This window comes from Scomber japonicus, chromosome 22 (assembly GCF_027409825.1).
Source record: "Scomber japonicus isolate fScoJap1 chromosome 22, fScoJap1.pri, whole genome shotgun sequence".
Lineage (NCBI taxonomy): Eukaryota > Metazoa > Chordata > Actinopteri > Scombriformes > Scombridae > Scomber > Scomber japonicus.
In genome coordinates this window covers 17,230,274-17,491,855 of record NC_070599.1, presented here as the reverse complement: position 1 = coordinate 17,491,855, position 261,582 = coordinate 17,230,274, and the positions used below count along the sequence as shown (strand labels likewise).

The 261,582-nt window shown below is 40.4% G+C and overlaps 5 protein-coding genes and 6 non-coding genes across 11 annotated transcripts; 3 read left to right on the top strand and 8 right to left on the bottom strand.

The window, feature by feature from the left end:
- The first annotated feature begins 33,114 nt into the window (after positions 1–33,114).
- Positions 33,115–48,559, top strand: nat8l (N-acetyltransferase 8-like). The gene is made up of 3 exons (XM_053343591.1): positions 33,115–33,418; positions 34,871–35,035; positions 48,192–48,559. Exons 1-3 carry the CDS (start codon positions 33,115–33,117, stop codon positions 48,557–48,559), a joined length of 837 nt encoding a protein of 278 aa, XP_053199566.1.
- Positions 48,560–116,751: 68,192 nt separating this feature from the next.
- Positions 116,752–121,053, bottom strand: haus3 (HAUS augmin-like complex, subunit 3). The gene is made up of 5 exons (XM_053343449.1): positions 120,022–121,053; positions 119,720–119,929; positions 119,270–119,502; positions 118,329–118,614; positions 116,752–117,422 (listed from the first exon to the last, which is right to left on the bottom strand). Exons 1-5 carry the CDS (start codon positions 121,051–121,053, stop codon positions 117,195–117,197), a joined length of 1,989 nt encoding a protein of 662 aa, XP_053199424.1. The 3' UTR covers positions 116,752–117,194.
- A 1,732-nt stretch (positions 121,054–122,785) lies between these two features.
- Positions 122,786–127,907, top strand: LOC128383759 (prostaglandin reductase 1-like). The gene is made up of 9 exons (XM_053343347.1): positions 122,786–122,839; positions 123,387–123,515; positions 123,682–123,727; positions 123,827–123,886; positions 125,335–125,502; positions 126,175–126,448; positions 126,624–126,729; positions 127,036–127,154; positions 127,298–127,907. Exons 2-9 carry the CDS (start codon positions 123,410–123,412, stop codon positions 127,406–127,408), a joined length of 990 nt encoding a protein of 329 aa, XP_053199322.1. The 5' UTR covers positions 122,786–122,839; positions 123,387–123,409; the 3' UTR covers positions 127,409–127,907.
- A 2,250-nt stretch (positions 127,908–130,157) lies between these two features.
- On the top strand, positions 130,158–134,568 carry txn (thioredoxin). Its single transcript, XM_053342979.1, has 5 exons — positions 130,158–130,280; positions 132,180–132,284; positions 132,637–132,702; positions 133,957–134,022; positions 134,141–134,568. Exons 1-5 carry the CDS (start codon positions 130,257–130,259, stop codon positions 134,204–134,206), a joined length of 327 nt encoding a protein of 108 aa, XP_053198954.1. The 5' UTR covers positions 130,158–130,256; the 3' UTR covers positions 134,207–134,568.
- A 611-nt stretch (positions 134,569–135,179) lies between these two features.
- Positions 135,180–239,418, bottom strand: svep1 (sushi, von Willebrand factor type A, EGF and pentraxin domain containing 1). Its single transcript, XM_053342908.1, has 49 exons — positions 238,876–239,418; positions 211,200–211,455; positions 209,673–209,849; positions 187,936–188,094; positions 186,230–186,409; positions 183,739–183,918; positions 180,613–180,807; positions 177,074–177,192; positions 176,417–176,546; positions 174,759–174,872; positions 171,953–172,084; positions 171,618–171,809; positions 171,384–171,505; positions 171,125–171,230; positions 170,791–171,003; positions 167,013–167,246; positions 166,761–166,922; positions 166,423–166,584; positions 165,789–165,950; positions 164,547–164,635; positions 164,160–164,256; positions 163,298–163,411; positions 162,516–162,629; positions 162,009–162,210; positions 161,625–161,782; positions 160,726–160,924; positions 160,449–160,624; positions 160,162–160,286; positions 159,855–159,984; positions 159,511–159,681; positions 158,947–159,120; positions 158,703–158,822; positions 158,350–158,526; positions 155,031–155,115; positions 154,712–154,903; positions 153,874–154,041; positions 152,690–153,362; positions 149,172–151,864; positions 148,226–148,460; positions 147,854–148,009; positions 147,158–147,221; positions 146,453–146,626; positions 145,965–146,141; positions 145,085–145,264; positions 142,448–142,618; positions 140,910–141,005; positions 139,107–139,202; positions 137,174–137,267; positions 135,180–135,529 (listed from the first exon to the last, which is right to left on the bottom strand). Exons 1-49 carry the CDS (start codon positions 239,416–239,418, stop codon positions 135,499–135,501), a joined length of 10,869 nt encoding a protein of 3,622 aa, XP_053198883.1. The 3' UTR covers positions 135,180–135,498.
- trnan-guu (transfer RNA asparagine (anticodon GUU)) lies at positions 167,506–167,579 on the bottom strand. Its single transcript has one exon. It is a non-coding gene; the product is annotated as a tRNA-Asn (tRNA).
- trnan-guu (transfer RNA asparagine (anticodon GUU)) lies at positions 168,021–168,094 on the bottom strand. The gene has a single exon. It is a non-coding gene; the product is annotated as a tRNA-Asn (tRNA).
- Positions 168,616–168,689, bottom strand: trnan-guu (transfer RNA asparagine (anticodon GUU)). The gene has a single exon. It is a non-coding gene; the product is annotated as a tRNA-Asn (tRNA).
- Positions 169,218–169,291, bottom strand: trnan-guu (transfer RNA asparagine (anticodon GUU)). Its single transcript has one exon. It is a non-coding gene; the product is annotated as a tRNA-Asn (tRNA).
- On the bottom strand, positions 169,780–169,853 carry trnan-guu (transfer RNA asparagine (anticodon GUU)). Its single transcript has one exon. It is a non-coding gene; the product is annotated as a tRNA-Asn (tRNA).
- trnan-guu (transfer RNA asparagine (anticodon GUU)) lies at positions 170,263–170,336 on the bottom strand. Its single transcript has one exon. It is a non-coding gene; the product is annotated as a tRNA-Asn (tRNA).
- Positions 239,419–261,582: the final 22,164 nt, after the last annotated feature.

The following is a 261,582-nucleotide window of genomic DNA, read 5'->3' as shown; positions in this document are numbered from 1 at the left end:
ATTTTACCCTTTCATCCATTACTTTTGGTGGACAATTTAAACCGTTTATCACATATATAACAGTTTCTTTTAGCTATTTCAATTACTACCATTACTTACTATTTATATTTCATAAGTTTTATCTAACTACTTTAACCTTATATCTATTACTTTTGACCTCAGACTTCTCTGCTCTCTCGTTGTGAAAGCAAAAGCACATTTTCAACATCTTGATTTTTCTCTGTGAGAGCAGATGTAGACACAGACACCAAAATGTCACACTTAAGTACCTTAATGGTGCCCTTGTGCTAATTTTACAGTGCATCCTTTATGGCAAATGGCCACTTGATGGCTCCAGTGACATTCCTTTTTTTAAACCAGCCTCATTTAGTCTGTCATTAAAGCCGTGTTTCACTAATGGTGAATCCTGGAGGGATCTTGGACTCTGGTATCCTGTATGTTCTCAGTCAAGACCCTTTGCTTCAATAAGACATCTTCAGGTCACTTTGGAGGGGTCTATTCAGAGTAAAAAACATTTAACTCCAATTACACCCAAATAAAAATACTTAAACAATCAGGATTGGACAAACTTACAGCCACACATAAGAAACCGTGCCCTCCAAAAGCCCGGTTCATTAGTAATCAAACATGTGAGGTGTGTTCATGCTGTTTGTTTTTTTTAACTTACTTTATATTCTTTGTTTGGTTTTGTTGGTTTTTATGCTCTATGTTTGTTTGTTTTCCCCTTTTCTGTTTTACTTTGTATGTCTTTACAAAACCAATAAATACATACAAGCCAAAAAACAAACAAAAAAATTCAACAGATGGGACCTTTGGACAAGAAAGCAGGTATGGTGCATATTTCAATCAGAAGCAGACTGAAGTATGGATCCTCTACACAATTACAGGCTTTCAGAGAAGCTCCCTTCACTTTCTCTCACATTTGTGGCCATCCAGTACACCTCTATCTAAACACACACTTTCAAAACCCCTTAATATTAAAACTGATGACACTGGCAAATAAATCACACTGTAGCAGCTTCCTGTTAAACATGCTTGAGAAAAAAACAACAGATAACAACCCAACAAGATTCATGGCAGGAAGTCATCATGACATCCTCAGCCTACGATAAACTTAAATGACGTCAGTTCATGCTTTACATTACATAAAGTGACACATATGTGGTTAGTTCAGCTGGCTTTGATCAACAGTGAGCGCAGGCTAGACAGTGGTGGAATAAGGTGTAAGAAGTATTTGCTGAGTGTTGAAACTTCCGCTATGTATGGGTCACCTTGCATTTTAAGCAAATATCATACGACTGTGGTTTGTCTTACCTTGGGCTATGTTTAGAAGACAAGTACTAATGCAAACTGTCAATATTGCTTTAAGAAAATTATAACCACGGTGGCTGTATGGATGGAAATGTCAGTGTGTTTATCCACTACTCTGCTCCACACTGAAATATGTCAACAACTATTAGCTGGATAGCCATTGTCCAGATACTCTCAGTCCCCAGAAAATGAATTCCTGTTTTACTACAGTTAGAAAACCAAAAGATAATTTATGAATTATGCACCTTTTTGAAGAATGTTTTGCATCTGTTTAATTATTTTTTGTAGCTGGATACATTACTTAGTGATTATGGTGTTGTATATGTTGTTTGTACTGAAAACATGTAATCAATACCTATTAATATAAAAAAACTACTTCTCAACTTTGTCACATAGCGTCATTCCCATTTGTGCCAATATACTATTGTCTGCAACAGTTAAACATGTCATGTGACTGGTTACTTATCTTGAGTTATACTACTTTTAGTTTAGTTTAGTTTAGAGGAATAGAAAAATATAAAAGTAGTATAAAGTTTTCAAAAGCAAAGTCAGTGCATGTTGGTGTCTTTATCCTGCAGCTCCATGCTGCTGCTCTGGTTGGTGGGAGGCCACAGCAACACTAGGAGTCTTTTTCCAGTGATAGCAGGACACCATGAATAAGTGATATGTATGATAATGCATTAAATATACATATTTTTTACAAAGCCCCCATGCATTACACATTACATGACAATCTTTGAAAATGCCTGACCACTGCTGAAGAAAACATTTCTCAAGAGGGAGAAAAGAGAAAAAGAGATCGGAAAACGACAGAGAAAATGTAACTCTGAAAGTAAATAAATTCTGCTTTGTATTTCAAGACGTGTTGAAACACGTGGTGCTTTGGAAAGGCAAGATAACCAGTTACCGATGTTTCAACTTCTACCAAGTTTTTGCATCAGTGTAGGCTTTAGTCTCGTTTATGTGAATGATAATAAAGATTATATTTATGACATTTAATAAAGGGAATATTTGTTCAAAGTTACTTTATTGGGTGTATCTATTTTCCTTTATTTTAGTTGTTAACGCCTCTGAAAGATTTCCCAGTAATGTTAAATATTGATGACAAATAAACAACAATCACAAAAGAAGCAAATGCAAACTTAGTTAGTTATTATTCACTAAGTATTAAAGACTCTAAAAGTCAGCTAATCTGATTCATCCGGACTATGGGGTTTGATCAAATTTGATTGACAGTAGTCTTGCTACATAAACAAATAATCCCAAAGCTGTTATCAGACTCGGACTCAAATGTCAAGTATCTCTCATGAGAAATAAACCGAGGCCTTGTTACCCATAGTAAGAAGCTGATTTATAAAATGTTTTCAGGGACTTCAACAAATGAAATGTCAAATTTTAATCCTTACTTTAAAGTGCGTCTTTTCTATGAACTGCCACTGCAGGGTGAACGTAAGTTCACTATTTGGTAAAAAATGGCCTCCCAAACTACTGAAATACCAATCCTGAGTGTTTTTTTTGTTTTTTTTTAAATTTATTAAGCTAGAGCAGAATACATTTTAAAGATATTTATGCAGCAAAAGAAACAAAGACAGAAGCACCCTGCAGTTCTGCATCATGATCCATGAGGCTTTTTATTTTACTCAAACCAACCACCAACAGAAACCTGTTTCTCCCTAAACAGAACTGTAATGAGACAAGATCCTGGAAACTTTCCCCAGGGGTTGACTCAGTCAGTTGCTCTGTTTATTACATATTTGCTTACTGTGTGGCTCTGGAAAAATTCAGTTAAAGGTCCTGAAGTGACTTAAAGTGTGTATGTTAAAAATGTAAACGTGTATCTGAGTTCCTAGACCTTCAGAAAGGTCAATATGTGCAGATTAAAAAAATGATTAGGAACAAAGCAATGTGACCATCTCTGTAAGTAAATGTAAAATAGACAGACTTAAACAGACTTTCCTGTGGCATCAAAGTTCTTAAATATATAACTTCATGAATCAAAATACAGTAATAATAGAAAGAAAAGCTACTTTTAGGAGTTTGTAATGTAACTCAAATAATGAGTTAAAGGCACTGAAACTATTAGAATTGATGATGAGACACATTTTATTTCATGAGGCTATTTAAAGCTGTTACATGATCCCATTACTGTAAGACATTGCCTCAGTTGGTTTAATGCTGAAATGTTATTTATTGTCAATATAAATGTGTTGATCATGGTAGAGTTGATGCTGAAGATCAGGCTTGATTCGGAGAGCTGTAGAGGAAGAGCAGATACAGATACATGTTAATTTATAGGCTACAAATGTGATAAAATAGATCTGTCTATGGCCTAGATGTTCTTCACTCAATGATTTGTATACCGTGTTCCCTTAAGATTAAATGTTAGAAGCAAATAGTGAAGTGACTGATTTCTGATATTGATTACAGTTAATGCCATTTCTTGTTTTTCTTGAGGTAGCGAAGAGTGCAAAGAGTTTCACACAAGCATGAAAAGAAAACTTAACGTCATATATACGTACAGGGATCATTTCTCCACAGCTTATTTAAGCACTTTCTGCACTTTCTTTATTCATCATCAAGTCTTCATCTTCCAAAGCATCCTCCATGGGCTCTTCATCTTCCAAGGCATCTTCCACGGGCTCTTCATCTTCCAAGGCATCTTCCACGGGCTCTTCATCTTCCAAAGCATCTTCCATGAGCTCTTCATCTTCCAAACTGTCCTCCTTGGGCTCTTCATCTTCCAAACTGTCCTCCTTGGGCTCTTCATCTACGAAAGCGTCCTCCATGAGTTCTTCATCTTCCAAACCGTCCTCCATAAGCTCATCTCCCAAAGCTTCCATCTGGGGCATTTCATCCTCAAAAGCATCCTCATCTTCCATGCCATCCTCCATAAGCTCATCTCCCAAAGCGTCCTCTTTAGGCTCTTCATCTTCCAAAGCATCCTCCTTGGGCTCTGCAGAGGCATCATTCTTTGGCTCTTCAACGGCAGCGGCATCGCTCTTTGGCTCTTCAACGGCAGCGGCATCGTTCTTTGGCTCTTCAACGGCAGCAGCATCATTCTTTGGCTCTTCAACGGCAGCAGCTACGTTCTTTGGCTCTTCAACGGCAGCAGCTACGTTCTTTGGCTCTTCAACGGCAGCAGCTACGTTCTTTGGCTCTTCAACGGCAGCAGCTACATTCTTTGGCTCTTCAACGGCAGCGACATCGTTCTTTGGCTCTTCACTGTTCACCTTTTCATGACTGGCTGAATCGGAGGCTATGGGGTTTAAGAAAGACATGTATTGCATTCATTAATAAAGGACAGGAATTAGAAAAATACACTTTTATAGTCTCATAAAATAAAATAATAATATTCACAAATGAACAGTATAGTATAAAACAGTATAAATAGTTGTGTTATTGTTTCAACATATAAGACACAGACTGGTGCACACAACACATTACTTCATCATCTTGTTACCTTTGGCTTGTGCAGCAAGGTTTTGAGTTGGTGCTGCACTGATCACAGCCACCAAAGCAAAGACCAGAAACACAATTTGGATCTTCATTTTCTGAAAGAGAACACAAAATGTTACAAGAATACAAACAAATACTCTGAGTAATTATAAAGGGATTCTGATGGGTTTGTGAACAACGTCAAGTAAAGCTCACCTTCACTCTGCTGGAGTTGTCAGGTAAGACCACTGTCGACAAGCTGATACTTCAACTAAGCTTCTGACCGATGCACCTCAAATATATGTACTTTGGGATTCCTGTTGAGAATCTTTGTTCTGTGTTTACACTACATAATCAGCCCAAAGCTCACCCAATCAAGAGTTGCCATGTTTGGCCAAGTGACAAACAATGCCCCAAGGCATACGATGCTGTGTACAGCCCCTTACAGAGCAAAAACACAGTGAGGCTAGTCATTTGCATTTTAACTACATACTTGTATTCACTAATGTCAAATACTGATCAGATGAATTTGTGAGTTTTCTTCCTTGTTTTCTTTGTGACATATCTGACATATGTGTGTGCTGATTACAAAACAGAGAAATGAGTAATGGCAGTTTGGAGAAATGCCGAGTAATGCATAGACTGAATGAATTAGTGATGAAAAACCCTCATGCATGAATCAAATGTCAACAATAGCCCACTTTTATGCATTATCCATCATGATGAAGATAAAGAAAAATAGAAATGCATGGCAAATGTAGCATACTATCAATATTTTAGAAATCCCCCAAAATGATACAAATCATGTTTTCAGGGGAGCTCATGTCTTATTAAGAAAAACAGAGCTCCCCCCCCCGGTTCTCCTGTAGTTTGCACCCTGTATATACTCGGAAACGACTTCTGGTATGGCTTGGTGACTCTGATGTGTGTTGCATTGGATTGGATTAATATTGAAAGCTGTTAAGACTTCTTATACATTTAATTTAGGGAGACATAACTCTCAATATGGTGAAATCTAATACAACTCTCATGCTAACGTCACCTCTAACAAAGTGTCAGGAAAAACTGAACACTTTGCATATTTGCTTACTGTGCAGCTCTGGAGAAATTCAGTTAAATGTCCTGAGGTGACTCAATGTATGTTGGAAGTCGAAACATATGTAACTGAGTTGCATCAGTCATAGACCTTCAGAAAGGCCGGTATGTGCAGATGTTAGAAAAATTATTAGGAACAAAGAAATTTGACCAACTCTGTAAGTAAATGTAAAATAGATAATAGTAAATAATAGTAGTATCAAATGTATTAAATATATAACGCCAGGAATTAAAATAGAGTAACGATAGAAAAAAAGCTACTTTTAGTGGATTGTAACACATGAATAAATATTTGGGAACACAAATAATGAGTCAAAGGCACAAAAACTGTTAGAATTGATGTTGAGACACATTTTATTTCATGAGGTTATTTAAAGCTGTTACATGATCCCATTACTGCAAGACATTGCCTCAGTTGCTGAAATGTTATTTATTGTCAATATACGTGCTGTGATCATGGTAGCATAGATGCTGAGGATCACGTTTGATTTAGAGAGCTGCAGAGGAAGAGCAGAAACAGATACATGTTAATTTTTAGGCTGTAAAATTTGAGAAAAAATGATCTGTCTATGGCCAAGATGTCCTTCACTCAATGATTTGTATTATGGTTCTCTTGAGATTAAATGTTAGAGACAAATAGTGAAGTAACTGATTACAGGTGTTGATTATAATTAATAAACAGTGGCTGTTTGCTCCTATGTTACAAAGAATTTCACACAAGTTTGAAAAAAAAAGTTTCACAGTTCATATACGTACAGGGATCAGTCTCCACAGCTTTTTTAAACACTTGGAAAGTTTTTATTCATCAAGTCTTTATCTCCCAAAGTGGCCTCCTCATCTTCATATTCATCTTCCAAAAGAAGCTCCGTGAGCTCTTCATCTTCCAAAATAATCTCAAGGAGCTCATCTTCCAACTCTTCCATGAGCTCTTCATCGTCCAAAGCAGACTTCACAAGCTTATTTACCACAGCGTCCATGAGCTTTTCATCTTTCAAAGCAGCCTTAATGAGCGCTTTATTTTGAAAAGCAGCCTTCATGAGCTCTTTATTTTTCCCAGCAGCCTTCATGAGCTCTTTATTTTTCAAAGCAGCCTTCATGAGCTCTTCATCTTTCAATGTGTCTTTCACAAGCCCACCAACAGCAGCAGCATCAATCTTTGGCTCTTCACTGTTCAACGTTTCATGGTTGGCTAAATCAGATGCTGTGGGGCAAATAATACAATATAATATGTACATGAAGAGTATTTATATCTATGTTTCAATACATAAGACACAGACCAGTGCACACAACACATTACTTCATCATCTTGTTACCTTTGACTTGTGCAGCATCGTTTTGAGTTGGTGCTGCACTGATCACAGCCACCAAAGCAAAGACCAGAAACACAATTTGGATCTTCATTTTCTGAAAGAGAACACAAAATGTTACAAGAATACAAACAAATACTCTGAGTAATTATAAAGGGATTCTGATGGGTATATGTACAGCAACAAATAAAGCTCACCTTGTTGTCAGGTATTAACTCTGTTGACAAGCTGATACTTCAACTCGAATCAGTAGTATTCTGACTTTCTGACTGAGTCACTTCAAATATATATACTTTTGCGTCCCTGTTGTGCATATTTGTTCTGTGTTTGTATTACGTCATCAGCCCAAAGTTCGCTCAATCTAGAGCTAGCATGTTTGGCCAAGGGACAAACAATGCTCCAAGGCATATCATATGACACATGTATGACCCCTTACAGAGTAAAGACACGGTAAAGCTGTCAATTTGCAAGTTTTAGCAACACACTTGTATTTCATTTCACATTTATTCACTGATGTCAAATACTCATCAGATGTGTAATTTGTTTGGAAATTTCTGAATTCATGTACATTTCTACACAATCAATCTAGTAACAAAGCACTAAAATTCAACCTGCTGATGAATTCAGGGTAGCCAGGTTCTAGGCTCTGCGCTAGGGAAGAAATAAATTGCTCTACGCAGGGGTTCTCCATTGTTGTCTATTTAATGGAGGGTGAAATTAAGTAGTTGTCATGTACAACAAAATAGTGTGATTGGCAAAGGTGTTGTGCGGCAGACACCTTGTCTTGTAGCTTGGACAGTACACTAGCCTAACTAAATGTGGTGGCCTACACTATGGGGAGGAGCTTACTGAGGGGTAGCCGCAGCAGTTTGTAGTAGCTCTGGTGGTATCTCAGTTTCTACTTCTTAATCAGGCTGAAATGCATGGTAGTAACAGACAATTACAAGCTCTCTGTGTCACAGGGCTGATGGCACGCTGTGTTTTAATTACAAAAGGGAGGGCATTTAAGTTAATAGCCAATTCTAACAGCTCCACTAGATTGCATTGAATATGTAGTATTCTGATGCTATACCAAAATTCTTGCAATTCATACAGGGCAGGCAAAACCTGAATGCCTAACAGTATTATGAGAGCTCGCTTGCTATTGCAGCTAAATTTGATGAATAAATCACTTCTCACCGGATTGCACTTGTTTGTGAGTACAGTTAGATATCTAGCCTCTCTTACAGGTTTGGTTATTGGCAATACTTAATGATTATGAAAGATAATTATTAATGATCAAATTCAATAAAACTAATTAATAAAAATTAGGCCAGACCATGTGATGTCTTGAAACCTCAAACCTTGTAACGTTATGAGTGTCTGTCTGAGGCCAACTGGTTAGGGCTATAGGTGCCAGGTTAGGAAGATGTTAATCACATGCAAGGCCTAGTTACTGGATGTAACATTTGTGAAGCATGCTAACATCAACTTAGCAGTGTGATTGAACAATAGCTGACTATGAACAGACATCATAAAAACAACACTCAATGATCAAATCAACAATTGTATTCAGTTAAATGTCCTGAGGTGACTCAATGTATGTAAAAAACTGAAACATATGTAACAGAGATGCATCAGTCATAGACCTTCAGAAAGACTGGTATGTGCAAATTTAAGAAATTACTAGGAACAAAGCAATATGACCAACTCTGTGAGTAAATGTAAAATAGACAGACTTAAACCTTTTCCTGTATTTTCAAAGCTCTTAAATATATAACTTGAGGAATTAAAATAGAGTAATGATAGAAACAAATGCTATTTTAGTGGATTGTAATACATGAATAAATATTTGGGAACACAAATAATGAGTCAAAGGCACAAAAACTGTTAGAATTGATGATGAGACACATTTTATTTCATGAGGTTATTTAAAGCTGTTACATGATCCCATTACTGTAAGACATTGCCTCAGTTGGTTTAATGCTGAAATGCTTTATATTGTCAATATAAGTACAGCGATGGTGATAGCTGTGAAGCTGAAGATCAGGTTGGATTTGGAGAGCTGCAGAGGAAGAGCAGAAACAGACACATATTAATTTATAGGATACGAGTGTGAAGAAAGTTATCTGTCTCAGGCAGAGATGTTCTTCACTCAATGATTTGTATATCGTGTTCTCTTGAGATTAAATGTTACCTCACATCATGGTCGTTTTCTGTGTCTTTTGGTGCTAATTGACACAAGTATGAAAATAAGATTACATATACTTCATATACCTACAGACAGGATGTTGTGAGGGATCAGCATCCACAGCTTATTGTGCGTCCTTCTTGGGTGCTTCAGCCTTCATATCTTCTTTCTTGGGCTCTTCAGCCTTCATATCTTCCTTCTTGGGCTCTTCATCCTTCATATCGGCCTCCATGAGCTCTTCATCCTCCACATCGTCCTCCATGAGCTCTTCATCTTCCCACTCGTCCTCATCGAGCTCTTCATCCTCAAAATAATCCTCCATGGACTCTTCATCTTCCAAAAAGAACTGCTTGGGCTCGTCACCTTCCACAGTTAACTTCTCGTGCTCTACATCTTCCAAAGCGTCCTCCGTTGGCTCTTCAACAGCAGCAGCATCTTTCTTTGGCTCTTCACTGTTCACCTTTTCATGACTGGCTGAATCGGAGGCTATGGGGTTTAGAAAGACATTTTATAGTCTCATTTCATTAAGTGATATCATGAGATATCCACAAATGAACTTGTACATAAAGAGTATAAATAGTTATGACATTGTTTCAACATATAAGACACAGACCAGTGCACACAACACATTACTTGATCATCTTGTTACCTTTGACATGTGGAGCATCGTTTTGAGTTGGTGCTGCACTGATCACAGCCACCAAAGCAAAGACCAGAAACACAATTTGGATCTTCATTTTCTGAAAGAGAACACAAAATGTTACAAGAATACAAACAAATACTCTGAGTAATTATAAAGGGATTTTGATGGGTATATGTACAGCATCAAGTAAAGCTCACCTTGTTGTCAGGTATTAACTCTGTCGACAAGCTGATACTTCAACTTGAGTCAGTAGTATTCTGACTTTCTGACTGATTCACTTCAAATATATATACTTTTGAGTTCCTGTTGAGCATATTTGTTCTGTGTTCATACTAAATCATTGGTCCACAGCCCATCCAATCCAGAGTTTGCACGTTTTGCCAGAAGTGGCAAATAATGCTCCAAGGCATATGATGCAATGTAGAGTAGGACAGAGTCTCTGACGTTACATTAAACCAGGCATGTCAAAACTATTCCATAAAGGGCAGTGTGCCTTAACTCCACCTTGCAGGCCTAGTTACTGGATGTAACATGTGTGAAGCATGCTAACATCAACTTAGCAGTGTGGTTGAACAATAGCTGACTATGAACAGACATCATAAAAACAACACTCAATGATCAAATCAACACTTGTACATTGACACTGATTTAACTAAACACTCTTGTGCTTTATCCATGTGGTGTTCTAAACTATGCCCATTACGCTACCTAGTTCATGGAAGGAGGGACACTTTGTGGAGTGCTCCTACTTAGCTGGCCAATCTGTGGTTGAGTCAGATTGAGAAGGGTTTAGCTCCAAGGCTGAACGGCGGTGGCTTTGCTGGGTAGTTGATATTGAGTCATGCAGATCAGAGAGTCCAGGTTACTGAGGAAGCCACTGATTGTCCCTTTGTTGTAAAAGTTAGCGGATTCGATGCTATCTTGCCTTTGTTGCTGAATCCTGAGCAGGCTCTCACGTCGCTGCTTGTTCAGGAGAGTTCTATGTGTGTCTGCTGTGAGCAGGCCACATGTGAGAGCAGAGCAGCTCCTGCAGCAGCACTGGAGAAAGAGCATTGAATATTCCTGCTGCTCCCAGCAGGAATTGACTCTGTGGGAAGTTGAGTTTCTTAAGAATTGTCTTTGTTAGAGTCTTGAAACGTGTTCAGCTGGTGAGACCCAACAAATGGCATTTGGAGAAATGCGGAGTAACACTCGACCGAGTGATAAAAAACTCTCATGCGTGAATCATACGCCAACAATAGCTCAATTATATGCATGATCAATCATCATGATGATACAGAAAAATAGAAACGCATGGCAAAAGAAGGATGTTGTCAATATTTTAGAGATCCCCCAAAATGATACAAATCATGTTTTCAGGGGAGCTCATGTCTTATTAAGAGGAGCCAAGCTCCCTCTGGTTCCCCTGTAGTAGGCACCCTGTATGTAATCGGAAACAACTTCTGGTATGGCTTTGTGAATCTGACCTGTTATCATTTTTTATATATCTATTTTAGGGGGAAATATGTCTCAGACACACCTCTCAATCTAGTGAAATCTAATGCAACAGTGTAGATATAACATTTTAGATTGTGTTTATTTTTATTGCTCATTCATGAGTAAACCAACAATCTTCCACACCAACTTCATCAGGCAATGGACTTCTCTCTGTCCACGTCCTGTTAGACCTTAGTGCTGCCTTCGACACCACTGATCATCAAATCCAGTTACAGAGACTTGAACATTTAATTGCAGACACCCTCTCTATGTTTAAGAGTAGGCTTAAAAATGTGCTTTTTGATAAAGATAATAGTAAGGGCCGGCCAGGCTTGTCCTGGACCAGCTCCTAGTTTATGCTGCTATAGGCTTAGACTGCTGGGGGACTCCCATTATGCACTGAGCTCCTCTTTCCTCTCTCCTCCTCCCTCTCTCTATCCATATATATATATATACATTTACATTCATGTGCTATTAATGCTAATCACTAACTTAAACGTCTTCCCCAGAGTTCTCTGTGCTTTCTCGTCTCACAGAGAACCTGGGGTTGTAGATGTCTAGATGACGGATTCATGCCCTGGACATGCTATTCTCCCATCTGGGACCTACTGATGTCAATGTTGATTTTTTTCAATGTGCTTCTCTCTTCTATCCTTTCTCTCCCTCCTCTTTAGCTTTTCTAACGACTGAGGTACAATGATGTCTTTCGTTGGTATGATTAATATAACAATTAATGTCAAAGTCACTACAACTACCAAATCTACTTTTACTGCTTCTACTTTTCTTCAACTGTTTTTCAAAGAGTTCAGAGAGAGCTCAAGGAAAAAAAAATGTTGCATTTGTAAACAGGCAGATTGAAAACATTGATGTGCTAAAGACTGTCTTTCAGTCAGTGGCTCTGTTTATCACATATTTGCTTACTGTGCAGCTCTGGAGAAATTCAGTTAAATGTCCTGAGGTGACTCAATGTATGTAAAAAACTGAAACATATGTAACAGAGATGCATCAGTCATAGACCTTCAGAAAGACTGGTATGTGCAAATTTAAGAAATTACTAGGAACAAAGCAATGTGACCAACTCTGTAAGTAAATGTAAAATAGACAGACTTAAACTTTTCCTGTATTTTCAAAGTTCTTGAATATATAACTTGAGGAATTAAAATAGAGTAATGATAGAAACAAATGCTATTTTTGTGGATTGTAATACATTAATAAATATTTGGGAACACAAATAATGAGTCAAAGGCACAAAAACTGTTAGAATTGATGTTGAGACACATTTTATTTCATGAGGTTATTTAAAGCTGTTACATGATCCCATTACTGTAAGACATTGCCTCAGTTGGTTTAATACTGAAATGCTTTATATTGTCAATATAAGTACAGCGATGGTGATAGCTGTGAAGCTGAAGATCAGGTTGGATTTGGAGAGCTGCAGAGGAAGAGCAGAAACAGACACATATTAATTTATAGGCTACGAGTGTGAAGAAAGTTATCTGTCTCAGGCAGAGATGTTCTTCACTCAATGATTTGTATATCGTGTTCTCTTGAGATTAAATGTTACCTCACATCATGGTCGTTTTCTGTGTCTTTTGGTGCTAATTGACACAAGTATGAAAATAAGATTACATATACTTCATATACCTACAGACAGGATGTTGTGAGGGATCAGCATCCACAGCTTATTATGCGTCCTTCTTGGGTGCTTCAGCCTTCATATCTTCCTTCTTGGGCTCTTCAGCCTTCATATCTTCCATCTTGGGCTCTTCAGCCTTCATATCTTCCATCTTGGGCTCTTCAGCCTTCATATCTTCCTTCTTGGGCTCTTCATCCTTCATATCGGCCTCCATGAGCTCTTCATCCTCCACATCGTCCTCCATGAGCTCTTCATCTTCCCACTCGTCCTCATCGAGCTCTTCATCCTCAAAATAATCCTCCATGGACTCTTCATCTTCCAAAAAGAACTGCTTGGGCTCGTCACCTTCCACAGTTAACTTCTCGTGCTCTACATCTTCCAAAGCGTCCTCCGTTGGCTCTTCAACAGCAGCAGCATCTTTCTTTGGCTCTTCACTGTTCACCTTTTCATGACTGGCTGAATCGGAGGCTATGGGGTTTAGAAAGACATTTTATAGTCTCATTTCATTAAGTGATATCATGAGATATCCACAAATGAACTTGTACATAAAGAGTATAAATAGTTATGACATTGTTTCAACATATAAGACACAGACCAGTGCACACAACACATTACTTGATCATCTTGTCACCTTTGACATGTGGAGCATCGTTTTGAGTTGTTGCTGCACTGATCACAGCCACCAAAGCAAAGACCAGAAACACAATTTGGATCTTCATTTTCTGAAAGAGAACACAAAATGTTACAAGAATACAAACAAATACTCTGAGTAATTATAAAGGGATTCTGATGGGTGTATGTACAGCATCAAGTAAAGCTCACCTTGTTGTCAGGTATTAACTCTGTCGACAAGCTGATACTTCAACTTGAGTCAGTAGTATTCTGACTTTCTGACTGATTCACTTCAAATATATATACTTTTGAGTTCCTGTTGAGCATATTTGTTCTGTGTTCATACTAAATCATTGGTCCACAGCCCATCCAATCCAGAGTTTGCACGTTTTGCCAGAAGTGGCAAATAATGCTCCAAGGCATATGATGCAGTGTAGAGTAGGACAGAGTCTCTGACGTTACATTAAACCAGGCATGTCAAAACTATTCCATAAAGGGCAGTGTGCCTTAACTCCACCTTGCAGGCCTAGTTACTGGATGTAACATGTGTGAAGCATGCTAACATCAACTTAGCAGTGTGGTTGAACAATAGCTGACTATGAACAGACATCATAAAAACAACACTCAATGATCAAATCAACACTTGTACATTGACACTGATTTAACTAAACACTCTTGTGCTTTATCCATGTGGTGTTCTAAACTATGCCCATTACGCTACCTAGTTCATGGAAGGAGGGACACTTTGTGGAGTGCTCCTACTTAGCTGGCCAATCTGTGGTTGAGTCAGATTGAGAAGGGTTTAGCTCCAAGGCTGAACGGCGGTGGCTTTGCTGGATAGTTGATATTGAGTCATGCAGATCAGAGAGTCCAGGTTACTGAGGAAGCCACTGATTGTCCCTTTGTTGTAAAAGTTAGCGGATTCGATGCTATCTTGCCTTTGTTGCTGAATCCTGAGCAGGCTCTCACGTCGCTGCTTGTTCAGGAGAGTTCTATGTGTGTCTGCTGTGAGCAGGCCACATGTGAGAGCAGAGCAGCTCCTGCAGCAGCACTGGAGAAAGAGCATTGAATATTCCTGCTGCTCCCAGCAGGAATTGACTCTGTGGGAAGTTGAGTTTCTTAAGAATTGTCTTTGTTAGAGTCTTGAAACGTGTTCAGCTGGTGAGACCCAACAAATGGCATTTGGAGAAATGCGGAGTAACACTCGACCGAGTGATAAAAAACTCTCATGCGTGAATCATACGCCAACAATAGCTCAATTATATGCATGATCAATCATCATGATGATACAGAAAAATAGAAACGCATGGCAAAAGAAGGATGTTGTCAATATTTTAGAGATCCCCCAAAATGATACAAATCATGTTTTCAGGGGAGCTCATGTCTTATTAAGAGGAGCCAAGCTCCCTCTGGTTCCCCTGTAGTAGGCACCCTGTATGTACTCGGAAACAACTTCTGGTATGGCTTTGTGAATCTGACCTGTTATCATTTTTTATATATCTATTTTAGGGGGAAATATGTCTCAGACACACCTCTCAATCTAGTGAAATCTAATGCAACAGTGTAGATATAACATTTTAGATTGTGTTTATTTTTATTGCTCATTCATGAGTAAACCAACAATCTTCCACACCAACTTCATCAGGCAATGGACTTCTCTCTGTCCACGTCCTGTTAGACCTTAGTGCTGCCTTCGACACCACTGATCATCAAATCCAGTTACAGAGACTTGAACATTTAATTGCAGACACCCTCTCTATGTTTAAGAGTAGGCTTAAAAATGTGCTTTTTGATAAAGATAATAGTAAGGGCCGGCCAGGCTTGTCCTGGACCAGCTCCTAGTTTATGCTGCTATAGGCTTAGACTGCTGGGGGACTCCCATTATGCACTGAGCTCCTCTTTCCTCTCTCCTCCTCCCTCTCTCTATCCATATATATATATATACATTTACATTCATGTGCTATTAATGCTAATCACTAACTTAAACGTCTTCCCCAGAGTTCTCTGTGCTTTCTCGTCTCACAGAGAACCTGGGGTTGTAGATGTCTAGATGACGGATTCATGCCCTGGACATGCTATTCTCCCATCTGGGACCTACTGATGTCAATGTTGATTTTTTTCAATGTGCTTCTCTCTTCTATCCTTTCTCTCCCTCCTCTTTAGCTTTTCTAACGACTGAGGTACAATGATGTCTTTCGTTGGTATGATTAATATAACAATTAATGTCAAAGTCACTACAACTACCAAATCTACTTTTACTGCTTCTACTTTTCTTCAACTGTTTTTCAAAGAGTTCAGAGAGAGCTCAAGGAAAAAAAAATGTTGCATTTGTAAACAGGCAGATTGAAAACATTGATGTGCTAAAGACTGTCTTTCAGTCAGTGGCTCTGTTTATCACATATTTGCTTACTGTGCAGCTCTGGAGAAATTCAGTTAAATGTCCTGAGGTGACTCAATGTATGTAAAAAACTGAAACATATGTAACAGAGATGCATCAGTCATAGACCTTCAGAAAGACTGGTATGTGCAAATTTAAGAAATTACTAGGAACAAAGCAATGTGACCAACTCTGTAAGTAAATGTAAAATAGACAGACTTAAACTTTTCCTGTATTTTCAAAGTTCTTGAATATATAACTTGAGGAATTAAAATAGAGTAATGATAGAAACAAATGCTATTTTTGTGGATTGTAATACATTAATAAATATTTGGGAACACAAATAATGAGTCAAAGGCACAAAAACTGTTAGAATTGATGTTGAGACACATTTTATTTCATGAGGTTATTTAAAGCTGTTACATGATCCCATTACTGTAAGACATTGCCTCAGTTGGTTTAATACTGAAATGCTTTATATTGTCAATATAAGTACAGCGATGGTGATAGCTGTGAAGCTGAAGATCAGGTTGGATTTGGAGAGCTGCAGAGGAAGAGCAGAAACAGACACATATTAATTTATAGGCTACGAGTGTGAAGAAAGTTATCTGTCTCAGGCAGAGATGTTCTTCACTCAATGATTTGTATATCGTGTTCTCTTGAGATTAAATGTTACCTCACATCATGGTCGTTTTCTGTGTCTTTTGGTGCTAATTGACACAAGTATGAAAATAAGATTACATATACTTCATATACCTACAGACAGGATGTTGTGAGGGATCAGCATCAACAGCTTATTATGCGTCCTTCTTGGGTGCTTCAGCCTTCATATCTTCCTTCTTGGGTGCTTCAGCCTTCATATCTTCCTTCTTGGGCTCTTCAGCCTTCATATCTTCCTTCTTGGGCTCTTCAGCCTTCATATCTTCCATCTTGGGCTCTTCAGCCTTCATATCGGCCTCCATGAGCTCTTCATCCTCCACATCGTCCTCCATGAGCTCTTCATCTTCCCACTCGTCCTCATCGAGCTCTTCATCCTCAAAATAATCCTCCATGGACTCTTCATCTTCCAAAGAGAAATGCTTGGGCTCGTCACCTTCCACAGTTAACTTCTCGTGCTCTACATCTTCCAAAGCATCCTCCGTTGGCTCTTCAACAGCAGCAGCATCTTTCTTTGGCTCTTCACTGTTCACCTTTTCATGAATGGCTGAATCGGAGGCTATGGGGTTTAGAAAGACATTTTATAGTCTCATTTCATTAAGTGATATCATGAGATATCCACAAATGAACTTGTACATAAAGAGTATAAATAGTTATGACATTGTTTCAACATATAAGACACAGACCAGTGCACACAACACATTACTTGATCATCTTGTTACCTTTGACATGTGGAGCATCGTTTTGAGTTGGTGCTGCACTGATCACAGCCACTAAAGCTAAGACCAGAAACACAATTTGGATCTTCATTTTCTGAAAGAGAACACAAAATGTTACAAGAATACAAACAAATACTCTGAGTAATTATAAAGGGATTCTGATGGGTGTATGTACAGCATCAAGTAAAGCTCACCTTGTTGTCAGGTATTAACTCTGTCGACAAGCTGATACTTCAACTCGAGTCAGTAGTATTCTGACTTTCTGACTGATTCACTTCAAATATATATACTTTTGAGTTCCTGTTGAGCATATTTGTTCTGTGTTCATACTAAATCATTGGTCCACAGCCCATCCAATCCAGAGTTTGCACGTTTTGCCAGAAGTGGCAAATAATGCTCCAAGGCATATGATGCAGTGTAGAGTAGGACAGAGTCTCTAATGTTAGGTGTCAAAACTATTCCATAAAGGGCAGTGTGCCTGAAGGGTTTTGTTCCAACCAATCAAGAGCACACATGATTCGACCAATCAACTGTCTGACCACTGAGATCAGTTGATTAAATGAGTCAAGACTGGTGTGCTCCTGCTTGATGGGAATGAAAACCTGCAGCTGCATGGCTCTTTATAGGAAAGTTTGGACATTCCATTAAACTAAAATGACTAAACTCTAACGCTGAACTAAATTTTTAAATGATTTTATAAAACCTTGTGTTGGTGATTTAGCAATAGCAGCATGAACATACATGGCTGAACTAAGTAAAAACGAGTGAACGTAACAAGTTAAGTCGTCATCAACTCTCCATCGCCCAGCCCCAGTCGACATCATCCATTTCAACGAGATCAGAGCTGCTAAATCCTTTTTAGCTTGGGAGATCCTCTCATTCCTTCCCACTACTCAGGGTTGCTTTCATGCTCAGCTTCATGAGTCTCAAGAGGAATGTGTTAGTGTCAAACTATTTTTCCTACTGGAGGAATAAATAGAGCTAAGATAAAATACTTCATGTATAAGGCCTCAGGTCTATAATGATTTTTTGTTTCTCAGAAGCAACCTCTTGTGTGGCTTTGTGACTCTGACCTGTGTTGTGTTGGATTGCATTAATATTGAAAGCTGTTCTGACTTTTTATACATTTAATTTAAGGAGAAATACGTCTTACACGTACCTCTTAATGTGGGGAAATGTAATATATCTCTAATAGTAAAATGTACCCATGACCTCTGTAACAAAGTGTCATGAAACACTGAACACTTTAAGCTTGCAGGGCTATTGTATTGTGCAGATGAACGAATGCACTAATAAGTCAGTGTAGATATAACATTTTAGATTGTGTTTGTTTGTATTGCTCATTCATTAATAAATCAGCAGTACTTAAGCAAAAAGTTGTTGTGTCTTTAAACAAACACTGATGTGTTAAAGACTGCCTTTTCAATCAGTGGCTCTGTTTATTGCATATTTGCTAACTGTGCAGCTCTGGAGAAATTCAGTTGAATGTCCTGAGGTGACTCAATACATGTTAAAAATATAAACATATGTAAGTGAGTTGCATCATTCATAGACCTTCAGAAAGGCCGGTATGTGCAGATTTAAGAAATGATTAGGAACAAAGCAATGTGACCAACTCTAACTCAGACTTAAACCTTTCCTGTAGTGTTAAAGTTCTTAAATATACTATAACAGGAATTAAGATAAAGTAATGATAGGAAAAAAAGTGACTTTTGTGGATTGTGATGCATGAATGAACACAAATAATGAGTCAAAGGCACAAACACCTTTGTGTTGAGACACATTTTATTGTATGCAGTTATTCAAAGCTGTTACATGATCCCATTACTGTAAGACATTGCCTCAGTTGATTTAATGCTGAAATGCTTTATACTGTCAATGTAAGTACAGCAATGGTGATAGCTGTGATGCTGAGGATCTGGTTGGGGATTTGGAGAGCTGCAGAGGAAGAGCAGAAAAAGATAAATGTTAATTTATAGGATACAAATGTGAAAAAATGATCTGTTTTAGGCAGAGATGTTCTTCACTCAATGATTTGTATATCGTGTTCTCTTGAGATTAAATGTTACCTGACTGACATCATGGTAGTTTTCTGTGTCTTTTGGTGCTAATTCTGTCTTAAATTTGAGCAGAAAAACAGGTGTTGATCAGACAAGACACACTCTTATTATTACAGAATATTTGATAAAATATCCCAGAAGCTCAGATGTACGGTCCTATTTATTCTGCAGAAGATCAGATAAAGCGATCATTGGGTGAAGAACATGTCAATCTGCAAAATGCTGCACACTCAAATTTTAATCTCACTATAAAAAAGAAAGATAGAGACAAATAGTGAAGTGACTGATAACAGTTAATAAACACCACATTCACTATTTGTTTTCTGTCATTCTTTCTTATTTTCCTTGAGGTGTCTATTGAAAGAAGTTACATATACTTTATATACGTACAGGCAGGATGTTGTGAGGGATCAATCTCAACAGCATCTGCTACCCCTCATCGACATCTGCCTACAAAATATAATTCTTCCATAGCCTCTAATATGATGGGGGACGCGATGACATTTTCTGTTATCCTCCATGAGCTCTTCATCCTCCACATCGTCCTCCATGAGCTCTTCCAACTCGTCCTCATCGAACTCTTCATCCTCAAAATCATCCTCCTTTGGCTCTTCAACAGCAGCAGCATCTTTCTTTGGCTCTTCAATGTTCACCTTTTCATGACTGGCTGAATCGGAGGCTATGGGGTTTAGAAAGACATTTTATAGTCTCATTTCATTAAGTGATAGCATGAGATATCCACAAATGAACTTGTACGTAAAGAGTATAAATAGTTATGACATTGTTTCAACATATAAGACACAGACCAGTGCACACAACACATTACTTCATCATCTTGTTACCTTTGACATGTGGAGCATCGTTTTGAGTTGGTGCTGCACTGATCACAGCCACCAAAGCAAAGACCAGAAACACAATTTGGATCTTCATTTTCTGAAAGAGAACACAAAATGTTACAAGAATACAAACAAATACTCTGAGTAATTATAAAGGGATTCTGATGGGTATATGTACAGCATCAAGTAAAGCTCACCTTGTTGTCAGGTATTAACTCTGTCGACAAGCTGATACTTCAACTCGAGTCAGTAGTATTCTGACTTTCTGACTGATTCACTTCAAATATATATACTTTTGAGTTCCTGTTGATTATATTTGTTCTGTGTTTACTAAATCATTGGTCCACAGCCCATCCAATCCAGAGTTTGCACGTTTTGCCAGAAGTGGCAAATAATGCTCCAAGGCATATGATGCAGTGTAGAGTAGGACAGAGTCTCTAATGTTAGGTGTCAAAACTATTCCATAAAGGGCAGTGTGCCTGAAGGGTTTTGTTCCAACCAATCAAGAGCACACATGATTCGACCAATCAACTGTCTGACGACTGAGATCAGTTGATTAAATGAGTCAAGACTGGTGTGCTCCTGCTTGATGGCAATGAAAACCTGCAGCTGCATGGCTCTTTATAGGAAAGTTTGGACATTCCATTAAACTAAAATGACTAAACTCTAATGTTAACCTAAATTTTTAAATGATTTTATAAAACCTTGTGTTGGTGATTTAAGGAAGCTTATGCCTTAACGAAAAATTGCTCCCATCAACTATTCCACATTTGGTCTGTTCATATATCCTGTATGTAGTTTAAATAGCTATGAAAAAAGCTATCAGGTCAAGAAGCTTCAAAAACCTCAACAACAGGCTGTATTTGTAAAACATCTTAAGGTCAATATCAAAGATGAGCGATATATATAATTTACGATGACATCTTAATTGTTGTATTAACGATGTGTGAGCTGACATTATCAAGTATGTCCCCCACTTTGTAAAAACCAATGAAAAACAGCTTTGAGCATTCATGAATTCACTGCCACTTGTCTAAAACAAGCCATCAACATGTCTTGTAGACCAGTTGTGGGCTTTACTGGGCAGGTGCATTGCTCACCACACTGCAACTTAGCAGGCTAGCGTAGCAGCATGAACATACATGGCTGAACTAAGTAAAAACGAGTGAACGTAACAAGTTAAGTCGTCATCAACTCTCCATCGCCCAGCCCCAGTCGACATCATCCATTTCAACGAGATCAGAGCTGCTAAATCCTTTTTAGCTTGGGAGATCCTCTCATTCCTTCCCACTACTCAGGGTTGCTTTCATGCTCAGCTTCATGAGTCTCAAGAGGAATGTGTTAGTGTCAAACTATTTTTCCTACTGGAGGAATAAATAGAGCTAAGATAAAATACTTCATGTATAAGGCCTCAGGTCTATAATGAATTTTTGTTTCTCAGAAGCAACCTCTTGTGTGGCTTTGTGACTCTGACCTGTGTTGTGTTGGATTGCATTAATATTGAAAGCTGTTTCGACTTTTTATACATTTAATTTAAGGAGAAATACGTCTTACACGTACCTCTTAATGTGGGGAAATGTAATATATCTCTAATAGTAAAATGTACCCATGACCTCTGTAACAAAGTGTCATGAAACACTGAACACTTTAAGCTTGCAGGGCTATTGTATTGTGCAGGTGAACGAATGCACTTATAAGTCAGTGTAGATATAACATTTTAGATTGTGTTTGTTTGTATTGCTCATTCATTAATAAATCAGCAGTACTTAAGCAAAAAGTTGTTGTGTCTTTAAACACACACTGATGTGTTAAAGACTGCCTTTTCAATCAGTGGCTCTGTTTATTGCATATTTGCTAACTGTGCAGCTCTGGAGAAATTCAGTTGAATGTCCTGAGGTGACTCAATACATGTTAAAAATATAAACATATGTAAGTGAGTTGCATCATTCATAGACCTTCAGAAAGGCCGGTATGTGCAGATTTAAGAAATGATTAGGAACAAAGCAATGTGACCAACTCTAACTCAGACTTAAACCTTTCCTGTAGTGTTAAAGTTCTTAAATATACTATAACAGGAATTAAGATAAAGTAATGATAGGAAAAAAGTGACTTTTGTGGATTGTGATGCATGAATGAACACAAATAATGAGTCAAAGGCACAAACACCTTTGTGTTGAGACACATTTTATTGTATGCAGTTATTCAAAGCTGTTACATGATCCCATTACTGTAAGACTTGCCTCAGTTGATTTAATGCTGAAATGCTTTATACTCTCAATACAAGTACAGCGATGGTGATAGCTGTGATGCTGAGGATCTGGTTGGGGATTTGGAGAGCTGCAGAGGAAGAGCAGAAACAGATAAATGTTAATTTATAGGATACAAATGTGAAAAAATGATCTGTTTTAGGCAGAGATGTTCTTCACTCAATGATTTGTATATCATGTTCTCTTGAGATTAAATGTTACCTGACTGACATCATGGTAGTTTTCTGTGTCTTTTGGTGCTAATTCTGTCTTAAATTTGAGCAGAAAAACAGGTGTTGATCAGACAAGACACACTCTTATTATTACAGAATATTTGATAAAATATCCCAGAAGCTCAGATGTACGGTCCTATTTATTCTGCAGAGGATCAGATAAAGTGATCATTGGGTGAAGAACATGTCAATCTGCAAAATGCTGCACACTCAAATTTTAATCTCACTATAAAAAAGAAAGATAGAGACAAATAGTGAAGTGACTGATAAAAGTTAATAAACACCACATTCACTATTTGTTTTCTGTCATTCTTTCTTATTTTCCTTGAGGTGTCTATTGAAAGAAGTTACATATACTTTATATACGTACAGGCAGGATGTTGTGAGGGATCAATCTCAACAGCATTTGCTGCCTTTCATGCTGATGAGCCTACAAATTAGACGTCTGTCATGGCCTTGGATGTCAGCGGGGAGGGGATAACAATTGATTGTATCCTCCATGAGCTCTTCATCTTCCAACTCGTCCTCATCGAACTCTTCATGCTCAAAATCATCCTCCTTTGGCTCTTCAACAGCAGCAGCATCTTTCTTTGGCTCTTCAATGTTCACCTTTTCATGACTGGCTGAATCGGAGGCTATGGGGTTTAGAAAGACATTTTATAGTCTCATTTCATTAAGTGATATCATGAGATATCCACAAATGAACTTGTACATAAAGAGTATAAATAGTTATGACATTGTTTCAACATATAAGACACAGACCAGTGCACACAACACATTACTTGATCATCTTGTCACCTTTGACTTGTGCAGCATCATTTTGAGTTGTTGCTGCACTGATCACAGCCACCAAAGCAAAGACCAGAAACACAATTTGGATCTTCATTTTCTGAAAGAGAACACAAAATGTTACAAGAATACAAACAAATACTCTGAGTAATTATAAAGGGATTCTGATGGGTATATGCACAGCATCAAGTAAAGCTCACCTTCACTCTGCAGCAGTTGTCAGGTAAGACCACTGTCGACAAGCTGATACTTCAACTAAGCTTCTGACCTGAAATACATATACTTGAGTTCCTGTTCAGCATATTCGTTGTGTCTTTGAACTTTGGCACCAGTTCGCCCAATTAAAAATGTCCATCTTTTGTTAGTAAACGCCAACAATGCTCCAAGGAATTTGGCATAATGCTAATTACACAGCAATCAAGAGTTGCCATGTTTCGCCAAGTGTCAAACATTGCCCCAAGACATAGGATGGTGTGAACAGCCCCTTACAGAGCAAACACACAGTTTAACTACACACTTATATTCACTAATGTCAAATACTGATCAGATGTACAATGTGTTTGGAAATTTCACAATTCACGCATATTTGTACACAATCAGTTTAGTAACACATCAGGTATGCCATGCTCCTAATCCCACAATAAGTCAACAAGAAAAGGATTTGAAACCTTGTGTTAAATGAATCAAGACTTACTGACACTAGTGCTGTCATACTACAACATGTGTTACAACTGTTTCTATAAGTACAACAGCTAGTTTTGGTACTTTCAACATAAGAGGAGTGTTGGATACTGAGAAGATCATGCAAGGTTAAAGCCTGTGGATATCCTGGTTACAGAAAGTGATGGGAGCTGGATATTTACATGAAAGTAAACACTGCGAGCCACAGGAAAGCAGCTGTTTCATAAATGTGTGGTGGAGGCTAAAGACTGCTCCTGGAATAATTACATACTTTTTAACTGATGTGCATGTGAACTTAAGCTGTTGTACCTGGATTGTAAACTTCACCAAATCCAGTAAAAGGCAGGACATAGTTTTTAATGTAACCTTATCTAAATTAACTGAACTCTAATGTAAAGCTTTCCAGTATTGCTTTGCAGTAAATTACTTAACTATTTTATAACTTTTGCTGATGGTTCTTTGATTGTAAGCTCCCCCAAATCCAATAAAGAGCGGGGTAGATGTAATCCTAAACTAAAGTGAAGTAAGGCAAGCTAAATTCAACTAAAATGATGAGATAATATATATTAAAATACCTACATGGCTTGCCCACATACCCCGAGTTACCAGATTATTTCAGTAGGTATTTAAATCTAATGCAATCCAGTACAAAAATATATGAGCCATATAGAAGCTTTACTTTCCCCAAAAACAGGTCATATTTATGAAACATCTTAAGGTCAACATCATCCATTGCAAAAAGTTCAGGCCTGCTAATTTTTCTTAGCTCAGGAGATCCTCCCATTCCTTCAAGGTTCAAGCTTTCTTTACAGCTAGCAGTAGTACATAGACAACAGACACACAGCAAACAAATACAACAACAAACCAAATATGAATTCAATTTTAAGAGAGTCATTTACAAGGCTGATAGCAGGAGGAATAAATGACCTCTTGAACCTGTTACGCCTGTCTACATTGCTGCCCTGTTGGTAGCAACATGAATTCACACCACAAGGGACAGCTCGGATCAGCCAAAATAGATCTGGCTTTCTTCAAAGACCTGATTGTATACAGGTCGTGGAGGTCATTCAATGATGTACCAGCAATTTTGCTGCACACCTTCACAATACCTTGCAGACGATATTTCTGTTTAACAGAAAGTGACCCGTGCCAGTAGGTAAAAGAAAAGGTAAGAACAGATTCAATAAAACAGGAATAAAACATTTTCATAAAAGTGATGTTGATGTTAAAACTGTGAGGCTTGCGATAAAAGTTCATATGCTGATGTGCTTTTTTGTTAGCTATGAACGATTGTTCCTTCTGGAGGAATAACTAGAACTAAGACACAATACTTCATGAACAAGGCCACAGGCCTAATGCTGATTGTTTGCGTCTCAGAAACAACTTGTGTGACTTTGTGACTCTGACCTGTGTTATGTTGAAAGCTGATGTGACTTTTTATACATTTTAGAAGAAGAGAAGAGAAATACTGTACATCTTGCACATACACCTCTCAATGTTGTGAAATCTAATACAACTTTAACACTAACATTTCTTCAAGATTACCCTAACACCTTTTTAACAAAGGTCATGAAAACTGAACACTTTAAACTTAAAAAATAGGATCCTTGCAGGGCTATTTATTGTGTAGGTGAACTGATGTTGCTGATATTACTAATGTATGAATAAATCAACAGTATTCCCCCACCACTTGTCAGGATGTAAGAGGTTAATTGTGGGATCACTGTTGTCTTTTTTTAATAACTACTGAGGTATAATAGTGTCTTTTGTTGATATTATTAATATATCCATTAATGTCACAGTCACTACAACTACCAAACTTACTTTTACTGTTTCTACTTCTCTTATGCTGTGTTTTAAAGACTTCACACAGTTCTAAAAGGTTTTGCCTCTGTAAACACTTACATGGAAACATTCATGTGTTAAGCCTTTCCAGGATGCCCTGAGGAATTAATTAAAATGTTTAAAAAACGCTTTGTTTTTTCTTTCTTTTACTTTGTTTGTCTTACACCTGTTGCTCCAGTACTGGCAGTCCGCATAGTTAATTATCTCCTGCAGGGAAATTCAGAAGGAACATGGTGAAAAACAAGGAGCTGTTCTCAATATCTCACCTTTAAAGGCAGAAATGATGTGGGATAATGCATTTCTACTGGCAGAATAAGGGCATAATAACACTGTAGGGTCTCATTATAGACGGACATTTAGCCTTTTTCAACAGCTGCAGAATAACACCTGTTTGATCATTTAAAGGCACAATATTTCACCTATTTAATCCACTATTTGCCCAACAAAACGCCTCCTTCACCATCATTAGGCATAGATGGGATCAAGACTCGGGTGAGGACATAAGAGACAAAACTTGGGATGCTATATTTAAACATGTCCATACCTCCTCTAACTGTGCAAGACATGGGCTACTGCACTGGAGTATAGAGAAGTTGTCAGAGAGATTCCCAAACATTGAGCAAGCATGTAATCGTTGGAAAATGATCCAATCTTCATATCTACATACATTTTGGAACTGCTCCAAGCTATCAATTTAATGGACCTCTCAGTTTAAGACACTCTCAGAGGTTGTTGGCCTATCATAGCTCTTTTTGGAGTACCCTCTAATGTCTACTCTTTAAACAAGCTCTTTCGTGACGTCTATGCATTCTGTATGCTGCTTGCTCATCGTCTAATCCTGCTGAATTGGAAACAAACAACTCCTCCATCTTATATGCAATGGATCAGAAATACCTTGTTTTATATGAGGTTAGAAAAAAAATCATCTGTAACATCTGGCAACATTTTCAAAGACAGAAGAGGAGTAGTGCTACATGAGAACCCTTAGAGCAACATTGATTATAGGAAAATGGTTTTGGTTGGATATCCTGCTCTGAAAGACCTTGAATAGAACCCCCCCCCCCCCCCTGCCCAACTCAATTTTACACCATGGACTATGCTATTATTTCAGTGTTATTGATCATGCTGAAGTTAGTACAGTTAAATTTGGTATGTAATCTTGCATTATTAGAGTTTGTGGCACTTAGTCCTTCTTTACTGTATTTCTATGATATTTTATGTTCCTATTTTATGTCTCTTTTTACTTCTTTCAATGCTGGGGTGAGTTGGAGGTTGATTTTCCAGTAGCGCTAGTACTGACTCACTGGAAAATCAAACATTTACTTTAAGTTTACTAAACAGCACGTCAATTTCACCACTGATTCTTCTTACGGCCTTTTTTTGGTGGCATCCCTCCAATTCTTGGGCATGAGAATTCACACGCAGCACAACACCCTCCCTCCTAATATTTACACACAGTGTGCTGAATGATGGGATTCATCATTCGACGTGTGCTGCATAAAGCCCAGTGTCACTTAAATAGTGTTTATAAGAGAAAAATCATTCACATCAACTTTCTTCTGTGTTTTTATCTTGCTATTTATGTGTTCGAGTATGTTGTGGTGTGAGCTGTCAAATAAATTGCCCTTCAAGGGATTAATAAAGTTGTCTTGTATCTTGAAACTATTCCACTTTACTCTGTTCATATTTCCTATAGATAGTTTTACTGGTTATAAACCGTACGCACAATTACTTTTTGATAGGAAGGGAAGGAGTGAAAGCAGTCTCTAGTTTTTAGTATGGGATGAGTTGAGTGTAGGTTTTTTGAGCAGTGGGGTGACCTGAGCTTGCTTAACTGAAGTCCTTGATCAGAGGGGAGAATCGGAGGAGTGCGGCCCTGTTAGCTGGCCAAATTGTCACATTAGTGGTGCTTTTCTGAGATGAAAGACAAATCATCCTCATCAATCATTCCATTTTGGTCTGTTCGATATTTCCTGTATATATTGTTTTACTGGTTATAACCCCCCCCCTCGTGTGTTAATACTCCCGGGTCAAGAAGCTTCACTTACCTCAATAACAGACTGTATTCATGAGACTTGCTGACATGAACCATTGTAATAAGGTCAGACCAGCTCATTTTTCTTAGCTTGGGAGATCCTCCTGTTTCTTTCCACTACTAAGAGTTGCCGTTGCTACGCCGTTGCTACGCAGTCGTTGTCCTTTCGAAGTTCTACGTCGAGGGAGCGTTGTTGCTTGGGTGTGTGTGTGTGTGTGTGTGTGTGTGTGTGGTTTTAGAGGAGTCTCTACCTGTATCCTTGTTTATCTTCCGGTCACAGTAGCATGTAGCATTGCGCTTTGTGCTCTAATAACAGAAAACACATAACTTTTGTTCATTATTAATAAATAAAGCAACTGCCGGTGGAACTGACGCTTTGACCAGACCAATCACATCCCCTGCAGTCCGCGTTGCCATGACGCGGAGTTAGGATTTTTTGGAGGTGCACGTCAGGCTACGCCGTAGGGGTCCGCGTCGACACAGAAGTATAAATCAGCCTTAAGAGGCAATTGTTAGCTACACATTATTGTGTCTACAAGAGGCATATTTAAATGCTAAGATCAAATACTTCATTGAATATGTCCACAGGTCTAATGGTGAATTTCTGTATCTCAGAAACAGCTTCCAGTGTGGCGTTGCACCTCTGACTTGTGACCACAAGAGGGAGACAGGCCTCTGGAAGTAAGTGTGACAAAGAGAGATTTGAGCCTGAAAAAGGACTGAACTACTTTGTAATGCACGCAGGCACATATGGCAGAAGGACCGATAGAAGTACAAAATACTAAGTAGCTTATTGCTTTACTTTACTTTTGTCTTCACTTTTTTTTATTGCTTCAATAAAAATGTGTCAAAAATTAAATTAACCTTAATTCCCTGTTGCCATACGTGTTTAATCCAAATGAAAAGAATACACACAAGTAGTCTATGTTGATCTTTCTTTGTTCTTTTCTTATTCTTATTATAATATCTTAATGTATTATCCAGTACGTCACATAAGTATAGATACCATTATTTCCATTTTTATTCTATACTTATGTCAGCACCAGTTTATGCACATTCATATAATGTGTATATTTGTCAAGAGGAGAAAATGTGTTACACTCTCATTGAGAATTGTGCCCATGCAATACATACACATGAATCATTCATAAGCTTTTATGTGATTTCCTGCTGTGCTTCTAATCAATAATCACAATCATAAAATGATCACTTAGAATATCTCAGTGAAACACGCGTGTAAAAAGGAAAGCTGCTTTGATACTTGTTGAAAACATGAGATGATAACTAACCTGGCGCACCGTGCACACTGTGGGAAACACACTGAAGCTTTAAACTTCTGAGGAGACTCCTGCCGGGCTGCCAACTCACTGAAAGGAGTCAGAGGTCACGGCAGGAGCAGAATCAGGAGAGCCAGCAGTGGCATGGTGTGACCTTTTGAGTGGGGGCAGGGTGGAGGTTTCTTCAGCTGCAGAGAGACATAAAGTGTCAGAGTTCACATTCAAGATAATTAGAACAATATGTGGAGCTCTGAGCTCTTTCAACTAGTCAGTTAATGTGGAGAATGACTGAAAAGTACTTGGACACACAGTACTTTGCATTTTGTTTAAGTGTAACCACGCTAGACATGTGGCTTTAAGATGGCGATGTTGTTCAGAATGAAATATCTGTGAAATTTGGTTTTCCAAAAATGTTGTTTTCTACTTTGTAATTAGAAAATATAGCATGTAAAGGAGTCTTAAATCCTCACAGGGCTGCGTGTTACCAGACTTTGGGACACGTTTAAGTATGATTGTGGTGTAATTGTTTCCTTTAGGAAAGACGGAACCTAAGCATGTGTTGGACATGCTGATGTACTTTTCCCTCCTAATTTACAGCACATTGTAGTCCAGATAGTACAAGTATTGTTCACCATTGTCATGGATGAATTTTAACCAGGTCATTGTAAATCTATTCCCACACACCTCTGATCCATTAAGTTTTGAGAGTTTTCATCAGGTTGTGAGTTCAAAGCAATGTCATGACATGTGATAAGCATTCAGCTTTCTGTTGCGCTCAACCTCAAATGTCTTTATTCTGTTAGTTGAGTTTTTGTGTTTTTATATATTTTTTTGTATTTGTTTTGCAGTCACAGTCCTTATATAGACATTACTGTTTGGTATTGCACATATAAACTACTGCATGTGATTTGTGTTGGACTGCAGCACATTCACATATGCTCCAAAATGTCATTGGCTAAAAAAAAAGAAAAAAAAAAAAATTGTCATTAGTGGAAAATGAACTAGCCTCCAGCTAGCTGAATATAAGACAACAAAGAGTATACTCAGAAAGATACAAACTTTTTTCTTGGGGGGTAAAAAGTCTTTAAAAAATATAAAAAGTAAAATGTGTGAACTGCGATCTAAAAACAATACTGCATTTTGTCATAAATAAAAATTTTACTCATGTTTTAAGACACAAAGTACAACCTGGGACTGTTTGAGATTCTCACTGTATATTTTTTAACTTTAAATTTAGATTTTTTATGATTATGTTTTATGGATTTGATTTATGCATGTATGAATATGGATTTTATTTATGCATTCATGAATATATTTTTGAACAGTCTAAATGGCCACTGACTAGTGCTTTTTCGTGTTTATTTATATTTGATGTGGAGTTGATTCTTATGTTTTCTATGAAAATAGAAAGCAAACTTTAGTTGGTGTAGCATTTCCAAAAGTGCGGCACATACATAGTACTGCAGTGGCAAAATGGAGATAATGAAGTTTACATTTGGGCATATCATTAATATTTATTTTCATCATGTGCCTTTTAGTAGATTTATTGGGGTTGTCGTATGTATCACATCAGTCACTATAAAATGAGTGCTATTATGAATGTATTTACAACCTCATGTCATGGAAGCGAAATTATCGACAGCACTTGAAGGCGGCATTGCCAGGAGTGACCCAGAGGGAACCACTGCGCATGCTCAGAGCATCATCCACCCGGTCGGCATGGTGATACCCGCTGCAGGTGCTGATGCATAGAAAAAATATCTTTCTACCGCATTTTCTTGTAGACCAAATGTCCAGGCCGAGCGGGGACATGCGAGGACTTGCAGGTTATGTGTCTGCCTTGCACCTCCAGACTCCTGAAAGGTGGGAGGAAGGGGAGGTGGGGGGGGGGGGGGTGTCAGAGATCTCACAGAGGCAGGAGTGGGGGTAGGCGCAACCTTATCAATAGCAGGTTGCCTCTAATAATCCAGTTCAAACTAGTTCTGCGTTTATATATGCGACTGTGACTGCGAGGTTCAACACTTCGTCCAAGAAGTCTCAGCTTCAGATCCAAAACACATTCGCATATGTTCTGTTGGCTTCAAGGAAAAATACTCATTCCAGTTTTCTTCATTTCAGTGCCGAGGGAAACTTTATCGCATTATATTCATACTGCGTGCCAGTGATGCGCAAAAAAAGTGATACAGTTCAGACGTAATTTGAGCTTTTTTCCCCATGCAGCATCTTCATGAGTTCTCTTTGTCTCATTTGAGAGGGATAATTACATTATTTTTTTATGACATGCAAATATAAACTTCACTCCTTGGTCGTTAAAACATAATGTGCTATAATTAAAAAAAAAGAAAGAAACACACACACACACACACACACACACAAATAGTGACAACACTCATAGCACTTATTCTTGACTCTGTGTAATAACAATCACGGTTAATTACAGGGAGTGTCGAGGGACAACAAAGACCGGATCAAGCATCATCACCGTCGTCATCACCAGCAAGTGCCGCCGCCGCCGCCACAGTCGTGCGTAAAAGCCGGTATCGTCGTCGCTGTTGCTCCTACCACGGTGCTAGTCGCCGACAGATGGGCTAATGGCAAGTTTCAGATATGCAGTAAAGGCGAGATAATCTCCGTGTTAGGAGGCTGATGGATGACAGGAGCAGGGCGACAAAGCGAAGGGAAGCCGTGGAGGAATCACTGCACTGCAGCAGAGCTGTCAGTCAACAGGCAGATGAGGCTGGCTGCACACAGTGATGTGCAACCACTGCTCAGACATTAGGGCGACTACCAGCTGAATTTAAGGCTTTGTGATGACCTCTTAATGTCGATTTGTATCAGGATATAAATCTATATGTCTCACATCAGGGTCTTCTCCACCCCCCCCCCCCCCACACACATTGTCACAGTAGCCTCAATAGTATCGGAGATGTCCACCGATGCAAGTCATTTAGGAGTTTCAAAGCATCATCGACTCATTTTCACCTCAAATTTAATTATAACCCCAAATGAAGAGTAATTGCAAACTCGTTTTTTAATCGTTTAAGGATCTGCAGTAGCCTTGACACTAGGATTTCCTCCTGTTTTGACGCATCGCCCCCTCTTTACCTTGCGTCTTTGTGCTGCGTAGGCTATATCTCATCCTTTTCTAGCCACGGTATATCTCAACAAACCGGGGGATCCTCCTCATTGTGAGACATTATGAAGACAAGCCCTTGCTCAGAAACATCCTCTCTACGCAATCTCGCCAGCACCCCCCCCCCCCCTTCCCTCCCCCCTCCTCCTCCTCATGGGCCCACATCCTCAAAATACACACTTCGCCGGCATAGATGCAGAGAGAGATAGCTAGATAGAGAGAGAGGCAGTGTGTGTCTCTCCCTCCTCCCTCCTCCATCAGCATCTAACGGCGCATCGCTTCCACCAATCTGTGCAGCGAGAGGACCACCCCAACCCCTGAACCTGAATCTACCCGCCCTGCCCGCTTATAAATACTGCTTGACTCACGCCGGCAAGTCTTGGTCGTCAGAAACGCTCAGGGTTGCAGCAGAACATCCCCCTTCGTCTTATCCCCTTCATCGTTTCTCTGTTTTTTAAGAAAATCTCACGCATCATCCATTTTCACTCTCATTCTTTCCCCCTTTTTTCCGAACTGTAGTTGTTTTTTTGCGGCCAGTTGCATGCATTTTTCGTCTCCCAAAATGGTTTGCGAGACTAAAATTGTTGCGGACGAACACGATGCTATACCTGGGACCAAAAAAGAGTCGATCATGTGGAGCTCTCCTCCGTCCAGCGCGGCTCTGAACCCCAGCGAGGCCAAGGATGTGAGGAAAGATGCGGTTTTTATCCGCGAGTTCGAGCGCGGGGATCAAGAGGAGGTGCGCCGCATCTTTTACGAGGGTATTATGGAGAGGATACCCAACACGGCGTTTAGGGGGCTCAGGCAGCAGCCCAAGACCCAGTTTTTATATGCTCTGCTGACAGGTAAGTACTCTCATTACTTTTCATCATGTTGTCAGATAAAATGCATCACGTCGACTTTTGCGGGCGTATTTATTCCCACAACAAGCTCCAAAGCCACTTTTCTAATGATGAGAAAAACTTCAATGAAACATTCATTTTGTACAAAGTAATTATTCCACTGCCCAATTTAGCCATTTCCCATTTATTTCCCAGCTCATATCACAATATAGGTAGCTACATATTTCTGCTGCGCTTTCTTTTGATGTTTGCATCCCTCTGTGATTTATTTGAGGAACTTGTTTTTTTTAAAAATCCCACACAAATAACGTTTCTCTGCACCATGTAGCCCTGTGGGTAATGTATACAGTTAAGTTGAAATCTATTTGCAACACTTAATTTAAGGTGCCAGCGCGGCATTTCTTTACCCAGCACACAACACCGGCATGTTGCTCATCATGCAACAAAAGGCATGGCCAGGCGCATGGTGCATGTCATGTGTATAACCGGCGGGCCTGCTGATGATGTGATGACATACCGGTGCCGTGAATGAATGAGTGAATGAATTTGAGGATTGGCCCACAGGGTGCGCGCACGTTACCCAAAAAGAACTCCCCCGCGCAACCCTAACACACATATTACCCCCCCCCCCCCCCTCCCTCCCCATGGGCGCTCCCCCGCCTCTGCACAGCAGCCAATGCGCCAGTCATGCACGGACCTCGCTCGGCTTTTGTCGATGTTGCCGGCGCAGATAAAAAGCCTCATGTTTCGTGGCCGATTGTGTTAAGCACGTCGAAATCAAACAAACTGTTTCAAACTCAAACCATAGTATGAAGTTTTGGCGTGTGTGGAAAAAAAAGCATGACGTTAATTAGACTCATGCAAAACATATAGCGATTATCTTGCCTGTAAAATCCCCCAAATAATATTTTTTTTCAGCGCGGTCTGAATGTTTATGTTTGGATAGTTAGATGCTCTTTAATAGAGAGTGACGCGCTGAGGTTTCACACCACGCCGGGGTGCAGTGGAGTAAACCAACTACTGTGTTATTGCATGCCACACAACATGCTATGCAGCATCCAGCCTGCCTGTTTGTGTTCCCCTTTGCGCCCCCTAGCGACACATCTGACTAATTACTCCAATATGGACAATACTGGTTTGAAGAATTCAACACTAACAAATCAATCTCAATTGAAATCTGAGTTTTATCATGTGTGATTTTGTGCTCCTGCAGCTACACTGATATGCCTTCCCTCAAATTAATGAATGTTATTTTGCTGCCTTGTGTGAAACTAATCCTAATGTCTCTTGATCAGACTGTTATATTGTACTGTCATGTGATGAAACTGTTGCATTTATTGATGCTCATGTTATGTTGCCTCTTCTGTGTCTGTGTGGGGTCAAATTCTGCCAAAATCAAACATGTGATTCTCTTTTCTGACAGGTTTCGTTTATTTTTCTTCCATTTCTCCATAGTAATGTGCTTTTTCGTGACCAAATCCGTCACGCTGACCTGCTGTGCACCCCTCATTCTCATGGGTGCGCGCTACTACTACAGCAGGAAAGTTATCCAGAGTTATCTGGACTGTGCTCTGCACACGGACATGGATGACATAGAGGCTTATTACATGAAACCCACAGGTAAGACGAGGGACAAACCTCAGTGTTCTCACTTTAGTGTGAATAAATACACATGCGTTATCTGGTTTGTCAGTCGGCAATGCTCCACCACCAGTGTTGTTTAATGAAGAAAGTCGAGAGGGATGGCGATGAAGAGAATGTATAAAACTCTTTGTTTGTACTTTAAGAAGTTCAGGGCTGAAACTTTTCTGCAGCCGGAGGGAAAAAAGACAAAATCCCCCAAATAACAACATGAAAGGCAGAGTGACTGACGCTGTGAAACGTGGCTGCTTTTTGGGAGTCTTCAGGCAATGCAGAGGCAAGTCATTAAATATGCAGGTCGTCTCTCTGATTTCCTTTTCCTCTCTCTCTCTTTCCTTTCTTTCCCACCCCCTCCTCCCTGTCTCTTTCTCCACTGCTTCCCCCACTTGCTTCCAATCTGAGCTTCACTTGGTCATGGGCGGGGGTGGGTGGGTGTATACAACACAGGACTATTGATCACACGGAAGAAACTGCTGATACACTTTTCTGCAGTATACTCTGTGTCAGTGAGGCTCATTTCCTCCAGCGAAGCTTCTAATTTGGAAAAATCAATCCACGCCGAGTGAGACTTCAAACTATTCATTCCTCCTCAGGAGTTTAGCAGTTTTGGTTGTGAGTGATGAGAATGAGTCAACCACAAACACATGACACACTTCACACATTCCCCCTGCCCTGGAACTTCTTGGACGCATTTATCCCCTGTTAACCCAAACCACGTGGCCAATATAAAAAGCAGGTGTTAGTTAAGCCAGTCAATTGCCCCCTCATTGTCTCTTTCTTTCAGACATTGTGCCCTCTGGCTTGGTAATCCACTGCATACACAATTGCAATTTAGCATTCCCATTATTGCTGCAGGGCTGTGATGGTTTAGAGGGGGTCAGGCACCACTGCTCTTGGACAATGCTAATGATTATATCCATGCAAACTGAATGGGTCCAGGGGGATGAACACCTGGGCACCAACATGCAGTCCTGATGGAGAGGCACCGCTGACGTCACTGTCATTTGTTGCGGTGTGTGTGTGTTTGTGTGTGTGTGTTGTTTTGTGTGAAACGTGTGCAGGATGGCACGGCATGTGGCACGTAGGAGTGGGCGATTATGTGAAGAATACATAATTTGGCATACAGCAGAGAACTTGTTGAACTTAAAGAAAGCAGAAAACATATTTTCTCAACCGGGTTCTTACAATGAGCGATTGAGTTTGACATAAAAACATGATTTCCTGTCAAAGTTAGCAGTTTTGACCATTTTTACTGGAGGGATGTGTGTTGTTGCTGGTTTAAAGTTGTGGCGCTCGGTTGGAAAAAGGTGATAGGGGATGTCATGTACTTTCCTGCACGAATCAGAATTCAGCAACGTGTGAATGAACATCTGATGGCAGCTCTGGGGTTATTTGCTTAATCAAACCAAACCTAGCAAATAGTTTACCTTTAACTTTTTCACTCCTGATAAATAACACGTGAAACCAATTTTTAGGACCTCTAAGCCTGAATTTCATTAATGTCCGTAAGAAAATCGACCCAAAAAGTCTTTCTGCCATATTTTCAGATAATTGATTAATGAAAATGGAGATATATCAGAGAGTGGTGAAAATATGTAATGTTCCTTGTAGAATCACATATTCTGGGCTAGTTGACAACTAAACAGCTACTTTGTGCGATTTTGCATTTTGGTAATTGGCTTTCATTAGCAGCTACAAGCAGCTGGCAAAGGGAAGCAATTTAGCGTAGCTGAATCTTCCAACCTGCACAAAATGATGGCATATTTGAGATAGTGTCAGCACATTTCTGTCAGGCAAGCAGAAAAGTTTGCCCTGACACATCTAAAACATCTCAGTACACAATGTCTTCAATTGAACACTGTAGGAACAAGAGAAAGCAGTTGGAAATGTAACGATAGGATGGAAAATTTGAATATCCTCGCCAATACTGCATGTATACACGACAAAGGGCTTCTTCTGTAAACATGGTTGCCATTCAGATATAACATAACAGAGACAATAAAGACACATAAATGGTATAACAAGGGTATAATTGTTAAATGGTTGCATGAGCTGTGTGTGTGTGTGTGTGTGTATGAACCTTTGTGTTTAAGGGAGATTTGTGAGGCTTCATCTTCACTTCAACATTATTTTAATCAGTGTCCAATTACTGAGTTGTCGATCTGTTCATCAAAAAATGTAAATGTTGTATTTCTTCAACTCAGCAATCAATCAGCTTATAGGCGAAATCTGCTTTAGATGTCGACACAAGAAAGACAGACTCAAACAGAGAGAACTGTGTGACCTCTTCTTAAGATTTTTTTGGCAGAATATAAACTGAACAAAGCGGACACTGACCACAGGCCGTTTTGGGTGACAGGAAAAGAAGAAGACAGAACAGAAGGTGAACAGTAATAGAGAGCTGAGAGCGGCCACATGTCCCTGCCCACATGCCTCGACTACACCGATCAATACTCTTATCTCCTCTGTGTGTGTGTTGTGATCACTCACTCCACTGGCACTTAAGGCCAGCTGTCATCTCTTTCATTCTCCCCATAATAAAGTGTGTGTGTGTGTAGGCAGTGAGGTTGTAAAGCAAATTGAGGGAACAATGGTCAGAAGCATAAATGTATATCACTGTATAAAAAGCCACAAAAGCTCGTTACTTTAACAAAAACAGCGGCCGGCACAGCGAGTGCTCAAATCAATATTTGATCAATATCAAATATAATTCTAAAAAGCTATTATTTAAACTCAATAGTTCAATATGAGATTGACAAATTCAAATTAATGGAAAATCAATGTAACTGTAATATCTGCTGGCACAAAACTCTTTGTACATGCTGACTCCTCCTTATCCTTCTCTCTACTTCCCTGAGGCGATAAACCAATAATGAGTCAATCTGGCAATCAATAAGTGACCACCAATGATATGTTAACAACTGCAGTGCATCTTCCTGAATGTGAAACTGTAAATGAAGACAGGACATTCATAACTATTGAGGGAGTTTATCACATTTAGAAAAAACTATCACAAAGTACTATTTGAGCAGTTGACCCTGATTCATTGTACTGTATTCATCTAATCCACTTTGTACTCCTGCACTGGAAAATGTTAATATGCATATTTATTAAACCATGTGGCTTCATTACCAGAGAGAGAGAGGGAGAGAGGAGTGCATGACTCACACAAGAGAGACAAGACTAAGACTAATTTTCTTAGATAAACGAACAAAATTCAATTAAACTCAAGCCCGACTATGATCTGCAACCCCGTTTCACTGTTGACGATTTGCAGGCAACCGAGTTGTGTGTGATGATAAACGAGTCACAAATGTAATTAAATAATAGCAGTGAACAATCAATCAAAGTGAAATATGATGCTTTTTATTGTGTGAACATAGCAAACTTGATCGTCGTCTAAAAAAAGCTCATAACCGACTGGCACTATATGTGTGTGTCCACTCCAAACAGTAAATTTAGGCTTCATGTAAAACTTTCTCTGTTTTGCAATAACAATAATATAAATAATGTTTATTTGGCTCTGGACAGTGCCAATGAGTGGATGACCTACACTCCTCACTGTTCTTGAATGCATCCTGTGTAGGCTTAAGACTGAAGCTGCTGCTGTACTACCAGTTCAGTTTGTGGCAGTTTCATTAGATGTGCACATATGTGTGAATGGAAATCTAATTTGCATTTCAAGACTTTCTTAATTTCATTTTATCTAATTAGAATCTCTGGACTTTTTTTTTTTTTTTTTGAAAGTGCAATCCGAAAACATTTTTTTAGTATTTACTCACAGGAGCAAGCTAGAGTTGAGTTGGGCTGAACCATTTGTAGCATATGTAGCTGAAATATTTGACTATTGTGCTCATTTGCAGAACATTTGGACCTGTTCATGTCAAGCACTGATCTCATCCAAGGAATGTTTACACAGTTGTTCACTCCTCTCATATGAAATTAATATCTGAGCTACAACTCCCCATAATCCCATAGGGCCAAAACAAAAACAAGCAAAGGGACAGCAGATTAAAATTTACTCTGATGCAATGACAATAAGGTTAAATATAATCTAATGTAATACTAATATTTATATTTCATATTGAACGCACTCCCTTACAAATCAAATCAAATTAAATAAACACACCAAGATGTTCAAACAGTAGGTGGACAACTTTCCTCCTCCCTTGTATAATTTACTTGCTCAATCACTTTAGGTCACTCCGGAGCAGCTTAGCACCTAAAAAGTGAATATAATGTAATGAGGGAGGCACCATACACCAAGCCAAACCCTCCCCATCTGGAAGTGATACCCACTCAGTAATACTGGCTGTTTAATGAGGCGCCATGACCACTGCAGAGTCTCATCAAGGCGAGAGACCGTTGTGTGTGTGTGTGTGTGTGGGGATGAGTTTGAGCTTGCTCTGTTCCAGTGGAGAGAGCAGCTTCCTCCACCAGTACCTGCTGTGCTTATTTTAGCTCTGAACGACAGACAGAGAGAGAGAGTGAGAGAGAGATAGACAGAGACAGAGAGAGAGAGAGAGAGAGAGAGAAAGAGAGAGAGAGAGAGAGAGAGAGAGAGAGAGAGAGAGAGAGAGACAGAGAGAGAGAGAGAAAGGGAAATATGTGAAGTGAGGAAGTGCTAGATAGAAAACGGGGGCATCTGTGGGAGGGGTGTGATCCTCAACTATAAAAGATATGTTTTGTGTGTGTGGGAAAGAGAGGAAAATGAGGAGTTTGCTGGTTAGCACACAGGCGAAGTAATCTCTGGGGGGATATTTCAGACTCGTCAGCTAAAGCAGTGAGACTACCATTTCTTCCACCCTCGTTTCCTCCGACTAAACTCTAAACAAAACGTCATAGATCTAGCAATTTTCACACAAAACACTACTCTCTTGTCACAAATCATGTGTGAGGCATGTTATTAGCTAACGAGCCACTCTGGTCATATGTGCCTTATGCTATATAAGAGCTGCAACATCATTTTCTCTTTCTCTCCCACCTGTATCGCCCCTCCTCCTCTTTTCCTCATCTACACTGAAGGTGCACTGGAGGCGCTGCAGAGGCCAACTGGGTTATCCATTATCCTGGCACAGAGGAAGTGATGCCTCCTCCCAGGAAAGGAAACAGCCTCCGGTCTCATTTAAAAAGCTGAAAAAATGCAAACAAAATGTAATTTACTTTTAATTTGTTCATTTATCAGAAGACTTTAACTGCAACATAAATACATAGGCATGCAATTTTTATACAGAAAGACAAAGGAAGACTGTACAATTATTATTTTTCAAAGGTCATATATTTATTGTACCATCCTCACTAACTTAAACCTTTCCTCTGCTTTACATCATTGCAAAGTTAATAATGTTTTGGACAAAAAAAACGGTTGAAATAGCTGTTTAATCAATAATTAAACTATAAATAGGCAGCTGATTCTCAAGTGAGTAGGGTCAATATGAACCTACAGCCTGTTAGCTTAGCTTAGCATCATGACTGGAAACTGCCAGAAAGCCAACACTTTACCCATAATGTCAAACTATCACTTTAACCACAACAAATACATGTTATTATTTTATGTACTTGTCATTTATGTTGGACATACAAAGCCAGTGTATCTGAGCACAATCAAAAGGTACTATACAGAGACCACCACACACATCACAGTTTTAGATTATCAGTACTCCCAAAGCTCCTTTAGACCACTAGCTGACTGCTGTTCCCAGACTGTACATGTGAGAAACTCACGGCCTCACTAGTCCATTACCCCAGCTGTGCTCTGCACCTATGTGAACATGTGCATCTCGTCTATTCAGCGTTTTGAAGAAGTGGATCATTAATAATGTCCTCAACCTTTTGTTTCACATTCTGCTTCAATCAATACAGAACAAAGAGACTCGTTGGAGACACAAGATGACGTGTCAACAGCAGCATCATTAATTGCAGCATTGTGCATTTTCTCTTCATGATGACAGTCTTGTGACCAATCACATGTCTGATCATCAGAGAGAAGCTCTTTTTAAAGCCTGGTATTGACATGTGAGTGATTACATGTGCGCACTAGAGATTAAATGTGCTTTCTAGATGTAGCAGGCAGGAGTCGCATTTTGCATCTTGGTGTGAGGCCCTATGTGGTGGCCTTTGACCCCAGGAGAGAGACAGAGAGGGAGGGGGGGATAGAGAGAGAGAGTAGCCCTGGCTGCCGTAGTAAAGCTGTACATGTGAACAATGGCATGCACTCAGTAAAGTGTAGCATGTGTGTAAAATGTGCACATGTACATGCATGGTTGTATACATACAAGCAACATGCATAGATGCGTTGATGGGCAGCAAGGCAGTAAAAACCAACAGTAAAGGGCCAGATAATGAGTTCCTGTGAGCTAATGGACACAGCAGAGAAGCTCACATATTGTATGAGTGCATGAGCCTCGGTTAATTGTGACAACACACAGGTCAATGCGTCGGTCTCCTTTGCATATTGGGTTTGACTTCAAGGCCAAGTTGATAGTAAAACCTCTTCCGCTTTAATCCAGGCTTCAATACACATGAATTATTCATTTTTTGTAAGTGCACTGTTGTGTGCTTGTGTCTCAAAAGTGTGTTCGGCATCTGACAGTCACCTCCTCTCACCCTCATTTGTCCGTGCCTGAGGAAAAAACTGCTGATGTGTGGCTTACATGTGACAGGCTAATCCATCCTCCTAACATGCACTCTGACCTCAGGAGAAGGGTGTGTCTGTATAGAGGGGCATGAAGGAGGGAGTGTGGGTTGTATATAGAAAAAAAACAAAGATCAGTTTCAAAAGCATTGAAACTATTTTCTACTTCAATGAAAAAGACGTATATTAAAAAAAAGAATAACATAAAGATATAAAGTGCATCAAAATTATTTTAAATTTGTGCGTTTTGGGGTGTCGGTTCCTTGTTCACTCTTTTCTAGTTAGCTGCAGCTTCTTGTCTACATGTTTTAACATTTAAGTGCAAAAATAATCAGTTTTCAGGCTGCTAATATATTGAAAAATATATATGAATGTTGCTTTTGGAGCCATTGGTCCTATAGGATTTCATATGTTATCCTCCTCTCCTTCAAAGCACAGCATGCATGTCTTTTTAGTGGAGAATGAATAACTATTATAGACAATGATGCTTTAACATCATCCGATCTAACACTGTGTATATGTCAGGTGTTCAGATCATCGCCAGAGGCCTATTCGCCATTAACACCTCCCAGGGTCATATTAATCATGCGGTGATGCAACTGTTTCAGAAACACTCCTGAAACATAAATCACCGCTGCTTAATGTACCCTGCAAATATGACACACATGCTGCGCTGAGATATGAAACTCACACACACACACACACAAGTAACCATATAAATTTGCTGCTTCATTATTAGAACACAAAGCAAATAGTAACAATACACAGAGACTAAAGTCAAGCCACTTATGAGCTTTTGTCAGCGCTTACACCCACAGAGTGCTCGGGACAGTGTTTGGCTCACAGAGGAGTGAACCTCTTCCCAGAGAGGCGGCGTCTAGACTGAACGCTTATCAAATGAATTAGCCCTCTAGGTTTCATCTGAAGGAAAAGAGAATAATCTCATTAGACACCATAAAACTATTCCTGTGTATGCCCCTTGTGTGTGTTGAGAGAATGTGTGCACTATTTGTGCTGGGTTCATATCGCAGCATCAGCCAGGATTTAACACTCCCACACACATGCATGAAGGCATATTAATATCCTTGTAAAGTAGTTAAAGATATTTGATCCGTCGCATTGAGAGAGCTGTAATCAGATTCTTGCTTGTGAGAGAATCCTTCTGAATAATTTCCAGGGTTCACAGCTCTTCCTCTTTTTTCTCGCCTTCACTCTCTACCGTGATTTATTTTTTGTCTTGAGATCATCTGTATTCTTCATGTCCCCTCCCCCCCTCTGTAATAATGGTAGATTCTCTGTTCGCCCTCCCCCCCCTTTCGGGTTTGTATGCCCTAGCAGCAATAATGGATCCTTTCAGGCTCATCACTATTACTGTTAACACAAATACTTCCCTCCTCCTCCTCCTTCTCTGCTCACTCTTTCTTTCAAAGGAGAACAGATGCGTGACTTCTTCTTCTTCTTTTTCTTCATTGTTCCTCTTTCCTCTCTTTTCAACTTCTTTTATATGTGAGTAAGCTCCATTAATATGACTTTCTGGCCTCACCTAATCATGGGCGTTGCATTGACATCATCTAATATTCATGTATTACCACTGTATCAACGAGTACTACACATTGCACTACTACAATATTGTTGGACTCAGTTTTAAAAAAAAGGGGATAAAACCGATGCAGCAGAACCAGAGATATTAAAACCTGGTGCCTACATTACCCACAATGCAACCTCACTGCTCACAATTCAGATGGACAATAGTGGATGTTATGCTAGTAGCAGGTAATGTGGCCTTAACCTGCCAGACTCAAGCAGAGTTGAGGAGTGGGTTACAGAGGTCTGGTAATCTCACTTCTTGTGAACGTCAAACCCTGAGATACTTTTATTTTCAAACTTGTAGTCTTCACTTTCAGTGGAGTTCCCCTTTAAGCAACAGAGAGCGTAGTGCATTGCTCACTACAGAAAAATGTGTTTAGGTCTTTTTAGAAAACAGTCTTACTCATTCCCTCTCTCCACCTGGTGTGTTGAATTAAACCTGTAGTGATACAAAGAGGAAAAGTAGATAAGAGGAGGAGGCGTTAAGATACAAAGAAAAAACATTCGGCTTGTCCCAAAAATGTCAGCCATCCCAAAACCTTGCACTACAGACTTGTTTTATTTGTTTGTTTAACTATGAGGCAAAAATTCAGACTTCCCCAACAGTTCTGACATATATAATAATTTCTTCATCCATCTTTTTTTCTCTTTGTTGTCCTATTATAAAATAAACTTTGGGCTCTAGGAAATTATAATAGGCATTATTATCTGATATTTTACACACAAAATGATTAATTTAGAAAATAAAATACTAGTCTTAATCATCTTGCTCTGTCTGTCCAACTTGCTTAACAGAGAATTATTAATGCTAAAAAGCTCAAACTCCCAAGTATTAAACTTATCCTATCTCAGGTATTGGGTTGACAGGAACCTTAAATTAATCCACACAGCACCACTGAGGCAGTTATAAGAAGTGTCTTGCTCAAGAAAGGCTTTACAGTGACTGTAGGCACTTTTTCTCACAGTCAGTGTTTTGATTCCAATTTGCCACCCTCTGGCCACAAACTGAGGAATGATGCATGACACACAAAGCACCTTTTATTTTCGTTAACCGTGACATTTTAATTGCAGATTTGCAGACTTGATGAAGGTCTAAACCCCCTCTGCTTCTTTTCTCACAAGCTACTTTCTAAATCTACCTTTAGTTCTTTCTATTTCTCTCAGTATCTCTCTCCATCTTCTTATCTCTGGGAAGTGCAGTTCCCAGCAGAAATAGTGATAGGGCATTACATCTACGTAGTTTAATAGTAGCAGTGTCAGATGCAGCCGATGTCAAGTTCCTTGAACCGCGATGTCAGGAAGCTCAGAGGTCAACATACCCTTCTTAGCTTTCAGAGGAAAAGTAGAGTCAGAGGGGGAGGAGGGGCAAAGAGGAATGTATTATTAGTTTGTTTCACTGTGGTTCATTGTAGTGCTGGGAGATATGGACAAAATCAAAGATCCTGATATTGATATTGCAACAATAATTGCAGGCAATAATCACCAGAAATGTGGATATAATGATGTGAAGAGGGTAAAGACAAATAAAAGAACAGCTACAACAGTTTGGCAAGTTTACAAATTACATAATTTTACTGCAATGCAGCTTTTAAAATTAGGGAAAGTCAACGCTTATGACGTATCATGATATTGCAATTCCCAAATCTTAGACGAGATCTAGTCTCATATCGCGATATCAACATAATATTGATATATTGCCCCCATCCCTAGATCATTGTCTCATGTGATCCGAGTGATCTTTTTGAGACATGTTGTTAAGTAATACGCACAGTCTGATAGGCAGAGGGGTGGTTGGCGTGCATGCTTTCCTGTGCTGTCCTCATTCCTGGCACAGGGCTCAGTTCAGACAGATGGTCAGGAGGGCTTTATAGAAGCGTACCCCCCCTCCCCCCCCTCCTTTGGCTCCAACACACACACATAGACACACACACACACACACGGGCACGAGCATAATAATGCCGACCGAGTGCTCCAGGAGTTGACAGTGCAGCTTTGACATCTGTCCATAATGAAACATCATTGCATCGTATTAGTGAAGGCCGTGAGACCACTTACAACTTTGAAGCATTCAGACAATCTCTTAAATCCATTAGTCACAGCTGTGCAAATTGACTTCACACTTTGACGACCCAGAACGGCAGCGAGCAATTAGGTTTTAATGTCCTTAAAGTTTGAGGGAATTTAGTAACCAGAAATGTAGCGTCAGAAAACTGCATGGCCATTTCTTGATCTGTCACTTTTCCTACCAGTTTGTCACCAAAATTGGATCTCGTAGGGTGAATCTTCAACATCTCAACTGTGGTTATTGGATGCTCTGTTGTTATCTTGGATGTTTGGGAGGGAGAGCCTTTTGGCACTTCAGATAGCTATGAATCTCCCTGCAGATAATTCAAGAATTCCTCAGAGATTAGTGAAACTCACTGGTTGCACATAATCTCCCAGTGATGCCGTACCCCCGTCTAGCTATCAATGCGGGGAGTGCTTGGGCTTGCCTGTTTGCCGCTGCAACCTACATGAGACAGTTGTTTGATTCAGTACCAGAAGCCTTGAGATCGGCTTAACACGGGCCTGCAGGGGCATCAAATCCCTCCTGACACACAGGAATCCCGGAGAAGCGTGATGTAAATGTCACCACGGCATGTGTGTGTTTTTTATTTTATGTTTTGTACGTGCAAGAATACAGCAGAAATAAAAGCGAGTAATAGTAAGAGAAAGTTAAAGAGAGAATTAGGATTTAGTTTTTATGGACAGACAGATTTTTATTGTCAGGTCAGGTCAACCTCTGCTAGTCACGACAGTCAGATTTACTTTATCTATAACAGACAGATGGCATTTTAGTTCAAAACCATGTAACCACTGTCACCACATGCCATAAATATGACTGACATTGATAGAAAGGCTATTTGAACATGATTACGTAATAAAAACGGGAGGATGAGAGGGTCATTTTCCTTGAAAGATTACGATCGGTAAAGGAAATTAAGCATAGGGCACGCACCTTTACGCCTGGCTTGGTTTAAATGCTAGTTTAAAATTGCCTGATAAAGATTCAAAGGAGAATGATTTCAAAAGAAGCATGATGACCTGTAACATTACTTACTTGTGACATTTTTCCCTATTTAACTGTAAGAACCAGTGGAGTTTTAGTAGATGTGTTGAGTCAGAGTAAACGTGGGGACTTTGAATAACTAAGGAATTTCACTTTTGAGCAATTTTCAAGCTCTGTAACTACACACAAAAGAAGGTGACACAGCCAACAAGACACATTTTGAGTTATACTGAAGGTGCTCTGTATCTTTTTCTCTCATTGTTATGCCCCAAACACTATCATTGTGAAGAATTTCCCAAACACAATCACTCAGTGTCAAAGTGAACACACTACAAACTGCAGAGAGAATATAGATTGATATTAAAACGGGTTGCTATTTAAGCTCTTAGCGGGACTCTGGTGGAGGAGCATTGTCTGCTGACATTTTATCTGTATTGGTCTAACCTTGTTTGTCTGTCTGTGTATGTGCTAGTCTTTTTATGTCTGCCTGTCTGTCTGCCTGTCACCAGTACCTGTCTGAGTGTCAGATCTATTAACTCAGGGATACAGCAAGTCTCTTACACAGTATGAGTTGCTGTAAAAATGCTTTATCCCTGCCTATTTTCTAAATACACAATGGTGTTTATACAAAATGAGAATCAGTTCATGTAACACAATTGACTATCTAAATCAGGAAATACCACATCACTTTTTCTAATTGCCAAAAAAATGTGTCTTTTTCTATCCTTTTTGTCTCTGCTCCACTACACTGTAATCCCTAAGTGACTGCTCTGTCATGCCTTTGCTTTTAATCAGCAGCATCTAACTGAGTGGCTAATGCCATTAAGCGCCAGTCAGATACTGGTCTCTGCCCTCCTCATTCATCTACTCCCTGCCTTCCTTATTCTTTTCTCCCTTCCCTTGTTCTCTCCACTCAGACCATTTAAGCCATTACGACAGACCACATGCTGCTAATGGAAACAGACGACGTTCATTTTTACTTGAGTTTGTGGCTCTAAACACTTTCATCCATCCCCCTTGCCATTCCAATCATTGCTTTGACCCATCTAATTACCAGTTTTGTTTTTGCAAGCCATTCATGTCGCATACTTGGTTAAATAAGATTTGCGTACCATTACGTTAGGGCATGTTTTCAAGGCAAGTTGCCAGTTTTTCTTCAGTATCAAATCTTCAACTGTAGAAAGTATTTGGTTTCAACTTTTCTATGAAATGTGGTCACGAGTGTCAGTGTATTGGAGCAGCTGAGAGTGAGAGTCTCTACTCTTCACTGTTTCCACTTACAAAAAATGATCTCAAAAAGATTAAAACAGTAGAGCAATTAAACTAAAACTAAACTATATTCTGAGAAGCTTTAGACTCTGTTACTTTTATATCTTGAAGGTATAGTTTGATAGTTTTAGAAACAAGCTTATTTGCTTTTTTTGCTGAGAGTTAGATGAGAAGATTGATACTGTGTGGTGATTTTGAAGCTATATGGTAGGTCACATCAGCTTAGCACAAAGACTGGAAACACTGGGTAACAACAACCCTAACCCTAACCCTAACCAGCACCCTTAATACTCAAAAATGAATTAAAGAACATGTAATATGTCAATTTAAATTGTTTTTTACACTTCTGATTCCGTTACCTTTGGGTAAAACTATGCTAGCTGTTTCCATTTGTTTTCAGTCTTTGTGCTAAGCTAAGCTGACCAGCTAATGATAGTAGCTTCATATTTACCATACAAACATGAGAGTAGTATTGGTCCCCTAATCTCTTGGCAAGAAAGCAAAACACTTTATCCTTGTTTCCAGCCTTTGCAATAATCTGCTTGCACAAAACAAACTAAATTATATCAAACTTTTCCCCTCTTGCTCTCTGCCAGGCTCCTGTTTCTGGGTGGCAGTGCTCGACGGACGTGTGGTGGGCATCGTGGCGGCACAGGGCCGTGAGGATGACAACACGGTCGAGCTGCGACGCATGTCGGTGGACTCGCACTACCGCGGCAAAGGCATCGCAAAGGCACTGGGTCGTCGTGTTCTGGAGTTTGCCGTGCGCAACAACTACGCCGCTGTAGTCCTCGGCACAACGGCTGTCAAATTGGCCGCTCACAAGCTGTACGAGTCGCTGGGATTCCGCCGAACAGGCCAGAGCGAGGACTACAGGCTCCCTGGAATGAGCCGCTCGCCGCTGGAGAGGCTCTTCTTCCAGATCCGCTACAGCCGCTACCGCCTGCAGCTCCGCGAGGAGTGAGAGGTGACAGGGAGAGGGAGAGAGAGATGGAGAGGGGGAGTTGGAGAAAGAGAGGGACAGAGAGAGAGAGCAACAACCCTCCTTCACCTGAGAGCCCCGACTGCATCCTCTCCTCTGACAGCTTTTATTTATTTTGTGTCATTAGAGATAACTTCGAGTACTACTTAACACTTCTACTATTTCATCTTTAAAGTCACTAACGTTTTTATTACTATTATGCTTTTGTTGCTGTTGTTTTTGTATTATACTTTTACATTTTAAATAAGAGTTTGTTTCTTTTCTTCTATTTTATTAATCTGTTTTTTTGTATCTTTACCCCTCCCTTTCCATTGTGGGAGAAAAAAAAAAATTGGCATTCATAGAAGACATCTAAGTGGCACCCTGATAGGCACCCTTCCTTGTCCCTTTGGTTTCAAGATCATGTGACTCAATCAATACTACCCTTCATTACTATTCCACAATGCCTCTCTTTACCCCTCCCCCATTACCTCAAGCCTTCCCCTCCACCTCCCCTAATTTTCCCACGACAGGTTTAGACAAGTGCAATGAGACATTTGCATTATGTTTCACTGGGGGTGGACAGAGCAATGAAAGGGTTGGGAGGGGCAGATATGGCTTCCTTGAGAGGAAAACCCATTTAAAGTGGCTTATCACATACAAAAAAAAAAAAAATTGCAATGTTTTACTTTGTGTGTGCATTGTGGACAGAGTGTGGTCTCTCTCACATACACACACCAAGTCATATGGCTCTTAGCCAGTCTCTCAAGACACCATATTGAAGCACAGCAAGAGTGTGTTACTGACCCCCATAGTGAGAGAGAAGGATGACAGGATGGTTACCGGAATATGCACTGAGTATCCTGTGTCCTAAATGGACATGAAAAAGCTCAGTGCATCTTCCTCATGAATCATCCTCTTAATTCTCCTCTCTGCTTATTTAACTGGGTGGAATTATCCCTCCTTCTTCTCTATTTTTCCTTCAGATCTATCATCAGTGTATCACTCCTTTTCTCACAGGAGCTGTGGAGAGGGTCTCTGATTGGTTGAGGTGACAGGAGGGTGGAGCTTTCTCGCTTCAGTGTCGCACTGACAGACCCCAAGATTAAATAATAGCTGCATGTCAGTGCTTGTGTGTGTAAGTGTGATTGTTAAGATGACTATTATGACTGTGTATTTGTGTGTGTGTGTGTGTGTGTGTGCCTGACGAGGCTACGTTCACACATTAGAACATGCCTCAACCGTGTATGATGAGCCCAGTTATTTTTAATTTGCGTGAACCAACACGCGCTTTTCTTGCTATGAGTCAAGTATAATTTAATTAACATTAATACTGTCTGTGTACTTATAAATTGTTTACTGATTGAAGAAAGATAAATTCTAACATTTTGAAAATGTTTAGTATTTGATTGATAATTAGTATTTTATAACTTTAAACACATATTACCACATTGTAATACGCAATTTTACTGTCAAAACTACGACAATGACAAAGAAGCTGCAGTCTACACGCTGCGTCCTTAATCCAGGTTATTTGGGGACAACTTGGGTAAGACATGACTACAAGCAATATTTGCAAACCTTCAGTACATAACTGAGCACAAAAAGGCGAATAATTATTTAAACCAATATATTAGCATTGGTATCCCCACCCCCACGTATTTATATTGTGTAACTCATGTAGCAAAGAAAACATAAAAGTTTCTCCCATGTCATCTTTCTCCATCTCCATCCTCCCACCATACAACCAGCAGTAGATTCAGCCATCCACTACTCTGAGCCTAAGTTGTGTCATCATATCAGTTGTAAAAAGTAAAATAAAAAAAGGACAAAAAAAATCACATAAGAGGAAAAAAAAGTGAAAAAAAAAATTGAATACAAACGTAATCGTCATGAAGTTAGCACTGACCCTCTTTGCCTTGCCACCCTTTATCCCCTCAAACTCTCCCTAAATCCCATTCATGAATCTGTCTGCAACCCTGGGCAAGACCCCACACCTTCCATTTGAAACCTGCACACCCTCCACTAACCTTTGACCTTTCCTGTCCCAGGCCCCACCCACCCCCCCCCCCCCCGCCCGCCCGCCCATCTCTTGCATGCGCCACAGAGCCTTGCTGCACTGCTTTTATTATTCCATTTGAAGCTTGTTGGACCAACCCTAGACCCCGCCCCGACTCTGATGTCATCTGGGCAGTGTGACGCTGCCTCTGTAGTGTCACAGGACAGATTAGTGTCTGGCTGCAAGAATGACATATGGTTGTGTGAGTATGGATGTTATTGCAGAAGACTGAAAGAGAGAGGGAAAGTGTGTGTGTGTTCAGAGTTGGTGAAGAACGTAGGTTACACTCACCAACTGCGGCGCTGCCTGGATGACATCTCGCCTGCCAGCCAACCAACTGTAGAATGCAAAAGCAATGCAAGTGTGGCATGCCTCTGTACCCGGTGTGTGTACGGTGCCTGCCCTGGAAAAGTGTAGAAAAAAAATTAACTGATATACATATTCTATATATAAATATATATAAAAAGAAAATAAGCTTCTTTTTTTAGATGAACATATAAAAGAAATGCGTGTTTCTTTGTTTGGAAAAAAAAAAGAAAAATTGTACAATTTGCATGAAATGTGTCTTTGAATGCAAATATAACTTTTAGGGGAGAAACTCCTAGCACATGGCATACAGTGGAACCATAGACTTGTAATTTTTTTATAATTTCTTTACTTTATTTTAAATTAACTCGAGTGTAAGCGAGGCAAGGATGTGAAATGAAGAACAGCCACTAGCCAGTGCTCATAAATCTTTGTTGTTTTAGAAGTTGTGTCCCATTCTAGCAGGAATGAAAGTGGCTATTACTATTCAAATTTTTTTGGACACTAGCTGGTGGACAAAATAGTTAGTTTCCCTCCTTGATCACTGTGGAAGAGTCGGCTTATGACTACTAAGTGTCGTAGCTCTTCTTCTATTAAGCCAGCTCATGGTAAGGATCCCAAACACTTGTCAGGAATAAAATCATCAATGGGCATTTCAACAAAATGATGCAAAGGAAAACATTTTCCCTGCAGTACATATAAATATTGCAGTTAACGTGATTGAACCTCAACCTGTGTCAGCTAAATGCCTAAAAGTATACACTACGTACCTGTTTTCTTTTGGATCTAACTTTGGATTATACTTGCCACAATCATCTTTTTTTTTAAGTTTTAGGGATCTACATAATAATCCCCACAATGGATAAAAGTTGACTTTAGCTACTTGAAGCTGTTGAGATGCATATGTACCTCCCTCCCTGTTCAAACCATGTGAAATGTGATGTGCTTAGAGAACGGTGAGCAACTGACACGTTCCTCGTCTTTTAAATTAGAGCCAACCCAAGATTTCCCTATGAAATCCTACAACGTAAAAAGGGAGCCGCAATGGCTCAGAAAGCGTCAGACAGTATTGTTTTCAAAAAGACATAAGATGTTTTCATCGGGCCAGCATGTGGAGGATGCTTCAAACCTCCTTGATGATTCTGCTTTGAACTCAGTTGATGCTGAAGAGAAGGACCAGACCTGTATTTTGTAACGTGTCTGAAGCAACAGCTACCACTGACCTACTTTGAGGCAGAATACTAAAAACTACACAAGGCACAAAATTATAGAGCAGGATACAACATCCAAACTACATTAAACATAAATCACTGTATAGAGCAGACTATTAACCATCTTTACTTCACCTAAAGTCAAATTTGATAACAGTTGTGAAACGTAGTTGCCAGTCGTGCTGAGGCTTCAGATGTCCTCACTTCGTTAAAACAACACAGGCATCAAAATTTGGTGTGTTGTGTATGTACTGTATAAACTTGGCTAAGATCTGAAGGTTGAAAATGAGACGTGGGCTTTGCTGAGGTGGGTTGCAAAATAAACTGTGGTCTGGATCCTGTGGAAGAATGTGAAAAATGTAAATTCTGAGCCATTTCTGCTGCTGCCAATCTCAGTTTTTGCCTGATGAAATTTAAAACACTCCATGTATTTTGGGAGAAATGATTACCCCATGCTGGTACTGGAAGAAGGTAATATCATTCAAAACGCCTTTGCCAAGGCCTTATGAACTGGAATCAAATGCGGGAGTTAAAATAGCTTGTGGACTGCATGGCTTAAGGTAGTTAAAAGGGTGATTTTGAATTGTAAAGATGAAGTGCACTGACTATAACGCATTAATTTGTTGTCTGGGTAATGTCTGTTTTCTACTTCATGTGAATGTTACGCCCTGTGAAGTCTCACCTCCCGTTTAAAACTGCTAATGCATACTTAAATGTTAGAATGTAGAAATGTATGCAACTTCCACCAGGGTGTAAATTTAGTTACAAACCATTCCTCTGAAATGTTCTGCTGATGTACAATCCAAAATCAATCTCACACTTTTTTCTATTTGGTTTTCTGTGATTTGTTTGACTGTGAGGGTGCTTTCCTATTGGTTGAGGTTTGAGAAGGTGTGCTGCATAAAGGCCTCTCCTGCTGGGGAAGGCTCTTTTAGTTTAGAGTGCTTTAGAACCCAAAAAATGATCATCTGATGCTCTCTGATGGCAGACACAAAGGCACAAACTAAGACTACTAAAGCCAAAGCTTCAACTTCAGAAGTTTTTAAATCCTAAAATGTGGCCACATTCAGTTCTGACCATTAAAATAACTAAATAGTAAAAACATTTCTGTATTTCTCATGATCAGTATTCCATTCAGTTTATCTACTGGTGAAGGAGCATAGAATTCAAAACCTGCACAAATGTACAGATCCTGTGGGTGTGTTGTGTTACTCAGATGGTGTGTGTCAATGCTCAACAGCCTTGGGGGCGAGCACTCGCAGGCATGAATGTAAACTGCCAACATTTAAGGTCTTAGAAAGATTTTTATGTTTTAAATCTTTCCTAGTTGGTTTTTTTTTTTTTACGTTATGAATGAGACGAACAGTGAAAAAAAGGTGAAAAGCAGCTATTGGTTCTTTCATTAAGTGACTAAATCAATACATTAGATGTTAGACATTTTGTGTGATTGTAAATAGCTGTATCTCCATCTATTGCCGATTATTTACTGCAACCTGTCATTTTTGCTAGTTTTAACCAATCCTGATGGAGTTAATTTTTGTCTGAAGATGGCTGTCGCCTGGATCGTTCCACCTAATGAGGAGTGCGAGGGTTGAGGGAGGAATGTGGCATATTTGCAGTTAAAAGGGGGATGTGTTGGGGCAGTGGGAGGAGCTCTGCAGCAACATAGCTCCACAGCATGGACTCCCTCTCTCTCTCCACCTCTGGTGAGGATTTTGCTCCGCTGTGGCTAATACAGAAGGACTCACTCTGGACTGAGGCCACAGGTGCCAAGAACACATAAGCACTTGTAGCACAACTGTGTCTTGTTTTGCTATTACGGTACAGGTAGTTTTGATTTTTTACATTTCCTATGAAAAATATGGATAAAGTTTATCTTTCTCCTGTAATACCAACTGTATGTATCATAAGCATATATACAAGAGATGACGATACCATAATGTGTAATTCGTACTATGACCCATGGCTATTTTTTTGAGGTGGAAATTTGCCAAAGGTGACAGTAATTGCTGCATTTTTATTCCTTATGTGGCTATATTTTGTTCAACACAATCCTGTACTTGGTATTATTTGGAAAAAAATCCTGCCCATGTGCCATCTAATCAAGCAATAAATACAAAGAAACAGACAAAACTACAAAACAAATTACACACTATCAAGAAGGATTTTATTATAAACATGAAATGCTGCATTGATGTTATATCCCTTATACTGTATCAATTAGTGGCAGTGATGCCATCACAGTACTGGCATTGCAACGTTACCACTCATAGAGAAGCCTGAGGGGGTGATTGATTGTAAAATGTTTCTGTTTTTTGTATTTTTCTTTACAAAGAGGTGTCAAAGATGTGTTTTTTTAAAACTCGAAGTGGAAGTACACAGGTGTACCTCTACATATTTGTACAGATGTCAATAGGAAATGGGAGAAATGACAAGAGGGGGATAATGGATGCTATAGAATGAGCAAGTTCAAGCAGACAGGAAAAAGATGGCGCAGCCACGCTCTGAAAGTGGTTCCTAGTGTAAGTCTCTTAACTGAGCTTCTATTTAACCACAAAGACTTCCGGTTAAATGAGACGTGCACTGCATCTCCACTACCACTGCTCTGTCAGTACAATTGAAAATAATCAATTAAAAACATGCTGCAGCTGCCAGAATCAACTCTCAACCTTGTTGAATTTTCTTACAAGTGAGATTCAAAGTCTTTTTTTGAATCTGTAAGTTAGTAACTGTAAAGTTGTAAAGTATATTTACTGTAAATAGCATCTGGGGGTCATTTTTACTCCTTTTGTAACAGAAACTGTGGATTTAAAATATATAAAATTATATTTTAAAGATATTTACAGCACTAATAAAGAGATTCTATAGTAATGCAGGTGTCCTCATCTGTATTACCTCACAACAATCCCGTACTGACTTACAACCACTTTCAGGGACTACAGCGCTCGTCATCACAGCCCTGGTGTCTCTGGCCCTCACTGACGGGTTCAGACACAGCCTTCCTTGTCCTGTCTGTCTGCTTGAACTCTCAAGCTGTCAGAGAGAGTCTCTCACTGCAACAGCAGCAGCTCTGTTAGCTTATAGCTCACACCAGCCATGGCCATGAATATCAGTGGTTCTGGACTGAGCTACCTAGCTAGCAAGCTGCTACGATGCAATGGGCTCTCTCTGCCCTGCAGCCCTGTCATGGCTGTTGTCTGTTGCCAGGAGACCGACCCGCACAAAGCACAGCAGGGGATTGATATGCAGCCACACTGTGGGGAGGCAGGCAGGTCAACCAGCCGGCCATGATAGAGGAGAGGAAGGAGGGATTGATGGATAGATGGAGATGAGATGGATGGGCTTAGGGGGAAGGGAGTTAAATTATAACTGAGGGAACTTTGTAATAGGGGGTTAGGGGACTTGTAGGGGAAGGAGGGGGTGCTTTGGCTACAGTGAGGAATTTGAGAGAAGGGAGGCCTCATCTAGGGGAGGAGTGAATAAATACTGCTCGGGGCTCATTGGGTTAGAAAGGTGACAGGAAGGAATGTGAATGAAAATGAGGAATAGCAGGGTCAAAATTAAAAAAAAAAAAAAAAAAAAAAAGGGATGATGTTGGCTTTGATTCTCGTGTACAGTACGGAGGCCAGGCATTGTGTGGTAATTTAGCAGATCTATTGATCAGGCGCCGTCTCCCAGTGCTTAAGATGAAGAAGAATGTCAGAGATGGAGTCTGGAGACTGTAAAATAGTTCAGGCGCTGTTGGTTCACCCAGTCTGCCCCAACCTCAGTGAGACTGCAGTGAAACCTGATTTTTATTGCGGTCTATTAGCTTTCAGTTCCCTTTCTGCCATTCCTTTGGAAGAGTGCTGCATTACGACACCGGGATTACTACTATTATTGTGATTATTAACCCTTTCTTTTATACTGACAACAAAAGGAACTGTATAGATGTAAAGATGGGATTTCCTGCATTATGATGACTATGATTGAAACATGGATGTACATATATTGTATCAATTAAACATGACGATGCATTAAGCTTTTATATGTTGCCATAGTAAACAGTTTTTTCCCCCCTTAGTGAACAAGAGGGCAGGGACGGGAGGGGAAATGACGCACACTGAGAACACTGAGAGATAAACATTAGATCCAAAGAGATATAAGTGTCGGTAATCACACTGTGAGGATATGTGCCGCAGGGTGTACTTACACATCTCATGGTCGCCATGGTAGCTAGGGGAAGCTCATGCTGTTGCCCATGACAACTGGAGTCTTCCCGGGGACCGGCAGGCCTCGGCTCCTGATAATGGCACAGGTCATTAAAGCCAAGGCATCACTCATGAGCATACTCATAACCTAGTTCACCTCTTCAAAATGATATTAACGTCCAAAATATATAAGGGAGGTCAATGAATATCTGTCCTGCATTTGCATTGTAATTCAATTTAGTGAAGCAGAAGAGAGCTTTCATAGCATAATAATTATCCCATTCGTCACATGAGTGTTGCAAGACCATTTTCACAGCTAAAATAAACAAAAATGAAAATGTTTCCACTGACTGTTGAGCAAAGGTACAGTGCCAGCATGCTGTTGCACCCTGCACAATGGCTACAGCTGAACAGTGCACAAAGGAATTTGTTAAACACCACAAAACAGTTTTATTGGTATTTGTTTTACCTACATACCTACTTTGAACACCCCTACTCCAAAAGTGCAGAGTACTCTCTAGAATTTAAACACACCGGTCTCACGCTCCCCTCTCAAAGGGGGGAAGGCCGCGCACCCTTAAACCACAGAACAATGAGAGAATAGAGGGCCAGATTTCCATAACACTGTCCATTGCTCTGGCTCTGAACTGCTCATACTGACCTGGTGAGAAAAGCTTCCCTCACATCAGCATTGTCACACACACACACACACACACACACACACACACACACACACACACACATATGGAGAGCACATTCCTGTCAGTGGGTTCAACAGGCAACGTGAAGGTTCATTCCACTGGAAAAGAAAAGAAACTAGAGGAATGTAAATACATGTCAAGACAGCTCCTGGATATGCCGCATGCCACCTTAGTGACGACTTAAAAAGTGACAACTCCTACAATTAGCAGCCAACATGAGGTGACATTTTAAATAGGTAATGGGGGTGAGGCTTCGCTTAAAATGCCACAAGAGGTACGGTTATGCCTAGACGCATTTTGTAGACTTAAAGGGACATAATTGGAAGACAGCATAAAAGGGGCAAAAAAGGGTCTTATTGTGACTGCCAGAGACAAGGAAACTCGGTCAGTGTGCCTGGAAGTCTGCGACTGTGTGTACGTGCATTCATGGAGGCTGGAGTGGATAAAAGGTGTGGGCGTGTGTGTTTCTGAAGTGTGTGAAGGCTCGGGAACGAGCATTTGTGGAATGTGTGTGTGACAGAGGCACGAACAAGACAAAGGGGAGAGTGGGCTAGAGCCAAGTGAGCGGATAAAAGATGAGCTTGGAGGGAGAGAGCGAGGTGCTGGATGTTTCGCGGTTGAGCAAAATTAGATCATCTGCTTTGAATCAGCTGAATGTAACCAATACATGGGTGAAGTTTATTAGAGAAAGCATCCTTCAAAATAACATGGTTTCATGTGATTATAATAACAGGACACAAGCTTAATACTACAGACTTCTTTTTTTTTTTTTAATTCCTTTTTCTTGCCATTTTTCTCTTAAATTGCTCATCAACAATTAATTGAGATATATTACCATGAAACTGGTGTAATTTCTAACATTGTGGTGTTGAGATTTAAGGATGAAATGCTGGATTCACGCCTGTGTTAATAAGAGCATAATCCCTACAATTAATTTAGAATTAATTCCTAGTGTTCATAGAAAAAACCTGCACAAAGAAATGAAAATGAGTTAAAGAGGTCACTGGGTTTATCAAGTGGAAGCTCACACAATTATTTATTTATTATTTGCTTTATTCAGCACGAACAAAGCATATAACAATAAATACAAGAAGAACATATTTTATGTGTACAGTAGCTTAGCGCCTACCAACAGACTGTTAGGATGGCTTTAAAAAAAAAAAAAGATAAAATCATACTAACAACCAATTTTATGAACCAATAAATACCAAGCACTATCTCAAACATGTAGCTTCACCATGGCAACGAGGCAGAGAAAACAGCGTTGGTCTTAACAAGATAGTGTGAAAATAGAGGAGGAGAGAAGGAGGACAAGGAATCTATTTTTTTTTGTTTTTGCAGGATGGAGAGAGAGAGGGAGAGAGAGAGAGAGAGAAAGAGAGAGAGAGAGAGAGAGAGAGAGAGAGAGAGAGAGAGAGGGAGAGAGAGAACTGGTGTGATCCAGTCTGTGGCTCCTGCCGTTGCCCCCGGATACGGATGGAGTGAAAGCAAGAACTGGGAGCTGCGAGGAGCTGCAGCTGCCTGGTTTCCATAGTAATGTGGATGCAGGACAAGTGAAGAGAGAGACAGACTGATTGAAACAGAGAGATAAATTGAACAAGAAACTCAGGAAGGCAGAAAGATGAGAACATACCAACAGGGAGCAGAGAAAATGTCCACAGCGGTAAAAGTAAAAGTATATTCAGTACAGGGGTGTGGTGGCTGAGGTGGAAAGAATAAAAAAAAGAGACAGAGGGAGTCAAAGGGAGGGAGGAGGAGATGTTGGAGGGATGTTAAGCTCAGACATGGATCCCCAGGACTTGCCACAGGAGACTGCCACCTTCAGGGGGACCTGGTAAACACACACACACACACACACAGAGAAGAAAGGAAAAGGGTGGCAGTCTGCTGGTATACATGTGTAGCTGTGACCAGCATCGATTTTCATTACTCACCTAACTGTTGCCTAACACACAGTTAATGATGGCTTGATATCACTAATCCCTTTCCTTGGAGGCATTATATTTGCCATTAGAAGGTATTTTAATCCAACGTTTGAAACACTTTTACACAGTAGAGGGATCTGCAATATACCTGCTGTACTTTAGAAATGTGTGTTTGATCACAACACGAACATATAAAGGTGAAACCAGGCACCACAAATACACTATGTGCATATTTCTTGGCCATGTTCTTATCCAAGCAAAAAATAAATAAATCATCAACGTTGTGTCTATCATTAAACAAACGGTGTAATATCGACACCATCATATCACTGAATGGTTTTAATTGCAGGTTTGATTCACTCACTTTGAGATGAACTCCGAGAAGGTCGATGTGCTGAAGGGACTCCATGGTGCTCTTCACCAGAGCTGCACACACAAATATTAACATAAATTCACAAAAACATACTTCGATGTCCAAAGCAACGCAGTACAATAATAATAATAATGATGTATTATATGCAATATAATATAATATACAATAATTATAATAATAATATTAACTTAGACTTATAAAGCTCCTTCTCTGACACTCAAGGACTCTTGACATAGCGGGCAAAGGTAAAACTGTATAACACAATGTAATACAGTATTATACAAATGGTGCATAAGTAGAGTGTGTTAGTGTTTTTTGATAAAAGTTAAATATTTGATAACTGAGTGTTAATATTCACCTGCGAACTGCTCCATCTGGGAGTCCTCCACTTCGTACAGAAGCTCATCATGAAGCTGGGCGATCAGCCTACAGTTACAAACACATCCAGAAAAACACAACACACCAGGGTGCAGCTGTTATTGATTATAATCAATTCATCTTTGGATTATGTTCTCAATTAAATCATTAGTCATTTGGTCTATAAAATGAAAAGCATTTATGACTGTGTCCCAAAGCCCAAACTGATGTCCTCAAATGCCTTCTTTGGTCAATCAATCAATCTTTATTTGTATAGCGCCAAATCACAACAAAGTTATATCAAGGCACTTTACACATAGAGCAGGTTCTAAACCGAACTCTTCAGGTTTCATTTTAAAGAGATCCAACATTCCCACATGAGCAACAGTGGCAAGAAAAAACTCCCTTTTAACAGGAAGAAACCTCAGAACCAGACTCAAAGTGGGAGAACATCTGCCTCGACCGGTTGGGGTGGAGAGGAGAGAGAAAGGGTAGGAGAGAAGCACAATGAAAATCAACATTGAAGTATGGAGCTCCGGGACTGGACTCTGTCATCCGGACGTCTATTGTGAGACGAGAAAGCACAGACAACTCTGGGGAAGAAGTTTAGGTTATTGAATGCATTAATAGTACATGAATGTCAATGGATATAGATGGATAGAGAGAGAGAGAGAGAGAGAGAGAGGATCAGTGCATCATGGGAGTCCCCCGGCAGTCTAAGCCTATAGCAGCATAAACTAGGAGCTGGTCCAGGACAAGCCTGGCCGGCCCTAACTATTATCTTTATCAAAAAGCAAAGTTTTAAGCCTACTCTTAAATGTAGGGAGGGTGTCTGCCCCTCGGACCGAATCTGGAAGATGGTTCCATAGGAGAGGAGCCTGATAGCTGAAGGCTCTGCCTCCCACTCTACTTTTAGAGATACTAGGAACCACAAGCCTGCATGCTGGGAGCGCAGTGTTCTGGTAGGTACATAAGGTATTATAAGCTCTTTGAGATATGATGGAGCCTGATCATTGAGAGCTTTAAAAGAGAGGAGAAGGATTTTAAATTAAATTCTGAATTTTACGGGAAGCCAATGCAGTGAAGCCAAGATGGGAGTAATATGATCTCTCTTTCTAGCATGCAGCTGCATTCTGGACCAGCTGGAGAGTCTTTATCGACTTGTTAGGGCAGCCTGATAATAATCAATTACAATAATCTAGCCTAGAAGGAACAAATGCGTGGACTAGTTTTTCAGCGTCATTTTGAGACAGAATGTGCCTGATTTTAGCAATGTTACTTAGATGAAAGAAGGCATTCCTTGAAGTTTGTCTTATGTGGGAATTGAAGGACAAATCCTGATCAAATATAACTCCTAGGTTCCTTACAGTGGTGCTGGAGGCCAGAGTAATGCCATCCAGAGTAGTTATGTCATTAGATAATGTGTATCTAAGGTGTTTTGGGGCCAAGCACAATCCTGAGCAAAAGTCCACAAACTAAAGATATTCAGTTTATAATCACAGAGGAAGAAAAAAATAATCGCTGCCCCTCTGTAACACGCCATCCACTACTGATAATGTGACACTGGGTTGATCTTTATAGGCAAACCACCATGATGGCTCCAGTCCTCCCATTTATTTGCGGCCCGCTCTCTCAACATCCAAACATATCAAATGCTGGTGTATTCTGGCCGTTGCTTCAAGTGTGTTTACTCTAGCAGAATGTTTGGCGTGTAACAGCGGCAATCATTTGGGAACACTTCTCAACTCTACAAATTTAGCTGGCTGGTAAACAAGTGAATGTTGCTTATGTGTTTTGGCACGATAGACTCAATCAGTTTCCCGAGTATAAATAAAGCTTGTTTTGCAAGCATAGATTCAGAAGGACGTACAGAAGAGTTATGGTTTTACGATATTTAGTGGTCGCTACCTGGCAGAGATCGAATTAGAGGCTGAGACGAGGTTGAAGATTCTGATCATGGCCATCTTACAGAGATCAGCAGCCGAGCCTGTACATACACACACACACACACACACACACACAAACTCATGAACTCTACTCGTACACAAATGTTCAACCACAGGCGTGCTGTGAAAGGGTAGTCATAGTGATGATTGATGTTACCCTAAACGAGGTCTGCAGGTCAAACAATGTTAGCAAGCAAAACAGAGGAAGCTGATTTAATGATTGAGACGTAATGTCCACATATTTTTATTTACTCTAAAGTCACATTGTATTATAATGATTGCCTTTATGTGCAAAACTGTATTTTCTAGCTACTGCCCCTTCCTTTATGACCTAAGATTATGATATAGATCATTAATTTATGCATAAAAATAAACTAAAACACTAATTCAACGACTGAGCTCAGACTTAGAGATACAATGAGGAGCTCAGACATCCTATGGGGAGGTCAGAGAAGAGCCGCTGCTCCTTTATAGCTGAGGTTGGTTTTAGGCACCTGGTTAGGTGACCACCTGGAAGTGTTCCAACTGGTAGAAGACCTTGGGATCCCCCTGGAGGAGCTGGAGGGGGCGTTGCCAGGGTGAACAATGTCTGGTGCCATTGTGACCCAGATAAGTGGCAGAAAATGAAAGAATGGATGGACTAACTCAAAGGTTTTTGTTTGTTATGTCTACCTTTTCATATGTAGAGTTATTTGACTTCTTTTCTGATCTTTATATTTGGCTTGTTTCAGTTTTTCTGTTTCTACTGATGACAGGAGATGTTTCTTGTGATGATCATGAAGATACAAAGATGAGGAGAATCAGGACCTCTTTCTTAATGCATGTTTAATGCTGTCTCGGATCATCAGACAGCATGCAGAATAGATACAATTGTGATGATACTCAGCGACCGAGAGCGAACAGCATATATAGTCCTGCTGGTATGTCAGGTATTTCCCAAGAAGTAACATAAACAGAATATGATCTATGCATATGAGGCCCTGCCAATTATTCTTATCCGATGTGTCAGGAATTTTCCAGTAATCTTAGAAAGTCAGGCGCCAGAACATGATCACTGACCTTACTGTCTACCAAATAGGGAAGGAGACATGAAAAACATGAATGTGATTTATTTGTTGTTGCTTATTTTACTATTGCTGTCTAATGGAGATCCAAATAAAGAATGCCACCCTACCTTGGACCACAAAGTTGACAGCCTGCCTCTCAGCCTGCATGCGGATCCCCCAGTCTGGGGAGTCGATGTTGCGAAGGGTCCGCCGACGACCCATGATGGATAACACATAACCTTAACGAAAATAGATCATTCAAATTTTATAATTAACATCCACCATTCTGATCAGCCTGGTCCAGTGCTGTAGTTTACTCTGATGTAGAGATCACACTGAAAATGGAAGTGTGATAAAATAATTACTCTGTGATGTTTCTCCAAATCAAGGTGAGTATGTTTCCTCATGGTGAACCACAATAAGACACATTATATTATATATTCAAGTATTAGATTGTGCCACACTGTCTGAAAACAGGATGTTGCAACTAAAAATGGAAAAATTAAATATAATGTGACCTTCAGGAACTTATACGCCTACCTGTCCCTCTATGTTGGATACGACTGGATATGAATGAATGAATGAATGAGTGAATTTGCTTTTCTACAGTAGGTGTTGCATTCTGCTGAATTCAGGAATAAGTTATATTAGACACAGCGAGTGTTTTTTCTTTATACAGTAAGCACACAGAAAGCCAAAAGTATGGAAATATGTACATTTTTGCCCGATATTCTTCTGATATTTGCACTTTTCTTGGGAATGACTGTGAACATATATATCAGTCTTTGCTTGACTTGGAGATAACCTCTACCTCCACCTCAGCTGGTGATGACCTGTCACGACACTGATGCACTAAAAGCCAAATATCAAAGACGGAAAGAAGGATGATCAAAAACCAAGACCTTCCAAGTAAAAAGAAATCCCACAAGACAGACACAAGTTTGAGATGAGCAGAAAAACGGTTTCGGCCTCTTTTTCAGAACCGTCTCACTCCTTTCAGTCAAGTGCGTCATCTATAACGACATGCTGAGCAGAACTGAAGCTACAGTGTGATATACAGAGAACAGTTTCATGAAAAGTCATTTGTTGATACAGCATTATGGGTGATTATGGTAACAGCAGGCTTACACCCACACCCACACACACATACACACACACACAAGCATGCAAAACACAAACACTGGCCGGCAACCGCATGACACACAAAAAAACGCAAAGAGACACACATTCCCACTCCCGAATACATTCACGCCAAATGGAAGAAGGTAACACGAGAATGTGCGGTGACGTGGTCCACTCATATCACACAAGCGCACACACGTTATCACACGCAGGTATGTGGCACACACACACGAACGCGCTCACACACAGTGGCCCAGTACATTCCACCAGCTGGACAATGGACCGGGCTTTACAGCTAAATCCCTCTAGTATCCCTTACTATGAGGAAAGCCAACCAGGGCATGAAACCTGAATGACCCTCTTCCCAGAAAACACACACACACACACACACACACACACACATAGACTCACAAGCATACATACATAGGAAATGGGCGCACGACAGATAATGACATACACGAAAAACACCCTTCTACTCACTGTGAATTGACCCGTGACACACATGCATGTGACCTTTTTTTGCCAGGAATGTGACCTTTGTTCTGGGCCCCAGTGACAGGGATGTGCGGTCTACTTTGTGACAACACATCACACAAACGCAGTTTCTATACGGACAGGTATGACAGTAAATCACACTGGTATGTGTGTGTTTTTCATATCCCAAAAAGACGTTTCGCTTTCCAGTAAGTAACAAGGTGCTGTGAAGGCTTTTCAATCAGCCTGTTTTCAGGGTCAGTGGTGTGGAGGAAGTAGTACTGTACGTTTAATGACAGCGGCACTAAAAAGTAGGGCCGGACTATAATTCATGAGTCATATATCAACTTTCAGTGGTGATGATGTGATAATTTTATTTTATTCTATTCTATTCTATTTTATTCAAACAAACTAATAAAACAAGTATTTAAGGCTTCTTACTTCAACGATGTGGTCCTTACGGGATCACACAGTTTGCAGATCGACTTAATAAAACAGTTTTGGCTGGACTGAGTTGGAAAAAGGGTGATGTCATATATTTCCATGCACCAATCAAGATATTCAATATTTGAATAAAAATGACATCAAACCACACCCAAACTCATTGTTTTACACTGTGTCAGTCTTTTCTCCAAACACTGACTTTGTTTTTTTAATGCTATGGAGAAACACGTCTCAGGGACTTTAAGGTCTTTGCTTTACATATGTGATGAGTTTAGTCTGATTAATTGCACTGAACATCTGTTTGGTTATTTCCTAGGTAATTTGGCAATTTGCATTTTTTTGCCATAATATCAAGATGTCCTTATTTGGAGGAACAATTACATTGGTATTGTGATTTTGGCTTCAAAGCCCGACTTAACAATGAAATGAAACACTAGCACGAATGATTTTAAATTTTTTAGCCTATCTTGGTCTCCCTCTTGAAAAATTTGCGGGTAATCTCTTGTAAATACATCTGGCCTTAATTTAAAGTCTCTAAATGTTGAGGAAATAACCTTTCAGAGAAAAGGAGATGACTTTTCTTATCATCATGTGTTTGCAGCGTTAGAACTGAAGCAGCTGTGTAATGCCGCTATTTGTGCTGATGTGCTAATATCCATGACAAAGCATAATATGGCTAAACTACAATTTTTTAAATTAATGACAAGCCATTACCAGCTCCATTCCCAAAATAATATGCAGTTGAAATATCTATATATGTATTATATGTGCATGGAGAATGTGAATCAGCCAGGCTGTGTTAGCCCAGCGGGGGGGTTACATATCTATGCAGATGTAGGCTTCTCTGCATCTGCTGTGGCCTTCAGAAGATTTCATCTCTGTGATTCCCTGTTGTTCCTCAAAGAAAAATTCTTCTCTCCTCATCTTTTTGTATCAGGCAGTCTTTACAAGTGACAGTACAGCATTCATCCCAGGAGCATTAATGAAATGTTGTATGAAGAACAACAGGAAGGGCTTACCCAGAGAGGTGGTTTTTATCTTATTTTAATATCAAGGACAGAGTCTGTCAAGTAGAGTGTGGATCATTCAAAGAAGTGTGGCCATGGTAGCTATGGCTATGAGGTAATCTTTTGTAGTTTATATATTATAAACTATAAAAATATTCCCTTCCCCAGAGAGACACAAAAGGAGGAGATGTGGAAACTGTGAGTCAACTGGCTGAGGATGGAGTAAAATATGAGAAAAAGACAGACAGACAAACCGAGGGATCGCAAGACAGAGAGACAGGCAGAGAGTGTGGGATGAGCAGGGCAGATAAATCTCTGATGGGAGTATCACCATGGTGATGAGCTGAATAAAAGCCAACTGTTTGGCGCAACATCTCCCTGCCCCTGGGAAAGAGGAGGTTTCCACGGTAATCTACACGCAGCATTTTGGAAGAATGAGTCCATTACGCCGCTGTGATTAGGAAGCCGACACCACGGAAAAGGAAGTGATGAGCAGGGAAGTGGGGTGTTTCACTGGTGATAGGTTACTGTGGGTGATGGAGCACCTGTCTATGCATGACACTGGGTCAGTCGTCAGCGACACAGGCATCCGTGATCAAATCTGGCATGAAAATCATCTTCTGCCCTGACCTCATTCTTCATGTTTACTACGAAACGGGTTATTTTCCCACAGTTGTTGCACAAGTGAAAGTAATAAAGGACCTACTTCTCTCTGCAGCAACAGCGTGGAAGAGTGGGTGAAGTTGACATTGTGGCATTCACTGACACAACCGGCTCTTTCTTATGATTTCTACTAATTTGATTGGGGTGTAATTGGTTTACATCGAAACTAATTGGTTGATTCTCTAAATGTTTTTATGGACGGGAAAAGCAAACACAGGAGCATAGTAAGTTAGAAGGGGATAAGATACGGGGCCAGAGGCTGAAGTCTTAACGTCTGTGTGTTAAAGGTAGGGAGATACTGCTTTGCTGCACGCTGACCTCATCCCTCTGCCTGTCGACACGAGGCTCATGCACTATGTAGGATGAGGGTTAAAGTGCAGACTTCACAGTATTTTGTGTGAACGTGTTCAAGTCTCAGGTGTGCTGTGTTGGCAGTTCAGTACGAATATAAATAGCATGTCCCGTCTGAACCATCATGCCCCTTCACACCCCACTCCGCATCCAACTTGCCCCCCTTGAGTATTGACCCGATGCAGTTTGTCTCATTCCTGCCAGTGAAAGCCCATACACAAAGCCAAACACACAGAAAGAGAGGATTCCTGTATGTTTGCACGCCAAAGAAATTCAATATAGGTAGTGTGTGTCAAAAGTGCAAGACATAACCCATAACCCAGACACACACAAGTTTTTGTTTTATTTGTGGGGGTATTCTGCTGATCTAACGCTAATACCTAACTTCCTGTGCCTCAACTGTCACTCTAACCTCTAATCCTATAAATAAACATTTCACTACTGAGTTGACATGTGTCATATCTAAATACTTAATGAGCATTTGCACTATGGCAGACACACACACACACACACCTTGTTTGTGGCACTGCTGGATGGTCCTCTGGATGAAGACCTGGACTTCTCTGTAGGTCTGTAGGAAGCTGTCCTGGAACCGGCTCGCCTGGTCAGCACTCACCCCCAGGATCCCCGACAGACGCTCACGACCTGCAGCGAAACATTTATGACTCATTAACTGACTAACTCGTATTTAAAGTCAACATCCTCTAAAAAAATGTCATTGTTAATTCACCTGCTAAAGGAGGAAAGTTTCTTGATGCTCACTAGAAATCTGAGTTTAAGGCGTGTTCCTACGACCTGATGTGTGACATAACAACTATATTTGGGAGCTAAGTCTGGTCCAGTTTGCAATGAGGAAGAAGGAGGAGATGTACTTTTAAGGATTTTTAGGAGGAGTAATTGGACTTTTTTTTTTAAATAGATAAAAAAACATCAGACACATTATTATTCCAAGCAGGGTATATTATATTATTATATTATATTCTTATATATATTGAAACATGCCTGGAGGGGATGTTTAACTATGCAAGGTAATATTGGGGTGTGAGGGCAAAGTTACAAGGGCGACACAGCAGCTATGCAAATATAACCTAAGCATGGACTACTGTATAAGGTATAATAAGTATGATTTTTACCCACTAGGAGATAGAGATAGAAAAGTTGGCAAATATCTGCAGTATGTTAATATTGATGCTCTGTGATGATCTGCACTGCCAGCGACCAAACTACTGAGGACCTTGAGCTCACAAATGAACAACCCGGAGACTGAAAAGCAGTAAAGAACTTTAACATGATTGACTGAAGAGTAGCGAAAAGCGACGGCAAAGGCCAGAGGAAGAGGAGTGGGTTGAAAGGGGGAGAGGTGAAAAGAGGACAGACTGGACCAGAGGGTAAGATAAATAGAAAATAGAGCCAAGTGAAGGGTGAGAGATAGAAGAGGACAAGATAAAAGCAGAATGGGCAAGGATCAGGGCGAGACTGCAAGGTGTGTGTGTCTGTGTGTGTGTGTGTGTGTGTATGTGTATGTGTAAAGCCTATTTCTTGCCAGTTTTGTTGAGTTAAAGGTGCACAGTCGAACAGGAGGCTAGGAGGTTAGGAACAGATCGATGGAGGAGTGTAGAGGGAGAGCTAATGGGTGCCACTGTTATTGTGTGTGTGTGTGTGTGTGTATGTGTTTGTGGTTTTGAGCTCTGAGGGGTTAGTGTGATATGTGGTCGCGGATGAGTAATGTCATGCCAAACAGCCTGAGAGCTGGTAGGAGGGTCAGCAGGAGGAGACAGTAAGTTCTGTGGAGATTCGAAATCACCACAACCACACAAGAGGAACACACACACACACACACACACACACACACAAAGACTTTAGTGTTCTTTGTGCGTTGGGATAATGGAGCCATGCAGTATGATTAGTGCACTATGGGAAATTCAATCAAGGACATTTATGGATAAAATAACGGGTAATTATTTATGGTGAATCAAGTGAGTTTTATACTTCAAGTCAGACTTATTCCAAATATGAGTCAGAATGAATGATCCCTGAAAGTTGACTAAAGTAAGATTATTATCAGGAATACTGGTTTACATATTAAACATTTTGAAGTAAAAAAAAAAAAATTCTAATGGTGCCAACATGGGCTTCATTTTCGAAAAAAAATCCACCTTTTAGAAAACAGGGAGACATCTAAATTAATTCAAGATGGCACCTCAATGAGGCTGATTATGTGTCGGGCCAGAAGCCACTGATATGTCATTAGTGTATGAGTGTGTTCCTGTGTGTGTGAGTGAAGCCCCACATTCCTGCTGAATGAGGTCAGTTTAGGGAGTGACCTTTAGCCTTCGTTACAGATGCTCCCTGCACCTCTCTAGTACCCCTGTCAATCTTTCATTTGCCCTCTTTTAATCTCTTCTTCTTCTACTGCTGCTGCGACCCCTCACGTTAGATCTGCCCTCTTTGCTTTCTATTTCCTCTCTCTTTTATTTTGCCATTGTCCTTTTCTGATCCCGACTTATTGAAAAGTTTTTGTATATTTCAAAAGGGAAAAATTGTCCACTCAATTAAAGTCAAACTGTGAACAGGATGTAATAAGTGAAGTACTTTATGTTAAATTCTATGTATTCTTTTTTTTAGTCTTTATTTCCACACTGTACCTGTGTCTCACCTTCTTCCTGTTACATTTTTAACTCAACATCACCGCTTGGCCTTCTTACTTGCTGACCTATTTGTGTGTGTGTGTGTGTGTGTGTGTGCGTACGTGCGTGTATACGAGTCCGTAATGACACTCTGCCCCTCCTCCCTGGCCTGATTATTGTCTTGCCGGAGAAAGCTTCCTTTTAGTATTCGGTATCCATGGCAACGCATCCTTCCATGAAGAGCTGTCTGTCTATGCTGATCAGGAGCTCCTTCCCATTCCCTCTTCTGGTTTCCCCTCTCTCTCTCTCTCTCTCTTTCTCTCTTGCTCGCTCGGCCCCACCCGCTCCTCACTCTTCCCCTTTCCCCTACATTACTCTCTCTTCTCCACCACCACCCCCACCCACTTCTTTATTGCCTTCGGCCTACATTTTCTACATCTGCCTTGCGATTTCTCGCTCTGTCCCGCTCTTTTACATCTGCGTCCACACTCCATATTTTATTTGCATTTTTAGTGCTGACCTTTTTGCTTTGTGAACTGTCCCCGCATACATGTAGTGCCACCCCTCCACCCCCTCCACCCCCCCCTCTGTATGTCTCAGATGAATAGCTTTTACACATTTGCCTCATTCGCCATTATTGTTGAGGTTTATTGAGTTCTTTGGAACTGACTCATTCATTGTGTGAGTGACTGTGTTTGTGTGCCCTTGTTTGTTTTCTCCCGCTGAGCTGTGACCCCGGCTAAAGTAGAAAATACCACAGAACCCTCCATCATCAGCTTGAGAGCATCAGATATTGTCGGGCTCCTGAATGCATCCTAAGCATACTCGAGTCAAAGTAATAACCGCTGGCTCTGTTCCTTGCCTGTAGATTCTGATGCAAACCATGCGCTTTTGGGTCACTGATTGGTTAATCGAATCAAACATTTTCTGGTTGTGTCATGATGTTGTCTTCAGGGAGAACAGTAAATGTCCTGTTTTGATAATATATCTCGTCTAGGTCACACAGCGAGCGGCAAGCACATGAAACTTGACAAATTCACAGGGGCAGAATGGGTGTTTTCTGTTTCTGCTTCAATAAAAACAACATACACTAAGTGATGTGTTTAATTACATTACAGCAAATAAGGATAAAGTTATTTTCTGACTCAAACATTTATACTTATTGAGGTTTAAATGTTGTTAGGGTACTACAAAAAAAATGGTGAGAAATGATAACTGGTGCAATCTATTTAGCTGTGCACCACAAGTTTAGCACATGTGTAGGCAACTGATCATTCACATTTATAGTAATTTCACGCTCTGAGTGGAATGAGCCAGAAATTCTTTCACTACGCTGACCTACAAAGCCAAAAGAGCAGCGCCTTTCTGAGTACTGTAACAGAGATAAATGACTGATCTCAGCTTCAACCCAACGTGTTGGCACAGACACGGACTCTGAATCATTATAACCCCTGCATGCTATCCTATAATATGCTTATTGTGAGCATGTGTCTCCTGTGGCCATATGGTACCCCCCCCCACCCCCTCCTCTTCTTTACTTTGGCTCAAACATGTAAAATACAGTTAAACACAAGCAGATGCCTCAAGTTTTAAAAAGCGGCAAAAATGTTTCTGTGCATGAAATACACTTTTAGGTAAACAGATATGCTCAAAGCGTGACATGTGAGCAAGCTCATTGTTTTGGCTTATTTCATCAAAAACATCTGGATCTGGAAGAGAAGACAAGTTGAAATCAAACCCCCAACAAACACACACACACACGCCCAAAGGTTTATAGTAATGAGCTTTACATGTATAGCTGAAGCCATTCATGTTACTTCTTTTAATGAATTATGATGGATTATTCATATTTTGACCACTTTGCTGTAGTCTGATATAATAGCAGTTTTGACAACAGGCTATAATATTGTCAAAACTGTTGTCATACCACGTTACAGGCATTTGGAGATCAGGTATTTACCAGAAACTGCTATAATGCGTTGTGTTAGCCTATGGAAAAAAAGCTGCAAGTCTACGTAAGGATTTAAAGAGGCCACTGGCAATAAAACCTGATGAAGAGTGCAGATCGACTATAAAACTTCCCCTTCATCACATACTTAAAAGCACAAAAGCACAAGTAAACACGCACACGTATATCAACATAAATAAACATCCAATTCTTACGGCCCCCTGCTGGCTCAGATATCTACCATATGTCCACTCCAAAGCAAACAAACACATATATTTGTGTAGTCTCCTGTGACACTGAAGCGTATCATTTTGGTCATGTGTGCCAGTGCGTGTTCACAAGAATGCCGTAAATAGGTCACAAGTGACACGGACGAGCTTCTCTATGGACCACAAGTGTGCAGTATACATTAATCTTCCCCTCACTCTTTTTCCTCTCTATTCTATTTCTTCTGTTGCCCCCTCCGCGCTACACCCACATCTCCGTCCGTCTTGTGCAACCAGGAATCTGAGAGCAAGAGCAGGGAGTTTCTGGCACTAGTTCACCTGCTTCTGAGGTGAATGGAGAAGGGAAAAACTATTGAAAAGCTCAAAACTCCAGCAACACTACAAGCAAGCTGAAGCGTGCTGGTCTAACAGAAAAGTGTTGATGGAGTTTTGAGCTGTTTGTGTGATCCACAGTTTGAAAGAAACACATTGAAACCGGTAGTTTTATGTACAGATAACCTCTTTGGATGAAATGATGACATCCTTGTGCTACTGTGATCTCTGCCCTCTTTGTTTGGTCTCTCTCTCTCTCTCTCTCTCTCTCTCTCTGGGGTGTGTTTTATCTCTAAATGATCATGGATGCTAACTGCTATCCTCTTAACAAAATCATCCACTTATAGGCCTCCCCGAAACCTGCTGCTAAAATGACACTTAAACCCACTGTTTTATCATTTTGAAACAATACAGGTCACCAATCATTCATCATCCACTCACCTGCCCCGTAAACGACAGAGTACACGATGCGCTTGGCATGTTCTCGTTCCTCAGAAGTCACGTCGCCCTCACTCACCCCTTTCCTGAGTGACACAGATATAGAGAGAGATATAAAGTGTGTTTCGACTGCTTAAATACAATGCATAGGATTTTATTATACATTTTATTAGAACCATGTGGTGTGCGAAGTGAAGGTTTTGTTTCAAACTGTACAAAATGTGACCGTGTTTTCTAAAGGGAGTCATGTAACCTAAAGGACGGGTTCATAGATTTTCAAGTTTGTCCTAAAACAACAGACAGGCGCCCAAACAAACACTCACATATATTTTTCTTGCCGTAATCATTCCTCCCGTTCATACTTGACCATTAGAAGATCCCTTAAATGTAAGTGATGGCTGCCAAAATCCACAAGCCTTCTTCTTCTGTGCAAATAAATGTAGTTAAAAGTTCATGTGAAGCTACTATAAAGCTTCAGCTGTCAAAATTAGTCAAATCAAGCCAATATCTTTTAAAGTTTCTGTCTTTTTTAGCGCCAAAGTCCTTTTTGTCGGATACTTCCACTGCAGCTGAACAGAAAAACACAGTCAGCTAAGACATAAGGAGGGAATCATTTACTAATGTCGGTTGAAGCCTCAAATGATCTTCAGATAACATATAAATGCATTTTTGCACAAAACTTTTGGATTTTGTCCCCGTCATTAATATTATAATTGCATTTGGCTGGGATCTTCTAATGGTGGGTATGAACAGAAGGAGTTATTACAGTAAGGAAAACATGTACTAATATATGTAATACTATACAAATATAATGACCTTCAGTTTGTTTTTCGACCAAAATAGAAATACAAAACTGTAGAAAAGAACACTTTATTGGTCAGTGTGGTTTCTTGTGTATGAATGCGGTCTTTTCTACATGTTTATTTAACTTTGATTGTTGTCTGGTGGGAATTTCAAAAAAGAGATGAATGAGGAGGTGAATCAAAACAAATAAAAAAGAGGGAACAATGGCAAAGGGAAAAGGCTGAAGTTAACAAAGTGGGACAGTCAGAGAGGGAGAAAGGGGGGGAGAAAAAAAATTAAAAAAAGGAAAAACGCAGCACTTAGGTTGTCATAAGGTCAGAAAGAAGAGAAGGGATGGGAGATGTGGAGGTAAAAGGCACATAAAATATAGAAAGACAGAAAAGGACAGGAAAAGAACAGAGACGGAAAGAGAGAGAGAGCGATGGCAAGGGATGGACAGACAGACACAGACAGTTATGTAATGTGACTTGTAGACAGCCGTAGTACTGGGGATCAGACAGGGTGGGATGACACGTCTGCGAAGTGGCATGTCTGGAGGCGCTGACGGGAAGCTGCCACTGCTGATCAGTGTTGAGGGAGTGTCCCACATAAACTAACGCACAGAGGCACACACAAACACACACACACACACACACTGAGAAAATTTACAAACATGTCTGGTGAGCTTCAACACTCCAGCAGGTCATGATGCCAAATGTCTTATTGCCTGTAGCCTCAAGAAGGGACTCAAAAATATGAGGTACTGACACTTGAATTGCCCCCTCACTGTGTATCCTCTCTGTCTGTCTCTCTCAGACACACACACACAGAGACACACAGAGACACACACACACACACACCTCAGCTAAGTGACAGGTGAAGGTTAATGATAGGTAACCTGTAACCTCCAGGCTCCTTTCCCATTTAAGGCTCATCTGTCTGTGGGGAAATCCACACTGGATTTTCACTGCCCCCTGCTGGATAGGTATTAATCCACTGGACACTTTTTATTTGCCTCCCTTTTTTTTTTTAATTCACCAGCTTCATGTCACTTTTCAGAACTGAAAGACACATCTACATTTGTATTAACCTCCTTCAAAAATAGCTCACTGCAGTTTGTCGTATTGGAAGACAAGAAAACTCTCAAATGTAGCTGTAGCTTCAGAAGTTTCCATGAATTTGGTGCATTATTAAATAAAATATGAATAATATTCAATGTATTTGACTGTACAGGTTGTGAATGCAAAGCTTTCAGCATGCTTCAGCTTCTGATCTATAGTTGTTTCTCTCTCTCTCTGCAGCAGTCTGGTAAGAGCTGGTTCCAACCAGACTAACACAGGGATCAGGATCAGGACACTGCTGGTGGGAGAGTGATGTTGAATCCTGGGAGGAATTAAAGAACCGCAAAAAGAGAGGGAGAGAAAGAGGTAAAAAGAGAGAGGATAAGAAAAAGGGCTGAAACTGCAGTTAACATGAGGGAGCAAAAAATGGGAAATTGGAATAACAGAGGAGAAACAGAGGGCAAGAAACAGAGCAAAACCACTTGAAAGTAAAATCAGAGGGACAAGAAACAGAAGTCTATAGAAAATAGAGAAGCATCAGAGGGTCCAAAAGAAGAAGAGAGTAAAGCGAGGTAATCGTGGCAGAGCTTCAGTGTCACAGGTTAATTTGTTTAAAGGTGAATGAAAAAGAAACAATGTAAAGCCCCTACAGAGCTGTTAATATGGGCAACGTGACCAGGTAATCTGTTTAACCGACCGCCCTCTGTCACTTACACGACTGTGATGGATGACAGGACCGGTGGTAGAGCACTGTGGCACACACACAGACACACAGACACACAGACACACACACGTCATACATTGGAAAGACAGGCAGAGGAACATGTAAACACTAGCGGCGAGAGAGAAGCAGAAAAACACACACACGCTCTCAAAAATACTTCAAAAGTGCGACAATGTAATCACCAGGGCGACCGGCCCAGGGGTGTCCTGCCCATAGGGGGGAAAAAAAAGAGAGAGAGAGAGCCTATGAGTGAGTTGGCATGGTAGTCATGGCAACAAGGTTATTAGCGTTTCAAGTGCAGGAGCCGGCAGTCTGGAGAGAGCGAGAACGAGAGAGAGAGAGAGCATGTGGAGCATCAACACTCACCTTGGCAAGGAGATCTGTGTGTGTGTGTGTGTGTGTGTGTGTGAGACCTACCACTGAGAGGCCAGCATGGTAAAGACGTCGGCCTGAGGGTTGGTAAAAATGCGGAGTAGTTCAGGGTCAGAAGAAAGGTGAGCCAGCAGACGTAGCTCCACCTGGCAGAAGTCTGACACGTATGTCCAGAGACACACACACACACACACACAGAGACACACACACACAGCAACTTGTTTAGCTACTGAATTACTATATTACTCCAATGCTATATTCAGAAAACGTACAGTACATCCCAAAGGTTTTGTGTAAAGGCCTTCCACATCCACCCACACAAGTGTTTTCACTTTGCTTGATTAGACATATTTTGAGGACTGTATTGGCATGTGCGGACCGCGCTTGATTGATCTGATCTGTCTAACCCTAACCTCACCCTCATTAGCGTTGTTTTATCAAAGTATTAATTTGTCATTCTTCGAAGGCCTTTTGTTAACAGCAGTTATTTTGACTTGTCACACTATGAAAAACGCAGGTGTTCCTAATAACATTAACAATGTCTTATTCTATTCAAGTGTCCCAGTTAAGTCGTGACAGCGTTACACAATACCGAGAACCTGAAACTGAAGCATTTGAATGGAATTCAGCCATGATACATTTTTATTAGATACATCTGTGCTTTTCCTACTGTTGCATGTCAAAATCTCCTTTGTGAAAAAAGGTCTGTTGGTTCATGAACCTCGAGTAATTTCAGTAAAGCTCAGCCAAACTTAATCATGAGCAGAAGTGGTCTGATAGCCAGAATAAGTGAAAACACCTGCTGTGTGAGTGTGCAGGGCCTTTAAACCATTTTACACAGTAGATGTATATGATGTTTATTTATACTTATACTATAGAGGGAAGATTTTAGATATGGAGTACCAAGTTGAGTTGAGATGTCTACTTATATTCTATTATTTGAATCTGTTTTAGCCAGATATAACTTTATTAAAGCACCAGAGCTCATATATAAGTGACAGTTAATGTAAATGATGCATAACTATAAAATGTGTGTGTGTGCTGTAGAAAAATGGAAAAGTGAAAGTTTAAAAGGGAACATGGTGGTGCAAGAAGAACACAGTATTGTACGCTCAAATACTTCATTGTTACAGTAAACACTATAATTAATCTGGGACATTCAGTACATGGGAGGTTTTTTTGTGCTCAAGTGTTGCAACAACAGGTTTGCTGTACTTGCTGTTCCTCAACCTGCCATCTCTGCGTCATGCAGTGACTTCCAACATTTCCTAGAATAACTTTGAATGAAGAAAATACTGAGAACGGCTTTGTAATTGTTGCTGTAAGCCACATGTGAAGGTGAAGAGTGCAACAGAAAAGAAGAGACAGTAGGAGCAGAAGAGTGAGCACTTCCCATCAAGGAAAAGAGGTTACTGTCTGAGGAGAAAGTGGAGTCTCTCTCTGTAGCTCGTTTCTCTCTGTGTTACTGTTGATGGCAGTGAAAAAAAAAAAACTGGGTCTTTTTTTCATTCCCTCACCAAAGCATGGCGCTCACTATTCATGTTTTAGAAAGCAGATCAATTTTGTGCAATCAAACTCAAACCGCACCTAAGCTGGGAAAAAAACAACATTTTTACATTTCAAAGTAACAACTATACAAAGAAACATTCATATTGTATTCATTCACTCCCAATGCAATCCAGCTACATCATAACTGACTTCACCATTTTTAGATATATGCATGTGTCCTCTAAACTGGAACTGAACTCACTGATGAAGCAATTCAATCTGAATCAGGACACTTGATCCAGTGACACTAATATTACTGTATCTTAGTGCACCGTCATTGTGAGCATTATGTTAACACACAAATACAATTATTGAGCTCAGAGTGGCTATCAAAAAGCTAACAATAGAAGTTGACCCCATAAATCCATTTAAGCTAAAGAGAAGTCATGCTGCTTGGAAAATGCTTCTCCAAAAATGAGAGAAAGGAATCTTTGCACACCTGATCGATGGCAGGTGCATAGGAGGAAGGTGCAATCATGGAAATGGAAAAAAGACTCCCGCTCACTATCTCACTAACTGTTGTTCGTTTTATGAAATTACTGCAACGTTTTGGCCTCTCAGACCTTCATCAGGCATCATGATCATGCCTGAAACCTGGCAGTAATTTAATAAAACAAACAACAGTGAGCGAGACAGTGTGCAGGAGCCTTTTTTTCCACTTTGTGAAAAAACATATAAAAGTTGTAATTTAACCCTAATGTGACCTCTCATTGATGATTGTGTAAATGCTGGTGACTTTAAATAAATTATTCATCTTTCATTCAGAGCTCAAAAGGATATAAAAGGGTTGATATAAAGAGTCATATTCATTCTTGTTTAATGTTTTCAAAACTACAATGAATGGATGCATCTTTTGTTCGAGAGTTAAATTAGCTTGTGTTCAGGCATCTGGTGACAGTAGAGGCACTGCAGCTCTGTAGTGGGTAATTGCAGGACAGACACAGTTTCGGGACAGCAAATTTGCAGAACAGACAGAAAAACACACACCAAATAAAAAAAAAAAGGGCCTCTGAGAGCAAATCGTTTCAGAAAATTGCTGGAGGCAGTTACATAAGCAGAGAGATAACCAGAGGCTATAAATGGGACAACACTGATGGGCACACACAATAAACACAGGCCGCATAATAAGGCAGAAATAAACTCTCGCCTTACCTAACTGCACACCGTGATACACACAAGAGACGACAACTGTGAGAGGGGACGGTAGAGGGTGACACAGAAAGAGAAAGACAGACAGGTGACAGTGTGATGGGGACAGCTCCTCTTGTCAGTTCGGCAGATCTGAGCTGAAAACATCTCTTAAGATACACATACACACACACACACACACGCACACACACGCACGCACACACAGAGAGGAAAACACAAACATGATCAACAACAGTTCATTCCATTACTGCCACGCCGGCCGGACACATCTCTTCCTCCGCTTGGCTGCTTCGAAATCAAATTAAACTCGACCAAATGTGAGGAAAAATGACTCGAAATGGACGGGAGGGGGAAATTGAGAGATTTTCCCACTCGGTCAGGATGAAGCAACCAGCTGTAACAGGTTCCTGCTAATGTGGGAAGAGCAATGGTGATGCATTTGAAAAAGAAGTTATTTTTTACATTTATGGTTGTTGTGGAAAATCTGATAGTTTACTGATGTCGTTCTGAAAAAGGGGAAAGAGTGAGAAAGAAAATCCTTACAGTTCACAATGTAGGTTAAAATGAACACCATTTACCATTTAACCCAGGTCAGAGATAGACTGCAGTGGGGGAAAAAAAAAAAAGATTAAAAAGGGGGACAAGAAAGCATCGAGACTCCAGTGGAGGAAAGGGGCGGCGGAGGGGGCTGATGGTGAGGAGAGAGATGGAGGAGAAGAGACGACTGGGTTTGGGTTGGGATGAGGTGAGGAGGGGAGTTTCTAAAGATATCCTCCCATCAATGTTTTATGAGTCAGATCACATTTCCTCCAAGCATGGCCGGCAGCCTCGGAAAACATATTGCTGACCAGGATCTCAGAGAGAGAGAGGGAGAGAGAGAGAGAGAGGGAGAGGGAGAGAGAGAGAGAGAGAGAGAGAGAGAGAGAGAGAGAGAGAGAGAGAGAGAGAGAGAGCTTTCCTTTGATTGATATAAAAAGAAAATATATATATGACACAGAGAAATAATAGACCTCATGTGAATGTATGGGTGTTATATGTGCGTGTACATGCTCTCCTGGCATAAAAACACCACGATCAAGAATCCTTGTATTGATCCACGCAGGAATAACTCTATCCTCCGACAGGGTATGGATTACACTGGATCAGCCCGATGCCTTTTATGACCTTAAACTGGAACTACACAGCTGGGAATTTATAGGTTTAGATGCTTGTCCTGGATGGATTAATTAGGATCCATCCATCCATTTTCTTTAATGCTTCTCCTCTAGAAGGTCACGAGGCAGCTGGAGCCGATCTTAGCTATATAAACAGTTAATAAGCGGTTTATAACAGACTATTAAAGCTGAAGTGATTAGTGAATGCACAGAAAATGTATTGAAGTTCAACTATTTTGATAATCAACTAATTATTTTGAGGTCTAATTGTCTGGTTCCAGCTTCTTAAATATGACTATTTTCTAGTTTATTTGGTCCTTTATGACAAAAAACGTGTTATCTTTGGGTTGTAGACTGATATTTGAGACAAAAAAAGACATTTTAGATCACATCTTAGGCTAAACTAAATGGTGATTGAGATTTTTCACAATTTTCGGACCTTGTATAGACCCAATGAGGAATCGAGGAATAATCAACAGATCAATTAATAATGAAAATGTTAATTAGTTGCAGCCTTAAAGACTATAATGTAGTTGTAAGCAGATATAAGTGTGGATTATTTAACTCCTCCATCCATGACTGAATGTTGGTGTATCAACAGATAATGAATAACAATGTAGTAAACCACAGATATATAGATATTAAATATGTCCTAATAGGAAAAGTTATAATTACAGACTGATACTGAATAAATAATAAATATGTGACACCTTGATTGCATTGTTAGGCTAATCACATCCAGTACTTACGATGGGTGCTTGTCATTACTTTTATGAACTAAAATGAGTAGTAATCTAATTAATATAATACTAATTGATGTAATTTGAAACCATCTCTAGCTGCAGTCCTCCTGAGGTATGCAATGTAAATTAACTTTCTTCATCTGCACAGGAAAGAAATGTAGTAGTTTAATCTGAAAGGAACAGACAATTACTCCCCCTCTGAATTTCATGTTTCTCTCAATCTTGTGGACAGCGTGAACGTTGAGTATGAAGCGCGTAATACTTGAGACAGTAGATATTAAAAACTTGTAGCTCCTTGGACAGCATGTGAGGACACTAAGCTATTTCTCATACCTATTTAATTCCACCTCCAGCAGTACCTTGAACAAGCCCTCAGTGATGCTTCACAGTGCAGGATGGAGAGAGAGAGAGAGAGAGAGAGAGAGCGAGCGAGAGAGAGAGAGAGAGGGTTATGGATAAAAGCTTAAGAGCTCGACTAAAACCTGCAAAGTGAGAATATGAAATGTCTCTTGTCGGTTGTAGTGATTCACAGAAGCTGCTAGGAAGAATTAATCGACCAGCGTTCAGGTTAAGGGCATAAAGGTTGGGCAGCATTATGAAAGTTAGAGTCTACTGCGGATAAAACTAAAAAAAATTATAACTGAAGCCATAAATGAATCCTAACAAAACTACTCTTAGGTGCTACAATACATTATTTGTTTCAATTTGAAGCAGAACCAAACCTGAGTGAACGTATACGCATCTGTAAAATATATTGATTAGCAATATAAACCTTGCTATTTCACACCAGAGATACATGTTGCTCTTCCTCTATGCTGCACACAACTACTGAAGGGTTCAAAAAGCAAAATTAAAAAAACAAACAAAACTTAAACTAATTTAAATGTGTGCTTTTAAGAGGACTAACGGGACTCAATGAGGGAATTAGGCCTGCCTTTGTTCTCATTTTGGCTAGCCTCTCTTTTCTCTCTCTGCTCCAGCACACATCCCCTCCGATAGAAGGCACAGGCAGGTTGCTCAGGGACAGGGAGGATGTTGTTTCCAAATTTAAAAAAAAACAAAACAAATGTATTATAAAGAATAGTTTGTTTTATCTTTGGTGAAACAGATTTTTAATTTTAATAGGCCATGCTTTTTACATTTTTTTTACTGAGCCATGACTGGAATCGATAAATAAACACAATGTGCACTCAAGATAAAATTGACATCTAACACACACACACACACACACATACATATACACAAAATGCTTTCCGCAGTCATAAAAGTCAAATTCAGACACATAATACCTCGTGACGTGCCTCCAAGTTGTACTTTTTCCTAGTGACACTGGAAAGTGATAGTAGTTGAAACACACAGACAGCCGTTGTTCCAGTTTGTGAAGGTCATCGGAGGACATGAAGGGGGTGACTGGGCGAGGGCTTCCTAGGAGGGATTGTTTCCATGCCAACCTGGCCTCAGAGTGAAAGTGTATGTGTTTGTGCGCATGGTTGTGTGTGGGCATGTGCTGGCCCTGCTGGCATGTGTGTGTATGTGTGTTTGTGAATCCCCGCTGTGTTGTGTGTATATGTGGGATCCTCACTGTCCTCCTGCTAACCCTGGTTTATCTGTCTGGTTATGTAAGTGTGCGACACACTGTCAGGGCCAGCAGACACCCTCTGTTCCCCACAAAGCTCTCCCAGGCTGACAGTGTCCCAGCTCTCCCCTCTGCCTACACAGCATGGACCAGCGTTACACCCTGAAGTGACCTTATGATGCCAGCTGAGGACTCGTCAGCGTAAGAGGTTTTATAAGTTAACAGTAACGAAGTTGAACAGACAAATCCGGCGGAGACAAAATATTGACGCTGATATCAGACTGTACACACAAATCCAAAAGTACAGAACTCTAAAAATAACTGTTTGATAACGTCCGCTTTGATTATGGAAAAGTCAAAGTTGATGTGCTCCCACTGGCCAAAGGCTGAGCCGTAAAAGCAGAATTAAAGTTTGTGTAACTTCGGAGCATTTTTTCCGCAGCAGCCTTGGGTTCAGTTAGTGGCTGGGTCAAAAATGAAGCCAATGACATGCCCGAACATCTAACATCTGTGTCAAAACATGAGCAGTGATCTGTTTAACTTTACTAATTTACTAATGCTAATCTATGTTATGCAAGTAGAATCTGTCTTTGGTTCAAAGTCAATCACTTAACTTTTTAAACTTTAAAACACATTTTTAAGTGATTGAAACATGAAAGAAATATATAATAATAATAATATAATACTAAATAGACTTTCACTATGTGACATATTGGCAACCACTAAAAAAACAAGTGATACTTCCTATAGAAAAATATACCCGATGGCTTTAAAAGTGTAATATTTTTATGATATCTGTACTTATTTCTTTCTATTCACTAAGTCGACAGAAAACAAGGAAGAGTAATGAATAACAAATGAGTAAAATAACGCTGTGACATCACATATCGCCGTACCTGCAGCCAGAAAGCTCCGACCCTCCTGAGGAATGAACATGGCCCGAGGATGAACCGTCACCACCTCTTCATCCTTTCCTGTGAGGACCAAACACAGAACCCTGATGAACACCTGAACACATCATAGAAGAAGAAGAAGAAGAAGAAGAAGAAGTAGAAGAAGAAGAAGGAGGAGGAGAAGAAAGAGGAGGAGGAGAAGGAGAAGAAGAAGAAGAAAATAATTCAAGAAAAGACACAATTAAATGATGAAAACATGTTTCAGGTCTAATCGACAATTACAGTTATCATAGTGATATTATATCAATGGTATTTTGTTTTGTTGTTCAATTTTAGTCAACCTAGTAAACTATTAAATCATATGTTCCTTACAATTATGAAATTAAATAAAATTTAAAGTAAGTAAAAAACGGTTAAAACTTTTAAACACAGTGAAACATCTATCTAAAATCTAAATGATCACTAAATCAGGGTAGGGTGGGTACCTTTATTGATCCCCCTATGGAGAAATTCAAAATTGACACAGTAGCCACTTGTACAAAATAAATACATATAAAAAATACTATACAATAAACAATCCCTATGTAAAACAATCTGCAATTATATAAATTTACAATATACATAAATTCCTGATACTATACATAAGTGTGCAATGTTCCTGATTCAGAAGTACGGACGGCCTTCAAATCCAAATATATGGAATTCAATATTAGTCCATTGTGTGCCATGTGTAACAATAAAGTGACAAAATTACAACTGTGGACACATATAAAATAGGCTGTGTCTCAATTCTGTTGCTGCCTGACTTCAAATGAAACCATTATTTAATCAAGTAGGTTCCTGTGGACAACATTTCAAAAACAAACAGATTTATCTCTAATACTCTGACGGAGAGAACGACGCAGAGAGACTCAGACAAACCCAGACAGAGAGCGACTGGGGACCTGGAGGAGTAATAAAGAGAGCTAACACCGACATCAGACTTAATGAGGAGTTAAGTTATGAAGCCGTAACACCCCGTTCAGACATTCAGAGGCAAATCCGGCTCCAATCAGTATCAGTCAGTCAGGATCGCTGCACTCTGCTACGAGGACTTGGACTGAAGTGCTGACCTTAGTAGAGCAGGGATGAGGTGGTCCATAACAATGAGCCATCACGTCCCCACATCAGCAGGATGAAAGTAACGCAGTACACGGCCGCACTCACACACACGTACATGCTGACACCGACAACGTGGCCGGCCTCGCTCTCTCTCACACACACTGGGAGTAAACTGGAGCGATGTAATCTCTTACAGTACGATTAGGGTTTCGCCTTTCACCTCAAGACACAAGAAGATAAGTGATATGGGGATGACAGAAGGAGGGATGCTGATGGAGGGAAAGGAGGGATGATATGAGGTGATGTAGCTGGGACAGAAAGAAAGAGAGAAAGAGAGAGAGAGAGAGAGAAGAGGATTTGATGACAAGGAGCTTTGGGAATCTGAGTGAGTGAGGAGCAGAGGTGCTGATGTTAGCACCACTGAATCATTCAAACGGAGAGCGAGAGAAAGAAAGATGGACAGAAAGACTGAGAGCGGCAGGGACAGAAATAGAGCTGAGTGAGGCTCCACTAGCTGTGAGTGACATCTAGTCAATGTGGTCTGGTCATGGCAACAGATGGATGGACTTTTGTTTTGATGTTTTATTCATCCACAGATGGAGAATTTAATATGTGTCCTGTGTGTAGGACACACTGCTCACACTCATCCACCAGCACCTTGGAGTAGGCAAATATAATATACTGTATGTACTGTATATATAAATCAAAGCAAGGGTCTAACTTTGGTTTGAGAAGTGGGGAGGAGACACAAAACAAGGGGTCTGAGGGGTGGGGTGGGGGGGGGGGTCCTCCTCCATAGAAATGTTTTCGATTTGAATCCCATTTCCTGTATTTTTCACATTTAGGGACTATGGTGATAAAAAAAAATCCAGGACATAATGAAGTGGTCATAATGATATGTTTTGCTAGAAAGTACAGTACCACCTATCTAGACTAGTAAAATCTGGACTGGATTATCTCAGAGAGACCAAAGTCTCTTTCAAACACAGTTTCGGAAATGTGAAAGTTTTATTCTATTTGTGAAAATGCAATAAAGGCAGATTTAACTGTGTTTTTTCATATGTAGACCACTTTAGATCATGCAGGGATATATGAAAAAACTGTGATCGTCCATGGAGATGACACCATGCAGTGAAAAAAAAAAAAAAAAAATAGATGGACTTGAAAAGTGAGGGGGGGGGGGGGGGGGGGGGGCATGTCCCCTCTGTAGCAGCTCATCATTGATCAAGTAGTGAATGAGCGGTGACAGTCAAAGTTTGGGTGCATGGATAAGTGGGACATTACAGTGCAGTAAGATATTTAACTTGTTCCAACTAAAATAATGCATCTCTCTCATTTACATACGGTGTGTGATCTGAACATCCATGTGTGCTTTTAATAAATGAGAAAAACTAAAGTGCCCTGCGGGAATCCATCTAGTAATTTGACTCTGTGGAAAATATAAAACGTCTTCATCAGGCAATAAATCCTCCTTCAACAAAGAATGTAATCTAAGTGAAATAGGTAATTTTAGAATTTGATATTAAATCGCTTCAATTTTTACAGTTAGTTATTTTTAGCAGAATGCCGTCATGCATTGTAATTGAGTTATAATATAATTGCTGCAGAGCTCTCAAGCTATGGCCCCAAAAAAACTGAAGGGTCAGGCTGTTCTCCCAAAGTGTTGGCGTGGCAGTTTTTAATCAAATAATAATTATGTGCAACAAGGGTATGACAAGGTAATTGAAACTTAATGCTCAGCAGAGAGGAGTGAGAGTCTTTTGTTTGTTGACAGCGAGTGTGAGAAGAGAGGAGGAGCGATTAGATAATCATCACATCTCAGATTGCCAAGATGATGGTTGTGTCCGCTCTGTGCAGATAATGTTCTCAAAGATGCTAAGTTACAGGTCTGAGATGGGCTTCATATGGGATGCTGCATACTTCATCAAATACATTTTTACCCCCATTTTCTCCAATCTTTCAACTGACTATGAAAGATACAAATAATCAAGGTATCTGCACATTTACACATCTTACACTCTTCTTTAAGAAAAAAATAATACCATTGCTGAGTCATAATAATAATAATGATGCAAAAGCAGGATTTTACTGTTGTAGTGGGTTGAAATGGAGCTCATTTAGGACTGTAACTCATGATTAGTTTCATTTAAGTTCCAACTGCTGATTATTTTTTACTTTAATGAATAAGTTGATTGGTTGTTTATGTAAAAATAGTAATAATCATGATGATAAACTGATCAAATATAATTATGCTCATTCACTCTACCCCAGCTCAAATCCAATGTATTGCCTTAACTCCCACAGACAGATATTTTAAGACATTTTAGGGATCTGGGACCCTGACAGTACACAGATTTTCTAACAATTAAACTATTTGTTGTTAATTCACCGTCCACATGCGTACATGAAAACCAAAAAAAAACAAAACAAACTTTAATTATCTATTTTGGTTCCTCGTTAAATCAATATAAGCGTCCACCAGAAGAGAGAAACAACTTTCCTTTCAAAAAAAAAAAAAAATTAATCTGTTTTACTCTGTTTTTAACCTTTATTGACTTTTTTCTTATCTTCAAACTTTTAGACAGCAAAGACAAAACAGGAAAAATAAAAGTGAACATATTGAATTTTTTATGTCACGTATTTATGTTCGGCTGAATAAACAATTTGATTATGTTCATTTAAATAGACGTTACACGGCTAATTGTGCAATTAAGTGACCGGCCCTTTGCTCTGCTGCAGACTTTTTATCATCCTCGTAAACCCTGTTTACTGGCTCACTGCTCATCTGTTTTTGTATGCCCTGAGAGATGTCTCCCTCACCCACACCCACACATTTATCACTGTCTCATTCTCTACGGTGTGTGGGAGGGGTGTTTCTCTCTCTCTCTGTGTGTGTGTGTGTGTGTGTTAATGAGTGTGTGCACCTTACCTTGGATGTACTGCTTCTTGGTGATTTGAAGTGGCTGTCTTGGCAGCGCCTGGAAGTTCTAAATTTGGGAGAAAGCACATTGTAAGCCAGCTGGAATAACGATCGGCCTGAGCAAGCGTGTAGTTATACATAGATGTAACAGTGTCTCATTACTCTATAGAAGTGGGTCTTCCCCTTTCTCAACAGATAAATTATTCCCTATTGGATAAAAACCCTCTCAAATAAAACAGATCTAGCTCTACATAAGTGAGAAGGGTCAGCTGTATATATCTGCAGCCGGTCCCAGCACGCTCCTTTGAGGCTGTAATGAAGGGAGAGAGGAGTAGATGAGTAGAGGTGACCTTAACATGTGTATATTTGTGTTCCTCCTTCCTCCAGCTGTCTTCTTTTAATGTCTGTAGGCACGTGTTTATAGCACATAAGTCACATTTAATTATTCATACCACGTCTGACATCTGGGAGAAATCATTTGGCTGCAAATATAAAGATGTTATTGTTATTTCTTAGTATTTTAAAGCTTATGCTGTACATCAGAGGTGTCAAACTCATTTTCATTCAAGGGCCACATACAAACCAATTTGATCTCATGTAGGCCGGATCATTAAAAAGATGGAGGGAAGGAAGGAAGAAAGGAAGGAAATAAGGAAATAAGAAGGGAAGGAATGAAAGACAGGCAAAAGGAAGGAGGGAAGACAGGTAGGAAAGAGAGATAGTGAAGGACGGACAGACAGAAGGAAGGAAGGACAGACGGAAGGAAGGACAGAAGGAAGAAAGAAAGGAAGGACAGATGGAAGGAAGGAAGGAACGAACGAAGAAAGGAAAAAAGGAAGGTAGGAAGGACAGATGGAAGGAAGGACAGAAGGAAGAAAGCAAGGAAGGACAGATGGAAGGAAGGACAGAAGGAAGAAAGCAAGGAAGGACAGATGGAAGGAAGGAAGGAACGAACGAAGAAAGGAAAAAAGGAAGGTAGGAAGGACAGATGGAAGGAAGGACAGAAGGAAGAAAGGAAGGAACGAACGAAGAAATGAAAAAAGGAAGGTAGGAAGGACAGATGGAAGGAAGGACAGAAGGACAGATGGAAGGAAGGACAGAAGGAAGAAAGGAAGGAACGAACGAAGAAAGGAAAAAAGGAAGGTAGGAAGGACAGATGGAAGGAAGGAAAAGAGCACTGAATGGCAAGTGGGCTGGATCGCACCCCTCGGCGGGCCGTATCTGGCCCGCGAGCCGCATGTTTGACACCCCTGCTGTACATGATTTCACTCTTGCATGAGTTTTGAGACTATCCTCTGATTTGTGCTGCTGCAGTAACCCAATGTCCCTATGGAAATTTATACATTTGCAAATAGATGAAGTTGGACAATGTAAGTTTAAATTTATGGACTCCTGCAGCTCGAGTTCACAATGTTGGCACAATCGAATTTTTCAATGACATTTTTTTTAATACTTTACCACAATATTCCCTCACGGAACAAACAAAACAGTGTTTACATTTAAAAAGCTTTCTCAGACAGCTACCATCTATTGTAATAAATGTGGGTTTCTCTCAGTGTAACGCTGGCTGCTCTGATTGGCTGAGATTAGACAAACAGAGCCATCCTGCGACTCAAGCTAAACACTACAGATCTTTCAAGTTTTCAGACACACGTCTTAAAATAGGAACAGCCTGATGCTGGCTGGGCTCGCTGCCCAACCTGCATCGACCCACAGAGTAATTTAAGACCGTGCTGATATAGACATGCGCAAAATTACACGCACAGTATGCAGTTTTTTTTTTCTACCTAAGAAAGGAAAAGACAGGGGAAAGTGAGCACATGCAGAGTGTATGATGGCATGAAGGTTCGGACTCAGCAGATCCATTTTAATCCGTGTTAATCCCACTGTATCCATCCTTTTAAACACACACACACACACACACACACACACACACAACTCAAGGTGTGGGTGTGTGTATGAGGAGGGTGTTAGGATGTTAAAGGTTATTATCAAGGACTTGAAGGACACATTAATCGGTGGTTGCACAGAAACACACACACACACACACACACACACACACACACACACGGACAGAAACACACACATACAGAGGAACTAGACATAACAGGGTTTCCCATCATGGTCAGAATCTAAACTTGTATGTGGTTGGCGTGACCCTACAGTGGGTCTACATGGTTTTATGTCATCGAAAGAGGAGAAAAAAAGCTCCCTGCTCAAACCACTCATTCATTATTCACTAGATAGAAAAAAGAGAGAGAGAGAGAGAGAGAGAGAGAGAGAGAGAGAGAGAGAGAGAGAGAGAGAGAGAGAGAGAGAGAGAGAGAGAGAGAGAGGGAGAGGGAGAGAGAGAGGGAGAGAGAGAGGAAAGGAGGTAGAGAAAGGTAGAGAGAGAGAGAGGAAGGGAGGTAGAGAGAGAGAGAGAGAGAGAGAGAGAGAGAGAGAGAGAGAGAGAGAGAGAGAGAGAGAAAGAGAGGGCGAGAGAGAGAGAGAGAGAGAGAGAAAGAGAGAGGAAGGGAGGTAGAGAGAGAGAGAGAGAGAGATAGGGGAGATAGAGAGGACTGCAGTGGCAGGGTGTGGACAGTGGAAAGAATACATTAGGGACCAGTCACAAGCGCGCGCACACACACACACACACACACACACACACACACACACACACACACACACACACACACACACACACACACACACACACACACACACACACACACACACACACACACACACACACAGAGGTTCAATACAGTTTAGTACATACATGACCTGCAGTGTGTATTTGGGGCAGAATGAATGAGCAAAAGTGCAAGTAGCAAGGACGAGTATGTGTGTGTGTGAGTGTGTTTCCTTGTGATCTTGTGATGCGACAGGTGATCCAGCGTGTCAGACGTGAACGCTCAGCTTGCATATCGTACAAAGTGTTGCAGTGACGACAGCATAAATCAGTACTGGGGTTGAAAAAAGAAAAGTACACACAGGCACACATGCAGCGGACAGAAAAAAAAAAACCTCTATTCAAACAGTTAATTTAAAGGAGACATGTTATTACATAATGCTTCTTCTGGTTTCCTGTTATTTATACACTGTTACTGTTATGATGTTGGATATCTATATTAAACATGGTTATAGTCGGAAAACTTGAGATTATGCAGAAATGCTCCCGGGCAGGAAAAGAGAGGGACAGAGATCAAGAGAAAAAAAAGAAAAGAAAGCTGAACAGAGAGAAAAAGAATCAAAGAAGTGAATGGAGAGGACACAGAAGTACTACAGTATGTGCGTCATTGCAGCTCCAGCGAGAGGATGAATGAGAAATTGTAAAATATAAAATAGTCTGGGTCAGATCACTGCTGACTGTACAGCTTAAAACCCACACAGGAGTAGATACAGACACAATGGCTCTATACATAAAATAAAAGCCTCTACGTACACACAGATGTCACACACATGAGACACAACAATGGATCCATAATTACACGTAGAAACACAAGGTGGAGAACAAACATAGACGTTATATTAACATAAGAAGCTCTGATGGTGCAGGCACAACTAATCTGCTGACAGATGAAGTCAATGGATCCTGTTTAGAGCATGAGATCTGGCTGCACGGTGCATGATGGGTAATGAGGAGTCAACTGATCAAACTTCATATCTGAATTTGCACAATCATGACTCAACTTCAAGATTATGGAAATTAAGTCCATCCAGTGCAACACGGCTAGCTAACTCAACATCAAGCTGTCAAATTAGGCCATGCTAATCAAATATGAATCAAGATTATGTATTGCTTATTTCACAAGCATGCTCCATTACCAGGGAGGGAGCATGTTTGCTTTCTGAGAATATTTGAGCTTGTGAGTTCAGGAGAAGAGCAAACTGTTGATAAAGTAAAGTTTTTTTTTCTTCTTCTGGTCTTTATTTAAAAAGCTCTTTAAAAATGATCAATATTGACTTTCACAGTAAAGTGCACTCTCTGACTTATAATCAGCTGATCAGATTGATAATGGATCATGCTATGAGTGACAGCCAATCATTTAACAGGTGAAAATGAGTTCAGGTGAAGAGGACATTGTTGATAAAGTAAAGGTAAATAAAAATAAAAATTAAACTAAAATAAATAAATATTAAAAAAAGAAAAGTAAGATGGTTAAATTCAACATCTTGTTCTTTATTAAACATAGATAATTAGAAATCAGGGTTTCCAGGACATTTTCAGCTGCTATAGTATGACAGACAAGTATATTTTATTTTGTTATTTTTATTTTATTATTTATTTTAATGAGGTTTTATCTTTTATTCTTTATCTTGCAATATTTTATCCACTGATATTTTATTGCACAGTGAACATTAGCTACCAAGTACATTTTTTCTCTTCTTTATTTTCTATTTAGTTTTTCAATAAAACTGTAAAACACTTTTAATTGCATCTGATTAGTTTGAAAGGTGCTATATAAAGAAAATTTGACTGATTGATAGCTGTGATGCTAATTTCATCATTCATTTATGCTAACAACATTAGCTTCTAAACCATTAGCGTTCTAAGCAGAGGGAGGAGAATTAACTTTCCAGGACAACTCAAGCTTTTCCAAGACATTTTACTTTTTAAGTTTTCCACGAACCCTGAAAATGATCAATACTGACTAGAATGAGACATTTTATTGTGCTAATTGTTTCAGCTATATCTCCCAGCCCCTAATTCTCCATGAACAGTCTTTCACAGTAAAGTGCATACGTGCAGGATGACACATGCAGCAGGCGTGTCTGTCTAACACACAACTCTTAATACATCACACACCTGCTCTGCGTGTGGTCCAAGTCATTATCACCCTTACTGTGTCACCAGGAACGGAAAACCAGTTCATTAGTGGACACTGTGGGAGTCAGACTGAGAGTCAAACGTAAACACACACACACACACACACAGAGACAGACTCACAAATAAACAATTTTTAATGAAGTGTGTCCTCTAAATATCTAAAGCTCAAACTCTTTCTCACAGATATAGAGGAGCAAAAACACCACAAGTATGCACAGGTATCAGAGAGCACAGAGAGCAAAGCAAGCAGCCATGCAGTCAGTGTGTGTACTTCACATTAAAATGCACAAACACGACCAGTGTAGGACGGCCTCCATTAAATGATGATGCTGATGTTGTTGTTCCTTCCCCTAATTACATCAACATGTGCAAATTATACGGCGCTGACACAAATACTGGTGTGTTACCCTCTGTTACACACATAGAAAAACACACAACATAAATATTCCTGGGCTGTGAGAGACAAAACACACACACACACACACACACACACACTCATAAACTCTATTTAGAAATATGCCTGTCGACTGCCAAACAAACCAGCGCACATGCTTGTGTTTTCTCTCTTGGGCTCATTGACTCTGAATGGGCCACTTAATCATGCAGATGTGCTGTTTTCTGTGTCATCTTTCCTCCGCTAACACCGTGAGCAGCATCGTACCTTATTCTCCATAACAACCCACCGTTTGTATTCTTTATACCCCCCCTCATGTCCTAATACGGCCCCACAATGGGCTTGATAATGAACCAGCAAGTGGCTCCCATCAGCTCTCCAGTGGGTGTGCGCAGACCCCACAAGGGCCTGACGATGACACTTGCCGCCAAAGCACCTGTTAGCCCCTGTCGACCCAGGGGATTCATGTTTTTAGATTAGCATTGATTGAAATATTCATGGTGATTCGGTTAAGGCCCCACTTCATTTGCAGGTAAGATGCAGATAACTAAACAATCACTTCAGACGTATTGTGTAAATAAGAAGGATTAAGCTAGTGTGAGACATAATGAGAAGTTCACGCTGTGCCGACAGTGTTTAATTACTGTATAGTCAGCGTGCATTTACAGTCTTCTTATCATGCTGCTGCTACATCTGTGTCGGTGGACCACAAGTTCATGAGGATTGTCTGATCTGGATCCGTGTTTCACAACCCGGAGTGATGATGCATGTTAACACGTCACTCTTAAAATGTTTTTCCTCCCAGAGAGAAAGAAAACTTCCAATCACCCAATTATCAAGTCAATCTAAACCAATTTAGGCTTCTTGCTGTGCGTAATATCAGCTGCCTAAAAGCACTCCGCTACTGTTTACCTTTCTGCAGCGTGGCGTGGTGAATATTTAGACCATCATTTAATCACAGAGGTCTGACTCAAGCCCCCAAAACACCTGCTCTGCTAATGAGTCTGTGAGCAAGACAACAAAGCACAAAGCTGACGTAACATTGAAGAAGCCAAATGTTTTGTTTTTTTCTATCCACCATCAATATTTAGTGTATTAAGGAGTTCAGTACTGTGTTTGCTGCTGGTATTAACCTCACTTGTAATTATAGATTTTCATGGTTGACCACACAGCCCTTTATCTACTTTTTTAGTATGTTTATTTTATTAATGAAGTGACCAATGCTACTTAAAAATGATTCACACCGCTACATTAGTACATCTGCCACTAATTTCACACACATGGTGAGCATAAACTGAATGAAAGGCAGCCAGGAAATTTACTATGTGCTTTCATGAACGTAAATCTAGCCCAGAGAGACGGTCTCCGAGGACTACGCTGCCTTGTTAAACAGATGGGGACGGCTGAATTGCTGTGCTGGTGCGGAGTAATTTAATCACGCTGCATCAGTTTAATGACTCATCACAGAACATATGCACACATATAAACACGCATGCATACTCGCACACATGCCTTCTTGTGCGTACACACTCGAATAAAACTAGATGCTTATTTTCATTCACGCTGCATCCACAAACAAACACACTCGCCAAAATCCATTTGCTCTGCTCGGGGAGGCACAAGGCTGCAAAAATCCACAGCCAACCTATCCATTAGCTGGAATGAGGTGACTGACTGGAGGGCTCTATGACCCAGGGTGAAGGCAGGTTGCAGCCATCAGTTGCTGCCTCTTTGAACTCTGGGATTGCTCCTGTAGCTGTGCTGAACAAAGCCAGTGCATCTAAAAGTGGCCCGGGCTGATTGGCTGATGTAACGGGACAGACGGGAAACTCTAGTAGCAATTTAATTTGCCGCTGTGATTTCACCTAAATGTCAGCATCATTATACACCTAAGTTACTGCCAAAAATGTATTGGAACAGCATTTAAACTAAATGGACAAACATAAAATATGAATGAATTATGGAAAGAAATGACTTCGGTTTATGAGTGATTGCTGCAGTCAAGTAGTTTTCATAAATATTTAATTTTTACATTTTATGATCACTTTGAATAAGTACATTAGTGTTCGTAATACAAGGAACACCTGTGGGACCTCGTTAGATGGCTGGGTTGAAGGAAGAAGGAGTCAGCATTCACAACAAACCATTTTACACCTTAAAATCTGCTTGTGAGACAGTGTTGAAAGGTCTACAATAAGCTGCAGTACTGACTTAAAGTATTTTGCACAACCAGTTTAGAGAGACACAAAAAGAGAGAGTTCTTCACCTGAGAAGCCCCCATGTTACTAACCCCTCCCTGCCCCTTTCACTCCGTCTCACTCTCTAACAAATCAGTGAATAAAACGACTTGTGTGTGCCATTGTGTGTCTGTCTGAGTGTGTGACTCTGTGTGTGTGTGTGTGTGTGTGTGTGTGTGTGTGTGTGTGTGTGTGTGTGTGTGTGTGTGTGTGTGTGTGTTCAATCCTGCCAGGGACTCAGCAATGTCAGCGAAGTGCTAAGATCAGCTTTGGGAGTGAGAAAAACATTTAATGACTAAATGCAGAGCAGTATTAAACTAAATTAACAATAAACTGCTTGACAAGCCCTGAAGGAACAGATGAAGCTGCACCATCAAAAAAAAGTAGTGTAATGTGTTGCTACGTCAACCATCCTGTCTACATTACATTGCAAGATTTGGATCAGTCTAGAGTTCAATTTGCACTAAAAGAGTAATCTGCTGCATGTGTTAAATTCTCACTTAATTATAGATGTTGAGTCTTGCTGTAAGAGGAACTACATAAACATTAAAAAAAAAAAGCAACAATGTGGTGTGGAGAAAAACAGCGACAAAAAATAAAGGAGACTCTAGTTTCTCATAAAGCTGAAAATTACAGCAGTGAAACAGCATGTTTACATCTGTTTTATGTGTATTTGCATGAGTAAGTGAGTAAATCTGAAGTACTTGTGTGTGCCATGAGGGTATAAATCTTTGGACGCCATAAAGGACTCAGGCACAAGCTGCACAGTGCAGAAAGAGGGAGAGGGAGAGGGAGAGGGAGAGGGAGAGGGAGAGGGAGAGGGAGAGAGAGAGAGAGGAAGAGAGGAAAGAGAGAGGAGAGAGAGACAGAGAGAGAGAGAGAGAGAGAGAGAGAGAGAGAGAGAGAGAGAGAGAGAGAGAGAGAGAGAGAGAGAGAGAGAGAGAGAGAGAGAGCAGATGATACAGGGTGGAGTACTGCATCAAGGACCTGGAAATCTAAATAGTGCTTATAGAGGAGAGAAAAGAGGAAGTTCCAGCTTATTTGTCTTCACCTGTCCGTCACACTATAAAGAGAAAGAGAAAAGGAGAGAGCAGGAAAGACTTAAAAGGATAAGTACATAAGGAGATATAATAAAGGAGATAAAGGAGATTTAAGAAAATGTGATGATTGACAAGAAAATTTTAAAAAAAAGGGGTGAAGGAAAGAGAGAGCATAAAAGATGTAACTACTGTAGACAGGAGTAGTAGCTGAGGCTTGCAGGCTGCTGCACACATTTTTGCTTTTAGCAGATAAAAACAGATGAGGCAGAGCAGAAAGGCCCCTCTTCCCTCTGCAGAGACACTCGCTCGCTCCTCACAGAGCTTCTTTTTTTTTTTTTCTCAGCACCAGTTTACGGCTGGCCTGCTTTAATTCAGGCGCCCCCCTTTGTTGCTGCAGTCTTGCTTCACCTCGATTGAACTCACAACAGATGAAAGCTAAACCCCTCTGCAACGCTCCTTCATTTGAATATGTGTGTGTGTGTGTGTGTGTGTATGAACTGTATATGTGTGTGTGTATGAACTATATATGTGTGTGTGTGTGTGTGTGTGTGTGTGTACAAAAGCAGCTCGCTCTTCTCCCCCCAAGATCCAAAAAACCATAAACTGCTGCCTTTCCTCCTTCAAAGCAACGTAAAGGCAGGATGTGACATGTCAGTGAGTCTTCAATCAGCTACTGGCACATTCCACTCCACATCACGACCAGAATAATTACGAGTGAACTTCATTTACATGCCGGAATAATGAATTTAATTTGAGGGAAAAGATGGGAGGGAGTCGACTCTTCTCCCTCCTGGCTCTCTTACGGTGAAATGATCTTCTCATTTCAATCAAGTCGCAAGTTTCTATCCACTATTTAAAAAAAAACGATAAAAAAATCGATGCTACCAAACTAGAGGTATTATCTTTTTTTCTATCCTATCCATTCTCCTTCATCTTCTTCTAACTCCACACACACTCAGCACTGACTCAAATGATATTATTTGAGGCAATTTAACAGATTTTTGCACCCACTCCCTCTAGACCCACCTAAAGGCTTCATACAGCTGTTTTTTTTTTCCACTTAAGCAGCTGCACTACCCAAGACATGGAAACAGACTTTGACATTTCAAAATCAATGGAGTCTCCCTTTAAGCTATTTATATTCTTTACAACTGGCTGTGTGAGTGCAGTAAGAACAAAATGTCAAGACAAATAACAGTTCTATAACTTAGTTGCTTATATATATATATAGTTATATTTAATATTATTAAGATTAAAATCCTGTTTCATGCTATTTAAAATTCAAAAGAACTTTGTTTCAATCTATAAATGAATTGATGTATTTTATTTACTCTACTGCCTTCTAGTTAAACACACATACATGACTGTGTTTGTCGTAGACCAATATTCATTTTAAGCATAAGCTGAGTGAGTTTAATATTCTGCAGTGGCGTTGGAAGAAAAGCAGAAAATGCAAACAGCTGGCGTCATTTCGTAGGCATCAAACATTGACGTCATTCCACCTGCTTCTGCACAAAACTAATCATGTAAAATCGAACAGCACATCTCTCACTGTGTTTAAGCAGCGTATTTAGTTTATTCCCCAGTGTGTAGTATTGAATCAGCTAATGTTACTAATGCCATTTTTCTTTTCATTATTCATACTAAAATTACAGCAAAATACACACAACAGCCAACAAACAGGCATGTGCACACAAACACAGATACACACAAGCATCTACACACTTAATGGGATCCGCTATATCTCCGAATCCCAGAACTGTGTTGTAGCAGAGGGAGCAGAGCTTTGTTAAATCACAGCTGTCTAACAGTCACATAGATCATTCAGTTGGCAGCGTGATCAATTTCATGTGTAGCTCACACCGGTCACAAACCGCTAAGTGAGATTAGACAAGTTCAGTGTCTCCGCTGTTATATATACATATAAAATATATACATATATATACAGTGTGTGTGTGTGTGTGTGTGTGTGTGTGTGTCAAAGTAATACTCAGTGACAGGACCACTGGACCCTGACAGCTGGGTAATGTCGAAATGGGCTATCGACCGCCCCGTACTGAGGAGGAGAGAGAGAAGGCGATAACCCAGCCGACAAGTATAAGAGAGACAAAGCATTTATTTTGTAGAGCTTTTTTTTTTATATTTGAAATTCAGCACATTGTGTCGGGAGGTGTAAAAGACTGACAGACAGAAGATAGATAAGGTAACGGTGATACAAGGTACGTGGTTTAACCTCCGATAACTATGAATGCTACTTCCAATTAACTTTTAATTTACTGTGATAATGAACTATTTAGTCATCTTTTATGTAATCAAATTCTCAATTTAAACACACCTTCCCACTCCCATGAATGAGAAAGTGTATCCAAACTTTTGACTGTCACTGTATATCTTATAAATGTCTTCACTGTTTCACATTCTTTGATGGTCTAAATGTTATTTTAGAGGCTTTCTGAAACACTGAATACTTGTAAATTTAAAGTTCTTGAATATTGACACCAAACGCTAGGCATGACTAAAGTCTAAAATACTAGAAACACATCGATTTTATTTTAGTTAAACTTCAATCTTAGTATGCAACAGTTAAGGCTTACCGTCACATCATAATAGGCTTGACATTCTTCCATCTGCCTGTGAAATGTGATGAGTTTTCCTACAGTCATTATAAACTTAATAAAAATCTATGACCTCAGTGCCATATCTCACAGTCGACTGGCTATAGCTACATTCTTTTCTTCAGGCTACAATTCTGCAGATTAATTTTATGACCACTTACACTGTGATTAGATTAAGGTCTGAATCATCTGTAGGTAGGAGAACAGGCTTAGTTTCCTTTCCTTCAAAACTTCTAACTCCTTGTGTTTGAAGGACAATATTGGTGGTTTTGCATGTTTTAGCTCCTTAACCACTAATTGCTTACATGCATAAAACATCAGTGTTACTGCTGGTTTTGTGATAGATTTCAACTATTATTTTCAGTTCATTTTAGTTTGATATGAATATATTTGCTTCAAAATGAGGCAGTACATGTAAAAAAAGGTGATTAATGCTCATTGTGATTAATTAGATCAGGTGAGTACTTTATAAACAGATATAATCAGTGGACGGATGCACAAGCCTGGCCTGCAGGGTAGTGAACAGCACTCACTCTCTTTCTACCCAGTTTCAGCTTGCAGTTCAGCACCACGGACAGCTCCACTAACTGAACACAAGCCTGTAGCGGCTACTGCAAAAACCCATACAACTAGTTTCATAAGCAAAAGACAAAGAAATGAAAGAAAGAGAGGGAGATGTGGAGGAATGACAGGTAGGTTATACTCACTGGGTGTTTGGCAGAGATTCTCCCAGTCACTGCACTTGTCTGGTACCACATAGAGGAAATGTAGCTCTGATGAGTTGAAAGAGATAGAAAACAACATTTAAAAAGCAAAAAACACACTAAACTACTTCATTAATGATTATACATGTTTCAATGAGTCAGCCATGTGATCACTAATGTTTTCATGTAGCTGATTTCCATTCAGTCTGAAAACAGCAGCTGTGATCCTCGTTGCCATCGTTGGACCGACAGGCACCAACAGTGCCGTGTGACTGCCCGATGCCTGATTTGAGCAAGCTGTTTGCCGAGTGTGGTGCCAGTTATGTTGGTCCAATAAACAGAAAAAAAAACAACAACAGTATTGCGCTCAGGAGTGATACAACCCAAACATCTGCCTCCAAAAAAACTTCAAATGAGGAAACAAGATAATGAAGTTACTTGATGAGAAAATCTGGAGTAAATGGATGAATGACAATGGCAGTTTCCAAGATGATGCTACGTGTAGAAATGGGAGATGGGAGACTTAAACCTAGTGTTTGTCTTATTAAATAGTATAACTGCTTGGCAATCATATCTACAGGATTTCATTCTATATGAAAACACCAGTAGAAATACCAAAATACAACCACCTGTTTGATTCCTAGGCTATGAGAAAATATCACCATCACCAGCCTCCAGTTGGGATTGTTGCCAGCGCTGTCCAAACGACCACCACATGATTCACCACCATCAGAGAGCCAGACAGACTCATTTGCAGAGTTGAGTAAGCACAGATGACAAAGACAAGCTGCTTCTCACATATACAGCGAGCAGAAGATCGTGTGGAGGGGCCGCCAGACACACAACCATATCTTTGCTCTGCCAATTCAGCACAGCGGGGGCCGTAAACAGGACCAACGGCTTGAAGAGACCAGCTCAGGTGATGTTTCACTAACATTACTAAAACAGAACCCGTGCAGACCTGTGGGTGCTCTCTGATGTAGAGGGTGCAATCACATGTTTATAGTCACTCTGCTGCATTATGTAACTGTGTTGTACCTGTGCTAAACAACTACCAATACCCCACAGCCTTATCCTGTGGTTTTCAATTAGAGTACTGAGCAGTGATGTTCACATCAGCAACAGTTTGAAGGTGGGAAGGTATCAGACGGGGTTTTTTTATAGTAGCATAAAAGCACAGCTGTAACAAACATGTGCTGAATCAAACTGTGAGTAAAGAAAAACAAAATCTGTGAAATCTGTTTGAGGCCCTCTAGCCTACAGCAACCTCTCAACGACTTGGTTTTGATGTCTCGGCCTCGAGGAGAAAAGTCTTAAAAATCCACACCCCGGTGTCAGCAGAAGAGGGTTACCGAGTTGTAGAAGATCCTGTTTGTTAGACTGTTTAAAATATTGTCTTTGATGAATGTGTGTTTACATTTTTAGGGATTTAATTGACAGTTTTGATACATTACTGCCTTTAACCAGCTGTCGTGCTCACCTTGCTCATCATGCATGAGAGGATCCCGTCAACAAAAGTGGACTTGATTTTGTGAACCTGTGGGTAAGAATGCAGCCGTTTGTTACTCCGAACTCAAGAGTAATACACTGAGATGATTTATTATTATTTAGTTTATCCATATACAGAATTAAAGCCCTGAAAAGGCAAAGCTGAACACTGTTCCTGATAACATACACTGGCTATTTAACATTTAAATGATAATGGTGAGAGACCCGTCTGCAGCTTATCCTTTGAGAGCATTTGCAACCAGAACAAACCTGTCTGTACTCTAAAATGATCTTTGGTAGCGGGTGCAAGTCCTGAAGCTGCAACAACTGCAACAACAAGACCAGACAGAAAAATGAAAAGATAAGAAGAGAAGTTGAATGAATTGAGTGAGAATGTTTGTTTGTGTATTTGCGTGTGTAAACCTCTGGATGCTCTACTTCATGTGTGTGAATGTGTCATTTGCGCATAGTAGAAATTTCAAATAAGACTGAATTGTTTTTCTTAGATTAAAGGAGATTTGAGGATCAAATTGACATATCTGCGTTGCGTGTTTGTGTTTACGTGTCCGTGTGTGCCGTACTGCAGCTTCTGATGTTGACTGCTGTTGTTTGTTCACTGTCTTGGGAAGCTTCTTGTTCTCGCAGCGCTCGTGGAGGCGCAGCTTCTCAAACAGAACCTTCAAACATCGTAAATACACAATATTAAAAAAAATCCATGACACACACACACACACACAAAGTATAGAAAGAAAACAGCAGAAACTTTCTAATCAAAACTTCACAGCATTGAAATACAGGAGCAGGAGCATACACACACAGATGCACGCCACACACACAGATGTGCACTTAAATTGACGCACTGTTCGGAGCTGAGTGTTGCTGGTGACCAGGAAGATTTGCCCAGCTGCTCGGTGAGCCTCCTGCTCCAACTGCTTCATCTTAGTCTGACAAACATAGAGATTGAGAGAAAGAAAGATGGAGATAGAGAGAGAGAGCACAGAAGGTAAAGGACAGTCAAACGTATTCATGTCAAACTTTACCTGCTTAGCTGACCAGTGATTAATCACAGTTTGAAGGTCAAAGTAAGACAATAAACATGCATCACATACCCAATTAATGTGCAGCTTACAAAAAAATACAAATTACAATACTAGCCTCATTGTTTTTTCATTGTTTTGTTTTACCTGAGTCCTACATATCAAACTTCTATGACAATCGTAAGCTTTGGTGCCCTCAGTATTTAAGTAGCAGCCGATCCTTACTGTAATATTGAGGCATATGTGTAGGCTAAAAGGGGTTTAATTAAAAGATGCTACAATTCCTCATCATTTTTAATGTTAACATAAAATTTACTGCTTCATTTAAAACATAAAGATGACTGACTGCAACCTAGAAAGTTGCTATTTTCTCATAACTTAATCACTCAGTTGGAAAAAAAAAATGTTGGAAGACAGTTTTGTATTTATGCCAATACCTGTGCAACATTCTTATGATGATTTCTGTGCCTTAAACTTTGCATGACTTTCCATTGTCAAACTAAGTTTTTCAGACCTCAGTATGAACCCTGCAGTAAAACTGTAGAGGTTACTTGAGGAGAGGAATGTTAATATGTTTAAGACAGAAGCTCGTCTCATTTCTCCTTCCCTTTCAGTGGACAAAGGATTGTTAATCTGTCTAATGCCGAGATCAGTCACACAGAAACCGCATCAGGATCAAACACTGACAAACTGCCCTTATTCAACACTTTCAACCACTCCGAAAACCATCAAATATTAAAATTAAAACATAAAACATTCATATATGTATTGAAAGAATTAATAGTGTAGAAACACTTGCAGACACACACGTTTCCACTCACACGTCCTGAATCCTTAACACACACAGAAGAGTCAGACGGGCTTTAATGACTGCTGTGATAATCCATTCAAATACAGGATGAACTTTGCTACTTAGCGCAGCAGACAAAGACAGCATGACAAACACAGCAAGACAGAGGAGGCGATAGGAAGAGAAGTGATAGATGGGGGGGGGGGGCAGTATATATGCATGGGAAAAAAGGTAAGGAAGTAAAAGAGAGCGATAGAAAAAAATGAAAGGGAGAAGCACTTGAAAAAAACATATGATGAAAGAGGATAAGTCCCAGAGAGACAATTATGATGAAAAGTAAATGAGGAAGATGAATAGGAGTAAATGAGGGTGGAGGGGGGAGGGAGGGGGGGCAGGCTGTTTTAAAGAATTTGAATGAAGCAGAAAAACATTCCTCAACTTGACAGACGAAGAAGAGAAGGAGGGGGAATTAAAACAGGGACAAGAACGAGAAAAAAAATAGGGGGGGGTGAGGTGAGGTGATGAAATGAGAGACAACAGACAGAGCAGCGAGAGAAAAGAAGAGCCGAGCGACAGAAATGTGATGCAAATGCTTACGTAAGCCTGTAGACGAGAGAGAGAGAGAAAAAAAAAGAAGAGGGTAACAAATGAGCGACAGGAGAAGGGGGGGAAAGGCTGCGGCTGGACAGTGATAGCAAATGGCATTTAAAACCAACAGACATCAGTCAAACAAGTGAGACGCTTAGACGGACAGAACTTGACAGAATGATGGGCTGAGACGACAAAGGCAGAAAGAGCAATAGAGGAGGGGAGCGTGGCGAGGGAAAGAGCGACAGATATATAAAGAGACAGCAAAAGAGAGAAAGAAATAAAGGAGAATAAAAACAATTCTGGGGGGAGCTGGCAGACGTGTGCCTAAATTCTGGAATATGTACTTTTCTCTCTCTCTCTCTCTCTCTCTCTCTCTCTCTCTGCTTCGCTCAGCGCCCAGAGCAGCCACCAGACTGCTTCATCAATATTGGATGCTAGCCCCTTTAGTACTTCATTTGACACACAAACGCACGCATATACACACACGCACACGCACACACAGGGTGGGAACGGCATTTTGTAGCAATATTTTGGATAATTTCAGCGAGATTAATCATTCAATTTTATTCAGCACTTTCCAGTTTGATCCCATCTTTCTCTTTCTTTTCTATAAGTGCTGACAAACAGGAAGCGCTACACGTTAATAGAAAGATGTCTCTCTGAAGTGAGCTGAATAGTGATGGCTGCAAAATACAAACAGAATGTAAAAGAGGTTTATTAAGTGATGTGAGACCACCCCCCTCCCCTCCCCTCCCAACACACACATACAACCCCTCCAAAATTTTATTTATGCTGTCTGAGAATACAAAGCAGCGTGTGAGCATGTTTGTACGATGCGACCTGACAGAGAGGAGGAATCCTCTCGTTTGAGTGTTCAGACTGGTGACCTTGACAGCTCACATAAAACGAAATCTAACATGACAGAGTGGGGACATGCGTGACTGCACACACACGCACACACACACAAACACGGGAACATATCACAAAAAAAAAAAAAAAAAAAGACACAACGCGAGCGCACGCCCATGCATGCACACGTAACTCTGCAGCTGTCAGCAAAAAGTTTGGTTGCCTCAGCGTGTGTGTGTGTGTGTGTGTGTGTGGATGTTGGCAGAGGCAGACAGTGATGTTCCTTCCTGCAGCACACTCTCTTGAAGGAAGAAGACAGACTCTCCGTCCTATTTTTAGCAACACGGCAAGATACCCAGACTCCCTCTCTCTCTCTCTCCCTCTGTCCCTCTCTCTCTCTCTCTCTCTCTCTCTCTCTCTCTCTCTCTCTCTCTCTCCCTCTCTCTCTCTCTCTCTCTCTCTCTCCATAACAAAACCCCTGCTGGTGCTCGCAATAGTTGGAAGAGAGTTTTAGAGTGCAAAAAACTGATAAACACATATGTATTCTTGAGCGCGTTTGTGTCAGGAACATCTGCACGGCTGTATTTGTGTGTGTGTCGGTGACGACGCTGAAAATGTTGTCTCCAGAATTGGTTTTTATCTGCATGTAAACAGGACAGGTCCCCGGAGGACGTCCACCCACCACATCGCTAATCCTGCCCAGAAGAAGAAGAAAAAGAGAAATTCTATTTTTCCCTTTGCTTCTCTGGCTCTTGAGGGTTCTTTATTTATTTATTTATTTATTTCCAAAAGGTCTCTCCTGTTTCTCACATCCTCCTACTGTTTTGCTCCCATTTGTATTAATACAGCAGCGGTCTACTGCACTACTGTTTCAGCAGCCAACCTAAAACCAAATAAGATGAAGAATGATGAGGCACAAACCTGAGCTGACCCTGAGCATCTCTCCTATACGCAGAGGCTGGTAGAAGCTTCCCGAGGGAACTTTTTACATTAAGTCTGTGTGATGTAAATACATAATGTTTCGTTACGTAAGACTCCACTTTGAGTATTTCACTGGAGATTTAAAAGAATGTCTATAAATTCCCAGTTTTACCATGTGTGTCCTTGCTGTTAAAAAAAAAAAAAAAAAAATCTGTGTGTCAAGATTAGGTAATGTAGATGTAAATGCTGCTGAGCTTAACATCAGCCACAATGTCTCTCTTCAAACTGCGGAGCCCACAGATTTTCAGCTCTCATTATGTTCTTTTTAAGATAAAAGAGTATCCACAGAACAGGCTATAAAGACTAGCTAAAGCAATAATCCAACCTTATCTAAAATCCCTCTGATCAAATGGAATAAATGTGTTTGTGACTAAGCTCAGTCCGCTGTGGTGTTATAGTATTCCACTTAAAAACTAAGAAGTCAAATAAAGGTTAAATTAAATTGCTTAAAACGAGCCTGACTATCTTTATACACACACACACACACACGCACTGCACAGTTTATATTTGCATACACTGTAGCTCCTGTTCTATTGTTGTGTCCTGTTGGGAAATTAACACTAACCATAAGGCAAATGTTAGTAACTCCTGGCTGTGAGAGATAAGTTTGTCTGCTCTACCTGCAGCCTCCATCTTATAGACAAACTCCTCTGCTCTAAATATAAATAACGCTGACAGAAAAACTTCAAAGTACAACAGCCATAACTCTGACTGTTACTGTTACTACTGAGGTTTGGTTTTGGCACCCTTATTGCTATCTTACCCCTAGCAGGTCTGAAGTTCTTCTGAGAGCCTCTTTGTCCACATGGATGTGATGGCTCTCCATGGCTGAAACAACACAAGCAGACAGTTAAGGATCCACCAGACGCCTTCAGCAGGAAACTACAACATAATGGGCTAATTATCAAAGCAGAAACCTGGTCTGAATGTTAAGATTAACCCTCCTGTTGTCAAGGAAGGAAGGAGGGAAGGAAGGAAGGAAGGAAGAAGGAAGAAAGGAGGGAAGGAAGGGAGGAAGAAAGGAGGGAAGGAAGGGAGGAAGAAAAGGAAGGAAGGAAGGAAGAAAGAAAGAAGGAAAGGAGGGAGGAAGGAGGGAAGGAAAGAAGGAAGGGAGGGAGAAAGGAAGAAGGAGGAAAGGAGGGAGGAAAGAAGGAAGGGAGGAAGAAAGAAGGAAAGGTGGAAGGAAGGGAGGAAGAAGGAAGGAAAGGAGGGAGGGAGGAAGGAAGAAAAGGAGGGAGGAAAGAAGGAAGGGAGGAAGAAAGATGGAAAGGTGGAAGGGAAGGAGGAAGACAGAAGGAAAGGAGGAAGGACGAAGGAATGAAGGAAGGAAAGGAGGAAGGAAGGAAGAAGGGAGGAAGGAAGGAAGAATGGAGGAAAGAAGAAAGGAAGGTAGGAGGGAGGAAGGAAAGAGAGAGGGAGGAAGGAAAGAGAGAGGAAAGGAAGGGAGGAAAGAAGGGACAGTCAAAACAGACGGGGTCAATTTGACCCGTGAGGACGACAGGAAGGTTAAAGAATGGAGATAGATGAACATTAATGAAGGCAGTTCCAACCTTGCCTTCAATGATTTAGAAAAGTGTCGATACTATTTAGTATATAATGTTATCTATTAGTCACAGCTTCAACAAAACTAAACAACCAACTTAATTTCAAATGTCGAAGTGTGCATGCAATCAGGACTGAAAAAAAATGACTTAATGACTTGATGAAGCCTCACCTGCCAGAACAGGTATCATGTTCAGCTCCATGTCTGAGTACAGCTCCCACAGGCCCTGGCGCTAGACATGCAAACACTCAGTTAGGACATGTGTCTAGTCTATGTACAGGTGCTTATCTGTGTGTGTATGTGTGTGTGTGTATGCATCTCCTAACCTGTAGTTTACAGCACAGCTCCGTGTTAAGCCAGTAGAGTGAATAAAGACCTGAGATGACCTGAGAAACCTGAGACAGTGAGTCAGACAGGAGAAAGGGGGAGAGTCAGTGGGGAGTGACAAAGTAGTTTTCAGGAAGACGATGCTGTCCTTGTGTACACTGGAAAACTGGAAATCTCCTCCCATGGACCACTAGCCCATGGGAATCTCAGAGTCCATCCATCCAACATATTCCTAAAAGTGCACTCCTGTCAGTGTCTGTATTAATATATCAATCAAACTTTATTTGTATTGCATTTTCCATACAAACGAAACACCCCCAACCACAAACAGAGCGATTAATGACTTTGTAATTCATAAAGCACTAAGTAATAACAGCGCTCAATAAAAACATGAACTGAGGAAACTAATTAACTACAGTCGGATAGTGGGGTGATGTATTATTATTACTATTACTATTATTATTATTATTATTGTTATCATGAGTTAAAGCTACCACTTTATCCCAGTATCCACCCTGTCAGCTCCAAAGACTTCCTCTGTGGATGATCTTGATGATCTCGTGGTGAAAGGAGAAAAGAAACGGGGTTAAATAATTCACATTTTAACGAACCTTCTTGGTACCCAGGGCAGGTGTTTTGGAGGCTGTTCTGATGTGTTTATTAAGAAGGTCTTGGTAGTTAGAGGAGGGATCTGCAGGATCCAGTAGCCACCCTGACACCTGGGGGTCCTGGATATGACACCCTGCAACTAGACAGAGATGAAAACATGTAAAGAAATACATGAGTGTATTAATTTGTAATTTAACTGATGCAGGAGTGGTTTGAGAAGTGTCTACCCAGATAGCAAAATTCTTTTGGCCCATATCTGGCCCACACCTGACATGTTCATCCGGCCCACATACAGCATGGAATGATGGCACTTGGGCGGTCCGCTCATGTTTGCCAAAAGTGGGCCATAACCAAGCCATCACAATGCCAGATGTCAACCAAAAACACACCAAATAAACCAGTTCGGCCAAGACTGGCCCAAATATGTTTCAACAAAGGTGGGCCAAGTATGTTTCCTTATATGTGGGCCTCTTTAGGCTCACATCCGGATTAGTCATTGCCATACTTGCCATATTTCGGCCAAAGATGGGCCATATTCGTTTTGTGATATTTGGCCCAAATGTATGGGCCAGTTTAGGTTCACGTCTGTTTTGTCCGGGCCAGAAGAATGCCTACAGTGCCGGATCATTGCCTCAAGTGGCCCACATTCGCATGCTATCTGGGTATGGGTGTAATTGACTCTTCTTTAATATTCATTTTGACTACATGGTCACATTTCACAACAGATGTGCACCTATGTATTTTTCTGTGTGTATATGCATGTGTTAGTATGCCTTGTTTCCAGTTTAGGTCTTGTTTGTAAAACTGCAGAGCTGTGCAAAGCAAATCCTTGGCCTTGTAGCACACCACCGCCACCAGCTGAGATCTTGACAGCACCCGTAGCAGCATATCTCTGCGGGACACACACACAGTTACAGAACTAATCATGGATGCAAAAAATAATGGATGTGCTGCAATTTCACCCACTTTTACAAAGTCATACTCATCATCATATTGACTCTCACCTCTCACACAGACACACACACTCAGACACACGCACACACATACACACACACACACACACACACACACACAGACCTAGTAAAAAGCTCCTGGCTGCTCTGGTGGTGTGTGTGTTTCTGGGCCCATGCAGGTGTGTGCTCCAGTTTTAAGTAGACCAGACTGTCATTTGGCCCGAGCGAGTCCTCTGGTATGCCGCTGTCCAGATCGTTCTTCATCAGTACGAGGAGGCCACACACTGGGGGAGTGAGCTTCTATATCGACGATCAGAGAGGGGAAATTAGCAAGAGCACAGGAGCCACCAGCTAATGAGGCAGTAGGCCACAAGGGTACAGTTTACACTAATCTTATAATGTGTGGGAGAGATTAAAAGGCAGGAGGCAAACCTTTTTGAGCCTTTTTTTTTCTTCGCAGATAAAAATATTAGAGCACTGACACATGTAAAACCTTAATTTTCAGTTAATGATTATAACCTTTTCTGAATTGTTGTTAATTGGAGCATATTGAGCAACAGCTTTGAATATGATTATATATGAGGTGATTCTCTTATTAGACGTTGCTTTGTTCTTTTTTTTGTTTTTTTCACCTAACTGAAGTGCACCTCTTCCCTCTCATCAGCTTTGAATATTCAGCTCATGAGAGGAAATAGACAGATTAACTTTTGCTAATGATTTTTTCAAGAGTGTGAATGCTCCTTAAAAAAAAAAAAAAAAAAAACAACTCCAGAGACCCTGTTCACCTGTTCTGGGTCTAACTGAGTGGTACCGTCTCTGTACACCATGGTGAGCACTAGTGCCTTGACCCGCTCAGCCTTCTCAAGCATTTGCATCTTCTCGTCTGGGCTCAGTTTCCCAGAATCCTTTACTCTAGGATCAGATGTTAGGCTTGCGGTGAGACATCCAGCTCTGGATTGGTTCTTGGTCTCACTGGTATTGGATGATTTTGGCTCGTTTGCGGACTGGTGAGGCTCACATTTGGCTCGCTTGTTCTTGGGTGGTTTGAAGGTCACAGAGGACGGGATTTGTCCGGAAGCATTCCTAGTTAATTCATGGCTCCTGTCTTCCACCTCTGTCTGCCTTTGCTGAGTTTGCTTCGGGGCATACGTGTCAGTAAGCGCATCTAACACTCTTTCTGTTTTATGTGAAGGACTGGCTTTAGTGCGTGGTTCTCGGGCTATAGCGAGGTGTTCAGGATTAGAGGCTTTGGGCCTGATTGTCTTCCGCTCACTGACTCCTCTTTCAACTTTTTTTCCCTGGGAGGAACAAGGCGGCTCCCATTTCAGAGGACGCCTGGTGAGGGAGATTTTGGGCGGAGGGTTAAGATTTTGGGGCTGGGGCACCTCATGCTTCCTCTTTAATGAGGAGGAGGAGGAGGAGGGGATCAGGAGAGGCTGATGTAAAATTGAATAAGTTTGATTGCTGTTTTCTAGCCTCTCTCTTCCTCTTATGGCAGTTGTAGCCGAGTCCTTCACTGAGGAGTTTTGTCCAGACGTAAAATAGTTTTCTGTGTCCGGCGCTGTGCTTGAGCTGCTCCCTCCGGTGCTTCTATTAGTGGCCTACACAACAGAAAAGGTGGAACAGCGTGCAGTCAGACAGGGACATGGAAACAGGGAGACAATAATAGATTTAGAAGGATTCAAAAACAGCAATGGGCACTTGGAAGTAGACTAGCGCTGTCTGTGCTGGTTCTGTTACATAGAAAAATCAATACGTAACAGCAAATTGGTTTAGAGAGTGAGCTGAATGAAGTAAAATATTCTAGCTTAGATTTAACAGAAAAGAATAAAAGCCTTAGTTCATTATTCTCATTCATGCTTACAGAAGATATAGAGGCACAATGAAAGCTGAAAAATAAACAGGTAAGCGGGTGAGTGAGAAAAAAAAAACAAAGTAAAGAAATAAAGTAATAAAAAAGTAAGAGTGGCAAAACAAAAGCAGTGAAAAGGATGGAGGACATGAGGAGGGGACTGGTGCACCCATTGAACCCCCGGCACTGTGTCCTAGACAAAAACACAGACAGTCAAGACACTGTTTGTCTGACAGCTTGCCTGAAGCTTGGAGAGGGTCACACACACAAACACAAACACACACTCAGACACAGACACAGACACACACACACACACACTCGAACACACACTCACTGAGTCCCTCACACTTATTCACACTTCATGAACAGAAAAAAGCTCTTTTTGGCTGAATGACAATAAATATTTCACACTATCCAAAGGGATTTGAAAGGGTTCAATGAACCAATCTGAGGGATTACATGTATATGAGATAGTATAGTTTATAATATGCATGTGGTTTATATATAGTATAGTTGATGGTGAAGCTATTTGAGATATCACAATGATACTGCTGAAAATGTGCAATTTATTTTATATCAAACTGTCTAAATAATCCAAATTAAAGATGCAATGTTGTCACTAAATAGAGATGATATGATCTCATAGAGGCCAGTGGAGGAGGTATGGCAGGATGACAAAAAGGTGAGGTGGTAAAATTAAAAAAAAGGTGAGAAACAACAAGATGGACAGAAATTTGAGTGCCATCTCCCAAAAGTACAGCCTCACCTCCCTGTAACCTTGGCTGCATCTTGAAAACATCTCCATTATTCATAGCTGGAACTCCCACCTCTATTTATGCGAAAGCACCAACTGTGCATATGTGAAGCTGCATTCTCTGAAATATAGGTACAAGCTTTACAGTTCATTATTCTGATCATTTTCTAAATACTATTAGAGAGTTTATGTAAGCGCACAGTTTTGCATGCTTGTCTGCAGTGGACTCAGTAGGTAGGAATTCCTGTGATTCAGCTCCCTGAGGAGAACGCTCCTCATTTTCCTGTAAACACAACCAGTTTTCCTGCTGACAAAGTCATGACCCCCTCCCTCACTCACCCCAGGGTGTTGTGCTTCAGGATATAGATAGAAAATCGAGGCAGGCCGTAGTCAGTAGCCTAGTAATGGGCGGATGCAGGAGAGTGTGAGAATGAATGAGGGAGAAGAGAGAGAGGGGGGGGGGGGGGTTGGTGTGTATGCTGCTGATTCTAGCAATACAGTCAAGTTTGTACTTTTTTTTATCACTCTTCTCTTCCCTCCATCTTTCAGCCTTACTCACTTTCCATCCCCTCAGGCCTTTTATTGCTTCTCTTTCTCTGTGGCTTATCCAACACCATCTATCCTTCTCCCTTCCTCCCTTTATTGTTATGTTTCTTTGCTGTTCTCTCCTTTTCTGCCAATATGTATCGAGGACTACTTTGTCAGGACTTTTTTTTTTCACTTTACAACTCTGCAGGGAGCTATCACTTGTCAGTGTGCTGCAATATTGCCGACGGCCCCCCCGTTTCACACAAGCCAGATTGATTTCTGTGTGCATAGGAGAAATAGAAGCCTAATCCTTTTCAAAGCAGCTATTTAAATTTTTGGGACTTTTTGCCGTGTTGCTGCTGTACACACTGTTGCCTCTGCATGCAGGGATTACGTAGGCTGAGTGGGAAACAAGAACCGGGGGGAAATAAAGACATCAGTATTTTGGCAGTATATACAGCCAAAAAAACCAAACAAAACAGCAAATAATGAACATTCTTACTAAACCAAGTGTTTTAAAGAAAAAAAAATACAAAAATGTTTTAAAACTGGCTTTATATATAACCGAGGCCTTCAAAATTACATTATATAACATTATAAAGTTCTAACAGTAACCTTGCTCCATAGAGACTCACTTGTTCATTTTCATTGCGCTGGTGGTTTCCACGGAGACAGAGGGAGTCAACCCTTGACCCTCCTGCCTCACACTCCTGGGGCAACGATGGCGTGGTGCAACTTCCTCTCCCTGACTCCTCTAGAAGTGAATAGGTGAGCACGTTTCTATCTGATCATCACTTTTCAGACACATCCTAAATCAATGAGCTCCGTTGTGTAAGCATGTGTTTGAGTAAGCATGTATGGACGCTTGCACAGCACGTGTATGTGTGTGTGTGTGTGTGTGAGTGTGTGTGACAGGACAAGGTCAGCCAACAGTATAAATCCTGGCTAAGATCAACCTGACATTTTGTTACAGCATAACTGGTGACTTGTTTATGTGTGTGTAGTTGAGCGTGTGCCTGTCGATGTGTGTGCGAGTTGACTCAGCATTGTCTCAGCAGCTGAGACTCATGCTCCCTTCCTGCGGCTGAAATGTGAGCAGGAACACAAACATCCCTCGTCAGTGCTGAGTATCCTTCAGCACTGCTCTGTCATCGCCACCATATTGATAAAAAAAAAAAAAAGAAAAAAAAGAAAAAAAGATGGCCGAAAGCCACCGGCAACACTTTCACAAAACTTGAAATGCTTTAGCACCCCCTAGTACTATTTTTTCCGACACTAAGCAACTGGCACCTAGACAGTCCCTACAGTCAGAGAATAAATTAAACACATTTATAGCCTGGGTGGAAAAAGATTAAAAGCACTTGTTCACAGTGTTTAGTTGTTCTTAAACTACAAATTAAGTACTAATTTTTTGTTCTTTTTTGTCATTTTGTGTGGCCTGAATATTGTATATACATGATAGCAGCATTACCATTAACTAAACAACGTTTATGCTATATATATACATTTTCCAATTTCCACATTCATAATCTGAAACTCTTCACTCTCCCTCCTAATTGTTTACTATACTATACAGCTGCAGGACTCATGACGGTGTTACATTACTCATTTATTTTGACTCTCTCCATTTTGAATAAGTGCCTCAAATTAACCTGTCAATGTCTGGTTGCCTGTTTCATCAACTAAATTGATTTTGTTGTGTATTTTGATGGTATTAGTTTGAGCACTATTACACCTGCAGTTAGTTACAGGACATACTTATAAAGGTATTCTTGCGCCCTCTAGTGTTGAATGCTGTAAACTGCATATATGTTAGCAGTTGAATCGTGGGATGAGACATAAAAGGACCATCATCTGTAGTGAACAACAAATTAAAGATTCATGATGACCTGAGTTTGATGTATTTTCTGTGTGTATTAAATCCATTTTAAAAGGTTATTTAAATTCAATCATAAACTAGAGGTATGTTGTTTGTTGCCCCTCCACCCCCTCACACACTTACCTGTAGATATACTGTCACCCTTACTGTCCACAGCTGTCATCACTGATTCATCTCCGACCTTCCCACTCTCTCCTGGCTCAAACGACTCACTGACTTCTCTATAATCAGGCCCACACTGTCTGTCATTAAGACTGGCATCCAAACAGTGGTCCTGCTCTGTCTCCATCTTATCTCCAGCGCTCTCTGTCTCCACTTCCAATCCGATCTCCATCTCATCTATACTTTCCTCTGGGGCTCTTTTCAGGTTATCAGCGGTGGAGTCACGCAGCACTAATTTGTTCGATTCGCAGTGCAACAGTGGTGCTGTTTTTGTGGAGTGCTTCTCTCCTGTTTTGGTTACAGTATGACCCAAGATTTGAGTGTTTTCAGCCTGGCAGGGGCTCATCTTGTGGTCTTTGATCTCTACAGATAATAAGATCTTTGCTGGACTGTCAGTATGATGTCCTACTGTTACCTCTTTATTTTCACTGCCACGTTCTACATCTTTGATTTCAGGCGTATTAACTCCGTTCTCAAAGTCGTTCTCTTCTTTCTGCCCAGGCTTTGCACAATCAGTATCAAAGCTTTTATCCGTGTTATTTGTTGTAGAGACCAAGTACAAATTTCTTTCTAAACTGTTGTTGTCATTGTTTCCCTTTCCATTGGCTGACTCTTTCTCATTTGGCAGGATTGCATCTTTGTTTCCTTTCTCCTTCCATGCAACTTCATTTACTCCACCCTGCATTCCACGTTTGATGTCCCACATATGTCTCGCACCTGCTCCAGCAATACTTTCTGAATCTACCATTTGTTTCATCGCTTCCTCTCCATCTAGCCATCTCATCGGTTTAAAAGTACCAGTGTCGCAACCTGTTCCCTGTCCTGTTACATGGACGCTAGGAGGTAGACGTACCCTTCTAGTTTTGATTGTTCCAGACTCTGACTGCTGATATAATTCATCTTCTCCTCCTCTTGCAGCCTCTTCATAAGGGTTGGATATGTGTTGCTTCCACTTTGAGTGGCTGCCTGAAGCTACAGTTTCTTCTCGTTCATTTCTGGAGCGACTCCAGCTCTCTGTACTTTTCATTTCCTTCTGTGCACCTGGTGCGCCGCTATCTGTCTCAACACTTATTTTGGGGCAGGATGAAAGCGGTTGACAAGCCAACGCAGGCTCTTCTTTATGAGTGTTAGGGTGTTCCATTGTGGGGAACAATACTTTATCAGGACCCTCATCCTCTGGAGAAAGACTGAGGATAAAACATGGCCTGATTTCTTCAGCGGAGCTACAAGAGAGAGAAGATGGTGAGTATGTAAAATTCATAATCCACATTTTTCACTTACAAAAAACAGCAACAGGAGAGCATCAATAATACTAAACTTCCAACAGCTTTCCTTGGTATTAAAGAGGATTATATATTTCTTTAGACTCTTAACGGGCAAATGTCAAAGCAGCGGTAATATAGATGTCATTCTTAATACCTGGGGTAACATTTCTGTCTACATGAAGGTTTATGCTTAACATGATTACCAATTAAAACAGTGTGTACAGTATATACCCTTTGCTACTCACTCTCTCCAGGGGGTAGCCTCATGTTCAGAAAGTCTCTCTGGTATTTGGAGGGACAGGGTGTTCATGTCTCTGTGGAAAGAGGATGCTGGTGTCTCAGAAACCACATGCTGAGTAAATGGCAGAGTTTGGCCGGACAGGGAAGCAGGGGGTCCAGAGTACTTTCTGTGGCTATAAATCGGTGAAGGTTGATGAGAGACGTCAGACTGAGACGTCTGCCTTTGCAATGATGAATCCCACCGGGGGGAGGAACAGGAGGAGGCCTGGGATGACAGGGAGCAGTCTGATGTCTGTGAATGCTGATAGCAGGCTGAGTTCAGAGAGCTCTGTGTCTGGTTGGAGGAGCCATGATAAGAAGTGGAATAGGATGACATCTGGGGCCTGGACCGTAGTCTGAACCCAAAAAAAAAAAAAAAAATTGGGAGCAGGATTTCTTTTACGTATTCAGTTTTACACTTGCAATGAGGATTAGGACTTATTATTGCATCAGTATATAAATGTGACACATTTGAATATTGGAGGGATTAAAGCAAGAACAGATTTGTGAGCCAGGGAAGTTGTCCAGGACGAAATGTGTACAATGTATTGAATTAGTCATTATATTCATCTAAAACTGCTGTATGTGAGAAATCTGGCATGGTGCCTGAGAACTTTAAACCTTGATATTGTCACAATTAATTACATTATGTGTTTGCTATTTTAGAGCAATCCGACTAAAACCCAATTACATATACTATAGGTTAAATCCCCTGTGTGATGTCTTTTTGCCCTTGTACTATAGAGATATATTCGACTGCCTGTGTTTGCTGTGTCACTGTGCTGGCCAAGATGCCTCTGCACCAAATCTGCTCAGGTGAAAAATGTGAGTGTAATGTCTCATAATGTGAATGTATGAACAAAACATACTCTGAACAATAACTGAATAAGTTACTGTCAGAAAATCTGTGTATCATCAACCTAATCTGACTTACTGGTCTGTTTCTCTTTCAGTTGACTCCTCCTGATTTATTCTCCAGCTGCTCTGTGCCCACGGCTCCCTCTGGCTGCTGTAATACCTCTCCACTACACAGAGGACAAAACCATAAAGTCTCTGAGAACAACACAGAGGCTAAATAAATAAAGTATTAAATAATTTATATACAATGCCTCATGGAGCAGCAAATGTAATAGTAATCCAGTCTGACTGTTGAAATTCTCTATCACCTCTCCTTTGTTGACGCTTCATACAGACGTGCTCACAAAGCAAATTGGCAACTTTTCAAAGACGCAAGATTTAATGTTATTTTTCAGAAACCCTCTTTCTAGAAACCAGGCTTGGACTTCAAAGGGAAATGTGATTCTGTCGAGCAGTTTATCATTGTGATTAACCAAGTAGGCCTGTTCCATCACAAGTCATTTGTTCAGCTACTGAACAACATGCAGTATCCCACAGCAACATATCTAAAACCAACTAACACTGGTTTCAACAATGCCAAGAAAAAAACATTCACTGTAATTATTAAAGGGCTATAATATCTGTTGGCAGGGAATTGTAGGAAATGGGACAACAAAATAGGACAATATTAAATTAAATAATGTAATAATTTGATAAAGTATTTTCAACAGTGAGGAAACCAGGCTAAGAGTTTTTACTCTTGCTTAGAAGCTCTGTGAGGCTGCAGTTAAGCACAGTTGTGCTTGGGGCTACGCTAATGTTTGGGAGGTTTAATGATAACCGTGTTCACTGCATAGTTCATCGTGTTAACATGCTAACACGCTTATTAGCAGTAAATATAAAGGTACAGCTAAAACTGATTGGAAATATCATTAGTTGTGAAGGGATTTGGTCACAAACTAAAGTATTGGACAAATTAAAATATAGACCTGATGGTGGTGCTAAATGAACATTTAGAGGATCCTAAGGGGGGCATGAACATATGCATCAAATTTCATGGTAACTGATCCATTAGGTGCTTCGCTATTTTACTCAAAACTACAAAGGGCATAACCAAAGTCATTAGGATACATCATCTGAAAACCATGAACATCTGTAAAAACTTTTGTGGGATCTACCATATCTGGTGGATGTTCACAGGATAAGTGAAAACGAGGAAAAGTTAGGGGATCATAAAACTTTCTTGGATTCATCCTCTAGGCACCTTAGAAATTTGTGAAGATATCTCATTACACGCCATAAATGTCAACCTGCTGATGCTGCCAGAGGAAAATTGAGGGAATCATCCTCTAGCGATCAAGCTTATACTAAGTTTCTTGGCAACCCATCTTATTGTTGAAAAATCTGAGCCTGGACCAAACTGACAGTAGCAATCCTTGAGCCATGCTGCTATCATTATATGAACATTATTTCAATACATAACGAGAGAAAGTACCTATGTGCCCTGACTCACTTTGCCTATGATTATTGGAGATGCTGCGGGTGTGTCTGGCTGCCTGTGGACTTTGGGCCCGGAGAACAGCCAGGATCCTCTGAGCTGCATTGGACAAAGGTCCTGAGTACAACCTGCTGCCAGATTCTTCCATCTCCTCCCTCTCACAATGCCTGTCACTGTCCCTTTCTCTCTATCTGAGGATCTTTGAGTCTTTCTCTGTCAGTGGCCTAAACGAGAAAAGGGAAGACTGAAGTCAGTTACACACAGACCTGGTTTAAACATCATCTCATCTGGCTTAAAGTACATCCACAGGAGACGATAGCAAGTATGCTGCTAGACTTCAAGATATATACTTCTGTTAAATAACTAATAATAATGAAATAAATAAAATAACTTTCACAGCTAATCCTACATAACAGAAAACATGTGTGCTTTATTTATTAGATGAGCTCAGTGAAAACGGAAACAATAAATTTGATATCACAAGACGGAACAAGACATTAAATTACAGTTAGTTTCATATTAGAACAAAATGTTTGAAATCAACACACTAATAAATCCCAATTATTATATAATCAGCAGCACTCTTATGCAACCAAGCATTTTTTCCCAGAATGAGTGTTGTCCCCATGTTGAGTGAATTAAGACTCTTCCTCTCCAACTTCAAGTAAAAGGTTCAGGTTCATATTTTGTGGTGTCAGCAGAAAAGGTTTACTAATTAAGCCATGCCAGGTGCAGAGTGAATTTATTATCAGCCTGGCATCTCTTCAAGCTTTAATAACACGGTACGACTCCCTTAACACAGAAACTGAAGGTTGCAGTTGGGCTGGCTATGAGCACTCCTCCTTCATTCTGACAGCTCCGACTACTGCTGCCCTCCCTTTGTGGCCATTTTCCTCTCCAGGTCTTCAACTACTTTCTGCAGCAGTCGTGCATCCAAGTGGAAATAGATGTACAATTCCCTCTCCCGTCTGAGGGGGGCGCTGCGTTCCAGCTGAGCGCGCTTGGTTTTAACGTCCCCCATGATTTCATGCAGTACATGCTGCAAACTCTGCAGCTTAGACTCTGCTTCCATAAGCTTTGCCGTCAGCTCCTGTGAAGACAGAAGGGCAGAGATGAGAAATGGATGAAGAACTTTATCACTTCATGGTGATGAAATATTAAAACATAAGCCATTATATAATAAGTGAATTTACAAATGAATACACTAAAATATTTCTGTCAGCCTTATCTTATAACGGAGGACATCAATATGTTTTCACTATGTTCAATTATTCATCATTATATTCATGTTTCATTGTTTATGTAAATGCATCATCAAGTTGCTCCTTGCGTCAAAATCCCATTTGAGCATCTGATCCCAAGAGGGAGCCTGTTTACTGTATGCACTTTAATGTGAAGTATACATTTAGCTATAATGAAATGTGATAAATAAACAACACATAAGTTTGGTGTTTCATGTGGTGTCAAGTTACTGCGTGCTCATGAATACAACCCTACACAGAGAGACTTACAGGCACATACATGCATAAATGATTCATATTTGGCTGGCTTGTAAAAGTATGCATATAATGACAGTTTGTTAGTCGACACTGCCAACTCGACCCTGACATTAAAAACAGCATCTGCTCCCTCTAGAATTTTTAAAGAAACACTACACTTTCTATTTAGCTGTTCACCCAAAACTGTTAAGATGCTGATGAAATATATTATCAAGCAAGTTGGCAGGGTCAGACAAACACTCCCATCTCTGAAACTGAAATTAAAGCTTATACCATACATTTAAGCTGTTTTTCATGCAGTGCTTTTACACCCAACACCTGTGTCACTATATGAAGTCCAATGTGACACTGATAAATTAACTGATTGTGCTACCAGCTTCCCTCACCAACAGTGACTAGTAATTTAAAAATCAATAGACTCACATTAAGGATAGCTTCTTAAATACACTCTTTATGGACCAAGACCACTGAATAGAATGAAAAGGAAACAAACCCACCTGTGCATTGGGGCAGAGCAGCTCCTGGTCAGTGATGGCAGTTGGACATACCTGTGGACCTAAGACCAGCTGCTGAAACTCTGTGTACATGGCCCTGTGGAGCGCCTCGCAGTCGCCATGAAGACGAGCTGTTGTGTAGAGCTGTTCGCGGCCGGCCCCAGCCAGCGCATCCCGGGTCACCTGGAGGTTGCTTGCAAGGTCACAAGCAGCTTGGTCCAACGCTTCATATGTGCGAAAAGGCTCCGATCTACCTTGGTCTGAATCATGGTCGAGGATCTGGAGCAGTCTGAGGAAAGGATTGATAATAAATAGACTCCAAATTAAGACTCTGCATTTAGACATATATATATACAACGTCATAGAGAAAAAGCTAACAAACCATAACATCACAATATTGCAGAGGAGAGATGCGAGAATAATCCTGGTTCAGGTCTGTGAACATTCCCATACCACAAATGAGGCAGATATATTAAACTTCAATGAATGAGTAAATGGTGCTAGTTACATTCTGCCCTTTCTTTGACTTGGATGGATGAATTATTCATTATCTAAATGAAAACGAGCAAAGAACGTTATGTAATACAAGTGCCTCTAAAATGCTGACATAATGGGAAAAAATCTTTAAGGAAAAGCTTAAAACACTTTAGACTCTGAAACAGGTAAATAGATTAATCTATAATGACGCTGTCAGAGAGCTGAGAGAGTTTATTATTCAGTTTTTAGACTTTTGTGAAGAAAAACATGAATGAAATGAAAAATGCAAGAGTATTTTTTAGATTTTTTGAATAAATGTGGGTCAAAGACTTTAGCTATACAATTTCAGGCCCCGAACACTATGTGAGGGTTAAGGAAAATGAAACTTTCTCTCATCATATATTTTCTGCAAATGGTGAACTTTTCTGTTGCCAGGCGTGTAGTGCAAACAGCTCGAGTCTCTTTACCTGCTGAAGGCTGCATCCTTGCAGCTGATGATAGGGTTGGGCCTTGAGTTGATTGCCAAGTCAGGATGTGCCAGGGCCTCAATCCTGAGTGAAGTTCCTTCGCCTTCCTTTACCAGTCTGCTGTTTAATTCTCCGAGCTGCTTCACACACGTCTTCCACTTCCTTAACTCAATCTCCTGGGCCAAGCGGAGCAGGTCAAACGATGCCTTCTGGCGAAGTAGGTAATCACGTACCTGGGTGGAAAGATTTAAGTTGATTTTACTGTTTTAGTCTGTGTTGTTTAGTTAGATGGCTTCAGTAACCTGACCAAGAGGACAAAGGCAAATCTAGCCGAACCTGATCTCTTACCTGTCTGTGAGAGAGAAAATGCAAAAATAACTAAACTCAAAATGTTACAAACACTTTATTAATCACAAAAACAAGTTGAAATATGTGATATCACCAACTAACCTGATTCTGTCTAGTTGTGTAGTAGTCCTGCCTGGCCAGCTGCAGAGCCAGGTCCCCCCTCACCACTGGCACATTAAGTAGCCTGGCTGACTCTCTAAGGGTAGCTGGTACCGGTCCATGGAGCAGAGTGTCCAGCTCAGTCTCCACTGCTTCCAACTCCTTCCTGGAAACAGCCTCGCGCACATGAAGAGAGGAGGACGTGGAAATGCTCTGGTAGAGTAATGAGAAGGATAAGAAAGAGATCTTGAGAGAGGAAGTCAGAGCAGTTACCATTAAATAATACTCATGTGTGTCTGCTTTACCTTAGTATGAGAGGACTTCTCAGAGAGCCAGTCCAGTCCAGCTTTGACACTCTTTTCCTCTGCTGTGGACTGCATCAGCTGATGCTGGGCCACAATATGAGCCCACTGGAGTCTTGCCATCTCTGTCCTTTTGCAATCCACAATCCGCTTCTCCCTCTCTTGCCCCTCTCGTTTATTTTCATCTTCCTCTTCGACTTCACAAGAACTGAGGTCCAGGACTTGGAAGCGTTCGGAACATGAAGTTTCCACAATGTCAGAGATGCCCTGAAAGAATTGTTTCTGAGTGAAGGCAGCAAGTGTTTTTGTGTTGAGCTCCTCTTGATGAAGGTAGGGGTCCAAGGGTAGCTGAGAGAGGAGGACTGAGGGCTTTTTGTGGACAGAAGGGTTTGACAGGACCACGTTTTCTCCTTTTTCTTTTTTATTAGCTCCTGGTTGAGTGGGCAGATAGGAAGCAAGCTTGCTCACTTCATCTGTTAGGTTTTGCAAAAGATTGTTGGTGTCAGCATTCTCAGCTCCAATTGAAGCATTGGACTCCTGTAGTTTGCATGCAGAGCTCTCCAGCTCCGCAGCGAGTCGCAAGTCAACATCTGCACGGGAGGTGGCCACAACCTGCAACCTGTTATACCGTCGCTGCTTCAGCTCTTTCTCTTTACGTAGTGCCTGAAGCTCTGCCTCCAAATCCTCTATGCTCACATCCTCCCCTGCTGCAAACATGGAAGATGTAGAAGAAGAGGAGGCGGGCCCCAAGATGTTTGCGCTGCTCCCATCTGAAGGTCCAATGGTTTTAAGCACCTCGCCCAAGGCTGCTTCATCCAGGATTGGTTTGCCGGACTTGCGTAGCTCCCGAAAAGCACGTGCCTCCTCCACAGTCAAGACATTGCTCCGATTGAGTGTCCGACAGACAAAACGCAAAAAGTGAAGGTTCTCCGGAGTGCAGTCAAACAGCCAGTCAAACTCGGAGGCCTTCAGTGACGACGCATCAGGATAACCGAGACGGCCCAGGGCCTCCACAAACTGGCCACCGTCTAACATGGTTGATTCTGCACTGGGTGTCCCCCCTTTGTTACTGTGCTAGTCAGTCATACAGCAGCACAATGTGGATTAAAGAGGATTTGGTGAAAGCAAATATAAACAGAGTGAGAGAAGATAACATAAAAAACATAATCCTGACCTCCTTAGACTAGTAATGTCCCAGGTTTATCTGCAGCACCATTTGCCTAATCAGCAGTCTGAAGGTTTATCTGCTGTACATAAGCTCTATTTGTGGTTTGCTCCAGATGTAAGAGCTCTTAAGTGAGTCCAAGATCCACGGTGTGTCCATATGTTCATTTTGTGCAGAACTGCATTTAAAAGTTTATCTGCAGCTTATATGAGGCTTCAGCAGTCTGAGTTAGTCATATCAAGTGGATATCTGCCACATTTACAGTCTTTTTAGTATCAAATTCCCTCTTTGTGTTTCCTTGTTGAGCTGTGGTGGAAGTATAGTAACAAAAGAGACTTTGGCAGTAAAAAGACTGTAATGAGGATATCCAAGTAATTTGAAGCTTCCTATTAGCTTCAGATACACTTTTAAATACATGAAGAAACCCTTTGGATTTTGTCCCCTATCATTTACATTGTAAGTGCATTAAGAAAACATCTTATAATAGCAAGTACAAACTGAAGGAATAATAACAGCAAGAAAAACCTGTTTCATTGTTCATCTGGGCACCTGACTGTTGTTTTAAGATAGGCTTGATAAAATGTCAACCCATCCTTCATAGCTAACGATGTCACTATGTTATGATATATACAGTAGGATCCACAAGTCTGACAAAATCACCAACGAAATATAGTTTAATGTTAATTATAGGTCAACTAGGAATAAGAAAACGCTGCAACAGCTAACCAGACACCTCTGAATCTTCATCAAAACTTTCACCTCAGTTGATTGATATATTAGTCAGCCGATATTGACCTAACAGATATATCGATACTGGTGTATATGTTGTCCGATTGACCCACCCAGCATTTTATGTATATTTGATCCTTTTTCTTAATTCAAGTATAATACATGTACATGTTTTTTTTAATATGTGTATTTTTTGTTATTTAGTTATAATTAGTTAGTTATTACCTCTAATTATACTTATTAAATTCCTAGTGAAGTTTACTGTTTCAGTGCACTGACGTCATTTTACACAATAAATGGTAAATGGTAAAATATCATGGCCTTCACTACATATCTTTCTATCTATCTGGCATGGGCCCCAAAAACTGCCACTATCGATCTAGCAATATTAAATCAGCTCTCATTATGTTGGCAAAAAACCAAAAACCGATGTATGAATAACAACTAACTAGAACTGACTAGCGAAGTGAAACTGTGGTAAATACTATCGTCTGTCATCTGGTTTAGCATGCAAATAAATCCCTGACAACTAGCTCACTAAAGTTAACATTAGCTACAGTACAGTAGTAGTAGTGTATCAAAAGTAAGGTATGTGGTGTTATTGTCTTACCAATAAATCCAAACTGGTGAAGTGTCCCTCCTTATCTTGTAAAGTTTGCTCACACTCGATGTTGTTAGCAAAGCGTCCTCGCCGGTTAGCTGCCCGCCAAATTTTCATAAACGCCGTAAGTCAGCAGGCAGGGATTACGTAAAACCCTGCGTCATACGTCGGGGGCTGCGCCAAATCGTCGTCCAATCAGATTTAAGCATTGACGCTCATCTCCCGCCCTCTCTCCTCCCACGCTGCTATCACACTGCCGCTAAAGATATCTCGTCCACAGACAGTGAGTTCACCACTTCTGCCATATCTTTGTGAACGGACAAATCGTAAGTCATTTGGATTTTTTAAAAGGCTAATTGGGGCTGTGATTGACATAATATGCTAAAATGAATAAGATAAAGTGTTATTTTAAAGGGGAAGGAGCAGCAGCGAAACAGGAATCAGTCCACAGCAGGAGGATCACTTCTCACTTTTGGGCTTTCACTTTTTAAATCTAGCTCTTATTTTCTCTTGTTTTTTTTTTGTTATTATTCTTGTAACTTTAATACGATCCGTAAAGTTTTAATTGCATTGTTTTTGAGGAGAGAAATAATTACGTGGTTAAGCTTTGCAGTCTGAAAAAAATGTCCGACTTGCTTCTGCGTGTTTTTGTATGAGTGTGTACGTGTGTGCATGCATTGTTAATTGCATTCCATTTAAATTACTGTTACTGTAAGAATGTAGTTATAACTATTTAATTTCACTTCCCCCTGAAGTCACTCCATGCAACTTGATAACAAATCTAACAGGTCTTATATCAGGCGTCAGGTCAGGCGTTGCTGTATCATGTGTCTCTCCATCCGTTTTGATAGTAAACTGCTCTATCTCTCACAGCTGCCCCAAACAACAAAACAATCATGGTCCAAGCAAAGACATGGATCCTGACCAAACACTTTGAAGGCTCCCCAAAGGAAAGCGACTTTGAGCTGAAGGTGGAGGAGCTCCCGGAGCCTAAAGATGGAGGTAAGTTCTGGGCTGGGCATGCTTTTTATTTGCCTTCATGTAGTGTTAATCATTAATCACCAAGCACATTTTAAAATATGACTCAGTATTTACTCGACTGTGTCACATACAGACAATAAAAGACTTGGTCATTTAGTGTACACACAGGTGCCTCTTTGTGTTTCAGAGGTGCTTTTGGAAGCAGTGTTTCTCAGCATTGACCCATACATGAGGTAAAAAGCATCATGCATCTATTACAGAGAAGACTCTTTAAAATGACGATCATTTGTTAAGCCAAAAAAACATATTTAATATTTGTAATGTTTCACTAGACCATTCAGCGCATTTCGCATGAAAGAAGGTGATGTGATGATTGGAACTCAAGTGGCCAAGTAAGAAATACACACACACACACACACACACACACACACACACACACAGAGACATGTCTTTATATGTCATGATGTACAGTCCATACCAGGTGTTTACTGAAACAGAACTAAGCATACATCTGTTGTTAATCACCGCAGCGTTTGAGTCACAGTGACTCATGAGTGAAAACAGACAATTGAAACGTTTTTTGGCCAGAAGTTCAGACGCAAATGTTTCAGCCGGAATGTTTTCACTGATAAACAATCAGAATAAATTACCCGGTTACTGAACTTTCCAAAGAACCTCAAATTTCATAACTTTCATAACTCAACATGTTTGTGTTTTCTTCGTTTTGCAGTGAACCAAACTCATCTTCCACATGGTTTGAAATCATACAGATCTAAAACACATAAATACAAACTTCAGAGTGAGAATCTTGTGTTATGAGTGTATGCTGTATATTGTACTATGGTTTAAGCCTGCAATGATTCCATGAACTGAATGTAAAACACGTGATTGCTTGTGACTGTAACTCGTTTTTCTTTTAATTCATTCAATGTTTATTTAAGCATAAAGATCATTGAGGGTGTGCCATATTTTAAAGTGATGTCAAGTGTGCAAAACAGAATACAACACACAAAAACTTACCAATGAGATAATGAACAATAACAGAGCACAGCTAAATGCTACAGGTACAATTGTGTCAAGTTTCAATGTATGTTGCAATGTGAACTTGAGCAATGGCCGGTCACTTGAACCAGTTGTGTGATGACGGTAGCACTATTTCAACAAGGAAGTGATCTATGATTGCAAGGAGCCACTAGGCCTGTCACATCTTACTGTTAGACACCCGCACGTCCTTTTCAGACAAGAGGCAATCATGTGTGAAATAACTATTACTGGTAATAAGTCTTAGGCCAGAGTGATGAATTAATTCTAGGTTTGTAACAGTGGAGGCGGAGGTGTTTCTATAGATAACATCACCATAATCAAAACCAAAACAGATAAGAAGACAGCTTCAATTATCCACTTCCTACAGTGCTACTACTCAGCAGTGTTACTGTCATCCACATTTTTGACAAGTGTGTCATTGTACAATTTAAAAGTATCTTTTTGAGCCAGCTACCAAGATAGTTAAACTTCAAGACCCTCTCAGTACTGTGTCCATTCAGGGACACAAATCTGATCTATATCATCCACATAACAGTTTCTTATAAAGGATGTAATATAAAGATAAGACCCAGTACTGAACCTTGTGGGACCCTATTTGATTGTGGTATAAATACAGATCAATCATTTTTCAAGTCAACACATTGCTGTATACCAGATACGTAGTCTTGAAACCACTTAAAGGATACATTACAATACATATGTCATATAGCATCTGTAGGAGCATGATCAACAGTGTCAAATGCTTTTGTTTGACAATTTTTTTTCTTCTCTCATCTCATTATCTTGTTTCCTGTAGAGTGATCCAAAGTAAGAACCCAGCATTTGCTGTGGGAAGCCATGTGGTTGGTCGTTGTGGCTGGAGAACCCACACAGTCTGTGATGGCACAGACCTCATTCCCGTCATGCCTGAGTGGCCTCAAGACATCTCACTGTCCCTTGCTCTGGGTACCATCGGCATGCCAGGGTAAGGCAGATGTTAGTCAGAGAAGGTGAAGATTTATATCCAACAGCTGGATTCCAGAAGTAAAAACACATTTTCGCATAAATAAAGTAACGTCACTGTTTTTTTACAACATTTACAAGAATTGGATGGACATGAATCCGCCTGAGATGAATCATCAGGACAAATACTCTGACTGAAAAATATCTAGTTCACACAAAACAGCTCAACATAACAAGAGATTCAGGAAATGAGCTACAAGTGTTATATAGCAGTGGTGTGAAAACCAAGAAAACTAGTGTGAGCTAGTCCCATGTGTGAATAATTATCTATGTAAAAACAAGAATTAGAGTAAACCTCTATCGAGTAAATGTGAGTTAAGGCTGCTAATCTGTAAAAACTGTTGCTGCTTCCTGCTAATTTTTCAGACAGGGAATGGAGAGATTTTTGTTCTCAGCTATGTATTTAAAGACTTACAGCTGAGTGTTGTCTCTCTTTGAGAAAATAAACAGATAAGGCTCCAGATGCTTTGTCCTGCTGTTGACCTGAAGTCACCTAATGAGCACCGATAAGCTTTCTGGAAACAATTACAAAGAGTTTATTATTATGAAGGTTAATGAGGCTCCTCTGTGGGACTGGAGTTAAAATATGCATCCTTGTGCAAGTTGAATTTGACTTTTTTCTTGTTCTCTGCAGACTGACAGCTGTGTATGGGATAGAGGAAGTCCTGGGACTCAAGGCAGGAGAGACTCTGCTGGTAAATGCAGCAGCAGGAGCAGTGGGCTCTGTGGTGGGTCAGATCGCCAAGATCAAGGGCTGTAAGGTGGTGGGTTCAGCTGGGTCTGATGCAAAGGTGGCTTTCCTCAAAGAGCTGGGCTTTGATGAGGCCTTCAACTACAAAACTATTGGTTCCCTGGAGGAGACGCTGAAGAAAGCTTCTCCAGAGGGATACGACTGCTTCTTTGAAAATGTAAGCAGTGTAGATCAAAGCTTGAAAAGTGTCTTTGGTTATTGTGCAATTTCTTTCCCCTCAATTTCATATATTTTCATATATTTTCCTAGGTTTTTCCCCTTTGACAAATTAAGCCAAGTGTAGGGTAAACAGTTAAAACTCTTAAAATACTTAACTGACACTTTGATTGCAGGTGGGAGGCCCTTTCTCGACTGTTGCCTTACAGCAGATGAAGGACTTTGGAAGAATTGCTGTTTGTGGAAGTATTTCAACATACAATGACACCACACCCCAAACTGGTACGCAGCTTCTGTCTTACATCTTTTTTACATCAGTAGTCGTGCTGCATTCAGTTTAGTCCATTTAAAAAGGTAAGAAGTAAATCTTTCTGCTTTAAATTGATCTGTGGTGACATGTTACTCAACCTTTCCCCAACTTCACGTGTGTAATTTTATGTTTTTTCCACTAGAGGGCGACATTGTCATATTAACACGCTGGAAGAGACATACAGAGAAACCTTTACCTTAACAGAAGTTACTTACTTGAAATGTCCTTTTTAAAAGCTACTTGATTTTTTTTTTTCTTCCACTCTCTTGCTCCATCAGGCCCGTACCCCCAGTTCACCATGATAGTCAAGCAACTGAAGATGGAGGGGTTCATGCAGAGCAGGTGGGAGCATAAGCACCCTGAGACCCTCAAGAGGCTGATTGGATGGGTGAAAGAGGTTAGTCATGTTAGATGCCTAAATTATTGGTCATGTTTTTGCTGAAGATTTAATACTTAAGTAAGGCTTTCCTTAGGGGTGCCCCACTTTACTCTGTTCTTTATGTTCAATGTTGTTTTTTGGTTTTTTGGTTGCATCTACAGGGCAAACTGCAGTGTCGGGAGCACACCACAAAAGGCTTTGAAAACATGCCAGCTGGTTTCATGGGGTTGCTGAAGGGAGAAAACATCGGCAAGGCTATCATCGCGGTGTGATGTGGAACACAGGATGAATTGAAAACGATCAGTATTATTATTAACTAACGCATTAATCACAGACTTTATACTGTACATGAAGGACAAAGCAACAGATACCTACTACTAACCAGCATGATGACTATCTAGTTTATACGTTATTTCTTTTAATGACAGTGAATACTAATCGTAGCGGCAAATAGCATTAAAGATACTAGGCTCCAGTCGAGCTATTAAATCATCATTTTTTAGCATTAATTCAGAAAAATCATTCATTCTCAAAATTTAGATGATTTGTATAGCTTGTGTGAAATTGAATAATTCTGCTGGTGGACTAAAAATAAAGACAAAAACACCCTCATATTTGATTACACAAGTGTGTTTTGCCAGTGAGTACACAGATAGGTGTGGCTCTGCTGCTGATACTTTCATACATCATTAACTGTAACTGTAATAAAAGTATTCATATGCTCTGTATTGCGTGGGAGTTTTTCTACTAGTAATAAAGTTTTTTTTGTCTTTTTTCTATCTTGTTTGTCTTATTTTACTTGTGTTGGACTTCATACTGCAGACTGAGTGTCTTTACAGCATTAATCTGATATATACATTTCCTGCACTTGAGGCCTGAGGAAAAGAGGGGATAAAAACCATTGAAGATACGCACTCCTTTCAATCCTTGAATGAGTGGAAACTAGATAACAGAGCAGGCACTGTTAGCCTCCTGCTGCCAAGTGGAGCTCTTTGTTTGATCAGGAAATAGACTGTATTTGTAGGCTGATTTGAATTTCATATGGTGAGAGCATCAGTTCAGTGGTTTCAGAAGAAGCTAGTAGTCTGTTGTCTGCGCAATTTACAGGAAATTGATTTCTTTTAAAAGCCATATGGGAGCAGAGGCCAAAACAGCACTTTGCAGCATAAACACTGGGTAGTACATAGTTTGATGCTCAAGGATCATAATAATGTTATTGTGATGTGTGTGTGTGTATTAGCATTACTTTATTAGCATTACTTTATATTTTTGAATTTGGGAATTCTGGTAATTAAACCATTATGCCAGTCTTAGAGGGACATAGTTGGGATATAAAATGATTACAGGTCTATGTTAATATTTAAGCTTTTTCTTTCAAGTAGGCTATATATTGAGTGCAGTAAAGGCTAAGACGTGTCATTTACTGGTTTTGGGTTGGGTGTCTTGGAGGGCAGGGCACCCCACCCATCTGGGCCACAGTGGGATTATTTCAGGATTTTCTATGGTTTACAAATGTTCATGCCTCTACATCAAAAATGATCAAGATTTATTGTTAAAAAAAGAGTAATCCTTTAATCCTAGTATCTGGAAGTTTGATTCTTGAAATGTATGACTAAGGAAGATTACTTAATCAATTTTCATGAATTTCGCTGCAGCATAAAATAATCTAATTTGTGTTTAACAACTTCAATAAAACATCCATTCAAACTTTACGTTAAGGGAATATTGTGATTCAGAACAGAATAGATGACAACAATAAACAACGAGGAAATAAGCAAACTGAGGGGAACAGAAAAAAACGACAGTGATGTAATGACGGAGGTTACGTACGGGAGCTACGTTAATACGTCGTTTACGGTAAACCCAATTCTGTCAAGTCATTGTGACTTGAATTACTGTCTAATCTCAGTTTCCTTGTAAATTAATGAATGAACAAATACGCCACTGTTCACGAGACAGATGACTGTACAATGACATATTGCAAGCGGTCGTGCAAATAGTAATAAACAGCTATTTCATCATGTGGTTAGTATATGATTAGTATCGGTGTATAAGCCTCTTATCTCTCTGTGTTGACTACTGATTGATGCGATCGATGTCATAAACATGCAAAACTGTTGGTTAACCGACAGATAACATGCATTTAAAAGGTGTGTAAATTGATCCAAGCTTTATTTCGCTCGCTGAATGGAAAAAATGGACAGAAAGCATACAACTTCCGGGACACTCTTCAAAATAAACGTCCTTACTGTGGAACACATACAACCATCCCTCCTGTTCATACAGCTGGTTTAAAGACATACGTATGTACATTATGAAACGATCTTCTACCCTGTGACCCACATGCTGATTTTGAGCATTTTGTATTTAATAAATATGAATTCTTAAACTTTCAAAATGCATCTGTGTAACATCATTTAGATTTAGCAATTGGATGCTTTTATTCACATGATGGGTATCGAATGAAGTACTCAATTGGTATCAGTATCACTTTAAGGGTACATAGATTGATACTGGCATCATATTTTTTTTTAATTCCCAGCCTTAGTGGTCAATATGAAGAAGAAAAAAAATCTTTCAATGTCCATTTTTTGTTCTACCACTCAATACCAATATTACTCTTGTAAATTATGTCACGATTATCTTTATTACATATTTTTACTATAATTGTTCTTATTGTTTTTATACTTATTATTTATTGTTCTTTATTATTTTCTTATTGCTGCTCTTATATTATATTTTGCTGTCCACTTTGCTGCTGTAACAATGCAAAGTCAATCTTATATTTTATTGAATGATGGACATATTAAAAAAAATGATGAAATTGTCCTTTAATAACAAACGCTAGAACAAACAATATTTGGTATGTGCATTCTGTACAGAATAAAATAATGTTAACGTGCATTTTTACAGACACAGCACACATCCAATTTCATATTACCTATCAATTTGCCCAAAAAGTGAAAAACGTTTTTATTTTTAAAGCACCATACAACGACTTCCGCTGTCGTCCCGTGGCGCTTGACGCAGTATAAATGCGGCGTGTCCTACGTAACACACGGCATTCCCGAAATCCGCCGCGCGTCGTCTACAGCAAACCCAGTCACTCTAAAAGTCACCATGGTTCACGAAGTGCAAGATCTGGTGAGTTTTAACTTGTTTATTTTAGCTGCTGTCACCGTCTACTGTTTTAGAAGCCGCCATTTGTTGGCCGCTGGTAATAGTTACTGCTGCTGTCTGAAGCAACGACGTGGTGTTACGGCGAAGTTTGTTACCCTTCGAATAACGTGCCCTTGTGTTAAAAATCGTGTTTCTCATAGCACCATATCCGCGGTTGGAGTGAGGTTATGGTTATGGTTAATTTGATTGATGTGTTACGGTTGTTGGTGCACACCAGATGACCACTAATTAGGGTTATATTGGAGAAGGGGGGCATGCATTGACAGGGTGAACCAACTTCAACATAACACCTGGTGTGGCGGCTTGGTTACGCGCCTGTTTTTCCTCCCTTGCTCTCTTGACCCATTCAAACACTACTAAGGCTTTGTTTTCTAGTCATTTACAGCTTCTTTAATACACGTAGACTACCACTACGTCAAAAAACCCGATAATCTTAACATAAAATTTAAGAGTAAAACTTGAGCAGCATGTGAGCCGCCCGCACCATGTGTGCAGTGGACTTTGCCATCTTTGTAGCCCCAAGCGGGTAGCTGCTACAGAAATGCTTGATGTGGGATTGCCTCAATACTTAAATGATGTTAACCTTTCATTATTAGGTGTTCAATATGTTCTCTATTGTATGCTGCATGGTGGAAACAACTTGGAGATAACATCAACAAGGTTGCATAATGACAGCAGGCCTTTAACCCGGCCGCTCAGGAATGGACTACTCTTCTTTTCTACTACTACTAAAAAAAAAAGAAGCTTATTCTTATTATTAAGTGCAGTTGTTAAAGTATCTTTGGTGCAATAAACCGAACATGTGTGACTGCGTATCAAAAGAAAACATCTACTTTCAGCCAACACCCTCTGTGCTTATGCTGCGTTCACGGCACATGGAATGGATGGGCGGTAGAAATGGAGGAAAAATGGGCATGTTTTGTTATTACAATAATTAAGAGTTTCCACAGTGCTTGGACAGACGACATTAAAGCAGTATACTCACAAAATACAGTTGAAAAGATCAAAAATGACAATTTATTTTTAAAAAAACATTTAAAATTTGCTATCACATGAAAGTCTATTTTTTTTAAATAATTTGAAGTGAATTTTTTTTTTAAGTTAAATGGACTGTACTTATATTACTATAGTTACTGATGTTAACGTCACTAGAAAATTAAAGAGGGTTTGGAAAATAACAGTTGCTCATGTCAGGGTTTAAAAGTAGTGCATTTACAAATATACATACATTAGATGTTGATTTAATTACAGTGAGCAGCTGCTCAGCTGCTTGAATTTCACTTACCACCTCATGAAGTGACATTAAGTGTGTATTATTGGAGATATCAGAAAAATCAGTTTGTAACTACAATTACTCCGATGTGACCTGACTGCAGCACTTACTGGAAAAAACCACACCAAAAAAAAAAGAGTCTGAAACTGAAAGAGAAAGGGGAGTGGCGCCTTCCCTTTCAGGAGCACACTCATCCTGTGTGTCATACACAAAAACAAAGCAGACAAAAGCCAACGTGTTTAAACTTTGGAAAAATTAGACTAAAGCCTGTATGATATGGTCTCACTGTACCATACTGAACTGTACTAAAGGAGCTTAAACAGCATTTATGTTTGTTTTAAACACACTGAAAGTATGTCTCTGCTTTAAGATATAAAGAAGAAAAGGTTTTAAGTTGCAGTGACAGTTGCCATAGTGACAGAAGATGATCATCATGAGACAAAACTGCCAGAAGAGACTAATAAACTAACTGCATTTCCAATTATAAGATGCTATAACTGAGTTCAGATTGGATAATCATTTCACTGCTAGATGAAAATCAAGTTACTGACACTATCTCTTTTTCTTTTCTTTTTTCTGCCCCTCTTTAGGATGAGTTCAAGGCCCTCCTGAAGGAGGCTGGAGACAAGCTGGTGGTGGTGGACTTCACAGCCACATGGTGCGGACCCTGCAAACAGATTGGACCAGAATTTGTGGTAAGTGGATAATTTACTTTTCAGACTCACTTTTCAGCTGAATGGTTTTTGAAATTGGATAGAACAGGAACGCTGTTACATGAGCAAAGACTCTTTTTGTAATCTGTGGCATGCATTTCTGTGAAGGAAGGGGCAAACACAAGACTAGATGGCGGACACAAAGTAATCCTTTCCAAACTGTACTCAGTCCTGGTCACTTTCATAAGTCTGCAGATATGAGAGATGGAAGTCTGTATGTAGTTGCAGCCTCATATTTTGAATAACAAACAGGAATGCATCATTTTATACTCCCAGCAGACATCATGTACATCCTTTATGTCTCCTCAATGCTCACTGATCCACTTCCTTGCAGAAACTGTCGGAAAAACCAGAGAACAAGAACGTGGTTTTCCTGAAGGTGGACGTGGACGACGCTCAGGTAAAAAAAAAAAAAAACAATTTATCTGTAAAGCTGCTGCTCAGTTTTCTTCACCCTAAATATCAGAGACCCACTTTTATTTATTTTGTGTTCACCACATTTAGGTCAAAAGAGCACTTCTGTAAATTTTGTATAAAGCAGTGTGTGTGTGTAGACGAGGGGGAGGGTGAGGGGGAGGCTGGGGGGCGGCCATACCATACCATACCATTAATTCTCAAAGCAATGCAGACTATTCATGAAATCCATTTGACCGGACCATGTGAAACACAGCGGACTCATGTGACCCAAGTGCAAAATGTTTCCGCCTCATTGTTACAACGTAGTGTAACAAGCACACAAACGCTGCTTGAATAATTCGTCCAGTATTTAAACCTGGAATGTAAAAAAAAAAAAAGAAGCAAAACAGCGTGTGAGCATTAAACATTAACAGCATTGTTAAAGACGGATTATAGCCGCTGGTAGAAGGATTTGCCTTCATGTTGGTTTATTGTCACCACATGTGGTAAACCCTCTAACTCACAGTGTGACACAACGGCCGTGTTTACATACGAGTGGTAATTCAGCTTTTGGCCAAACTCCAGGTAGTAGTCGGTCTATTACCCTTCAATAATCAATAATCATATACTCATAGCTCACAATCTTATTAAAGTTATTATGACCCAGATAAATTGGATTAGGCTCCCTGAGCAGTGCAAGAAACATGCCTACAGAGTTATCTACCAAATAATAATAATCATCATCATCATCATCGTCATTCTGCTGTATAAAACTCTTACTAGGTGACTTTTTCTTTTTTCTTTAAACATCAGTCAGTATTGCTGACCTTGTTGAGTTCAGCAACGTTTCCTAGATCATAAATAAATAAATCTGCATATTATTATAAGCCCTGTTACTTCTGCTGTACACCCACCGCTATTTGCATATTTGTGGTTAGAAAAACTCACCGGTCGGTACGGTTTGTTTGCAAAACAGGAACTAGGTTAGGATGGTGACGGAAGTTAGTCTAACGCATACCTGAGATTTATTTTAAGTCATTTTTTGCCCAGTAAAGAACTTGTTGCCTTGTTTACCTTCCTACCTTCCTACCTACCTACCGACTTACTTTTTTTTTTAATGGCTCACATTTTGTTCTTTTACACATGCATTAGTCTTTTTAGCTCATGCTCCACCTCCATGTTTAGTTTGTGTGACCGTGGTTACCACCAACCGAGCCCATCTGACTGTTTTCTCTTTTTCTTTCTTTTTTTTTTCTAGGATGTGAGTTCCCACTGCGATATTAAATGCATGCCCACATTCCTCTTTTACAAGAACGGAGCGAAGGTAAGCTTTGGGCATTTGTGTGATGATGACTTTTCACCCCACCCCTCCATCCCCCGGACTTCATCATTTCATGGCATCATTTTCACATGCTTTTTTTTTTTTTTTTTCTCTCCCCCAGGTGGACGAGTTCTCCGGCGCCAACCTACAACAGCTGATCGAGAAAGTGGAAAAATTGAGATCTTAAATTCCCACCGACCCTCCTCACACAAACACTCACACACACACCCCTCGTTGTATAAATCACAGTCCCGCTGTAACCCCTAATGTACATGCTTGAGAAATTCCAGTTTATATAGAATCAGGTCTTCAATCCCTCTGATGGGATGTAATTTATTCCACTCATTGTTGGTGACATAGTCTATCAGTGTCTGTATCAACTGTCTGAACAACTGGTTGAAATAAGATCTTTAAAATAAACCTAATGACCACTTTTAACTGAGTTTTATATATGACTAGATTTTGCTCCCAACAAACTTCCCCTGAACTTTTTTCTTTTTATGTTTATGTTTTCATCAAAAGGTGGATTTAATAAACGAAGATGAATACCAGAAACTTTTTTGCTGTCTCGTTATGTTTTTAAAGTTTGATTATTTTGTACATTTTCATTATTTAATCTTCCTGTGTCGTCCTCCCGGGTCAAATTGACCCGTCTGTTTTGACTGCTCCTTCCTTCCTTCCTTCCATCTGTGCTTCCTCTCTCCTTCTCTCTTTCTTTCCTTCCTCCTTCTCTCTATCTTCCCTTCCTCCATCTCCCTTTCTTCCTACCTTCTGTCCTTCCTCCCCCCTACCTTCCTCTCTTTCCTCTGTCGTTCCTTCCTCCCTCCTACCTTCTTTCCTTCCTTACTTCTTTCCTCCGTTGTTCCTTCCTTCTGTTCTTTCCTTCCTTACTTCTTTCCTCCGTCGTTCATTCCTTCCTTCTTTCCTTCCTCCCTCCTACCTTCTTTCCTACCCTCCTTCCTTCCTTACTTCTTTCCTCCATCCTTCCTTCCTACCTCCCTCCCTTTTTTCCTTTCCTCCCTTCCTTCCGTCCTCCATCCCCCTTTCTTCCTTCTGTCGTTCCTTCCTTTCTCTCTCCTTCCTGCCTTCCTCCCTCCCTGCCTTCTTTCCTCCCTTCCTTCCTTGACTCGAACACAACAGGAGGGTTAAAAAAAAAAAAGAGTGAAGTGGAAAAGCATTTAATGGTATTTTATGCTTTAATAAAAATGTGAGAATAGTTTACACATATACATTGGACAATCACATCAATAGTTTTTACACATCGTACAAGTATATAGCAGCATATGTTTTAATACTGTTGATTCTCTATATGAAAAAATACAGCTTTATTTTACAAAATGGTTCTTGCTTTGCCTTTTTTTTTTGCGGAGAGATGAGTTGAATGAATGGTTTACAGGTTGAGTCAGTTTACTATACAAGAATTCCCTTCATACGATGATTCACATGGAGCTGAGTGGAAACTTTTTTTTTTTTTTTTTTTTAGAAGTGATAATATCCTGATCTCCTTTTCCTGTGAAGAGAAAGAAGAAGTGTTAATTGCGGTCATGATTAACAGTCAGTCTTTTTAATTTCCAAACAATTAAAACAGGATGTGATGCCACCTATCCCATCAAAATGTCAGACCGCCAAATTTTTCCATTGTCTTAAATGTGCTTGTTTGGCTGATGAGTGACCACTTCTTTTTTTGGTAGTTTTATTGGGGTCAGACAACAATATAACAACATTTAGATAGCACTACCTGAGCCATGAGAACATTTGAGACAATTAAAAAACAATTTAAGATCTATAAGGCAATAAAAGTGCAATATGCAATAACCCCCAGTAACCTTAGAAAATGCTCAAAAGAGAAAAAACAAAGACATGGCTCCAATATTATCCAAGTTTCTCACATTGCTCCGCTGCTTTACATCAATCTACTCTGACTGAGTTCCCTGAGTAGATGAAAGTGTTTTCTGGCTGCCTGAACTGTCTGAAGCTGCTGCAGGTTTCGAGGTTGGCTTTTTTTTCCAGTGGATAACCGCGGTAACGCAGGAAGAGTGACGGTTGTATTATAAGTGTCAGACGGTACTGCTGGTATCTATTCTATTGGTTCTACTGATTATCTACATCCAACTTGAGTTGAGGATGCAAGAGTCAGACGCTGTTAGGAAACTTAGAGACAGGAGGACACAAAGATCTCTAACATACTCCAGATCCAGGTTTCTGAAGACAGGATATGATGTTTATATGCTCCACCATATTGGCCTACACACCAGCATCTTATGATTTGGTTTTTGAGTATCATGGCTATGAGTCCAGTCTCCTTTACTTTAAGGAGAGTGTGGAGTGTCTTGACAGCAGTATAAGAAGTGTAAGACTTTGTAAGGGGAAACAACAGCACTTTATTCCTCCAGTATGTGGACGCTGGCTGTTGTCAATGGACTAATTTGTACAGCATCACTATAATAAAGCAATTGATGTTGGAGGGGGGGGGGGTGGGGGGGGGGCGGCACTTGCTGTCATACTTCCTCTCAGCTTCTCTGGAAATATTTTGGCAGCATTTCATATGTCTGAAAAAGCAGACAAGAGCTTTTACACTAATAACAAAGAGTCAGTCTCATGATGACACAACTGTTTACAGCTTGGTTGCATTTCCTCTCGTGTCTCAGTGAAGTCAGATCAGTTTACACTTCAGACATCTTCTAGTTACCAAAAATATCAATGAAATGACTCTGACACTAAATAAAACTATATGATATGATGAAAAAATGTCAGTCAAATAGTTTCTTGTACAAATACGCAGCTCACTTTTATTGAATGGAGGCTAGAACGGTTAACTTCGTCTTTTTAATGTATGAATTTGTCAGAAAATGTTTCCTAATTTTATAAATATTTTTTAGTTTTTCCAATTTGGCTGCTTAATTCTCCGAGAAGCTGATTAGTTATATACAGTATGTCTATAACGAAGACACAATTTTTATACCTATAGCAGCAAATTTCTATTTCTATAGCAATGATTGATCACTGTTCAATGACTTCTAAATGTTATTCATAAAAAGTCTTGTTTATGTTTTAAATTAAATACATTTTTTAATTTAAAGTTTGCTTCTTTTTTTTTGTTTTTGTTTGGAATAGTTTAATTTGTTTGTGTGTGTGAGTGTTAGTCTCTGTTCACCTGGAGCAGTCGTGTCCGCTCCACCCCGGACTGCAGTGACACCTGTTCGGCCTGATGCACCTCCCACCGTTCAGACAAGATGATGAACACACAGCTGGGAGACACACAGACACACACACAGACACACACAGACACACACACACACAAGGAAACAATAGTCATTATTACTTTGAAATGACTACTATCTCAAGTATTTGCCCTGATGAGGAAGTACAGATTAAATTCAGGGGAATAAGGAAATGTCTATTACGAGTCAATGTTTACTTTCTCTACACTGGAAGTTCATCGAAGGGGAAAGTGTGGCTGCTAATAAAAAACAGTCTGGAATATCCCTTTAAAGGAGCGTCGACTCATCTCCTGTTTGCTTTGAGATTTGAGTCCTCGGAGAACAAAACCTGAAACATGCTGCCATGACACACAGATGGTCGAGTGCTTTCTCACTCTGCCCCTGATGCCATCCATTATCCAGAACCCTCAATAACACTTTTATTGATATGTAAAAGTGTGGGTACTAAAAATGAGAGCACAAGAAAAGCTAAATTAATAAAATACAGTAGGGAATTGAATAAATGAGTGATATAAAATGATAGATATGATAATCAGATATTTAAAAGGTCAAGACAGTTAATTCTTATCTGTGTTTCTCAGTGGGGGCATATATTTCAGATTGTGAAATGCTTTTAAGGTTATGAGTAAAAGTGAGAAAGGATCCTCTGATTGGAGATTTATTATATAACTATAAAACCAAATCACATAATCATAAAAACAGTGAATCACTTGAGCAGCATGATCAGTGTTTCAGGTTTTAAGTCATCTGAAGCACTTTTTATTTTCATTTACACATTACCTATTCAACTACCTCCACAACAATCACTCTTTGTTCTCTTTTTTTTGCTGTTGTTTAACCTTCCTGTCGTCCTCCCGGGTCAAATTGACCCCGTCTGTTTTGACTGTTACTTCTTTCCTTCCTTCCTTCCTTTCCCGTCCTTCCTCCCTTCCTTCTTTCCTCTTTCCCTCCCTCCCTTCCTTCCTTCCTTCCTTCCTTCTCTTTCCTTTCCTCCCTTCTGTCCTCCCTCCTTTTCTTCCTTTCTTTCCTACCTCCCTTCCTTCTTTCCTTTCCTCCCTCCCTCCTTTCCTTCATTCTTCCTCCGTTCCATCCTTCCTTCTTCCCTTCCATCCTTCCTTCTTCCCTCCCTTCCTTCCTTCTTCCTTCTTCCTCCATTCCATCCTTCCTTCCTTCCTCCCTTCCTTCTTTCCTCTTTCCCTCCCTCCCTTCCTTCCTTCCTTCCTTCCTTCCTTCTCTTTCCTTTCCTCCCTTCTGTCCTCCCTCCTTTTCTTCCTTTCTTTCCTACCTCCCTTCCTTCTTTCCTTTCCTCCCTCCTTTCCTTCCTTCTTCCTCCATTCCATCCTTCCTTCTTCCCTCCCTTCCATCCTTCCTTCTTCCCTCCCTTCCTTCCTTCTTCCTTCTTCCTCCATTCCATCCTTCCTTCCTTCCTCCCTTCCATCCTTCCTTCTTCCCTTCCATCCTTCCTTCTTCCTCCCTTCCGTCCTTGACTTGAGGACAACAGGAGGGTTAAATATGTCTCTGAACCATAAAGTCTCATTATAATTGGCGGCTATTTCTCTATATTCCAGAGAGCAAAAAAAGAAAATGACTCATTTTGGGTGAATTTTTCCTTTAAAACAGGAAGTAATTATTACTTTTTTTGTTATACAAGTATGTGTCAGACTTTATCGATACTGTCCAAACAACTAGAGTAAATTAAAATCTAGAAATCCTTCCTCTGTAATCAAGAAATAATCGAACATGTTGACGTCACTCAACCCTCCTGAGCCAGCGCCATGGGGGAGATAATGACGCTGATGTGAAGGGAATCCTTTTAGCTATAGCTTTACTCCAAGTTACGCATCACTGACGCATGCATGAACTCACCACTGTGACAGCGCGTGCCCGTCCACCCGCTGGGACACTCGCACTGGTAGGGGGCCACGCAACGCCCTCCATTCAGGCACGGCAGGATGCAGATTGCTGTTATTAGAGAGGAAGAGACGAGAGAAATAGGGAGTCACTCTAGGTCATCGATCCATCCTCTCTCACTTTTGAAAAATCCACCTTTGATTCAGTTTTTAATTTCAAGCTCTTTATGACCGCAGGGTTGAGAGAGGCATAATTTAATATGCATGAAGAAGAAATCCATCTCAAGTTTTAAGGAGACACTGCGGAGCCTGTGTAAAGAGCACAGTCACTCCACCAGATGCATCTTAAAGCCCCAGTATGTAGAGATGTTCAAATGTAAAAGGTTAAAATCACGAATCATTATCATTATAATTGAATCTCTTAATTTATTCTATGAAATGTCAGAAAATGTCATGAAAATGTCCCAGACTCTAAAGTGACATCTACAAGGGCCCCAAACTCAAACATATTCTTATACTGACGATGATGATGATAATTGCACCTCTGCTCAGGTTGAAGGTGGGCAGAGTTACACTAACTTGATGTCACCAGACTTCATGTATTAGTAAGCGTGAAACATCAAGGCTAACAGGAGTCAGAGAGATTTAGAGGTTCTGTACTTTAAACACATAAATACAACATTCATGAATTCCCTTGTAGTTTCCATATTTGCATTAAGGTTATTTATGCCATGTGTTTATCTATTTGCTTGATGCAATATGTTAAGCTCTCTAGGCCAGCATAGATTATTATTAACCCTCCTGTTTTCCTCAGGTCAATTCAAACTCAGGAGGATCATTTAACCCTCACATACTGTTCATATTCTGACTCATAATTAGTTTCTATGTCAATCCACATTCATAAATCATCAGTCATCAGTCATTTATAAATGTCTGATTAATCTTATAGAAATAAAAGACATTCACAATCACTATTTTATGGTCCAGGAGAACATTGTATAGAATATGATGAATAAAACATGTTTGAATGCTGATTTTTTAAACTCAGATCAAACTTGTACATTTGCATTTATAAAAAAGTGTATGAGCTACACAAAAATAAAAAATAAAAAAGATGCATTTCTATATATATATATACAGGGTCACATTAGGAAAAGTCCAGCTAAAATAAATGTGTATATGGTGTTTTTACTACTTTCACATGTGACCCTGAACAGTATGTAAGGGTTAAATTAGACCTTTTGATCATAACTTCCAAAAATATGTGTAAAACCTGTGGTAATAAGTTGGAATGAAGATGGTTAAAAAGGTCTAACACAGTATAGGGTGATAGTTTATACCTTTATGGAGAAATGTCGATGGGAAGACAACAGGAGGGTTAAAGTGCATCATTTAAAAAAAGCACATAGATCATTAAAATAAAGACAAAGAATCAGTGCTGCCTCCAGTTCTTCCCCCAGTAGATAACTTTATCTCCCCATATCTGTTTCTCATCATTTGTAGCCTGTGTTCCTCTTGTGTTTTACATTTGGATGCTGCCTTTAAAATGTGTTGACTGAGCAAGAGACAATCCGTATGTAAAAAAGCAACAAAAAAAAAGGCTGAAAACAACCTCAACAACCTCCATTATCTCTGACCCTCTTTTGTACCATTGTCTGCTAAAACCTGCTTAGCAAGCTGGACGGATTCCTGAGCGTCAGACGGTGTCTGTTTGCGTTTGAGTCGTAACACACTTGGGATCCTGTTATGGATGTTACTACGGCGACAGTGTGCAGACAGGAGGACTTTACAGGAAGATATCTGACTATTAAATACTTACGCTCCTCACAAAGTCGGCCCATCCAGCCTTCGGGGCAGGAGCAAGTGTTGGGCCGCTGACACACACCTCCGTTCTGGCAGTGGAGCCAACACACGGCTGAGAGAGAGAGAGAGGACACACACACGCACACACACACACACAGATATGAAACATGTGGACTCATTTTTATACTTCACACAGGCAATCATCTTAAAGTGTACACAGACAGACACAGAAAAGAGCAAGATAAGGAGAATATTGGATCCTCTTCCAGCACATTAAGAAAAGGAAACAACGGTTACAGCTTCCATCTGTTGGCCATGCAACACAATAAACCAGAACAAAAGACAACGAGATCAAATTCATCTGAACGGACACATTTGAGACATCAACAGAAAAAACCCCTTTATGGTCTTCCCTGAGTGTGAGAGTATGTGTGTGTGTGTGTGTGTGCGTGTGTGTGTGTGTGTAGTAGGAAGGTAGGAAACGTGCACAAACTCAACAGCTGTTCAGGGAAAAGGCTCGCCTGGATCCAGCCCTTGTTTTTCATATGTAAAACATTTTGGGGGTCATTTGAATTTCAGATAGTGCAGTGTTAGTGGTGGTTTCTGGTTCAATTTCCATAAAGAGGAGATGGTGTGTGTGTGTGGGGAGGGAGGGGGGGGGGGGGTTTAGTGACTGTACAGTATTTTGTTTCCCACAACTTGCCACATGTGGGCTATTTAGTTTTTTTTCTAGAAACTAGCTATACTATACAAACTGTAAAATGTTTAGGGTGTCTGTTCACACCACAGCTATTATTTGAATGACTTCTGGTTGTTGTACAGTATGGTACTAAATGGTACTCTATTCTGGACACGGCAGATTTTATAACTGCACTATACTGGAGAATTGAGCCTGTTTTGAGTTAAGAAACTGACGAGAAACTGATGAATGTTGATATAAAAAGTACAAAAATGAAGCAGCTTCCATTTTGGTCCTGAAGGTCTTACAGCTAAACTTAACATATGAATGTTATGGACAGCTTAAAGGAAATACAACCAAATAAATAACTTCACATGGTGCATGTTTGTTGTTTTAATTGTAGGATTTTTAGTAGTAACAGGGCTGTATCCAGGCAACAGACAGTACTCTACATATATACATATATAATGTGGAGTCACACGTCAGAACATGCGTGTTATATTGCATCAGTCACGTTACAGCAGGAGGGAAGAGTTTCTGTGGCCAAGACTTCCTTTTCAGATGGACTACATGAACCGTGTCCTTTCCCAACCTTCACTGGTGAAAAAATATTGCATACAAACAATCTCCATGGCAACTTCACCCACTTCCACAAACTGTACACATGCACAACTGGTGTTAAAGAGCAGAATGAGGCAGAAACAGCAGGAACAGAGAAGGTAATGTATCTGTTGGAGATGAGGAGAAGTACTCGAGGAAATGATTGAAAAGCTAAAAAAGCAGCGTAGCATCATGTGCAAAGATGACAGTCGGAAGGCGTCCGAGGAAAAAAGTGAGAGTCCCCTCTCTGAAACACATGGACGTGTTCTCTCTACCTCTGCATGTGGGAGGCGGCGTCCAGGTGCCGTTCTCCAGACACCTGCTCCTTCCAACGCCCTCCATGGCATAGCCGCCAAAACAAGAGTACACTGCCACGTCCCCGAACTGGAACACTGCCCCCCGTACCACCCCATTGGCCACATGGAGGGGGGGGCCACAGGACACCCCTGTACAACAGCCCAGAGGGAACGACCCACGAGTTACTCACTCGGTTTTGGTTTTTTGTCTCCTCTGTCTAAATTATCATAATTATGTATGATCTGAAACAATGTAGTGTCTTAACTTAACTGAATGGCCTAAAGAGGTGATGGATTATGTGATAATCTCATGTTTGAGTAAAGAGGGGGTGGACAAAATAAAAGAAACACCCAAAAACACATTACAATAGAAGCTAAGCATGTTGTTTAGATATCATTGCTCTTTCCTTAAAGATGCTTTCCTGTGCTGTCGTCACGACTACTGAAACACTCCCTCTTGTGACATTATACTTAATGGTGTTTGACTCAGAAAGAACGACTTTCTGGCTCAACAAGAAATTTGCTTGGCAACAAAACACAACTTTAATAAATGCCAAACATTAAGAGTTAAATGAGTGTTTTGTGGGCTTCTATATCATATAAAAAGGTTTTTTTTTGTTGTTGTTTTGTCCACCCCTGTATTTCTGTACAAAATCTTACTATGAAAAAAAGAATCAAGCTTTGTTTTTCTGTATCACTCATTACCTGTGAAGACAATGAACGTTATGCAAAATATCCAAATGTGTCTAGTAGCTCAGCTGTGTGGCTCGACTATACCTCTGTGGGTGAAAATTCCCCTTACAATCAAAACAGGACTGAAAGGATTATAGTACACATGCATATAGGAGGACGGACACCATGCAAATACAAACATTGAACCATAGCAACATAAGCAACCCATTGTGCTGCAAATTCAGAACAACTGCGCTTAAGAAAGATCAGAGGATTATCTGATAAAGGTTGCCATAGAAGCTGCAGAGGTGCCCCCGTAATTAGTCCGCCACACAGGACACCAACAGTGTTTGATGCAGCGGCCTCATTTGTTTGGATAAAAGCTCGGTGAGAGACAGACGACAACAAAGAGAAAAAGGGAAAAGTACGTCAGCTGACACACAGATTTGAGTGAGGAGCCGTGCACGTGTAGAGAGGCATTTGGCGACAAGACGAGGGGAGCATGCAGAGGTGTGCAATATATATATAAATACACTTTTTATTTTAAATTGATTATCTCAGGACTTAGGACATGATTTGAGTACAATGTGTATTAAAATCATAATAATAAGAATTGATTGATTTCCTGGATTTGACACACAACACACATTTAACACTTAACATAAACATTTCAGGCAATAATCTGTCAAATTTGAGTTGAGACACAGTTGAATCAGAGACACATACTAAGCCAGCATAAACAAAGATGCATAAACATATAACATAAAAAACAGCTGTTAATTACTACTTGCAAACCTCAAGAATAACTGTAAATAAAAACACAACTTTAACAAAAAATATTTAAACTCTGAATAAAGAAAAATTGGGTTATAGAACATATAAAACATGTATGTAATGCGACCTATATGCTACTACTGATATATCTATGATACTTCTGGATTAACCCTCCTGTTGTCCTCGAGTCAAGGACCGAAGGGAGGACGAAGGAAGGAAAGGAGGGAGGAAGGATGGAAGGAAGTTAGGAAGGAAGGAAGGAAGTTAGGAAGGAAGGAAGGAAGTTATGAAGGAAGGAAGGAAGGAAGGAAGGGAGGGAGGAAGGAAGGATGGAAGAGAGGTGGAAGGAAGGAAGGAAGGAAGGAAGGAAGGGAGGGAGGTGGAAGGGAGGGAGGGAGGTGGAAGGGAGGTGGAAGGGAAGAAGGAAGGAAAGGAGGGAGGAAGGAAGGGAAGAAGAAAGTAGGAAAGGAGGGAGGGAGAAGGAAGGAAGGAAGGAAGGAAGGAAGGAAGGAAGGAAGGAAGGAAGGAAGGAAGGGAGGAAGGAAGGAAGGAAGAAAGGAAGGGAGGAAGGGAGAGAGGGAGGTGGAAGGGAGGTGGAAGGGATGAAGGAAGGAAGGAAGGAAGGAAGGAAGGAAGGAAGGAAGGAAGGAAGGGAGGAAGGAAGGGAGGGAGGTGGAAGGGAAGAAGGAAGGAAAGGAGAGAGGAAGAAAGGGAGGAAGAAAGTAGGAAAGGAGGGAGGGAGAAGGAAGGAAGGAAGGAAGGAAGGAAGGAAGGAAGGAAGGAAGGAAGAAAGGAAGGGAGGAACAGTCAAAACAGATCAGGTCAATTTGACCTGGGAGGACGACACAAGGGTTAACTGATAATAGAGGCCTTTTGATCTATCAATAAGGCTCTATTATTGATTAATTGTGATTCAATATATCAAGCCTTTGGTTTTAATTCTATTTCAAATAAAAGATATACTATACATGGTAGTTATGGTGAATCTGGCTCTTTGATTTGAAGAAATATTTGAAATATTTGCAGCAGAAGATAAAATCCTTATGACGTTTGATTGAAAGTCACAATTATTTTGTATTTCCGACCAGGCAGTAGTCCCTCTTAAAATATTCCCAAACTGAATAAACCATGTAGTGACCAACCCATTTAACCTATAAAGCTGATACCTACTCTCACACGCAGTGCTGATGAGGGTCCAGGTCTGGTCTGGCCTGCAGGTGATGGTCCCGCTGCCTTTGATCTGCTGACCTTTGGGGCAGGAGACACGGACTGACCGACCGACAAAAAACTCATGGGTTCTGTTCCCGCTCCTGGCCCCCCTCCAACCCGGAGGAGCCGGGCAAGACTTAGCTGTGAAGAACACAAATAAAGTTTAATTTCATACTCATCAAGTGGACACACTGTATAGATTAGTAATGTGAAAGTGTAATATCTTAAACTACTCCACACAAACAACAACAATATAAAACTCAACATGTTTATTTTCATGAACTTCTCTCACTCAAACTGTTACTAGAAGTTAGTAGGAAGGCCTCCTTGGACTCATTGACTCATTCATTGTGAAACTGATGATGACACTGATGAGGTGTTGCCAAGAATTGAAGAGGTGTGTTTGTTTGCACTGTGTGGTCTACATGTGTTGTAAATGCACAGGAGTCTCTGAAAAGGCTGCTGCTGCTGCAATAGTAATTATGTCGACAAGTTGTAACAGTAAATCTAAGACACAGTGGGTCTAAGTTATAACCAAATTCATCCGTATTAAATCAGTTAAGCGTCCCCTTTATTTTTCATGGTTGTTTGTGTCTTTCTATCTTTGGAAATAACTAATTTCAGCTGAAAACCAGCTTGTAAGGACATTTTGGTCGGCCTTCACAACTTCAAAGGGTAATTTGAGGGTTAAGACTTGATTTTATGGTGAAGGTTAGACTTAGGTTTAGGTTCAGTTTAGGGTAAGGGGTTAGGGAATGCCTTATGTCAATGAGAGTCCTCACAATGATATAAAGATAAACATATGTGTGTGTGTGATAGAGAGAGAGGCAGGGTTTCTTACGTTTGCAGGTGGGGAATGTGGAGCTCCAGGTGTTGCTGCCCAAACACACCACCAGAGGATCTCCCATCAGGGTGTAGCCTTTATCACACTGGAACTCCACAGCGCGCCCAGTGTTCAGGTTGTGCTCCTGCACTTTACCGTGCAGTAACTCTTTGGGGCTATCGCAGCCCTGTAGCACTATATGAGATATGATGGAAAAGATAGTTAAAATTAAAATGTTGAAAAACACTGAAAGAGAAAGAAAAGTCTAAGAGGAATAGATTTTTTATTGTGGTATTATTCCTGTTAATTACACAATTCTTCCTTTATTTGTTCAAACTGTTCACAGCTTCTTATAAAGTAAAATGCTTTGATTCCTCCACATCACAGGGCTTTTTCTTTTTCTGGGAATAGCCTGTAGTTTTTTTTGGCATCTACACACTAGCTTTCATCTACTAGATCTAGCTAGAACTATCAATTAATCTTTTTCTTTATTGTTTGCTCCATACCTTCACATGAAGGTGCTGGCGGGCTCCACGTGCCATTGGCCAGACAGATGAGAGTCTTTGAACCGAACAGCTGCAGACCAGCATTACAAACGTAGCTGGCATTGTGCAGGTAAGTCTCTCCTGTTGTCTGGACCTGTGCATGTTTGACTGTGGGAGGAGGCCCACAGGACTGTGCTGGGGAGACAATAGACGAGCGTGTCACAGGTATGGCGAAGTTGACGTATGTGTACATGAAGTTGCCTAACATAATGAGCAATGTCATTTTTATAACTGGAATTGGGTCAGAGGATATCACACATAGCATGGGGGGGGGGCAGTCCTGATGCTCTATCTACCATCTCATCCATTTCTGTTGATTTTGTTCTTTCGTTGTTTTGTTTCCACACAACTTGCAGCACACAGAAATGAAGCAAAAGCAAACTGATTTTAAAGGAAGTCCATTTTTGTTTTGTAACAGGCATGTAGAAATTGAGCTGTTGTTTTATGACGTAATCACAGTCTGTCAAACACTGTGTTGTCCTCTGTGTTTACTCAGCCATGAAACATTACAAAAAAATCTATGCTTGTGGAAGTAGCCATTATGTTTGGGTTTTCAGTCTTTGTAGGTCCTCAGCTTTAATGATTCTGAGCTTTAACAATAGAATTAAATATTAAACATTTTTACAGACTGCGCTCCAGGTCTCTCTCATCTGTAAACAAACCTACCAACACACACTGGCTGAGTGCCGCTCCATGTTCTGTCTCCTTGGCAGGTCTGGACAGAGTCTCCCTGCAACAAAGAGAGCAAAGTGCAAAGTTATAAAAGATAATAAATGATCTGAGGACAGCAAAGTATAGTCAACATTGATTTGCAGTGATAGCAGGACACATGATACAAATGCAGAATATAGATCCTGTAACTTCAGACTGAGGCAACGAAGCTCTTACAATAAGCTCTTATAAGAAGCTCTTATAAGATAGTCAAATAGTTTGAAATGTCTGTTAGCTCTTTGTGTCTCTTCAGTGCAATAATGGAGCAAATGTTGTAGCAAGTGTTCATATAAAGGAAGCTAGAACAACAGTGTGTATGAGAGCATCAGGAAAAGAGTAACAGCTCCTCCTGTTTGCTCTCTATCTACCCTTTTATTGATTGCTAAGGAGAAATCACATGACATTCTGTTATCTGATGCCTAGAAAAGACTGGTAAATTGAGGGAAGTGACTTCCTGTGATTACATCTTTATCAAGAAAACTTGAAAAAAGGCACATGATTACATCAGAACTCTGAACTCAGTTACACAATTAAGCAACAATGATTTATCCACTATTTTAGGTCTAGTTGTCATTTAGATTTTGCTTGTGATTATGATTTTGTTTTGTCTGTATTTCTATAAGAGCTGCGTTTTCTAATGATGAGCAGTACCTTCATATCAAAGCCAGACAGGCAGGAGTACATGACAAAGTCTCCATAGCTGTAGCTGTCCCCCTCAGTGAGGCCGTTAAGCAGAGGAGGGGGTTTCTCACATACCACCAGCTCACATGAAACTGAAGAGATGCTTGGAGCCCAGCTTCCACCCAGCTTATCACACAATACAAAGACAGGACAGAACAATACAACAGTATTAGTATAGTTTCTTATTTACATCATCATCTGCACATTTCTAAATCTTTTGCTAATGTTACATATTAGAAAATAGTTAAAATAACAGGTCAAAACGTTTTCTTCCAACGTTGTCACATTATAATTGAGAGTCTTATGAGATTTGGACAAACCACTGACCAACATGTTTCATACCTGACATTCAATTAGTGCTGACCCCTGCAGGTAGAAACCAGGAGCGCAGGAGAGGGTGATGGTGTTCCCTACAGGGGTGAGCTCCTTCCCACTGATTGACAGATGGGGGATTGAGAAATTGGTGGGAAGCAGGCACGGGCTAGGGTGGCATCGAATGCTGTGTTTGGACCAAGTGCCGTCACTCTGGCAAGACAGAGTCGCGGTGTGTGTTGCTAGTTTGTACCCGTCTTCACAGCTGGAGAGCGAGAAGAAAATGTATTAAAAGGAAGAGAGCAAAAATAATGAATGAATACTTGAGAAAAACAAATTAGAAAAACTTTATCGCTTACCACAAAATGACAGAAATACATCTTTGACAGTACAGACAAATAAATGTGTGCTAATGCTAAAAATGATTTCACACAAAAGTTAGGGCTATTTTAGTAGGTTTGACCTGGTACGTCAGCCCAGCGCAGCAGGGATCTGCAATTCCATTACAACACGGCTACTCGCTTGAATGTGTGTCTGTGTTAACTGATGAGGCACCCAGGAAGTACGCTGGGATGTGATAGTGGTCTGAGGAGTAGTTGTAAAACTGCAGAAACAACTTTTTTGAGTGTAACAATGACTCATTTCACTATCAGTATTTGATTTTATCGGAAAGTCACACCACTGAATCACTTATCCCATTACGTTAGGGCACAACTTGGTGCAATTTAATATATTTCAATTGGTAAAGGGAACTAATCAATTCACTATAGTTTGACTCAGTATGGGTATAAAAGTCATATAATATACATGACAATTTCACTTGATGCCACAAACTTACTGGGAACATTTTGATACAAAAAACATGTTCATGTAATAAAACCAACAAAACAAAAGATTATGTGGTGACTAATGTCCGTCAGAAATGGTAGCAAATGCAGGTATGAACACAGATTAAAGTAATAATTACAGTATTTACCTGTATGTGATCTGGTTTGGGAAGGTGAAGGTCTCTCCCACCACCTGAGCATTGGCTACAGATGGAGGTTTCCCACAACTCACAGGCTCACAGCTGATCCTGGGTTCCCCCCACCTGCCGTCTCTTCCACAGGAGAGGTGCGAGAACCCCTTCGGCCGGTAGCCAGGCCGACACCTGTATATAACTGTGTCTGGGAAGGTAGCACTGCCGCCCTGCTGGACAGCGTTAGGAACTGTAGGCGGAGCGACACTGCACCTTCCCCGGCCACAGACAGGTATCCCTGGGCTCCATACCCCTCCCTTCTCACACACTGCCTCAGAGGGACCCAGCAGCTTGTAACCATTGTCACACTGGAATTGCAGTCGGTCTCCGCAGGAACGGTCGCGACCTAGAACTATCCCGAACTTTATCACCGGCAGGGCACAGAGACAGGGCCGACACTGAGGCACGGCGCCCAGCCAGAATCCCTCGGCTGAGCATCGCAGGATGGGATCCCCGACTACCTCATAACCCTCGAAGCAGACGTACTCCACTATGTCATTGTAGTTGAAGCTGGACCCGTTCAGGAAGCCGTGGCTGATGTCTTCAGGTGGATCGCAACTGATGATATCACAGCGAGGTGCTGGTTTGTCCCAAAGTCCATCTGACTGACAAACAAGAGTGGAGTCTCCGTTAAGAGTGTATCCGTCATCACATTCGTACTTGACCTTGCTGTTGAGGCCGAACTCTGACCCCAGCACCTGTCCATTGGGTATTGGTGAGGGTTTCTCACAGCGAGCAGGTACACAGGTTGGAGAGTCATTGCTCCAGGTGCCGTCAGTCTGGCAAACACTGATAGATTTCCCCTTTAAGACGAAACCAGGCTGACAGCTCAGTTCAATCTCACTATTATAGGTGTAGTCCTCCCCTTTAAAAGTAATATCACTGGGGACTTTAGGAGGACCACATGAAACTGGCTCACACCGGGGCTTCTGTCCATTCCACTTTCCATCTGCCTGGCAGATGATAGTGTCACTACCCTTTAGGACAAACCCAGGACTACATTCATAGTGCAGGACCTCAGGATACACAAAAGCACTGCCATGAGTTGTGCCATTACCGATAGACCCTGGGTCACCACAAGAAACACGGCGACAGATTGGGGGGTCATTAGTCCACAGTCTACCTGACACACAGTGCCTCACAGGCTCCCCCTTCAGCTCATATCCTTCCTCACAGGTATATTTGACCATACTGCCAAGGGAGGAATCTGTCACGTTAACCCAACCGTGCTCTGGGCTAGGTGGTGTCTCGCACTCTGCCGGGACGCAAGATGGGGCCGTCCCGTTCCAGCCCCCATCCTCCTGACATACCAACCTCGTCGGGCTTGTGAGGTCGTAACCTTTGTGGCAATAGTACTCAATCAGTGTCCCATGTAGGAAGCTCAAGTCCATAGGTGAGGCTCTTCCATGCTCTGTCACCCTAACATATTCCCCAAAGTCAATATGAGGAGGCAGGCCACAGTCTGAGGGCACGCAGACAGGAACAGAACTTGACCAGCCGAACTCTTCACATGTCAGGTGGTCCTGTCCTACTAGCTGGAAGCCAGGGAAACAACTGTAGAAAATAGTGACACCAAAACTGTGGTCCTGACCCTCCACGAAACCATTATCAATGGATTGAGGGGGAGAGCAGGATATCTGCACGCAGGAAGGTGGCTCGACATCCCAACCCCCATTGGCCAGGCACTTCAGAGTCTCTGAGCCTTGAATACGGTAACCGCGACGACAGGTGTAGGTGACACTGTGACCAAATTGGAGTTTTGTATAAACTACTTTTCCATTGGTTATCTGTTTAGGGATAGAGCATTCAATTGGGCGACAAGAAGGCACTCCTCCAATCCAGAGTCCCTTGTCTCCACAGAGAATAGTAGAGTTGCCCACTAAATTATATCCAGTCTTACAGCTGTACAGTGCTTTACTGAGGTACATCAGACCCTGAACATCAGCAATACCATTAGAAATCTCCACAGGCTGAGGACATTCAACAGGAATACACTCTGGGTAAGGACTGCTCCACTGTCCGCTTGATAAACATGACACAGCGCCTTCTTTTCTTAAAGTGAAGCCATCCATGCATGTGTAGTTCACCACGGAGCTGAAAGGAAATGGGGGTGAAGATGAGGAAGGCCCACCAAATGATACCTCTGGCAGAGGGCCACAAAACACCTGCTTGCACACTGGAAAGGTGTCGTTCCATTCCTGGGACAGGGTGCAGCGGAGGATACGGGCCCCTTCCAGGACATAACCATCCTCGCAGGATAATTCCACTGTTCCAGATTCAGAGTCGAGACCTTTCAGAACCAGGTGGTTCTCCTCCAGTGGTGGCTCTGGACACTGCACCGGTGAGCAGCGCGGTTGCCTCGTCTTATCCCATGTTCCGTATTTTAGACAGGTCCAGATGGCATCCCCAGCCAGCTCATAACCCTCATCACAGACATACTCTACTTTCCGGCCCACCTGGAAGTCAGAGCCCCTGTAGTGTCCGTGGACGATGTTAGGAGGAGGGTCACAGGTCAGAAGGACACAGGCAGGAGGCTCAATATTGGACCATTGGCGGTTTGCTTGGCACATTCGCTCTGAACGACCAACCAGTTTGTAGCCTGCATTACAGGAATACGTCACCCTGCTGCTGAAGGTGTATCGACTTCTGACCTACAGAGGGATAAACAGAGAGAGATAAAATTTAAACATATATTGTAACCATTTGAAAACTGAACAGATAGAAAGGTATAGAAAGATATTTTTTATTGAACGAAGACAATAAAACGTATGGTTAAACTTTGCATTGTGGGTTTTGTTCTCAATCATTTCTAGAAAGTTTCCTCGAAATAACTATTCAGTTTGGTATTTAAGGAAAAGGGGATTCAAAGTTATTTTAAATTTGATAGTTACTGAGTTTAAAATAAGTTTTTTAAAGGAATTATCTTGAAAAACTTTAACCAAGTAAATAATAATTCATAATTTATTAATTTATAGACCCTGAGGAGGACTGGTTGATAGGTGCTGGTCTTTTTTATTATAATAAAGGCTCTAATACAGTATAATAAATGATTTTCAACTTTAGTACTTTGACGAAATATTGTGTGATTTCGTTTCTCTATTTTATTACAAATACAAAGTTCTCTCCATTGCCTTCTTATTTAATCTTTAAGGCTGAAATGATAAAATAATTATTATGTTAAATGCAATTAATCATTATCAATGACATCAGACTAAACTCCTCATATGTACAACCCAAAACTCACACAACCCCTTTTTGTAGTTTTGAATTACAATTTATTTAAAACTAATATTTACACAGAGTACTTTTTATAAAAAATATTGTCCTGCTCATAATGAATTAACATCCAGCCCTGATAAATAGTTGGATGGTATCTCGGTAAAGCCAACAATGATGTATTCCCTTTTCTGTTTTTGTTTTTATCTTTATAAGACTAATTTACGTGTACGGTGTATATTCTGGTATCAGTGGCTAACCGGGTAGTTTCCATTCCTGAGTGGAGGAGGAGGTGGGCAGGACACAGGCATACAGGTAGGAAGAACTCCGCCCCATTCCCCGTTGGCTTTGCAGGTCCTTCTCTTCTCCCCTCGTATCAGGAAGCCTTTATCACAGCTGTACGCCACCACAGACCCAAAACTGTAGTTTGTTCCGCTCACATAACCCCGCTCAATGCTCCCTGGCTTGGAGCACCTCACTGGTACACATCCAATATCATATGGTGAAGGCTCCCACTCTCCTCCCATCAGGCATCTCAGTGTGGCTGTGGTGTTGAGCATGAAGCCCTCTTCACATTTGTAGCTCACTTCAGTGTTGCTGGCGTATTTAGGTTTGTTGCCTGACTCTAAAATTGCGTGGGGTAGTTCAGGCGGGCGTAGGCAGAAGTTTGCGATGCAGCGAGGGGCATCCAATCCATCAGGGGGCGCCCACACACCTTGAGCATTACACACCATCTTGGAGTTGTTGCCAACGGTGTATCCATCAGTACAGTAGTAGTTGGCGGTGTCTCCGAACAGCTGGTGGCTCCCAAAAGGCTCTGCATGGTCGATTTCAGGTGGGGGGCCACAGGAGAGGGGGACGCACTGGGCAGAGCTGTCACTCCATTGGCCGCTTGGCAAACATTCTCTGGTCTCTGGGCCAATCATAGTGTAGCTGTCAAGGAAATAGAAAGAGATTAGGGAAAGAGATCAACATAATAAGATATAAGAATGTTAGCATATTTCAGCACCAAATATCAAATCAGTAAGTTTTGGTTGATAAAAAATGTAAGTTTTGGTTAATCAGGACATGCTGACAGGTCCGAGTATAGCAAGCTGTATCTTAATTGGCTGCAATAAAGAGAAATTACTTGCCCTAGACTCACTGTTACACACTGGTGACCACACATTTCAGGACGGCAGTGAGGTAATTATCAAACATATTTGCTTTGTTTTCTTATTTTCATGTACAGTAGGTGTTACATTTGGAGGGAATGTTGTAATACAGTACACATGCACTGATGACATTTGTCACAATTTGGTTTTACTGTGATTAAAAGGCTAAATCATTGTCATACCCATTGTGAAGACAGTTAAAGACGTTTCCCCATATACAGATTTTTTTTTTTTTTTACACTTTTAATCGACAACACAGTGTAACAACTTGAGACTTCAACCACATTTACCCTTCTTTGCAGACATAGTGCACCTTGTTTCCCAGTTCATAGTTATCTCCTACAGTCACGGCGTCTCTCAGGGCCGGGGGGTCGCTGCACAGGACGCTCACACATCGGGGAAGTGGCCTGCTCCACTCCCCTGTCGCTTCGCACACCAATTCCATGGAGCCCTGTGGTCTTCACACCAACACACTGCTTAGTTTACACACGCACACGACTGCAATTATAAAATTTAATTTAACTTGTGAAAATAAATCACAACTGATGACAGCATATAAAGTCATACAGAGTTCATAGTGTCGCTGGATATTGCAACCACATTTGTGCAAACCAAGCCAGAGTCTATGAACTTCATTTCTTTTTTACTGAATGAATAAAAATATGTGTACTTTTTCAGATGAAATGAAGTGTTTGGTGCACTTTTAATAAACTTAATATAAGAAGAATTAAATTTTTTTCTAAGGCAAAAGTGCTGCACAGAGCTGCAGTCAAGCAATACATGATAATACGAAACATAGACAATGCAGTGGTGCACAATGCAAAACAAGCGTGCTGCACCCAGCTGCAATCAATGAATGATCAATAAATACAAATACAAAACAACACAGTGGTGCATTCATGTTTGGTAGAGTGACGCTCCAAATATAGTTGACATTTTGATGGATTGTTGCAGTGACATGTAATTTGGTTTTGATTTATTTTATTTCAATTAACACATTGTGGCAATTGTATTCCTAATTCAGCTTTATGTCATCTTTATTCTATTCAGCAGCCTCAAAAAACATCAAAACAATTAAAACTATAGATTTATTTCGCATCAGTGTAGCTGACCGTAATTTATCCATACCTGTATCCCTCAACGCAGGTATACGTGGCAGTGGATAGGTACGTCTCTGTGTGGTGGATGTATTTGGCATTCCCGACAGTTGGAGGCCCCCCACAGGTCACTGGGTGGCAGACAGGCGGCGTCCCGCTCCACCTCAGACTGGAGAGACACTGGAACTCGTAGGGGATTTGAGGCAGGAAGCCCTTCATACAGCTGAAAACAAGGTGAGATGCACATGTTAACAAGAATCTCCAAGCTTGTGATGTTCTCTGTTGATACTTTTGTAATATTTTCTACTGTCATCATTATAACGTGGTGTTATAAGGGATGCAAATGATACCTGAAAGTCACCTTGCTTCCATAGGTGAAGTTGCTTCCCTTCATGTCGGAGTTCTCTGGAACGGTTGGCGTCAGGCAGGAGAGGGCTGCAACGTAACATCAAGCAGACAGTAAATAACTTATATTTTCTATCATTTTAATAATCTACTGAAACCTAAAAAAACACAAGCACCACATTTCAGTCAGGAGAGAGAGGGTTACTGATATCATTAAAATATTATTGGTGAATTGTAGATTACATTTTGGCTTAGATTCACCTCTGGGATTAATGCCCTGTTACATTTTACACTGACAGGATAATAGAGGCAAGCAGGAAAGTAAAGACTATAGGATAGAAGCCAAGAGGTATGACTAAGAGGTATTTTTCCTTATCAAATCCTCTACTCCTCATCCACTGTGTATAAAGCTTCTTCAATGGCAGACCATAAACAGCATGACTTGACTTCCTCAATCATCATGACTCATATCAAAACCTTCAGGACCAGACCATGAGCACCTTACTCCTACACATCAGTGCCTCGACGAACATCATTGGGTTAGGGTTAGGGTATTTTCACTCCTTAATTACAAAGAAAGAGGAACATTTTCCACCTCACACAGTGACTGAACTGACTTTGTGTCTATAGAAAACTCGGATCTGCAGCCATGTGTTAATCATTAAGTGTATTAGTAAAAAAATACCCTTTTGTTCTATAATAAGCTCTGGCTTCAGCCTACACCATTTCCTGTTATTGGTGCAATTTGTATTTGACATTTACTCAATATTTTGTAGCTGTTTATGCTGTTTAGTTATTATTATCATTATTCTGTTTTAACTTAAAGACTAAAATGTCAGCATCAGCTAAAAAAACGAGCCTAAGTGCTCTCTCTATGTTATTTAGTTTACCAAATATTTGTTCAAATGAATATCAGATGGCATAAAGAGTCGAATCGTTTCACTTTCATTATGAGGAACCGACATGAGTTGAACATAACAAATGATCTCAGTTTGCAGACGCTGAGTGAGTCAGTTCTCTTTCTGCTTTGTGAAATAATGTCACAAGATGGCGGTGCCGCAATGGTCAGGCCTTTTAGCCCCCTATAAGTGAAAGACAAAAAGACAGCTGCATATATAATCACCCCTTCAAAGCAACAGAGGTCTGGCCCATGTGTATTGCAGTCCCAATGTGGAAAATGTACACATGTATTTTCTGTCTGAATATGTCCGAGATATTCGCTTTTGTGTGTAGCCTCCATCACTGCCGTAAGGAATCTGGGAGTCACCTTTAATGAGGCAGGATACGTCCTTCAACTCCTACATAAAACACATTTCAAAAGACTGCCTTTTTTTCACAAACAGGCACATCCTGCCTCAAAAAGTCTAAGATTCCTCCCTGGAGTTTTTGTACTTTCTTGCTTCAAAGGTTTCTGTGGATCAGGGTTGTGGACTCCCTAATTGTGGATCGCAGGCTTCCATGGACCATGGCTGTGGGGTCTGCCGTGGTCCTGCTTGACAACCACGTCTGCTTTTGTTATCATTATTGTTGCTGCTCTATATCTCTGTGTGTGTGTCTCTCCCCTTCCCTCTTTCTCTCTCACCTCATCCAGTCAAGGCAGATGCACAAGGCGTGTTTGTGGAAAGTGTACACATGTATTTATGACTGACTACAGAAGTGTTATTTGCTTTTATTTGTGCATGAATACTGCTACTAAAGGTACAGTTATTGTGCCTGAGCCTTAACACCTTACAAATACATTATCCAATGGTGTAGCTACTCTGAATGAAATTACTTTGGCCTCCATCAGCACTGTAAGGAATCTGGGAGCCATCCTTGATCAGGCAGGATGTGTCCCTGAACTCCCACATAAAACCAGTTTCAAGGACTGCCTTTTGTTCACAAACAGGCACATCCTGTTTAAAAAGATGCAGAAAAACTTGTCCATGAGTTGTTAATTGTAGGCTCAATTATTGAAATTATTTATTATCAGGCTGCCCCAACAAGTCTCTAAAGTCTCTCCAGTTGATCCAGCTGCACATGCATTGACAAAAATTAGAAAATAGATCATATTTCTCCTATTTTAGCTTCGCTGCACTGGCTTCCCATAAAAGTCAGAATCAAATTTAAAATGCTTCTCCTCGCCTACAAAGCCCTTAATAGTCAGGCTGCATCATATCTAAAAGAGCTCATAGTACTCTATTACCCCACTACAACACTGTTCCCCCAGACTACAGACTGGGAGGCAGAGCTTTAAGCTTCTCATCAGGCGCTTCTCCTCTGAAACCAACTTCCAGTTTAGGTCAGGGGGCATTGGGGACACCCTCACTACATTTAAGAGTAGACTTAAACCTTTTCTTTTTTTAAAAAGCTTATAATAAGGTTTGGTGGTTTGGTGCTACATACATAAAATTGAAAATACAAGATCTGTGTGTGCTTGTGCTTTTACAGCCTCGATGAATAAAACTGTTGTGTAACAGGAAATAGAAGAACTAATTGTATGTACTTGTGTGGTTACAGTGGGAAAGATTTGACTAGATATCAACCATGACTGATATACACAAACATGGGAAACAGACTGCAAAAACAATGTTGACGTGACCTCTGGCCTGTCACAAGGTCTCTACACCACAATAATACGTGCTTCACCTGCAGCTGCAGAATGAAAAGTAATTAAAAGTCAAACAGTGATGATGCACACATGATGCTGACAGACATTTGCATCAAGTAGCGTCTCTTACACATTTCACAGGAATGCTAACTTTACCTTTTGATCTATATTCCACACATGTAAAGACAAGACAGCATTAATCTTTCTTGTTGTCATCAAATCTCATGAAGCGCTAAAACCAGCCATGCGTTATTACATCTCTTAAAACTTCCTGACCTCTATATCCTGTTTGTTGCACTCAGTGGTTTCATTTTTAGAGGCTCAGTTTGGGTTTTGCACTCTGGATAGATTTCCTTTCAATGTTTCTAAGAAGCACAATGCAGCCATTTAGTTTTTTCTTTAAATGTTCTGTTATGTATCTTATGTTATGTCTTATGTTTTAATATTTACTTAGAGTCAAAAGTAATTAATCTGATACAGTACAAACCAATACCTAATGGAAATATACGATATATATATAGAATCAAAAACGAAACTACTTATACTAAATTGGGTACATCATCACTGCTGCATATTATCGTACTTGAGGTAAATGCAACCTAAATCTGGTGAAGATCTATTTTTAACTTTAACAGGATCACATGCTGACAATTAGTTGAGTCACATATTAAACAATACACAAACAATATGAGCGATAATGCTTCACTGTGATGGCATGACAAACTACCCCTCACCTCTGCAATAAGGGACAACATCATCCCAGCTTCCCGTCTCCAGGCAGCGGAGACGAGCCGAGCCGATCAGCTCGTAGCCGATCTCGCATCCAAAGACAACCTCGCCGCCCATCAGGAAGTTGCTGCCTTCTCTGTGGCCGAACTCAGGATCCCCGGGGTTCTGACACTTCACTGGCTCTGGTGGGAACACACAAACACATGTATAAATGCACAGATGAAATGGTGCACAGAGTGTCTCTCATAACTTTTCAGTCATATTTGAATCAGTATTTGTTATTTTTTTCTGATAATAGTGACTAAAAGGACAGCAACATATCTCTATCTACATTAAAATGCTCACGTGAAGTATTTACCTGTACAGTTCTTGCCGTCTCCAGTGTATGGGTGGATACAGGTGCAGGTGTAGGAGCCATCAGTGTTGTAACAGCTGGCGTGATCATCACAGTCTGACCCCAGAGCACACTCATCTACATCTGAACACATCCACAGAAAAAATATATTGTGTTCCTTCCTTGTCCAAGTCAGGATTTACATTTTCCATATATTACTGATATAAAATGTAGCTTATGCCTTTAGATATATTATGTAATGAAGTACCGAGACAGGCTGGTGGATTTCCTCCCCACTTGCCGCTGTTGGTGCAGTGCAGTTTGGCATCTCCCAGCAGGTAAAAGCCGGCATTACACTGATAGTCCACAGTGCCGCCAGCATGGAAGTCTGTCCCCTGAAACACGCCGTTCTCCAGAGGACGAGGAGGCCCGCAGGACACACCTGTGACACACACAGGAGACAGAGTAATGTTATTGAAGATCTTTGTTATTCACTGAGTCGAGCAAATGTGCAGCACAGCAGAAACATGTATGAAGCTACTGCAGGTGGAAAATAGGGTGAATATAATGTATGAATGTTAAAATCATGAAGTTAGTCTGTGTAAGTGAGCATGAAACACAACATGAACAATGTTTTAACGTTCTTTCACATCACCACAGACTGACAAACACATTTAGTTCAGATCAAATTTATTTAATTAAACATAAATGCCACACGCTGACCATCCAATCCAAACATACACGTTAAATTGTCAAGAGTTAAACACAAACACAACATGGGGACATGCAATTTGCAATGCAAATCAGACAACAGTTCCGGTCTGTGTCTCACGTTCACAGCTGGGCAGAGGGTGGCTCCACTCTCCTTTATTTTGACACTGCAGCACCGGCTCCCCCAGCAGGTAAAACCCGGGATCACAGGACAGCTGGACCTGAGCTCCGGGGCTCACCTCCACAGAGGAGACATGCAGGTGGGACACGGCGTTTTCCAGCTTGGGGCAGTCTAGTAAGAACACACAGAGTCACTGAGGTTTTACCAAAATGCAACAAGACAGGTGTAAACTTGAGTTTGAAAGATTAAGACCTGTATAAAGTTAAATATTCTCCTCATGAATACAAAGTTAAGCAAAGTTTACTACATAATATTCAACGCTGACATCGATGGAGGACCCTTACCAGCACAGAAAATGCTGCTGTGGTTTACTTTAACTCGGCCCACCACCCCACTGAGGAAGTCTGGCCAGGCGAGGACGTTCCCTCTGTGGGTGACATGAGAGGCTGGACAGCTGCTCGCCAGGACCTTGATCTACAACACAGCATACAGATGACCAGAGGAGGTGAAATTCAGTTGGTAAATCATCTTAAAAACTACATTTACATAATTCCTCTTTTATTTCTTGTCAAAATATTAAATTACATGAAGTCTGACTCTGTAAATCATATATTAAAAGGAATAATGCAGTGGAGGATTTCCCATATGTACCTGCTGCTGCGTGAGAACACGATCCCAAATGTTGAGCTGACTGATGGAGCCAACAAAGGATTCAACAGGGTTGAAGCCCTCGCCCCTCTGGTCCTGGTCCTGACCTAATACCAGTGCCCCTCCACCTACAGGACGCAGGTAAAAGCTCAAAGGTTAACCACTACTCACTGAGAAAGTATTCTTCTTCTCTACTTGAATATTGTGCTATATGAGAATCTTATCAATTTCTAAGTTCATTATTGTTGCCTCTTGAGAGAAAAGTGACCAAGCCGAGGATAGCACTACACCTGGGATAGTGGTGCCGACTGACAGGCCTTTGCCTCCGTCTGAGGGCTTCCCATTGATGTAGATTCTCCAGTCTCCATCCCAGCTCCTCCAGGACACACCGATGTGGTACCACTGACCCGTGTTCACAGCAGGGCAGTCAGTGATGCGCTCCTTACCGTTCACGTACAGCACCCACCTGTAGGGACGAGGGCGGATACCAGGAAGAAGAAAACAAATGGTCAAAGACGGTTTTATGTGTGTGTGTGTTTATGTTCTGTTAACTCTTTGTACACTGACCCGTTATAGTCTATGAGAAGGAAAGCGTTGTCGCTGCCCTCCACGGCGTACGAGACAGGTGTGCCATAATTGGTGGTGTCCCATGACCTCATCCAGAAGGTACAGGTGATCTCTGTCAGCGATGGCATCACTCCATCCATCATTACGTAACCATGGATACCCGACACCTCAAAGTCCAGGTTGAAGGAAGATGACATCTCTGAAAGGACAAATCAGAGAAATATAGAATTTATTCCTTTATAACTGCTGATTTTTAACTTGATCTTTACAACTGTATCTTCTTTTTGTTGACTGTTCTTGTCCTTTCTTCAGGTGTTTAGGTGATACTGCAGTGCACTTTTACTGGCATCTATCTATCTATCTATCTATCTATCTATCTATCTATCTATCTATCTATCTATCTATCTATCTATCTATCTATCTATCTATCTATCCATCTATCCATCCATCCATCCATCCATCTATCTATCTATCTATCTTTCTATGCAAGCGAGGCCCAAATGGGTCACAGATAAAAAGATGACATATTGTAAAATGATGAACAACATTAACAAAATATATTTTTCAGTTTCTATCATTTTTGGTTTGAAATATTGATATATCTGCCTCTTAAAGCATCTAAAAAAAATATTAAAATAATACAAACTGTTATGGAAAAAGCTATAAAAGCATGTCATAAAATATACTTGAAAAACAAATCAACAAATAAGAAAGCAATGAACATAGCAAATCACTGACTAGATAAATGCTCATAAAAAACAAATAACTCGTTAGCAGCTTTGCTCAAATGAAAACAACCCCTGAGGTGAAACTAACAGTATGAAATTAACATCAGTAATCTTTGTGACTCTCTTCTTCCTCTACAGTTGCCATGGTGATGCGTCTCTGTCCTATAGTACCTGTCTCACACCTGGTTCCGTTGAACCCAGGGAGGCAGCGGCAGGTGTAGGACCCCAGACCGTCCAGGCAGCTGGCCCCGTTCACGCAGGGGTTGGGGTCGCACTCATCCACATCCACCTCACAGAGCCGACCCCGGTAGCCCTCGATACACTGGCACCTGGCACAGAGAAGCATTATTTATTTATTTACACAATACAATACAGCAGTGCATGTTATAAAGCACACAACATGAGGAAATAGGTGAATATTCATATTTTCTGCATCCGTCACATGTGTATTAAAATCATCTAGAGGTAAGATTACATCATGAGTCTTATATGAAGATGACTGATGGGATGTCTCAAATATAAAGAGGCGCTTCTTCCCACATGAATCTGTATTACCTGAAGTTGTTGACAGCGTCCAGACACGAGCCTCCGTTCAGACAGGGGGCGCTGAAACATTCATCAACGTTGACCTCACAGCGATCCCCTGAGAAGCCGACAGCACAATTACAAGTGTAACCGCCCATCTGGTCCTCACACACACCTCCGTTCAGACAGGGGTCAGATAGACATTCATTGATCTCCAGTTCACATCTGGATCCTGCAGAAACGTGAAAAAGACAGATATGTACAAGACATGTGAGTGTACAGTTCTCATGTTCTACTACTAAGAAGAAAGAAATGCCAGCTTTTTTTTCCTTCTTTTTTATAAACTGTGTTGTGATTATTTGCAGTAATAGTAGATAAAGGATGACACAAGCAGTTCTGCAGACTTCAGTCCAACATGAATAATTATCAGAAGTTACGTAATACACTTAAACTGTTGGCCTAACTGTCTGATGAGGAGCTCAAATGTCACATTGATGTCTGATGCAATGACAATGTAACACAGTCCTGTTATCTAACCTGTGAAGCCGCCAGCACAACTGCAGGTGAACTTATTGACCTCGTCCACACATACGCCTTCATTCAGACAGGGGGAGGAGATACACTCGTTCACCTCCGCCTCGCACAGAGAGCCTGAGACAAAAAGTTAAGAGTTGAACAGAGATAGATGATAAGCACAAATATTTGTTAGTTAAGTGCATTTTAATCAGGATACTGTACTTGTATGGATCATTAAATGTTGTTAAATGGGATTACTGACATGTCGCACGAGGCAGACATATTTGTCTTGGCTTAAAGATAACAACTGTATGTAACCTTACAATAACTTCATCTGAAACTATTGTTTTTCCAGTCTTTTATTTGTACTTGGTTTCATATTTTGAGGATTTTGGCTGTTGTTAAATATCGCTGTTATGATGGGGAAAGTTTGTTTTTGTTCCAATGAAATGGCCACATTATCTTTTATGGGTTTAGACACTCTGGAAATACAAAAAGAGCCCCAACTGCTAACTGCGGCTGTTCTTTTTTGCACATCAAAGTTTGGTTTTCACCTGACACAGCAACTACAAGTTGATAATGGCAAGGAAACCTGTTGGATTATTCAATGAATATAAAATAATGCTGGCCTTTATACCTACATGAAATGTGGCCTGTAAGTCAACTGTTTTTCCAAATCTTCCAAGATCTGGAAACAATCAAACTGATTTTCCATTATTTCATACTGTTCTTCTCCTTTTTTTATACTTCAGACCATTGTGTGAAACAAAAACTAAGCCTTTAGTTCCTAATTGCTCCCTTACCTAAAAATCCAGGCTTGCACTGACACTCAAAGTCTCCCATGCCGTCCTTACACAGGCCTCCATTCTGGCACGGAGTAGAGTCACATTCGTCTATGTCGATTTCACACTTGGCACCTGAGGGGGAAATATCAGACATTGCATCAAGTACCCATTATAACATACAAGACAACAGTGGCTGAGATGAATGTCCTCTGGCATCAAGGCAAACATGAGAGAAAGCTGATGACAGGGAACATGGTGTCAAGAATAAAATGTGAATATACTGTAAACATCTGGAAAGTGAATGATGCCGATCACTGGGTTTAGGTGAACTCAGTGTCAATCATAAAAACCATAAAGTGGATTTATTTAAATCTGAAACACTGGAACATTGTGATATGTCTGGCTGCATGATGTTAGTGTGAGACAGCCTGTCAAAGTGCTTTAAACTCTTCATTCAGATATCACTTTGTTTCTATTCGTTTTGATTTATTTCTTCTTCTGCATGAAAACTAAATTAAGTGATATAGCATCTTTCTAGAGAGAGGGAAACATGAGTCAGTAAAAACAGAACAAATGACAAACAAAGCAAATAATGTGATTAAGACTTGACATTATATTCACAGCTGAGATGCAAATGTAACTTTAAATCTGACATTTTATAGGCTGAGAGCAGCTGTTGCAGTGTTAAGCTGCACATGTGACACAGTGCCAAACAATTAAACTTTAGGAAATTATCTATAATAGCAGATAAGCAGTCTATCAGGACATCTGGGTAACATTAATGTCTATCAACCATCATCTTAGTTTTACAGACTAATGAAAAATGATCTTCACAACACAGGATGTATCTGATCAGCTGAAGCTCTGACTTGCTCTTTACCTGTGAAACCAGGCATGCAGGTGCAGACGTATCCCGCCCCGACCTCCTCACATGTTCCTTTATTTTGGCAGGGATTGAGGAAGCACTCATGGAAAACCTACGGAAACAGCCGATCAGATCATAGCGTCATCTACAGACAATGCAGCATCGCACAAAAACACTCCCGCCTGTCTACTGAGTCCTTCAGTAAAACCCCGTCTGCACATGCTGTATATTTCATTTCAAATATGAATGTTAGAGTTATTATTGTCATAATTTAATTGTCTGTCCCTGAAGTAGTACATACATTTGTTTCTGCTTTTTATTTATTTATTTAATTTTTACATATATTGTGTATATATATATATGACAGATGTGGTCCATATTGGAATTTAAGCATTGACTAACCTGACTGCTGGCTTGGTAGTCCTCACTGACCTCAACCTCTGGAGCTGCCGTTACACTCTCCTCTTTAGGGAGAAAACTGGAGCCAAAACCTGAGAATGACACCCAGAAAAAAAGACAGACAATATGAGCAAAGGCAAGTCGGAAAAACACAGCAATGGTCTTTCCCCTTGCTACCAGACTGGCAGACAGTTGTGATCCAGCTGAACAAAAGTCTGTATTCTTATTTAAATCTGGCAGCGTCTCTTAACCACTGTTCATTCCCACACTTCAGCCATGCAGTGTTATTCATTTCCATTCTGCAGCAGCGTAATAAAAGTCATATTATTTCCATTTCCCCCGTGATCCCGTGCAATAATCCCTTTTCCAATTGGACTAAGCTGTCACAACACAGATCAGACGCCGCACAACTGGAGTGATGGCAGAAAGTTTTGAAACTCTAGAAAAGCTGTCACACAGACACAGAGCAGCAGACACAAAACAGCGAGCGACATATATTTTACTGTCTGCTGATTTGAGCTGGCGCAACCTCCAGACATTTAACATAAGTCATTTCACATGACAGCTCAACATAGCACAAACGTGTTAAAATAGAACTGTAGTGTGTGAAAGTCACTATTTTGCCATAATCTGCATCTGTAGTAGGAGGGAAAGAGTTAGAGTAGAGCTTTTGTTTTCAATGTACTAAGAGTATTATCACGGTAAACAACCACAACAACCCTAAGAGAAACTCTGACTTTAACATGCCAAAAAATACAGAACATACTATATTTACCATGGCAAAATTAGACAAAGCCTTTACTACTTATTCCATTTCTATTTGGTTAACATTTATGATGACTTTTTTGGCAATGAAGAGGAATTCATGGAGATTTCAAGGAAGATCAAAGTCGACTACAAATATACTATGACATTGACATACAACCACATGCTTAAAAAAAGTCATTCCAGCTTTGTGAATAGACAACAAACCCTTTTTATAAACACTGTTTAATGTGTTCCATGTCACTCTTCTTATTGTGGTGGCTTTACAATGATTTGAGGGTCTCCACAATGGGCTCCTGACACCACCATGAGGACCTTAAGGGTGGTCTAAAAAGCCCCAAAGAATGTAAAAATCATCTGCATTTCATAGTTTCTGTCATAGGAAAAAAAAAACACATTATGAAATGAAGCCTCTGTGTGTGTATTTGTATTGGTTTGACTTGGAAAACATTTGTGGTCTCCTCAACTTTGGACACTTACTGGAGCAGTGCTGAATGGTGGTTGCCCCGGTAACTGTGGTGGTTCCATAGAAGGGGCAAGAGAGGCAGTAGGAGCGGCCGTGTTCAGGCTGGTAGTAATCTCTAGGGCAAGGGTAACAAGGAACCAGACCGGTGCGAGAGAAATGGCCCGCCGAGCAAGGGACTGTAGAGGAGAGGAGGTGAAGAGGAGAGGAGAGGAGAGGAGAGGAGAGGAGAACCAGAAAAGGGGGGGGGGGGGTAAGATACAGAGGAATATGAATGAGCACGCAAAGCCTATGAATCACCTCAAAATGTTTAAAAATTGGCATTTGTTGCTTGGAAAATCCAACATCTGTGAGCTCCAAGTCCAAGTTTAAAGGTTACAAAGTATTTTTATATTTTAACTCGGAAACTCAGGTAGCAAATGGGTCTCAGTTTCCAGAATTATCATCCAACTTTTAAGGGCAATCATATGACATTTCCAAAGAGGAATTTGCCCGTTCTGATATATTAGCTCATGAAGGCACAATAATCACAGACTAGTTAGCTAGCTGCTTCATGTATAATCTGACAGTGATTAATGCTTTTTAAAATGTACAATTAGCAGGTCGATAGGACATTAAGGGTGTGTACTCTACACTGTCAAACTGTATCACCTCCACACTCGTTCTCGTCCACAGCTCCTCTGGTGACAGTGGAAGTCTCGTCAGGGCAGACCAGACAGTCCCTGGCGCCGAAACCAGACTGGAAGTGACCCAGTGGGCATGACTCGCATATCTCCAACCCATTCAGGGAGTGACTACCAGGCTTACACTGCCCTGAAAACACATGCAAGTAACCACGTCATGAGGAATAGTTAGAGACAGGAAGTGAAAAAAATACAGTTCTACAATTAACATAAGTTGCAGTTAGTGCTCATTTGCAAATAATCTATATATAGTTAATCATGCTTGTGGCAACCATTTATTATCATAATGTGGAATATGCACTTTACCTTTGCACTCAGCCACGCTGCGGGAGTGCAGGTAGGCCGTGGAGGTTCCCTCGGGGCAGGATTTACACTCCAGTTGACCCTCCTGGTCCTGGAAGGAGCCCAGCCAGCAGCTCTCACACTCATTATATTCCAGAGAGAAGTAAGTTCCCACCGGACATTGGACTGCGAGAGTGCACGTGATTAGTGAACATAAAACTTTTAGAGCATTGATCTTCTTAATGTCCTATTTTCAGACAACCCCGTCCCACTCACCACACATTCTGCCTTTGAGCACAGAGCCCGGCCTGCAGTACAGAGAGGCCCTCTTGCCTTCCAGTGATTTAGGATCGGCTACAATCATCTCCGAGGACACGTGGAAACTGGACAGCGGCTGCTTGGCCAGCGTTCGCTTCAGACGATTGGTCAGCTGCTCAAGGGTTCGCAGGAGCCTCCTCTGATTGGCCACTTCTATTGAGTCGTTCCTCGACAGGGGCAGAGGGATGCTTGCTGGGAGAATGGGCAAAGTTTAAAGGACTGATAACTAACAACAGATGGTATTAAATATGAAAACAGAGATATACACAGTGAGGAAAAGATAATGTGGTCACAATGTAAAGACTATACTTATTAGTATTATCTGCCTGACTGAAAAACCTTAAACGAAGCTACAGCATGACATGAAGACTGTATTTAATAAAGTCATTGTTTTTTTTTCCATGGAATGAACTACTTCTTTTTTAAGTAGCGCTACAAAGTAAAAAGTCCACGTCCCTGGGTGGGCTTGAACCACCAACCTTTCGGTTAACAGCCGAACGCGCTAACCGATTGCGCCACAGAGACTCCTGCTGTGCCTTGCTAGGGGGGTGTGGCCTGTAAGTTGAATCCCCGCCCACCTGTATTACCATTTTCTCCTAGGACGGAAATATGGAATGAAATTTGAACTATGGTATACTAGGAAGTATACAAGGAAACAACCTTTCAGGACCTGTATAAATAATACTTTAACCATCAACCATTGAGTCAAAATCAAATTTGCTAATAATTTCGTACACAAGAAGTAAACAACTGTTGATTGTAATCGTTCTACCATCCTATAGCTAAAGGTTTCTTTATTCTTATTACGAAGCATTACAACAGTCTGCTCCATGGTATGGTTTATATGTAAGGAGGACATTCTCTTTAAGGACATGCAATGTATTTTAACCATCAAGCTCTCAGTGAACAACATCCCAGTACCCTGTCTCACACTTATCATCTTAGCCAATGTGATGAAAATGTCCACGTCCCTGGGTGGGCTTGAACCACCAACCTTTCGGTTAACAGCCGAACGCGCTAACCGATTGCGCCACAGAGACTCCTGCTGTGATTGCAAGGGGGGTGTGGCCTGTATGTTGAATCCCCGCCCACATGTATTACCATTTTCTTCTAGGACAGAAATATGGAATGAAATTTGAACTATGGTATACTAAAGGAAATGACCTTTCAGGACCTGCTATGTATTTTAACCATCAACCATTGAGTCAAAATCAAATTGGCTAATAATTTTGTACACAAGAAGTAAAACAACTGTTGATTGTAATCGTTCTACCATCCTATAGCTAAGGGTTTCTTTATTTTTATTACAAAGCATTGCAACAGTCTGCTATGTAAGCACAACAAACTACGTTCCTGGGTGGGTTAAAACCACCAACCTTTCATTACCCAACTGCTATGCCATAGAGAGAGTAGAGTAGAGTAGAGTTGGTATGGTTTATATGTAAGGAGGACATTCTCTTTAAGGACATTCAATGTATTTTAACCATCAAGCTCTCAGTGAACAACATCCCAGTACCCTGTCTCACACTTATAATCTTAGCTAATGTTATGAAAATGTCCACGTCCCTGGGTGGGCTTGAACCACCAACCTTTCGGTTAACAGCCGAACGCGCTAACCGATTGCGCCACAGAGACTCCTGCTTTGCTCTACCAGGGGGGTGTGGCCTGCAAATTGAATCCCCGCCCACATGTATTACCATTTTCTTCTAGGACTGAAATATGGAATGAAATTTGAACTATGGTATACTAAAGGAAACGCCCTTTCAGGACCTGCTATGTATTTTAACCATCAACCATTGAATCAAAAGTTGTACACAAGAAGTAAAACAACTGTTGATTGTATTCATTCTACCATCCTATAGCTAAAAGTTTCTTTATTCTTATTACAAAGTATTACAACAGTCTGCTATGTAAGCACAACAAACTACGTCCCTGGGTGGGTTAAAACCACCAACCTTTCATTTACCTATCCAACGCTACAACTGCTAAGAGTAGCGTAGAGTTGAGTTGGTATGGTTTATATGTAAGGAGGACATTCTCTTTTAGGACATGCAATGTATTTTAACCATCAAGCTCTCAGTGAACAACATCCCAGTATCCTGTCATACTGAAGCTCAAGCTTTCTCACACTTATCATCTTAGCTAATGTTATGAAAATGTCCACGTCCCTGGGTGGGCTCGAACCACCAACCTTTCGGTTAACAGCCGAACGCGCTAACCGATTGCGCCACAGAGACTGCACTTGCGCAGAGGGGGTGTGGCTTGTATTTTTTAACTCCATCCACCTGTAGTAGAGTTTATTTCTAGAAAGGAATTTGTACCAGAGCATACTAAAGGAAAACAACTTAAAATAATGTATTTACATTACACCACACTGAAGCTACAGTTTTCTTTATTCTTACTACAACAGGGCTTGAACCACCAACCTTCCTGTTAACATCCAAACACGCTAATCACTGGTGCCAAAGACACTCCTGTGCATAGGTGTTGAGGTGTGGCCTCTATTTTTAATCTGCAACTACCAGCTTTCACTTCTACAAGGGCAATATCGCCGAAATTTGAACCATGGCATACTGAATCAGACAAACTCTGATTTAATTTACGAGAGAGAGATGTGCTCAGCAGATGAGTTGGTACGGTTTCAATGAAAGTCACATTGAAGTTCAAGCTTTCTCACACTTAACATCTAAGATCATTTTGTTGGTTATTTCAGGGAAAATGTCCACGTCCCTGGGTGGGCTCGAACCACCAACCTTTCGGTTAACAGCCGAACGCGCTAACCGATTGCGCCACAGAGACTCCTGTCATGTGCATTTTAAGCATCGAGATTTCAGTCAAAAATAAAATGAGCTAATAATTTTGTATAGAAGAAGTACAGCAACAATCGATTTCACTCATTCTACAGTACTATAGTGACAGGTTTCTTTATTCTTACTACGAAGCATTACAGCACAACTACGTCCCTGGGTGGATTCAAACTACCAACCTCTGATTTAACAACGGACTACTGCAGCCTACACCACAGAGAGACACTCTGATGTTTACATGCAAGGAAGTAATTAGCTTTACGGACAAACAATGTATTTCAACGATCAAGCTGTCAGTTAACAAGAACCCAGAACCAGTGTGTACTGTCATACTGAAGCTCAAGCTTTCTCACATTTAACATGTAAGATCATGTTGTTGGTTGTTTATGGTAAAATGTCCACGTCCCTGGGTGGGCTTGAACCACCAACCTTTCGGTTAACAGCCGAACGCGCTAACCGATTGCACCACAGAGACTGTGCTGATCTGCCAAGGAGTGGGTGTCGACTCTATTTTTAATCTCCAACTACCAGCATTACCTTTCACTTCTACAAGGGTAATATGGCTGAAATGTGAACCATGGCACACTGAAGGAAAACAGCTTTAACCTCTACATTGTAACCATCAACCTTTCAGTTAACAATCAATCATTAATAAGTTTAGTACAGAAAGTGCTGAATTCATTCATTGTGTAGCTACAGGTTTCTTTATCCTTACTACCAAAAGTTATGACACTTTGTTATGTAAGCACAACTCACTATGACCCTGGGTGGATTCACCAAGCTTTCATTTAACCATCCAACATGCTAACCTGTCACAGAGACACCTCAGCATCCATAAAGCAACTCAAAACTCATCAGAGTAACATTTAGATATTTAGACCATGGTTGATTTTACTGTAAACACAGAAATCACATCACATTTATTCTACCTGTGATGTTGAAAAAGATCTGTATCTTCTGGTCTCTGGTGGGGCCTCTGATCCTTCGGTGCCTCTTGGTGCGTTGGGTGCGTTGTTGACGTTGCACGCTGCTGCGTTGCTGCTGGTTGGTGAGCTGTCGCGTGCCCGGCACAAAGCCTGATTCAAAGTAGGAGTAGTCCTGGGAGCCCTGAGGACCCCAGCTGTTACCCCAACCTCCTGGTACTGATGGAAATTAGACAGGAAGAGAGAGGAGTGATTATCAAATCAAATCAAATCAAGACACTTCACTCAAAGTTAAAGTGTTGGTGTTTAGCGAGGGTGATTATGTGCATGCAAATCATACCAATAGAAAATCCATTCTCATAGTCGTAGTTGTACTCGAGACAGTGACCTTGTGACAACACTTCCAGTTTACAGGTGACGTCATCACTGCTACAAATGTTAGGGAGCTGTGGAGTAGAAAAAAACAAGAGATATTACTTATAATGGAAGAATGTTGGAGAAAATTATTGGATTGCTTCTGTGTTTGTATGTTTGTGTGTGTGTGTGTGTGTGTGTGTGTGTGTGTGTGTGTGTGTGTGTGTGTGTGTGCAGCTCCTCACCATTCCTCCCAGTTTGGTGTTGAACTCCCCAGTAAATGACTTGACCAGGTCCACATCGTCACAACGTGAGGCTTTAAACAACATCTCAAAGGGCTTGAACCCATTGTTTGCGATACGGTTCACTGGGAAAGACATATATAATTTTATACTTTTATACACAATATTATGTCCTTAAAATAGTCTAAAACTATGTATGAATCATATGTAAGAATCCTAAACTTGTGTTGTACTTACGTGAGCAGTCGGGTCTGTCTGCAGAGTAAGGCGGCTTCCACACGCCGTTGTAAGCGCAGAAGTAGCTGTGCACTGCGTCCTTAGTGAAGCTGTAGCCCTCCTTACAGCGAAGAGTACAGTTAACCCCCTCCTCTTCTTCAACGCAGACAAACTCTCCGTTTAGTGGGACGTACGGCTGGTCGCAGGTTGTCCCTGGACAAACACAAATATGACATCATTCAATGTTCAGTGTTTGACATTATTTGAAGAATATGCAAATACGTTTTATAAATGACCTTTTTTACATATTTGCACTGTTTAAGTTATTTATATGATGATGTCTGTCAGTTCTGCACCTTGTACAGTGATGGTGAGGTTGCAGGTGCGGCTGTTTCCTGCAGCATCAGTGGCAGTGTACTGGACCAGAGTCTCTCCGACTGGGAACAGAGAGCCTGGAGCGTGGCTGCCGTTCACTGTGAGGCGACCACCTGAGAGAAACACATTACAAAAGTGTTGGTAATAGTCATACAGTACATTTAACATTATTTATTCCGCAGACCTATGTACAGTATATGATGAAATTATGTCTCATGTGTTTAAACTAACAGCAAGGTTTTGAACGAATTAACCTCTTAATTTATGCTGTGTTCAATCTTCATTAAGTCTGACCCAGTAACATATATGCTGATGCTTTTACCTCTACATGTATCTCACAAGTGTTACCTTTATTATGAGACCTTAGTAACCGTAGTTACAGAGATATACTATATTCATTTTGGGTATGTCATTTTCGAGCAGGACCCTGAGCCAGAGGCCTAGGGAGGAAGAGGTTAAAAGCATCTAGCTGAAGGTAAGGGGTTTGGGTTTTGTGTTGTAAAAGAGCAGGTGGACAAAAAACAACAAATCAATAATCAAGAACACATAACTGTAATGAAATGAGCACAGTTTGTTACCTTGAAGAGTGCAAATTTTTGTTTACACTGAATTCACACACACAAGTTCAGAACCATTTCTTAAGTTTAAAGTGTTATTCTAGTTATCCTGCAGAGGGCAGTATTAGTCTTATTCCATTTTCCAGGACTAAATGACTCACTTAGTAAACCATACCAAGTTATGCTAAAGAATGATATGTTGACATGGGAATTCTGCGTCTGGGCATCACATGGCAGTTCTGGGGACTGGAGTGGGAAAATTGCTACAATCTGGTTGGCTTTAAAAAAAAAAAAAAAAGGTGAAGAGAGTGATGGATAGTGCTTTGGGTGAGGCAGGGTGATGAGATGTGGTGTGTATGTGCGTGTGTGAGAGAGAGGGAGAGAGAGAGAGGGAGAGAGAGAGAGAGAGAGAGAGAGAGAGAGAGTGATCCTGTGGGTCTTGCCTGTACGCTGATTCACAGGTTCTGGACAAAAACTATTAAAAATATCTGAAGCAAGTGTCAGAGGCTGGAGTGAAAAAGAAAAACGAAAGTGGGAAAACTCGTTTCCGTCCACTTCATCTGCAACACTTACAGTAGAGACGTCGTTCCAACAGGGCTGACACACGTCTGGCCTGCTGGAGTCTGGTGTCTCCCCTTATATATAGCCTGTGTGTGTGTTTGCACATGTGTTTATGTGTGGGTCTACCAAGTCGTGACTATATATAGAGCTGGCATCAGGGTGTGGGCCTGGAAAAACAAAACACTGACGTCGAAGCAGCGCTCTGCTGATGTCATGTGGCCCCAAAGCAGCCACAGCAGCCTGTTATTACAGCGTATGTGTGCGAGACGAGTGTGTTTGAAGAGGGGTTCACCTCTGCAGACACGTGGGGAATGATCACTTTGGGCCTCAGGAGTGAGACGTGAAGTTTGAGGCTTGTGATTGTGTGTTTGTCCATGCCTGCCTATGCAAACACATATATGAGCACTGTTAGTGTTATTCCTGTGTGTGTGTGTGTGTGTGTGTGTGTGTGTGTGTGTGTGTGTGTGCGTATGGAGCATGAGCCAGTGAATTGCATGGGTTGTGGGTTGGATCCCTGGAGGAGTCTGGTTTGTTGTCTGTCACCACTATGGCTGTTTGGGTACAGCAAGAGAACGCCTGCCAGCTCTACGATATTTAATCTATTTGTCAGAGTAGTCTTGATACTCTTCTTTACAGCAGGACTTGAACTGCGCTTGAACAAGAAAATGAGACTGTGCCACTTAAAAAAAAATGTTGTGGTTTAAAAAAATTAACAATGCAGGTTGGATCACAGCTCTAATACCTCAAAGGAGTTATTACACATTCACACTATTACAATCATCTGGCAGCTGTCACTTTAGAGATAGTAAAACACATAGTAAGATGATAAAGTATGATGCATTGCTGCAAATGAAGTAAGACTTCAATAGACTACTTACACATTAACCTATTAAGGTTCATTCATCATAATAAAGAAACTTAATAAAGATCTTTAAATCATTACTCAGATGACATTTAAACAGAGACTCAATACTCATTCCACTCCTGCTAATGTGAACAAACTGGCCGGGCAACTAAATTAATATTTTGCTTGAGTGTCTACTTTGCAAAGACAGTGATCTATTGTTTATGGTGGTCACTCTGATTAGGAAAGGAGAAAAAAAAAAGCATTTGAGCATTTAAAGCATTCAAGTCCTATAATGTACTGCCTGCGCTCACATAATTATACAAATGACTGTGTGAAAAATGGATGGAATGAGCACAAATTCCCACAAAAGAACATTTTTCATAGCGAAACCACCTGCTTCTCTTGAGGGCCGCCATCTGGTAAAACATTAATGACATTAACAGTCGCTGTAGCAACAACTTAATTTGTCCACTATTCTCTATCACTCTTAAACACAGACGCACTAATGAGGCATTTATGTACTCAATTACAATCCATCTTCTTTGTGCAGTGTCTATCATACACACTCACTCACACACACACACACACACACATATATATATACACACACACACACACACACACACACACACACACACACACACACACACACACACAGAACAGCACTGAATCCTCTCCTGATCCTTTTTTTCCAGTCACCCAATGGAAAAGATCCTGTTTAACCATCATCGGTGGAGGAAGAGGGTGGAGTGGTGTGGAACAGAGGAGCAAAAGAATAAACCATCCACGGAGCTGCCATCTGAGAACGGCGACTAGACATACCTGAGTTGTCGGAAAACTGTGGCACCTCCCAGACAACTGCAGTCTCCGTCTCCATGTCTGTGGCCTGGACTGTGGGCGGTGACCTGCACCTGTCAATCACCGGGGGCTCCTCATCTAGAAAAAGGCACATAAGGTTGTTTAATGGTAGTTTTTTTTTTTTAAATGTCTGATGGCCAGATGAGGGGAAACACAGAATAAATAGAGCACATTTGTGAACATTATTATACATATTGATGGCGGTCATTAAACATTCACCAGCTGTGAAAAACAAACAAACTGCAAGCTCAGAATTGCTCCCAAGACTGGAATAGATTACAGCATTATTACAGATGTGGTACGCTGTGATCTGACTTTTTTTCAGTGCAGCAGCGCAGAGTGTCAGAGGGCACTAGTTAAACACAGGTCTCTAATAAAAAACCACAATGTTCCACCCCCATTATAACATATGGAAATGTTCACAGGCTACCACACTTGAGGTTTTTCCCCCTGACTGCTGTGATTATTGAGCGGTTGACATGGGACACCCCTGTTTTTCATTCTCTGCTGTTACCCTGTTTGTCACCTGCTGGGGTGCACAGGTTGCCTGACTGTTGAGTATATTGATTAAAATGCAGTTTTACACTGAGTGACAGAGGAAAGCCAGTGGAGTAACAACCAGAGCTTTTCCTATAACTGTCATGTAACTGAGAGGCCACATGTCCTTACACAAATTTAGGATATATCTGGCAACCGTTGGGTAAGTGAGTTAGTAAAATATAGATTAATTCGCCCTGCATCTGATGAAAGTGCTCCATTATTACATTTCTTCCCTATCATGTGACACAGATCTGATATTTTATACTCAGCAAAAAACGTGAGTGCAACGTTTTTAGTTTTTAGTTCTGATATAGAACCACAGTGATCAATATTAGATTTCAGGATGGCACTAAATCCTATCAAATGATTTGGATTTGAACATTTAATTGAACTCTGTAAGCCCTGCCTTCACACTTTAAACATTACGCTACTCATCTGTAAAATATATTCAAATATATTCATTTGTCTGGTGGTGTTTATACAGTGGGTGTGTATATGTATATTGTTCATGTTTGGTGGTGCTTCCGAATTTCCCCATGGGATAATAAAGGCTGGCTACCTATCTATCTACCTATCTACCTACCTACCTACCTACCTATCTATCTATCTATCTATCTATCTATCTATGTATCTACCTACCTACCTACCTACCTATCTATCTATCTATCTATCTATCTATCTATGTATCTACCTACCTACCTACCTATCTACCTATCTATCTACCTATCCATCCATCCATCCATCCATCTATCTATCTATCTATCTATCTATCTATCTATCTATCTATCTATCTGTCTATCTGTCTGTCTGTCTGTCTGTCTGTCTGTCTGTCTGTCTGTCTATCTATCTATCTATCTATCGTCTCAATATGTGTTCAAAACATGTGGAAGAAGTCTAGATGCATGTCTTGAAGTCTTTTTAGCTAGTCTGTGTAGGAATGCATGCAAATTCTACACATATTGCTTTTTGGGGGAAGTGAAATGATGCACAAATATCCAACAGCGTGAACCAAACTTTTCCTCTCTCTCACTAAATGGAGCTATGGGAGACATTCCTCGGGCCATATGGAAAGGTGAGCTCACCAACGACAGTGACTGTGAAGGAGCAGTTGGCCTGGTTCCCGGAGCGGTCCCTCGCAATGTAGGTGATGGTTTCCTTTCCGATGGGGAACAGCTGGGGAGGACTGTACACCGGTTTCACCTGCACCACCACCTGGAGAAGTGAGACGCAGTAAAATGTGAAGAACTGACTGAAATGTCTGAAATGTCTGAAATGTCCAGCGTCTGTGGACTGATTTCTTTTGCAAACCCTTTTCATTTTATTTTCAAGCATCAGGGTTTAATTGATCATTGTGTGAAACTTAACTCTGAATATGAATATCACATATAATGAAGCATCTCACATATGTTATATAGAAGAATGTGTACTTGGATCAGTGGTGTGACTCATATATTGTTTCATTTGAAAGAATTTTTATGGATGTGAAGAGGTAAAAGTATCAAATGTTTCTCAAGTAAAATGTCATGAAGGATAAAAAAAAGTCAGAAAAATAGCAATTCTTATCACTTTACTCATTTTGTGACCACTCAGGTTTATATTGGGACTCCTTCGGGCGCCATGACATTCTCTGGTTCCAACTTCTCAAAAGTGACAATTTACTGATTTGACAATAGCTGCTCAGATGTTTTTTTGACTGATTGATGTTGAAAGTAGTTTTTAGCTGTAATCCTGTGTCTGACCTCCTCATTAGAGTTGTCAGTGGCAGCGGGGACGTTCCAGCTGACGTTGGCGGTGCCTCGACGCTCATCTGTCTCTGCAACGATGTCCACTGGGCACTGGATCGGTGGTGGTTCAGTATCTGAAGAGATCCAGTTAAAAAATAGAATAGTATATGAATGTGTTAGAGGAAGCAAGAGATATTGTGATGTTCAGTCTATAATATCCTGTACACACACACTGACCTCAGCCTACTCCTTGTTATCACTGAGGGAGGAGGCGTGATGTCACCTGACCCTTAACCTCTTTAATCACAAGACGTCATACACTCATTATTGGTCATTACAGAATGAAAAAGAGAGTACAGCGCTGTTGCTTTTCCAACCGGACCGAATCCCAGTGAGGTTATATTTACATGAGTTTATAACTGACGCTTATCTCCGTCCATCCATTAGCTCAACATGAGACCACAATAGTGAAGAGCATAGGTTAAAAGAGATGGAAGTGAAATTACGTGTGAAACATGCTTTATGTCATTGTCAAAACAGTTTGACTCATGGAAACTCTTGCTTCATTTTGGATAAATGATACTTTTGGGTCAAGTATTGATAGGGTTGCTGTTGTTTTACAAGGTGGAAGCTGCGGCCTCCTTTCCCCATGATCTCCATCTGGAGCTTCACCCATTCAGTCCCGACAGAACAACCTGTCGACATATTAATAACTCTCGTCCTTGTGAGCAGAATTAGCCTGCTAGCTTGGCTGTAATCTGTCCTTGCATGTTGTTACGGTATATTTTTTTTTAAAAATGAATCAAATATTTGGTTGTGAGATTCTCCTGAATGGGGGAAGAGGCTTTAAAGAGCTCATTAAATAGTTGCTTATGTTACATATTGTTTTGTATTCAGATTTTAACTGCTGACACTTGACTTCTGTGAGGTCAGAAAGGTTAGTAACATGACTTAACTTGAGAAATAACTGTGTATAAGTTTAAGTACAGTACTTACTGATTCTCTGTCTTTGCCCAGATACAAAACTAAACTCAAAAATACTCACAATTACAACATAATTTGGATTTTGTAATGTTTGGTAAATTTATTCATTTTTCTTTTGTTTTGTATTTAACTTACAGCTCTTTGCTGTTTATTTTGCACTGTTTATAAATAATATTATTTAGGTAAATCATATTCATGTTTATTTTTGTTATTTCACTCTGCTTTGTTATTTTGTATTATCTGCTAAAGATGAGGTTTTAAGATAAGGCCAAAGTGTGTGTCTACCTCACCCGCCAGTTTTATTTCTATTTTTCTCTGACTTTTATTTTACAATTGTGCAAATAAACCAATAAACCAATACATGATTGGAGTTGTACAAAAAAACTACTTATTAGTCATAAGGCTGTTGCAGTTAGTTTTACCTCCAAAAACCTCTCAGATTTCACACATTAGTAGGGTTACTGTTGTGTAATAAGTTTTAGATTTTGGGTTTTCTGTGTAAAGCCTCTTTAAGCCTTGAAAATCTCTATAATCCATCATAAATCTTGAATGCAATAATTCACAAGAAATATTTCTTAATTTTCAGCCTGATTAGCCAGAAGAAAAAAAGTGGAGCTTATTGACTGTACTTTACTCACTGTATTTACTGTATTAATAGGTACAGTAAACAGCAATGGGACTAGCTCAGAGATTTGAGACAAACAGTTACGTCTTCAAGGCCCCAGACAAGCCTAGAAAAGTCTGACCACAGAGAAGCTAATTGTGAATGTTCTCACTTTCATTGTGATTAACTTGCCCTTGAGCAATAAACAGAGGGCGACACTAGATGACGGGCTGCCCTCTCAGCATGAGGCATGGTGCTGTTAGAGTGACTACTCAGCAGCAACCCAAACCTCTGATGAAACTGTTTTTTTCCTTTGTTCCAGTTTTGCATTCAGCATGTTGTAATAATGTAAAGTCAGCACAGTTCAGTTCATCTCAGTTCAGGCCTGCAGCTTAAAGGAGTTAAATAGTCAAATTTCTCATAGATCAACAGTGGTCATGCCTGCTGCCTTGTGTAAGAGAGCTGCTCCCATCTGGACCTGATGACCCATCCACTGAGGCATCCATCTCTGCTAAACAATAACACACATAGCTCCAATCGGCTCCATTCATCTTCATAACAAGGGAGGAATATTTAACTTTGAGTGTCATCAACATGAAGTGAGAGGCGAAAGAAGCCAGAAGCTTTCAAAGACGTCTCTCAATTACCTTCTAACTTTCTCCTTCTTGATCTCCTCTTAATGTGCTGCCCATACCAGAGCCCTACCCTTTTCTCCATTTATATCTCATCTACATCTTCTCTTTTTCGACTTCTTTATTTCTACCCCGCTGCTTCTTTAAGTCCATTTACGCCAAAGGGGATTTGATAAATGGCTCTTCTCCCCGTCACACCATTATGAAACACCTACGGATGACTCATCCTCTCTTCACACTTCCCTGTCCGCCCTACCACACCATTTGTTTTCATTTTTATGGCACCTCTTCCTCTTCTTAACGACAGCAGTTGCTTCATTAGCAGGATTTCTCCGTGAGGCAAGGAGGGGATTGAGGACATTCAAGGGGAGGCAGGCAGAGCCGCACTGCACCACCTGTTTCTCCTGCAAAGGCATCTGGAGGGCTGCAGTCCATTATAATGATCTCCAGAGTCCAGCCGGAGTGGATGGGAGAGAGCTCGGACATGGTATGGTTTGAGTTAGCGACCCGAGGCCTCCTTCGGAACGAGGTTAGTGCGATTTTCACCATTCACAAAGCAGAGAAAAATGCAGAGAGGGGGAATGGAGAATGGAAAAATCTCTCCATCCAAGTTTCCTGCTGTTTTCTCTTTATATCTTTCTCTCCTTCTCCAAGTCTTCTGCATCTTTATTTCCCCTTAGTTTGCAAATAAACCCACACATTGAAGTGTAAGTCATTCAAACCCTGTAAAAGTACCTGTAATTCCAGGCTACTACTCCCTACTGCATTGGACTACAAACTAACTAAAGTGGGAAACCATGTTGGCAAAGCAAATGCAGCCAAATAATAGTACAAAATAAATCCGAAAGGAATGAGGGCATATTTTAAATCCATTAATCTTTTTCCATTTTTAAATATTTTCTTAAATTGAAGCCTTGTCTCCTGTTGGGTCTACATACAGACTTTAAAACTATACACCTGTTCACTTTGTTGCTAAGAAACAGCTGAGATCAATACCACTATCATGTCACTGTGATAAGTGTGAAGTCACGAAGAACTCACAAGAGCCACGCTAGCTCTCATCTAATTCACATCAAGAGAGCGAATAAGCATATTTTCCAAAGATGTTGAACTGTTCCTTTAAATATACCCCCAATTAAATTACCATATTAATTGGTGGAAAAACTAAACCTCTCCATTTGACCTCTCCCTAACCCAGCAGGGAGTCTTGACCTCAACATATTTCACATCCTTGTTACGAACCGTCAACCAATTTACCAGATGACCCTGACCTCTGACCTAAGGACACACACACAAACACACACACACACACAAACACACACAAAGTGCATTACCTCTACAGACTGCTTTATGGACATTAGCGGTCCAGTTCCCAGAGCCTAGACACACCGCCTTTCTATTTCCCTGGAGACTGTAACCTTGACGACAGGTGAGCAGGCAAATGGAGCCCGGCGACACTGCCCTCTTCCCACATGCAGGGGGCGACAGCAAGATGTTCTTCTGGGTCACGATGGTGGGACAGCGCACCTCTGGGGAGAGAGAGTGGGAGACAGAGAGAGATGCATCTGATAATCAAATCAGTCATTGTAGTGTTTTGTGTAAAAAAAAAAAAACATCTGGGCCTGACCGTCAAGAGTTGCTACAGTACAGACCGGATTCAACATCTCATGACTCTCTTTGTTTATTTTTCATTATCAGAAGTGGCTGATCGAGTTTCCATTTCACGCTGCAGCATCAGTACTACAGTTGGGTTATTGTGCATTAATGGGATCAGGCTTGCACACAGGGAAATACTTTTATTACTAATTAGAAGATAAGGCAAGGTTATAAACAGGAAAAGAACTGGAGCGAGCTAAAGAAATGTGGGGAGGATCATGAGCATATTTCCTGTTCTTTCACATTTTTACCAGAATGTGATAAAATCTTACTTTAAGCATCAACGCTTCATATAAAATGCTGACAATAGGGCTTTTATCAGGGGTTGATATCAAACACCGGCCCAAACACAACAAACATTTGGCCACAAATTAACCTAAGAAAGTACTAATCACAGCATTCATGCAGAGCAGATTTTTGGGCTTTTATTTAATGATGGACAGATCATCCTTTCTAACTCCAGTTTCATTGGCTTTAGCTGTAAGAGTTATAAAAGGAAACCTCACTGAGATGGAGATTCAACATAAGAGATTTCAATCGCATGAAAACATATCTCTCCATCCTCTCAGGGCAGCCGAGGCGATCCTGTTTCACCACAGTGCAAACAAACACTAAAACGAACCACTCAGCTGCGACGGCGGCCCACAGAGCCTTCTTAGCCGTGTTAAAGAGGTAACGACAGTCTGCGGATGGTCAAACAAACAAGCTGTAACTCAGTCAGAGATGGCAGTTATCGATTACAGAGTTTTCAGGAAGCAGATTAGTCGGGTGTTTTAAATAGAGCTGGTTAGTTGGAAGTGAGTCAGTGCAGGCCGGAGCAGTGAGCCCGGAGGTTTGTGGTCAAACACTCTCACACTGTCCCTTTTTTGTGTGTTTTTGTGCCTGACCTGGGTGCTCTCTGCGGCGGGCATGAGTGTGTGTAACTATTTTAACTTAACTATCAGTTTGGAAGTGTGTGGGTAATTTTGTGTGCATGCAATAGTATGCATGTGTGTATGTGGTGACTGTAGCTTTGGTATGAGAAAGCAGATGTATGTTTCTCTGAATGATGTATAATCCGCACCATATGCTTAATCACTGTATGTGAGCTTTTTATGTTCTCTGTTACATATATGTGTGTAAACCCACATGTTTTTACATACAAATACCCAGATCATACACTCTTTTAGGGTCATGCTTTGATAAATTATCTCCCTGTTTTTTCAGCCAGACTAAACTGACACTAAACAGATAATATAAGCTTACAGTTAAATGTAGTCACGCTGCAAAAAAAGATGTACTGCCAGAGAAATATATGCGTGTGTTTGAGTGAACACAGGCGGAATTTATCATGGAAAAAATGCAAATTGAATAACCAAATAAAGAAATCTAATTTAACTCAACAGAACCACAAGACTTTGGATGAAGGCACGACAGATGAATAAGACAGAAAAATGGTGGTTGAGACTGATGAATTCCCTTAGAGAGGACAAAAGTTGAGTGATTAAATTGGGAATGAACCAAACAGGTAGCTCCAGGTCTGAAAAGTGACACCAATGCAGGAGTGCCTTACTTCTGCATTATTTGTTATGGCCAGCAGGGGGCGACTCCATTGACTCTAAAAGGAAGTCCGAAAGTACAGAAGTCCCCGACCCTACTTCTCACTTGATTTATTACCTTGCTAAACAGTTTCGTATAACGTTTGTGGTCTCAATCACTAGTTTCAAGTCTCCAATACAACATGAAACTATTGTAAATTTTGGTCCCATTTAGAGTAAAATAGAGGATAAAACAGGGTGTGTTTTGGGACGTGGCTATCTTGCAATTGAGTCGCTACCACGGCAATACGATGTTGGTTAGATAACGTAACATGGTATAACCCCAGACTCACAAAGTATAGGCTTAGCCATAGTGGTCACTCTTTCAGATTGTTTTCAGTTTATGAAAGTTAATTGTAACATTTTGGTCACATAAAAACATTGTTCAGCATTTGGTTGCACTAAAAGACCCTCTAGGCAACCAGATGTTCAATTTTTCTCGTAATGGTTCTAAGCATACATTTTGCTAGCAAAAAGCATTATTATTAGCATCATCATGGTTAACCATAAACCAGTAAGTGATGTCAAGGTGGCTATGTCCATTATTTCTTACAGTGTATGACTGACCCAGTGTCTTTTGGCAGGTTTTTATCCAGGTTTTCCAAAATAGCCACAAAAAAAAAGTTAATATATTTCTCAAAGCCCTGGTATAAATTAGCTATTAAAATAAAGTGACAACCATGTTTGCAAAATGATTGATAGTATAAAACTAGTCATGTCTCACCCTTTGAAAAACAAACAAATAAAACTACTAGACCTCAATTGAGATGGATTTTTTTTCCTCTGGTGACTTAAACCCGCTTGTCCAAACAGATTGTGGCACTTTTTGAATGAGCTCTTTCATTCTTGCAATTAATCATGGTGCTTTCTGAGCCTCCAGGATCTTTATGTGTCTTTCTGCGTTTTGGAATCAAACTTTGCCTTTAGATATTAGGTCATAAATGTCACTGCAGGCACCAAAAATGTATTTTGAGAAAGAACTCTGTGCTGCAAAGACATGCACGCATGCAAATGAATGTGTAGCTTGAAACAAGAAGACAGTTACAGTACAAATGGAGCTAAAGAGCTTTCTCACATTTGCAGATGGTGGGGTGAGTGAAAGGCTAATGGAAAAATTTACTTCAGCTGCTCCACACGTAACACCTCATGACATTGTGAACCAGAATTTCTCCATGGTTGTCTGGTATTTTCGGGGTGAAATAGAGGTTTGGGGTGATGAAGGCTTACCCACACACCGAGGTTGGGGTCCACTCCACTGGGAGTTGGCCTGGCAGGTGAGTCTGGAGTCTCCCTCCAACCTGTAGCCTCGCTCACAGCCCACCTGACACTCCGCCCTGTAGGAGGCACCGCCACCATTGCACTTCAGGAAGCCGTGCTGGGGCCGAGTGAGGGGAGGGCAGGAGCGTACTGCAGACCGGAAAAAATAAACATGAGACAAGTTATGTTTTCAAAGATCCATTTCTTGTGTTTTTTTAAGGTTTATTTTTCTTCAACCTCCTTCAGTTTATTAGTGTTTCATTCACTGCAAGCACTTTTGAAAACTGGCACATCACAGCAACAAAGAAGGGAAGTCCCTAAGTGATAAAAAAGGGAGCGTAACCGATGCAAGAGCAATAAACAGGGATGAAGAAGCACTGTCAAATAACTCTTTTGGTTTATTTTACACGCAAGACTCAAGTAAACATACTTTTTAATTGGCGACCAACATGAAGCTGAATCACAGTTACTCAGCAGATCCCACCTGCGTAGTCAAGTCGACTAAAACAAACGCTAATCATTAAGTTACTAATATATGACTTGAAAATGATTTTCATGCCAAGTCTCTGAAGTTGCTGAAAAACACAGGTACTGTATATAAATCATAAGAGGAGGAGAAAGCAGTAAATCACATGGAAGAATGTAGAGCACTATATCATCTTAAGCTACAACTTGGGGCCTATCATTTAACCCAAGGCGTGAAAGTCCCCATGAAATAAAATACAAAAAAAATCCTCATGTGTGTCTGTTCTGAGTTATGCTGAGGTCTAGAAAAGGGTGTGTAGTGTGTTATTTCTCATCACCGACCATAGACAGACAGGCAGTTTAGAAGAGACCCCCTCCCTCAGGGCTCAACTAGCTGGGAGGTCCCACCGTAGAGTATGTAGCAAAGACTAGACTAAGTGTGACACATACAAGCTAACGTATGCACGCACACTCAGGAAATATATACTCAAAGCCACATAATATAAATCTTCAACACGCCCTTGAATATTCAGTGTCTTGGTATTTCTGTGAGTCACGCTGTTGCTGTCTTTCTGTTAAAGCTGGCACTTTCCTTGTTAATCTCTTGACCTCTCTAACTTCCTTTTCCTTTCTCTCTCTTTTTTGAACTCCCTCACATTCTTGCTTCTGTACAATCTTCCGTCCTTCCTTTTCCTCATATACTCTCTTCCTGTCACTCTGTCCTCCATGAACTGCCCCCCCCCCCTCCCCCCTCCCCCGCCTCCTCTCTTTAATTGAATCCTCCATACCTTTCTTCCTCTTAACATCTGGCCTGGCAGGGAGCGGTAGTCTCCCAGTAACATGTCAAGTCCTCATTCAATCTAAAACACTTACGATCTCGTTACCTTGCGAGGCGGATGGATTCGCGTGTCACCTGAGGTTTCTGTGATTACTTGCTTTTCCTAACAATGAGATTCCACCTTGTTAAGTAGAAAAAAAGATGAAAACTTTACTGAAGCTCCTCGAAGCCTCCTGCTATTGGAAGACTGGAAGAAAAATTCAAAATAAATCCTAATCATGCCTCGGTCCAACTTTGTCTCTCTGTGGGAGCCACAGACGGATTTATGGTGTATTTATAATGAATTGGATAAAAGTAGTTTCATGATGGTTACTATTTTGGGTTATTTTGGGGGGGATTTTTGTGTGCACTGTCACGGTGATTGATAATCAGGTCACATGGATATGGATGGAGATATTCCTGTCGATAATATAAGCAGCTGCTCACCTGCATGATGGATGGTAGGAAAGAGAGGAATGGTGACCCTACTTTTTTCCTGCTGAGTATATTTTATATTTTGTGCTTGTTATAATAAGTTGATCTTTTCTTGAATAAAAGTTATCAAATATAGTTTTTTGAACACAGGTTGTCAGACAATCAGCAAACCAGGCCCTACCTCAGCCTGTCAGCGACTTTTTGCTTTGTTTCCAGTAGTCACTACACTCTCTATTAACCGCTTCCAACAGAGTATCAGCTGATACTAAATACTGATCCAGTGCCAGAGCTTTCTTTGTTCAAAATTTTCAAATGCGTATACCTCACTGAGACAGGCAGAAGAAAGTTGGCACACTGTAGCTCCCGTTCTTCAGAGTCTGAAGAAGAGTGCTTGAAACATCATGCTTGATATCCCATTAAAACTACATCTGCATTGGGAGCTACAGTGTGCAGTCTTTCTTCAGCCTTTTACAGATTTGGCTCTTTGGTCCAGCATCTAGTTTTAAGTTTTTATTTCGGATGTGCGCATCTACCACACAACTTATTCATATACCTCACTGTGACCCATCAGTGACAGGTAAGTTACAGGCAGAGTGAACATATTAATTTCATAACAGTTTGACATGATTAACTCTCATTCCCCAAAAATATCATTTCTGTTGGTTTGTAATTAAGAGAATCAGTTTTCAATGAGGGAAAGTTTTACTATCATTCTGTTATTCATTATAGCTGTTGCGTCCTCACCTTTACAGCTGGCAGGTGTCCCTGACCAGGCACCGTCAGCCTGACACAGTCTGATGCTTGTTCCCTGAAGGTCAAACCCCGGCTGACATCTTACGCCACAGGCCGCGTCGTAGTGATTATTACAAACATTTTGGATGAAGAAGCCATTTTCTGGAGGAGACAGCACTGGACAGTGTACCACTAGATGGAAGAGGAGAGCAATATATTAGTTTATGTTGATATTGTAGCAAAACACACAAACATAAACAAACATAACCACACAATGTAACACAAACACAAACAGCCTGCTGATGGTTGAGACTGACTGTGGATAATTGATGTTCCTGACAAAAAGGATACGAGCATGAAAGCAGAAAATTACAGGTTGTCAAACATCACCTCTTTAATCTACACAGACGGAAGAATAGAGAGCAAAACCCATTGTATGAAACGGATGATTAATGGTCATCATTGTGTTCCGATGAACTGCTGTGTGGAAATCATTGGCTCATTCTTCAAGGAACGGGAAGGCCACTGAAATTACTGGCAGCGGACTCATAACACAGGACGCTCTAATCTCATACTTGTGGAATACAGTGTTTTTGTTCCAGTTAATTCAGCTTCATACATCACTTCACTTACCAGCGTTCACAATTTTCTCTGCCCTGATCTAATGTCAAAACAGTTACTCATGACTCATAAGGCCTGAAATTCGCAGTATTTCCAGTTTCCAATTGGATGGATTCTGAGTCGCGATCCGACTGGTCTAAATTAGCTGACTTGATGGGGTCAGCGTGAGAAGACTAGCTGAAGTCTGCACGAGAAAGGAGAGATTTTCTTTCCTGACAGATATTATCAAGGGATACGTTGTTTGCAAAATACATAAGTACATATATTAGAGTGATTTCCCTGTTTTTTCCGTTACTATCCAAACTTCCCAAGAGCAGTGAATCGCCAAAGTCTAGCGCCCAGGGATGAACTCCAGGTCTGAAGCTAGTGTTTCGATTAAGGGGCAACGGCAGGAATATTCACCTAATGTGAATTTCATTTAGGGTGCGAAGGAAGAGGAAGGGAGGGTACCTCAAATGATCACAAGGGAGAACATGCAAACTTCAAAAACAGGAATGCCTGAGTCGACCATCGTAGGGAACGAGCCCAGCACCTTCTTGCTGTGAGAGAACAGGACGTTATATTCTGAGCAGTCTTGCCGTAGCGAGCCAATAAACTGTTCTTCTAGTTTGTAAGTGATGTATTCAAACCGCACTATAGTTTCTAAAAGGGCGTCATTAAAGGGTCATCAAACAGTCATAAAACCTGCTCCACCTACACAAGACAAAGTATTAATTAATTTGAAGCATAACAATGGAAATCCCATCTCTTTTTTTTCCCTCTTATTTTCAGCTTTGGTCAACTTAATAAAATTTAAAAGGCTAAACATTCTGGAGACGTCTTTATTCTTGGCTTTTCTCTTGTTGTATTATATTTCTAGTATTTGTATGTGGTGATTTTTCCTTCATCTTTCAACTACAAGGCCTATTACTGCTCATGCTAACTGCTAACAGTTGCAAACAGAAAGGTGAAACTAATCATTTAAGATAGGAAAGACATTTTTATTGACAATAGGTTGGATGACAAGAGGGGGTCACAACAGATGTAAAAGCTTTTGCAACCCATTCTGTTAAATCATATATATTTTATGATGCAGTTAACAGATCACTTCCTCTTACCCTGGCAGGTCATGCCTACTTGCTGGTACCCTGGTTTGCAGACACAGTCACTGAGGGAGGTGCTGCCAGGCTGAGAGGTGTGATACCGGTCTGGGCATAAGAGGCAGGTGCTCAGACCTCCTGGTGTTCCCTCTGGTTTATAGGTGCCAGGTGGACACACTGTTAGAGGAAAAGGAGAGATGGAGAGAGAAAAAATGAATATAAATGTATGTAATATCACACACAAGGAAAAATCACAAGGGGACAGCTGTATGGAAAGACTTCATGATGGACACATATGAAAGAGAAAATTAAGTTGAAATGAAAAACTGTTTCATGACTGGAAGCTAAAAAGGCTCCGTGACTGAAACTGAAAAAACAGCTTTACAGACATGAGAACACTTTGATCATATTCATGTCTGGACATGTAGCTGTGGAAAATGTGGCAGAAATGACAAAATTATCTCACTGGCTAGGTAAAAAAAAAAAAAAAAAAAAAAAGGCATGTTCAGCTCAGCATCTTAATTATTCCAAGCAGGGGAAAAATTGTTTTGTAACTCCGAACACGATAAAATATTTTTATTACAAAGAAATGCAACAATCAAAGACGGGTTTATGAGCATCTAAAAAGCATTTATGGTTTGCATGCCGGCACATATGGATTACATTAAGGAAAAAAACCCTTTTGATCACCTGTGAGCGCTCACACATGCACACAAAGACATAATACAGTGTGTTTCCTATTAGCGTCACCTGAGTCAGATCAGAGGACATGCTGTAAAGATGGAGCAGCAGGTCATATGTAGGGCGTCCAACTGTTTCATTTCATTCATCTTCAATCAACATTTTCACAGAAACTTTTTCTCAGTGCATCACAGAGGAGTGAAAATGAACGACTGCACCGCTGACATGGTCTTATCGGGGGTCTGAAAGGTTACTTTCACATGGGATTGTTCGTAATTTACAGATTATTAAAAGTTTGATCAGTAATGTAAATCACTGTGACGCCATTCTAATGAACTGCTATACAGTTATCTCATATTTTAAAATGAACTACTTTAAATTAGCCCCAAAATTCAAGATTATGATTATTTATTTATTACCAGAGACAACAGCCCTTATCTGACATTATAGGGGTAGTTTCACTCAAGCAATTTGCTGTGCTGATAATTCCCATAACTCTCGATGATTACTGGCGCACTTAGCGGGGAAAACCTTTTATCAGTTGCTCCCCCTACTTCTAAGCAATTTTCCTCCTTGCTGTTTTTGTTCCCGCAAATCCAAACCACTTCAAAAGGCAGCAGAAAATGCACTAAACTAATAATATCTTTAATGACATTCATATTGTGATTACTGGCAACTTCAGAGATGTGATTGTTTTCTTTATAGATGCTTCACACTTACTGTTTCATATCAATAATTAGAGTCAAGACAACACTCTCAGGGATTACAGCCAAATTATTTGCTGAACTGATGACAGTAGATTTATGGTAGTATCTATAATCTTTCATCAAGAATGCATTTCGCCATCAAAACACATCAAATAAGGAGAAATCACTTTGGCTTTTATTTGATCCCTCTGTCATTAATAGAAACCACAAATGACGCAGGTCTATTAAATGCATGCGTTTGATCTTCTTTAGATGAGACTGCTGTCTGTGACCATTGCTTCACATATTACTGCTAAACTAAAGAATTACATGACAATGTATTACATAAGTAACATGTGAAGCTAATTTGTAAACAGATGAGAATTAACATTTCCTCTCCGGGCAATAAACTATGAGTAACGTCGTCAAGCAAATCCAAATGTCGTTTGCCTTGGATTGCGTTGCATTGGAAAAATAAACCTGTAATATTGGTTCCAAATCAAAACAAGTTACAGAGAGAAAAGGGGAGTTTCAGCTTCTTAGGAAGTTTAATATGAGAAAATCATAAACTCTCTCAATCCACACCCAAATATATATTTATACACTTTTAATAAATGGAAAAAGAATATACAGAAAAACTTGTATCCATATGGAATATCTGATGGGATTCAAACCCCTTTAGTGTGAGCAGCGAGACTAATTATAATATCACTTTTTATTCAGTGAACTTAAAGCAGTTCAAAGGTCTGCAGTTTAGGGGCTTTAAGCTTATGTACACAATGTCAAAGAATCATTCAACAAGCAGCTTTATTTATAAGCCGCTCTGTAGGTGCAACGGAGAATCCGCAGCACTAATATTCTTCACAACTCATTTACTCGCTGCTAAGCCAGAGGCCAGGTGTGAATTTCCACTGCTGAGCCAATGCCAGCCTGGCCTCTCACCACCCTCTCCTCGCTCCCAGCTGAAACCCAGCGGCAGGTCAGCCAGGAGATGTTAGGCACCGGCTGCTGGCACCCAAACGCACCCAGTAACCCACATCAAACACAAACATACTGTACAGGACATACACAGAAAAAACATGTGGTATATATGTACTGGTGCAGTTCCAATACTTGTGTGTGTGTGTGTGTGTGTGTGTGTGTGTGTGTGTGTATGCATACGTCCGCAGTTTTCATTTGATAACAAAAGCAGGTTACGCAGCGTATCCATCCTGTGACTTTGACACTCACAGGAGGCCTGTTACTAAGGACAGGATGACAGCTTAAAGTGTCCCCTCTGTTCAAGTCCCCAGGAATCTGTTTTACAGCTTCATTTCAGGTTTACAGGAAGACTAGTTATTTTTAATGTGAATAATAATTCACCCGAAGCGCAACAGTGGAAACACTGTATCGAAAAAAATATAAAATTTCAATTCCTGGCAGGTAGCGTGTGCTGGCAGGTAGAAATGTACACAGACTGATGCATGTTCACACACATACACACCCACACACAGAGTTATAAAGAGCAGACCTGGTTTCTGGCTTCGGGAATCAGGTGAAGGAAGGAAGGAGGGAGGGAGGGAGGGAGGGAAGGAGGGAGGGATGAACAAGAAGGGATAACAAGTGGCCATGAATCTAAAATAAAAAAGGGAAAACTGGAAGGTGAACATGGAGAAAACTGTGTGAATTTCCTTTAAAAATGTATCACTTCTCCATGACTTCAGCCAGAAGACAGACCCCAGATACTGAAACTAATTGTGTTTGGACCCTGGACCTAGTCTGAATTACACAGCAGCCAATAGTCTCGTTTCGGGTCCATCTACTTACTGCCTGTGGCTTCAGAGTGACGCTGCTGCACTGTACCCTTCATTTAGAGAGGAAGTGGAGCATCAGTAGGCCAGATGACCATAAAACAGAAAGAGCCTGCTGTCTCTGGACTGGCTGTAACCACATGGAGGGACAGCAGCTGGTCAAAGAGAACTACTGTATGCAATAATGATCTTAGCCAGCCGCTACAATCAGAAGATATTTATTCAAAGTTAAATCAATATTTGAGCAATCCTAATTACTAATAATCACATTTAATGACGTATCATAACATCACTGGTATTCATTCTGTCTGAATCTCATGGCGTCTCATTTTAAAATGAAGCTAAAGGGCTTCTTAAAAAAAACTGCTACATCAAAGAGAAATATTACTTTAATAAAGAAACTGGTGAGCAGGCCAAGTAATCATCTTTGAGTGGAGACAGAGAGATAAGAAAAACAGAGTTATTAGATGAGAATTAGATTTTGCCAACGAGGCGTATCTCCATCACTCCTACAACGTGGCGGCTGACTTTGACTCCCTTCAACTACTGACCTGATGTCTGCGCTGCCTCCTTTTAAAGAATACGTCTGGCAGTTTGCTGTATTTTGTTACTGTCGACTAATCCCATGAAAAACACCAAAAACAACAATGAATTAGTCTTACTAACAAGCGCCGCTTGTGTAGCCAAAGCCAGACATACTGTAGCTTATTCCTCCGGGCCATAGAGCTCAGCTTAAAAACATGTCAATTAGCCACACCTTTGCACTGGCTGACATGCCACTTTATTACAATTAACACTGAAATATAGTTCATTTTCAGTCACGACGGCATCAACGGTCCACAGGACTGTAAATGTTACTAGTGTTTTATTCCACGTCTGATAATACTCCCCAACAAATGCACTACTTTACTTAGATTTGAGTAAAGTAACATTTGAGAAAAACTAAAGTTAAGTTTAAAAAATGAAATGATATATTTATGATTTATGTTTTTAAAGTTTTACGTCCTCAGCAGGAATGAACGGACTTATGGCTGAGTGTCAGAAACAAGCTGGGGAAGTCAGAGAGCATTAAGAGATGGACCTTGCATACTCAGAGGTATAACAGCAGGATGTCCAAACTTAACCTTGAAATACACAGACGCACAGCTCATGTCTTTCCTGTCACTAAACATGTCATTTATAACAGGAAAAATTCTCTCTTAGGATGAAATAAGACATAAAATAGAAAAAGACAAGGACAAAACCGAGCGGATGCCAGTTCATCTGTTAAACTCCTTTCTCTTAATATTAAGTAAGTCAATTAAACTGGCAGACATGTTGGACCCGGGAGCCAAACTTACTATCACACGAGAATCTTGGGTGTCTCTTGGGACGGGCTGTGTTCGATTAGCCAGGCCTAAAAACAGACTGGGAAGGAAACGATGAAAGGAGATCCAGAGGGAGAGCGAGAACATCTGCCTCCTCCACCACAGTGACAAACAGAGAGAGAGAGAGAGAGAGGCAGAGAAAGAGTGGTTTTCATCTCAGAGGGGGAATGTTCTGCTTAGTTCAACAAAATCCACAAACACGTGCTTGCAAACGCATGCTAATCCATGCAGGACTAATACACACACTGCTGCTCCATGTGATCTTTAACAGAAACCATTTAAACTGAAAAAGAGGGAGAGAAATAGAGAAAAACCTCATTCCTGTTACTTAGAAGCAGTTGCTGATCAGATTTGTCATCTTGTTTATTTGCTCTTTGATTGAGCTCATGATTTAAGTCAAAATGTGGTCAGTTTTAGGGAGTTACTGTATATGTAGGAAAAGTTCTTGTATGGCTGCTGATGTGTGTTTAGATAGCATTTTTTATTTGAAAACTTTGGTTTCTAAAAGGTTTGTAAAAAATGTGTTCTCGAAGGAAGGTATTAAAAAATGGATTGGTGTCTGAACAGAAACTCAGGTCATGTACTCAACAATATTCAGAGGACAAACCTGAGGTGACCAAAAAAGACATCCAGTCAAATTAAAAGGTAAAGGACTTTTCATTGATCTTGACTTCAATCTGTCCACATACTGTTTTTATAACAGAACAAAATAAAAAGTTCTCCAGCTTAAAAAATGCCACATCCTTTTTTTCAACCTTGTGAAAAAAACAGTTTGACATGTTGAGTAGAGAAATAAACTAATAAGATATAGGATTGAGTTTTGCCACCTATTACAAAACATATTTTAACCCATTTTCCCCCTGTGAAACTGCTGCATCACTATTAAATAGAGAATTCAGTCCTAGTAAGATACAGTCTATAGTTAAAAGAGTCAGAATTGGACCATGTTTCAGTGTTTGATATTTGGTTCAAGTATTGAGATTTGACATTCAGCCCTAGTTGGATGAAGATTTTTGCTCTTTATTATTACTGATTTCTATTTGTCATGATATTACAGCTGCTCAAGTATGGCTCCAGATGTTTGGCATTTCACTTCTATATCTTACCTGCATCTACTCACCCCTTTAATGGTTATCCAGTCAGTGGATAGACAAAAACAATCACCAACATAACTGTGTCTTTTACCACACTTGTCTTTCTTCCATAAATAACAAACAACACTTAGATTTAGGCACCATAACAACTGTAGCTAACACAGCGAGCAACATCTTTGGCATTATGTGTAAAGCAGACAATAAAAGTGAGAAATATTTCTACAATATTTTTTTTTTCACGTCCTGACCTCATTCTGTCTGTCATCTTCCTCAAAGCCAAACAATGCAGACAGAGGAAGTGCAGCAATATTGTGAATGGGCTGCTAAATCTGGACAGAGGCCTGGCCGCTTGTGGTCAAAGGCCCTCACACAAGAAATGTTGTTAAGTTGGGCCTTAAATTCCAGGGGTTTTCACTGAGAAAACAATGTTAACATGCAAGGGAACTTTCCACTCCTTTCGCTGAGACGTCCCATGCGCACTTGAGGTGCATAAATAGACAATGGAAATGGACAATTAAAATGTATAGTCTAGACCGCAAAAACACAAACACATTGACGGAAGAGCCTGACGGAGACGTGAAGAGACTGGTGCCCGGTTTGAATGTTTCATTTCAGGTAAACACAGTCTGTACAGTATATACATTAATCTCACTCTGACATACATCTCAGGCTGAATTCATCTGGACCACCAGTGGAGCTTAAAATAGTGGTATTTATGAATATGAAGAATGTAAAGAGTATATATATGTCTTATAGGGAGGACCACACCTCTACATCCAGCTCTATCATTGCACTTACAGTACAGTATGGTTGCCTAAGTGATGAACCGCCAAAACAAGAGAGTACTAGCATCTGTCCACCACTCACTTTGCTCCAGATGGTGAAGTTTCCCAACTGTATCAGTACTCTACCATGTGAGGAGAAGAGAAGATGACTCTGTGAGGTCCACGAAGCTACCACATGTGACTTAAGCACCGATGCCTCCAAAATCCTTGAACTCTCTGTGATAACACTAACAAGAGAAAATGATGTTGAACATGAGTTCTGGAGAAAAATACTCCATGCTGCATTGTCTCTACGGATGATACTGGAGCCATTCCAGCACTAATAAAACTACTATTTCAGCTATTTATTGTTATTGTTTAAAAGTGAATCTTCCAGACGCAAGTTTCAGACTGTACAAGACTCTACTGAGAAGAATCCCACAGCTAGCGTACAGACAGCTGTCACCTGGCTCTGGTTTTGGCACTTTCAGATGCACTTTGCCCTCATATATTCAAAGATTAAAAAACCAAGATGTCTGTGTTTGAAGTGATGGAGTAGGTCACAGGAGTTTTTCAACCTCAATACACGGGTCACCTGAAGAAAAGGGAAAAAAGTTTGGGAATCCCATCCCATCGTGGAATGTCAGAAGGCTCTAAATCATATCACCACAGTCTCATCAAAGTCTAGTCTGCTCTCCAGCTGGATTACTGAGTGAAAAGGGGGGGGGGGGGGGTGGTGGTGAGATGTGGATTCTGCACAGCTGTCCACCTACACATCCTCCATCTGGGGGGGCGGGGGGTGAAGAGACCTCCACAGACCACCCCCCCCCATCCTGATCCCAAGAAAATAGAAACTTCAGAAATGTGATGCTAAGCAGTCTTTGGAGAGGAAACTGAGGAAGTTCAGTGGCTGTTTCATCGCTGTTTGCCTGCTTATTATTCAATCCTATTCCCAAAGGAGAATGACTTCACCGCAATTGCTAGATACATCTTTCAGATTCCCAAGGACAGGGAGACTATCCTGCTCGCTTATTACAGAGTCCGGGAACACTGGGATTCAACGAGAGAGAGCGAGGCAAACCGCTAAACAACTGTACAAACACAGGTTGGTCCCCAGTCTGGTGAGCCTTGATTACAGATGTCAGTGTGCTGAGAACTGTTGTGATAAAAGGCCGCAGTATGTTCTCAGTACACTCGGGACGACGTAGCATAACAATCAGACCATGTTAACACCAACACTTGAGGGGGGGAAAAAAAGGTCTGTTTTCAATTGTCACCAAATTCCTCAATCTTTTCACTCTCACTGACACGATTAGAGGGATGTGTTATCAGATGTGCATGTGTGTGCGAAGAAACGTCAACACATTCAAACACGTGCTCATATACATACACACTAAACCACCACACTTCCCACAGTAGCCTCAGATATGTTGTTGTGAATTCAGAGAATGTTTCTGCTCTTATAAAACCGCCCCAGAGGTGAACATCTCATACAGTTGTACACGGATATGTGCCAAATGTCGTCCATTCATGGACACAGACTCAGTATTTTCTCGAAATGAAGACAATCTGGAGCAGGAGCTGACTGGCGGGTCACTGAGTAAGAAAAATAAGGAAGAAAGACAGATGCTTCTCTTCCAAAAAACTGGCAGCTGCTGACTTCCTCCATCCTTAACCTTTGACCTTTCACGTAGCGTGTGTCCCTCTTCATAATCTCCTTACAACTGGAGGGGTTTCAGTCAACAGCTCAAACGCACTGACATTCATACTAACACTCACTTGCATAGCAGGGAGATGAGAAGGTGAAAGGAAGTAGGAGGGATCTTAAAGAGCGATGAAGAGGGTCGGTGAAAAATTCCAGAGAAGGATGAGGGTCACAGAAAGGGACAAACATGTTGGATTTGAAGAAGGGCAAAGGCCTCGAAAAGGACGCTAGAGACGACCATTTAAGATGCTAAATGAGAATTCATTCCACCTTAAATTCCTGTGGGGACATTAATTTTAGTTTAAATTATGCGTGAGACACAACTGGAAGCATGAAGAAGTTGAAGTATTTGAAGAGCAAAAAGTCAAGTGAGAGAACAGAGTGTAACCCCGGTCAACCCTACAGTAGATGATGTTCGTGACAAACAAGATAATAATTAAAAAGCTTTGCCAGTAAAAGAAAAACATTTTCCCAAATCTTGGCTGCAGATTGAGTAATAATGGTTTATTATTGATTGGTTTGTTTACAGATACTCTATTGTGTTGTGCAAGTTGCTGGCACACAGTACCTGATGAAGTTAGTGTGCACTGCTAGTAATATTCTTTTAATACAGAGATGAATATTTGCTCTCAGTGCTCACCAGTGCTGTCTTGTGTATTTAGTAACAGTAAACGCCACACTTACATAACAGTGTAAAGCAATACCTCAGAAGAAATTTCCATAAATCATAAAGGAACTGTCCTGCAGTCTATTCATGATTTCATTACTGTATGATTCTTTTAGGTTATGACTTACTTTTTAGATTAGTGTAACAATTAGAAGCAGAAACAGTCTAACAAAGCATTTTCAATAAAACAAAGTAATCATATAGTATCAACTATATCATCGTTCAACAAATATAAATAAAAACTGATCACAGCACTTTGTTGTTTTACTAAAAAAGGAAGTTTTTGACCATTTAGCTTGGTCATATTTGTAATAATCAATTAATGACTTTGTGAATTCTGATATTTTACTTTTTTTGTCATTTATTGAGCAAGAATATGAAAAATTCCCTGATTTCAGTTTCTCCAATGTGAAAAATTGCTGATTTACTCTATGTTAAGACATTTATTTTGAAATGATACACATTTCAAAATAAATGTCTTAACATTTTAGACTGTTTATCAGACAAAACAAATAATTTAAAGACATCAGTAAGCAGTCTGGAAAATTCTGATGATCATTTTTTATTACTGCATGCTCTGACATTTATGGAAAAAACAATTAATTCACTACTTTAAAAAAAAGAAAGGTTAATAGCACACAAACAGAGCTCTGGTACATGAGGAGTAGATGACGTTTGTAGTGTATATTTGTGTTGAAAGTGTGCGTTTCTTCACGGTACCTCTGGTCAGTCCTCAGGCAAGGAATCAGATCAGAGCAGATTTAACAAGGGGTGTTTCTGGTCTGCTGAATACCTCTCTGTAAATGACTAATTTAGGTCTGGTGCACCTGGTGACACGGTCGAGTAGCTGGAGAGTAGCTCGGAAAGGCGGCGAGAAGAGAGGGAGGCAGTAAAGGAGGCGAGGAGGTAGGACACCACGGAGGAGGAGGAGGAGGAGGAGGAGAGAAATAAAAGAGAAAATTGATGGAGCGACGGAAGGAAAAATGAAGGGATGGATGGACGGAGGAAGGGTGTTAATGACACAGTGAGGTTCTGCTTCGCACCACTGGCTCTTTCACGGCTCCTTGTTTTTCATGCTCTCCTGCAGAGGAGGGTCCTATTAGGCTCTGTTTATAGCCTCCCTCCCTTTTCGCTCCTTCATCTCTCTTTTACACACACACACACGCACACACACACATGCATAAAGTGGCCTCAGTTTATAACACAAGTCATGTCTGCTTTACAGCATCTCTGACCTACAAACACGGCAGCAGTAGTCATCAATTAAGGCTTTTTACAGACCTGTATGTGTCGTTTAATGAGGGGAGAGAGGACGGAAAAGGGGCAGAAACATGCGGCGTTGAAGGAGGGGCTAAAGCGGATCTCAACACCGCATGGTACTGTAAGACTGATGTATACAATCTACAGTAAAAGCAAAAACATCAAACACCAAATGACATGAAAGACTGGTCCGAAACACCTGAGGGCAGCTCCAACACTTGGCCTTTTAGCAGAAAAAAACATTTTCTAGGACATTTTTTTGGTGAACTGCCAAGTTTTCTTTCAATTGATGTCCCTCCTGTTGCTTTATTTTCCCTCCTTTTTCATCTTGTATTTCACTTGTTAAAGGATTATCCCAGTTTATTACAGTGTGGGTTTTGGCCCATCATTTTTTATCAGTCTGGATAACACTGCGCCCACCAAAAGTAATTGCTGAGGTTTGAGAATGTGGAGACATCGCTACATGAAACCTGACAGGACAAGAAAACAAGAGCAGGCAGAAGATCAGACAGGACTGTAAACAAGCCAACAGCTGAGTGAGATTATCTACTGTTTTATTTGGAAGTAAAATACAAAGCGAAGCAAGTGAGGCCAAAATGTAAAATAAAAGCTCAAATATCCAGCTAATATTGTAGGTCAAAGTTGAACCTAGGAGTAGGTCTGTTAACTATTGATGGATGTTAAGAATTTACATTTTGGTTAATAAATGTCTCTTCTGAGCTAATGTGTAAGGCTTGTCTAAAACCTGAATGATTGTCCAGCTAATTATTATTTAAATGTAATTATCCTTGAATACCACAAATCTTCATATGATGTAACACTTTCAGACCCAACATCAGATTTACTGTTGTTATGAATAGAGAGTGTTTCACTTTCACTGGTAGATTTACACAGGATATAAAGTATAAACAGCTTGAACTAGTGCATTGTGTCATGGTATTTTTTAAGATTCAGGCATATTTTTTGTTGTATTTTTTTGGATGACTGGGCCATTATACAGGTTTATAGCAGATTATTATAGTCCAGGAGTAGATTCTGAATTAAAGTAAACAGGAATTAGACACCTGTAGTCCAATTAGGTCCATCTACACCTACGGACTCAAAGTATCTACATGATTATCCCGCTAGGTTGGTTTAGGCATGAGCAGTGAGATGGCTAGGGTAAGGGGTAAAGGGGTAAAGGGGGGTATTGTGTACTGTACCTTGCCATTACACATATAGTACACTGGGCATGTCATTTGGGTCTGCAAGACTTCAGATAGACCCTTCTCCCTGTAGCTGCATTATGGCTACCTGCATAGGGAACTACATTCAAGACAGTTTACCGCCTAACCGAACCACCGCGGTTAGATTGTAATGAAATCTAAGTGCAATGATAGATTATTATATGAACTATTATGAGAATGATTGGAAGTCATTTCACTGTGAATTGCCAACCATTTATATTTGAGAGGAGATAAAACCATTGAAAGAGGAGACACAAGGAATGGAGGAAAAAAAGACCATCAGGAAAGACAATGTACAGTAACGTCTGAGAAACTGGTGCTGTCCCAGCAGTCACTGCTGTCCTGAAGAATGAAGAGGAAAACTTGTGCTGCACAGTCGGACCTGTTGCTGCCAGAAAATCTATGAGTGTCTACAGATGAGAGTAATCCCAGCTGTGTAACCACTCCACATGGATTTACAGAATTTATCAACATTTTTGTCCTGGAGTTTTATCTCCACAAAATCAACTGGAAGAAAGAGCGAAGCCGACCGGACCGCCTCCACATGGTGAGAAAAATGTGATTACTACACTATAGCTGAGTGAGGAATTACAGTGTGCAACTGTTTAGTGTGGATCTTGTCATTTTATCGCTGCAATTTGTAAACTATAAACCATTTTATTTCATCTACTAAGTTACTACTTCTCTGGCATGGCAGACGCTGAGCTGTCCGCAGCCTCAGACACAAACAAACCAACGTGCAAAGCAGTTAGCTGTAATGCTGCAACATGCGGCTAGTTCCTGTGTTTACTGATTCATGTAAAAATTTATTTCTAAAGACAATAACCATTTTTGCACGTAAGGCTTCGTTCTTCTCAATATCTCAATCTAAATATATGGAATCTTAATAATGGAGCTACCTGGCTGTACCCAGCATGCCGTTCAGTGGTATAATTTTGTGAATGTATAATAATTAGTGTTATAAGATTGGTGTGTGCTATGGTGTTTTGCCAAGTTAAAGAGAGTTAATTGTGGGTTATTAATTTTTATGTGAAAACGTTATTACCACAAGAAGGTTATACAGTTAATAAGAATCCATTCTCAATGTACTCAAAACTGTTCGCGGTAAGTATTTATTTTGTTGCCTATTGAAGAGTGACAGTAACTATTTCACCTATATGTCATTATGGCGGTATATGAAAAATTCATGTCGTAAGGGAAATTAAAACCGGTTTAACAGATGAATTGGGAAACCGCCCAGCATTAGTTTGAACTCATTTTATTTGCCTGTTTTATTCCTCTGTAATCAAATTTTCAAATGTTTTATTTGTCTGGCTTTCATTAATATAACATCAAATCAGAATATCACAAACTATCTTATGGGCTGTAAATCACTTAGCAGCAATGTTCCATATAAATAATCTTTATTATAGAGCTTGTTAGTGGTAGCATTCCCCCCTCCCCTCTCTGTCTGGCACAGGGCCAGTCTGATCTTTGCCCAGTCACTGAAAGCTCTCCATCCATCCACCACAAAAGACGCATGGCTCCGGGGGGAAGGAATCACCCTCCCTCTCTCTCTTTCCACTCTCTGCGCACCATAGAAAAACACAAACCTAAACTTCCATCCAATAAGTTAAGCAATAAGTGGGGGATGGGGGGGGTGAACTTGACCCCCACAAACCCTCCTCTGTTTGTCCTCAGGGTATCCTAGGCAGTTTGCCCCCTGCTCATAACTATACCAGAACTGGACCACAATTCATGTTGAGCAACTGAGGATTTTATTTTTGCCACAAAACATTGAGAAACGAGAAATTGGAGAGACGCAGACATACTGTACAGAAGCAGCCAGTCTGCTGTGGTTATTGATGCTGTGGGGATTCGGATTTGCACAGTTAGAGGAAACAGAGAGTCTTCATAAGAATGTTTATGTAACACGATGGAGGAGCTGGCCAAATTCACTCCTTTGGTAGAAATACAGTATATTTACTCTTGAAAACATTTAAGTGCAAATTACGACGGCTGAGCAAATAGAGGGCCAGTGTTAAGTATTAAGCCACTTTTATCCATGTGCTGGAAGTGGAGCGAACGGATGTCAGTTGGAAAGTCAGTCAGCCCATCCATCCAACATGTTGGTCCAAAACAAGCCCTGATTTAGGTAACTCTCTGACCTGTCGTCAGGCGCTACTGTGAGGTAAAAGTTTCCCCTTTTGGTCCATGACAAGATATCTTATAAACCACTGGCTGGTTTTATGTTTTCAATCCCCTGACTCTCATCTAGAGCCTTCAACAACATATTTTTTCCACAAAATATTAACTCAATGGAAATTAAATTTGCTGAGTATATTCATGTTTCTTGGCGATAAACCTTTTTAGATTTTAGTGACACCTCCCCCATGACCTTTCCTTTGACAGCACAGTCATGAAAAACTTTACCTTTTGAGCATCACTACTGGTAAGAACAGAAGAACCATTATTATATTGTTTATATTGGGCGTGGAATGAAAATTATAATCTGTAGGGTTTTAGTTATGAAATGTTTATTATGTAATTGTATTAATTTGTCTTTTTTAACTGACTGCTCCCTTGTTATCATATCATACCTGACTAAAGGTGAGTTGTATAACATTGCTCGACAACCACGAAAATCCTATGAGAACATGAATCCTGTGTGGTTCTGTACCAAAACAGAAACCAGCATCTATTAAAAAGTGTCTGCTAATTTATAATGTGCTATTAAAAATAATCTTACTTTGAAAGGTTTATAATTGGATTGGAAAGACACATTGCACACTGTATAACTGTCAAAATCAACAGATTAGGCTCAGCATCATGGCAGCTCCTCAAAAGTGAAGCCCAAATCTCTCAATCGCCCCCTGGTGGCCGGCTGCAGTACATATCATAAGTCCTGCCCCCTCAATGTCAATGTGCAGATACATGAGCCAAACTGAAAACATCAAAGTATACGTCAAATAAACTTTTCCCAAAGCTGGTTTCTGTCATTTTATGTAATTTTTTGCACAAGTGCTCGTTGTTCTGACAAGTTTGTTTTTGATTAGTTATTTATGATGTGATTTGAATATGATGTCGCAATTGACACATGTGACAACAGATCTCAAACCTCCAACAGATGGCGGGACGACTGACGGGGTGTTTCTCGGTGTCTGGCTGTATTGCGCAGACTTTGGCTGCAAAGAATGTCACAAAAGCAAAAACGGAGATATTTTGGCTTCACTCTTACATAGCAGTAGCACGTGGAGACAAGTAGTCAATGTTTATATACAGTCAATGGTCACACCCCAAAATCAGCTAAACCATAATTTGGGTGCCTGCCTTTACTCTGTATATCCAAAAACGAGAAACAAATCAACAAAGAGAGAAATATAGTAACAAAATTAGATACAGTGGTAGAGAAGACTATTTTCATTGTGCTGTCAATTGACTACTATGTGTTTAAAGGGTTTTCTTAGAGAGGAGTTTTAGTATAAAAGCAGTTGGATTCTTGACTTCTTTCTAAAAGTTTCTAAACACAGATCTAAATCAATGGTGTTAATTTAGCACTCACTTTTGTAATGTTTCTATGACTATGTGGCGTTCGTGCTGTCTCAGGTGGTATAAACAGGCTCTCCCCCTGCTGCCTCCTTAAGACAGGGATCTGGTATGCATCATATCCTTGAATGTGGTGCATTTCATTTTAATGAGTCAGAGGTGTCTGCATGCAAAGTACGCCAGATAGACGTGTAAGTGTTGAGCCCTGCCTAGTATATACTAGTGTGTAAACAGTGCGAAGCGAGACGAGCTGCAGGGCGTCAAAAGCTGATACAGCGATAACCAATATGGTGTTAAGTTCAGCCATTCCTCTGAGTTCACGAAAACATTTGTCCTTTGTAGATTATTTTTATTATGACTATTCTTTGTTAACAGGGAGACCTCTGTGATGCCGGTCAGGCCAGACAGTGAAAGGAGAGAGGGAAAGAAATAATCATTGCAACAACGCTCCCATTTCAACACTTTTCAGCTTTTTCATCAACCTCTTTAACATTTAAGCAACCATTCTTCTTGTCATTTTAATTCCTCCCTTTAATTTATATCCACCTCCTGGCCTCCCCACCCCCCCCCAGAATCTCTCGGTTGTTCACATTAAGACCACAAATATTTACTGTGCAGAAGCAGTGAATACCTCTTGTCTCCTTGCAACAGACACGTGGACACAGACGGTCCAGTCCATCCGTAGAAAGATGGATGTGTTGTGTTCGGGGGGTTGTGTCGGAGCTCACTGCCGCCACGTGTCACCTCTTGGGATCAAGAAGTTTTTTTACGGACTAAATATTGCAAACATTGAGCAATTCTTCCAGTATCAGCTCTAAAGGGATGTTTTGTTACACTCGCAACATTCCAGTTGACAGTTCATATCCTGATTGCTCATAAAGGAGCCATGTAAATGCATTTCCTCGATTCCCATCACAGACATTACATAAACAAAATATCTTGAGTACTACTCTTTACTTGGAGTGATGAGCGAAATAATAAGCATGAAAGTTGATTATTGACTTTGGAAATACAGCCGTACTTACTTAATCTGCTTTTTCCACAACTATCAACCACAATCTTTATCTGGGGTTTTTTTTATGCTAAGTTGTCATGGAGATAGATCAGTTGACAAGCCAGCAAACATCTGCTGAGGAAAACCGTGAAGATGCGAGAAGAATTCTTGAGAAAACACTACAAAATTAACCTTGAGTTTATATTATTTGTGTCAGACAAAATATTTCTTAGGGTCCTGACATTTACTGAGAAAAGCCACAGTATGATTCAGAGGCAAAATTTGCAACTGTTAGTCCAACTAAAAAAGCACTTCAGCTGCACTCCAATCATTTCCTCTTCACTTTCTTGGGGAATTATTTGACTTTTTTTTTAAACCCTTCATGTTTTTCATTCCTTACTCACCATGTCCACTAACAGCAGGAGATGTGAGTATAACCAGGTTTTGTGAATTCAAGAGTATCACAATTTGTAAAAACATTTAAGTAAGATATCCTTGCTTAAAACCACATAGTTATATTGCATGAAATAAACTGTAACATAATTTGGCATTGAAGGACAGGTCCAATTAACAAGAAGAAATGCAAATAATTCAAATTAAATGCTCATTATGAAGCTGTGACAGACAGCCTGGAAGGAGCAGACTTTATATTCATCACATTCATGGACGTCTGAGGTAATTCTTCCAGCAAAACAATAACCATATGAGAGAGACAGAAAAGTATGTATGTACTCAGACACACACACACACACACACAAAAAAGTCCAGTCATGTATGATTTAGACATCAGAGAGAGATATGTATATTCACTAACCAAAATGCAATACTATATACTTCTAAATCAGGCTGTAACATTTGTTCTTGTCTTCTCATCTGCCTTGGTCCATCTGTCTTCCTTTTCTTTTCCTCTCTTTTCTTTCATGCTGTCTTCTGGACCTCTCACTCTCTCTCTCTCTTTCTCTCTCTCTCTCTCTCTGTAGCTTCCTTTCTCTCTCTCTCTCTCTCTCTCTCTCATTCATCCCACGCAGAGCCGTCCTGAGCAGAAACAAAGCCTGTGCTGACACCACATTAACACAGTCCAGAGCTCCTGTCATTCTCGCGCTACAGGAGAGGCTGATAAGACACAATGTGTGACAGGAGACAAACATGTAACCCCCCCCCCCCCACACACACACACACACACACACACACACACACTTCTCTCGGCCTCGGCCTCTCGCTCCCATTTATCCGCTCCCCCATTCCTCTGGCGATCCTTCCTGATACAGATATCGCGAGCTTGGGATTGGTATTTGAAGACAACGAACGTCCTGTTTGGTCTGTCCGAGTAAAACCGAACTGCACAGGAACAGGTTTCATCATCCACCTCTATCTGCTGGGATTCCAGTCGTGTTTTGTGGAAGAGGCTGTTTCACTTGGCTGTCGACAGATTCATAAACAACACTGCTGTGCACTGTGGGGATTTGGGTAGTGTTTCCAGCCGAGCCATTTAGCCAACGATAATAATAATCCACTGACAGGGCTGAGGTTTGCTCATATTATTTTCAGATGTGTCAAAGATGTTAAATGTGAGAAAACAAAGTCCAAAAAGCATAAAACTTCTCCAAACTCTCCGTCTAGACAACGAGCCCACCTGAAGCCGCACACCGACCGTCACATAAACCAGAGTGGCTCTAACTCTGGCGGTGGTGTTGCAGTTGTATAGCAGCATTTGTCTGCCACTCAAGAGCCCTGGCATCAATGAAGCACACGGCGTACCCATAATTTACACAACACCTACGGTTCAGCCAAGCCCACTGAGGTTACAGCAACAAAATATTAAAGAGAGAAGCTGGATTTTTCTTAAAACAGCAGGCGCTTGTCAAGTTTACTTGTATGTTTCTTGGTTACGTACTGCTCTCACCACAAATCTAATTGGTTTTGGAGCCACTGCTACTTCAAAACAGCCTCATAAGTTATTAGAGAATAAAACCTTCAATAAATGTAGAGTTCAAAAACATATATGAGGGTATTTCGCACCACTTAACAAAACCAAAAACTGAGATGAACAGGGGTAATAGAGTGTCTGTTTGCCAATGTATCCACAACTGTAGTGACAAATATTCCAGCCTGGCGCACTGTGAAAACATATCCATGCTTTGGCGTGAGAATGACGACACAAAGACAATCAAGTGTCCGCAGCAAAACAGCAAACTCCTCTCCCATGAGACCTGGTTATATGAGAGTTAGAGACAGACGGAGGAAGCACTCCTCAGTTGCGGTTGCAGCTCCTCGCTGTGTCCTTCCTTCTTCGAGCCCGGCTGAGCCAACTCTGCAGTCTGCTCTCTGCCATTAATTAAACCATTAAAACAGATTAATAAGCAGAATGGGGCTCCAGTCTCGACAACATCTGATGAGAATTAGGGAGGCGTGCTTTTTGGCACGATGACCCCAATGCCCTTTCCTTTGGCTTCTTCTGTTTCTTTCCCTGAATTTAAAATGCTGATCTGAATAATTTAATCTTATCTGCTGCTCAAATGTCTTTTTCCTCCTTGACTTGCTATTATCTGATTCTGGATCAAAAACATGTGGGTACAGAGAGGAAGACCCAGAGGGCAAATACAAGCAGGATTATGCTTGTATTCTCATTATTAAGAGTAGATTGTTATCAGGATTTCTAATGTGATTGTTTCATCTAGCAACGCACTCGGGGTTGATTTTTCTTAGACCTTCGTTCCCTCCGACCTGCTTCCACTGCATCAAGAGTAAGCTGTCTAAATGACTGAGGTTTCACATAGCAGTTACTTAAACACACACACACACACACGCACACACACACAACAGCCAGTGCATCTGTTAACTGTTCTGCTCTCCAACAATCACACAGACTGCTATGTTCCACTGTGAGTTTGATGATTACATATTCAGTGAAAATAATGTATCAACCCTTAACCTTACACTTAAATGACCGAGACCACCTGCATCAAATTGCAACGTTACGCTGTATAACTTGGAGGCCTAACAGACCATAGAAGGGATATTTAGGAGACAAATGGATCTATCATGCATACGGTTACCGCTGGCAACTGTAATAACGTGATTGCCCTGCTGTGTTGGATTGATTATAAGCAACACGCTCAAGCAAAACTAATTCATGCATTGCCGCAGCGTTCATATATCAATTCTGTGGCCGGACATTTCAAAAGAATTAAAGGGCTGAATTTGAGGCTTTCCACACATACGGCGTAGAGAAGCCACCGCCGTTCCACTTATGGTTAGGAGAGACAAACACAACATTTTGGGGAACGTTTAAGATTCTTCTCATCTCAATAGCTCATTTACAGAGATTACTTCTTTTTATTTCTGATGATAGGAGTCATCCCACTAAGTGATGGGTTTGAAAACCAGAAAACCATATTGTTTGACCTGAGTTTTGTTTTAAACTGCAAGGCTTTACTGTATTCTCATCAGTTTATCAGAGGTTTAAAACATCATGCAGTTTCTTTAAATTTGTATAAACATAAAAACTCTGAACAAAAAGGAGCAGATTAGAGGAAAGAGGACAGGGAAGCTAATTGCAGGTGTTAAGAGAAAGAAAAAGACAAACAAGCTCTTTAGGCTGTACATACACTGAAATCTTTAAGCTCACCTTAATAGGATTTCAGCTCTATCTTACAGCTTACAGATCTGTATTTATGAGTGTCATGTATATGATATCAGGAGGTGAATGCCCTCAACTAAAGTAAATCTATTAATTCATCCAAAAAATTGCAACCAAGAAATAATGTGTCTGCTCCATCAAACATGTTTTCCATCATCAGAGTGCTGACTGGACAACTAACAATCAAAAATAGACTTTCATTTGTCAAGCACTGCTGTCTTCATACATACATGAAATAAAAAGAAGTAAACAATGAGAAATAGACAAAATGAAAATATAATATATTTTAATGGTATTCTTATATACATATCAACAGATCACATTCTATATACATATCAACATATCATATTTTTTCTTGAAGGTGTTTGACCCCTGTGGACACTCCTGTGATGCTCTTCCTCCAGTCGTAGCTGCTGCTCTGCAGTGCTGCTTTAGGGGATGAGTATCATTAAAACGATGGCACCCAGTACACCAACAGTGGAGGCCATGACCTGGAGCACGTCTTGCCACAAGGTACTCTTGGAAGTTTCTTTCTTCGCGAGCCTTGCTAAGAATTTTCTTATGTGGGTCTGTACTGTCTGTACAATTGCTGAATCTACAACTGGATCCTGGAGTAACATTGCAGACTCAAGTACGTCCCTCCCACCAAACATCTTGGTCAGGTCTCTCATTACGGCCTTGTACACTTTCTTGGTGCTTTTCGTATGTGGGAAGATGCCATCAGGTTCAGTTTCAGTCAGCCTCTCCAAAGTCTGATTGATCAGTCTTTGGGTATGGGCGATCCATTCCTCCTGTTCCCCGTGTGGAACAGTGTGACATTTCGTCAGCAGCCTCACCATGAGCAGTGTGGTGAACAACCTCAGCTGGTGCTCGCTCTGTGTCATGCTTGTGGACTCACAATTTGAAGCAGCAGATGGATCACCAGGCTGTGGGGTCGTTTGTTCTTGGTCCACAGGGACTTCAGAGTTGTTTGTCTTCTCTTGGATTGTTTCTGTTGTATCTTCAGATACGGTTTTCACTTGTAGGTCTTCCATTGTCAGGATGCTTACTTGTCTCTGGTTTTGTTTTTCAGATAATCTGTTGAAGCTGTTTAATCTGTAGGAGCTGTTTCAGATGTCTGTCTCTGATCTGGGCAACTGTGCTACTAATAATGTGTTAGAAAGATTCTGGAATGCACAGATAGATACATGGGTTCTGAAATGGAATGTGACATCACAGACATACAATGAACACTCACGCACACACACACACACACACACACTTTTTAACTGATACATATAAGTATAACCATACAATAATAATTCCTACAGCCCCGACATTATAAATAACTACTAGTAAAGAACAGAAGGGTAAAAGCCAGAGCACTCTGGCACCAGATAAAAAAGATTTTTCTCTTCCTCAAATGGATATGTATGAAACAGAAGTGGGAGGCAAAAAAACACATAAGAGCCACAGAAAAAGGCACTTCATTTTAAAAAGACAGCAGCAATTTCAGTGCATGTTCATGAGAAACAATACATAAGTGGATGTATGAGATCATATATGATATAAAAGGGGGGGATTTCAAATTGGAGATGAGCAGGATGTGATATGTCTAATAAAAAATGAGTCATGACAGAAAGAGAAAGTCAGAGGTGAGGAGGTCTTGAACACACACACACTGTCTCATTCTTCCACCCCGGCACCACATTACTAGGTTTGTTGATAGCGATCTGCCCCGTGGACAGCTTACTCTGTGTTAAGTAGAAAGGTTGCTTATTTAGCTTTCACTTATATAGTGAGCTCGGCAGTGACCTGACACCAGTGGCCTGGTTCGAAAGAGACGCTGACAGGTAAAATTAGACAAAAACAAGAACAAGGGACTTCCACTGTCTATATCTAAACATAAAAGCACAAACATGGTGTTTTAGTGCAGCAAAGTTTGAGCAAGAACAATGTTGGTCAGTTTGTGGAAAGTGGTGAGAAACAGAAAAAACTACTAAACTAAACATGCCACATACACAACTGTTTACTGAGTCTGTTGTCTGCTCCTTCAAGAGCTGTTGGAGCTTTTTATATGTTGTGCAGTGCAGCTTCAGCTAGGGACTGTTTCATGATACAAAAGTTGTGAATTGTAATTAAGTTTTAGTAAGATCATAAAACTTGTAAAACTAATTTACTTATATGTGTCCCTTAATGCACATAATGTACATACATTAACATCTGGCTGCTTTGGTGCTTTCCGATTTATCTCTGATTCATTACACATACATTATCTAAGAGGGATCAGTTAGTATCAATGGACAGTTGGTGACTGCAAAAGGAAAAACGACACAGCTCCGATAGAGGTTCGAACTTAGCTGACTACTTCTCCTACCTGTGCACTCGTGTTGTAGACCCTTTCCGTAGTAACCCTTCTCGCAGATGCAGTCGTACTGTCCGGTGTGTGTGCCGCATTTACAGCTGGCCATCATGTCGCAGCAATCCCTTCCCGCTTCGCACAGGGATGAGCAGAGCATCAGATCCTCCTGGATGTAGCTGCCTGTGGGGAGGTCTGGGGGTTGGAGGACAAACACATAGGAGCACATATTACACCACCTGGCAATTACAAATCATTAAGTTCTACTTTGTTAACATCATGATGGTCTGATAAGAACACACATTTGCAAAGACAGTATAAAACCTTTGATCAGACTGTGTATATTTGTGGGACTATCACAGTATGTTAGCGGGTCATTAAGACATGGTGCGTTAAACACTCTTTCCACTAAACATCTGACATTCTTTAGTCAAATGTTACACAAGATATCAGAGAATAAAGTGAAGAAACACCTCAACCTCATCCCACACACACTTACAGTATACACAAGTATGGCCAACACATATACACAAATGCACACAGAAATGTCGAAATCAAAAACATTGCAAACAGTGCCCACAAGACACATAGTTAAAATCATCTTTGGGAAAAAAAGACTCAACTCCTCTTTTCCCAATGGACAAATTGCTCCTGAGTTGTTTTGTTTTACTCCATTTCCCTCTGATTTTGACAGCAGAGGGCCACAGCAGCAGAAGAAGAAGAAGAAGAAGAAGAAGAAGTGGCACGGCTCTGGTGTAATTTCTGTGATTTGGTCCTCGGCCAGCGAAAGCAGCTCAACATGTGGCTCTATGTTTGAAAGCTAAGTGTATGCTTTGAGGCTGTTGTTGGCAGAGACGTTGGGCAGACTTCAGGACAAAGCGTGAGAGACGGAATTGAGGCTGAGCTGATAGTGCTTGTGAGTGCTGGCTTTCATTCTCACGACCTTAACCTTGTACTTACTCGCTGATCTCTACCGCTGCACCTTCTGTCTGGGGTTTCAGATACTGTGTGTGCACATACACAGTCTGCGTGATTTACAGCTCACTATACGCTCAGCACTGTACTCAGCTCTGATATTTTATGGTGATATTTTATGTTTTAAGGCCATGAACAAATCCCTCTTTTCACCAAATTGTGGGAATCTCCCTCAAGTGTGGGAAAAAGGCCTTACTCTGTCCAATCTGTGTGGAAGTGAGGTTTTAATGGCTGTTGGCACTACATAACAGAAGAGACCATGAGAAATTTGTGTTGTCAAAGTCCATTTAAAATATTATCTGTTGCTCTTTAAGTAAACATTGAACTTTCAACTTTTAACAACCTTCACTTTAGAAGTATTTCTGAAGGAGCAAATGATGATGGGGGCGCTAAAGCTTCAAAGAGACAATAGAGTAGCCGTGGCAGCTTCAACATCACATTGCCAAAACACAGAGTTTGGAGATTTGATATGTGTTGAAGGCTGTGAAGTGGGCCTCCAATCACAGAATCAAACCCAGATTCAGTGTTTAAAAAACCCCTAAAAAAACACACTAAATACTGAGACCGTACCTTCGTGCAGTGCGCGGCGAGCTAGAGCCTCAAATTCAGCAAAGTTGTGCACCAGGTAGCAGTGTTGTTCCTTGGGTTGGGATGCCATGTCGTGGAGCTCCCTGATGTTACCCTGCCAGATACCCAAGGTGAAGATCTCAACGCCTCGTTCCCTCAAAGCTGCCGCCACCGGTCGAGGGTCCCCGCCGTTAGAGTAGCCATCGGTGATCAGGAAAATGACCTTGGTGGCGTTGCCGCGGGAGTGACGCAGGATTTGCTGTTAGGAGAGAAAATAAAAATTCATTAAGTGATTGAGTTTGAAAACATATAATTCAAATCCACATTTTAGTTAACACATTCAGGTTAGGGATGAACGATTTTGAACGGTATTGTAATCATGATATGATTTGCGATATTATAGGGAAAAATAATTTACATTGAAAAACATATTAAAATGATTATGGTGTAATTTTTGAGAAACAAAGATGTTTTCTTACAGTAAGTCTGTGGAATATGATGTGTAGGACATCTCTACAGCACCACAATATTCAATTTAATTTAAAATAACAGTATTTTAACAAGTAGTGTGACTCCTGAGATTACAGTAGGGTATACTGTGATTTTTATACAATGTTGATGAATTGTTCAGCCCTAATTTTGGTTCATACATTGATTTTATATAGATAATGTGTTAATCAGAGACCTTTAGAGGTGTTAAGTGTCAGAGTTTGTTATAGTTGAAAAGAGCCAATGTAACTATTTCCCCCTTTTTCACTCTTTACGCTAACCTAAGCTAACTGGTTGCTGGCTCCAGTTTCATACAGACGGACAGATATAAGAGTGGTATTAATCGTCTCATTTAACTCACTGCAAGAAAGAAAACAAGTGTGTTTCCAAAAATGTCAAATCATTACTTTAGACTTAGAGGACATAAAACAAGAGAAAACTGAAAAAAGTATACAGGTTAGGTTAAAAAAAGAAAGTGTACTTTTAGTGACAAGCAAAACAAAGAGACTAGAGTCTTTGTTAATGTAGTCATGCTGTTACTGTACTGCAAAGGTTAACCATTCATATACACACTTCCCACACATTTCTCTGCCTGCCAGCTAACTACCAACATAGCTCTAGTTTTAGTGACATGACTAAATTGAATAACGAAGAACGTCACACATGACCACTAAAAACAGCCCTCAATTCTAGGGTTCCTCAAAACCCGACATCAGCTAGAGAGGGAACGAGGGCAGGACAGGGAGGAGTTACAAAAAACGAGAGAGAGAGAGAGAGAGAGGGAGAGAGGAGAGAGAGAGAGAGAGAGAGAGAGAGAGAGAGAGAGAGAGAGAGAGAGAGAGAGAGAGAGAGAGAGAGAGAGAGAGAGAGAGAGAGAGAGAGAGAGAGAGAGAAGGCTCTACAATTATTTCTCCTACAGACAACGCAGCTGCTTGCCAGTGGTCTAAAACCACCAGAGAACACTGGGCAACGCAGACCGGGCTGCTGTGTCCGCCCCAGACACCGGCTACAGTTCCCAAACTAACTTTAGCCACCATTTACAATCCACCACATACAATTAGACAGGACATTAAAGTCAGAGAAACATATCTTTATTTTCTCTGGAGTAAAAAAAAAAGAAAAAAAGAAAAAAGACAAGACCATCTGCTAGCTTTACTGTGAAGGCCAAGCTGAAAGTGTTGTAAGGGTGTTTCAAATGAGGATAAACCCTGTGAACAATAGATGAAAAGAAAAAACGAAAATGAGACAATAAGGTGGAGAGAACAGAGAAGACATTGCAGAAGCAGTAGGAGCCAAGATGAAGTCAGTAGGACTGATATCCAATTACTTACTTACTGAAAGCCAGAAAGGTCACGGGTATATCATAAAAAATTAAAGGATGGAAGGAAAACAAAGCATGTGTGTTTGGAGGAAGTGGGTGTTTTTTTTTTTCTATATTCTGGATCCAAACAGGACGTAATAGTCACACATGGCAGACTGCAAGAAACAAGAGGTGAGGAGAAAAGGAGACACGCTAAGGGTGTGACCACCAAGGGAGGGAGGGAAACAGAGCAGAAGAGAAAGCTCTGGTCTTTATTGTCTAATTGGCTAAACTTCAAGCAGCTCTGGCAGGAGTGGTGTAATTACAGAGCCCATGGAGCGAGGGAGCGAGGGAGTGAGGGAGGAAAGGGATGGACAGAGAATAGAGAAGAGAGAAGGCCTTGCTTGCTTTCTCTGATCCTCAAAGCTCCGGACTGCCTGCTGCTGCCGGTTCCCAGCCTAGGGAGGTTTGCTACGCCCGCTCCCAGCTGTCAGTGCACCCTGTCAGGTTGCTGCGTCTTCCATGGCTCCTGCTAAGCACTTTAATATTTGTGTATCTGTTTGTGTGTGAACATTTAACATCTTCTCATGTTCGGATACGAGCCGTCTCACCTTCAATGTTGAATGTGTGAGTGCTTTGTGTTTTTAGGTCTTTTATGAGGCGTCTGCTCAAAGTGCTGCTGGCCCACAGTGGTTTCTGTGTTAGCCATGAGGCAGTGGCTGGTGTTAGCGATTGCATAGATGCCACCAAACAGAGCATACGCATGCATACCCACTAATAATACCCTCCCAAATAGCCTGCACATACTTTAGGTCAGAGTATTAACATAAAGGCGACCACATGAGCCAGTGTGTGGGAAGGGGCTGCCCTTTACAGTAACTCTCAACATGCACCTTATCATTCAAGACATATACGGCTGTCGTGGTAAAGGAATTTCCCCTGCTGTGAGTCAGGGTGGCTCAACAGCACGGTATGCAGTCCCTGTGGTATTAGGGTTTTTGTTTTTTGGGAGAAAATCAAATCAAGGTATGTTAACTTGATTATGTATCGACTGAAAGGAGCCGCGGTACCTGACGAACATGGAAAACACTTAAAATCATGTTGTGGCAGGAAACAGCATTGGCCTACAGTCAAGTGCCCTTAAACCTAGGATTTATGAACGGAGTCTGCCTGGACACACCTTTAGATTGTATGATTGGTTAAATGGCAGCCGGCCCAGGACACTTCAAACACATAGCCAAGACAAAATATTCATACAGGTGTGTTTTTAACTACCGAGCAATAGCACCGACCCTCGGTCAGCTCAACCCTGAGCACGGCTCTGTTATGAGGGCTGGGCACCAGGTTAGCTTGTTAGCATGGATGCCAGCTGTGGGAGGTTTGCACGAGGTTACACAAACAAGAACTTGGTGTGCGAGATGCTGTGCGCAGCGGGCGGGATCCTTCAGAGCCACCAGACCAGGCTGGGGGAGCTGCTGAACACTCAATATACATGAATTTAAGTGTAAAACAAGAAGGGCCTAGCCTCATGGAAAAAAGAAAAAATGTGAACACAGGACAGTTGTGGCGGTTGTTCACCATCCACCAGTGTTGGCTTGTCTACAGCGCAGCACTGAAATACTGTGTTTATTACGACAACCCTGAAGACAAACAGTACACAAAGCAGTAAATATAAAGATCATAAAACAAATAAAACAATCCTAAAAGGCTGCTAAACCGTGACCGTGAGTTTGTGTGTACATGGGACAGAGAAGAAGAAAACAAAAAGGAACAACAGAAGCTCATTTTTATAATCAGAATAAATATAATTCAAATTCTCTCTTCACTACAATATTTTCTGTGAGCACTAAAGATAAGAGACATAAGGTGAAAGAGGACAGGTTAACGGTCTGAGACTTGGCTGTAAAAGTAAAGAGTAATTGTAAGTCATCTATCATCAAGCATCATTTCTAAGTTTTAATCTTCTTTATACCAACCAAAAAGCTGCAGAAAACAATAGGGTGAAAGCAATGTGATTATAGTTTTAACTTGGTCCTCTCTAAAAATAAAGCAGTGTTTGCACAATGTCTTTTTTTCCAAGAACAATGATGAACTCAACCTGAAAGAACTTTATTTGAATTGCAAGAGAGGAAAAACTGACTGGGTCCACTCCACTGATGTAATGCTCAGACTCTACTAGATGTCCTAAATGATTAAAATGGGACACGTGCAGAGGAAAGGAATTAATTAAGTGTCATTTCCTATAACCTCATCTTGTACTGTACATGTATCTGAACTTGAAAACCTTGAACTGCTGTATGTCAGCTCAAGGCCTCCCATGCATTTCTTCAATTACGCACTTGGCAGACCCTTCAATGCCGGTGTAGGTCCAAAGAAGAGATAATAAGCCGGCAGCAAAGGGACACTTCAAGTGTCTCTGCTTTGGAGCTGATGATATCTGTCAAAACAGTGGTGATAGCACAGGGACCAACAGGCCTAGAAGGATTAGCAGTAAGAGCAGCGGATCTATCTCCGCTCCAAAGCGCTTCGACCTCCGGAAGACAGATGAGCGCTCCTTATGTGGCGCTGGTGACTGGTGTTTTTTTTATAGACACGTACAATAAGCTGTACACACAGTGACAAAGACAGAAATATAAATGCTCTTCTGACCACTATGGTTGGGGTTTAGGTTTAGTTTTCATTGACAAAATAACAACAATGATGAAAAAACATGAACAAGACGAAGCAAAAACTCAAATATTGAAATTTAAATGACTCAAACCCCACATTTGCTGGATACATGATGACCTGAATACTCTTTGAGAATAAAACTTTGAGAATAAAATGTATTAGATTCAAAGCTAATAACAAATCAGGTTGTTTTACCATGTTGGAACTGGATACAAAATTGAACTGGCTATCAGAACCCAATCCACAAGAACCAAATCCATCTCATACTCATTTCCAAACCACTAATAAAAATAAACTGAATAAACCTTCAGTCCACAGAAGAAATCCTGGATCCTTCCTCAGAAGGACATGCCATCTCCAAACAGATGCTTGTATGATTAGAACTTCAAAAGCAAGCACGTTGCTGCATTTGGCAGGAGGCAGTAGAAAACCTTTCCACACCTTGAGGGGCTAACCATGGTGCCAAGGTACCCCAGCTGTTAATCAAAGGCTTATATATGCATGGCAGCTATCCTGAATGCTAAATGAGGACCCCCCATCACCACCCATGTTGCTGGCCTCCCATCAGACCCTCCTGTGACTTTGATCAGAGCCTGAACCCACCCAGCTCTGCAAAGCGAGCAAAGCTGATTTGGTTCTTTCTTCATTTGCACCTTAAATGAAGCAATGACACAAAGGATGTAAAGACGCACAAGGTCTACATTACTGCTGGATATGAATCAAATGTGTACTATTCTTCTACTTGATAACTGACTACTGTATTTCTGGGAATAGGCGACCCACCATCAATGAAATGAACCCCTTTGAATATAATGTAACACCAAAAGTGACGCAACATAGACACACAGTCTCAATAAAAGTGGAATACAACAACCTATATACTAATACGCTGTTACTGTATTCAACCGCAAATAAATTCAGTCCTGGGTTGACCAAATGGAGTGGTACATCTTCCATATATTCTCCAGTCATACATACAGTACAGTAACCACAATCTATGTGGAGCTTTAGATGGTCCATATAAACATTTGGCAGTCATTTTATCCACCTTCAACAACACTGAGCGCTGCTTCTGCAATATAACAGCATTCACCTCCCAAACTTACTCCTGCATTTGGTTTTATGTGAATATTGACTGTTTCTTTAGAGATGTATTAATGTTCATGCAGGGACCTTTGTGAGCTCAAGGGCAGTCAGTGTCAAGCTTGCCCAGATTTGTTCCACAGCATCAAAAGAGAAGTATTGCTGTGTTGCAATACATGGTTACGGGGCACAAATTTGGCACCGTCCACCAAGCCAAATGCAAGTGGCTGGTACATTTTCTTCACTCACTAGCCAAAAAAACATCGGTAAGTTATTAAGTGGCTGGTAGAATTTGTACATCCACTAAGCATTTGGCTAGTAGACAAGTTAATTTTCAACCCCGTCTGGTTAGATCCTGTCCACATTGTGGATTCAGGGCTGCAGGATGGGACCATTTTGGCTGCACATGTGACCAAAAATCTGTCAGGTGCATCTAAACATTTTTTATTGGTTGCACTTAAAATTTCTCTCCTGCGTCCTTGTTTGTACTTTCAGATATCAGCCTTATTTTACCGGTTTCCGTCCTGATTGCTTTCAGCCGTTCCGGGGAGGTGTTAAGTTACTGCTGATGAAAACATCTCCTGCTGCTTCATATTAAAAAACTTTTTCACTGACGAACTAATAGAAGGCTTTTATTGTGAATAACTAATAGGAAATTAAATATGTTTATGATATGAGTTAGGGGGAGCTCCATTAGTGTTGCTATTGTTCAATGAAAACAAGTGGAAGTAAGAAGATCTGGAGATATTTGGAGCGATATTTATTTAGTGGATCAGCCACAAATACTGCAGAGAGGAACAGTACAAGTAGAAACAGCCTCAGCGAGATGTTTGATGAAGAGATGCAGACAAAAGGCTCTTAATGCATTTTTGGCCAACAGCACACCTCCAACAGAGTTTAAACTTTTTGATACATGTGGCACAGAGAAAAGTTTGTTCGCTGAATAGAAACAGATTTTCACAGACCGAGAAGAAAGAGAAGGAGAGAGGGAAGACAGTGAAAGGTTGATAATATTGTAGAGGAGGCCATGTGTAACATTCCTTAGATAACAAGGTGCATCTGTACAGGTGAAGGCACACTGACTGAAAACAGCACACACCAACTACAGAAAGAGACACATTTCCTCTGAAGCTGTTGACTTAAAGATCCTTCCATAGTAAACTGCTGTACTTCACAGTAGAAATAAACTACATCAGTCTCTTGCCAAATAGATGTCATATTAGTGAATGTGTGTCTTCAGAAAACTTAGCCACCTGCTGCTCAGAACGCCTGGAGGAGTTTACAGTCTGGTGACAGAATACACAGGGTGCGACCATTTTGTCAGAGGGGCACGGGCCAGCTGAGGGGGATATTCTGTAAGTGCACTGTTGTGTTTGAGTTATTTGAGTTTGATTTATTTATTTGAGTTTGTCAGCCACTTTAAAAACGTCAGTGTTTTAAGTTTATTTTTTTAAATGATTGGGGCAAGTGTGCTGTGATTTCCATAAAGAAAAACATGTATCTGCACTTTAATTCCCTTGTTAAGAAATTTCCAATGTGCATGAGAACTGACATAAAAGGTAAAGCTTAAAATGCAGGGTGAAAATTTTGGGGTTGACCTAAATGAAAAAGTTAGGTGCACCAGTGCCACCAATGTAAAAACCAATGTAATTGCTATGTTTTGGACAAATTGCTTGATAACCTATGACTTAATCCTTTAACAGGTTACATGGTGCTTTTGGAATTACACAGGAAATATGAGTGTCATCACATTTTTTAATGACACTCATGGAAAGTACAAAATGCCTTGAACAGATGTAGATGACGCATGCTGTTTCTAGCTGGTTATCAGTCATCGCGTTCACTGTCAGCCTGTTTCTTCTTGTGTCACTGACAGAGAATGAAGAGCACACCACAGCATGGGCCTTTTCACTTCCCTGAGATCCACCTTCCAAAAAACAAAAACCAAAATCCTTATTTGCAGGCATTCCACAGTGGATAAAAAAAAAAAAAAATGCAACCCAACTGCATCCGCTCTGAACCCCCCCCCCCCCCATCCTCCCCGCCCCCCCATCCCCCCCGCCCCCCCATCCCATCGGTCGGAAGTGAGAGCGCTTGTTTTGACAGGCTATCTGCTCTTGGCTTGGGTGGTAAGAATAACAACAACAACTCTGCAGGGGCCCAACAAAAAATACACGCACGCACATTCACACAATTCAGACACAAGACTGGACTTTGGTATTGTGGAGAAGCATCTCAGGGACATATCATGTGGATATTTGAGATACTCTAGATCGCTTCCAACATAGTTTGTTTACTGGTTGAATGAAACAGTAATGGGCAGTGATCTTTTATCCCACAAACATCTTGTTTTTCTGAATATTTCTCATCTCTTCCATTGCCCACATGAATAGCATTATTAAGAGGACTCTGATTCAAAAGGATGTTCACTTCAAAACTCCAAACTGTGGTTGGATTGCGTTTTAATGGCAAATGAATCCTGAAGTGTTTTTACTTGCAACCACATGTATTTTCTTGAACTGCTTATATGGTAACATTTGCCTTGAAGCTTTGATTTAATTTCTTCCATGCTTCTCACACATTGTAGTATGTTTTGTGCCACATCATCTCTGTTTTATTAACTCTTTTGCACACACACACACAAAAAAGAAAACCCTTTCCATGTTCATGTGTTTCTCAGTGGGTAGTCATGACACTGACACAGCAAGAGTGAAGAAGCTTGGTTTCCACAATACAAGGGCCACCCAGGCTGCTTAGGGCCATACAGGTGGCTTTCTGTATTTTTAGTCAGTATATTAGAAGTCACATATACCTAAATCAGAACATGTCTTAAATCGTAACACTGATTCTTAGATTGATTTCCGACTGTGCAGCTTGTCGGTTTCTATTCATGCTCGTGAAGTATGTAAATCAACTTGCAGAGACTTGAAACCTGCCTGAGATACAGCAGGCAGTCACTCTCATAAATGTCATTTCATTCTTTATTTTTTTGGCAAAGCTCCCTTATTATTACCTGGTAAAGCAGCTGCCAAATAGCTTTGACTTTGCTTCCTGTATGAATTAAAAATAAGCTGCCAAAAAAACACTGCTGACACAGGCGATGTTGAAGAATAAAACCTGTACGTGTGTTTCTTGCATTAAAAGGCTGATTCTCTGATCCCTGATGTCGTTTCTTAAGCACATACAGAAGTAGATTTTTTCAATAGTTCATGTATAGAAGTGCACTACTACCACAAAAAGATAAAATAACTTGTCAAAATACAGAAGGCTAAAAATGACTCACTGTGATGGATTATTTAAAATGTATGCTGGAATATGCTTTGGGAATTGTCTGCGATGAAATATGCATAGTTTGTAGTGAATTGCCAAAAATATGCAAAACCTCCTGTTCTGTTATATCAAAGTTCTAATGATGAATGACTTTTTCAACGCAGCAGCAAAGACAGCTGAACATGCCGCACTGCTGCCTAGCTGTTCCTCAAAACTTCAAATGTGGCTGAGAAAGCAACAGCCGCACAACCAAGGCTGCTCGTCAGGATGACAGTATCATCAGTAACCCACATTGGACAGTATCTGTGTGGCTCCTGTCCATTATCAAGGCTGCACAGTGTGTAGCTGAGTTGTTAGACACTACAACAAATACTATGAAACACGGCTTCCAACCACTAAAATTACTCAGGACAATCAGGATGTTGGCTCTACTTGAAGCACAGTCCGTGACCTACGTCAATTGGACACCTTCTGTTTTGATGTCAGTTTGAGTACAGCATCATTTTGTATTCCATTATCAGGAGCACCGAGGGAGCCCAAGAAGATAATTATTAGTAGAGTGGAAACACTGATACTTGTTCTCCAAATATATCAAACATCAATATACAAAGTCTTAGATATTTCCAAGTGCACATCAACGCTTCCCATCCTGGAAAAAAGTTGATGTATAGGTAACTGTGCTCAAGGAAAAGCAAAGGGAAATAATAAAATATTTTAAGAGAACATCACTCATCAATCATTGTGCTTCACGTGGAGGTTTCTGAAACTGTTTTTGACGACATACGTACAATTGTTGCAACTCTGGGGCATAATTGGCTAAACTAGAGGCAGAAAACTATTCCTAGTAAAGGGTTGCCATTACAGGAAAAGTCTCCACCACTTACTTATGACCACTGACTAATAATCACTGATTATCACAACTATTTGCCAAAGTGTGCCTCCGTAATGTGGATTTGTAAGCAGGCCCAAACTGAACTAGACTTGACTGAAAAGTGCAATGGCAGCTCAAGTGGTAGAGGAAGAGAGCGCGGACAGTCAGTTAATTGCCAGACATGGTAAGCTGCATGGCTGCGTGTGTGTGTGTGTGTGTTAGCTTGACGGTTTCTGTCACAACACTATTTATCAAACTCAGCAACCCAAGCGGGAAGAACGAAGAGAGCGAGAGAGACGCAGAGAGAAAGAGAGAAGTTAATTCCACAATGTGATGCCAAGGGGAAAGGCTATCTTGGCGGGCAAATGAGAAACTCATTCAATTATCCCCCTGACTGTGTGCCTCTGTGTTGTGCTGGCGGAACGAAGCGCTGAGAGAAACATTTTAGGCACTGACCGTGCTCCAATCGGACACGGCCTTCTGGGTAATTGGACGAGGAAAGCTAGTTTGATTGAGGAGGAGAAAGAATACCAGGAGCAGTTACAGTCTGAGTGCCAGTTGGACCATAGTGGGGTCAGACTGCCTTGGCAATCTGTCTCCCGTCATGTATCTCCGGTTATTTATATTTATAATGCTGTTTTCTATATTTATTACATCTGTTTGACATTTGAAATATTTAAATATGTCAGGATTGTTATATATGGTTCTCAAAAAGGAAATATGGAGTTTGTATGCAGGATCAGTATCAGCACAGGATTCAATATATCTACATGTGTTTTCATGGAGGGTAAGTATAATCACATGGTTTGCACAATATGTCACATATTATGTTATGTTATGGCTACTGGCCAATTTTATTCATTTTATATTTTTGTGCTGTCTCCATGTTTTTATTCTAATATATGAGTTGATATGTTATACATGGATTACGTTTAATGTGTGATTCATCGTTTGGTGATTTTTAGACATTAAACAGAACGCCCATGAGAAGAGTTATGAAAAAAAATGTTGCTTTCACATGTAACTTGAAGTAGATGTTGACAGTGATAGTATAGTGAAAGGTTTCTTCATTGGGTTCTGGTGAATTGAGGATGGCAGTAGAGGAACTATTTGCCTCTCTGATGATGGATTGCTTCTTATATGAGTGGTTGGCATCAAGACATCAAGATCTAATATTTACAGTTCGTATTTTCAGATAGTTGGAAAACATTGTGGCCACACTAGAAATGTCTACTACATGTGACAAATAAAGGCCTTTTCCACAGAATTAACATGTATGTGTCTTTTTCCTTTAAGAAATCCGAAACGTTATGCAATATCTGTGACATTCATGAGATCATTACCTCACTGCCCGAGCACCGAGCAGCCACAGCATCATCTCTAAGGCCGAGCTTTGATTTTGAAATAAACAAAGGCAACAGTGTGGTGAGGCGCGAGGCTTTTCTTGACTCCAGACTGGTGTTTTAAAAGGGCTTCAACAGGGAATGATTTGGGGACTGTCGCTGGCTTAAAGCACCCATGAAAATTTCTCCCATGTTGTCCAGACTTAGCTCAGACCACACTGTGGAGACAGACGCAGCATTTTCCTTTGTTATGTTGATGGTTGTTACTGTAGTTGCATTGCTCCCTCTCTTTCTGCTTTCTCTGTCCTCCCCTTCTTTCTTCTCCTGAGGGGTTTATTTGTCTTGGCACCAGCTGTAGGTGGAGATTTCCTCTAATAGAGCAGGGAATTGGAGAGACGTCAGTGTTTGTAGTACAGATTAATGGAGACGTTTCAACTTATTGATTCTCCTGTTTGTTCTGGACTGGGCCTTCCTTGGTAGGATAAATGATATTTGACCTCATGGCATGGAGAGGAAGCAGAAATTTTACACAAGCTGGGAGGTCATTTGAGGAGGAGGAGGACACATTTTGGGCGTCATTACTCTGACATTGTATGGACTTGAGTTTCCATGGATTTTCATAAAAGCTCCGTACCTCATCATAAATCAAGAGAAATTTGGAACTCGCTATGATGTTGCACATACTTTTTCTCCAAGACAACTGACTAAAATACCAATACAAATATGCCTGTTGCTGGGAAACACCTGCATTTAATGTTTGGATACCCTGAACTGAAGCTGATTATATCTGTATGCTTTGGTGTTCTCCTCTAAAAATTGGTTGGTTGGTCTTGGTTGATTGGTATCAGGTCCTGAGGGATGAGGTTCTTGCCAGCATACGGCATTTTAAACATTAAGTGATTAGAGTTGAGACGAGTGCATATTTTGTCTCTATATTTGGGCAGCTACTTGGAACGGGGTTTCTTACTGAGACTAAAAGAACAACTAATAGCCCCAGAAATTGAAATCAGACCTGGAGTATTGAGGGGGGAGGGGTGGGGGTGGGGGGGGGGTGGGGGGGTACATGAAAAGCACACAAACAAAGACAGCAGGATGCAGGCTAATTTGTGGGTTCACATACATGTACCAATTACCTACTTATAGTCATTCACACAAACAGAGACATACAGACAGACAGACAAACACGTACACACTCACTCCCCAAAGAAAACAACCCAGTGGAATCTGGCACTCTCAAAGTCTAACCTCAACATAGCAAGTGGTTTACTAATAGACCTACACGCCTTGGCCCATAAAAACATGTTATTTAATTTGCCACTGGCTCTTTGAAATACTTTTGGTTTCTTCAGGTGCCAATGTATGACGCTTTTGCTAAATCCTAATCTCAGTGATGCCAAAACAAATCCATATGCTTAAAGAATTTGTCTGATTTGTGCCTTTAATCACAATGCTAGGTCTTAGTAGTTTTCTGTCAGCACGAACAGCATGTCATAAGTAGGTTATTGGTGTAGCTACAGGATGAAAAGTTCAAGTACAGTCATCAAATTCAGTTTATTCCTTCATTTTGGATTTGACATGTTAGGAAAACTGATTTGTCAGCATTGTAGATATTATCTGCTTAAGAGAAACTGCAGTGTAGAAATGCAGAAGACCGTGTTTCTATTACCTACTGTATGCACCAGAGAGCAGTTTAATTAACCCTAATCCTAACTAGTATTAAAAAAAAACCTAATTAAAAAAAACTGTATTATGTTAAAGAATGAAAATCAGTAGAAAAATATAAATAGCTGTATCTGCCTCAAATGAATCAGTATCAGTTGGGCTCTTTTATCCAAAAATATGTCAGACAAGGCTTTGAGATAGTGTCGACTGCATGGTGGCCTGGTGGAAACACATTTTTTCCAGTGAGATCAGAAAAGAACCACAGTTACTATTTTTAATGATATTTATAGTAAAATACAACAGTCAAACACAGGTCACAAAGAGCAGCAGACAGCCAGTTCCTGTCCTTGCTGATGTCTCTGTGGCCTTTGACCCCAGTCGACAGAATATTCGTCTTCAAAGCCTCCTCGCCACTCCTTTCTGAATCGCAAATTTCCCTCCATGCCTCTCCACATCAACACTTTCGCTGACCCCAACCCCTCACCTTTCATTTATCGGTTTCCCTCACACACACACCCACAGACCTTCATAAGGCCAGTGCCAGCAGCACCTATCAATCGCTGAGCAGTATTTTAAGTAAGAGGGAAGCTGTGTGTAAGTATGTGTGTTTGTGTGAACACACACTCAGTGGAAAGAACAGTGTGTGAGTGAGCATGATGTGTGCAGGAAAGTGTGTGTTCACCACCATATGTGTGTGAGAATGAAGCTGCAGCTACTATTTTTGCATCCAACGCTCAAGCAGAAAAGGAATTTTTCTCTAATGTTGCCAAATAATGTGAATTAGGGGCATTATATCAAAATGTTAGGTAGGTGACAGTAATGCACAATTACACTAAATGTTGATCAATTACTCATGAGAGGAAAAAGTAATGTAATAATTTCATCAATCAATGCATCGTAGACCTTCACATTTTAACATGTCATAGTAGGGGAAGCACAGGTGCAATTTATAACCTAAATTAAGCAATTAAGCAATTAGAGGCTCCAATAGTTGGTGCTCTGCATAGCATGCTTTACCCCAATGGAACAGAACTATAATTAATGCGATTCCTGACAAGTCAATGTGTCTAAAATGATCTATTGGAGAGAAACAGATGGAAGATTTTTGGAAAATTTGCTTTTCCCTAACCCTAACCCTTTCATAGAATCCTACTTTTTCCACAGAAGACCATAAATGAATGTGTATATGAGTGAGTGTGTGATTCATGTTTGCACAACGGGGGTTGAAGTGGTGAAAAGTGAAGTGAAATCTGCCCTCAAAAAGCTAACAGCAGCTCCTGTAGACTCCCCACTTTGTAGGCCAGATTTTTATGATGGGACTTACACTTCTTTCTGCAGTCATTAAACTAAAACCCAAGTCTCAGGGGGGCAATTAACTGTTGGGGTAAAATGTGAAAAAAGACAGTGACGGATGTATAGGGTCGATGCAGAAAGTACATTTGAGTCCGTTGAGGGGGTTTACTGACATCTGTGTTTTACAGAGCTGGGAAGTGTAAAGATTGCCCTTGTAAGTCTCATGCGCTGAGCTCATTTCAATGCCCCATTTTTCTGAAAGGAGTGAAAAATGTCTAGGGGATAATTGTGACTTCAGTTTTTCAAGTAGCATATGAATAATTTCTTTTGGGCCTGGGTTGAGAGACAAAGTGGTGTGTGGTAATTTTCCCACTGGCAAAATATCGGACTCTTGAGGCATGTAACAGGAAAAAGGGGAGAACAAAAATTAGAAATACCTCAAAAACAAAGTAACTAAAAGGACTTGTGTGAAACATGTTGATGAAATTAAATCAGTGTATTACTGTTTTGTATTATCTCCTGATGTCACTGCCTTTCGTTATTTCCTGACCTCCTCTGTGCACATTTTCACACATTCAGTTACAGCATAAATCTCACTTTCTCATGTACAGTGAAGACTACTAGTTGTTAGAGACCGTCACTGATTCATATCCACAACCGCAGAGCCACAGTCACACTGAGGATGTGGCTCATTGGATGTGACTGGCCTGGTGGTGGGTTGTGGTGTGGTGAGAGTAGATGTTCTGGGTGTTTTCCTTTTTCTAGCATACAAATAACTGTTGTTTTCACTGGTTTCAGATATGCATGTCAAAAAGAAAAGTGCTCATAGAAAAAGCACACTACGGGGATTCAAAATTAAGAGTTATGTCTTTTTTTTAAATCTTTTCAAAGCATGTGCACACACACTTTGACTGATAGATCAATCCCATACACTGGACCAATATCAGAGCCAATACTGACCTAATTAAATGGATCTAGTATTGACCAGATGTGAGACATCAAAGTAAAAACCGTTTCTTAGTCACTGTTATAAAATTATGCAATACAGCTGAAACAATCAGCCTATCAATAAAAAAAATAATCAACAACCATTAATCATTTAAAATCAAATTTTATAGCGGGGTTAAATGTGGAGAAAGGATTTGATTCAGTGAGATGGGTGTTTTTGCATAACCTACAGGGAAAATTCGGCTTTCAAGATAGATTTATTAGAGTAATTACGAGCTTATATGACAGATGTACAGCTCCGGTAAAGATTAATGTGGACCTTTCTGACTATTTTGTTCTGGAAGGAGGAAGAAGACAGGGCTGCCAAATTTCCCCTCTCCTTTTTGCTTTATTTATTAAACCCTTAGGCCAATTAATAACCCAGAGTGAAGCTGTCAAAGGCATTAAAGCGACAGGAATCGAACAAAAGGTACCACTATTCGCTGATGACGTTCTGGTTTATTTGGAAGAGCCGGTAAAATCATTTATAGGATTGATGGCACGGCTGGCTGATTTTAGGAGTCCATCAGGCTATAAGCTAAACATATCAAAAGCTTAGGTTGTGACCCTAAACGTTACTGTCCCAAATAACCTACAGGCCAATACAACCTCCAGTGGGAAGCTGAAGCATTAAAATATTTAGAAATAACTCTGACAAAAGACCTATTACAATTATTACAAGCAAATTATAGTCCATTATCTTCCAAGATAAAATCAGATGGACTCTTATCTGGATTCAAGGATAACTGTAGTAAAAATAAACATTCTCCCTCAGCTGCTTTAGGGAGAATGGGACAAATGGATTTCCCAGTTTAACTGGCAAGGAAAGAAACCAAGACTCTGATTTAATATCTTACAATTAGGAAAAGAAAGAGGAGGAATGGCACTTCCTTGCCTAAGAAACTATTTCTACGCTTCACAGTTAACTCCTTTGCTATATTAGTGTAATTGGGAGTACAAGGCCAAATGGAAGGAATTACAATTAGGAATGATTACTAATTTTCCTCTACTGGCCACGATTGCTGATAGAGGACTTGCAGCCTCTGGAAAACTCTGGATAAATCTCACATTAAAGTATGATACAAGGTGTGTGGAATCCATGTTTTAAAACTTTTCAGATGGTGTGCCTGATACAGACATGCCTCCCGACAGATTTGAATCCTGGATAAGGAAAGGGCTTACAACTTATCTCTCATTTACACACAAAAGTTCATTTTCAAGTTTTCAATTTGTGCAAGACAAACATGGTCCAGAGCAGAAAGGGTTGAGTATGATATTATTTCAATCAGAAATCTACATCTACAGACTTGCCAAGACCAGAATCTGAGTTTTATCTAATCCTGAAATCAGCCTTCATAATTTAATTTCTAGGTTGTACAATGTTCTCTTTCATGTTAAAAATGAAAACACCTTGTAAATGAAAGAAAAGTGGGGCAAAAAGAAGCAGGAATGGGGCTTTCTGAGGACGCTTAGGGGGAGATTTGCAGTTTTCAAAAGGTCCTCAACTAACTCCATGCATTGGAGAGAACACTGCTGGAAAAACATTATAAGATATTTAGACCCCACACCAGGAAAAATAAAATACGAGAGGAAAAATAAAATAGTTTGAGTTTGACGTGTTGGAGACAATGTGGCTCAGTGGAGGCAAATCATTTCCATATATTCTTGGGCTGTCCTAAACAGAGTTTATATTGGAGTGGCATTCAAAAAACATTAAGCATGATATTCAAGACTCAAATACCCCTGAATTTGAATAATTTACATAATTTTCATTATCTGGGCCACATTTTGTTATTGCAACAGAGAAAGGAATACAAAGCTGCTGCAGGCCCTTTTGGTGGCAAGTTAAAAAGAAGTCGATCAGTAAAATCTACTATAGTACCACCAGCAGTGGGTTTGAAATGGAAAAGTTGACTCTTTCTTTAAGGATCCAAAAAGACAAATTCTGCCAAATTTGGAATAATTACTCCAATGCCAGTAGACGCTGTTTGAGTCCATTAACGTTTCATTTTCCTTTCCTCTTCTTGATGGGAATAGTAGAAATGTAAGCTCCCCTGGTTGTAGTATCATTTTTAATAGTGTGGGAAGAGCATATGGAAGTAAGATAAATCTAAACATTTCTGACAGATTGACATACAAGTATGCATAAATATGTAGGTTGCATTCATATGGGTCTGCAGGTGAATAAAGATGTAGATGTAGGGAGGGTATACATAAAGACTGAAAGCACAAGTAATGTGGGTTTTAAATACCACCTTCTGTACATATGCTAAAAACTGGAAAAGGGGTTCATGTAAAAAGATCAAAAAGGTTTGGTACACCCTGCAATATTGCCTTGTCGGAAGATTTTTGTTATTAACAAAAGAGAGAAAAAAAAAAAAAATTCTGGTTCCAGCTCCTGAAATATGAATATGTATTTTGCTTGACGACTGTTGCTGAGAAATAGTTTTATTATTATTATACTATGACAACTGTCATTTTCTAGACCGAATGGTTGATGGGTAAGTCAAAAAAACACAATGCTCAGATTCATTGATGACAGTAATTGTTAGCTGTAGATGTAATCTGAAATTTGAAAAACCCTCTAGAGAGGAACTGCATCAATAGTCCAGTACCACTATCAGCCAAAGCCCTGAGTGTATGAGTCAGACTTGGTATTGAAAGAGAATAAGTGGGATAGATGCATAAATATAAGTGCACAAACATTCTTGTGCACATAAAAGCATGACATAGAGACACACTCCCTGTTGTTTCCACTGGCCTCAATCACCTCATTTTTATTCTCTAATTCTTTCTTTTAACTGGAGTCGCTGGTTTTGGCCAGAGCAAAGCTCAGTTATTTTGACCGCAACAGTTTTAACCCTGGGCCAAGTGGGACACTCTCAATAGTGTCCAAACCAGCACATACTGTATACACTACGTCTACTGAAAAATGCTGGAGCACACCCTCGAGGCAGGAAAATTAGGCCTGATGCAGAGAGAGAAGCAAAGAGAAGCACTGCAAACAGAAAGAAATGGAAGAGGAGACAGACAGGCAGATCACCTGACGCTGAAGAGAAGACAGTGACTATAAACTCTAGTCACTCTGTCATCTTTCTTTTTGTGGTTTCTGTAGTCAGTTTTAAGAACTCCGCTTTTGCAGAAGCCAAATACTTTATCAGCAATAACAGCAGTAATTTACAACCACTCAGCAAAGTCCCAAATAACTGAACGATGACTGATTTGGGGCAATTTTCACATAACAATTCCAACTCTTGCTTTTGTCTCACCAAGACTTTTCAACACTTTGTTACACAGGATAATGAATGTATGTACTGTGTGCGTGTTCAAGTGCACTTTTGCATATGTGCATTTTATCCACCACCCAATGACAGACTACACTGTTGAAAAATGAAGTAACATTGTGTGTTTTTCAAATCAGGCTTCCAAACCATTCAACACTGGGTTTTTCCCCAGAATTTGGGTTGGACTAACTTTTCATGTTTAATATCTCTGAGGAGCTCCTGATGGGGGAGGACCTGATCCTCAAAAAAATGACCTAAAGGAAGATCTGTCTTACATTGTCAAGCCAATAGCTGCTGAAATGGATACAAATGACACCAGATACAGTTGTTGGAGGAAACCAATGACCTTGGATCAGATTTAAAAGAAGTCAACGGTCTAACTGGAGATTTTTGTTCTAAATGAGATATCCACCGCTTGGAAAATCTCTAACAAAATGGTTTATGCTTAGCGTTGTATACATTAGCACTTCCTGTAATTAAGTTCTTTAATGACAAAATGACACATTCACGATCAAGTTGCTCTGTATTCTCATCACAGAGCAACTCTTCTAAGAACTTGTCATTTACTTCACTGATAGATCTGACTGGAAAGATTAGAGCAGGCCACATGCTGAATTTCATTTCCCCCAACCGCTGGGACTATTTCAAAGAGATCCTTGTGAGCATCCAGTGCCCAGTTTTCTGACAGGCTGCACATATTTGGGCCTCGTTCAGCCTCCCAAAGGTCTTTCGACACTATAGTGAGCTGCAGATGCACCCGCTGCAATGACTACTGAACTCAGCTGACCTCACAGCCTGTGTATCTCTGCCCTACCTGGCTGTCTGTCAACACTTCTCCGCAGATATGTGATAGTCGGGGAATTCAAAGGCTTCCAGGTTATGCAGGGTGACAGCTAGAGAATGGATGGGTGAATTGAAACACATCTGTTGACCACACCTGCAAAGATATGCATCCTAAATACAATTATAGATAATCTGACATCTAGTCAAATTACTGCTACTACTACCTTATATCTGAATTTAAATAATAGCGTAGTTTTGCCTCACAGGGAACTTGAGAGCAATCTGACCTGTTTTTGTGTGTGTCTGAGAGAGAGAGATAGCGATGAATGAGGAGGCCTCAGGGTCCTTCTAGACGTTCAGAGGTCGGAAAGTAGGCCCCCGTTTCTGGAAAATACTCAGTATCCATTTCAGAGAGGAGGGCAGGGGTGAGAGGAGTGAGACGAGAAAAGGAACAGGAGTGCACAGGCCGCCGTTAAATAACAAAGCCAAATATTGTCCATACAATTAGACATGGCAAGACGGAGCGGAGTAACTATTGTAGAGGGCAGACTGTATGCATCCTGAATTCATGGACGGTTAGTTATGACAGCATTTATCTTTAATGTAAAGACGCTGTAAAAATAAACGGACTGTATAACAAAATATCTCTCAAGCAGCAAATGCACTGTGTCAGCAGAAAGCTTAATCTGATTTTGATGATTTTTCTTAGGAATGGAGACCACATGCAGCAGTAGTTCAGCGAGCGTGAAGTAAAAGTTGACTTTTATGTCGACTAAGCAAGTAGAGCTGAAACAATAACTCGATTGATTGATTTGTCATTCAAATTAAATGAACTGGCAACTATAATGACAGTCGTTTGACAGTCATCTGGTTCCAGCTTCTCAAATGTTGAAGTTTGCTTGTTTTCACTCACTTTTAAACCAAATATCTTCAGATTTTGAATTGTTGGTTGCATTTTTCTGTATTTTCTGAGTATTACCAGACTAAATGATTCATGAAGAAAACATCAGTAAAGTAAGGTACCGACTTAAGCAATATCTTCAAAATATACAAAGGAAATGATGGATGGAGTAATATAAAGAAGGTGGGTGGGGGGATTAAAGATAAAAGAGTCAACCCAAATGTAACTATGAGCTACCATAAGCTATCACTGATGTTAAATGATGTCGATAGTTTTAGGATTCCTGAATCACAGCTCATTCCATGAAAAGCCAAAGCAAAGTTGAAAAATCACTTATAAACCGTCCGTTTCCTCTCCTCCCAAAAGAAATATTGTTGTTGACGATACTGACAAAAGATGGTCAAAGCATTTTGTGGGAAAAATGCTCCAACAGGCCTCTCAGTAAAGCATATTTGAGGTTGATGGACAAACTTATGAAAGAAGAGAATGGAGAATATTTCTGTCAGAGTGATTCAGTATGAAGAGGCCCAAAGGACCAGAACCCGAGACTAATGCATTTCTTCCTCCTAAACCCCTAAAAATACACACAGACAGACACGTATACACACTAATACACACACAGTCATGTTGAGTCTATTGTGTCGATCACCATGACAGAGTCTGAATAACTTTCCAACTACGCCCTGAGCATAAGTGCCAGGTAAGCACCAGCGTGTGTGTGTGTGTGTGTGTGTGTGTGTGTGTGTGTGTGTATGTGCAAAGAGTGGACTTGAGGATACACTATTTTGAAATTAGAGTTTATTAAATGAAAGTTAAGCACAAAAAGCATGTTATGGGTCACTACTGAAGTCAAGAGTTAAATTAAGATATCTGCCTGCAGCCCAAATTACATTATCATCTATAAAACTCAGACCTTGAATCTCAGGTAACAGATTAGATTTGGGACAAAATTGAATTGATTTGGGTCAAACAAGCGTGCATCAACCTGATTAGTGATTTTTGCTGATATATGAGGTGATAAATACAGTAACGGTAATGGCCAACATCCCGCTGCAGACTCTAAATATTTAAATCTGTTGTCTGGTGTCTGTGGACGTTCCTGTCTGGCTTCGGTCTTATCATGTCCTTTCTAGCTATTAGGTGAAGCAGCCTGTCTGCTCCATCCATGCTGGGGATCCTCTGATACTGAGGATGAGGAGGAGGAGGAGGAGGAGGAGGAGGGGGTTAGTAGAGGGAAGAAGCAGACGGACTGAGTGGGAGGAAATGATTAAGGGGCGAGATGACGGGAAGTGGCAGTTGCACAGACAGGAAACAGAGTCTTTTCTTATCAGCTTATCATGGCTGGGTCCTGCTTTGGGTACCGGATCAAAGAGGTGCACCTTGCTTTCATTTGTTGCACTCGTTTGCATTGGCTCTCTCACAGAAACTGTAGTCGCCTCTTTCCCTTTGAGCGGCAGTTGTACATTTATTCTAGAGAAGTATACAGAGGAATAAGTTTATACTTTTCTGGAAGAGGCCCCCCACCATGCTGTCTCTGCTCAGTTTCACTTACAAACCTCTTACACTGTGAGTTGAGCTCAGATTTATCAACAACAAAAAAGCCAGTGAGATTTCTTTAACTTGGTCGAAGTTTGCTCCATGACTCACCCAACAAAATTAAAAAAAACGCTCCAGTGAGCAAATATATTTTTCAGAATAAAACGGCCCCTGAAAATCACCCACCCGTAGACAAAATTTTCCAGCATTCAGTTGATGAATGGTGTTCATTTCCCCTCTTAATTTGTAGAGCTCTACATCTCATTACTGCCTATTGAGAAATGCATGCAAAGGCACAGACTCTTAAACATTAACATCGTGTGTGTGTGTGTTTGTGTGTGTGTGTGTGTGTGCTTCAAAAATCCCCACAGTGCAGTACATCTCCACAGGACAAATATAAGCGACTTACACAAGCCTAATTTAATCTGATAGACAATGTTTTGAAAAACAACACAGCATATTTTAGCTGTAATGCATCAAACCTGGACGACAATGATGTTCCACCGCCTGACAGACTACTGGGGAGGTCTACGGCTCTGAAGGAGAAAATGATGGAGAGGCGAAGAAATGGGAGGAATGGGAGAAATTGCGCTGACTCACTGGCATGAGACGGAGGCCTCATGAACTCAAGCCACAATATTTGATTTGCCTATTGTGGTCTGGCGAGGTTCAATAGAGACGGGCGTCATCGTACATAGAGTAGGGCTGCGAGACATGTGACTGACAAGTGTTCTCTGTCTCTGAAACATTAACTTTGATTATTTGTACACTTCACTCCACAATTGTTGCCTTTGGCTTTGATTTTTTTTAAAAAAACTAGAATAACACAATGGTTATACTTGCCAAGTTGTCACATCTCTGCTATATCGAGCATACACACACACACACACAAAAAAATCTCTTTCTAAACAACATGAGGTGAGAAACACACTTTGCGGTTGCGGAATTATTTTTCATTTTACATCCACAATGGTTGTTTAAATTTAAGAACGTGTTTATGGTGTTTGAGAGTTGGTGAGTCAGCTTCAAAGTGTGCTCAGGACTTCTTCTTCTGCAGAACTAAAACTGAGCTTGCAAGATTTAGGTTGACTTTACACATTTAGAGATATACTGCAGATATACATTATGTCTATAAATCAAAGACGTACAGTATATTCTCATGCATTCACTCACTTTACTGTCTATAATGGTGACCACTCTGCCTTATAGTATATATGACAACCATGTAAAGACAAGCAGCTGCTCCATGTTTGTATGAGTTTGTGTGTGAATAATGAGCGTGAAAGTGTGTGTTTTGCTGGTGTGTCAGGCACATTAGGAGTCATTGGAACTTTTCGCTGAAGAAACACAGGAAAATAACCCACCTGCTAGTCCAACTTATACAGATTTCAGTCCCAGAAACACCACAGGCTGGCTGAGCAGAAAGCTCCTTTTATTATAAGGCCAGTAAACTACTCCAATATCTGTTCTGACCCAGATTCAAGAAGAGCCTCACTATAAGTCAGGTAAAAACATTATTGGGAATAACCACCAGAAAGAGCCACATTCTTTCTCTCAATCCCTGGACTTTCCCCTCTTTCTTCTGCTTTTTTTTTCCTGTCATTCTTCCATCTTTCTCCCACTTCTTTTCTCTCGTCATCTCTCTTCACATGCTGCCAATCTGTCTGTGTCTTATGCAACTATGAAGGCAGATTGACACGGTGAGGCCGCCAAGTCCAGTTTAGTGCTCGGCGTTTCTTTGCCAAAGCCGGGCCTGCCTGCACAGAGCGAGAGGGGGTTTTATCTGGCAACGCATGGCAACCCAAAGAACCAAGAAGAACGCAAATTCTTCAGGATAAACGATCAGACAAAAAACAAGTGATGGCGGGGATTTTTAACTGGCTTTTACGGCTATAGTCATTTCTCTCCCTGTATTTTTATGGCTGACACTCGTATCCAAAGAAACTTATTATAAAAGCAACAATGGAAAAAGCTATAATTCCTGAATCAACAAGATAACAAGCAACCGATAGAATAAAATGAAAAGCTTTGAGCCATACTGCCTAGAGGATATTTGGCCACGGACAAGGCAAATACATTGAAAATAAATCAAATGCTTAAAAAGCTGCAGGAAAATGGATTGACTTTTGCAGAGCAATTAAAATCAGTTGAGGCAAAGTGAACACGATTCAGTTTGTAGAAGGTGATGTGAACTATTTCTCTCCTGTTCCTCAAGGGTCTGAAAGCATTTAGTGAAAGTTATCAGTCAGCTCTTTTTTTTTTTTTAAAGAGGTCAGGAAAGTGCTGGAAAACTACAAGGCGAGTGATGTCATCAGCTACCAGGTCATGTCTGATGTGAGGCTGAGGAGACACAGATCCTGAAATGAGGCGCCGTGAATCATCAGGATACAGTGCAGAAATCTTAACAGACTCATGGTATATCACATTTACCCTCATCTACGGTATTTCACACACAGATGCAGCTCTGATACGGTCATTTATATCAGTAGAGAATGACTTTGAGTGCTTTTTAAGAGCTTTGAATGCTAAGTCAGTTAGTTTTGTTAATGTACCTTTAATTTGTTTCCTTATCTAAATCAATGCACTTGTGAAATATATATCATTTTATTTTGGAAAGTTCTCAAAAACTTTCTAAAATCAACATTATGCAACATTATACTTTGAGAAATGTGTAGCAAAGTGTGTTTCTATCATTGAAGAGGTGTCATATTAGCTTACATGTGTTTTTTGTTCAAGTGATGCACAAACTGAGAGTCCTCGATACACTTCAAAAGAATTCCTTTTCAGATCATGTAACTATCCGAATTTATTTACCGCAGAATTGAGAAAGACTGGTCAGATAGTTCTGTAACTTTCCGAAACTGACAATCCAACAATCGTGCCCAACTTTACACATCGAGTAGCCAGATTTGCAGAGGTGTGAAAGTACGCGGAGGCTCGACTGATCTCCCAAGTTTTTTTTACGATATTCTTCACACAACTACTTCCATCACTTTTCATGAGTACAACCAAGAACAACACCAGAAATACACGAGGACAGACTGACCAAGAAGTGTGCGCCATATCCTCATTTCTATGATTCATCATGTGTCACCTCTTTCTGTAACAGAGGGCTTTCCCATCCCGCCTTCGAGTGTGGCCGTTCAGAGCAGCTATGAACACATTAGACCTGGTCACATGACTCATTGTAAAAACCTATGTGTGACATATGTGTCGAAAAACAGCCTAAAGCCCTTTACTCACTATAAGGATATCTATGATGTCTGCTTATTTGGAATTTTTGTGTTTGTTTAAATTCTTTAGTTCGACACTTAATGCAATCTTTCTATAAACTAAGCAAAAACATATATATATAAATCAGAAGAGAAATCATTACTAAAGTGATATACACTGATGCTTGAAACCTATGATGTATTAGGTGAGAAGAGAGACAGCAGACAGACAGAGACAAAGAGAGCTGGAGGAGAGCCCTGTCTCTACATGCACGGCTGGTGGAAAAATGTTTCTCTTAATGGATCCCAGCTTTCTACAGCTCTCACAACAGCCAAGACCAGCCAAGGGACTAAAATATGGCATTATTATTATTATACTGCAATTATCAATTATCCTCTCTCCCTTTTCTCTCTCTCTCTCTCTCTCTCTTTTACTTTCACCGTTTCTTCCTCTCTGATGTGCACAAACACACTTAAACACACACACACACGCTCGCACACACCCTTAATTTTCCCTTAGATGAATACACAGAAGCATAAACACATGGAGGCACGTGTACAGGCAAAAGCACGAAATGACTGATTACATGCGCTCGCACACCGCAAAATTCACCAATTCTACACAGTCATACATTGAGGCGGTTTGCCCGACAGTTCAGTTCAGTTGGCACACGGTGACAGTCGGATATGCGCTCTGTAGATTAGTGTTAGCGGACCCATCGTTTATGTAGCTAACGGAAAGAGATGACAAGCACTCCTTTTTTCTTCACTTTCCAGTTAGATTAACACGATAAGTAACGAGATTAGGCAATTAATCACAGTTTTTGTTTGCTTTTTGTTTTGTTTTTTTTTTCTTTTTTACAGCATCTCTTCCTCGATCAGACTCGATCCGTCAGGTGTGGGGCGGTTTCGAGCACGCTGGTTAAACTTGCAACGTCTGCGTCTGTATCTGCTAGGCTCATCTATCTTTCCAACAAATCTGTGTAGGCTGCACATAGCTCACCAGTTACTCACACATCGATCAAGTCGGCCTACGGACTCTCACCTTGCAGATGGCACACTGGAAAGAAATATGGGGAAACCTAAACTGCAATGCACATTATCTCACAATATATACCAAAACGACTAAGACTGATTGTTGGCTCTAGCGAGTGAATACAGTGAAATCGAGTATTTGGAAGCCAAAGTTAAGAGCCTGAGCAGTACGTGCTGGTTTTATTTTTTTAAAGCCATCTTTGGATAATTTAGGCTACTGCATCACTTGATAAATCACCCAAAACATTCAGAGTGTTTGTGAATAACGATAAGGCACTCATGTCCCACCAGAAAGCCTTTTCTTGGTATTGTTGTGGTCTTTAGTAGCTGGGACACGGCCAGAAGTCTCCTTATCAGCACTTAACTAAGGAGGGCGAGCTTAAAACCTGTCCTGAGGGCCAAGCTTTCAGTGCTAAGCAGGAGGATATGGTCCAAGGCTATTAGCTTGAAACAGTGATGGAGGGGAGGGTAAACATGCCAAAACTTAGCCTACCTATCTTTTGTCTGCTAAACTAGGTTGACATGTTATTTTTTCTATGATATATACAGTAGTTAGTACTGTAGCAACAAAATGATTTAGCTTTTAAGCTGAAGAAACATAAATTAGTACTTAAACCGAGTAATTTGCCTTGTAATGATTATTGATTAACAGCACGTCAAAGACTTTCAGTTACAAGCCATTTGGACAGCGATAACCTCTGTTTGATCGTGTGATTGTGATTGTGTGAGATTTCCCCTGCACCCAGACATAAGATCTATTTTGTATTTTTGTCACCATGCCATGATGTAAGCCATTTGGCCTTCTGGATGGTTGGTTTTTGCATCAGCAGACTGTAATAGTGTGACAAGCAAAAAGGAAGCTTGCAGCATTTCATAGACCCCCAAAAAGCACCTGAATTTTGTCAGAAGAGCCTCACAAAGCTCCAAACTGAAGGCAGGTCTGAGGCATGAGTAGAGGTGTGTGTGTTTACACAGGACCAGCTCCTATACCACCAACACGGTTTTTACAGCTGGGCTGTTTGGACTTGACAAATGAACTGTGCCATATGTCCTCTGTGCTGGTGTGTGTGTGTGTGTGTGTGTGTGTGTGTCTGAGTGTGTGTGGTTGGACGTCAGGCATCTCAAATCAACAAACCATAAACAAGCTAACATTTTGACCCTGCGTAACCCCGCGTAACCCCGCAATCCTTAACTCCACAACAGAGTCATTTTGAGACCTGTAATGCTTCTGTTAAGAGCCAAAACTGTCAGGAATAATGAAGTAAAGCATGAGGAGTACTGGACAAAACCTTATCAGTAAGTCTGAAGCAATTCATATTAGACCACAAAGTTTAATATACAACACACTGCCCACGCATCACATACATCTTGACCTTAATTCTTGACTCATATGTGTCTTGCTTTCTGTACCCCTTTTTAAAACCTACCTCTCAGTATTGCTCCATTCAGGTAACATTAGAGCCATGTGTATATACATTACAGTCCTATGTGTATGCATGTGTGTGTGTGTGTGTGTGTGTGTGTGTGTGTGTCAGTGCGTTCATGTGCTCACTCCTTAAGGTATTTTTATCACTGGAAACTCCTGAACAATTAGCGGCTTCCCCTCACTACCTGCTGGTGTGTAATTTAGAGGAAGCAGCAGCAAGGCCACGCAGGGCCTCATTAACATCAGCGTGAGCCACAATCACTCCCTGCACACACAGTAGGCTTAAGACTCACTGACGCACACACATACACACACCACACACAGATCCTGTGTCTAGTTACACATACAGAAAAGAGGTTCAGTAAAAAAAGCTAGGTCAGGCTCAATATGAGGGTGCAAAGAAATTAAGTAACTAGAATTTAAAAGAAACTTATACACACAAATGGATGCAGGTTTAGATGCACAGACTGACACACATGCTTCTCTGGCATCAACATCAGAGCCACTTTCACTTTATCTCTTAGTCTGACTCACCGCTGCCCTCTGGAAGGCTCCTTTCGTGTAGGTGCCCCCTCCTCTGTAGTTGATGGCTGGAATCTCCTGGTTGAACAGGGAACACTTGTGCTGGTGGGACTTGGGCGCAGAGATGTGGTCCACTCGCGTCACTACATGGGTCTTGGATGAGAAGGTAACCAACGCCACTCGAGTGTCCTCTGGTGCGACAGGAAAGTCAGACAGCATCTTGCGTACAAACCTCAGCTCACTGAGGAAGTTATTGGCCCCCACGCTGGACGACTCATCCACCAGGAAGACCAGGTCCAAGCAGGAGCTTTTCTCACGTAGTTCGCGGACGTTTCGCTTGAACGCCTGGCCGAGGCGCTCCACTTTGCTCTCAGCGCTCTCTGACAGGTTGCCCGCCGACGAGGAGGAGGTGAGGGGTGACATTTGCCTGGAGCGGCGAGACTGCAGCTGGGGTTGGGATTGCTCTTGAGCTGGCCAGGCTGTGGTCCATATATCCAGGATGCACAAGATCAGAAAGCAAGAAGTCCATAATGATGTGTACCTTTGTGGAAGCATAGTGACAATCAGCACAACACGTGCACTGAAGAAGGACTGTGTAGAAAAAACAAAAAAAAGAAGACAATGTGGATCCTCTTCTGGAGAGAAGTTAGTAAGGATAAATGTTTCCTACGCCTGCTGGGACCATAGCAGACAGTCACAGCTCACTGTAGAGTTCCTCAAAAGCATTTCTGCAAGAAGATGAGGATTCTTCTCTTTTCATTCAAAATGTGCCTCTGTCCATCTGCTTCTTTCTCTCTCCAGTGGAAGAAACTCTGGTCCTCTTTGGAAAAAATGTTCAGGGCTTGTTCTCTATCTTTTCTACAAAAATAAATATCTAATCTGGCTTTTTCTTTGCAGGTTTTCATACAATCTGTCTGAAATGATATTGTTTAAAGATTTGTGTGAGTCTATATCAATCTGTATGTCCTTTCTTTCTACTACTGCTCCCCCTCTGTTGTCTGTCAGTCAATCTTCTAGTTCTGTGCATCAGATCCAAAACCACCCCAAGCTTCTTCAGTCCTCTTCAGTCCCAGTGTGCTGCCCCTCAGGCTCCTGTTTGCCTGTGTGACGCTCCTGCCTGCACCGTCAGCCAAGCTCCGAATGCTTGTTCCCCTCTTCTCCCAAAATCATTTAAAAAAAACACACAGAGGAGGAGGAGGAGGGAGGGAGGAATAAAGTTGGGAGACAGAGAGAGGCTGAGGGGAAAAAAGGGGGCAGTGCAGTCGTGGTCGTGAAGTCATATTTTTTCCCCTTCATCTCTCCTCCTCCTTTTCTCTCACCTCCCCCTCTCTCCCTATCTCTTTCTGTCTCTCACCCTCCCCCCCTTTGCTCCCCACCTCTTCTCTCTCTCTCTCTCTCTGTATCTCTCTCGTCCTGACAGTGGAGTGAGGTTTGATGTCAGTGCAGCGCCTTGCCTGTCAACTTGTCAACATTCCCAAAGAAAACATCAGCAACAGGCGCAGTGATCAACTCCATATGTCCACGCTCACCGTGCGGAGGAGATAGCATCAGGACGAGATCAAACAAAGTGAGAATGAAAGGTGGGATAAAGGGAGGAGCGACCAAAAAAAAAAAAAGATAAAGCCAGATTACAAACTCAGACAAGATTAAAGAAATAACGTCAGACAGATGCAAAGTTTGGCAGAGCTGAGAGGAAGGACTGAAATCTCAATCTGTGCCTCATGAGTAAGGAAGCACATATCCAGCCTGCTCTGGATATGTGCTTCATCAAGTCATCACTCTTTTAGTAGCTATCACTTCCTCTTCTCTTTCTCTCTGTGTATCTTGTTCGAGGAAAACGGGAGGGAAGAACTGCCCCGTCTTACCCTCTGATTTGTCTATTTCTTCCTGCACCACAGGGATTCACACACACTCTTTCACTGCGCTGTTTTTCTTCATCTCTTCAGTCTCCTATAGCCTCTCCCTCTTTCTCCTTCTCTCTCTCTCTCCCTCTCTCTCTGTCTCTGTCTCTCTCTGCTGACGTGTTTTCCTTCAGTGATTTTATCTGTAACCAAAACAAAGGCAGTTGGTGTTACAGAGGCACACTGCGCCTATTAAAGCAAAGGCTTGAGATTTACAGCAAAGAGAAGCACGGGCTCGTGAAGAAGAAGGAATTAAAGAGTCCCTGAGATATAGAAGGAGAGAAAAAGAAGTAGTGAGGGGTGCAAAGTAGAAAGCAATGAGAATAAAAGAGAGACAGGCGACATGGCCAATATGTGAATACCTGCCCCCATATGTGAATGTTGTTCAAAAGCTATAGGCTTTAATATGCTGCCAGAAAAGCCTCTACTCTTCTGGGAGGTCTTTCCATAAGATTTGGGACTCGGGCTGCAGGTCTTTGCTCCCACTGAGCCACAACAGCGTTACTGAGGTCGAGTAGCGATGCTGGACGATAAGCCCTGGCTCACATTCAGTGTTTCAATTCAACCCAGAGGTGTTGGATGTGGTTGAAGCCACGGCTCTGCGCAGGGCCAGTGGAGTTCTTCCACACCAATCTGGGAAAAACATTTCATGCTCTTTGTGCACAGAGGTAATTGTAATGTTGGGAGCTCGCTGCTTTCTCCAATATCTGTATGTTGTGGCATTAAGATGTCCTTCAATTGGAGCTAAAGATCCAACACCAAAACATGAAAAACAGCCTCAAGCATTGTGTGTGGTGTGGGTGACCATGTTATTTTGGCCATATAGTGTATAGACAGATAGAAACAAGACCGATAGATAAAGGAGGAGCGGCAAGAAAGAGAAAGTGATGAAATAGAGAGTAAAAGAGGGAGAAGCAGAAACAATAATAGAGAGAAAGTTGACAGAGTGTGTGTGTGTGTGTGTGTGTGTGTGTGTGTGTGTGTCTGTGTGTGTGTGTATGGAGGCAAAGCTTTCCACCAGAGCGATCCAGTGCAGCGAGTCTTATGCTATTAGCCACAATGACACACAGACACACAGCTCAGGCACACAGTGTTTATTAGGCTATATAAGCCAGGCTCTCTCTCCCTCTCTCTCTCTCTCTCCCTCTCTCTCTCTCTCTCACTAGCATTTAACGGCACTGGAAACTTTTGCACCAAAGAAGTGGGAATAGAAAATAGCGTCATACTGGCCAGATAAACTGGATGGGAGAGCGTCAGACACACAAATACAGATGTATATATAGGACTAAACACACACACACACACACACACACACACACTGACCCAGATCTACACACAGATGCAAATACAGACGCACACACACACTCTCGCTCTCACACATGCTGAAAAGGGGGATGAGCACAGCTGTGACTTCCTGCTTTTTGGCATCGGAGACCTCACCAGACTTTCGTGGGAGTCCCAAGGGAGATGGAGATGGGGGGGGGGGGGGTTGTTTGTGGATGGAGAGGGGGGTTGTTTGTGTGTAACTTGGTCACACTGAATATTTATGCATAATCAAAGAAGAAGGATGATCTATATGTACTAAAAGGAGGAAGATATATGCACCCATTGACTTTTAGTAACTTTCACATATGCCCCACAGATAAAAATATGATTTCCATGCCCCGCCCCTCCCTCAAAAAAAAAAGAAAAAATCAAAATAAAGACACGTTATTCCTTTTCAGGGTTAAAATTTGATGCACTGCCACAGAGGGCATGCTGCCACCTACTTAGCAGAGTCTAAACTATTTAAAACCCAAATAAAACAGTGAAAATTGTCATTGTTGTGAAATATAAAAATAAACAAAATATAAGGACTGAACAAATAGGCAGACATGTGCTCATTCAGTCTGCCGCAGATTAAATTTAATGCTTTGCTTTCCTCAAATTCCAGACAATTTAAGGCCCTTTTTTAGACCTTGACTTTCAAAAACAAAAATTAAGATTTTTTTTTTAAGGGTCTGCGGGCAGCATGTGAGCACAGCAGGAATGAAGCGTGTGTGTGCTAAAGATCTACATGCAAGGCTTACAACTGCGTACACACACACACACACACACACACACACATACACACACATATGTACAAATAAATATTGTACAGAACACAATAATGAATAGCAGATAAGAGTGCAAGCAAGTATCTGCAGGGCGTGCAAGTCAAAGAATCTGAGAATAGTTTTTCCTGGTTAGCGCTCTGAAGATGCTGATGCTGTCCCTCGGCCTTTGGAGTAAACACACACACACACACTCACATGCACACACATACACACACTTGATTGATAAAATAATACTTGACCGCTGGCAGAGTGGCTAAAACACTCGATCCACCAAACGTATTCAGCTAACTTTCATTATCACTGAAGGAAAGATTAAGCCTTCAGTATCTTTGTTCTGAGTCTATAAAACTAATTAAATGTGTACTTGAGAAGTGAGTGGATACCTTCATCACCACATGAATAATGCAGGGTGTGCTGGAGAAGAGCTGTGAGACGTGCTTTCATTTTAAAAGGACTTGCTTCAAAGCTGGTCTGCGTCTCACTGTAATTAGAAATTTGCACTTCAGAGTTTGCACAGACAAAGATTTATAGATGTCACTTATTGTCCCAAAAACTCATACTATCACTCTGTTGATTAGTTTCTAACTGAATCTACAAATCATTTGATCTATAAAATGTTAGAAAATGGTGAAGGTGACGTCTTCAAATGTCTTGTTTTTGTCTCTCTTACATTCATACAAGACTAAAGAAACCAAAAAATGTGAATTCTATTACACTATATTAATTTGACAAGGGACAAAAATAGTTGTTAATTAATTATCTGTTCATCATCTAATTAGCATACTTTTAACACATAACACAGTCCAGAATGTACTTTCTAGTAACAGCAGGTCAAACACACTCACTCTCTGCCACACTCCTCTTCCTCTCTTTTGTTCTGCTTCTTCTTCTTCTGTAAAAAGCAAAAAAAAAAAAAAAGAAATCAATGACTCTAAAATAGCAATAAGCAGTCAAATTAAAAGCATCTCTCAATCATCTCCTGTGTGAAGTCAAGTCGGACACGCATACAGTACCCACACCTGTTCCCTCACCTGTCCGTGATCTGACAACACATTCTTCATTTCTGGCCTAAAGCGTGAAAAACATATCTCAGCTGTAAGACAGCCTTCCTAAAACATTCCTTCAGCACTCAGTTTGATCTAAAACCAGGTTAAATATTTATGTCTGAGAGCATAGACAAAAAAAAACCTTGAGCTGAATTAATGTTGGACTCTCTAGATCTTGGTGAGTTTAGTACATGTGGACATTAACTGGTGCTATAAAAAGGGTGGTTAATTAATTAGTCAACTGAAAGAAAATGAATTACAAACAATTATCAGGCAATAACACTAAACATTCAGTGTTTTTAGGTTGGCAAATGTCAGAATTTGCTTCTTTTCTCTCCTTAATATCATTGTAAATGTAATATTTGGGAGTTTTGGACTGATTAGGGCATTTTCCCATGATTTTCCAACATTTAATGGGCTAAACCATTCACTGAATACAGATTGATAATGAAAATACTATCAAACTACAGTCCTAATAGGTATTATTTTGGGTTAGTTTTTCGTAGTATATTACAGGCCTCTCTGTGGTGCTTTCTATGCAGGCTATTTGGGCCTTTAGGACCACAACTGTAAGCTGCATTACCCAGGTGTACTTGCAGGAGAAGTAACAGGTAAGCTCTGTTTTGAGTCAAAAAAGCTTTGAGACACACTTTTATAAAGCATTTGCCAGTGATAATAACCTCTGACGACTTCAAATACATTTTTGTAACCTTTTATCACTCTTCGTCCATGACTATTATACCTTTAACAAGCTTAAAAACACTTAAAAACACTAATACATTTATGCTAATGTTTATAGTATGCTGTCATTGACATTTAGTGATTAATGCCCCCCTATTTTACTTGGCTAGTTAACTGATAACTAATAAAACTGGAATTACCTTTGAAGAGTTTCTAATTGCATTCAAGACTAACGTTAATGTCATCATTTGGAAAAGTTACAGGGTGTTTAAAACAACTAAAAGGAGCCACCACAGACCGAGAAACAACAAAGCTTTCCAGTTTTAACGAGCTTCTTCACCACATTTAGCTACTTTAATAGTCTTAATTAAGCTAACTGTTGATAATTAGCAGCGCTGGGCTAATAGGGTTGAACTTTACAAAGCCTGTTAAACTGGCAACAGCTAAATTGAACCATGAATGAAAAGCCACACCCTTTATTGGTAATTTTATCCATGCCAGTTATAAATAAAATGCTAATTAAAATGAGAGGAAAAGCCCACTTACCAGTTAACTGTTAACTGCCTGCTGTCCTTTTTTTTTTTTTTTTTTTTTTACAACTTTATTTTCAACAGTTAAACTCACAAAGCAGTAACGTAATAAAAGTATGAACAACAGAGGAAAACAAAGTGCCAGATATTATATTATGTTTTTTTTTACATTCAATAAAACAATATCATATATAGGAGGAGGAGAAAATAAATATAGAAAATGGTACAGACTTTTTCCTCCTCCATGCACCTTGTAAGTAGGTGACCTTGTGCCGGAAATCTCCACTCTGTTTCTACAATATTCTTGTCCATTGAATTATTTTGACACTAAATTAAAACATCACTACCGTAAAGCATGACCATTTTATACATTTTTAATTAATTAATAATTTTATCCATGTCAATTAAATTAGATATTTAAAAAAAAAACCTAAAAAAACAATTAAAAGCACACTTGCCAGTTAATGTTATTGACTGTTACACAGTTATATTACACTGCCCTCTGCAGGCGGCTTGATATTAGCACACTATCAAAGTGTGAAGTCTGCTTTAACACAATATGGCCGCTAGGTGGAGCAGTAGTGTTAACTTGTGTGAGGGCTGAAAGAAGCTATCAAACCCTTTACTTAGGTGATTATAACTTCAGTATCACCATGAAATGATTATATTTTAATGATCAGCTGTAACACTTTTCCTTTTTTGGGTTAAAGCACATGGCAGCTGTTTTCAGAGAGGTAATTATTCTCTGGCAATATATAATCTTTAATGTGCCTTTTTTCAGTGATGATCTTATTTTCTCCTGTAAAGCCCTTTGTATGTATATAATTGTATTAGATTATTTAGGTAGGTAGGTAGGTAGGTAGGTAGGTAGGTAGGTAGGTAGTTAGTTAGTTATTTAGGTAGGTAGGTAATAGGTACAGCAGGTTGCCCACTATCAGAAGGTCGGTGGGTCGATCCTTGACTCCTTCTGTTTACATGTCAATTGCTCCTGGGTACTTTGCTTGCTGCCATCAGTGTGTGACTGTGTGAATGAGCAGCGGACACATTGTAAAGCACTTTGGATAAATAGTTGTATAAATTAAGCCATTGCACTGTTACTTTCCACAACTGGCCTTATTGCATTGGTTTTGTGTTTATAGTGTTATGTTTGACGAGTCTGATGTTATAATTCTTATTCTACATACCACTTGTTTAGATTAATCAACATTTTAAATGGAAAAAGCAAAAACACCAGAAATTACACAGGATATGTTATAGAAGACTTAAAAATAACACGACTCATAGATTTAACTTTCAATGAAATCTGTCTTTTTAAACCATAAACTGATAGTTGTTCTGCATCAAATGGTTTATAGTGTAATGAGCAAAGCAACAAAACAGCTCCTCTTTGTATAATTGACCTGTTAGATTAAGATGAAGTGAAATTGTTATCTGAAGCTTGAAGAAACCATTTTCAAAGTTATATTTTAATCAGCTTATCAGCTTTTCTTAAAATTGTGTTTAATGATCAACAATCTAACATGATATGAAAATGAGTTGTAGTAATAAATGCTGATGTGAGTCTGGATGTAGTTCAGGGTGCATACATGCAGTAAACACGTGCAGTAAAGGGAGTGTTCACCAAAGAGGGAAGTAAGACTAAGTGCACATGACAGCATTACGTCTACCGAACACCAGATATTCACTTTGGTTTGTACTTTGCACTACTTTGCACTATTTTGTGAGTATGTGTCTGTGTCTGTGGCCTTCGTTTCCTGTAACACTTGTCCCCCTGCTGAGTTTGGTATCTAAAGAGGGTATGGAAGTAAAAGTAAAGTTTTGAGAGTTTGCAGAGGCCTGACAGACGTTCAGAGCATGCAATGTCGTGATCTTGATAGGCCCATTCTTTTTCTACTATCCAGATTGTATTAAGTGTAATCAGGTCTGGCAGCATCCTGTCTAGTTTATTGCCGGTGTACTGTTGTATTGCACCAGGCCTCTTGTGTCTCTCTCGAGGCCATCCAAGGACACAATCAGCTGTCTCATATTCGTTCTCTCTCTATTTGGTGTTTGCTCATGTCAACCACATTTTGGACAAGGTCTAATTGATCATGGGGTCTGTCTTCATATAATATAATATTATATATATATATATATATATATATATATACATCAGGGTCCATTCCAAATATGGCCTATTTTGGGAGGTCAAAATAAATGTATGGATGTCAGATTCAGGTAGGCTTACCGTGGGACATTTTCAGATTTGTTTAATATTGCCAATATTGTCCAAAATGTTGAGCTTAATCAGTGTTTTCAAGTGCACAAGAAGAATTCTGTCGCTACATTTGAGCCATGTTTTCTTTGCTTACTATTTTCAAATCTCTGCTTCCTAAAGGTGCAAACAGTTTACACAACTAAAGGCTGCCTATCAATCAGTCTAGTCCTGTCCTTTTCCCCATTGAAGTTTGCTGCCCTTGATCTGAACTTATGACTCAGCTGGAAGATGGGTGGAAAACCTCCATTCAGCTTAAATTTGTCCTTCGTTTTATATTTTTCTGATTCACTGCTGTGCATCAGTCGCTCTCTGAGGACAAATAAAGATTCACTGTATAGTAAACAGATGAGAAATACAACGAGCATGTCCTTCTGAAGCATATTAGTCCAAATTTCTTGATAAGAATCAAAGAAATTAGTGGGAGCAGCTTTTTAGCTGAATGCAAATCTGAAACTGTCCCTGCAGGCTCTCAGATTGATTACAGCTTGTATTTTATGCCCATGCTTGCTTAAGCCATCAATAAGCACTGAGAGATGTGGATGATCACGCTTGGCACAGAAACAGACAGGTTGTAGGAAATGTGTGTGTGCTCCTGCAGAGTCATCCTGAATATAAATATATGTACATGACCAGAATGCAGTGTGCATCTGGTGTGTAGATCAAGCTGTGTATGAATCTATGTCTGTGTGTGTTTAAGACATAAAGCTGTGTGAGTTAGCAGTGGTGAAATAATGATAAAGTAATGGTTTTACATTTAGCTGAGACTATTTATAACCCAGGCTGCACTCGCACACAGCATAAATATTTTAGAAGGCCTGCAAAAAAGTGACGTCCTTGAGGTTGAAAATCCAACACAGACACAGTCACAGATTTATCGTCCTTTACTAAATAACCTCACACATCAAAATCTTCAGCTCTTCATCACATGATCAGGTGATCCTCCTGAATAACTCACAGTGTAGAACATTGTAACAACCATAAAAAGGATTTGGGGTATGATTCCCAACCCCTCACATCACCAAGGTCACAATCAATCAATACACAATGTCTATAAATAATATCAATTACATTCTTGTTTCCAGGTTACAATACTCTAAATTAACGTCTACATCATGTCATATCTTGTCACTGAAAATTGTGCTACATCCAATCAGTGACCGACATTCTTTAAGGCTGCCCTCTGTCAAATAATCAATCAATCCAGCATAAAACGAAATCTAGCCTGAAAACAAATTAAAATATGCAAATGTGCAGATGTTTGCATTCACAACAGGCGTTCACGTACACTCTTTAACCTTTAGTTTTCAGCAGCTGTCTGCCACACACATGGATGCTGATTAAGACAACAGAGAAAGGCACAGCAGCTATGTCTTTAAAGGATAGGTTCACAATGTTTCAAGTCTGTTTTAAGGTGCCCAAGTGAAATTGAAATCATTTTTTCTTGTTTTAATCATTCCTCCTGTTCATACTAACCAATAGAAGATCATCCTTCAAATGTGCTAACAATGTAAGCCCTGATTTGGAGAACATGTTGTCGTTTTTTTAAGTTAATCTAAAGCTAATTTGAGGCCTCAGACATCTGAGTTAGTTGAAACTTCATATTAGCTTCAAATAAACTGTTAAATACATGTTTGCATAGAAGGAGGCATGTGGATTTTGTTCCCCATCACTTACATTGAAAGTTCATTATGAAGAGAGCTCTTGATGTCCCGTAGAGAAGGAATGATTACAAGAAAGAAAAACATGATGAAGACAATGCTCAAATAGGCACTTGACTATTGTTTTAGAACACTTGAAAAACTGGATGATTGTGTGTTCATACAAGGACAGATAAACACACACAGATACACAAATATACATTCACCAAAGAGGCAGAGTATGTTAGAGACAGAAAGGAAGCGTCATCGTGGGAAAGGTCCACAAAGAAGGACGGTGTCACATTCTGCACCTTCACTACAGTGATAGATCATATAGGACGGACACACATACACACACACAGAAACACACATACACACACACAGAAACACACATACACACACACACACCAAGGCAAACACAACAACATACAAGTATAGTATAGTCAGTATAGACTCATACCCACGTTCTGTCTCTTTCAACCCCTGCCCACACAAACCAACTATTAAATGCACCTATAGGTTTTTTTTCTTCATGAGCCTCCAGACACATCTTACAGTCTGGAGTCTGGACTGAGTCTTCTCAGGTCACTTGCTCAACTCTGTCTGCTGACCAAGGAGGCCGTGGGATGTAGATGTTACGTAAAGATTTTAATTTTTTTTTTTTGTCAAACTACTCTTTCCACGCTCAAGAATAAACGTCTACGCTGACCTCTGATGTGTATTTAGTGTAGCATTCATTTAATTTTTCAATATTGATTTCCTCTTTTTGCTTTTTCTCATTTTATCTCTGTTTTCATAGTTGCTGATCTTGCGGATCTTCTCACAGTTGTAAGTGTGTTTTTGCTGATCATTGAATAAAAAGAGAGCTTTTTAACTCTGTTGAAGGCTTAACAGCTGGAACGTGTCAGCAGATTTGTGCGCTCATTAATTGTAAATAAAATTCAACAAAATGACATTGATGACAGTTCTTTCTTTTTAAAAAAAATTCTACTTGTGTACCACTTTTTTGTTCCATGATCTGTTTTGGGGAAAACAAAGGTATTACAGCACTTTTTTGGGGCAAAACACCCAACTAAAAGTTCACCTTTGTTCTTTCATGACCAATGTAGTCTCAGTAAACAATCAGCCATATCTACATCATTGCATATCATGTAAACAAAGTGCAAGCAGCTCCAAATCAGCTCTAGTTTTCCCTCTTTCTATCTTTTTTTCTACACCTCGCTCTCATACTCCCTTTTATCATGGATTTACAGTTCGCTGAATTGTCAAATACTCAAAGAAAGGCAAAAGCTTGTGGAAAAAAGGAGGGGAAAAAAGTAATGATTCAGAGATAAGAGACAAAACAGACAAAACACAAAGGTGGGGGGGGGGTGAAGAAATAAAGAGCAGCAGATAAAGTACAAAAGCAAGAGAGTAGGAATAAACAATAAGGGCAGAAAGAGGAGTGAGATAAAGCAGGAGGGAGGAAGGGAGGAATGGGGGAGAGTAAGACGAGGAGGTCGTGTCTTGAGGCAGTGTGAACTGGATTCAGCCAGACTTCCATAAAAACAGCCTCGTCCAGGCAGCTCTTACAGTTGGGGAGGGGCTAGACCGAGGGGGAAAGAGGGAAATGAATACGAGAAATGTGCCTACACACAGACACACAGACATGCACACACACAGACTGACACTCATGAAAAAGAGGATTTTTCACTTGCAACCTCGGGAAAAAACACATAGCAATCTGTTTTTATAGGTCCTCACCCTGAAAGAGGAAGCTGTGGTTTCAGAGTTGTTTTAGAGTATCAACAAAAAGACAAACACACTCTGTACTGGGGTAAACTCACTGCTGGCTCAGCTGATCGGGTATTGTGTAGCAACATATCAAACTCCTTGTTTTTCACACTTTTGCCAGCTGTAAAAGCGATGGAAAATGATGATGATAGAGAATTTAGGAAAACATTATTGTCACTCAGTTTGCACATTTCCTTTGTGTTCTCGTAAACTAAACAGAAGATTTACATTATTGTAACTTTTTTTAGAAGAAGTGTATAGATTACAGTGAGGTTTTCACAGCCATCTGATGTCCTTCATCCCAGCCATGATGGTCACGTTGATAGTAAAAGTCAACAGTGATATTAGGAATCTGGGTAAACAGAGAGCCGGATGAGAAACATACAGTGAGTGTGTCAGTTGTAGGGTAGTTTGGAGGCGTACCTCTGTGCAAGATGAGAGATAATATATATGGAGGACAAGTTTAGACTGGCTCAGGTTTTGACACAGAAACACAGACAAGAAATCATGAACATAGATGGTTGTGTTCCAACCTTTATTTACATTTAGGAGCAAGATGTTGACATAATTTTTTATGGACTGGCTGACTAAAAACTTTGTCAACATAAATGTGACCATATCAAATAAAACAATCAACAACTGAATAGAGAAACAGAATATAAATGTAAACAGTTGTCCCTACACTGAAAATCATCATCATTAATAATAATTAAGAATGTCAAATCATTACTAACAACGTGACAGTAACTCTAAACTAAAATAAAACCACAATAATTAAGACAACAACATCATGAATAACACTGCTGACGTCAGAGATTAAGTTAAATTGTGTGACCATCAATCCATCATTTAACTCAGGAGGGTGGTTATTTTTATGGCGTTTCCTGTTTGGAGAAATACGACAGAACAGATTATGGAAACTTCCATTAGAGATGTCGAGCTTCATGCTTAACGAGTCCAGGAAATAGTTTAGTTCCTTGAACACAATTCATTTATACTGTTCAAACACACACTGCAGTTTTGTATTTGTTGTTGCATTTCTTCTACTTCTTCCCGTCGGTTTCCATTAATGTCAGAGTCATTTAGCACACTTTAAACTCACTCATCTTGTGTAAAACGTCACAGTGAACATCAAGGTATTAAATTTGGTTTGTTTGTTTTATACATCTAGCAGATACGTAGCAACATTAGCATTCAGTTAGAGTTGCATTTCTGGCCACCTGACAAATTTAAGTCCGATTTTCACTCATTTTTGCTCTGTTTTGGTCTCCACCGACTCCAGAGGAACAATTCTGGCTCTTTAGCTGCTAAATAACACACTGTGTTCACCAGCTAGTTGCTAACTTTGTCTTCAGTTTGATGCTTAGCAGCTAGTGTACAGTGGATTTTAATTTTATTTAGCTGAAACGTGATTAATGAGAGTGAAATCGAAACAGTCGAAAAGTCGGGGGCAGCAAATCCAAAACAATGAGCTAAAAGATGCTAAAATGCTTCTTAGGGCTGAGAGAAACTGTAGAGTAAAGTTTTAGTTGATTTGGGTTTGTCGTTATGAATGACATTTTTCAACATAAAACATAATTTCATCCATTATTAATATAAAAATATTGAATAATGCAGCTTTAAGCAAGTTTGAAGAGTCTGATAATTGATCTCACATCATACAGAAATGAATGGAAACCGACTGATGACTGAAACCGTATTCGAAATACATACACATTGTAAAATGCAACAGCACGTTTTGTGAAATGGTCAGTTGTGATGTCATGTCAAAGCATTTTGCAGTAAATGGGCAAAAACGTGTAAAAACACTGGAATGTCATATTTGGATTTGACAGAAGCTTTATTTAAAATGAGATACATGTACATAGTTTGTCCATTTATCATTATACAGTGTACCGTTCCTGTACATCTTATTGATGCTGAGCAATAAAATTAATTTCCTGTGTTTTCAGGTTTTAGATTCTATGTAGTTTCCAAAGTAAATGAGATTGTTTGTATCGTGATCCCTGCATGTGCTTTCGAACACATTGTCCCAGGAACTCATATGTTTCTAGGAACATGGTAAACACATGGCTCAGATTACCATCTTCACACGCCTCCTTCACCACTCCCCTCCAACACTCCCCTTCTTTTCCTCTTCCAGTACCTCAGTCCCTTCTTTTTCCTCTCCTCTATCTCATCTTTTCACTCCTCTGTTTTGCTCCAAGACTCGCTGCGATTTCTCACATTCCTCTCTTTCTCGCAGAGGTCACAAACTTCTTCACTTTCCAACCATTTTCTTCCCCCTGTGTACTCTCCCTCTATCTGCACACATCTCCATCTCTCTTTCTATTTCTACCCCCCTCTATCAGTTTTGCAACCCTGAGTAACACCATCTCATGTTTCTGCAAATAAGCCTTTATAGTAATTTGAGAATGAAAAAAAACACTATAAATACATTACCCATCCCCGTGCCTCTAAATGAACATGTGCTGTCTCCCTCCAGACTGGAAGAGATGGAAAACAATCAGTAGTGATATATACGCACCGGTGTCATCACTCTGCTCCTTATTTGGTATTGGATGCAAAACAAAGGATCCTGTATTAATATGACGTGTTAAAAACCTACTGAATAAAATCATGTGTCTACAGCATATTATATTTATGTTTAATTCAAGAAATCAGTGTTTTTTATTTCATAAATTGCATTAGGCATGGATCAGCATGTGAAGGAAAAATCACTTTAAATTCATTATATTTGTGTTACTCCCTGTTCTGTACTCATGCATTTAGGAAAGCTGGATATGTTTAGATGTTTTTGGGTCAGCACCAGTAGGAACAAAGAGCTGTTTGCATGCTTTGTATTAAACAATGTTACAGTATGTGCTGGAGACTTGTTGTTATGACAGCATGGCTACGCCTCCATCTCCTCCTCTTTTTCCTCCACCTCCTCAAATTATCCTTCGGTCTCCAGTGGAGCTGTTTTTGACTTATGCTCCTGGTTGATCAAAACCTCTTTGTTATCACTCAGGTATAAAATACAGAGGAGATCGTATTTCATGGACTATTTTCCACAACCTGTTTGGTGAGAGACTGAATACGCCTGTAAAGAATTGAATGTCGATGTCAATGTGCAAAGGCTAAGGTTAGATGAAACTAAAGGAAGAGAAACAAGCTATGAGAAAAGACCAAGTATACCAATCTCAACCATTAACACAATAATGCTAACCCTTTCATCAGTGAATAAGTAACACCTCCCTGATTAAATACAGCTGTTTGCACTTACACATCCTGTGAATTACTCTACTCAAACACTCCATTAATTGCCTATCAAATCCCTTTGTGCTTATTTAGCTGGTTTCTATTTAGCAGAACTGATGAAAAAGTTGTATCAATTATTATCTTTTAATTAGCGAAAGAGATTAAGAGGTATGGGACATTAAAAACACCAACACATTTACATTTCTTGAAGGGAAGGTAGTCAAATGTTGTGAGACTTATACACAATGTGACATAAAAAGTGCATCCTGTCACATTTTTTAAACTGGGTATCAAGTAGATCTGATACATACACACTTCATTATCTGTTTTTTCACCACATTAACAGTTAACCAAACTCTTAACAAAACATTTAGAGCTTAATTTAAGAAGTGGAGGGGAGTTTCTGAAGCAGCCCAATCATTTTTATACAGTCCGAGACAGGATGAAGTTTAGGTTAAACTAAGGTGAGAGAAACATGTGGTGTGGGTTAAAAGTTACTACTTCCTTTGTTGTCATGGCTACAGTACTCACCACAGATAGATTTGGGGATGTGTGACTTTTTGACAAACAGTAACAACACTTTCTATCACATTGTAATGGTTATGGATATACTGTGAGTTAAGGTATAAAAGGAACTAAAATATGCCGACATGTTGGGAGTGAACTGACCCTGCTTGAGAGTGTAAGCAGAAAGCAGAGGAGCTCAGTGCATTAGTGAGATGAAGCGTCATGGTACTGGCCCACTTCCAGGTTCTTGCACTCACTGTTTAACAGGGGAGATATCAAAAATAATTTTCCTCTGAAAGAATCTGGCATTGTGTCATTTTTGGTTTTAACCAGCAGTAATCTATCCTCTTTCATCTTAATTGTAATTAGACTCTGGCTGCACCAGAATGAGACTCAGTCAGCTTTTCAGGGACATGAAAAAGGTTTTTTGACTTAATCTCACATTTTATCACATGATTCAGACATGACCTTTAAAAAAAGTAAGCGTGTTGTGTAACCACAGGTGAGAAAAATGATTTTAGCTTTTCTGAACATCATTAACTTTTAGCAGATTAAAATACTTTTATGTGCAGCTCACGTGCATAGTCTGCAGTCTTCTTGCATTGAGGACATTTATTAAATCAGTACATCAAACTTTGATGTACTGATTTAAAAAAAAGACTTGAATGCAAGAGCAGAGTACAATATCTCCTTTTCTGTGCTTGTCAAGAATTAACCTGCAATTCTGGCTCATATAAGTGTCTAAAAACATTCAATGAGGCTCCTGTAAGAGGTCTGTAAAAGAATAGCTTGACAAATATGCTCATTTGAAGAGCTAGATGAGAAGATCAATGAGCCTATAAATATAGCTACAGTAGCATGTTAGCTTTGCATATTATAAAGATGAGAGTAACTGCAAAAATCTGCCTACTAGGACCTTTAAAGCTCAATAATGAACACAATAGATCTCATTAAAGTGTAACATTGACAGGTGTCTCGTAGCTCTTCGCTGGTAACCTGATGAAGTCTCCAGTGGTTGCCTGGCAACCGCATGAAGGCCACAAGACTTTACTTTGGTTTCAATTAAATTTAATTAAAGATACAATATATTGTGTTAATTATTGAGATTTACTGGTACATGTTTGTTATCTTTGCACAAGACCCGCCACCACTACTCTGCTTCTGACTGGCTGTGATATTTTTACAATAACCCGACTATCTCACGCCTCATGCCTCACACCCAACCTATCTAACCTAATCAATTAAAGCAAAGAGTACCAGCCAATCAGAGGCAGAGTAGGGCAGGTTAGGAAAAACATGAGGTAGCAGTACTAGCTGTTTCCACCTGTTTTTTCTTCTTTAAGCTAAACTTAGCTAACATGCTACTGGCTGTAGTCAGTCCTCTCATCTAACTCTCAGCAAGAAAGCAAATAACCTCCCACAAAAAAGATATCATTTCAAGGATCCTTATCAGAAACCAACAGTTTATTTTAGCACAGATTGGCATACGCTGCAATGCAGATTTACGCATTGCATCACGTCTCCCCTCATTTCCTGTCGTCTCACAACTGTCACTGTCCAATAAAGGCATAAAAAAAATACTATAAGAAGATAAGAAAATGAAAGATATGTTTAGATGTAGGTTGCCATATCTTTAAAAATACTTTATTGCTGTTGTCATGTGAGTGATACTATAACCCAAATGAAACATAAATAGCTTTTAATAGCATGTGAACACAGCGTAAGTGAACCAGTCTCATTGTTGATGTTAGGGTCAGGTTCTCGTTGGAGACATGTATCTCCCTGTGGTCGGCCTGCTTGGCTCCACAGCCATTACCTCTGTGTTTGCATGTTATTGTTCCAATTTTCCAGCCACTGAGCAGCAAATAACCTGAAATAGCAGAGTTACTCATTAACAGCCTTATCTGAGAATCTCCATGCCTTTCACTACCCGATCTGTCACCTACGAGGGAGGTACAGCGGCACATAATGCGCATGTACATGGACTTATGTTACAGTATGTATGTGTACAAATGATAACGTCATTCGCCATGTGATGGAAAGGTGGAATGTGTATGTGAAGACCGTAAGAAAGGCGGAACGGGTGCATTACGCGTATATCACAGCGGAGAAATTACATAATTCGTGTACAGACAGCACCATCAGAGAAAAAGGCCAAAGGATCATCTTTACAACGCTGATAAACTCCCAGTATCAGATGTCTCGGGACATATTGCTGATGTTCAAACCACACCGCCACTCCTTTGTCGTCTCCTACACTCCTCTGAAAATCATTGCATGTCCTTTTTTCTTCCCTTGGATTTCTTAGCCTCTATCCACAGGCCATTAATCTCAACTCATGTAAACTTCTTTCTCAGTTTCACCAAATGTTATGAGCTGTGACTGAAGTGCAGAAAGCTGCACACTGAAGTACTGGGGTTGTCAGTTTTGGATTTGTGTTCCTGCACTTTGTATTTGACGACTTTAAGGTTTGAGTTTTAATTTGAACATCCATGGCAGAACAATGACCCTTTAAGGAAGAAACAAAGGGATTGTTCTTGACTGGCCAAATCAGTCACCTGACCTCAATCCAGCTGATTGTGTGTTTCACTTGTTAAAGAAAGAGTGTACACACATAACCCTAAAACAAGCCAAATGTGAAGATGGCTGCAGTACAGGCATGGCAGCAGAGCAGTAAGTGTGCTGAGGATATGTCCTCTGTAATTTTTCAGAGAATTTGAAGTGTTTAATGGCACAAAGAGGAATTAACATCGATTTTACACATATTGCTGACTTTTAGGACAAAATAGCTTCCTTTTTTGGGTAAGAAACTAATTTCAAATGACATGTAGGCCATATGTCCCTGAGAGGAAATGTGTCTTGAGGTCAAGTGAAACACAGAAACACAAGGAAGTTGAACATAAACCATAAAACATAGAAGAGTATGCAAGTATTTGCACTCATGACCTCAATATTTACAAAATCACTTCTCTGGCGCTGCCTGACAAAGCATCTAGAGTTGTGTTTACGTCTGTATGTTGAACACTTGAATGACAATGACTTCATTATATTTATGCTGACTTGTCCAATTCTGTCCCCTGAAATTAGGAACTATCTGTAAAAAAAGGCATACAAATAGAGCTGAAATGATTCGTTGATTGACAGAAAACTAATTGCCAACTGTTTTAAAAAACAATTAATAATCAATTAGTCTTTTTTAAAGAAAACAATACCAAAATGTTTTGGTTTCCCTTAAATGTGAATATTTTCGGGTTTCTTTAGTCTTCTATTATCCTAAACTGAACATCTTTGGACTGTTGATCATGGCAAAATAAGACATTGCATATTGAGCTTTGGTATTAACATTTGGGATCAACAGTTTTTTAGACCAAACAACTAATGTGTTCATCAAAGAAATAATCTTCATATTCAACAATTATTTTAATTGATCAGTTACAGCCCTAAATACAAGTACTTCACTGTTCATCTAATGTGGATGTAAACACCTCCAATTCAATCTGAAAGTCAGCACTTTAACCTCAGTCATTGCTTCATTTAAAATCCTATATAGTTGCATGCAGAGACAACACAACAGAAAACTGTCACTCGTTGTTCTCATGCTGTCTCACTGCACTGCACTCTATATACAAGTACACCATGAGATGATTTATATTTTAGTTTAGCCCTCCATGTCCCATATCCCCCTCTGCACCCCTCTCCTTCTCCATGTCTCCAGGGTTTTAGCACGCACCCCCAAGCCTTATCTCTTTGCTCAAATGGTCCAATAAGCTGATCAAACACACACACATGCAGAACAAGCCTTCAGGTAGTCACCCATCCAACACACACAAGCCATTTATTGATGTGTATACCTGTGAACTCTGTAAATACTGACCCCTCTTTCAAGCTGCTAAGTGCTCACCGGCGACATAAAGAGTAAAGTTAGTAAAATATTAATGATGACTGCCTTAACAGAAGTTAAAATGCATTAGGGGGCATTTATTGATTCAAACTCTAATGGACTGGAGATACAAATTAGCTTTCTGATTACAGTTACAGCCATGTTGGCATTATATGGACTGACTCACTACCAGTTCACAGCCAGTTGGAGTCAAAAGTGGAAATTTTGACATAGTTGATGTCAAAACAGGCTCATTAAAGTGATGAGTAATGTTGAAATGTCTTGAATGTTGGGTCTAAACTGCGGGTCATATCCTCCATGATTTTTCTGGGAGTTTTTAGCAACCTGGAGAAAGAACTCAGGGTGGGTATTTTAAAGGTTTAATACAATATTTTTTACACTCTGCATATTTAACATGTAATTACTTTTTGGTTGAAAAATAAATAAATAAAACATTGAGTATATTCCAGATGCACTAGAAGAGACATGTATTCATAACCTTTAAAATCCAAACATTTCCGCTAATTCTTGACTTGGATTTGGGTGTTTTTTCCTCATCTAATTTCCTAATCTCACCTTTCCATTTTCAAACAAAAGTGATATGGTCCATTTCCCAAAGCTATTACCTGGTAATTATTTTACCACAACTTTTGATCCTGTACTAATTAGAAATGATGCAATTACAAGGAATCTAATTAAATCAAGCAAACAATGCCACATGGAAGGCATTCAGACCTAATCAGCACGTGGAGGAAGATGAAATGAGATATCTTCTACATCTGCAAGCGAAACTATCAACACTATCAGAACAAGATCAATAACAGCCATTGTGTTTGATCACAAAGGCTACCAATGGAGATATTGATCAGCAGAGAACGGCAACATCTCTGATATTCCTTTTCCTCCTTAATCATGCTTTAAATTTACAACTAAAGAAGCATTGATTAATTAGTTTTTAAAGCTAATACTACACCGAAGTAAAGAGTTGTGTATATTTTATGATTATGATGATTTTAGTATCCTTAATAATTCTGAGTGGATAAACTTCATAAACATTTGAACTGTCAGTGAAGAGCTAGAAGATATTTGTATTCTTATTAGTGACTTCTACTAGAGCAGTGCTATATAAATAAGTTATGCTTACTTTTTTACAACATGTCAGGGTAACAGTGACATATTATACCTCATATATATTCAATAAGGAAATAATTAAACAAGGTCATTCAATTTAATTGCAGGTTTTATGACCGTTTTATGTGACCGTAATTAAAGAGGAACTTCCATCATATCAGTTGTCCTCATGTGGCCCGATACCTCAAACAGCAACTGGTTTAACCACTAAATCTACAACCGAACATTATTCAATATCATTCAATTAGTTAAATCGTAGTGTGGATACATCGTGACATCGTCTGTGAATGTGGTTTTATTGGTGGCGGTTGGTTAGACTGACCATCCCACCACATAAGGAAGAGTTTTAAGGAAGTTTGCCCATCATATCAGCAAGATGCTACAACCCGGCCATGCTCCCTCACCCAGAAAACATGCTGTCGACCTGAAAAAAGTGGCCCACTGACCTGTTTCTTAGTAGCCATGTGTGTGTGCGTTCCCTTTCCGTTTTTACAGTACAACCTTTCTCAGCTCTGTTTCCTTGCGTACTGTGACAACGGCACAGAGCCAAAGGCAGGAATTTGGGCCGGAGGTGACAGAGGAACAGGTCAACTCTGCCTGGACAAAAGTGACACAGGAATGCAAGTGGTATTTTAGTGTAGTTGGAGCATGTTGAAGTGACTCAGGTGACCTTGTTGTTCTGTCCACTCAGCAAATGGTAATGTTGCCTCACTCAGTTTTGCAGAGATTAGTTGCTGAGGTTATGTAACTCCTGCCATTTGTTCTGCACTAAAATCATGGGAGATGATAATAAAGTTGCGGGACAATTAACTGTGTTGTTGCTGCAACGTGAAAGATGTGACTCAGGTACAAGGATCACATCTGCAAGCAGCTGTGACGGACTATCAGTGCATGTGTGTAAACGCTGCACAATAAATTATGTCAAATACAGATTAAAGCTGGAGAAGCTCTAAAGAAGGCAGGTAGGTGTCTAAAATACATCCACCTCTACAGCTGCTTTTTAAGAACAGACATTAAAGGATAGGTTCACAATTTTTCAATGCTGTTTTAAAACATCAGTCAGGTGTCCATGATAGGTTTTGCTTGTCATAATTATTCCTCCTGTTCATACTGGCTGTTCAATGATCCCCTTAAAATACGCTTTCAATGTAAAGTGATGGAGGCCAAACTCCACAGTCATTGTTTAACTTTATCTGAAGGTAATATGAGACTTCCGCCATCTGAGTTAGTCAGATCACATGGAAATCTTCAAAAGAGACGGTAACTCTGAAAGATATCTACTTCATTTGGAGAGTTTCATATTAGCTTCAAATAAACACATTTCTGCACAGGAGAGCTGTGGATTTTGTCCACCATCAAGCTCCAGATTATATCACATAATTTCTGAGTTCAACGAGCATTTAGGAAGCTTCAGCTGCTGCTCAGTTTTCCCAGCTTGGACATTAGACCTGCATGTGCATGTGCATGTGCCAGTGAATGAAGACTGTCCATAAAACATTTGCATTTTAAACAATGTTGAACGTTGTGATAGCAGATGGAAGTTTGATTCACTCTCACAATAAACACGCAGAAATGATCCTGCTGCTATTTTCACTGTGTGGCCAGAAAACAGACAAACATTTTGTATTTATGTAGATTCAGAAATTAAATTAAAGGGTCATTTTTTTGTTTCTATGTGGAGTCAGAGTGGGTTAAAGGTTGAGGTTAGTTATGTTTTTTTTCTCAGTAAAACAACAACCAATACTATGAGCGTGACTGGAAAACACTATATATAGAGTCTAGGTTTTTATCACATGTAACGTGAACATACACATGTTGGGTGTCAGCACACCAGCAGTCTTGCAGCATGCAGAGTGAGGAGTGATGTCACGATGAAAGGGCTAAATTTAGACTGTGGCTACTGCTGCATCTTGAATAATAAGTGTGAATGAGTGAGAGTGTGTGTGCTACTTATATGAGTGACATAGAAGAAAAAGGCAGGGAGGATGTAAAGAGAAAGAAGAAGACAGAGAGAAAAAAAGCAGCATAAACGTGACTTGT

Bases quoted from the DNA above. Each gene is read 5' to 3' on its own strand.
- nat8l (XM_053343591.1), top strand. From the start codon at position 33,115: ATGCATTTTTCGTCTCCCAAAATGGTTTGCGAGACTAAAATTGTTGCG. The intron at 33,419-34,870 runs GTAAGTACTCTC...ATTTCTCCATAG, and splicing joins TTTATATGCTCTGCTGACAG to TAATGTGCTTTTTCGTGACC. The intron at 35,036-48,191 runs GTAAGACGAGGG...GCTCTCTGCCAG, and splicing joins TTATTACATGAAACCCACAG to GCTCCTGTTTCTGGGTGGCA.
- haus3 (XM_053343449.1), bottom strand. From the start codon at position 121,053: ATGTTAGACGGTGGCCAGTTTGTGGAGGCCCTGGGCCGTCTCGGTTAT. The intron at 119,503-119,719 runs GTTAGTTGGTGA...CTTTCCACCCAG, and splicing joins ACACAACTAGACAGAATCAG to GTACGTGATTACCTACTTCG. The intron at 118,615-119,269 runs GTAAAGAGACTC...TCCTTTCCTCAG, and splicing joins AAGGATGCAGCCTTCAGCAG to ACTGCTCCAGATCCTCGACC.
- LOC128383759 (XM_053343347.1), top strand. From the start codon at position 123,410: ATGGTCCAAGCAAAGACATGGATCCTGACCAAACACTTTGAAGGCTCC. The intron at 123,728-123,826 runs GTAAAAAGCATC...ATGTTTCACTAG, and splicing joins AGCATTGACCCATACATGAG to ACCATTCAGCGCATTTCGCA. The intron at 126,730-127,035 runs GTACGCAGCTTC...TTGCTCCATCAG, and splicing joins TGACACCACACCCCAAACTG to GCCCGTACCCCCAGTTCACC.
- txn (XM_053342979.1), top strand. From the start codon at position 130,257: ATGGTTCACGAAGTGCAAGATCTG. The intron at 130,281-132,179 runs GTGAGTTTTAAC...GCCCCTCTTTAG, and splicing joins TTCACGAAGTGCAAGATCTG to GATGAGTTCAAGGCCCTCCT. The intron at 132,703-133,956 runs GTAAAAAAAAAA...TTTTTTTTCTAG, and splicing joins TGGACGTGGACGACGCTCAG to GATGTGAGTTCCCACTGCGA.
- svep1 (XM_053342908.1), bottom strand. From the start codon at position 239,418: ATGCTTCCACAAAGGTACACATCATTATGGACTTCTTGCTTTCTGATC. The intron at 186,410-187,935 runs GTAAGAGGAAGT...TCTTCCATCTAG, and splicing joins AGTAGGCATGACCTGCCAGG to TGGTACACTGTCCAGTGCTG. The intron at 171,004-171,124 runs GTATGATTTGCA...AATTTCCATCAG, and splicing joins TGAGAATGGATTTTCTATTG to TACCAGGAGGTTGGGGTAAC.